The 216707-nt window shown below is 44.4% G+C and overlaps 7 protein-coding genes across 8 annotated transcripts; 3 read left to right on the top strand and 4 right to left on the bottom strand.

The window, feature by feature from the left end:
* Positions 1 to 2947: 2947 nt before the first annotated feature.
* On the top strand, positions 2948 to 9011 carry DYNLRB1 (dynein light chain roadblock-type 1). The gene is made up of 4 exons (XM_074920492.1): positions 2948 to 3012; positions 5770 to 5845; positions 7220 to 7387; positions 8513 to 9011. Exons 1-4 carry the CDS (start codon positions 3010 to 3012, stop codon positions 8554 to 8556), a joined length of 291 nt encoding a protein of 96 aa, XP_074776593.1. The 5' UTR covers positions 2948 to 3009; the 3' UTR covers positions 8557 to 9011.
* A 4916-nt stretch (positions 9012 to 13927) lies between these two features.
* MAP1LC3A (microtubule associated protein 1 light chain 3 alpha) lies at positions 13928 to 33305 on the top strand. The gene is made up of 4 exons (XM_074919908.1): positions 13928 to 14069; positions 24339 to 24394; positions 31479 to 31585; positions 32062 to 33305. Exons 1-4 carry the CDS (start codon positions 14030 to 14032, stop codon positions 32222 to 32224), a joined length of 366 nt encoding a protein of 121 aa, XP_074776009.1. The 5' UTR covers positions 13928 to 14029; the 3' UTR covers positions 32225 to 33305.
* Positions 33306 to 48055: 14750 nt separating this feature from the next.
* MMP24 (matrix metallopeptidase 24) lies at positions 48056 to 98505 on the top strand. 2 transcript variants are annotated; one of them, XM_074920377.1, is made up of 9 exons: positions 48056 to 48188; positions 50218 to 50366; positions 55325 to 55441; positions 57442 to 57746; positions 75752 to 75913; positions 87718 to 87932; positions 89120 to 89258; positions 90184 to 90450; positions 91686 to 98505. In XM_074920377.1, the coding sequence occupies exons 1-9, from the start codon at positions 48090 to 48092 to the stop codon at positions 92021 to 92023; spliced, it is 1791 nt and encodes a 596-aa protein (XP_074776478.1). In that variant the 5' UTR covers positions 48056 to 48089; the 3' UTR covers positions 92024 to 98505. The 2 variants fall into 2 exon arrangements, with proteins under 2 accessions (XP_074776478.1, XP_074776479.1); XM_074920378.1 differs by lacking the exon at positions 75752 to 75913.
* Positions 98506 to 98649: 144 nt separating this feature from the next.
* EIF6 (eukaryotic translation initiation factor 6) lies at positions 98650 to 103710 on the bottom strand. The gene is made up of 6 exons (XM_074920379.1): positions 103535 to 103710; positions 103356 to 103441; positions 102305 to 102480; positions 100908 to 101084; positions 100105 to 100286; positions 98650 to 98862 (listed from the first exon to the last, which is right to left on the bottom strand). Exons 1-6 carry the CDS (start codon positions 103639 to 103641, stop codon positions 98853 to 98855), a joined length of 738 nt encoding a protein of 245 aa, XP_074776480.1. The 5' UTR covers positions 103642 to 103710; the 3' UTR covers positions 98650 to 98852.
* A 1492-nt stretch (positions 103711 to 105202) lies between these two features.
* Positions 105203 to 131512, bottom strand: FAM83C (family with sequence similarity 83 member C). Its single transcript, XM_074920316.1, has 4 exons — positions 130958 to 131512; positions 123675 to 123842; positions 119144 to 119268; positions 105203 to 106547 (listed from the first exon to the last, which is right to left on the bottom strand). Exons 1-4 carry the CDS (start codon positions 131510 to 131512, stop codon positions 105608 to 105610), a joined length of 1788 nt encoding a protein of 595 aa, XP_074776417.1. The 3' UTR covers positions 105203 to 105607.
* Positions 131513 to 139465: 7953 nt separating this feature from the next.
* On the bottom strand, positions 139466 to 189801 carry UQCC1 (ubiquinol-cytochrome c reductase complex assembly factor 1). Its single transcript, XM_074920441.1, has 10 exons — positions 189730 to 189801; positions 186100 to 186204; positions 184399 to 184503; positions 179899 to 180006; positions 176995 to 177067; positions 170833 to 170890; positions 164339 to 164447; positions 144916 to 144993; positions 143377 to 143490; positions 139466 to 140672 (listed from the first exon to the last, which is right to left on the bottom strand). The coding sequence occupies exons 1-10, from the start codon at positions 189751 to 189753 to the stop codon at positions 140538 to 140540; spliced, it is 909 nt and encodes a 302-aa protein (XP_074776542.1). The 5' UTR covers positions 189754 to 189801; the 3' UTR covers positions 139466 to 140537.
* An 18149-nt stretch (positions 189802 to 207950) lies between these two features.
* Positions 207951 to 211061, bottom strand: GDF5 (growth differentiation factor 5). Its single transcript, XM_074920318.1, has 2 exons — positions 210428 to 211061; positions 207951 to 208819 (listed from the first exon to the last, which is right to left on the bottom strand). The coding sequence occupies exons 1-2, from the start codon at positions 211059 to 211061 to the stop codon at positions 207951 to 207953; spliced, it is 1503 nt and encodes a 500-aa protein (XP_074776419.1).
* Between the last annotated feature and the right edge of the window lie 5646 nt (positions 211062 to 216707).

Raw genomic sequence — 216707 nt, 5'->3', positions numbered from 1 at the left:
CCTAATTTTCAAGTATTAAAATAACTTTTAATTTAGAATTTTGCCTTATGAGAATGACACAAGAAAATTAAATGCTGAGCTGCTGAGCTAAGAATTAACAAAGCCTTATTGTTCTGGGTAGCTCAGGAAACGTTAATATACTAATGGAATGCATAATAAATGCGTCATGTCTTGATCTGATCCAGTATGGAAGTGGAGGTTTTTTAATCCAGTTGCTTGTGTTTTTAAAAAAGCGCTTTTTTCATTATTCTGAGAAAAGTAAAACAAACCAAAAAAAGCCTGTTTAATTTTTTTGCTTGCATTTTTATTAGATGCTGCACTGGATCTGTAATCTCAACATCTTCTGTTATATTGGTATCTCCAGCCCCCTTTTTCTGGTGTCTTTTTAATTTTCTTCAAGAGTCACTGTTTCTGTACATGTGTTCTAGTGAACTCGTATATAAACTGGGATCAGCAGCACTGGATTGTAAAATACTGTACTGAAATTCATTGTTGAAATTTCCTTGCATTGTAATTTCAAATACTCAGGTAACTGTAACAGTATCTCAGTAAGTCAAATACTTTTATAAAACTACTTAAAGAGCTGGTAGTCTCGTTGTTATTCCTTCTGTGTTACAAAGCATCCTTGTGCAAATAAATTGTGTCTGCTCTTTTGGGGGTGAGGGGATAGGCTGTCTGAAGTTCCTTCTGCCGTTGTTGATTGTATTGGAAATTCATTAGGAGATGCCAGACAGCTGCCTTTGTGACTGGTTAGAAACTGCAGATAAAAATTCCAGAAATTTTAGTGCTTGTGGTCCTGGAGATGCTGCCCCAAGGAGACAGGCTGCTGGCCTGTTAGCAGTGGTAGTCTGAGGGAGATGGTCTGGAGAAATGTTCTGCAGGAGCCACAGCTTTAACATTTTCTTGTACCACTATTGCATTTATAAAAAAAATGAGGTATGACTGTGCAAGTCTGTTTTTTCTGTTTAGGAATGGCAGGGTGACAGGAAGGAGGGAGAAAAAGCTCAAGTGAGACTGGCCAGCCTTGTAGTTACTCTAATCTTCCTCCTCGAAGGGAGAAATGGTTTCTACATGCTTCCTGTCATCAGGAACCTCACCTGATTGCTGTGACCTTTCAAAGATAATTGAGATCTGCTTCACAGTAACATTTGCCAGCTCCCTCAGTGCTCACGGGTATATCCCATGGGGTCTCATGAACTTGTTTGCTCAAAGGTCCAGTTTGTTCAAATGTTTCCTAAACGGATCTTTCTCCACTGAGGGGTAATCTTCCTTGCTGCAGACCTTCCCACTGGGTTTGCACTCTGCTTACTTTCCCAGATGCTCACACAGGCTCAGTTAACAGCATTTTGTTAGTAGCAGCAAATGTTTTTCTATGCCAAGTAAATACATGCAATAACAACCGCCTTTTTTCTGGAGCAGGGGAGGTTGGTTTTGAGTTGCTTCCTCCATGCTTTGGATGAATCACTTAAAAGCATGCTAGTAAGTTGTGTAAACCCTAAATTTGACGCTGCTTTGGGTAGCTTTATGTTAGTACAGCTATGAGCATATTTCACATAAACCTGAAGTTTAAAAAAAGGCAAAAAAACCAAAACAGAATCACAATGTAATGTGTGATAAATGTATGGTATGAGAAATGTACAACTCAGTTGCACCATTCCATTAGTTCCTTGCTATTTTCTTTTATGGTGATGTGGCTTATGTCAATACCAGTCCTGGGTGGGGTTATTGATGGTTTTTTACATGTTAAGGTGGGAGTGCTTGTTTAGTTTAAACAAAACCTTGTTTGGTTTAGCTCTGATGGCAGCTGTGCACTGCTTACCTATTGAACCAAATCTTACTGCCACTGGCGGGACTAGAAGTTGAATTAGTCTATGGTAGAATGACTTTCTGTAAGCAAGCTTTAAAACTTACTGCTGAACTGATAAGAGAGCTTAGAATTCAAATTAATTAGGTTGCAGAGCTGTAAATATCCACTAGAAGAGACAATAGCTGTGTCTGTTGGATCTTAATGAAGGATTTGTTCCTGATGACTGAAGAGGCCTGATCCCATGTCCACTCTCAACCTATCAGCTCTCCAGTAGTGCACAAATTACAGAGTTTGTTGGAGAAATCTTATGTTTTCTCTGAGCAGAAACTAGTTCCTGCAGGATTTGAAGGACTGGTGAGGTTATCTGCTATGTCAAATCCTGGTTTTCAGAGTATCTTAGAAAAAAAAAAAAACCTTCATGAGCTCATATTTCTACTTTTTATCCAACAAATACCTGCTTTCTAGAGCTGTTGGGAGGTGTTAGCTTAATGTCAGTTTTCTGCTTGCAGGGTCATAATGCTGAAAGAAGCAACATTCAATTCAAGCAGGGAATGAACGATGAAGGGGGAAAAGTACCAAATACCGTCACTGTGTAGGTATGATACCAGCTGCGGTTATGTTTGATACAGTTCTCGAGCCTGTTAGTTTTGCCTTCAGAGTATCAGATGTCCCCGAGCCTTTCCAAGGGCGAGCTGAGCGTTTACCCCTTTCCTCCTGCCAGGGGCAGGAGCCACCCTTCCCCGCAGCAGGTGGGGTCCAAGGGTTTTCGCTGTCTCCTCTCTTTCAGGGGTGCACGATGCCTGCAGGCTGCCCGTGGGGCCTGGACTGACCTTCCCGCCCCGCCCCGCACCTCCCCTTGTCTTGGGGGGCTTCAGCGGCAGCTGAGAGGGGGGGGGGGGGGGGGTGTCACCGCTCCCCGACCCGTTTCCTTTATTCGGGGATGAAGTTGTGAGGGTTTGCGCTGAAGGTGTTTCCACGAGAACAACGACACGACGGGGACCAAGGGCCCGGTCTCGGAGCTGCCGCCGGGCCCCGAGGGGATGGGAGGGCGGGGGGGTGTTACCGCGGGAACGGCGCCGCCGCCGCCGGCCGAGTGCTTCCGGGTCAGGGCGGGGCTGGCCCCGCCCCTCTCCCCGCGGATTGGCGGAGCGGGCGGCGCAGGCGCGCGGGGCCGTGACGCGGCGGGGAAGCAGCGGCTCGAGATGGTGGGTGAGGCGGCGGCGGGCGCCGCGGCCCGCCCGGGCCGGCGGCACCGGGGCCTGGGCTGAACAGGGGCGGGGGCGCTGCCCCGGGGCCGGGCGGGCTGGCGGGCGGGCCCCGCGCCGCGGGGGAGAGGCGCCGCCGCTCTTGCCCGGCCCTCGGGGGGGCTCCGGCGGGGGGAACCGCCGGGTCCGCAGCAGGCGCAGGACGAGGCGGAGGGGTCCGGCCCTGGGCGTTCCTCTGCCAGACGGGCTGCCTCGTCCGCGCCGCCTTGCTTGTGGGCGGCTGTTTCATCTCTCTCCGGTTTCTCTTAGTCCCCCCGGCTTGGCTTGGGTTCGGTTTCTGCGCTGGGAACGCGCGGGTGGGGCCCCGGTTTTGTTAAGCGGGTGTTTTGGGCGGAGGTTTCAGGTATCGCGTGGCTGGTCGGTGTTTCACACACGGGCGGCTGAGGAGGCCGCTGCGTTGTCACGGAGGGCTGTCACCGTGCGGCGGAGCCCAGCCTGCCCGCTGCCCCACATCATTGCAGTGGAAAGCTCATCGTTCCCGTAAACCTTCGGTTAATTCTGCCAAGCACTGAGATACGCCGTGCGATGGCAGGCTGAGGACAGAGTCAGAGCAATATCTTTGCATTTCTTATGGCCACCAGGTTACAATTCCTAAAACTGAAAGCAATCGGGGGAAAAGAAAAAAAGACTGTTTTAAGGCAACTGGTTGTTTAACATTCTGTGGAACCTGGAACGTATTTATTTTATTGTAATTGTATTGGAGGTTGCTTCCTGTTCAGATGTGTTGTTGGCTAACACATATTCATGAAAATCGGGCTCAAAATATGTGGAAAAGTTTCTAAAGAAACAATTACTGATCTAAGTTATAAATGGGCAGTTGAAATGTTCTGATAAGGCATTTTTAGGCAAACCTAGGAGTTAAAGCTTTGTAGATGAAAAAAAAGGAATATAAAGGTTATAGTTGTATATACAGCAAAGGTTATATAAGAACAAATTGGTGCTGGGGGAATATTTACTCTGCTTTTCCAGAGTGCAGCCTCCCTTCCCCATATATTACCTCTTGTAGTTACTCAGCCTTTTTTTTGTTTGTTTCACAAGCTGAATATATAATTTCTTTCTCAGTATTATTTTTGCTGGTCTGGCAAGTTGAACAGACTTGTGGAGGCGTTGGACGAGCACCAGAGCTAGTGTGTGTGAAGTGGTACATGTGTGTCGGGGAGTAAGAATGGCAGGAGCAAGACATGTCAACAGCAGTGAACTGTTAGAGCAGATCATCCCACCTTGTGAGTTATATTATCTGTTGGTTGTTAGAAGAAATTAAAAATCGGTATCGTTCTGCATGGATGATGCTTTGCATCCAAATTTGTTACAGTCCAATGAAGAGAAGTATTTGACAAATCAGGACTTAAATACAGGTAGTAAATAGTCAGAAAATTATTTCAGACTTAACAGTTTGCCACTGTGTTTCTCTAAGCATTTGTGCACGCTGTAGCTTATTCTTTCTTTCACTTCCCTTGACTGCCATTTGAAAATAGTCCCAGCATACAAAAATAATCAAGAGCTTTGTTGAAAAGACTGGACTTTTCTGTGCTGGTTAAGACAGAAGAACTCTGCTTCACAAAGACCAGTTCAGGTGGTACCATCTCTTACCAGTCCATGTTTCTCCAAGCTACCCATAGAAACAGTGCTCTGCAGAGAGTTTGCTGGACGTTCTGAGGTTGGGGCCGTGTTGTTTTGTTGGGGCAAGTCCTTTTCCCAGCAAACAAGGCTTATAACATGACTGTGCTCGTTTCTTGTGGGGTGGGAATGGAGAGAGGGTTAACTGTCGGCCAAACGCCCTATACAGGTCTCACCTTTCCCAAGCCCAGGTGATTCTTGTCTTCCCTCCTAGACCATTTCTGTGGGACTCTCTTGCAGGATCTGAAAGATGCTGCATGTCTCTGTTTCCTTGAATAGGAATAAAAAAATGCCAAATCCTCACCCAGCTATGGAAAACAGCTCAGGTGCTGAGGTTTTATGATCCTGTTAGACAACCTGCAGTTAAATTTTGATTGATGTCTTGTAGCAATGGAAGTTGTGCAGTAGGGTTTGAAAGATCTTCTGAAGTTGATGGTGATGTTTACAGAGAAGGAAAAGGGACTATTGCCTTAGCCTTCAGTTTCCATTTTTCCTTTTTTTTTAAGTTGATTTTGCAAAGTTGTAAATTATTGTTAGTGGCTATAATCTTGTAGCTATCTCAACATGAATAAATAACATTTATTCATTGGTTTTCCCCTCACTTTTCTTATTTATAATTGTTCTTAGCATTTATTTGATAAGAAAAGGTAGTTTCGTACACAGAATGTATCTCTTTTCTATTTTTTTTTATAAATTCCATGTATATTTTCATACATGATTTTTGCTTGCCACCTAAATTGTAGCAGTCTGACTAATCAGTCTTCCAGTTGCAAGCCTACAGTAAGGAACTGATGTGTGATGTTGCAGGAGGTCTGAGGAGGAGGAGAGAGGGAAGGATTAGAGGGGAGTTCTGAGTTTCCACAAGATTATAATCACAAATGGGAGAAGAGTGATGGAAAACTACTGAAAAGGTCATGCAGAAAAGGTCGTACAGACACTTTGGTGTATAGAACAGTGTGAGTACTGTCTGTTTGAATCACCTTTGTGCAGCTTCATTTTCAGACACATTATTACAAAGCTGTGGTGGAAGGCAAATAGCAGCTGTAATCTTCTATTGATTTGTGCTTTCTCCATTTTCAGGCTGAGGTGGAAGAAACACTGAAGCGAATTCAGAGCCAGAAAGGAGTGCAAGGAATCATTGTTGTTAATTCTGAAGGTACCGTGTCAGTCTTGGTCTTCTGAGATATAACTTACTCTAAACATGCGTTTTAAGGGCCACTGAGTGTACTCCCTGCCATTCAGTTATACTCTGTCTTGAGTAAGGGTTTCCCCGTAGCTGAAGCGGATAGACAACAGTTAGGCTACAAGAGAAAATTGGATTCTTCTTTCTGCTTTTCTGCAGTCTCACTTTATTATTTTAGGAAATAAATAAAATAAATTGCAAAAGCTTAGGAATATTTGAGTTACGCCAGTGTTTGAGACTGTTCTGTCAAAATCAAACCTTTATCAGCAGTGCTAAAAGCTCTCATGACATCTGAAATCTTGCTGCTGTGCATGTCCAGAATGCTGCTGCCTTGGCAGGCTCAGGTGGCTCAGCACCTGCCTCATGCTCATGGCCTCAGGAAACTCATAAGCTCGTTGTCTCTTTTGGGAGTCATTGAAGGGTCCGACAGAGCAGGCTTGCTCAGAGCACTCTAAATATACCGTGCGCAGCCCAACTTCTTAAAATGGTGTGATTATAATTTAAATTGAATATTTCCTGGAAATAATCCTTAGAAAAGATGATGGATAGCAGCATATATGAATATTTTGAAGATCAGATCATTGTGGACTTGTATGCAGCTTGTGTTCCTGCTTGCTGCTTTTTCATGATGCTGAATAATGGACTGTGCTCTCCAGGCTGAAGCTTCACTTACGTAAACATACACCTGCAGCAGTTTTTCTGCCATGCCAGTACTGGGTAGTTGGCTTCTGCATTGTTCTGACACATGAGCTGAATTTTGACTGGCTTTTTGTGGGAAAACATATTTAATGGTGGCAGAAGTATAAGAGAGGGAAAGCCCTGGCCAGACAGTGTCAGTGTGTCTGGTTGGTCCTCCTGGCTGGTGCACAGGAATTGAACCAGGGACCTTACAGGGCTGTATCAGGTCATACGGCCAAATGTTGGGGTCTCAGCTTTGTAACTGTGTGCTACAGCAGCTGATGTCCCCTGTAATCAATGCTGATCCCAACCTAGCTTACTTGAATACCATTTAACTGTGATGTTCAGGAGCTTTTCTGAAAGGAAAAGCTGTCCCTGGTCAGGAGAACAGAACTGAAACATTGGTATTTCCTTTCTCCCCCACCCCAATATTTATCTTTGTTATTATTTATTTCTATTTATAAATCTCATAAATAAATAAATGAAACAGCAAAAGTAAAGCACTGATGCTACTTGAGGTAAACAGTTATGTTCATGTTGTTATTTTAAACCTTTAAAAAGAACACTCCTAATCCCTGGTGTAGTGACAACATCTGCTTAAGGTTAAATAGCCACCCCAGTTGGACCTGATGATGCCACTAACCCTTTGTTTCCCCTGTTTCTTTGCAGGTATTCCTATCAAAAGTACTATGGACAACTCCACAACGATTCAGTATGCGAGCCTCATGCACAGCTTCATCATGAAGGCAAGGAGCACTGTGCGAGACATTGATCCCCAGAACGACCTCACGTTCTTGCGGATCCGCTCCAAGAAAAACGAAATCATGGTTGCACCAGGTAAAAGTGAGTGGGGTGAAAGCAGGCATCAGGGGATCCAGCAGAATTCTTTTCTTGTGAGACTGACACTATCAGCCTGAGAGAAAAGTTCTGTCTGCTGTTTTTATTCATATTGTATAATCTTTTCCAATAAGCTGTTTTGCTTTCCTCAGAGTGGAAAGCTTTTATCAGTGACCTATGTTGACTTTTCATGTTTGAATGTGGGAAATCACTTTCCTCGTTTCATGTTGATCAAAGTTGAAAGTGTTAAATAGTGTTTGAGAGTGTGTTGCAGCCTCTCATACTTTCTGTTTTTCAGTATAAAACCACAAGAGTCAGGAAGGAATATGTTTTGAGAGCATTTTCGGTTCAGTGCTGTAGACTAAATGATAAAGCAAACCAGTCTTAATAGATTTTCCCATTCAGAGGAAAGGAATAGAGCATATTGTAGCTGCAGTCATGAACTGTAGGCTATAGCAGCAGCAACCTTCTTTTCAGGAAACGTTCTCAGTATTTCATCAAATTAGGAGACGGGAAGCAATGAGATGAGTACAGTTCACTAATGTGGCAGGAACTCAGCTTTGCTCCTTCATAAGGCATCGGCTCCATGGTGGGTTTGTGCTGATGGAGAGGCAGAGGAGGAGGGGATTGCAGTTGCAGTAGACTGCTCTGCAGGGACTGGTCAAGGCAGATCTTAGGACAGGCTTTGGGGTTTATGCTGAGGCAGCCTCTGGTTTCCATATGAAGGATGAAAAGAGAGGAATAAGCGTTGTTCCAGCAAAAAATGTAGTTCAGCCACTGTAGCCCAGCAGTGTGGCTGGGAGATAAAGGAAATCTCTGTCTTGCACCACCTCTTTTGATTCCATCATGGCATGTGCCAGTTCCTCTTATCTCCTAGGCACAAACTGAGTTAAATTCAGTTGGTCTTGGGAGCATGAAATTTCTAAAGCTGAGACTTTTTCTCAGTCAGACTCATAAAAATAAGCGATCTGACATGCCAAGCCTGTTTTGCTCATTGAAAAGGAATGTCAGGACTATATAGTTCCCATGTTGTATCAGTGAGATAGGAGAAAATGTTGAAATTTACTTTGCTGTGAATAAATACTAGCAATGAAAGCATAATTATGTTTTCTTTTTTCTCTCCAGATAAAGACTACTTTCTGATTGTCATCCAGAATCCAACTGAATGAGTACACTGACTTGGTCTGTTTTTTTCCCTTTATCCAGCTGGGTTTTTTTTAATTTAATGGTGAAGAGTAGAGCATTAGTGTTAACTCTGCTGTGCCACTTCAACAATGTGTGGAAAAACTAAAGTTTTTGTTTACAAAGAGAAAAGTGGCACCTTTTTTTTTTTTTTTGTATCACAAGTCATTTTGAGGAGGAGTTAGTGAATTAGGCAGTAAAAAATGCAACAGATTCTTTTACTGGTTAAGATAATATAAAATTCTAATAATGTTCTAAAATATTATTCTTTGTGTGTTTTCATGCTTCTGTCACCACTATTTGAGATATGCTTTTACACTATTACTTCTGAATGACTGTAAATACGAAACTTGCCTATCCTCTAGTTCTGTCTTATTCTGTTGGTTTTACAAGTTACTTTGAAAAACTCTGACCATATCAAATTAAAAAGTGTCATCAGTGATTGTTTGTCTTATGTGTTTTCCTTCTGAGGATTTTAATTAATCTCATAATTGATTGAGCTTTTCTTCAAAAAATAGAACCTTCCTAGGACTATTTTTACTCATCTGTTGCTTTCTCTAAACTGGGATTTAGTCTGAGCGCATGTGCAGTGTACTCGTTAATTGCCTCATATGTTGGAGCATTCCCCCCCCCCGCCTTCCTTTTTGTTTCAGACAGAAGTGTTGTGGCTAAGTAAGGCCACCAAACGACCTGTTGGAGCTCTCATACTATCACAATTCAGTAGCCAGTTTGATCTGGTATCTTCCTTTAGTAATTTTTTTATTGATGGCTATTTAGGAAAAAAAAAAAAGTCATCTGGTTCCTCCAAAATAATAAAGGGGTGATTTTTGTAGCCTTGGGAGAGCCACAACTCTGGCTTGTGCTGAAGAGTCTTAGTGATGTGCAGAACGTCAGAGCCCGGGTTCAGAAATGATCCGTATTGTCTTGCGCTGCGTTTCGTGGGGTGCTGGGGTAGGTCAGTGCAGGCAGTGGCTGCAGCAGGGAGCAGTGCTTGGGGCGCCTGGCTCCTTCCCCCTCGTTTGTCCCACAGAGAAGGGGGGGGCTTGTGGGGGTAGTGTGGCTGCTGCTTGTGCTGTGGCCACCTCACGTCTGCCCTCAGAGTGCTGGTGTCAGGAGTGTTTGACCAGCCTGAACAGGAGTTTATCCCGAGGTGCACCTGAGCGGAGGCACAGCCTGCAGCTACGCACGTACTGTGCAGTTAAAGAAAGAACCTTGACTGAGTAACTGCAGTTCTGTTAGAGGATGCTGTTTCTTGTGCTGGGGACGGCTCACTACTGGCTCGCAGATTAACCTGTGTTTTAGACCTGCTCTTTCAAAATTGCAGGCACTAGTAGGAACATGTGATACTGTCCAGTTCTACACTGAGGAACAGTCTAAGAATTTATGGATGATCTCAGCAGGTTAGGAAGTATTCCAGGCAATTGGCTGCAGTGCATTTTTGGGAATCTTTAGTGAAAATGTGGATGTTGACCTGGACACTTTTCTGGATTTCAGAGCAGGAGCTGACGGGGTGAATAATGTGGTGACTTAAACACTTAACCTGTGTGTTCAGCATTTGTTTTCTGTGCATTTTCAGACTTGAGCATTAATTTATAGACTGTGTCTAATTTTTTAGGTAGTCTTTATGACCACAAAGGTCAGAAATGCTTTTTGAGATCTGTCAAGGCATCTGGGTGAGGGTGCTTTACAGTATTTTGGGTATCTCAGCTGTCACTGTGACTCAGTGTTGAACTCTTTCTGCCATCAGCATATGACTAAATTGGTGTAGCCTTGGGATCACATTTTGTGCAAAGAAGTGACTGACATAAACATCCATCTCCTAGTTATAGAAAACTGTGCTGTGTGAGTTACCTGTCATACTCACTGGCCCTTTTATTGTTGGCTTTTGGTTTAAGCCATGCCATCGAACCAATGACTAGGGTCTGAAATCATGCTCTGCATTTGGAGTAGTTCCTGATACACAGCAGCTTATATAATGTGATTTGTCATCATTTAATTGAATGCTGTCTCCAAAAAAATTATCTCCAGCAAGCTGAAGTCTCTTGAATAGTGAGGCAAGGCAGAAGATAAATGTGACTTCGGTTATCTCCCTTATCTTTTGTTGTTCGTAGCCAGAGAAATGTTTCCTTGAAGGTGGTGACCTGCTTATGCATTTTGGCTTTCCCTAGCAGGTGGCAGTGTTACTCTTTAGAATGGTGAAGAATTTCTTTAGTGTCCTGCATTCTTCGGGAAGATTCCTTAAGGATAGCTGTCCTGTGGTGGTTTTGTGTTGTATCTGAGTTTAGGACAGAGTGTGTTGAGGTGCTTTTTTTTAAAAAAAAAACAAGCTGTAATAAATAACCCTGTTGCAAAACAAAGTTCATTACCATTTTCTGCATTGTGTTGAGACCATAAACTTGCACTGAAATTCCTGCTTTATGCCGATTGTTTGGGTTTGCGGGTTGGTTGGGGGGGATGGGGATGAGTTTGGTTTTATGGTGTTTGGGGTTTTTTTCAAGGACTGCTAGCAGTCTGACTTAAAATAGACTCAGGAATTTTAATAAAAGTATCTTGAAGCTAGTTTTGGAACCTGGAGGAACTTTTTTTAAAAAATGGGGAAGGGGTGGGGTGGATGAAGCTGAAGAACAACAACTTCCATTTAGATACTTACTATGGAGAAGTGTCTTGGATCGGGAGCATCAGTCAGAGAGATCTGGCTGGAAGCAATTCCTCTGTATGCAAGTTAGGGAAGGATTTCACTTTTCCCATCTTATCTTAAAGAGGGTCGAGAAAGAGATCGGATGAAGCTCTGCTGAGTCGGAGCCTAGTCATTCGTATGGTAAAATTATTGTCAAATTGAGGAAGAATAGAAAAATAACCATGGTTGTCATCCTTTTTTTGTAGCCAGAAAGCATGACGAGGCAGTTCAGAGGAGGGCTTGAAGCTTAGAGCTGCTTTGTGTTGTGGTTGGAGACTGGCCTAATTTGCTGCCTTGGAGAAGTTGGTTTTGACAGATCCTTCTCTGAAAGCAGAGGAGGCATCTGCTGCCGAAATGTGGAAACAAACCCTAATGCATTAAGAAGCTAATGAAAGGAGGTTTGAGGTATGGCTCTGGGCTGTGAAGAGCAACACTTGAGGCCCAAGGACGTGCTCTCTTGTGCTGACTTTGCTCTGAGATAAGGCTCTGGCAGAGGAATGGAGGTGATGACATATTAATACTGCAAAAGCCAGGCTTGTCGAAACTCATTTCTATGGATCTTAGAGCAGCTCTTTAAAGCTGCTCCAGCTTCCGTTTGCTCCAGCGCCCTCCCAAGCAACTTCATCTGCCTGAGATGGCTGAGCTCTGATTGTGCAGTGCTGCTCTTCACATGCGGGACGTTGATCTTGTCTTAATGCTTTTGCTGTATGTTGCTACATCTATAGGGCGTGACAGTCTGGCATAGATAGTTACACCAATATAGGCTGGCCTTACGTTGGTAGAGCTAGAGCAGCTCCTTGAACCAGTAGAGTCTGTAGGAAAAGCTGTGGCAGCTGGGGTGTGCAGGGGCAGTGAGCTCTGACACACGCCTCCATGTCAGCAGAAGCCTGAGCATCGACACCATTTCTGTTGACATAAATACACTTCCTTTAGGATTCCTTTGGGGAGATTTCCTTCCACTAGCACGGTTTCACAAGCGTCCAGGGGTGCTTATTATCAGTAGTGTTTACCCTGTAGGAGTGCTGGCCTGTGTAAAGCTCAGTGTTGCTCCTAGGTGATGTTAGGGCTGGTGCTGGGTTGATATGGCTGGTTCTTTCCATCTTCTTTAAACCTTTGATTGATCCACGTTTTTTTGGAACTGAAGTGCACCTCCTGAAACAAGGAGTTTTGCCAGTGATGTCAGTAAGAACAGGCAAGAGAGGTATTCACATGTGCAAGATTTTTCAGGAAAGCTGAGGGCTGAAGGAAGAAGTGTATAAATCATACACTGTTGTACTAGAAGTAAAGCTTCCATGATCCATGCCCCATTTTTTGTAAGCACATTAACATGCTGAGAAGTGCCAGAGCTTCCATGAACCGGTGTCTTTTCTCCCAGTCTGGGTGTATGGATAATCTGTGGAATTATGGCCACAGTCCTGCAGTGAGGTCTGCATGGATAAAATCAGGGCTCTGATCACTAAATTAGAGTTCCTCATGCCTCATCCAAAAGGGGTTAACGCTTTCTAACAACAGTAATAGAAAATCCTTTGCCTGAGGATGCAGCCTGTAAACCTGACCAGCTTGCCACGTTTAATTCAACGTTACTGCTTTCCCTTATGTATTTTCTGATTAAAAGGACCTATATTGGAAATGAATGTCTCTACTTGTATCTTAATTATAAAAGTGTATCTGAAGTGTTTACATTTCCTTTACCAGTATCTCTGTGTTTAACTACTGCTACTGCTTGGTCAAGGAAAAATCCATGATGTTAGCCATGAAGGTAATTGTTTCCTTTCTTGGGTAAACTCAACAAGGAGAAAAGCATTTGTTTGACTGCAGTTAAATATATTTTTCTTTTAATTGGTGACACGTTTAATAATTGGAGCAGTTTTTTAATAGATGCATCTTTCATGTCTTTTTTTACCAAGGTTGTACTTAATCGTTTAATATTTTGTGTTTATTTGTTCCACGCCAATTCCCTGTACACCATGAAACACTGCTTCGGCAGATTTCCGCTTTTGTTGCGGCACAGGTTGAGGGGAGATGTTAAACGTGGCTCTTGGTGCAGCGTTGACACCGTTTGCGGCTGGGGGTCGATCCATTTACTGTAGGTGCAGCAGCCGCCTGTGCTGTCTGTAGTCACGCTGCGGTGTTGGAAACTCTCAGCGGAGATGTGGCTCGAGGCCGCGGGGACAACAGCAGCCTCGGCAGCGGAGCGGTGACCGAGGGGCTGCAGCTCCCCGCTGGCCCGGGGAGGCCGGGTTACGGCCGGGTTACGGCCGGGTTCGGCGGCGGCGGCAGCTCCGCCGCACCCCCGGGCCGGGCCGTCTCGCCTGGCATCCCCGCGCGGGTGCGGCCCCGCACGGCCCCGGGCTTTGCTGGCGGGAGCGAAGCGTCCGAGCCGAGACCTCCAGGAGCGGCGGCTGCGCCCTGGAGCCGTGGCCCCCTCGGTCTTCCGAGCCCCCGGGAACGGCCCCGCCGGCGGCTGCTCCCGCTCGGGCCGCCTCACGGCCTGTGCGCACCGCGTGCTCCGCCGCCGCCGCCCGTCACCGCCCGGCTCGCGGCCGCCGGCGCCGGGACCCCGCGTCGCTCCCCCCGCGCTCCCCGCTCCCGGTTCCGCCGGCGGGGCGGGGCGGGGGGCGGAGCTCGGGGTGGGCCGGGCCGCCGAGCCCCGCCCCGCGGGCGTGCCGCGGTGACGTCACCGGCCGCTCCGCCGCAGCCCCAGCGCAGGCCGCGCCGCCAGACGGAGCCGCCCGCCGGCACCCGCGCCCCGGCCCGGCCCGCCGCCCCCCGCCCCGGCCGCCATGCCCTCGGACCGGCCCTTCAAGCAGCGCCGCACCTTCGGTGAGCCGGGCGGGGGTCCCGTGGCCTCCCCGCCGTGCCGACCTTCGGGGCGACGCCCCTCCCCTTCCTCCTCCGCGGGGCGACCCCGAGGCTCGGCCGCCGTCGGGCCCCGCCGTGCGAAGCCGGGCCGCGGGAGGGGAGGCGGGGGCCGTGGGGGGCGGCGGTGCCGCAGCCGCCGCGCGGTGATGTCATCCCGGCCGGCAGCGCGGCGGGGCGCCGACCCCGCACCGGGGCCCGCAGCGGGGCCGTGCGGCGGGAGCAGCAGCCCCGGGGCTGCGCCGGGGGGGGCGGGAGCTGGAGCCGGAGGACGGGTCGCGGCCGGGAGGCGTTTGGAGCCCCCCGCGTGTGTGCGGAGGCCCTGCGCCCCCGGAGCTTGAGTAGCGTCACTCGTGGCCAGGGTATTTATGTATGTGCTTGCGTGTGTCGGCTTTACCCTGGTGTCTGTGCCTCTGTCGGCCTCGGGCGTTATCCCTCGGTGGGTTCATGCGTGCTCCCTAAGCCTCCATTTTTCATAAAGCCTGGAATAACGAACCTGCCCGAGCGAGCGCGGCTGGAAGGGCAGGAGTTGAGCGCAGGAAACCCGCGGGCAGCGTGTGCCGAGCCATCGCCCGCCTGGGTCACGTCTTGTGTGTCCACCCGCGGAACCGGGGTGCCGGGGGTGGGATGACGGCTGCCGGGGGCTCCGAAACCTACACGGCGAGGGTAGTAGTCCAGAGATAAATATTCTTGTTTCACTCTTCTAATCTTTGGACTGTCAGAGCACAACGACCTCTTCAAAAATTACCTTCCATGCTCCCCATCTCATTAGTGTTGTTGTTCCAAGAATCTGATACACCCTCTCTAATTGTCCCTGAGACCCAGAAGAGTTAATGCTCACATCGTACCCATCCTTTTGTTAAATGTACATGGTGGGAAAACTCAAACGACAAGGAGGTTACCATAGAAGGTACCAGATTTGATTGCCAGACCTGATAGTGAAATCAGATGAAACATCAACTGCTGTTTCTCTTGACCTTTGCCAGCTGGCACTGGGGAAGGTGCATGTTTCTGGCAGGTTACATCCCAAGAGTGGAATTGGTTGAGCTTTGCTGCAATCAGTATATTCATGCCAAACAAGGCCTCATTTTGTGTCAGATACTGTCCAAACGCAGGTGAGGGTGTGTTTCTTACATGAGTTTTAAAATTGGAGCTTTTTCCTACTGAACTGCTGATCCAACCCCTCGCTGCTCTCTTGGAAACTGTTTGGTAGTTTATTGGCACGACCCTTCCGGCCCTGAATGCTTACCCGCTTACCCAGCCTTCTCCTGCCGCAGCGACCGAGCCAAGTGAACATGCACGAACAAGAATAAAATGAAGTCTGGGTGCCCTGGGATACTTGCTTGGGACCCTGCTGTGTTCTCCTAAGCTACGTATTAAAAGCAGTGAAGTCTTAAATCAGACCATTAGTAACTACCTACTGTTAAAACTGGTGAGAATCAGCTTGTTATGGTCAGGAGGAGTCTGGTTTGCCTTTGCAGATTGCTCAGACTTTGTACGAGCCAGAAGGAAAACAAAATTTGAGGCTCAGAGGAGTTGGAAGAAAGCAGGATTAAAATAGCCCAGGATGGAAGGAGGGGGGTGAGGGATTTTGGTGCCGGCAACTGCAAGTGCTCCTTGTTTCTGTGTACTTTCCTCTGCCCTTTTGCTCTCTCAGCTGACTGGTCTGCAGAGCTCAGCCAGGAGGGGTGGGGGAGGAGGAGGAGGAGGCCTGGCAGCCCACACAGTTGCGTTGGGTCAGGGCTTGAATTGCTCAGTTGGAGAAAGTAAATACAGCTTGTTTTCGTCTTCGAATCATTACACAAGAGGAGCAGGAAGTGATTGTTTACAATGCAGTTGGAGAGGGCTTATGGAAAACATTGCCAGTGACACTGTACCCTCAGAATGGCTTATTTTTTAAGGCTTCAAAACTTTATAGAAGTGGAACTGTTCCAAAAAACCAGAGAAAAGGCAGAGTCAGGAATATGACTGTTTACAAAAGGCACCCAGGCTCCAGTTTCACAGCTAGTGGCTTGCTTAGGTCTTGGTCTGCTACCTTTCTTTCTTCAGTGCATGTTTTTTCCCTTCTTGTATTTTTGAGATTGTTTTTCCATTAATTTCTTTTGCTTTTTCATTTGCTTTGTCTTGGGTCTATCCTGAATAAAATCGGTGGATTTCTATTTATCATTGTTGAGGAACTGAAAGAGGGACTGGCTGGGAGATGCCAGGGGTTTGAGCCAAGGTGTGTGGAGGGCACTGAGCGCTAACTTCTCCCGTGGTCTGGTGTGTCGTTAGTGGTGAGAGGGTGATGCTCTGTGACCTGGTCCAGTCCTTGGCATGTCTGCAGTAGAGCATCTTTTGTCTGGGTGCATGGGGGTAAAATCTGACAGTAACCCTCTGCTTTCATGTGCTGAACCCAGCTGTAGACACTGAGGCAGCTCTCTTCTGTGTACTCAGATCCATCGTAGGAGTCCAAAACAATTCCCAGAACAAAGCTGTGGTCTGTGTCAAAGGAACAGGGTGTCCTGGCTGTAGCGAGAGCGTGCGGCAGCCTGACGACACCCTTGCACTTCCCATAAAGTGCGCGAGTCCTCCAGAGCATTGGGTAGTGCTCACACCTCCCACTGTTCTTGAAGTGGTTGTTTTGAATTGGCTGCTCTGCTCTTGCATAGCCGCCAACAGGCTTCAAGCTTTGTTTTCAATGCAGTGCATAACCAGTGTGGTTATGGGCATGGACCTTAAACCTAGACCAGTCAGCCAGCTGAAAGTAAGCTGGCCTTGTGCCCCAGCATCCTGCTGAAACAGAGGCACTTTGCAGTGAGGCATGTATGCATGTGTCCTGTTGGTCAGCTGGAGCCCCTGGTTAGGTGACAAACACGGAGGTTTGACCTCAGCCCCTCTGGACTGAGTATTCTTATCCCAGGTTCAGTCCTCTGGGAGATCTGCCTTTAGTGCTGGGAAGCCGTTTCTCTTTAGAGGAGAGGCAGCAGTAGATAAAGGCAGCGTGTGGAGCTGAATTCCCTCTTCTTTTGGCTCTGGGGAAAACTGAACTTTGCTTTCTCCGGGGACTCATCTAGTGTAAGCCAGCCATGCTTGTACAAGTTCAAAGACCAACAGTGGATGAATTGTCTGTCTCGTGCACCATTCTGTGCTTGTCATAATGGTTTTGCCTGGTGGTGGCTTGTAAAAGTGTCTTGATCTTGATCTGTGGTTGGTTAGTGAGTCAGCTTGTCTGTGCTTGGGGTCATGGTGCTCTAGCAGTTGTGCTTTAAGATCTGGGATTCCTTGAAATGAGGCTGCTGGTGCAAGTTGATGCTTAGCTGCCTGTGTCTAGTTGTATTAATTACTGAGGGCATTCTGTGACATGATTTGATGAGGTGTTACTTATCAGCATTGAAGAAAATATTGGTACAAGAAGAACTGAGTGAAGATGAAGAACATCCAGAGCAAATGCCAGCCAGACATGTAGACAACAAATATTGATTTTTAAAAGTATTATTATTATTATTATTATTTTATATAGCAAAAGGTCCTGACTGGCAGCCAGGAATAATAAAACCTGTATGTCCTTTGTTCGTTGCTTAATGCTTTATTCACTAGAAAAACTTCAGATATCCCCTTGAGCCAGAAGGGTGGAGACTGATGAATCTGGGAGCTGTAAGACTTGGTAGACTCTTGCTGCTTCTGTCATCAAGTAGCCACGGGCCACAGACAAGTCATCTCCCTTGGCTTCTGTGTTCTTTCTTTGGTCAGTCCCAGTGGGGTTCATGGCCAGGGAGGTCACTCAGGAGGTCTTCTGGTGTGTCACCCCGCTTTTGTGATGTTCTGCAGTCAACCTGCGGCGGGTAAGCGCCTCTGACTCTGTGGTCATGCAGTTGTTTGCTGCCTTTTGTCTTCAGAAGGCAGTTTGGAAATAAGCTGCAAGAGAAAATGAAGGAATAAATTCAGGACTTTTGTGTCTGGCACATCTCCCCAAATAGGCCCCGCAAATCCGTGCGTGTCCAGGCATGTTTGTGCACAAATGGCAATGACCCGGGCTGTGCAAAGTCTCTTTGTGCATACACGTGTGTGGTGTTCTGTATTAAAATACAGTTCTGTCAGGAGGGCCAGTTCTTTGAGCAATTTGAAGTGTCCTGAGAAGTTCTGAGAAATCTGAGTGCATTCCTGCTGTCTTGGAAGCTTATAATTTTTAAGGTTGTCAAGACAGAAGAAAAGGTCAAACAGAAGCTAGAGGGAAGCCCTGGCAGAGGACGGCCTCCTCGTGGCTCATGCGGAGGGAACTGGCTGTTCTTTTTACAAGGCTGGTGAAACTGTGATGAAACGCTGAACAAAAAACCCGGTTTGTTACCTGAAACTCTGATGTAAATACTCCAGACACCATCCAGATATGGCACAAGGTATTGCCCATTTGCCCCCCATGTTCAGGAGATGTAGTGAGTTAGAAGATCATCCTGCATGGCTGGCGGCAGGGGTGACATGGTACTGTGCAGCCAGAGAACAAGTGTTCTGACATCAATTCAGACTTCACAGTTGTTGTGTGGCTCTGCTTGGTCACAAGCTGAGCCCTTATCGTGGATTTGCCATATACAAATACTCATTTCTGGACCCAGGTTCAAAATCATACTCAGTTAAATTTTTGAAACCGCTAAAAAAAATGGAGGTGGTTCCTGTTTTTCTTTAAAATCCATTTTCAAGCTCTGCTCTGGAGCCAGGAAGGTTGGGGATTTATGCAGATGAACAAGACTGCTGAGATCCTTCTGCAATCACAGGCATTCAGAAATCCTTGCAGACATTACACATCTTGTAATGAAGCTGTAACAATGCGATGGATAGTCATGCAGACAGATCATCAGTTGCTCCACATCCTTGTTGGTAATACCTTCCTGTGACAGTGGAACATCAGCCCCTGCTGTGTTGCAGAGACGCACTTTCTATCAGGCATTAAGTTCAAAACAGTGTAGTTGTGGTCTTGAGTCGTTTGTTCTGTCTGGAGCACCCCAGCTTTGCCAACAGAGGAAGTAAAATACGACCAATGCGTAACCTGGAGCAAGCGCCCTTTCTTAGTAGTGAGGACAGCTTTCCCAGGGCAGGGCTGGCTTTGCAAGCTCTGCCCTCCTTTCCTGGATGTGGGAGTCTCACTTCTTGCTCCTCCTGCGGTGCCACTGGCCTGAGAACAAGCTCCCCAGCATTGGGCAAGGCCAGGTCAGGTCACTGTCGTGTGAGCCATGACACATACACAGGGATGAATTTCCTGGTGGTTAGAGGTGTCTGGCCTTAAGGTGGTGTGATATTACAAAAATATTTATTAATGTTCATCTGGAATGACCTGCATAACTTACCTGTATCTTCAGCAGTTGCCAGCTCATTCCGGATGTATCCTGACTTCAAACCATCCATTTCCTCCTCTCCTTGAAGAAAATCTCTTGGAGAAAGGACCGCCTTCTGGCAACCCTCTGCCCTGGGACTGACCACAGCATTTTCTTGAAGAAACATGTTCATTTTTGTGTCTGCTTCAGGTTTGGGGCAGATTGACCCCCAGACTGGCTGGCAGAGTTTCTTGTGGATGGCAGTGAGAAAGCCACAGGGCTGACAGCCTGCTGCAAGTGGCAGGGATGTCTGCACACTCCCTCTGTGCCATGGTCATCTGCACCTGGAGCCCTGGGACCACAGGGAGGGGCAGTAGCTCATGGCTGAATTTCTACTCTCTGCTTTGCTTTCCACACGTAGCTCTTGCTCAGCTCAGGAGCTGTTGACCTGGTAGCATGTTCATGATATTTCCAGGGGGTGTTTTTTCTTAATGGTGTTTTATTAACAGCATTCCTGTTGGTCACAAGCAGCAGGACTGGTTGTAGAGTCCATCTGCTGCCCTAGGGCAGCACCAGTGCCTGACCAGTGTTTGTCTAGTGTCTCCTGAAAAATGCTGTCCCTTACGCAATTGCCCTGTTGGAGAACTTGCCATATGTTTTCCTTCTGTTCCATCATCTGTATCTTTCGTCTGATTAAGGTTTTTTGCATCCAGGGCTGTCCTTGCATCCAGTGTCTGCATGGTGCTCAGCACAGCAGAGATCCATCTCCCATAGCCATGGCTCCTGGGCACTGCTGATAAAAAAGATTAATGCTCAGAAAATCTGGCTTTAAATTTTCTGCTGTTCTTCTTAACTGTCATAACGATCTCATCCTGCATTGCTATGAGATACATTGTGTGCCCAGATCTTTGGGAGAACAGCTTGGGAAGGACCTCAGTCAAGAAAACAGCTGAGATTCTAGTGTTTTGGGCAATTTGCAAGCTTTGCTGTTGGTACTTAACAGTTGAAACATCAGTTTGAGGAGAAATTTTCCTGGCATATGTAATGCTACAAAAATACTCCTGTCTTTCATAAGGCCCTAACAGTGAAATTTTGCTCGGAATAACCAGTAAAAAGTGTGGTTTTTATCTTGGTGCCATCTTGAGCTCTCACATCCTGGCATTGGGGAGTGCAGATGTGTGGTGCCCACACCGGGGAGTAGGGATGATGCCCTTCCCTCTGTGTGCAGTTCATTAAACTTAGCTCAGCTCCTTCAGAACAGCAGCTGGCTGTGAGCCCCTTCATGCCCTCTTGCATGAGTCCGTAAGCTGCTGAAATCAGGTGTGGTGTTTTGCTTCTCCCTGCAGCGAGGAGGGGCCACAGAAAAAAATGTAAATATGGACTGGGTTGTGTAAACAGTTCTGGTTTGCTTTACATATAGGCTAAGGATTAACTATAGCCAGGTGCTACAGAAAAGGGGAAAATCTTAACCTCAGTTAGCACAGCTATAATTTGGGAGAGCTGCAGGAGAAGAACAAGGCTTGTAAAATCAGACCTGTCAGGTGTGAAGTGTGAGTGTGCAACTGCTGCCAGTGAAAGGGTGGAGGGTGCGTCCCTGTCTGCAGCGCGGCCAGAGCTTGGGGCTCGACATCTCCGCTGGTGCCTCTCCAAAGCGCCCTTTAATGGTTTCCTCTTTATTCCTGTAACTTAGAGTAGACTACATAGACATTAAAGGTGATATTCGTAGCCATTCCTTGCTGCGTGACGTTGAAGATGCTTTCCTGGGACACAGGATTAACCTCTAACTCCCACTGCGGGTTAAGGAGGGGGCGGGTGACCGTCACCTGTTTCTTACAGGAGATCTCCAGTGCCTCAACTGTTGTGTGCACAGAAATCACCCTTTTGCAGGGTTTGATGCAGGATAGCTTCTGATTCCCCAGCCTACTTGATTGAATCCCCAAGGCTAGGATGGGTCTGAGTGTGCCCCTTTGCAGAGCTTCAGATGTCCTGGAAACTTCTGCCTGAATCTTCGAGCACCTGAACAGCTTAGGTGGGCTCACTTCCAGCTGCCTTCCTGGATGAATTTCCTGAAATGGGCATCTCCTGGGCAGAGGGAGAAGTGCAGTGCTTGTAGTTGCAGTCACATGTACCTGCTGAAGGGATCCAGGAGCCCCTGAAGTAAAGCAGCACCTACTGTCATTGCATTGTGGTAACCTGCAAATCAGGCACCTCCCACAGGGTTCTCTGAGATCAGAAAGGCTGCAAAAGCCCTGGGCCCATCTGACCAGGGGGACCCAGGTCCTGGGCACATGGCACGTCTTGGAGTGGGACAGGAGAGCTGCTGCTACAGTACATCAGATTTGAGGCCAGTTGAGAGCTTTATCACTGGTGGCTCGTGCCCTTAATTCCTGCTGAGTGTGGAGTCAGCAAGACATGGAAGAAACATGCTGCAGCAGCAGCCTGGCCTCCCTCTCTCTGTCAGAGGCACCTGCAAGTCTGTACCCCTTGGGGGACAAAGGACTCAGAGGTGAGATCCTGAAACACTGACGTGTAGCTGGATAGATGATGCACCATTTTATTCTCTGTGTGGCTTCTATTTCAGTGTGATGGGCAGGGGGCACCTTTAGCTCCTCTGAGGAAGCAGAGGTGGGATGACTGCCAGCCTTGTGCTGGATTTGGTGATGCTTCCAGGCAGCAAGAAGGGGTATCAGACATGTGGCTGCCCTTTGGCACATCCAGCCTAGACTAGTTGGATGCTCTGAGATTATCTACATTACAAGTTGTGATAACATGCAGAGGCTTGGCAGATTGCTTCTCAAACCCTTTTCAAAATTACTTGCACTGTTGGGTCTTCCTGTGCAAACAGTGCTGTGACCTTACAGGGAAGTGCATAACAGCTAGGAAGTTCATCCACATGGCCCTCTGATAGTATGGAGAGAGGTGCAGGGTAGGGTGGATACTGAAGCTGGAAAAACTAGCCAGCCATGAGGACACAGCTTTCTGCAGGCTCTGTTAATACCCAGCAAATCTGAGTTGACTGCGGTCAAGCTGCCTAAAGTACTTACGCTGGTAAGTGTTGTCCCTTCGTGTTCTGGATCTCCAGCTTTTCAGATGCTCTGTCCTGCTGAAGCTGGTACACGGTGAACTCATGGGAGCGGAGCTCTGCAGGAGGGGGACACACACTTCTGGCTGGCTGCTCAAGTTGGGTGCTGTGTGTTGGGTGCTTGTGTGCTGGGTCCTTCTTGTCACTGTGTCCTTCAGCATTCCTGAAGAGACGTTGCTGCACCAGTGTCACATGCAGTGCTGATTTCTGCATAACTCCTTGCTGATTTTGACCTCAGGGGAGAATTGTCTGTATCACAAGGATAACTCTGGATGCCCTGGGGCATTGGATAGGGTGAAAAGGAAGCATGAGGAACTACATCTTCAGTCATAAAACCCCAAATACATGCCCAAACTTTCCATTAAATCCAAATAATCTTGCCGTGTCTTGCTAGTCCATGGTGTCCTAGAGAAGAAAGGTCTGGCAGTTCCTAGCAGAGGGATAATTTCCTCTTGGAGGAGACAGAAATGGTGCTGAAAAGCTTCTGTGTTCTGGTGATTTTGTAGTCTTGCAGCCTCTGAAGAAACTCCAGTTTCTTCCCAAAGTAGTGTCTAGCCAAATTCAATTTATAAGCAGTAAGGTTTTATTGAGTGGTTAGATGAGAAATGCTCAGCATTTGTGGAGAGAAAACACACTCCAACACATCACTTATCCTGCCCTACGTGATCCTGGTGGGTCATGCAAAAACGCGGGTGCGTGAAGCAGATGAGGGGAGTCAGGCTTGGAGCAGGTGCTGCACTGGTGACTCTGTGTGTGGCAGGATGATCCCATGGCAGATCCAGCAGTAGGTCTTGCATTTCTAGGCAGTTGTTAGTTGTTGGCCTTTACCCACTGTCTTACCTACATGGAACTGCTTCCTCTGGGTGCTTCAGATGGGCCATTGTGGGCTGTGAAGCACTTCCCAGGGTAATGGTAACGCAGGGAGGAGCATAGACCTGTCGTGTCCCAGGAGCAGCACACACAGAGCTGTACCAGGCCCTAGTATGGCATCTTCCCCTCCTTTCTGCTGTTTTGAAGTGTGGAAAGTGGAGGACCCTCTGGTAAAGCAGTGAGAGGACATCTAAATTCTCCTGTAAACTCAAAGACCGTAGAGGCATTTATGTGCTGTCTGTTGTGTGTGTCAGTAAACATCAACTGCAGAGGGAAATGGGTTAGAAAGTGTGAGAATTGCAGAAAAAAAATCTTTTAGCACCTGGGTCATCTCCTTGCTTAAGTTTTTCATGCTGTTTCCACTATAGGTGTAGAAATACTTTCTGTCAGGCCAGTAGCTGTTGTAGCTACTGTGTAGATTTAAGACAGGTAAGGAGTTCTCCTTGGCAAGGCGTGTATCTCTCTTGGACTGAGGCACTGTGCCAGATAGGGCTTGGAAGTGCACAACAGTCAGAAGGAAATGGCTAAAACCCAGACCCAGTTGGAGAATCCTCTCCTCTGGGGAAGCAGCCAGGAGACACAAAGAGCCCGAACTTCCAGAGCTGAGACCTTTAAGCTGTGCTGCTGCCTGGCACTGATGGTCATGAGCTACATTTGCTTAAGGTAGATTTAGAAATACAGTTTTGTCATCCTTACAGTCTCGTTTAAGTAATTTGGTTTCCTTGTCTGTTGCCCAGTTTTACTGGGCAGGGTAGCATGTCCCAGCCTTGTGGGATGATTGGGGTGGTAGGAAGCCATGACATCACTGAAGCTGACATCTAGCTGACCATCTCACTGCTGCAAAATGTTCAGAAAAGGCCTGATGAACAGAATTTGCATTTCTTTTGCAATGTCCCTCTTTGTCAGTTTGTGGCTTGCAGGGTTGTTGCCTCGTTTTTGCCTGAACTAGCACAGCCAGATGTTCCTAACTTTGTTTCTTTACTTCCTTCTTTCCAGCGGATCGTTGTAAAGAAGTACAGCAGATCCGAGAGCAGCATCCAAACAAAATCCCGGTAAGTTATCATTCTTGCTGTTCTGCATTAGACTTTGTTCTTGTGACCCCCTCTATGCTCCTGGATAGCCTCCACCAGCCAGCCATAGAGGTGACAAAACTTTGCTCCCCAGAATCAACACAGGACACTCTACAGAAACTGCCAGTGCCTTGTGCATGCCAGCTGCTCAATAGTAGACAGCACTCAGCAGTGCAAAATACAGTCTTTCTCTTGAGCTTCATGCCTGCCCTAGAGGCAGGGAACTGATTTGATCTCAAATCTGCTAATCTAGTTCCAAGCAAGTGCAGCAGGAGAAAACTGAAATGGCCTCTTTTTTTTTATTATTTTATTTTTGGTTGATTGCAGTAGCTACCTGACTTTTCCTGGATAATCTGGTAGGGATTTCCCTGCAACTGCCCAGAGGAAGATGTGTGAGATGATCTTCACTGTATTGAAAGCGAAGAGACCCTGTTAAGATAATTCATACCAGAGCCAAACAGTCACACCCATTCTGCGCTCTCCCAGTGCCTGTTGTTGACATGGAGAGGTGAGACTCCATGAATTGCCTCCAGTCCTTCCTGCCCATGTCAGACCTAAAATGCTGTCTTGATCTTTGGCTGTGAGTGTGCTTTTGATATCCTAGCTGGGTATTTGCTTCTCTTCCTGAGAAGATGGAGAACTTAGAGAAATAGCATACTTGGGGCTTGCTGGAGGCAGTATTTGCAATGCCATAGCATGTGTGACCAAAAAATGGGACATGTTCCTAGTTCAGCTCACTGTCAGTGTTGGATGGATATGAGCCTTGTCTTAAAATTGCATACAGTCTTGGTATTTAGCCTTCAAGGCCTAATGTCTCAAAGTGCTCTTGGCATATATTAGTCCATTGCTGCCTCGCTTTCTTCTGGTTTTAGCACAGCATCTTCTAGCAAAAAGAATTCTTTCTCTTCCTTCTCTTCCACCATGACTGTGGTGTCCACGTGTTGTCAGCTCAGCAGAGCAGGGCTTGCCCCTTACAGCACACTGAATACCAGTATGCCATATCATCTACACATTTATTGATCACTGCTCTTAACGTAGTTTTCATGGTGGTGGGCTGGCTCTGCATTTCTCCAGAGTTGTTGCAGAGCTAATTACAATTCTTTAAGGCTTTAGCAATACGGCCAGGCTAGAAATAAGTTGTACATAAGATGTACACACGTGCATATATGAAGTGCCTGTACACAAATGCATGTTGCCTGGGAAATGAACAGAAGGAGCCAGAGCTCAGCATCCACATGCAGAAATTTACCAGCATTACAGAAACATGGTGGGAGAGCTTCCACGGCTGGAGTGTTCTTTGTGTTAGAGTCAGACACCACATGCCCAGTGCCATCAGGACCTGGCCACTGGTGTGGTTGTCCGGGGAGTTGTGTGTGTGTGTGGCGGTTTAGCCATGGCAGAGACCCGAGCCCTCCCACACCTGCTCCAGTGACCTCTTTGTTAAGTGCTTTATTGTCCTTGGTAGTGTCCTGAGTGCCAGCGTTGTGAGAGGGTGAGGGACTCAGCTAAACGCTCAACACTTTTGCTTTCCTGGGCTGACTGGCATGACAGGGGAGGATATGTTTAGCTGCAAGTTCTGCTGGAGCAGTAAAAACAATCATGGGGAGAGAAGGGTGTTGAAGGCCTTGGGGGGTGTCCAGCTGTGTTTGTGTCTAGTGATACCTCTAAAGGCCTGGTCCTGATGAAGCTCTGACACCAAGTTTGATGCTGTCTCGTCTCTTTTACATAGCAAAGTTCCTGCCAGTCACTGTACGTAGCTTTCAGTGCTAGGGCTGTGAGCAAAGCCTTGTACTGCAACATGGAGCATGGTGTGGGGGGTGGCTGTGGGTCTGAGCAGTGCAGTGCAGGCAGATTGGCTCTAGGAAGGTCTTGGATTTCTGTGAAAGGCAGAAGCTGTGTTTGCCAAGTGATTGACTTCCCTGGAGAGGGACTTGGAATTAGCAAAGGGGTTTGAGCCCCCAGCTCAGGGAATCAAGCAGAAGATGGCCCTTACTGCTGGCAGAAATCACAGCAAGCTGTGCCGCAGCTGCTGCCCTTTTCTTGCATCTCCAGTTTCCACTCAGAGCCCTTGGGCAAGTCCCCTTTTGCTTTGACAGAGGACCAGGAGGATTTTGAGTGCATGGTCTGGCTTCGTGCCCAGGGAACGACATTCCTCTCCTGTTCCCATGAGGGTACTTCCAGAGGGAGCTGAGACAGGGGCTGTGCCACATGCACATGGTTAACTGTGGGAGACTGGGGTGGTGTGTCTGTCTGAGCCCACCAGTAGATAACCTGGACTCTGCCTGAGGTGTGGAGTTCTCTGCACGTGTTTGAAGGGAAATCACATCCCAGGACACCTCACTGGCACATGTAATAAGGAGATAGGCAGGAGCTAGGGGCTCCTCATTGTTTCCCTATCCATCTTGTGCCAGGAGCTCCTTTGCTGTCTGTGTTCCCCAAAGCTGGCTGCACTTCCATGGTAAAAAGTGCTGACCACAGGAACACATAGCTCTTCCTGAGAAGGGCACGGTTGTGTTGGCAGTGGGGCACTGCTCACACTTGGCGCTGCTGGGAGGGAGCCTCCAGCTGCCCTTTGCAGGCAGGATGGTTCCTCCTAGGGCAGTCAGAGCAAGCAGAGAGCTTCCTGCCTTCTTGCTGGGACCTCCATCCACATCCTCAGCAGATGCTTCAGAAATCATCTACTGTCCTGTTAGAGGACAGACTGAGCTTACACTTGCCCGTCGCCCTCACCTGCTGTCTCCCTAGTGCTCTCTTTCTGGAGCCCATTGAACTGGGCCCTGTTGAGGAGCCACTGCGAGCTTTAAGCCAGCTCCAGTGAGCCCTGAAGAGTCTAAAATCACTGGGGAACAGCTTGTGCTGGGCAGCAACAGGAGTAAACCACTGTCGCAAGCACTGTAATGCTAAATTCAGCAAGGCCTAGTGAGTCACGGGCTGCACTGCTGCAGGGGTGGCTTAGGGGAGAGCCACCTCTCATGCTGATTGGGAAGGCTGAGGGTGTATTTGGGCCTTGCAGAGGTCTCTGTTAGGTTAGGTGATAAAAAGCTCATCTGCACACCCACAGAGGAGCATGTAAAGGCAATGGCAGATGAGCCCAAATAATTCCCTGCCTTGGCACAACAGTGGACAGAAACCCAGATTACGAACTTGGAGGAAGGGACAACCTTCTCTGGGCTCCTGCGAGGGCTCTTCTGGGGAGCTGCAGACCCAGTGTCCAGGGCTGACATGACTCAGGATGGATCAACACCAGAGCACCTTTGGACTGAGGGGAGTTAACTGTATGTATTTCCACTAAAGGACCTCCACCCTGCTCAGCTGGAGGGGGACGGGGTGAGGCTGTTGGTGTTGTCTGTGTTGATCTCTGTGGCTGGCCATCTATACAGGTATGGATGTGTTAAATATACACATCTCTGTGTCCGTGCCTACTGGGAATACATTCTCAGCCTTTCTGCTTGTTGGACTGGGGGACATAGAGCATTGGCAACCTTACCTCTTTCAGGCTGCCAGATCTGGCCCCATTCCCTACCAAAATCCCTTTCTACCTCTTCAGACTGTCCCCAGAACAAGGGTTGAGTTTATAAATGTCTGCTGGGTTTGTGTGATGGAGTTTTTAGTCGCAGGGGAGGGGGCTACAGCAGTGGCCTCTTGTGAGAAGCTTCTCAAGAGTTCCCCTGGCTGCAAGTCAGACCCACCTCTGGCCAAGGCTGAGACAATTAGTGATGGTGGCTATGCCTCTGCAATGACGTATTTAAGAAGGAGAATCTGAGAGGGGGTTGAGACTTTGAGGATGAGTTACAAGAAGGACACCTATTCAAACACTGAGGTCAGTGGAAGGAAGGCAGAGGAAGAGGGCAAGGTTGTGCCAGAGCAGAGCAGGCAGCCTGGTGAGAGGCCACCCCCCTGCCACCCATGAGGGTCACCAGAGGAGCAGAGATTTGCCTGTGGCAGGCCCCCAGGATTATGTGGGAAGAAGCAGCCTCTGCTGTTGTAGTTTGATGCTGGGAGGGCTGCAGCACGTGGACGTGACCCACACTGGAGCGTCTGGAGAAGAATGTATCGTGTGGGGAGGAGTCATGATGGGGAAGGTTTGGGGAGGATTGTCTCCCGTGGGAGGGACGCCTCGTGGAGCAGGGGGAAGAATGCAGTATAGTGCTTCCCCCTGCCCTTGCAGGAAGAAGCAGCAGACTGACCACAGCCCCCATCCCCTGCCCCTGTGACACCGAGGGGAGGACGTAGAGATATTGGGAAGGAGGGAGGGGCGGGGGGAGCTGTTTTTGAGATACAGTAATGCTTCTCACTGTCCCATTCTGTTAAGTGGTGGTGATGTTAGTGTTTTGAATTAGTGATGTTCTTTTTTTTTCCTTCCCCTAACAAGCCTGTCTTTTGCCTGTGACCATAATGGGTGAGCTCCCCCTCTCTGTCGTTATCTCCAGTCCTGAGCCTTTTGATTCATTTTCTCCTTCCCAGCACTGTGGGGAAAGCTGTGTGGCACTCAGTTGCCCTCTGGGCTCAAACCATGGTAAAATGCTGCCCAAGCCTCTTTTGCAGTGGGACTGGGACCCCAGGCTCTGCCCTGAGCCTTTCCACCTGTGCCCAGCTCGTGTTATTTCTGCAGTGAGCTCTATGGTAGGTTCCCCCTGCAAGAGCAGATGTCCCACACTAAGGAACCCCTGGCTTGAGGCAGCAGCTTGGAAGAGGGTATGGGAGGGGAGGTGGCTTTGTACACAAGCCCTGTGGCCACAGGGATGTTATATTAGCATTTGATCACGCATTTCCCTCCAGAACCAGTCAAGAATGTTTTGCCCATTGGCCACCTGTTCCCGTAGCTGGCTTACCCAAATAGCAGCTCATGTTTTGGAAACAGAAACTCTTGGAGCTATTCTACATGACAGACTCTCTGTCTGCTCAGGGCACAAGACAGCTGCTGCTTTAACAGCCAGGACATCCTTCACAGCCCATTCTTGGACTAATTGAGAGGCTTTTCTTTGTGGGATGGAAGTGGCTGGTAATTAGAGACATCTGCCTCTGTTCCTGCTTGATGTAAGTGCGAAATGAGGCACAGCCCAGGTGTGCAGGGCCCTCTGCCTGTAAAGGTATTGTATATTGACAGACAGGTGCTGCGTAGCTGCCCCATTGTGCAAACCACTTAAAAATTTGAGGTCCTGCTGTTGCATCTGTGTTTCCCAGTGGCCAGAGCAGCATCCCCGTACGTGGCTGTTGTGAGTGTTTATAACCTTAAGGCTATAAATCTGACAATAGCCAAAATACTCATCAGTCGAAATCAGACTCAAATTAAATACAGTAGGATGGCTCTGCTTGTCTTTGTCCTTCCCCTGCCCTCCTCCTGGAGGGAGGAAGGGACCTCAGCAGGTTGGTAAGGGACATCCTGATGGATGATTTAGTCCATTGCAGAGAGCTGTTCTTTCATCAGGTCCCCATCCTACAAAAGGAGCCATACCTGGCTTTCCCTAGTTTTCTCTGCCACCCTTTCTCAGTATCAAGAGGAGACCTGGTGATAATACATTGGTGGACTCATGGGGGCTTTCATATGCTGCTTGGCCCTGGGGCTCCTGGGTTCCCCTTGCACGAGCTTTGTCCAGGATAGGCTCTTCAGAGGGCATTTATGTGCAGAGCTGTCACCAAGGCGCCTTGCACCCCTCCCTTATCCGGGAACTGTCTTCAGCATAGCTTGGCACGTCCTGGTAGGCCTTGGGAGTGCCCTGCACTCTGGGGAACCCCTCAGACATTCCCAGCTCTCTGGTGGTAGCGCAGAATCCCAACCGCAGTGTCTGATTTGGGTTTGGTGTAGACAGGCAGCAGGAGTTAGGCTGCTGCTGCTGATAGAGGCTGGTGTGTCAACAAGTGATGAAGGGAAAGGCGGATCAGTGTCGAGGTTCGCCTGTTGCTTTTGGCTCAACAGAGCCATCTTCTGGGCGTCCTGATCTCTGCATGCTGCTCCGTCTCTCCTCTGTCCAAAGGCATTTGCAGTCTCACGTATGTTTTTGAAAGAGACCTGGGAAAATTATTTGTGGGACCTTGCCTTATAGTCAGAAATAACGTTCAGTCTCAACTCGGAGAAGATGATGAACTGATGAGTATACAAGTGTTTCTGTTGAGGAAACAACTAAGTACTGGAGAGATGTGAGAGTCAGAGTGTCACTGTAATGGGAACATATTGAGCTTTATAAGTAATATCATTACTTATTTTAACTGCCTACCACCTTGAATACAAATAGTACATTTCTAAGCTGGTTTAGAATAGCAACTGTAGCTGTCAGTAGACACTCCTTAACAGAAGAAACTAATTATCAGGAAAACTGAACAGAAATCATTATTTAGCTGTTTCAGAATATAGGTGTAGTAAGAGCTTTCCCAAGGAAGACCTTGGCTGGGCTGTCCCGTGGTGGCACTGTGCTGAGGTGCCCTGGAAGCTCACACAGGAGAAGTGCCCGTGGGTTTCTGATCCTTTCTGGAGTCAGTGTGTCTGTGTTAACATCAGGAGTGGGACTGGCGAAATCCAAACTCCCCCTTTCTGAAGGAATGCCTTGGTGGCCTTGCAGTGATTTCTAAAAACTGCTTGTTTGGGTGTATCCACAGCTCTTTCTGAGCAAGCAGGGTGATGCTGAATGGTAGCAGTCCAGAGTTGTGGCACAGAAGGGAAGGAAAGTGTCTCTTGCTGTGCACCATGAGTTCAGTCCTTAGCTCAAGCCAGCAAAACCTGTGGTTTTGGTCAGTCTGAAAGTGATGTTAAAATACTCTTCCACATCTCTTGCATGGTGGGGGAGGTAGCTAAATCAACCCACTAACACCTGCTGTTTCTCAGCGAGCCAGAGCAGTTGGTGCTTTAGTTCACTTGGATGATCTCTACTGTCTGGCTCAGGCAGACAAACTACTCAAGAGCTGTCTGCAGCCAACCTGATGGTCACTACTCATGTCCTTTGTTTTGTTCTCCTGTGAGGGTCTTACCTCAACTTTTCTACTTGTGCTAGTTTGATTTGTGTTTGACCTTGAGGCCAGTGCTTGGGGCACCGTAAACTGTGGTTAAGCCTACCATTGACCTTCTCCCCAGGTCATCATTGAACGCTATAAAGGGGAGAAACAGCTGCCAGTGCTGGACAAGACCAAGTTCCTTGTCCCAGACCACGTCAACATGAGTGAATTGGTCAAAATAATCCGGTGAGTGGGGTGGCCCCAACTGGCGTGCCGGGAACCTGAACACAGCGTGGTGGGGTGAGGACGAGGCAGAGGCAGCTGCTGAGGGTGGGGACGGAGACATGACAACCACAGCAGCCTTGAGCTGTTGGGGGGAGTCGAGGCGGAGGGAGGCTCTTGGCATCTGGTGAAGGACTGTGACCCTTCCCTCACAGGGACACTCCATGAGCTGATGAGGGGACTCCAATCCCCTTCTTTTATCCTTCAGCTCAGGTGGAAGAGGTCCCTCTGCTTTGCCGTTGCCAGCAACACTTGGAGAAAGGGGCTTTGCCGAGTCCCAACTCAGGAGGCCTTGGAACCATGTCCTGAGCGTGTGGGAGCAGGTCCTGGCTGTGCAGGCCTGGCCCCACGTGAACAGCATTGCTGGGGGAGGTAGAAATTGCTGTCACCGTGCCTACCCCAGGTGGGTTGACCCAGTGCTCCTGCCCTTGCCTCCACAGGCGCCGCTTGCAGCTGAATCCCACGCAGGCTTTCTTCCTGCTGGTGAACCAGCACAGCATGGTGAGTGTGTCTACCCCCATCTCGGAGATCTACGAGCAGGAGAAGGACGAGGATGGCTTCCTCTACATGGTCTATGCTTCCCAGGAGACCTTTGGCTACTGAGGCCTGCTGAGAGGTGACATGTGGAGACAGATGAACTGTGGTGCACAGACCCCCAGCCTTGGAAGACAACAGAACCAGAGGCTCACAAGAGGGGGACTATGCTGGCTCTCTTTGTCTCCCTCCCTCCCCTTCCCATCACCCTGTCACCAAAGAGGCTCGCAGCGTGTGTTGGACTCACACACCCTTCAACTCTGTGTAATTAGTCCTGCTCCCTCCCCACACACACACCCACGTGTGCCCATACGTACAGACACCCGCGCGCACACGCGGGGCCTCAGCTCCCATCCCATCCCCTTCGTGTAACCCTCAGCTGCTCTCACTGTGCTGTGTACGTGTGTGTGTGTTTGTAGCCTGCTGCCAAAACAGTTCGGGCGGTGGTGGAGAGAGGACAGGACGCTGTCACCTTCACTTTCAGCACAGGGAGAGCCGCCTCTCCTCCAAGACACTAATAAAGGGCAGGAGGTCTGCAAAAGCAGCAAACAGATGCTACTATTGCTCCCGAGTTTTAATTGATTTTAATTACACCCATATCAGATTCTTGGTGCTACTGAGTAGATGTAGGCTTCTCTATAGGACTGTGGATAATGTATATTCTTTAGATTTGTTTTATTGGGGTGGTTTTTTTTGTTGTTGTTTGGTTGGTTTTTGTTTTTTTAGGGATAGATTGGAATGGGGAGAGGGGGTAATCTTTCCTGTATTCTGTAGGTAAATCAGGCTTCACTGCACTTTAAAGCATAGTAGATGTCAGAGTGGAATTTACTTTTAATTTATACAGGTTTGCCATATATAGTGCTGCTCGTCTTTTGACAGTTGGACCTAGATTGTCTTTGTTTCTTTTTTTTATAAATAAAAATCATTTTCCCTTCTCTCTGTCTCCCCATTGCATGCAATTTTTCAGTCTCAGTGTGGCAAAGAGTTCATTCAAGGAATGTACTGGTTTATATTTGCTATGTTCCTGTTTCTCATGTATTATACCAAAAAAATGTATATGATAAAATCCCACCCAGTTTAATCTATACAAAGGTATATATATATAAATATATATATATAAAATAAACATAAATTTGAGTCGTGTCTTGTAGGAATGTTCTGTTCCTATCTCATTTGTGTGTGTTAACGTCCCTATTGTCAAGTAAGAGTGGTGTGTGTTCCCCGTGTTTGCTGGTGCACTGTTACCCAGGTTTTGGCGCTAGTTAGTCCAAGCTGTGACAAAAGCAGCTGGCTGGGGTTGAGGGGCCAAAGCAAAGGTGAAAGCTTGGTTTAGAGGACGGAGCACTGTATAGCGATGTGGGAAACATGGTTATCCTTCCCATATTGCTAAGTCTCTTGTTCTGTGACCAAGTTTCCTCATCTGGGGCAAAAAAAACCCTGAGGTGGAGGGCATTTGCAAAGTCACTGCTTTTAATGGAAAATTTGAGCAGTGCAGGAAATCACCCTGAGCATTCAGTCAGAACTCTTTTCCATCCAAAGGTAGGGGCTGATGGCCGTTTAACATTTCAATGTGTTTCCCTGCCCCTCAGCTAGCTCTACTTCCTTTGCACTGCCCAGCAGAGAGAGGTTTAGATACTGTTTGACTGAGTTGCTGTTGACTGTCTTGTTTCTGTCCTGTGCCTGCAGGGAATCTCCTTGCCAAGGAAGGAGCTGGTGTAAGGGACAGATGCAGCAGAGTGCACACAGGTGGGTAGGTGCTGAAGAGAGATGGTGGGAAGCCAACTAGAAGCACAGCACCCAGCATGAGTCCTGACAGCTGGGGCAGCAGTGGGGGTTGCCCCTTGTTAAGCACCAACCTCACAGTATTTAAACTCCAGTCCTTGAGCTAAGGCCCTCTCCCTTCCACCTCCCTGTGGGATGGCTCCTGCAGGTGATGGGGCTGTGCCTTGGGTCGGCAGCCCCTCAGCAGCATCAGCCCAGCTGAGGCCTCTCCCTGTGGGAATTGGTAAAGGAGTAGCAGATGTGCTTAAAAACAGTGAGCTGGAGCCCTGCGGGGGGGGACACGACCATGAATGCAGTCACCTGGAGATGTGCTTCGCCACGAGGGCGCTCTGCTACACGGGCCCTCTGCCAGCGGAAGGATGCTCTCCACAGGCAGAGCAATGGGAGAGGCAGAACCGCCCTGCCTGTCAGCAGATCACCATGGAATAGTTTGGGGTGGAAGGGAACTTTAAAGGTCATTTAGTCCCAACACCCTGCGGTGAGCAGGCACATCTTCAACATTTTAAAGAACAAGTCCTATGAGGAATACTGAGAGAACTGGAGTTGTTTACTCTGCACAAAAGGAGGCTGAGGGGAGGCTTTATCACTCTATAACTATCAAAAAGGAGGTTGTAGTAAGGAGGGGGTTGTTCTCTTCTAAGAAACAAATGACAGGACAAGAGGAAACGGCTGCGAGTTGCTCTGGAAAAATGCACCTGTCGAGGCCACCTTGACCACCTTGTCCCCAGGCTAAGCAAGCCACACACCACAGCCCCATTGTACAAAATGTGCACTCCACACCACACCAGCAAGGGAGTTCAGCGGGACTCAGTTCAGTTTAACACCACATTTCTCGTCAGGAGCAGGCTCCAATTGCACACACCATTGCACAAGTGGTGGGCATGGGCTGAGTAAAGGGAACCAGTGAATGACCTGCATCCACTGGCCATGTTGCCACCACTGTCACTGCCAGAGTAGCTTGCTCTTCTGACCCTGAGAAAGGCCTCTGGGATTGCTGTAGCTGTCTGTTAGACAGATTTTTCACTGTGAAGCTCCAGAAATTTGGAATATTTGCAGCTGGACTCCTGTTCAAGCTGAGAACCTGCACAGGATTCCAAGGTGCAGCAAGGTCTATCCTCAATCTCTCCGGTACCAACTCCTTACCCACCAGTCCCACTGCCTGCCGGCCATCCGGAGGAGACGCCTCCGAACACCGTCCCCTTCCACGGGCCTCCCCGTGGGCCTTGTCCTGGGGCGGCGCCGGCGCCTCCCGGCTGCTCCTCCCGCCCCTGCCCCAGCAGCTCCCCCAGCAACGGCGCCGCGCGCTCCCCTGATTGGTCGCGGCTCCGCTGCCACGGGCTCCTCCCATTGGTCACAGCTCCGGCGCGCACGGCGGGGATTGGCCCGGGCGGGCTCCTGGCCGACCCCCACAGGCGGCCCCGCCCAGGCCCGGAGCCAGGCCCGGGCCGGAGCCCGCCGGTCCCGCCGCGTCCGTCCCGCCGCTTCCTGCTGCGGAGGACAAGCTGGGAGCTGGGCCGCGGCTGCTGCTCTCGCTTCTGCCGCTTCTGCCGTTTTTAGGGGCTCTCTACCCCTTCCCCGTTCTGCTCCCTCTTGCCCGGGCTGTTTCCTGCGGAAGGCAGGTAGGAGCCTGGCTGCCGGCTCCTGCTGTGCTCACCACCTCCCGCTCCCTCTTTACATATTGTTATAAATTGACTTCACACAATTTACTGAAGTAGTATCCAATTAAAATTTATTAATTACAGCAAGCAAGGCATAAGCAAATTGCAGCGCTGGGCGGCCGGGGAGTGCCTTCCTTATATGCTACAAAGTGTTACATATTAATGAGACTCCTATACATATTCATGATCTATCCCCGCCTACCCCCGCTTCGTATTATAATGAGGTTTCTTCCCACTTGCGCCTGCGTAGTAAACTTCAATAGTTCTGGGCGGTGGTCGCAGAGCCCTGGGCGGTGGGCGCAGGGATGAAGTATCTCCTCTTCCTCGTTGTTGAACTTTTCGCCCCGAAGATTTGCGCAGCCTCCGTAGTTCTCTGGCATGTCTCTACAGGCTTCTTCAGCTGTTAAAGTTCTGATAAGGGAGTGCCCTTATGCCTCCTATACAATCTTGCTTTATCATTTCTTCTCAGCTAAGCGCTTGCGGTTAGTCTTACACCCTGTAGCAATATTAGCCTTGCATAGCTCATGTGGCAACATATGTTTCCATTATTTTTAACAAAATTTGGTGAACAAACAATTTACTATCTATCACAATATGAAAAACCTACACAAAGCTCCTCCTAACAGGCCTGGTCTGTTTACATCAACACAAAGGAATAGCCAGTGGCACTTAGAAAGCAGCCCAAGGCCTGGGAGCTGAGGCATATTCCTCAGCACAGCCGTCACCGAAACTGGCAATAAACCTCTTCACACCGACGTAGCATCAGGAAGCCCTAGGCGTTCTCTGTCATGCCGTGATGGGTGCAGGAGGGATCGCTCCACCAGAGGTGCCTACAGAAAGACAAAGTTACACTCGTTCTATACAAGAAAAAACAAAACCAAACCCAAAACCCTCCTGTAATTTCCGAGAAGCACTCGCCTATTTTCAGGGAATCCAGCACATACGTTAATAGACTGCACAAGTACTAGAAGTCGGGGCAGGGTCTCTGAGGGGCGTCCGTGGGGGTTTTCGGTGCTCTGCGGTGGTCCCTAGTGGCTGTTGAAGAGGTGTCTAACCTTAGTGGCCTTTCCAGGAGGGCTCACCTCCTGCATCGCCCTGGTTTCCTGCTCTTGGGTGGAGGTGGGCAAGATGGTTTTTGAGGCTGCAGCAGCCGCTGTGCCAGGCGAGATGTGTCGATGGCTGCCTGAACGCTGCAGACACCACTTTGGATCTTTTCCTCTGCTCTTATCTCCTCTATACAGCTCCTCAGGACATTGTCCACGAGCCTGACAGCTAACACCCTCTTTTCTGACAGGGGCTGCTGTGGCTGGCCGTGGACAAGCTGTATGCACGGCACCGGGCATCGTGCTCCTCTCTGGGCTGGGGCCTTCGGACCCACCCGAGGGATGGGCTGTCTGCAAACCTGCAGGCCCGTGGAGGGAAGGGTGCCCGCAGCGGGATAGTCCTGTGGTGTGGGTGGTTTTGGGACTCCCCTTCCAGACTTCATTTCCGGGGTCGGTGCAGACCCACACTGACACGTCCACTCTGCTATGGTGTTAACAATCTCTCTTGCCGTGGTCCTTCTACCCAATGTTTTGGCTGAGGATCTTGGCTCTGGCTTCCTTTCTTTGTCTATCTTCTTCCTCACCACTCCAAGAGCCTCGGGGACCACGGTTCTGGCATTCCCAGTCTCTTCTGCCTGGCGCTGCTGAACTTTGGAGACGGCGTTTTGGATCTTTTCCTCTGCTCTCATCTCCTCTATACAGCTCATCAGGATGTTGTCCACAAGCCTCCACACACTCCCTCAGTGCTCGGGGAAGGCAGCTTGGAGGAAACCCTTTTCAGAAGCTTGACAGCGTCCAAACTTACTTGGCCATTGCTGGTGACAAAACACACCTGCTTCAGCCTCCTGAAGTTGCCCCAGGGTTTGTGGAATGCCTGCAGAAGCGGGTCGTGCAGGCTGTTGTACTCCCTCTTCAGGAGGTGACAGTACGGATCTCCCAGGTCCAAATGGCCTGAGGGCAGGTGAAGTTGTAAGAGATTTTCCAGAGTATGAACCCTGGGGCAGGAGAGAGCAGCAGGGACAGATGCGTTTTCCCCAGCCCCTCCCGCACCCAGCGTGGCATTTCCAAACCTCTGAGGTGTAGCCTAATTCCTGGATGACTTCCCACCCAGAGGAAAGACCACTCGATTTCAGAGACTCTCCTATGGTGAAGTCCGACTGTCAGACTGAAGGGCTGCAGCTCCCGCTGGAGAGCAGGTGGCCTCAAGGGCTTTTCTGGATGGTGGGGACCCTGTCAAAGAGGAGAGCTTCTCTACCCTGTTTTGACTTCCTTTACCTTTGACTTCCTTTACCCCAGCTTTGCCCAGCTGAAAACATGCCTGGAGCCAGGCTGCACAGGGATCATGACCCCGAGTGGGAGGAGTGGGAGGTCCAGCAGCCCCGTAGCTCCTTCTCCCAGGTGCTGTCTCCTGTGCCTGGCCTAGGAAAACAAAGACACTCAGGCGCCTGCACGGCATTTGAAGGAAGGGCACGTCCCGAGGTCCCCAAAGCAGCTCGCCAGGTCCCAGGCTCCCCGGGGAGGCCCTCTCCATCGGCCCACTGCTCACCTCTCTCGTCTTTCCCTGTGCATGCTGGCGCAGAAGTTCCAGACACAACTTATACGACCAATGTGATCAAGTTAATGCCACTTTATTAAAGGACACACAGCAATTTATAGACTACCATAAAGTACACGTGCAGCTACTTGATTGCTAATACGCTAAGGCTAATTGTCCACGCACCCTTTTGCCCTCTATGATTGGTCCTGGTGTGGTGTCCACGCGCTGCTCTCCTACTAGACAAACATTCTTTTTTCAACAGTCCAGCTTCCTTATCTTTTTGCTAAGCACGCAGTTTCTCCATCCTTTGGCCTTGCAGGTGTTCTTCACAACAGCTACAGCCTGTTGTTACAGTGAGGCCACTCGGTCTGGATCTCTCATAATATGTCCGTTGTTTTCCAGCCATTCCACGGGTGCACTCAGCAGTGCGTCTGCCTTTCAGATGCCAGTGGTGAGAGGGTGGTCCACTGGAGCTGCGACCCTGCACCAACTCCTCTTGTTCCAGAGGCACCCAGTTGTGGCTGCATCAGCTGCTCTCCGTGCAAGTGGCTACGTAGAGCCATCGCACGCTGCTGAATGGCCACGTTGCCACCGCACAGCAGCTGCCTGCCGGCACGTGGCGGGGGCCTGCCTGGAGGCCCTTTTGGACAGGCCTGGGGGCTCCCCGCTCTTGCTGATCCGGCTGCGAGAGGTCATCTCCACAGGCCCCTTCCCTCCTCAACTGCTCTGCCATGCTGGGACGCAAAGCAGGCGTCCTCCTCAGCTGGGAAGAAAGGCAGGGAACTGCCACACCACAGACGCTCAGCTTTGGCTCGGCTTTACCCCCTTTTCCTTTTCAAGCTTCTTCCCTGTCACGGGTAAAGCAGCCTCCACTCGGGGAACTGCGCTGAACTTGCATTTTTGGCCCCTTGCTGTCAACATCTGTTTCCTGAGTCGTGTCTTGAGAAACTCAGGGGACAAATGGAAGCCGAGGGCAAACCCTCTCGTCCTCTTTCCTCAGGCTCCCCTTTGGCCCAGGCACCTCTCTGCCACCTCCCCAGTCTGCCCTGCCATCGTTCCTGCTGCTTGCTTCTGCTCTCACTTCCTCTTGCGTTTTGGGTGGATCTGGGGAGGTCTCCCACAGCCCGTCCCTCCAGCCCATCTGGGTCCTGCTAATGGCAGCCCATCCATCAGGCATAACGACTGCATGCCCCAGGTTGGGATCAGCGGTGCATTGCCTGTCCTCCTCAGGTCTTTGTGGCAGCTTTTAAACCAAAGACGTCCCGCCAGGATAGCCTCTTATGTTACTGGTTTGTGATTACCATGAGCTGATTTTAGTGAGTTCTGGTGATTTAGATTTAAATAAGGAATGATTTAGAGGAACCATACAACCAGTACTGCTGCTACAAAGTCTTTGTAAAGTCCCAGGCTAAGGCCACCTACGCCTTACTGAGCACTACACCCCTGAAGAGAAGCTAAAAGACTCATAAAGAGGCTCCATCCTGCCCAGAAGGCGCTGAAACTTGAGCAATTGCCAAAGAAGCAGAAAGTCAGCAAAAATCTACGGTGACGAGGGGAAAGGTAACGGCAGCAGGGGGAGATCACGACCACCGACTCAATTCAAGACCAAAAAGACTTGCCCCCCCCCACGCCTGTAAGGAGCATGCGTGCTAACGCCCACAGCGAGCAAGGCTAATTGAAATATAACCAGTGAGGGACAAAGGGGTAAGAAACGAACCCATGGTCATTGCAGGAAATGCGTATTCGCGTACTCTGAAGTGTATAAATACAGGGAGGTTCCTCTGTGGGGTGTGCTAGCTGTGTGGGAATACCCATCTTTGCACGGGCGTGAAATAAATGAAATACCTCTGCTCTGTGTGTATACTGGCTATTGCAGGCCGGGTAAACACCCCGCCTGTGGGACAAGTCTCTCGCATGTGCTCCAGCTGCAGCTCTGCTCCTGTTGGCAAGTGGAGGAGCAGCATCGGCTGCGCCCCAACGTCCCTCTCCTGCGTTGACTCCTCGGCCGCAACAGCCATGACCCTCGCACCGTGTTCACAGGCATCGGCACCCTCAGGAAGTGCTGACGGAGCTGTATCAGCTCCAGGACGCGGTCTCCGTAGCGGAAGGATGAGGCCCTGTGTGCGGCCTTTGGAGCTGGAAAGCACAGCGATGCCGGAGAGCTGGAGCAGCCCCAGGCCAGGCACTGGCCGGGCTCTGCCTGCGAGGAGCCAGGCAAGGCCCAGCAGAAGAGCCTGTGCAGGGCCAGTTGGCGAGTCAGAAAAGTAAAAGGAACTAGTTGCACTGAGACCCCCTGAGAAGTTTTGTCAGACCTCTGCAGTTTGATCGTTTCAGAAATAAAGAGCATTTAAACCTCACAGCGCGTTGGAATACTGGTAAAGCTCATGGGAGGGATGTGCCAGCTACACATCAGCTGGGACAGCCTGTGATGTTACGAGCACGGTGACGTCCCTGCAAGGAAATCTGCCAAAGTTTCATGCTGAGTACTTGGTAATTCATGGGTATCTGTTCTTTTTCAGGGTGGTGGGTGTCCTTCTCCTTGCAATGAGCTGGGTCTTTCACTATGCTTACTTAACATGTCCATTTACTATATAATGTAAACTTCATACATCTTAAGAATGTTCATACAATTTCATATGATAAAGACTCAATGGTACAATACTGAGTTTTGTATGAATAAAGGTTTTCCTAACAGTCCCTTGTTTTTTACCAACAGGGTCACACCACAGTGTTAATTAATTCAATAGTTAATTGAGTTCATAGAGTAATACATAAAGGAATACAACACTGCAAACACACATACATAATTTTGAAGCAAAATAAAATAGTGAATACAAAACCAAAAATCATTTTTGCTCACAGTCCTGTACTAAGGCCTCAGAGCCAAGAGTTTAGCCACTGAAATGGATTTAGGGGAGATCCCTGTCTTTCTGCATGTAAGGACTCATTAAATGATTAGTTTAAATGAGTCATTAAATCATTAAATGAATCTTTACATTATTTATATCAGCTTCATTTTTCTGGTCTTGAATTACCTAAACCCAGCAGCTATTATTTAATAAAATGCACAGACAGTAGCAAAAAAATGCACAGGCTCTGTCCTGTGCTGTACTAGGTAGTCTAATCGATTCTGTATTACCATTTGTGATAATAATTTGATTTCTTCCTATAGGGCTATAATAGTATTTACAGTTTCATTAATGGCTTTTTGTAAGTCTTTTGACACATTTGCAATCACTCTTTCTAGTTTTGTTACCCCTAACCATGGGATAACAATGCTCTTACAAACAGGTGGAACTCAGTGCCATGTTCTCTCAGAGCGTTGTAACACTTTTTCTCATATATACCAGTAGTTATGAGCTACAGAAGCAAAAGAGATACTGGTCCTAACCAGTGCGGATGATATTAATGCGCTTAGAATACACTTTTCAGCTCTGGTTATGGGTAAATACTTGAATGCCCTTTCTCTACATATCCAACATTGCCCTGGTAGTTGTGTAAATAGTGTATTTTAATCTTCAGGTAAATCTGAGTCATGTAAACTATGTCTTGCAAAACAGTTAGCATGTGCCAGGTTTGATTGTATAAGTAAACCAGTAAGCTTTCGTCCCAGATAAGGTGTCTCAGAGCAATCAGGACCCTATAGGCCCATAGTGGAACCAAAATTTTATAATTATCTTTGGTTTGATTATGGCTCCCTACAGAATATCAAGTCAATCTGTCTCTGAATATCCACATTGTCTCAGTCTGCAGAGCATGATAAACTCCATCCTGGAACACATCTAAAGTGTTATGTCTTATTATAATAGGTTTTATATAAGGGCTTTTAGAGAATTTCCCTTTCACAGTCACTGGATATAGTATGTAGTAAAGTTTTGGAAGAATATATGCCTTTAGGAATAGATCTATGGAACTTTCCAAGAATAAGAATCCCCTTTTCATCTATATGGACCCAAGATCTGATTTGCCCATTTCCATTAATTCTATTAATTTTAAAAATATATTGGCATTTTTAATTCCCAGCCCTTACAAAGTGAGTAAGCTTCTCAGTAGGTTTGCTCTCCAAGCATACCCAGGGGTCTCCTTTCAAACTAGTGACAAACCATTCTGGGGTTTCCCCTACCTTTCTTTAGTGAAAATCCATAGAGTATATGCTCATCCTTGTACCACTGAGAATTCAATGGGACAGAAATCCAGGAGAGTTGATTTCCAGCAGAGGACAGGCTTTCAGTGCATTTCTGACAGTTGGGCTTATTTGCCACTGCTGTTATAGTTTGGACCGTTGCCATGGCCAAATTATGGAATGAATATGTATAATCAATATTCCACCATTCCAGGCTTATAAGAAAAGTTATCATATCAAAATCTAGGCTTCCAAATAACTATTAACAGGAAAACCAGACACAAATAGCTAAAATTATTATACCTTGATTGCACTCTAATTATAAGCTCTCTAATTCTAAGTAAATTCTAAGTTCAGTCCATGTGCAAGTCAAAAGTATCCGATGACTTTCCACTTTCCTGTTGTTGAATTCTTACGCAAGATCAGTGGTTTTGCAGCCAATCTGCTGGCTCTGTGTAAGTTCCCAGCTGCAGGTGAATGAGTCTCTGCAGTCGTGCGTGTTCCTTAGTGGGAAGAGGGTTTCTTCATTCCACTTCAAGACTGGCTTCAGCTTTTAGGTGGGAGTGATGGATTCAAGTTGATTTTTCCTCCACCTTTACTGCTGAGAAAGGTTAGCTGTAGCAAAAATGGTTCCTCCCACTAAGGAGATAAGTTATCCTTTCTTTTATGTACTTTTACCCAAACTTTAATTCCCTAGATTGAAGGGGTGCAGAGCCCCTTCTAGAGATACTGGTTGTACTAACGGTGCCCAGGCCTGATTGTATTTTAATAGTTTCTAAACCTGTAAAATATACTGGCTCACATTTTCCTTTCCTACTATTAAAATTATATGAGTGCATACACCAGTTCCAGGGAGTTCTATCAGTCTTCTAAATAGTATTTCATAAGGAGACAGTTTTGTTGTTTGTTGAGGTCTTTGTTAAATATTCATTAAGGCTGAAAGTAGTACATGCAAGACACAGTTACCTATCTGGCTGCAGCATAAATTCGTGGCATGAACCAATTTTTAGCCTGGGCTAGTGCAGCAGTCCCAAAATGCCCTAGATGGTGATGCATATTTGCTAATTGGGTACTGCTTCAGTAAAATATGAAGGTTTTCCATCCCTGCTTTCCATATTCCCTGGGAATTTGTGGTCACTTCATACTTTTTCCTAGAGTCAATTTCTTCAGCAGTAACAGTCACACATATCTTTTCAGGAGCAGGTTGGACTGTTGCACTGTTTGTAAGCCCGGTGGGTTGTACAGCTGTTGCGCTGCGACTTTAGCCACAATATCTGCTAGACTACTTCTTATCTCTTTTTTTGTCCTTCTGCTGGTATGGGCTGGCTGATGAATGACAGCAAGTTTCTCTGGAATTGAACAGCTTTTAACAGTTCAGTAATTTGAGCAGCATTTGATGTTTTACTTCTACTAGGAGTATAAACCCACGTAGTTTCCGTAACTGCCCAGTATCATGGCATGCTCCAAATGCATGTTGAGAATCAGTATAAATATTTACAGTGTTTTCTTTGGCCAGATGACAGGCCTTTGTTAGTACAATTAATTCTGCTCCTTGTGCACTCAGCTTCGGACTGAGTGATGAAGTCTCCACTACTCCACTGTAATTACTGAATAACCCACAACGCAGTTGTCATTCAGGTAATACGAGGACCTGTCTGCAAATAGTTCCAGATTGTAATCTAGAAACAGCGCATCTGTTCAGTCTCCTCCAGCCTTCCCAGCTTCACAGGCTGTTAGTACGCAATCATGATAGGGAGTTCCTTCCCCAGGTAAAGGGACTAGAATAGCAGGGTCCAGTGTATTACGCTGCTTAAGTGTTATGTTTTCCATTGTTAGCAGAATCAGCTCATAGTGTTATATTTGCTGTGGTGACATTGCCTCAGTAACTTGTACCATCAGAGGATGTCCAAAGCACTAGATTTTTTAAACTGTTCAACAAGGAGTGCTGTGCCAGTGATTGCACAGATGCAGGCAATGGATCCTTGAGCAACCAGATCTGGCCAAGTTGAATAATATGCAGTCAGATGTTGTCGTTCTCCAAAGGCTTTGAGCTAACATCCATGAGGATGGGGGGGATGTTTTTATGTATTTTGGTGTGGCTTTTGATACTGTCCCTCACAGCATCCTTCTGTACCAGTTGTCCATATGTGGGATGAGCAGGTTCATGGTGCGCTGCGTGAAGAACTGACTGAAGGGCAGAGCTTGAAGGGTTGCAGTGAATGGGGCTACATGTGGCTGGTGACTGGACACCAGCGGTGTTCCGCAGGATTTAATTCTAGAGCCAGTTCTGTTCAATGTATCAGGATCTGGATGCAGGAGTTGAAAGCACCATTAGCAAGTTTGCTGAAGATACCAAACTGGGAGGCCTTGCAGAGGCCTTGCAGAGGGATCTAGGTAGACTGGAACATTGAGCAACCATTAATGGGATGAGATTTAACAAGAACAAATGCTGGATTCTGCACCTGGGATTGAGTAACAGTGGGCACAAGCATAAACTGGGAGGCAAGTGGCTTGAGACAGCCCTGCAGAAAGGGATCTGGGGGTGTTGGTTGGCAGCCGCTCAGTAGAGCCAGCGGTGTGCCCTGGCAGCCAAAAGGGCAAACCACATCCAGGGGGGGCATCAAACACAGCATAACCAGCCGGTCAAAGGAAGGCATTATCCCGTGTATTCAGTGTTGGTGAGGCCTCATCTTGAGTACTGTGTGCAGTTCTGGGCCCCACCATCTGAGAAGGATGTGAAGGTCCTTGAATGCATCCAGAGGAGAGCAACCAGGATGGCCAAGGAGCTGGAAAGAATATGCTGTGAGGAGTGGCTCAGGACTCCAGGTCTGTCTAGTTTGGAGAAAAGGAGACTGAGGGGTGACCTCATTGATCTCTGCAGCTTCCTGAGGAGGGGATGTGGAGAGGGAGCTGCTGATCTCTTCTACTTGGGATCCAGTGACAGGACACACAGAATAGCTCAAATCTGGATCAGAAAAGGTTCAGATTGGACATTAGGAAACACTTCTTTATCAGGAGGATGGTCAAAGACTGGAACAGGCTTCCTAGAGAGATGGCCAATGTCCCAGGCCCGTCAATGTTAGGGGCAATGCCCTTAATTACATGCCTTAACTTTTGGTCAGCCCTGAAGCGGTCAGGCAGTTGGACTAGATGATTTTTGTAGGTCCCTTCCAACTGAAAATATTCTATTTGGTTCTAAATTCTATTCTATTTTAGTTGTATGCTAAAATCACTACCATTGCTCTAGTTCCCAAAGAGATGCAGTGCAATAGTGAATGGGATGGTCTGACAAAGTAGCAGTGGTGGGTGAGAAGGATTGCTACAGCAAGGCAGGGGGTAGAAATAGCAGCCCGAGCTGTGTCACAGAATCATTCAGGTTGGAAAAGACCCTTGGGATCATTGAGTCCAACCATCAGCCCTACTCTATAAAGCTCTCCCCTACACCACATTCCACCACATCCAAACGACCCTTAAACACCCCCAGGGATGGGGACTCCCCCCTCCCTGGGCAGCCTGTTCCACTCTCTGACCACTCTGTCCGGGAAACATTTTCTCCTCATGTCCAGTCTGACCCTCCCCTGTTGCAGTTTAAAGCCGTTCCCTCTTGTTCTGTCACTAATCCCCTGTGAGAAGAGACCAGCACCAACCCCTCTGCAATGTCCTTTCAGGGAGCTGCAGAGGGATGAGGTCTCCCCTCAGCCTCCTCCTCCTCACACTGAACACTCCCAGCTCCTTCCCTGGCTCCTCACAGGATTTATTCTCCAGGCCCTTCCCCAGCCTCGTTGCCCTCCTCTGCCCTCACTCCAGCACCTCGAGATCTCTCTCGTATTGAGGTGCCCAAACCTGGACACAACCCTCCAGGTGTGGCCTCACCAGTGCAGAGCACAGGGGGACTGTCACCTCCCTGATTCTGCTGGTCACGCTATTTCTAATACAAGCCAGGGTCCTCAGTAGAAATGGCAGCCTGAGCTCCCCTCCAGCAAAGATCAAGAGGCTGCATCAGCAGCACTGAGGGCGGTGTGAGCTCTGCTGGCTTGTCTTGTGTCTTGACAAAGGGTTCCTCAGCAGCATGCAAGCCAGGCTGCTGTCAGCTTGAGTCAGCAGAGAAAAGGCCAGCACTGGCTTTTCACACAGCAGAGCACATTCACAAAGCTGCTTTGCCAAGAAGATGAAATCCCTGTCCCACGGTTCTAAAACCCAATGTCCTCACAGTTTCTCTGGGGGAGCAGCAGCACCTTCTGGCCTGGGATTCCCAGGCACGGTGACTCCTTCAGCTCCCAGCATGTCACGGGTGCACCGACGCCTGTTGCACTGCTCAGATTTGCCAGCCAAACCTCCCCGTGTGCCAGGCTGTGGGCACAGCACTCCAAGAGTCCCTTTTCAGCAAATACGAATTCAAACTTCTGGTGTCAATATGGTTAAGCCAATGACAGAACAAGAGATTCATGTGGTGGCACAGCATCTCCCCCCGCTCAAAATCCCTAATAAAAATAATTCAGTAAGTGTGCATGGAAGTACAGGCTACCAACTGCTCTTTCAGACCCTCTGAACAAAACGGGGCTGGGCCAGGGAGGGCTGTCACCCACAACCACCTCCTCCTCCAACCTGTCACCACGAGGCATCATTGCTGGTCCCAAGTGAGACAAAGGAGAGAAATGGAGTGTGACAAAGCCCTTGGGTCTTTCTGGTAACGTAGTGAAAACTCAATAACCGGAGTTATTAAGCAGGTATTCCTTTATTACAGCACTGGGTGTGTGTGTGATCTCTCCTCCCAATGCGCACACACACGAGTTAAAAGCCCTCAGGCTATATAGGCAGTATATACATACACACGCGTGAGTTTTCCGAGAAAAGGTCGGGGGATTCAGATGGTTTCCAGGTGGTCAGAATCAATCTCCATATAATCCCACTGTCTTCCAAGCATGTTTATCTTCGAAGAACTGCTGTTTTCATCAGTTCTCTGCAGCTAGGTGGGCAAAAGGCTCAGAGTCTTAAAGGTACAGATTAGTTATTAACTTTTTCCCTTCATCACTGGGGTAGTAGAGAAACGCACGCCTTCACCTGCGTGCATAGATAGCCCACAGAATCATCTCGGTTGGAAAGGACCCTGAAGCTCCTCCAGTCCAACCATGAACCTCACACTGACCGTTCCCCAACTCCCCCATATCCCTCAGCGCTGGGTCAGCCCGACTCTTCAACCCCTCCAGGCATCCCGGGGACTCCCCCCCTGCCCTGGGCAGCCCATTCCAACGCCCAACAGCCCCTTCTGCACAGAAATCCTTCCTCAGAGCCAGCCTGACCCTGCCCTAGGCAGCTTGAGGCCATTCCCTCTTGTCCTATCGCCCAGAAGCATCCCACCTCCTCTCAGACGGGGCCGGCTTCAGGGCAGGACCAGCCGACAAGCCGCCAGCCCCAGTTCGGGGCTTCTGCACTGCCGAAGACCGTCAGGCTGCGGGCAAAGACACCGCGAGGCAGCCCCGGCACGGAGGAAGCAACCCCGTCGTGAGAGAAGAGGCCCCGGAGAAAGGCCTCGGCCCTCCCGCCGCTGCGAGCCCCTCGGCGCCCAGAGGCGGGTGCGCGGAAGAATCCCCGAGGGACGGCGATCCGGAGCCGCCGGTGCCCGGCTCTGAGTGCCCCCCGCGGGGGAAGGGCGGCCGGGGCCGTCCCGCGGCAGCCCCGGCCCGGCGGAGGAAGAGGCGGCGCGGCCGCCGCCTTCCCCTTCCGGCCTCCCCGCGCAGCCGCAGCCCGCGCCGCCGGGCCGGAGCGCTGGCCGGAGCCCCGCCGCGCTGCCATGGCGCCGAGGCGGCGCCGGGGCCTGGTGGCGGCGGGCTCCCTGCTGCCGCTGCTCTGCGCGCTGCTCCGCGCCGCCGCCGACACCAGCACCGGCCGGGTAGGTCCGGAGCGGGGCCGCCGGCCCGGGCGGGGCGCTGAGGGGAGCGGGGCTTGGGCGGCTCAGCGGGGCCGCACCTGGGACCGGGGTACCGGGCGGCGGGAAGCCCGGGGCTGCGCGCCGTGCCGGCCCGGGGGCGGGTTGGAGACGTGTGCGGGCAGCGGCGCCCCGGCTGCTCCGCGCCCGGCTCCAGCCCCGCCGCCGCGCCCGGGCGCTGCCGCCCGCCGGCAGCCTGCCCGCCTCTCCTGTAGGCCCGCGTCGTGCCGCTCTCGGCAGCTGCTGCCCGGCTGGGCTCGGGAGTGCGGCCACCGGCGCTGGCAGCTCCTCTGCCTGTGCCCGGCAGGCGAAGGCAGCCGTCCCCTCCTGCCTGCTCTTTCCTGGGCACCGGCGCTTCTCCTAGCGCCTGTGCGGGCATCGTGCGGTGGCCCTTTCCCTCGCCCGCTGCCGCGTCCGAGCCTGGCCGGGAGGGACGGGGGTACGGTTTGCTTGGTGTGCGCTGCCCTTGCTGCTCAAGGACGGCTTCTCTTGGTCAGGCACTGGTGCGTGAGTTCCAGCACGCCGTGTTTGTCAGGGGCCAGCGCTGGATGCCAAGGCAGGGGTAGCAAATGTCCCGTTTCCAACAGCTTTGCAGTTTGGCTTTGTCTCGAGTCACTGGCGATGCCCGTGCTGGATAGCGCTGCGTGTCCATTGACTTGGTGAACTGTAATATGTCCGGATCAGATGCTGGTTTATACCTTCTTTCTCCTGCTTTGGAAGCAAGCCCTTTCCTCCCAGCAGATTGGGGTATCTTGTTGCCCTAAAGAAATGGGGATTGTTCTCCTTGTGCTGCTCCTGATTTGAGCCCCTTTCCTGCTGCTGTGTTGTGTTAAGGGACGACATGTCTCTGCTCTCCCCCCTGCTCTGAGTGATCAGGCTGCCGGTGTGAAAGCAGCACACACAGATGTTTCGTCACCGTTCGTGTGTTGAGGACTGTGTCCTGTGCGTCAGGTGAATTGGCCTCGTGGCTGGAAAAAGCTTACAGGATATCTGTCGATCTCGCAGTAATCCTGGTCTCAGTATTGAATCACAGGGCTGGGGTATTGGCCAGAAGAAGGAAGCACTAGAGTGTGTGTGCGTGTGAAAAGTCATGGTGAAAAGTTTTTGCAAGTAAGCCTTCATTTACATTTTATTGGCACTTAATGGTGAATTAATATCCCTTGTTCTCATGATATCAAAGTGAGAGGGGGTGAAAAGAAGGGAGGAAAAAAATTACCTTGAATTAATGGGTGGTTTTGAAAATGCTGTCCTTAATATTTTGACAAGTCTGACGTGTTTTTTTTATCTAAGGCTGCATTCTGGGGGGGAGGCAGGGAAGGAGACAAAGCTCCTTGAGGAGAGTTGGCTGTTTTCCTGTTCTGACAATTTGCTGGATATCTGCTATCACTAGAGGAAGAGTCCATCTAATCAGAGTCCCTGCAAACTTTCTGAGTGTGGGATTTTTTTTTTTGTTAGGTTTATTGGTTTTGATTGTTTGGGTTTTTTAAAGAAATACTCCTATGCTCAGTGCAAGCATAAAGCTGAACTTATGTTCGTGGGGACTGCCCAGGGCTTTTTGTTAAGCTGTTTGCTTGGAGTGATGGTCAAAGGCAGGAGTAGGTGTTGGGCTGTGGGTTGCTGGAGGCGTGCTGCTGTGGGGACTGAGGAATCTCATAATAGCAAGATGACAGGGTGCACAGGAGGTCTCTAGAACAAGGATAGAGCTTCTTGGGCGTTTCTGGTGCTCCAAAGACCTAAGTCTGCCCCAGTCACTCATTAGTGGTGACAGCTATTTTTAATTGGCAGGCCTGCATTGTCCTGTCAGGACAAATGATATTAAGTTGGGTCTTCAGCCCTTCCCAGGGATCAGATGATACTACCAAACCTAACCAAAAAAAGAGAGGTGGTTGATTTTTTTGCACTAGTCCATCACTTTTCCTTTGGAGGCAATGTTCTGATCTGTTAAGTTGAAAACTTACCATGGCATCTTACCATCTGTTTCTTTCTTTTTCAGGGTTGGTTAAAAACTTACGGCTACTTACTTCCATCTGACAGCCAAATGTCTGCCTTGCAGTCAGGAAAAGCTGTGCAGTCCGCAGTTGCCACTATGCAACAGTTCTATGGGATCCCAGTAACAGGAGTTTTGGACCAGACAACTATTGAGTAAGATTAACGTAGGCTAACTGTCACATTACGCACTGTAATATTGTACACGTTGTCATATTACTTGGATAATTATTTAAGTTACAAGAAGTCCTCAAAAGGGATATGTTTGACTGACTCAGCCAGAAAAGTCTTGATTATGAAAAGGTGTCCCTAACAAAAACGTGTGGACAACTGCACCTTTTCTTTTTGCCAACAGTACTGTTTGCAAGTGTGAGGAGAAGCTCTTGTTAAATGTTGTCCTTTGCACGTAGATCCCCATTGCCGGTGCACAGGCAAAGCATGAATCCTGTGAGCTTCTGAAAGCGGAGAACATCAAGGATTTCATTTATTTCCATCTCCGTCTGGATTTAGGTGAAAATCTGGTTCCAGAAATGGCTTCTAATGTATTGCTTAATTACTTGCAGTTGTGGATCTCAATAGATGCCATTTGTAGAGATCTATAATTCCAAGTTGAAGTGAATTGTTGCAGTCTTATGACGATAATTGAGACTACTTAACTGTCGATGGTTGCTGTTTGTTGCACATGAGATGTTCTCTGCTGTATGTTGACCGTGTGTTATTTGTGATCAGTGTCTTGATAGCACAGAAGCATTGGTATAAATCACCTAGGCCAGATGGACTCTGTTATTTGAAGGCTGTTGCCTTTAGTCTGCTGCTCAGCATGTACTGCGAAGCGTGGTCTGGAAGTGGTGTTTGTTGCTCCTACTTGTCTGGCTTCCTGTTGTCTGATTGCCTGGATGTCCTGTTTTGTCTGAATCTTTCTGCTCTTGGTCTGGAGTAGGGGAGCATCTGTTGACTAAAGCAGAATGCAGATAAGGTCTTACTGATATTTTCTGGGAAGAAGCAGCATCTCGTGGTGAGCAAAAATGAAAGCATAAATAATAGAACTTGCTTAGCCCCTGCCTAAGAGTCTTCCCTTGACCTTTTCTTAGTGTATTAGCAGACCCTTTTAGAGTGTGCTCTGCCCAGTTTTTCATCTCTCCTGTTAGGGCACTCTGCTGGCAAAAGGGACACAGAAGCACAAAAGAAGGGGGCACAAAGTATCCAAATAGCATGAAGAACAAAGGGGTTTGGTTGTATGCCTTCCAGAAGAGAGAGAAACAGAAGAAATTAGTGAATTAGGCAGGAGGGGATCATCCTGGACTGGGAGTGCCTCTCCACTGAATGTAATGTTCCTTCCTTTAGCTCAGAGGAAAAGCCCCTTATTCTCCATTGAGGAATAGAGAAAATCCTGTTTGTTTGCTTTTCAAATAAGTTGGAAATGAAATGCTTTTTAAAGGCGGGGATTTTCCATCTGAGATCTCTTTGCTGTTAATAATACAGTTTGTAAGTGAATGCTGAAACAGAGCCAGAGAGCAAGGCTGTGTATGTGCAGTTGCTGTGTAGAAGCTTGTAGCTGGGATGCTTTTGAGTTGGAAGGGGGTGGGAGAAGAAGCAGCTATGATATTGGGGTGCTAGTTTGGAAACCTAGAGAGCTGCTTCTGCTACCCTGTGGGTGACAGAGGAAGGGAGCAAACTGCATGTGGGAGTCCCTGCTTTGGTAAGGAAAAGTATTTTTCTGGAGGAAAGGAAGGTATTGCCTGCGTTTTACTGAGTTTATATACAGGCAGGGGTTGATGGGTGCATGAATTCCCAAAGGCTGATTGATGGGTGCAATACCTAGATGGTTCCCTCTTCCGCAATTTGAGCCTCCAAAGGCTTGCAACCTCAGCTGCAACCAAACGCGGGTGTGCTTTGCTGGCAGTTCAGCTGCTCTACTTCCATCTGTCCTGCATCAGTATGTCCATATGTTGTATGGCAGGGTGGAGCAGGAGTACCTACCTAGAGATTACACAAAAGGAAATAGGGATCCTAATTGCTGTTAGCAGTGAGCTGGTATTTTGAGTTGGAGGGCATGTCAGGCTGGGCCTTCTTGGGCTGTTGCTTCCTCAGGCCTGGTTCTGGAAGCTGAGCAAAAGGAGAACTGTCAAGGCAGGCTGGCTGTGAGAGCTCTGAATTACTTGGGTGTTTGCTAAGCTGTTATTTCAGTCTGTGTTTTGAGTTTGGAGATTGCAATTACGAGTTTTTCTGTCACTTCTGTCAGTGTCGTAAGCTCTGTCCCTTTGAAGTGACTTTAGAATCAGTCAGAGTGAGAAGTTATTATTTTCTGTGGTTTCTTTGTTAGGCAACAAATTCTGCATATTCTGTTTACACTTACTATGGAAGCCTAAAGTTTTTCATCTCTTTCCCCACACGCCCCCAAATCCTGAGCTGCTTCTTTCCTCCAAGAGTGGTACCCAAGTGTGTGAAAGTTACCGTGCAGGTGCTGCCAGTGGGAGTGGGAAATGGGAAGGAACAACACCATTGATGTTGCTTACTGATACTCGAAAGGCAGGTGGGATGGGAGTCTGTTCAGCAGAGGGGCTGCCTCGAGGTAGCAGGTTGAGGATGTTTAGTTTCCTGTAAGGAGAGCAGGGGAGAATACGTAAAATGGCCTCCTCATACCCTGCAATTGACAGTGCCGCAGCAAACTTGGTGTCTGCCTGCAGCTAGTGGGTTGAATTGTAATTTTGCTCAGCAACTAGGGGAGGGTGTAGTCCTGGGAGTGTGCTGGGAGAGAAGGCATGCTAGCACCTAACAAAAGCGGTGGCTGTTGTGTTTGTCATAATCAGTCATGTGGCCCTGTAGGGAACCAAGAAATAGTCTTGCTTGTGTTGGAAGTGTCCTGTGTGTATTGTGCTTTGTCTGGAGCCTGTTGTGCAGGTCCCTCACCTTGGGATGCATGACACAGATATTTGAAGATACCACTTCCACCAGCTCAATAGTAGGTGATTGAGAGTATCAGATTCCTCTGTTCAGGAGAGTTTTGTGGAGGCCTTGGAGCCTGAACTGGGGAAAGCAGCTGTATCTGGACAAGAGCTCTATGTCACTGCTTTTTTGAAATGACCTGTTTTCTGCATGCCGAGCAGCTGGAGGAATGTAATAGTTTATGTGTAAACAATACCAAGTATAAATTTTGATGATCCAGTGTTATTGGTGCCCCCATTTAAAAAGAAAAAAAAAAAAGTGGGGTGGAGGGGGCAAGCCACCGTAAGTTTCTGACTCCTGATTCAAGTGATTGTCTTTTGTTGTTTCTGATGTGGTGTGTTTTTATAAATCTGCTGGAACACAGAAAGGGTTAATCCAAACTGCTCAGTAGAGAGTGGCTGTCAAAAAACTCAGATAAAAAAGATCAACGGCAGCAAGCTACAGCTTTGTAATTATTTAGCCATAGATCGGTGTTGTTGAGAAAAGATGACTGGACTTGTACCCTGGCCCATGTGATTAGATTAGGGCCCATATGTCTGGGAAGTAAGTTGAAGCAGGGAACTGATCCAGATTCATTCTCAGCTTGACATTAGCACAGGCTGTTGACAAATTGAGTACTGCCTAGCTCTAACCAGGTAGTTGGGGTTTTTTTTACAAAGTCTGTTTCAGAAAGCGTGTAGCTGAGCTCTGGAACAAACTGTGGTAGAATATGGGTGTTCAGACAGGCCTAAGTGTAACGGGGTTGGAAGAGGAATTAGTCAGCTGTGTGTAACGTAAGTCTATCTGCAGCTCTGCGAATGCTGACACCTTGGAGGCTTTGGCTGCAGAAGCCCTTAAAGCCCAGGGTGCCGGTGTTAAGCTTGCCTCTGGAGCAGCCCCATGCCCTAGCCCATGTCCATACATTGTGATGGAGCTGGCACCGGGGCAGGGAATTTGACTGGTTTTGAGGGAATTAACTTTTGGTCAGGTCTCTTCTGATTGGCTTTGATAGCGTGAGGCTGATGTGTGTGTGGGCCCATTGCCTGCAGCCTGCTTGGCATAGGGCAGGTGTTGGGAAGGTGCAGCTGGTGTTCATACATGAAACAGATGTTGAGGTGTGAGGGACTTGGTGATGTATGGCTACTGTGTCAGCATAGCCAGCACTGGCCTGGAAAGTCCTGGTGACTTGTCCTACACATCCACGTTGGTTTGATAGTACTCCCCTGTTACCTTCCTGACTTTTAGGTGATACTAGTAAAGATAAAACAGAAGGTAATTTTCTGACTGTAATCAGGGCCTGATGATGGTGATGTTCAGAGTACTGGAGTTCTCATGAAGCTCAAGAGATGAAAACCTGATTCACACTACAGTTTGTGTAAGGTTATGCTAAAAACTCTGTACCATATAGTGACGGGAAACTTTAAAAAAAAAACAACAACAAACCTTGGGAAATATCTAGGAGAATACAGGCTACGGTAAGCCTAACATCTCTCCAGGAAAGTGGTAGAAGCAATGCAAAAGAACACAAATAAAGGACACTTGGAAAAACACAGCATATTGAGGTTGAATTAATATGGCTTTTCTAAAAGCAAACCTTAGATGTACCACTTTTCTTTGAAGGTGGCAGCAGTTGTGTGGGCAAGACAGATCTGATTTCCACAGTTTGCTTAGATTTCTGAAAGACATAACATACTGATAAATGTAAAGTAATGTAACTGGGGAAGATCTGTGCTAGCTTTATATACACAGCTTGGTTTCTTGTTATACATGTTGTACTGTACCTGGCAACTCTCATTTGCTCTGTTCGTGGTGGGAAGAAGTTGACAGATGACTGTACTGAAATTTGTAAGCACCCATAGATTTTGCATATAGGAAGTGATCTAAAGAAAGGTCAGCTGCTTGGCCTGAACTGTGAGCAGGTACGTGTGCTGTGAAAGAATGTTCTTGTGAGGGTGTACAAGGCAAAGTGTCTGTCTACCTGTTTTTTATTTAAAAGATGTTCCAGAAAGGAGTCTTGTAAACCATCTGCTGGTGATGGGAAGACCCTTCCTGAAGGTGTGGGACTAATATTTTTGATAGATAAGATGTACATTGTTTAGGCTTAGAAGTCTTCCAGTCACCCCCTGACTTCTTTTGAATCTGATTTCCAAGCTCTTTGTTAGCTTGCTCTTTCTTTCCTTCCCTTCCAGGTGGATGAAGAAGCCTCGATGTGGAGTTCCAGATCATCCCCACCTACGCCATAGCCGGAGGAAAAAGCGGTATGCACTAACTGGTCAAAAGTGGAGGCAGAAGCATATAACCTACAGGTACAGCCCCCTCCCTGCCCCTTTTTGTTTGGGGAAAAAAATGTTCTGTACTTGTTTGGTATGCAAATTTTGTAAAGACTTTTAAAAACTGGATTTTTCCTGTGATGCCTAGTTGAGGCTTTCATTCTCAGAACATGGTGGAGGGAAATACTTCCAGAGAACTGAATTAACTGAAAAGTCAATTCTTAATTAGAAAATAACTGATCAGTAGAGAATTCTGATTCCCATCCATCAGTCGTTTAGTTTTGGCAGGAAAATCCTAGTATGCCCCTTTCTGTTCCCTTAGAAATCTAAGGCTCTAGCCCTTAGATCATGAGTCATCTTTAACAAACCATTGAAGCAGAAGGAACATCTTCGTCCTAAAGGTGTGATGCTTTCTCCCTCTACTGATTTGCAACATGTTACTGAAAGTTTATTTTTGTAGAGGTTTTACTTTTGCTTATGTAGTAGAACTCTTGCTTTTGTCCAGATTTAGTCCTGCCGAGGCAGTATGCTGAAGTGAGCTACAGGTGTCAAATGATTGTTACATAATGATGATTGTTTCTCAGAGATGTGTTTTGTTAGTGTCATTTAGGCCCTTAGCTTTTGAAAGGCAATTTCAGAATAATGCTAATGGAAGTTTCTGACGATAAGAATGTCACTTCAGAACAAAACACACCCCTCTAGTTCAAAGTATAGGATTCTAATTTTTTTTGAAGGGTGAAAAGAGGTTGCAGAGGAGGGAAAAATAGGAATGTAGACATTAAGGAAAAGATATGGATGAGCAAAGCTGAGACAGAAAGAAAGTCTGGTGAAGAGGTATAAATATAAGTGACCATCGGGAAGGTGCAAGAATGTGTTGGAAGTATGATGGATTGAAGGGAAATAGAATTAGGGGCTGGGGCACCCTGTTGCTTCTGCTGAGAGCTCTGAGAAAGAAAGAGAATTCTTCAGGTAATAGTGAGGGACTGCAGAGACTGGGAGGATGGACTAGTTCAAAACTTCCACCAATAATCATTCCTTTAACTCAGATTGTAAAGGGACACTTCCTGTATGTGAAGATCTGAGAGTCAGATCCTGATTCTAACCTTTTCTGGACCTTAGGGAAAACTGGTATATAATTGTATAAATAAAACATACCGTAAGTTTATGCTTAACCACAGGAAGCAGGTTGGCAGATGACGTCGCTTCTGCCATTGTCAACTAGTAGTTTAACTTTTCAATTTCAGTATTTGTAGTGTGCCATTGAAGTGATAGGTATCTTGTCTTCCCTCTGTCAATCACTGTATTAAATTGAGCCAGTTTAATTAAAAACTGGAAGTTGTTTCCATGACATAGATATTTCATATTCCCCAAGACAAGTTTAAGGATCTTGAGTCTGTTATATGCACAAAATACACCCCATGAACAGCACTTTTTAAGCTAAAATTTACAATTATGGGAAATTTATGTGCACTTAATTTCCACCCCCTCTCCTCATAAACTCTGTATCACCAGCTGTCATGGACTGGGTTGCACAAAACTGGCAGGTCTATCGCTCCTGTGAGCTCTTAAGTATTTTGAGTAGTCCTGAGAATGAAGCTGCTCATATAAGTAAGGTTGTATAGTTTATTGAAAGATTTGTTTCTCAAAAAGAATTTTAGCAGTCAGGTTTTTTCATACATTGGATTCCATTATAGCGTGATAATTTCAGACAAAATCTGAAGTAATTTACATTTTTAAACGAAGTTACTTAGCTGTCTACACCAGGATTTGAAAGGTTGTCAGGTTTTTAGGAATTGATGCAAGATCAACCAAAGTATCAAGAAGATTCTTACTAATAAATGTAGACTTCAGCTCAGGGCTGTAGTTTTGTTGGTAACTTTATTTGTAACAGCAAAACTTTGCACATGCAAAATATTGTCTGCAAAAAATAAAGACCCTTTGGAAACCGTGTAGATGTGGCTGTGTATTGAAAATAGAGTAAGAAGTCTCAAATGTATTCTGCAAATTTAAACAACTCTTCTTTTTCATTCACACAGTGTACACAACTATACCCCCAAGGTTGGAGAGATTGATACAAGGAGAGCCATTCGTCAGGCATTTGATGTTTGGCAGAGAGTGACACCACTTACCTTTGAAGAGGTCCCTTACCATGAGATTAAAAATGACAGAAAGGAGGCAGATATTATGATATTTTTTGCTTCTGGTTTCCATGGAGACAGTTCTCCGTTTGATGGAGAAGGTGGATTCCTAGCTCACGCTTACTTTCCTGGACCAGGAATAGGAGGAGATACTCACTTCGATTCAGATGAGCCGTGGACCCTGGGAAATTCTAATCATGATGGTAAGGGTGCAGGTCATTTTTTTGAAACAAAGATAAATTGAATGTAGATACATTGACAGGCTTTCAGTTAGAAAGTATTTGGTTAGTGGAGCTTTTGCCTCCCATACAACGGTTCAAATGTCTAAAATGTGTATTCTATCGTAAATGAGGAAATTTATTAGTAAGTTTGTGACTCTGCATGCCTCTGTGCACATGTGTGAGTGTTGAGGAGTGAACAGAAGTGTGTATCTACTGGCTTTTTACATCTCAAGATTTGGACCATAGTTGCTACAGAAACCCCATCTCTGGGAGGGAACAGGTGAACAAGAGTGTTGAAATGTAAACTGTCTCATGGAATGCTTAACAAGGGCTATTAGAGTTAGTTGTAATGGTGAATAGAAAGTTAAGAGAGTGAAGACGTTTGAATGTTGTCAAGTTATTTTATCCATATTTGTTTTCCCGCAGTCTGAGTATGGTCATAATTCCTCCCATCAGAAGTGGCGGATGGCGGATTTGTTGAGGAAGACTGATGATTAGGACAACTCTCTTTGTGATATTAAGCAGTGAAGAGTTTCTGCATCTTTCTAGCTTTATTTTACTCTCTAATGACAATTAGCACTTTCTGATCTATCTTCAAACCTTTGTTTGAGGATAGTGATGACTTGTACAATGTTTAAGTTGGAAAACTAGAATTTTATAGTGGTCTATTAAAATATCAGTCTGATTTCCACAGTCTTAGTGATTTGGGAAGGACAACGTGTCTTTAAAACCTTCATGGGTTCAAAATCATGTTTTGAAACATTTTATAAGGATTAGAGGTTTCCTTGGAATGTAAATATGGCTCGATTTTTAAATTGTATAAAACACAGTAGCGTTGTTCTGGCCATGATGTCTAAGGACATATGCAGAGGTAATGTCTTTCATTAGACCAAACAGTGCAGGTTGAAAAGGAGAAACGCTTTCAGTCATGCAAGGCATCTTCAGGCCTGACCTAAAAGTGACAGCTTGCTTTCAGAATGGAATGCAAATTGAGAAAATACCTCAGAGTTTTGAGTCAGTGTCTATCAGATTATCTTTGAAAGGAAATGGAGCTGGCAAGTTCAATGTGGGAATGCTAATTTGTAGGAAAGCAGAAATGATATGGTACTTGTCTTCTCAGGGAAGGAGATGTAATGTTTCCTGGCATGTTTAAATGACTACATTAGATGTAGGCAGAGAAAGAGAGAGGTTATAGCCTGTGGGATGTGGATAGTGTGGGAGGTTGTGGTGTGGCAGAACAGCAGTGTCTTGCTATCCTGAATTGTTCTGAATTTTTATTCCTAGGTTTGTGGCTGGAGGGCAGTTTATAGGTTTCTCTTGAGGATCAGGATTGACAGTCAGAGACTGATTATCTTGTGAGAGCTGCTTTTGCAGAAGTGTATTTGTGCTTTATCAGTGGTCTGTGCAAGTTCAGTCTGATCTTAATAGTTATTTGATCTCAACTATGGGGTGTGAGAGTGGCTTATGTGCTGGATGTGACTTCCCAGGAAGGTAGAAGGGAAGGTTTTGACAAGTTGTACTGGGTGGGTTTTGTTGTTGTTGTGGGTTTGGGGTTTTTTTCCACACAAAAAGCTTCCTTCTGATGATAAGCTTACCGAGGTTGGGAGACAGTTTAAAGACTGGCAGAGATGCCTCTGAGGACAATTTTCCACTGGATATGATGTTCTAACATAGATTATAACTTTTTTGAGGAGGTTTTTTTGTGTAGTTTTTAGGGTGGTCTTTGAGAGCGATGTATACAATGAGTAGAGGATCTCTTTTTTTATAAAAGCTATTTCTTATGCAGGATCCACATAGCTCTTTGAAAAACATGATGTATTTCTGTGGTGTGCTGTCATGAGCAGTGTCCTCAGAGTGCATGTAATTGGTATTTGACAGGCTAGTGTTCATTCCGAGTGTAAAAATTGATAGAAGAGTTGAGATTTCCATTCTGGAGGATAAATGTCATTTGTGTATTTCTTTTCAAATAACCATTCTGCATAAACTGAGTGGCATGGTTATTTGAAAACTTTTTAACGTCACCAGCAAGGGTGTTGAGAATGGTGGGGTCATATTTGTCCCCTCTACCTGGGGGAAGTGCTGATGATAGAAAGGGAATTTCATGTGTTGAGGATGACAGGGGTAAGCCTATAGTCAGAGCATTATAAATGTGTTAAATGTGAGGAATTTGGTTTTGCTGTGTTCTTCACATTGGTATGCAAATGTGAAAATGTCCTATCTCCTCATTGGATGATCCAGGCCTTTTTAGGAGGGTTTTTCCTTCTGTTTCATGATTTCTTGTCCTTGGAGCTCTCACTTAGCTCTAGGTTCTCACCTCTGATGTGTTTTATTTGAAATGCTGTTAGCAGGTCTTAAAGAGTTTCTTCTTGGTCAGAGATTTCCTGCACTGTAATCAGTTCACTACCTTTTTTCATTGGAAATAAGGTGTTAGTGAGGACAATATTATCTTTTTAACAGGAAGTATTCAAACATAGTCTTGCTTGTCTTTTTATGTATTTTAGGGCGGTGGGGTTGTTCAGGCTGGAACTGAGTAAGTCTCTCAGTGAAAGAATAAAAATACCCAACCAGTAGATTAGTAGCAAAGCTCTCATTTGTTCACATGCAAAAAATGAACTGTTTTGGCCATTCAGCATCCATTCAGTGATTATAGAAATCTTAAAATAGCCGTGAAGTAACTAACAATAGTATCTTTACATCAACATGCAAAATAGCACCATGTAAAATGTTCCATTCCTGACAGGAATGTGTAGTAGTTGAAGGGAAAATTTGAACAATCTTCCTCAAAGCTCTCTTAGCCTTGCAGCAATTGTAAAGGTAAATCTCTGGTCTGCAAAGCAGGGTACTGAAACTGGTACTGTAGGTCCTTATAGTATTTGGCTGATCTGTTTAGTCCGTATAGTTTTGTTATAAACCAGTACGGTCTGAAGCTTGGTGTACATTTGTCTTACTGGGTTGGGGCACCTGAAGAGTTTCAGTAAGTCCATGTTTGGATGCGGTTGCCACCCCACAGAACTGTTTTGGAGTCCTCACTAACAGTACAAGTTATGTGGATAAAAGCCAAACATTTCAGATGAAGTACTACCCAGTCAGGAAAAACAAAGAATAATTTGAACAGATGTTTCTGTGAAAACAGCCATCTCTGATATGTATATGAAGGGCGTGTTATATCCTATTGATGTGTCTGTTTTGTAAAGATACCTTGTGGTAATCTGCTAGTGTTCATGAGCAATTCATCACACCAGCTAGTCGGTAGTTAGTTGGGATTTATATACTTGTTATCATTTTGCATGATCATTATTATACTGGTTTTACCCCTTGTGGACAGCATGTCCCTTAAAATTATTAGTATAATCATAAGAGCTGTTGGTTGTCTTTCTGAGACTGTGGTAATAGGGGCGTGCACCAACACTTCTATTATCTTCTGCTGTGAAGAATGATCCTGCATAAGATTTCAAAGTGAATGCAAAGTTTCCTTCCTCCTGGATATTAGTTACAGTTTCACTCATGCATACGATTCCTTTAGCTGAGTAATACTGTACTTCCAATTCATGACTGCTGATTTATCATCTTAATTGTACTGCCTTCTCTGATATTCCCGTAAGCAAGCTGTGGAAGATTAATTTAGATAATACTTTGATGAGGATGTGCAAAACCAGGTAGGAAGTTGACTCCTGGAGCAGTCCTTATTAACTGGGATGATGGGATACAGAATTCATTTGTTAAGTTTTCAGATGAGATGTCAGTGGGAGCACCTAGAAGCATGAAGCAGACTACTGGAATTTGGAAGGACCAGGGCACATCAGAAGTGGTATGGCAAACAGGATGCAACAGAATAAAAGGAGCAATGTGGTCTTACATTTAGAGATAAATCATCTACACAGCCACACAATGAGGAGCAACTGGCATGGTCACAGTTGCAGGGACTTCCCATGTATTTCCTGGAAGGTGCTCCTCAATAGAAATGAAAGCAGCTCTTGTCCTTTAGCTTATCCTGGACTTGTAGCAATAAGGGCTCCAGCTTATTAGACTTTGATGTATGGGCACTTGGAGGCAATTGAAGCTGGTTTTGGAGTCATTATCTTTTAGTGGTACATTGTGTGTAGCTGCCTGTCAGCCAAGTGACCCCTCTTGGCTGCGTGGATGCAGCGTTTGGTCACTGAGTTACATGTCAGTGCAGGCATTCTCTGTATCCCAGTTGCTTGCATTACCAGAAGGGACACCAAAGGTGACTGTTCTATTTTCTCCAAGGCTTGGGCTTTTTTTATAATACTTGAAATGTGCTGCAGAAACAGCCAAGCAAACTTTAAACTGCCCATCTCATGACTCACAGCTGCTGACATACGCTGCTCACTGTAGGCAGCCAAGCTTGTGCCTGAAAGAGGACAAACAGACTTGGCTCTGCTGGGATCTCTCTCCCTTGGCTGCCTCAGTATCTTACCTAACTTGGCTCAAGCACAGAGGTGCTGCATGAAATCTTTTATTAACTGGCCAAATCAAGGATTTCATAGCCTTTATTTAAAAATAATAATGACACTTACATATTAACTCCAACAACAGGTTGAAAAGGAATCCTGAATGGCTGAAAGTAAGTTCTGTCAGTTTAAATATCCACTTTACACATAACTGCTCTTACACCCCTCTGACAACTCAAATGTTTGTTTAATCCAGGTTAATTACAGAAACTAAATTTTAATGTCTGGTTTAACATTGAAAATAGTATCAGTAGTAATCCCAGGTAAATCTTCTTTATGGTCCTTTAAAAGTTAAAGACCATTGCTGTTATGCATGTTTTCAACACTATACCAGTAAGTATTTGGTGTCTGCCAACCCACTGCAGATACTAACTTTATAGCTATGTAGTTATAGCTGTATGTAGCTATGAGCTATATTCCTCTATTGGTAGTGACAATACTTTCTCTGTCGCCATCACTGCAAATAGCAGTACCTGTGCCTTGCTAGTGCTGGTGCTAGCAGCACGCACCTCCGCAGTAACTGCCCGTGGCTGTCGCTGCAGGGTGGGTGAGCAGAACTGCCCCTGCTGGGGCTCTCCCATCTGTAACGGTGATACCTGCTGTCAATCTTCCTGCGTCATCCAGATTTCATTCCAAAGCTTATGTATACCAGGAGCTGCACTGGTCAGGAAATGCACTGAAGCAGTAGTAGAAGGCTTAAAGTGGAGCAGGATTGATTTAAGGGAAGACATTAAGAGAACTGTTTTAATGCTAAAGGAGTGTAAGTACTGAGGTATCCATGCCCTGCCAAGGATCACCAGAATTTTCTTTTTTCCGCATGCCCAGAATTGAGCTGCAAGACCCTCTCTTTCATCTGCATTGTAAGTGAGAGTGTGCCCAAGGGCAGCCACTTCAGCTTCTTCAGGAAACAATCCCAGCTGACAAGTTATTCCCCTAGCGCCTCTAGTGTAACTCAACTTCACATCAGGTTTGATCATTTTGCAGTTCACAGGATTAATCTTTCAGTATCCTCTCTTCCAGGGACTCTCCCACACTGCGCAGCTTCACACCTGGATCAAGTTCCTTTGTAAATGTAGGGTTACTGCTGTGACTGCTCTTAAGATATTGCCGAGAAATGCTAAGCTTTGCTAACAGCAAGTAAACAAATATTGTAGTCATTACAACAGACATGCCCCCAATAGATCCCGGTGGGTTCCTCCAGAGGCTTCTTTGGAAAACTTTTTGTTCAGGGCTTCTGAAGAAAAGCCAGCGAAAAAGAGTGCCAGGTTTACAAGCCACTGCTAGAAAACCAGTACAGGAGATGAGACCTCGTGGGTCTCTTTCAGTGCCGGAACACTGCAGGATCTTCTACAGAAGTTCTGGAGGAGAAGGGCCTGAACCACCTTCTGGGATGGCTTCTGTCAGCCACAGAAGAGAGGAACTGGACAGATTTTCCTCTGTGATTCCACCACAGGGACTAGTGTTGTTTCAGTGGGCGACTGCCTGGACAAGAGAGCAAGCACTCCTGAAGCCACCATCTGTACACCCCATATGTTCAGGAACCTGAGCGGGTTTTTCAGGACAGCCAAATACAAAGCTGACTAATCTGAATGTTCGGCAAGGATCTCCAGGAGAAAGTTATGATTAGAGTAGCTGGTTTTGGAGGAGAATCTTGCTGATGGCCAGTAAGCATGACAACCTATTGTAACCTGTTGGTGGGGGTCATGTGTAGCTTTGAGCTGATGCTTAATCTGCTGGTCAGCGTGTTCAGAGCAGTGTCTTCACTGGAGATTTATTGTTTTCTATCATGGCAGTACTAATACCACAAACCTTCTTGATTCTGTTAACATTTGTAGTCCTGTTTCTAAAGCTAGAATTCTGTCTCTCATCTCTATATTTACAGTGGAATTCAGTTGTACAAACAGGCATTCAGCCAAGCTTTGAGGGAGCCACTCTCCTATCACAGCTTGGGCTGGTCTTGTTATGAAATCAGGTGCACAAAATTTGAGCTTGAACCTGAATGTCCTGGTACTCATTTTATTCCTGCTACGAGTACAATGTTCTTGAAATTGCCCAGACACCTGCAGATTTTCTGCCACAGTGGTGCCTCTACTTGGAGTCTGTCCCATTTAGATCACTGACCTTTATCCATTTGGTCCATCTTAGGTGTTTTATGGACGATGTCCCATGCTTCAGGTACTTGTCTTTACCATGTTGTCTGAGCACTTTAACCTGCTTACTTGTCTTGAATACTCTAGAAGCCATTAATATGGAAGGTTTCTTCTCTAAAAATGCAGGTACTGAGCAGTGCCATTATACTTCATGGGCTGTGTCTGGCTAGAACAGGTTCTTCTACAGACTGTCTTCATGGAATAGGTGTATTGGCTTTCCCTGTTCAGATTCCTGCATCTTGGAGGGATGAGTGTCTTTCAAAGCCCTAAATAATTTGACCTTGAATGAGAAACAGAATTCAGGTACCATGATTTTCATTCCTAGCTTCTGGAACTTAGTTTGCAGACTAGTGCTCTAGGTCTCCGGTCAGATGCTTAAGGTCTCCACTCAGTTTAAACTCCTGCACAAGGGGTTCTGCACATGCTTCCTCCCATCACTGTCATGTTTTTCCCAGCACTTCTTTCTCTCTCATCCCCTTTGAACCAGGGGAAGGTTGAAGTGGCCACAGTGTGAACCAGATAAGGGAGTGGATGTAGCCAAATGTTGTTTGTCTGTCTTTTCCTTTCTCCTGATTTGGTTTACCTAAGCACCACCCCAGCTCTTGGGCCCAAATGAAAGAGTAGGTAGAGGTGGGTGGCTAGGGCAGGAAAAGGGCTGTTGTCCTTTCAGCTGCAAGATGCACATCTTGATCATAGAACCACAGCAGAACTATTCCCTGTCCATGTTCTGGGTAGAGTCTTATTTCTTCAGACCGAACTGTTAGTCTCTGCCTGCCATTTTCCTTGTCTTTTTTCTTCCTGTTCTTTGTCATTATTTTCACGCAGAAAGCTTTTCTTGTGCCTTAGCTGGGTCCTTCTGCAAAGCCAGCTTCACTTTTGACAGTAGTGCATGGCTGAAACCAGTGGTGTTTCAAGTTTAAGAAGAATGGAGTGTGGTGTTTGGAGGCCTCCCGTATATGAAAGGTGTTGATAAACTGGGAAGAGTCCAGTGCAGGGGCACTGAGGTGATAAGGGACTGGAGCAAGAAGAAACCAGGGGAACTGGGCTTGTTTAGTCTAGTGAGGAGGAAGAGGATGGGGTGGGGATGAAGCATCTAATAGCAGTCTTCCACCTGGGGAGATACTATAGAGAGAACAGAGCCACACTCTTCTTGGAGGTGAACAGAGAAAGGAACAAAAGGCAATGGGCACAAGCAGCAACAGGGAAAACTCCATCTGGGCATAAGGAAAAAAATTCTTCACTAACAGAGTGGTGCAACTCTGAGGCTGTGCCTGGAGAGGTTGTAGAGTCTTGACTGGATGATGCCCTGAGCAACATGATGTAGTTTTGAGATTAGCCCTGCTTGAAGCAGAAAGTTAAACTCTATGACTTCCAGATATGCCTTTCAGTTTAAATCTTTCCATAATTCTCTAGCATTGCCAAACAGATAGAATTTTCGCAAATTGCAGTTATTTCTCATGGCAACTCTGAGCTGTAACAAGGTATTTAGCTCGTAAAAGTCTCTTTTCAATCCCAAATTCCCTGCTAAAGCCAGAAATCTTTTAATAGTGAGGTTCCTCATGAAGGAGGGCTGGTGATGCTCACACATGCATAAAAAGATTGCTGGCAATATTTTTTGGCCAATATTTGATATTTTTGAAGTACCACCTCTTATTGTTTGGTTGTGGGTTTATTTTAGTGCAGGAAAGTACAAGGTTTCTGTAAGCATTCACTAGATTAATCATATAAACATTGAATGTATGTTAGGATGCATTATATAACAGCTCCCCTAGTACAAAGTGGTATGTGTAAGTAGGTTTGCCTTTTTTTCACCTGGTAGTTCTTTATTTTATCAAAGACTTCCAATCACTTTGGCAACATTGCCAACTAAACATTCTGTATCCTATTTAATTTGTTTGATTACAATCCTGATATTTTAGGTGGAGGAAGTAGACTAAGGGGAGTGAAGAGTACCCAGTTGTTGCTTTTTTTTTCTTTGAGATTTGTATTGGTATCCACTGTTCTAGGATGACTCTTTACTATCTACTACAGCCCATTTACCTGACTTGTACAGGTATGGTGCAGGCTTGCTGAAAAAGAAAATACAGCTTCCCTTAACCCCTGTATGTTCACCCAGCATAGTTCCAGAACTTGGTACTCTTTTCTCCTCAATTCTTGTTTCCTCTGCGTTTCGCCTTGCTTTCTGTCTCATTTCTCTCTTTACCAAATTTTTCATGTTCATTTTCTATGGAAATGCTGAGGCCAGCAAAGACAATCTACAAAATATCAATGTAGTGAGCAATTTGACAGAGCGTGCATGTACACCCAACACAGTACACATATAATCTTTGTGCTATTTGGCTGTTAAATACTTTAAAAATTTTCTTTCTCTGATTTCTCAGGTATAGAACATCTCCACATCTTAAGAGTTTTGTTCTAACAAATGGCATTCTGAATTCATCATTATTTTTCAGGCTTCTGACACTGTTGTTGAAAACGAGCATCAGTATTTTTCGGAGAGAAAATCAGAGCTGGTTTGAAGTTACTCATGTGTCCTTTAATGCAGAAGACCTGTTATCTGAAAGACTTTCATGTAGATGTTGGAAGTCAAGTGGGACATAAAATGTATTAAAATTTCGATTTATTCTATCAGGCCTTTTTATGATATTTCACTCCACCAGATCATGTTGTTGGTCAGTACTTTAGTTGAAGACCAGTTCAATATTTAGTCTCTAGAACATACTTACTTAACATTGGTTTCATCCCGTAGCTGCTTAGAGAGACTTGTTCTTCAGTTCTCTAAAATCATATATTAATGTTGAACCAAATTCGAGCAAGCATATAGACATGTGGTCTCAAGACAGCCAGCCACAGTAAAAAGAAATCAAATCAGGAGGCTTAAATCAGCAACAGTTTGAGAGTACCCCCCTGTCATGTCAATCCAAACATAGAAGGCCATAAATAGAGAACTTGAAAATTAAAATTTTTTACAAAAGTGAAGAGAGAAAGCCCACCAGCACACACGGAAGACTTCTGTCTTCAGATTCTTCTTCTTCGCTACTGGACAGCATCTCTGTAAGTAGTGCTTTCTTTCGTTGTATATGCTGTCATTATACAAACATAGAAGTGGCATTACAGTAGCGCTGTGCTAGTGCAGTCTGCGTTTTGAAGCTTTGCGGTATTGACAGTGCTAGTTATTGATTACAGCTGAAATTAATTAATAAGAATCATCTGCAAATTCCACTTTCAAAACAGTGTACTTGTAAATACACCTGATGTTCACAGTGTTCTATGAAGAAAACTATTATCTGTTGCTTTTGTCAGTAATTGTTTAATACACAGAGTATGAAAACACTTATATAGGTGTTTGGAATCCTATTGATTTCTGTATAATCAAAGTAAAATATTTTATTTCTTTCCACAGAGAATGAGGTACTCTGAGATTCATAAGAAGGAGCAAGTAAGGATCAAAATGATGTGTTATTCCCTTAAAAAGAGAGAGAGAAAAAAAAAAAGGCAGGTCATGAGAGTCAAGGTGAGCCAAAAAGTCTCTTTTTGCTCTGTTCCTTTGTGAGGCAGAAACAGATAATGTGAAGTGAGCCAAAATGCAGCAGTATTTAATAAACTTGCTGCACTCTTCTTGCTGAAGGGGAGAGGAGTAAAATAACAAGTGTTTTAGGAAGAGAAAAAATGAAAAATAGATGAATTTTTGGAAAGAGTTTGCTAGTCATTGCAGTCAGAGGCAGATTGTGGCATGAGTATTGAATTGACACCTAATACTCCAGATTTTGACATCACAACCAAGCGGCAAACTTGGGAGTTGTTTAAACTACTTTTTTTTTTTTTCTTTCTCTACTCTTTCTGAAAAGCACAAAATTGGAAGACAGTTTAGCTAGTATTGCCTTCTCTGCCCAAATCTGCCAAGATTACCACTTTGAGCAGGGAATGTCTCTTACATCCCAGTTCTCTTGCTTCTCAGTCCTGCTCAGTCTTTACAGCCCCATCAGGAGCCTCTGTGTCAGGGAGGACAAACCCAGTAAGTCTTCTCTCCCAGGTAGAAAACACCCTCTTTGAAGCAAAAAGCTACTCTCATAGCTTCCAGAACAGCACTTTCTCTGTTGCCAGCACCAGGAGTTAAATATAATTTAAACTTGACTGGCAAAAAAGATTCCCAGATAGTGCAAACTGGGTTGTATCCACACTGCTTATGCCAGGACCTGTTTGGAACATGCTGGGCCAGCCTTCTAACTGTACCAAAATATCTTTCTTTTTTTTTTTTTTTTTTTTTTTTAAGTTAGCCTCCAGTTGTTCCATAGCTGGGTCAAGTACTACATTCTGTCTGTAGACTCTGTTGTATTTAAATACTTAAAAAAAACCCCCAAACAACCACCAGCATAACTTCTTTTCAAGACTGATGGAATGACAGTCATACCTACATTTGCCATATTTTTATGAGTATTTTTCTTTTCTTTACCATTTGTTCTACCAAATTAAGGAATGATACAGGCAAATGTGAGTTTTCATTTTGGGACTGGTAATTCTTTGGTATTGAATTACTTACTGAATTACAACCTACACTTGTGAAAGATAGGGGAATGTTTTTCAGCAGAATGCTCTTATTCCACTGAATGTCAGGCTGCTGAGCCAGCTGAAGCAGTCACGACTTACGCTCTCTGACTGCCCACTCTTGCCTCCACATCACTCAGTTTTGGTCTCTAAAAAATATTTTACATTTTTCCTGTGAATTTCTACAGGACATTGACCTCATAGTGCCATCTGTGCCATGTCAGATAAAGCACAGCTTGCAGCATTAATCAGGTCTGTAACATAGCAGAGACCTGGTTTACACGCTGCCTTTTGGGGTCAGTAAGGTGAACTACCTGTCTTTCATGACGACAGGTAACATAATGCAGCTCTCTGTCCTTCTGCAGTCACTTGATCTCATGGAGATCAGTTTGCTAACGTGGCTGTGATACAGTTTCTGTTAAGACTACGTATTGCTCATTCTTCTTTCTCCAGTGAAGGTGTTTAAAGACACTCATAAGAGTTTTCATGAAGTCCTTAAGATGCGTTATATTCATTGCTACATTTATAATGATAATAGTTTTGAACAAAATGAAACCTATATTTCTTTTTACATGTATTTTCTTCCTTTCTAGATAGAAAGCTGTTTTCCACATCTCATTTGAAGCAAACAAATGGAAGAGCAGTATCGCCACTTCTTCGGGGTCTTCAGAAGATTGAAAAGCTTTTCTTGAGCAGAGCATGTTGTGGAGGTGAATGGAGGAGTACAGACAGATCATATGTTCTTCTGTTTAACAGTTCAGATCTACCAGGTCTGAAGATGCAAGAGCCAAGGCATAGCTTAGAGCAGCCCTAAAGCTTCTTTAAGTTGTGCTTGGAAAATAGTTGTCTCTACATGGCTATTGGAGTGGAATGGGTCATTTTAGTGTACTTAAAGCATGTGTAGTTCACACTATCTTTTCTGTAATTACCCTAGGCATGCTGTTGTCACAACCAATGATCTGACTTCTTCAGTATCATTCTTTAATAAAATTTCAAAATTTAACCTTTATATGTCTGTTTAATTATGTCTGAGTAAACTGCAGTACATAGAAGTGTTAACATGATGGTACAGTTCATAAAGTTTAAAACTAATAGTTTAAAACCAATATGACAAAGATTGGAGATTCACAATCAGATATACAATATTATTTGTACTTTTGTTGTCTTACAAGCTCTCCTGGATTTACACTCCACTGTCCTAGGTGCTCTACAGAGTCTACCTACACTTGTTACAGCTATATATACAGCTACTGTGATCAGGGGTAAATGCTGATGATAATATCACAACATTGCCATAATAGTATCCCTGTGACCTATTACTGTAGAGGTATTTAAACCAGTGTTTTCGCTGACCTACAGCAATTGTATACCCTATTATGCAATGAGTTACCTAACCAAATAAGAAAGGTTTTGATATGGATTTTCATCATTAAAACGGATGAAAATGTGCAAGAAGGCATGTGCTAGCAGTTTCACAAAGAAAAACCTTTCTCAAGATGCCCGTTACCTGATTTAACAGGGGTTTTTTTTTTAGGTGAAGGTGAAAATCAAAAAAGCATGGGTGATGGAGTATGTGACTAGAAGGAAGATCATACCTAAATCAGTTTATCTGTGACTACAGTGTTCTCTGTGTTGTTGCAATAAAACCATGTGTTTCTTATCACTGCAGGGAAAGCTAGCATATTATAAACAGTTTGAGAGTGCTTAACCAAAGAGCTGGTTTTGATGTGATTATATTGCAATTTATCTTAAGTAAGTTAGGTCAACTGGGAATCCGTCAGCTAACAGGAGGTTTATTGAACAGAAATTTAGATTACTTACACTTTCTAGTTGAATTGAATTTTCTCAAGTTTCAGGTTGTGTGTATTGTGTCTGATGTGTGCATGGGGAGTATAGAGCTATTAAACAATGTAAGATAAGCAGTGTATTCACTTGGTTTGACATCATGGTAATGGACAATGCTTTTATATGGTTATAGGTGTGTCCCCAATTATAACACCTCTGGTGATAACATTGTTTTGGTGAGGACAACGCATCAGTGACTTTAAAGCTGAATTAACTCTGTTTCTTTATGTTTTAGTGTGGCAGGTCAAACTATTTCACTCCATGAATCAACTTACAAAACTACCCCGGGGTTTTACAGGTCATCCTCTCTCTGGTGCTTATTGGTGGACTTTTGGGTGTGTTCTGAGAATCGTGAAGGAAAAAGCTCAGGCAGGTCTCTGACCAGACCTGCTTATTTTTGTACAGATGGTGCAAATGAGCAAAATGGTTGGATTTCTCTTGGGACCTTTCCCTGCAAATACAAAGCAAGGGTAGTCAGTTCCTTCACGATACTGTCTTACCCATATGGCTGGTATACACTGAATATAAGTTTTACTTGGTCTTGGTCTTGGGGAGGAGGGTTGAACAGGAAATTAAGGAGCTTTATCCAATTGCCTGACCTTGTTTCTGTATGAGTGGCAAAGTATCAAGCTAGGTTATTGGTTCTTCCTGCTGAATCTTGATCCAAGAAGATGGACATTATTGAGTGCGGTTCAGACAAGAACTGTGGGGAACATGAAGGTCAGAGGCCTTATTGCATTTTCAAGAACTAACAGAAGCAATGCGAGAGTTACAGGCTCCATTCAAGACTCCTGCAGATCAGCTGAGTGGACACTTTCCAAACGGCAGCTAAACAGCAGTGGGTGACAGTACACAAAGAGCCATCACAGCTCTAAACTAAGGGCTGCGGGATGAGTTAAGTACGCTGTCAGACTATAGTTTTATGCCTTGATATTTTCTTTTCAGAGCAAATCCTAGCCCAGCCTTTGAAATGAAAATGAATAATGTGTTTTCTTCCATGCTATGAAACTCTCTGCCTTTTACAAAAATAAAAGGAATTTCTTCCTTAACAATGTTATTGATATAAACTGACCCCTCAGGAGAAGTAGGATGGTGAGTCCAGAGTTGGGTTTTCAAGCACTCTGTGCTTACAAAATGGTCTTAGACTTTTTTTTCTCCTGTTTCCTCTTCCTACGAAATACATGCTGTCCACTTGCCCTCTGAGAATGACTTAGCTGCTTTCAGACTTGGGACCCTCTTATAGAATACAGCAGGGTGGAGAAGACATGATGTGGGCATGTTGGAAGAGAACTATGAATGTGTCTGGGAGGAGGCTAGAACAAAAAGAAAGGTGAGTGGATGAAACTTGTGAGAAACCTTTAGCCAGGGCAGCGAGCAGAAGGAGAGGGAGCTGTGTCTGCTCCTTCCAGTCTACTGCCTTGCAGCAAAGCCTTTGGGATGAGAAGCAACCACAGCACTGAGAATCGGAGTATTTGTTGAGAACCAAGAGGAGCTTCTTTTCTTACTTTCTGTGGAAGTAATTTTATTTCCTAGAAATTTTCATTAGCTCCACTTCATCTGCTCCAGCCACCACCTCACAGCACACTGCTACTCCAATTTGAGTGGCCTCCTAGCAATGTATCCTCTCTTAGGAGGATACCTTTTCTAGCTTTTCTACTCCAGAGTTGACCTGTCCTCTGTGGCTGTGCTAGAACATTTCACAGTGAGTCCCTTACCTTTAGATGCAAGGAAGCAGAGCTCCCCAGCCATAATTTCCCATGCTCTGTGGCATCCTCAAACACCACTGTCAGTCAGAATGGTGTTTTAAGATTGGACTGCAGCATCTGTTTTCCACAGTTGTCTGTACTTCCAGGTATAATTATTTCATAAGGATAACTGTGAAAAAGTGCATTTCTCTTCAGTGGTGGAAGAGCTGGTTGGCCTGACCACCATGGTTGGCCTGCTTCCTCAGGTACGAACCTTCGTCTTTTTGGGCTTGCTCATCATCTCGGAATTCTTCCTAGTCTCACTGGTGATCAAGGAACCACAAAGACATGATCTGCTGAACCTGATGCTTAAGAAGGAAGAACTGGTGGGTAGTGTGAAGATGAGTAGAATCCTTGGCTACAGTAACCGTGAGATGGTGGAGTTCAGGATATGTGATACTGGGGTCAATACTGTTTCATATCTTCATAAATTACCTGAGTGATGCAGCAGACTACACCCACAGCAAGTTTGAAGATGAGACGAAATTCAGAGAAGTGGTTGATACACTAAATAGTGGTGGTGTCATTAAGAGAGACCTCGAGAGGCTGGAGAAATGGGCTGGCAGGAATCTTATGAAGTTGAGCAAAGAAAAGGGCAAAGCCTTGCACCTAGGCTTGATTGGTGACCGACAGACTGGAAAGCAGCTTTGCAGAGAAGGACCCGGGGGTCCTGGCTGACACCAAGCTGGGCGTGAGTCAGCAGTGTGCCCCTGCAGCACAGAAGGCAACAGCATCCAGGGCTGCGATAGGAAGAGCATTACCAGCAGGTCACGGGCGATGGTCATTCCCTTCTCAGCACATCTGGAGTGCTATGTACAGGGCTTCCCAATGCAAGGAACTTGAAATTCAAAGCCTGACTGGATACAGTCCTGGTCAACCTGCTTCACTTGACCTTGCTTGAGCTGAGGGATTGGACTAGACGATCTCCAGAGGTTCCTTCCAACCTCAACCGTTCTGTGAATCTCAGCGACTGTTTTCCAGCTGTAAAGTGGGCTGGCATTTGTTTTGGTCAGAAACAAGCTATTTTAAACTAATTTAAATTAGAATAGTGTCTGATCTCATGCTTCTGATCAAGGATTAGCACTTAGAGGCAAGTAACTTTACAGGTTTATACGTAGACTTACATAGAGATAAGTTCTAGACATGCTGTCAGTACAAAGGCTCTTACAGATGCTTCAGCAAGGAGGAAAAAGCCACCAAATTCATGAGGGAAAAGATCTCCAAGCACTTAGCATGGGGACAGCCCATGAGTCTGTGGTAAAAGTCACTCAGTACAGAGTGACTTACCATCGATTTCTGTGTGCGAGTAGCTGTGGTAGCAACAAAAACTAGGCTTCCATGAACATTTAAGTGACATAGAGTCCATTTAATTCTCAACAGGACTTTGTATCTATGAATCCCTTTTGAAAACTGGGTGCATCTTCTAAGCTTGAGTGTTTTTGAAAACCCATGAAGAGTGATCAGTGCTCCGGACTTTACCATGAAACTACTTAATGTATTTTATACTATGTTGTTGGACATTTTATTGGCTTGTTCTACACACACCATAATTTTCAGTAATGGATAAGAAAAAATTACTATGCAAGTCCCCATTTGGATTTCCTGAATACAGAAATTCTGGAATTTTAAATACATGTATGGCTAAATTTTATCCCACATAAGTTTCAGACAATGTATTTGAACAAATGTATTTAAATATTTATTTGAAATGCATTTGGATATTTTAACATGTCTTGCATGTTCAGGTGCTTACACCCTCCGACTCAAATGTTTAGACAATTTAATCATTTTGGTGTGGTATGTATGACCAGTTGAGCACTGTTAGTTACCGACTTTAGGTATCTTGAGATGCTGATAAAGCACCCTGCTGTGAAGACTTGCAGACCCCTGAACCTATGCTGTCCCATTTTTATGGGTAACAGCAAAGCAATAAGTATTTAAAGGTGGAGATAGTTCTACATGAATCCCTGTTGCAAGTCTTGTCCCAAGGAGATCTCAGCTGTGTACACAAAACTGAACTTTGTTACCTCTAAGATAGGTGCAGTTTGGAGATGTGGGGAACGAAGATACACTGTTTGGAGATGCTGGATCAGCCACTGAGCTTCCACTGCCAACTGCTTTCTCCCATGTCTGATTGCAAGTGCTCTTGGTTTGTGCCTTGCCAGAAAAAGCAGAGAGGCCTGATTCAGGCAGAATTGAGGGCTCATTTTATTGACATGGGGAGACTCTTATATCTGTCCTTGCTGGCTGCATCTTCATCCCTCTCACAGCATTGCCTGTGTCACCTCCCATGTCAAGGTGCCCTCACGGAGTAGGACATCCAGGGACCACACTAGATCAAGGAGATGAGGGTCCCAGATCCATGGGACTGAAGAGGAGTGTATGCGTGTAACATAGAGTTGAAGGTACCCCTACTGTGCACTCCCACCAGCTTCTGGACCAGAGAGGGCTCCTCAGCCCTTTCTCTTCCTGGCAGGAGCACATCCCTTCTTTCCTCCTCCTCCTCCCTCTTGCCATTGGGATCCAACCCAACCTTTCCCTGTGTGGCTCTGCCTCCTGCAGGATGGTGCTACCTGTGCTCACCTCCTCCCGCAGACATGGCAGTGCCAGGAGTCCAGCAAAGTAAAAGCATGTTGAGGAGCCTGTGCTAGAGGAGATGGGGTTGTCCCAGGTACTACGTTGCTACGGTGGGTGTTAGCCCTGATCTCTGCCCTTCCTCCTGCCTTGCTAGGTGCCTTACAGATCTCCCCTAGGATTTGGTGATCCGGGTCAGCACTGGAGGACCCAGAAGGGGGACAAAGCTCCCTTCCCACCATGTGCTCTTGTTGCTAAGCAGACTGGCAGTACTCTCATCTCTCCTGGCAGCACTCAGATGAGGAGGAAGTGGTACCAGAGCAGCCTATTTTGGCCATTTTCTGTAAACTCTCTACAGAAGAGTCTACAGTCAGTATCCTCTCACTCCAGGCAGCTGCCTGTTTTACTTGGCCTGAGGATGCTCATGGCCCTAGGGTGGTCATGGACTAGGAGCCTCCTGCCCATTCTGTGATAATGACTGTAAAAGCTGCACAGACTTTCAGGACTAAAACAATCTCCAGGAGCTGACCCTGGCACTGTGACCTGCTCTGCAATAGGATAGCAAAGCATTTGCTTCCTGCTTTATGAGTAAGTGGGGCTTGGGATTGCGTCAGGCTGTGGCTGTGTACTAACGGGGCTGTGCCTTCCTTCCACAGGGAATGATCTCTTTCTGGTTGCAGTCCATGAGCTGGGACATGCGCTGGGTCTGGAACACTCCAATGATCCCAGTGCTATCATGGCTCCTTTCTACCAGTACATGGAAACACACAACTTCAAACTGCCCCAGGATGACCTCCAAGGAATTCAGAAAATCTATGGTGAGCAACGCTATCTGCTCATTTATTTACACTGGGCTTGAGTCTAGTAAGTATTTTACAGCCACAGACAGGTAGCCCCCAAAATGCTTGCAGCTGGTGGACTGGATTTCCTGCCATAGCTGAATGGGGAACCATGTAAAGCGCTTTGATCCACAGCCAAATGTCTGATGACTGTCCCAGTGGCAATATCTTTGCACAAATCAGGATAACCAAACCTCTGTGATCTCACCGCTGCTCCATCCTTCGCTGTATCCCCAATATCAAGGAACACTAGAAAGGGAAGAACAGGCAATTGCTGTACCCAAGGTTTGTCCATTAGGAACAGCGAGGTCAAATAGAAGGGAAGAATGCGAAGAACATGGAACATCAAGGAAAGGTAAAAGGTATTTATGCACTGTTTTCTTCTCCATACGTAGAAGGTAGAAAAAAAAAAGTTTGGATCGGCTTAGGGAACACTTTACGACTTTTAATCTCCAGCTGAACGTTGTTGTACAACATGTGCCCCAAAGATACGGGCTCAGGGAAAAGAGAGAAAAAGAGGCACAGGGATTATGGGAGAAAACCAAGGGGCTGGAGATGCGGTACCATGTGATGGGATCACAGATACCAGGGTGTGAGGACAGGGACCTTCAGAGAATTATTGGCTGAATTATATATGTTGATATATTGATAAATATCAGCCTTGGGAGCAGAGGAAAATGCAGGTTTTAGAAGCCACAGTCAAGGGGAGGCTGAGCTAGAGGATGCCAATGGATACAGACTGTAGCAGCCCATGGAAAACAGCTTTTGTCAAACATCCCTGATTTCATTCCTTGAGGAAAGTACAAGCTGGACAGAGAGGTTACTTAATAAATGTAGCATAAACCAACTGTGCTATGTAACTATACAACATGTGCAGTTGCGGGACATCTGGAGTCAAATATTAGCTCCCAGTACAAGTAGAGCAGATACTATATGAATTAGACCTGAAAAAAAACCCTTATGAGATGGTTGTTAGTGGGAGAGCTGGTGTTTCTAAGGAATTGCTGCTGGCATCAGTGGCAGACCTGACACTAGTGAACGTTTGCATCAGTGATCTGCCAGTGGATTTTAAATTACTACTTAATAGATTTTGTGCCAAGACCTGTAAGAATCTAAAGCAGTACAGCAAGACTTTAGAGGTCTAAGATGTATGTCAATTGTTTGAGTCTGATTGATTTTTTTTTTTTTTTTTTTTTTTGTGACTGGAATGAGATTCATTTGTTCAAACATAGATGCCTAAAGAAGAGAAAGCTCTTTCCGTGCTGGCTTCCCTGATACCTGTCTGGGCAATAGGAAAAAACAGGCATTTGTAGAGTGCTGTTCATCCTCGGTGTAAGGCAGATATCCAAGTAAGGTCCAACATTTAAAATAAGATGGCTTGAAGTATACTCAGGGGGAACTGGCTCTTCCCATTAGTGCATATGATGTTTTCTCTTTATTGTTCATTACCAGGATGAAGTTGCATGGCAACTGCCCTATGGTATCATTTAATTACACATACTGTAACATAGTGTATGTTCAGATACTCAGGATAACAGAGACTCTGGGTGATTTTGAAATAAAGCACTGGGGTAGTAAGTGTTAAATTTTTATTTAATTATATACCTAAGTTTTCATTTCTGAAAACTGCTAAAATGTCATTACGCTGTTTCTATTTTGGAATGTTGATTTAGTTCCTGTGAAATTTGACTAATGAGAAAGAAAAAAGCGCATTACTGCTGACAGTGAAAGTTCAGTCAAGAAAAAATTACTGGTTTCTCTGTTTTCAGATACCTTTTTTGGAAAGGGAGCAGATAAGGAATTGACACCCATGCCTCTTCACATTTGTGATTCAAGCCAGTATCAGCAGTGGCTGAGCTGGGGACCAGCACTCCCCCAGTACAGCTTGGGCAGGGACCCAATGCCCAGGGCTGAGCTGAAATGGGGCTCCTGGGCCCATGGTGGGGGTGGAGGTGCCAGGTGGTGCTGGTCAGGACCATTAAGACCTATTAGTATCCTCAGGACCCTGGCAGTTGGTGAGAGCACTGCAGGATGTCTTGTGCACAGCTGTGACAGAGCAGAGAGCTCAGTACTCTACTGCCTATGGCTTGGTAGCAGCACCACTCCCACTTATTTTTCACTTAGGTAGTGACATTAAACTTTAGCCACATACTATGTTAAGATTCTCTGTATGCAATATAATATGCTTAAAATTTTAACTCTGCTTGAAAAAAGCAATGTGAACAAATTAGTTTGGTGACTGTTCATGGAATCGTGCAAGGCTCCTCTTTGAGGGCTTTGAACTTGAGTGGTTTGGGGATGGTGTTGGTGGTTGTAGAGATAACCAGTCCTGTGGGGAGAAGAAGGAGCAGCTTCTGCAGTAGAAGCTTTGATTCCCCAGGTGGAGATCTCAGCCCTTAGCACAGAGTTACAGACCAAAAACTAAAGTTTAGTTTAAAACTAGGTTTTACTCTTATGGTTCACAAAGAAAAGATGGAGAATGCAGATAATGTTTCTCCCTGGAACTGGGGATAAGAGAACAGATCCTTTTATCTCAGCTTCTTACAACTGAGAATGGTCTGCTGAAATATCCTTCTTGTAGCTTTAGCAGGAACGTTCAACTAATGTGTTTTATTTCCACAGTGCCAGTCTGCTGCTTTGTTGTGCCTTGAGAATGCCAAAAGCCCATCTACTGGAGCACCTGTCCAAAAATCAAAACCTCCTGCTTTCTTGCTGTTTTGACATTCTCTACAGTGCAGCAGCATGTGCTCAATGTGTATTATTTAGGAACCTACTATGCAAAATAAGTCATAGAGCCAGAGCCACTGCCTTGCCTGTAGCATCCTTTTTAAAAAATAAATTCAATTAAAACTTCCAATTTTTCATTCCACTGAATTTCTAGAACAGAGAAGCTCTACTAAAGTTTAAGTCCATTTTGCCTCCTTTTGAGAATGATGCATTTCAAATGTATTTTTATGTTGTATCTGTGTTTATCCATTAGAAAAGAAATATGTCTAAATCTGTCATACAATGATTTGTTGAATTATTGTTATTTTCTGCTGGATTTATTTCAAAACTCACCTAAAGAGAGGTGATACAAACTCTTGTTTGTGCTTCATGCTGGTTAGTATAAGGTCAATGTTTAAAATGTTGTTTCCACTCACTGCGTGGCAGAGTAGACTGTATGACAATTGAGCAGTATTTCCGTCTTCTGATAGGTGCTTCTTGACAAAATGAGGGAAATATCATCACTGTTCTTCACATGTCTTTTTCAGAAGGATCTCTCCCACTGTACTCATGTGCCTATGTCACAAGTGACATGCCCAGAAAGAGGAATATTAAACTGGAAATAATACCATTATGTAGGTCCCCTGGATACCCTCTTAAGTTGACTGTCTCTTTTAATTTTGCTAGTGTTGCAGCCAGGGCTGCATGCAGCTACAGTGCAGGTGGAAAGGGGAGACGGTCTCAGCCAGCCATGGCCTTGTCAGACAGCCTGAACTGATCATCCTTCAGCACTGGTTTCCCTGTTCTTCACATCCTGCTCTAAGGACCCTTTTGCTGTAGGCTGAAGCATCCTCTCATGTTAGGAGTGATTCTTCTGACACTGTGCCTGGGGAGCAGAAGAGTTGACATCATGTGCAGGAAAAACTTGTGTCCACACAGATGCTTGGAGCTGATAAACCAGGTGACTTTCAAGGCCCTTTCAAAGCCTCAGGTCACAAAGGAAAGGTCTCCTAATCACTCAAAGACAGACCAAATCATTAGGTCTGGAGAAAACCTTAAGGATTGGGGTCATCCCAGATCTCACTGAGGACATGTCAACCTCACACATCCTTTCTGCAGCTCAAGAGAAGAGCTCCCAGTCAGTGTACATGCTGCATCCCATGAGGGCTGAGCTCCAGGGTGGTCATGAAACCACACCAGCCCCTGGCCAAGGAACTAGACACCTGCTCTGACATCCAGGCACAGGGGATCAGCAGGACACAGTGTCCCTGAGCAAACAGCACCTTCTGCCGGCCGCATGGCTCCTGTGCAGCAAGCACAGGTTTCATAACCTCCCTCACCTTTTCCCAGTGGCAGTCCATGGAGCAATCCCAGATCCTTGTAATCTACATGTATGTGTGAGATGGCTTGAGATGGAACAGCAGAAAGACCTGATGCAAAACGCTTTGCATGGTGATGCTGCATTGTGAGTGACCATCAGAGCAAGATTTGCTGTCATGCAGCACCTGGAAATGTTATAGGCATAGGACTGTTTTCTGATAATGTCCTCTTGAATGTGGAAGAAATTAGAGTAACGTCCAAGACTTTGTCTATAGAAGCTGCAAGATCTGAGACTTTTGGATCCCTGCCCCATGGTACTGTGCTCATAGGAGAGTGGGGAAGGAAAATGTGTGGCAGTAAGAGAGCTGGAGGGACCTGCCCTGGTGCTGTATCTCTGGCATGTTGCAGAGATACCAGACTCCCTCTCTATGTTGCATCCCTTCATTTGCACCTTTCCTCCCGTCCAGAGACTATTGGACTCAGCAGGAAATACCAGACTGCACCTCTGGTGCATCCACTGAGTCTCACCTGCCCTGGGCCAGGTCTGCATTCCTGTTCCTCTGAAAAACAGGCAGGGAGGAACTACCTGATTCCTGGTGCCATCCTTGGGGTCCACCTGACACATGGAGGACTCTGTCATGACACAGGGACTCACCCGTGCCCACATCAGCCCTGGAGCTGCACACATACACTGTGAGAGGAGGGAGCTGATCGGCTGCCTCCTCACGAGGGAGGAGCTGAGGGGGAGCCCAAGTCTCTTGGGAGGTTTCTGAGCTGATGGAGAAACACTGCTTTATGCTGTGGCTGGGCATGAAATACTTATCCTACAGATCCTTCTGAGTATAAAAAATATGTTCTGTTTTGCAGTGGAGCAGATGTCAGGCTTCTTAAATTTTTTCCAGAGGGGGAACTGGGCTGCAAGCACCACAGCTGGCGCATCTTGCAGAGCCCAAACTTGCATCATTTGCTTGCCTAAGCCTGGGAATTTTGGACCCAGTTTTCTTGCACCCAAAGCAGAGAACCCAACCACAAGGTGAATTGCCTCGTTACAGAGCCCAGGAGAGCTCTGTAACTTCCCTCTGGCTTAGAGCAAGGATTTCAGCCACAGACACTTGTCTTCTATCACCTGAGTGGCAGTTGGTCATTCAGAGGAGAATGTCTGTGTATGATGGGCTCGAGGAACCCTTCCTGCCACCCAGTGATGATCACAAGGGCCTTGACTGCCCAGCTGTTGGGTAGACTGTGGGTGCTGGGCCTTGTTCTGCAGACTGTAGCGCACTGGGGCAAGAATACCCAAACTGACATAGCTAATTCACTTCACTGCTGAAGTCTGACCCCAGAAGTGCCAAGTGCTCCGTGGACAGGTTTACCAAGTGGGCAAGGAAAACGAGTCCTTTCCGAGCTCTGAGCTGTTGTGGATGGACCATCTCTCATCCCTGAGATAGCTTGTTGACAGCTAGCTTATTTATTACGAACAGGAGCCACTCTCTACTGCCCTGGAGTCTGCAGAGCAGCCAGGTGGGTTTCTCTCACTCTCCCTGGCTCATTTGGATCATACATTTTGGTTTGAAACTGAGGAGCCTTTCCAGCTGGTGCAGTCCTGCAGAAACATGCAGGCAGCTCAGCTTTTTGCAACCAAAAAACTCCTGTATGTTATTCAAAAGTGTAACTGCCTGCCTGTGGTCTGGATGATAGTTTCATACTTGGAGTGAATATGGAGAAGATAAAGGCAGGCCTTTGTTTGCAGGTGGATCGTTACCTCCCCTGATCTGAAACAAAGGGCATCCTCTGCACTGGCAGGCTTGGAGAGCTGCCTGGCTCATGCAGAGTTGGCTGCGAAGGACGCTGAGCCATGCGGGATGCTGAGCCTCCAGGCAGGTGTTGTGCAGTTAAGGGAACACTCTGTCCATAGCCAGGAGGACAGTACAATTATATTTTGTCCTCAACTATCGACACAGTGGCTCCTAAATGCCTCCTCTCTCTGTGTTATCTTCACAGGTCACCTTGGTATTCAGATGGTCTGCGACAGAGGAAGCATGAAGGGAGGAGGCTAAGTGCCAGTGGCGGAAGTCACACTCTGAAGGTGATCTGCTGTGACCCAAAAGCTTTCTGACATTCTTTGCCTTGGTTGTGATAGAGAGGAAGAAAGTCTTCTTCTCCACACAGTGTCTGTAAAATCCCCGCAAGCTGCTTCCCTCCAGAACTTAGAGTTTCCAGCTCCAGCAGGTTTCTTACCTGCTTCCCCTGTGGAAGTGGCTGCAGGTTCAGCCCTGGGGGTGGGTTCGTCTCCAGTGCTGGGATCACACCCAATAGCCTGGTGACTGGGTTCAGGCCCAATTGCAGACCCATGCAATAGCCTCTCTCACTTAATTTTTCTCTCAATGAGAGTTGCTCTGACTGATTCTCTGAAGTTGCTTGGAAACGTAGTGACAGAGGCTGTCATTTGCGTGCGATGCTGCCTGGTTAGTTGTATCAGTGGTGGGTGTAATCAGTTCCTGTAATAAATACCAAGGTACCAGCATCTCTCAAGTAGCTCTTAGTTCACACGGTCATCTCTGCTGCTCATAAACCTGTTAGATCCTGCCTTTAGCCGTCTGTTCTGGAGGCAGGTTACTGTGATGAGATTCCAGAAATAGTAACAACTGACAAACTATATCGGGTCTATCCATTCTGCTTTCATGCCAGGTTGTGCTCAGAAGTGGCTTAGGTCTTACAAGACAGCATCTTTCTTCAGCAGTGGAAAGTCTGTGCTTCTGCTTCCCATCCCCCTAACTGTAGACCAAATTCTGCCCACTTGGACCCGAGGACTTTCATGTTGTATGTGTTCTGCTCTGCTCTTTGCATGTGCATAACTGTAGGATTACCTTCCACCTTTAGCTCTAAGTCCACCCTCCCTCGGTGACAAAGTGAAGGCAGCAATTAAAAATGCAATCTGTATAACCGTAAGAGGAGACAAGACTTTAATCAGGATAAATTAGAGGGCCCAGAATACATAAAAACAAGAAGAGAAGCAGAAGATGATAAGGAAAAAAATCCATGGCTGGCAGGGAAAGACAGTAAGAGGAATATTTTAAGTGAAATGACAAAGTCTGCATCCCAGCAAGTTGCAGTGTGACCTGTAAAATGTTTGGGAAGCCTTGTCCATGCTGGATACCTCCTTCAGAGCAATACACCAGCACTAGCTTGGCCAGTGCAAGCAGTGAGTACGTACAGTGGCCCAGCTGCCGTTGTTAGTCGTGACCTGTGAGCTCTTTGCAGAGCTCTAGCAAATGTTTCAGTTAATGCAAATCTCTGGTTCACCTGAATCGTTGCTGATTTGCACCATCCTGGCCGCAGTGTGCACAACTGCTTCCGCCTTGCAAGTTTACTGCATTTTGTTTCAGTGACATCTTAGAGCTCGTTAAAATCAGTCCCCTGGGTTGCAGGTCCTATTTTAACTTTGTTCTTCTCCATGGAAGACTCTGACAGACTTTGGACACTTAAGTTAAATGTGAGAGAGTTGAACATGAATGCTGTCCTGCAGCAGGGGCAGAGCAGGCTGTAACCTGGTATATGAGTAGTCCTCACTTGTGAAGAGAGAGAATCTTTAATAACTCCAATCATGCATGAGATGGTAAATTTTTAGCACATGACCACAATCTTACAGACCCTGTTCTGCACCTTACTATCAGATTCTATGTGTCTTTGTGACCCATCAGACACATTCATCATAACTTTATTTAGATAGTACTCCTGTCCTGTCTCACACTTTTTTCCTTTAAAAGAGAGGGGGAAAAATTAACATCATGTCCTCACCTTGCTGCTCATGGTCATCTCTATAAAACTCTATTCTTGCTTTCTTCTCCTCTCAAAGCGTGGAGTTTTTGGCTTGTGATTTCTGGAAATCCAGAACTGCTGTTGATTTGAGTATCTCTATCTGCTTGCTGTGTCTGAGAAGCAGAACCGCCCTGACTTGGCAATCGCTCCCTTTCACTCTTGTGTCTTTCCAGTTTGAATATGTAACATACAGTGACTTCTTGTCTCTCCCAGAGAGTTCCCTCTGACAGAGGCGTGCTTCTGCATTGCAGGTTGCTACACATCTCACCCCGTTTAAAGGCAACGGTGCTCCTTGGAATCCTCCTTACAGTCACGTTGTGAATTTTCTTCTAGCTGCCTCTCACAATGCTGGGATCTATCCTGTGCTGGAGCTGGTGGCAGTCTTCTACAAACTACCAAATAGCTGTCTGATGAAAGTGCTCCACTGTGACAATTAAACTGACCACCGGAGAAGGCTTTTCTGATCCATACGTGGCAACAGAAATGCACCTCTCATTTGGTCAGTGCACGGCAGCGTTAGCCTCTTGTAAAGAGGAGGGAATGAACAACTACACCTCCCTTGCGCTTCTGTAGCGAGATGCTGTAGTTTCATTTTGAAAGGTGATCCTTGCCTCAGTTGTTGGCGGGGAATCCTATCATGTAGGACATGCATTAGAGGTTTTTCGAGGTTATTTACAAAACACGTGCACTAAAGCCGTGTGGATGGCAGCACAGGAGTGACAAGATCACTCTGCTGTTTAATGAGACCTGCAGCTTGCAGTAAGTCACTGTTTACTGTTTCCTTGCTTAGGCCCCAGTCAAGACTTACCTTTCCTTAATGCAAGCATTTCCTATCTTCAGCAAGCATGTGAATTGCTGGTTTTCAAACTTTTCAGTTTTTTTTATTTAGGTATTTATTCAGGTACTGTAACTGGCACCAAGTGCCATTTTTGGCAGCCAAAACAGGTTACCAGTTCCTGCTCCTTTAATTCACCAAAGCAGGATCTGAACACTGCTCCCACATCCCATCTCAACAAACCAGTGTAAGATCTGCCTGGGACTTACTTCTCTATTCCCATCCCTGCCTCTGCAGCATATCCCACTGTACCAACTTAATCCTACCTCTGTGAGCTTTCCAGCCTGAACCAGAAGTGTCAGCTAGTGTAACGCTCGGAGGAGATGCCTTTGCACAGCCCATATGCTTCACACCACCATAAGTTAACAGTCAGTGTGAGGTTAATGGTTGGACTAGATGAGCTGCGAGGTCTTTTCCAACTTAGATGATTCTGTGATTCTGTGAAGTTGCCTATGGCTGCCTTAGCAAACAACGTCTGTGGCTGCTAGCAAGAATAAAAGTAGCACATCTGTAGATAGAGCAGTATTTAGGGGTGGTGTAAAGTAAAGAGAAGGCTGAGTGCTTGACAGCCAGTCTGTGTGTGTTTCAGTGAAGGGGGTGGTTATTGTGGAATAGCTCTAGCTGTGCCCTGTGATGCCTATTGGCAGCTGCAGTATGCTCGATGTACTCCAGAAGTGCATCTTCAAGTTGAGCTTTGTCCAAAAAGAATGCATTTTGTGAACTTCAGTGTGAATCAAAGCACAGAAATTGAAAATGATGGAGCAGCTTCTCAAAAGCACACTTCTGAGCTGCACTGAAACATGAGTGTGGATGCACCCACAGTGCCGGGCTAACAAGGGGGTCCAGCCCTGTTCCTCCTGTGATGGGCAATGTCTGGAGACCTTTGCTGCACACCATTTGGGGAGAATTCACAGATCACTAGCGGCAGCAGTATCACAGTTTGGGAATTTTATTTAAAAGAACTTTATGGTCTGCTAAGATTCTGGGCACTGAACAGCTAAGAATGTAGGGGGATGAGAAGTATACAGTATCAGTCGAATATTTTTATCCGTTTCATGTAGACAGCTTTCCAAGAATAATTATCAACAGAGAGTCCTTGTCTAAAGGATTTCTGTGAGAGTATTTCATGTCTTTCTATTTAGTTTTATCCTAGAACTTTAATAAAACAGTTGCAAGTAAAAACAGTTGCTAAAAAAATTGCATATGGCACAGAATATCACATTATGAGGATGTCACCTTGAAGAAATGTAGTGATCCATTTGAAAAGCTTTAGAAAGAGCTGTAAGAGTAAGTCTCAAGATCTTAAAATGAAAAGACACTGAAGCAACAGACAGAAGGGTCTATGTAGCTCCTTAAGGAGAATTTTAAAAGCATCAAGGTCTGTAGATGATTAAATGTTGAGACACTAGAGATAAGGAGAAAATATTGGATCTAAAGCTGTACAAACTCAGACAATAGGTAAGACACAGACTTTAGCAGTGACAGGGCTTAATCATTGGAACAATCTGCTGTGCATTATAGAAGATTTTCTGTGCCTTGAAATCTGGAACATGTGCTGTATCTGCACCAGAAACACGAGGCTCATCGCAGAGCTCACAGGTGGAGGTTTCTGGCCTGGTACTGTTATCTAGGTGGCACTTTCTGAACATGGTATCCATGAAACCTACCCACCAGATTCTTACTGTTATGTTAGTGTGATGGCTTTGATGACTGTTGTCACTAGCTGCGATGATTTTGACTAACCCAGTCACTTCTCCAGGACATGGTAAACATTCATTATTGGAACCCTTTCAAAATGTAACATTTAAGAGCTAAGTTGACACAGGGACTTCAGACCTAACCATCATTTGAGGCAGCACAGTTCAAAATGTTCATCTTCAGAAGTCCTCTCCTAATCCCACAGGTGCACAGCCTCCAGGGGTAGCTACATCCTTACTCTGACGTTCCTCCTCCGGGCATGCCACGGCAGTCACCCACACGACTGGGTGACTCCTGCAGCCCGTGAGGATGAGCCTTGGCCAGTGCAAGTGTTCAGCCCTGCCGGCTGTTGTGAAGCAGCAGTTGCTCGACCAGTCTCACTGTTTTAGGGGTGCAGCTGCAGAAGTCAGGCCCTGTTCTGCCCACTGGTGGAGGCCTGTCCTGCAGGCTCTCCACATAGCCCCTTCAAAAGCATCGTTCAGAAAGAGATTGAAGCCATAATCCATGCAAATAAATGTAAATAAGCAATCAAACCCCATTTGATTACATCAGATATAAAACTTGCCAAAATTTCTTGCTTCAAGTAGCCTTCTGCTTCTTGCCTTATTAACTTGTGGTCTTCTCTGAGAAGCAACAAGAAATCTATGACTTAATTAGATTTGGTCCAGGTTTTATCACTGTTAGTGAAATCATCCTGTGGCAGAGTCTGTTTAAAAGCAGATCTCTACTCCAAGTCTAAGAAGTTACTTGTTTTTTTATAGCTCTTTACATTCCTGCAGCCTTGTCAGATCTCAAAGCTGAGCTGGGTAAGGCTCGAAGGGGAGAGCTGTGCTTGTGGGGGAGCATCATGTGAATGGGAGCTTGGTCCCTTACCACAGCTGTTGGTCAGCAAAGCAAAGATTCCTGACTAAACTGTAACAGCTTTCTAATTTCTAAATTCCCCTGCAGTTCCCCTTAAATTGTAGCACTGGTTTCCACACCCTAACTTTTTTCTGGTTTTGCTTTGGGTTTTGAGGTTGGGGGGGTTTTTGGGGGTTTTTTTTGTGATTTTTTGTTTCTTTTGGGTTTTTTTACTAAGCATTTCTATTCAAGGGTTATTAGCTTTCATTTCAGTTGGGAACATGATTGGTGTGGCTTCTCCTTCCTTTTAGCTCCAGCCTCCTCGGGAAGACCTACAAAAACATACTGGCTCTTCTTCAGTTCTTATCACTCATCTGTTTTGGGACAACTTTTACATGTGGATGCATCTCGTTCTGCTCCCCATTTCTAGGGAATCAGCTCTGCACAAGGAGTATGTAAATTCCTCATAAGGCTATTCATCCAGCCTGTTGCCTTTTAAAACCTACGAGGGAAGCACAGAAAATCCAAACCTGTCCACTTTGATAAACATTTTTCTTTTTACTTCTAGGTCCTCCTGTTGAGCCTCTGGAGCCAACCAGGCCTTTACCCACTCTTCCTGTTCGCAGAATTCACTCCACTTCGGAAAGAAAACACGAGAGACAGCCAAGACCTCCTAGTCCTCCTCTGGGTGATAGGCCATCTCCTCCTGGCATGAAACCGAATATCTGTGATGGCAACTTTAACACCGTGGCTCTCTTTAGAGGAGAAATGTTTGTTTTCAAGGTACTAAGAATGCCTGCTTACTCATGAATCTTTCTTTAGTTTTATTGCTGGAAAAGGTTAATAGAAATGTAAGGTAGTAAGAGTTGAAATGTCTGTGAAAATAGCTCTGTTCCAAGGCTGATGAATGAGCAATATTAGAAGGAGTTGTAAGCAGATTGGCTCTGTAATATTTACAAACAGTGCCTGAGGGCATTCACAAAATGTCCAGACAGCCTGTGTGCCAAAATGTGAACTGGATGCACTGGCAGAGACTTCAGACACCATCAAGCTCAGAGAGGAGCTACCTGTAAAGCCAGAAAGCAATACCAGTACTTAACCAGGGTTTAAGCATCGTTGCCTCCAGAGATGGCATGCAGTGAACACTGGGCTTCTGGGGGCACTCAGCTACCTGAAGCTCTTGGGGAGTTTGAGTCAATCTTGCTTGCAAACTGCAGCCAGGAAAGGAGAGGCTTTGCACAATAACCTACATCAGAGTGCCTTGAATGTGGAAATCCATGGTCCCATTCACAAAATACCTGTAGCTTTCACTCTGCCTAGTGGGTGTGAATGTGGAGAGGGATCTATTGAAGGCCATTAAACCACATCAGTTGCAGAAAATGCCTGAACTGAAAATAATTGAAGGCTGGGACAGTACCTGGGAGAAGGCTCACAGGCTCTGTCTTGCTCTTACTCATCCTGGAGCATCCACTATGGCTTTAACTAATGATCTCGTATCTAAAGGGATATTCGATAACTCCTCTGTGCCTTTGGACACCATATGCTTGACAAAGTCACCAGGTATTGTTGAGGCTGTACAGCTCTCCTGGGGTCTGACAGTTGAGCACCAGTTGTACCAGGACAAGTGTGACACCTCAGTACAAGACACACAGAGAAGTCGCTCATGAATGAGTTCATAATGCTTATAACTGTGGACTTGCTTCCCCCTGCTCCTTTTTCCTCTCCTTCTTTCCACCCTTTTTCACAGCACCAGCAATCAACTCCTCACCCTTTTGGCTGCCATCTTCCCCATGAAGCGCTTCCCTCACTGGAGACAGTGTTGGGCTGGGTTGGAGCTGTCATCTGAACCAGAACTGCTGTCTTTAATGGTTACGGGGCCTAGGCAGGGATTAGCAATGCTTGATGCTGGGTGCCCAGCCTGATTTGACTGCAAGATAAAAATAGTCTGAAGATGCTTCTGGTTTTCTCAGGATCGCTGGTTCTGGCGTCTGCGCAACAACCGAGTGCAGGAGGGATATCCCATGCAAATTGAGCAGTTCTGGAAAGGCCTCCCTGCAAAGATTGATGCAGCTTATGAGCGGTCTGATGGAAAATTCGTTTTCTTCAAAGGTACAGTACATTTCAGTACAAGCCTACCACACCTGTCTCACAGCACACTCTTATGTCATGAAGATGGTGAAAACAGGTATGCTGCATCCTTGTCCTTTTCCAAGGGGACACCTCAAGCACCCACTGATCCTTAAAATAGAGTTTAGTGTGGGCTGACCTTGCCAGGACAATCTCTGTATAAAGCTGATGTTCATTAGTGGAAGTTGGCTTCTGTGGGATAACAAGAAGGAGCTCCTGTTTCCCAGGGAGTGTCAGTCTCCTGCCTATCTCCTTGAACATGTTTTGGCAGGGCATTTGGGCCTCTCCAGGTATAGGGCACTCCCAAACCACATTTCTGGACAACTGTCCCCTAAAGAGACAAAATGACCAACCTTATGCAGGGGTCCACATTAGCTCCTTGCACTGTGATGGTGTCTGGACAGGAGCCTGTAACTTGAGAGCAAGTTGTGAGCAAGGAGGTGTGGCTGGAAAGCATCAGCCTGTACAAAAACACAGTACCTGGTCTTCTGATTTTCTGTCTGCAGCTTCAGCCTCTCAGCTCAATAAACTGTACTAAAACGTGAGAAGGCTCAGAGAAAGGCAACAAAAATGACTGAAAAATAAGGGCTGACTTCCTGCAAGGAACTCCTCAGCCTGAATGAGGGATGGCAAAGAGCAGGTGTGAGAGAAGTCTTTGAAATCAGGCCTAGCCTAGAGGGTAAATGGGGAGGGGTCGTTTAGCATCTCTTTCAAACCAAGACCCAAGGAGCAGCAAATGAAATCAGGAGGTTTCAGGTTCAAAAGGAAGAGGAGGAACGGCTTTTACATAATACAGTTAAGCCTGGAAGGCCTCACCATGCTGTGGTTCATTGGAGCTATTTTACATTTGTATCAGTTTAACTGCTAATTAAGCAAATCTGTTGTTTGTGTCCCCATTCATCTTCAGGAGATAAATACTGGGTTTTTAAAGAAGTGACAGCAGAGCCAGGCTACCCACACAGTCTGGTGGAGCTGGGGAATTGTCTGCCCCGGGAAGGCATCGACACGGCTCTGCGCTGGGAGCCGGTAGGCAAAACCTACTTCTTCAAAGGTGACAGGTACTGGCGGTACAACGAGGACAAGAGAGCAACGGACCCAGGATACCCAAAGCCCATCACCGTGTGGAGAGGAATCCCTCAGGCCCCACAGGGCGCATTTATCAGCAAGGAAGGCTGTAGGTATCTGCAGGCGTCACGCCTGTTAGAGCGGTAATAGCTTGTCTACCTTGGGAGTTGGGTTGTTGGATGGGGGGTGTCCTGAGTATCTCCTGAGATAGGAATCAACTCTCTGAAACGGCACCTGTGAGCACTGGCAGCCTGAGATCCTTCCTGACCCTCATCTCAACCCATGTACCCCCTCAACTGCTGAACCACGTTACTGCAATGCCAGCTCTGGGGGATGGGAAGGGACCTTCGGCTTTTGCTGTACAACAGGCCCTACCCAAGTTTCCCAGGGCCCCGATTGTGAGGATGCCAAAACTTACATTTTCCTCAGTTTCTTCCCTGTAGCTCAGTCACTCTTACAGCTCCAACCTGCCTGGTGTACTTCAGAGATACCCATGCTCTCAGCAGGGGGTTGGACCTCCACAGGCTCCTTCCAACACTTCCCTTTCTCTGATTTGAAGATTTCTTTCTCTTCTTCCAGCTGGGGAAAGAACTAACAGAAGGAGCTTGTGCTGTTGAGGCCATGTTTAAATTTGGGGCTGTGGTGTGAGACAAGGGCTTTAATGCTGGGCTAGGCTGGAGGAGCAGTGAGAACCAGCCCAGCAGTCCTGGAGCCCAAATGCTTTCACCACTGTCCCCCTTTTTTATTTTTTTTCTAACCACTTGAGAATGGTCTGGGGAGATGAGGGGTGCTTCAGACATGTAGCAGAAAACATCAGCTTTTTGCTAGCAGCAGGACAAGACTGTTCCTTAACAAAGGCCAAATCTGGATTCTGTGCCTGAAAGGACTCATTCAGCATCAGCTCCCTCAGGCTGGGTGAACAGAAACCTCAAGTGTTCTTCCAAACACTATTGCACTCGGGCACACACTGGCATTCTGCTGATTATGTTAATTGCTTGGTAATGACAAGCACATATTTACAGATGCTTTAGTGAAATATAACTCACTGCAGAACACTTTAAAGTTAGTTGGGGTTTTTTTATTCACAGCTTGTCTTGGCCAAGCGAATGGTGCTCTGTGGGCAGCACTGCAACCACAAGCTGGGGTTATGGCTTCTCCTTTGAATCCTGGCTCCAAAACCACCTTCACTGCTCAGTGGTTTTGGGATGCCCTGGATGAGTGTGTTTTATTGGCCCAGGCAGCTGCCACCTCCAGCCTTTCAGGCTCTCTGCACGTCCTCACATAAGCACAGCTTATCAGGTTGGAAGTGGTGTGGTGAGAAATATTCTCTGTTTTGTCTCCTAGTTTATACCTACTTTTACAAAGGGAAGGAGTATTGGAAGTTCGACAACCAGAGGCTGAGTGTGGAGCCAGGCTACCCCAGGTCAATCCTCAAAGACTGGATGGGCTGTAACCAGAAGGATGTTGAACGAAGCAAAGACAGACGCCTCCCCCACGACGATGTGGATATTATGGTGACAATAAACGATGTGCCTAGCACTGTAAATGCAATCGCAGTTGTGATCCCTTGCATTTTGTCTCTGTGTATCCTTGTCTTGGTATACACGATCTTCCAGTTTAAAAACAAAGAGGTGCAGCAAAATGTTGTGTATTACAAAAGACCTGTCCAGGAATGGGTATGACACAGCCCGCTGCACATCTCAACTCATTGATCTGATGAGGACTATGGACAAAAAAAAAAAAAAAAAAGCATTCAAAAGCCTACCAAACAAAACTACTTCAGTGACCTACAAGTTTTGGACAGCCTGGGACTGAAAGAAGCAGGAAAACTGGAAAAAAATACAGACAGCCTTGCAGTGTGGAGCCTCTTTTCTTCTTACTGCCTCAGTCGCGTGTCAGTCTTGGTGTGCCATCCTCCGCAGGCTCACTCTGCTAACATCAGTCTTCAAGACAGGTTTCAACTGACCTGGGAAACTTCCTTCAGTTCCCTGCACCAGTGCTCCCTGTTAAACCCAGCATTCTCCAGTGTAGCTAAACCACCTCTGAACAGAACCATTTTTTTAATAGCTGTCTCATAAATGAATTAAGATCATGAAATCTATGAACAGGAACAATTCAGTATCATAAGCAGAAGACATTCTGATGCTGAACCATTCTAAAAGATCTTCTTAGTTTATTACAAAGTCCAGGGAATTACCTGGATACAATTTTCCAATACCTGCTGGTCAGATGTTTTGTACATTCATAACTAATCAACGCTGCCACTCAGCACAGTGCATGAGGAACCACTAAGCACTCAGAGAGGTAAATGAGTGCAGAGCAGAAGCTCAAGAAGCACCAAACCAGACACCATAACGTCACCTGGCAACATCAAGCCCTAGATTGGGACAATCTGAAGACAAAGTAATTGGGTCTAAAAAAAGCAATCATGGGAATACATGTTTTTGTTTTGGGAGCCATTCATGAAAGAAATATTTAAATGTCATAGGATGTTGTTTTAAGCTCCCATCAGCACGAAACATGAACCAACGGTTACAGATATACTGAAAAATATGTATAGATGCAGACTGCACTCTGCCCCTGTTAAGATGCTGGGAAAAGATGAATTGTTGTTATGTGGCATGTATAACTAGATTGTGGAATTTGTATGTTGGGTTTCAGGAGAATGGAAATGTTTGTTGGAGTGAGATAATCATTATATTTTGCTGAAATAGTCAAGATGCAGTAAGAATTAGGCCTGTTTATAAAACTAAATCCAATCCCCGTAGATGTTACAAACATTGTATGCCTTCGAAATTTGTTCTTTGTTTTTGCTCACTTCTTCACAGGCAAATATTTGGCAAGGACCAAAGGAAGCATGCCACACAGTAGAATGAGTTCATCACTAGCCACATTTGACAGACATAAAAATCAGGTAAAGGCTAGGTCAGTATCTGAGCTTTCGGCTAGTAACTTTTCACAAGTCTCTTCCTACAAGAGTAGCTTCTGCTTATCCCTCTTACAGCTGTGAATGGTTTAGGATGTTGTGTCCTAACCACAAACTTAGTCCATTTTGTTGTTGATGCTGGTATTTCTACCACATAGAAGAGTGGAAGAAGAGTTTCTTCAGTGCAATGTAATGGGGAAGTCCAGCCCTGTACAGAAGTGCCATTCACGTAAGTGTATGAACTGCTTTGCACACTCCCTAAGGAACAGGCGATCAGCGTAAGCCTCTGCCTATAACTGAATTTTATTCAGTGCAATGGAAGTGCAATGCACAGAATGACCAGTTAGTATAGAAAAAGTACAGCTCTGTAACATCAGCTGTGAAGAAAAATCCAAGGATGAGAAACACTCTAAAAATATTCCAAATTACAGTGATGAGAAATGAAGAAGCAGAAAGCTTGTCAGCATTCTGAATTTCTAACTAGTGCTCAAATATTGCTACGGTGAAGCAGGATAGACAAATAGATACTTCTAGTGAAGCCCACTAGGACTGCATAACACATGGTCTCAAACTGTATTTTGTCCTTCATAATTGATTTCCATAGCCAAGTTGTTTATTGTGTTTAAACATTAAAAAAATATTACAAACATATAACAAAATAAGTGAGAAGCTAGTAGATGCAAAACTGAATCTTAGTGAAAAAATGTGATAACGTCTCATGATGGGTGAAGGAGTGCAAAGGACCAAATGAAATCGGAGCTACTAATTAGACACCCCCCACACATGCTACTCCGTACGTTGCTATGTGTACTCTGTATGTGGTAGAATGCACACTATGGATGCCACAGCCACATGGCACATCGAACTCATCTGTACGCTGCCATCTCCTCTGGGACTGCGACAGCCCAAACCTTTGAGCAACTTCCAACAGCCATCATTAAAAAAAAAAAAAAAATTTACAACCTACAGAAATGTCTGGTTTTGTTTGTATTGGTTTCCTCCTGCCCAAAGGTAGATTTTTTTTGTGGTCTGTTCAAAATCTCGCACTGAGTAACAAGCTGTCCTGGGTCTGTACCAGCTGAGCCACTTCCTCAGCCAACGCGGAGCCAGGCACCCCAACAGCAGTAAGCAAGCTGCCTGCCCTGTGCTGCCAAAGTTCACCTTCCTCAAAGAACTGCTGCTTCAAAGAACCAGACAAATCATTCCGTGCCTTTTCTGCTACCTAACTGGCTCCTGGTGCAGATGCTATGTATTTGAGCCTGCCAGGGGTGAGGTTTTGTGTAGGGGTTTAAGGGACTGAGAAACAGCCCTCTACAGTTACAAGTGCTGGCGGGGCTGGGGCAGGGAGGTGAGCAGCTGACCCACTCTCCCCAGTACAATCCCATTCATGCTGCTGTCATCTCTCTCTTGTCAAGATCAGCACCTCTGCAGTCCCGGGGTGACCTGGACTTGGGCACAGTATTCATGTAAGGGATAGCTCCTTTCATACTCCCACCTCAGCTCTTTGCTGGGATCCTGTATTATGCCACAGAAACACTCGGCAGCGCATCGACCCCCCCTGCCTCCCAACACACAGCTAAAGCATCCCCAGGGAGAGGTGGCCACGCTGCAGTTCCTGTGCAGAAAGGCAGCGCCAGGACGTGTTGCAGCGCAGCGAGGCAGGGAACAGCAGCGAGCAGGAGGCTCTCCCAGGCGTGCTCCCGGCACGGGACGGTTCAGCCAGAGGGGAGGCCTGGCCCATCTCTACCCCCAGTGCAGCAGCTGCAGCCCCTCCGGTGAGCAGCCCACTATGTACACCACGCTGCACCCTCCATTCTACTTTTTTTTTTTTTCAGTTTTTGACTCCTTTGGGTAATTTCACCACCAGTAAGGTAATTCTTCCAGGTAAGTTAGGAATGTGCTGGGAGACACAGTCACTACAGTCAGAACAGAGGTGGTCCTCCACTGTAAAAGGGATTAGCTGTTCCCAAAATAATCAGTTATTAAACCTCAAGGGCATCTCCCATCTCACACCATGAGGACTTTTTATAAACATCTGTGAAGGATCCTGGAAAAAATGTTTCTGGATGTTAAATCATACTATAGCAGCCAAAGCTGCAAACCCTACAACTTCTTCACTGAGCCTTGAGTTGCAAGACATTAATTCCTCCCTCAAAAACCTCTGGACAACTCTTCTCCATCCTGTGACATTCATCCCAAGGCTTGATTCAACCTTTCTCATAGTATCAGACTTGTCCAAGCTGGAATCACCTCAGATCATTCCTGCAGCCCTTCCTAATACCTGAAATCACGTGTTGCCTTCCACCACCCAATAGCAAAGGTGGGATATGGCCACGGTATGCAACCCACAGCTTCCTAGTTCAGCAATAAAATTTTTAAGAATCCTGAGATCTCATGCAGCAATACCCAGCACTGGGAACACAGAACTTGATTTACTGACTACTCCTTAACACCTTTTGGCATCACCACTGGAGAACACCACCTTTGAGATAAAATACATAAAAAGGGTCAGTGAAGTGTTGCACAGTGCTTTAAGTGCCTCAAGCTGTGCAATGGCCAAGGGCCTGCCACTTGTAATTCTGCCTTTCTGTAACCCTTCACCACTGCCGCTTCTCCCTTACTGTTTCACTGTTGTTCTCATCGCCCTGCACTTGCAGGCTCTGCTAGACAGGCTCTCATGGGAAATAATCAGCAATAGCATGAGAATCTCACTCCTCCTTTATCCTGGCTTTTTTTGGAGTTTGTAGTTTACAGGAACCAAAATTCAATGAAAAAAGAAGTAGATAAGCATTACCCAAAAAAAAATTTGCAGACAATCTTGGCAACCAGTGTGCAACACTTGTATCTAATCTACACATAGTACTCAAGATAAAGATGCATGACAGATTTACAGATAATGATGCTTTCGGCTTGCTTTTCCTAATTAACTCCAAACATTAAGTTTATTTTTTGACTGTTACTGAAGATTGAGCATGTCCTTGTTCAAATACATACCTTCAGGCCAAGCATTTGCTCTGCACTGCTCAGATCATCACTACAGGTGTGAAATTTTGATTCTTAACCACAACGTATTTGACTTCCTGTTCAGCTTACTGAACTTACCTTTCTATCAAGCCATCAGCCAGTCCTCGTCCTTACTAGTCTGAGTCAGTCAGCACAGGCAAACTTCCCCACACTAATGCACTGCCTCTCCTAAACAGGACACAGTAATGCTGAACACGGTGGCTCCCAATGGAGCTGCCTGTGAAACTCCTGGAAAATCCAAACATTTACTCTTTTTCCCCCATCCTCAAGCATGTGAAAGGGCTTCCCTCTCATTCCATGGCATCACTTACCCAGGGTGCTCAAAAGCTTTTGGCACAAAAACCTGTCAAACGCCTGTCGGAAATACAAATAACAGACCTTCTCCACAGCCCTGTGGACTCCTTTAAAACTCCACAGGTCTTGCAAGACATGACTTGCCATGAAAACACCAAGTTTCTACACTCTCATGACATCATGTATCCATGTTTCTACTAATTCCATTCTTTATTAGTTTCTGTTGTCCTTGTACTGAGGTCCATCTCACTAGGTCAGACCTCCCCAAACCCTTGTTTAGCACGGGTATCATGTTTGCCACCGTCCAGTTCCCAAACCTCGACACAACTTTTGTAACAGGTCACACACCACAGTTAGCAACACCCCATTCTGCTGTCTGTCTTCAGTCCTCTTTGGCATATCACAACCCCCAACAGCACATCAGTATCTTTTCTATTTAAGGATCTGGATTACAGACTGGATTATTTTTCTTGTTTACCTCTAAGTAATTTTTAACATGTAACACATATCGAGGTCACCAATATAAACCAGGATTGCTGTCTATCAACCAGAATGGACTGAGTTGCAGAAGTTGCAGAGGAGAACTTCAGCGTTACTCATTTCACACTTGATGAATACACACTAACACCAACAGCAATAGTCAGACCTTTTGCCATTTACACCCAAGAACAGAGCCCTGTGTGGTGGCCAAAGGAAAGCAGCTTCTCACTCTAAGCTATGAGGAGACCTGGAGTCAGTTCCAGGCCAGGTAGTCCACAATAGCAAAGGGGCCATGAACACTAAAATTTGTTAGCTGTAGTATGAAGGAGCTGTGAGCTGCTCACAGGCTTCCCCAGCAGCAGCAGCAGGAAGATGAGCTGTGTGGAAATGGCAGCCCCTGGCTCAGTCAGCATTTCAGACAGACCAGATGAGAGAGCTGCTATGATCAGAGAAGATCCTATGGCAATCTTCATCTGTAAGGTTAAGGAGCAACTTTTAATCAAACCAGACTTAGAGAACCTTCCCTAAACATCCAGACAGTGTAACAAAAATGGAAGTTTACTTGATTTTTTACAAAGCCTGAAGCACCAGGATCAAAAAAAAAGAGCCCTGCCCACCCTGCCTTCAAGACATCACTCCTCAAGAGAGCCCAGCTGACAGCAATGCAGCTGGGTGGAAGCAAAGCAGGAGCTTCCACATACCCTTAGGATAGGAAGTGGAGGCATTCCTACGCCTTCAGTACACCTTTAATGGGCAAGCAGAAGAGCAACTGAGAGATCAGTGAGCAACAGCTCTGTTTAGAAGCAAATTACTATCTTCTACCTGAAAGCAGTATCTACAGATCCTTTTTGTCATCATCACTGCCTGGCAAAGGCAGAGCTCTTAATTAGCAAGTTCCCAAATCTCTAACATCTGATTGGAGTAAACTGGTTCAAACCATGTTACTTAACTGTTGTCTCCAAGATAACTCAAGACTAGGTGGGTTAAATGTTTTTTGATTTGCTGACTTCTGAGAGTTTCCAGCATAGGTGAATAACTCCTGTAGAACAAATTTAAGCCCACTGGCAATAGCATGTTTTTCTAAGCTCTCTCTTGCAGATGCCTCAGAAGCAGCACAAATACCACTGTTCCAGAGGAAGTCACACATTGTTGCTGTTAGAAGCCCCTGGACTTGACTTTGAGAAACTCCAGTTTTACTCAGAGATGATCACTTCAGAATCATGGGCCCTGTGGGAATAGTTGCAAATCAGGGCAAGAGAGCATGTGATGACTTCTGAATTATTTTGTGGTAACTACTATATTTTTGGTATTGGACATACAAGGGGCTCTCAAGTCTACCTACAGCAAAAACAACACTCTTCAGCAAGAGTGTGGAAAGGGCAGTGCCACGTACATGCTGAAACAGACTGCTGTGCAGCAGAACACTAATCCATTATTTAAGGCAAAATAATCTCTAGTGATTAATATCCAAGAGCCACAAGAGTAAATATTATGAGCTAATTTGAGGGGCTCAGTCACCATCACAAAATGAGAAAGCACAGCAGAGGAACCAGAAAATGTCAGCAAAGGGATAGAGAGCATTCCTTATTTGTAACTTAGGTATGTTATTTGTCAGTTTTTGTAATAGTACTTAAATTTACAAAACACTACAGAAAGTTGGTTTTGTAGCCTCTTCTTTGGGGTAGGCCTGCAGAAACAACATCAGAAGGTCCAGATGTCTGTAATGCAAAGTGCAGCTTGACACTTCACTCCTTAGGAGCTTTCTGGAAAGTAGGAACCAACACTGCTCATGTCAAGCTAAAAAGACAAAACAGAAAGGAGATTTAGCAGACGAGTGCCAGAGAGTGCAGAAGGTATTTCAAAACACCAGTACTGTCAGTTCTCAACCTCCAATTACAAAGGCCCGGTAGAAATTTCCCTTCCTAGAACATACAGGTCTATGAAAAGAGGGAAGTGGACCTAACAGCTGCCAACAGCCAGCCGTGAGAACACACCTGTCAAGCTGGCAAAGGCAAAATGTACACTCAGCCTGGCCTGGGTGGTTACCAAAAGCTCAGAGCAAGTTTAATTATGGCTCGGTTATGCTCAGAGGCATCAAGCCTATATAGGAACTGTAAAAGGGCAGCAAAGAACTCTCTCAAAGAGTTCTTCATTCCAGAAACTGCTTCTCCCATGCCATAAACCATTCCCATACGAATGGGATAACTGAGAACTCAGCCACTAAGTTACAATGGCCTAGGTAGCTCAACACACCTCTAGCACTGCAGCAACAATCCTAAGAGTTGTAATGAGATGAAAGATCAAATGAAGTTCACACAGGACATTCCCTACGTGTATGCCTAAACCTTGTGAAAAAATGTGCATAGATTAATGAATGGGGAAGGTCCTATATCACTGCCACTCCAGGCAGAGAACAAGAAAAGCTGCCTCCCATTAAAAGTCAACTTGGACAAAGCTTTTGACAAAAAGTCTTAAAAAAAATAAATTAAGGCAGCAGCCTTGAATTGAAAAGATTTGAAGCAGCAGCTAACAAACTCCAAAGTCTTTTTGGCTCCAGAAATGGTTGTGGCAGGCATTTGGAATAATTATTTTATGGTTACAACAATCAAAATCCAAGATGTCAGGCAAAGTCACTGGCATTTTAACTTCTAAAAGAAGATTTGTTTAAAAAAAAAAAAAATCTATTCATGTCATAGCTAAACCCTGAACAGCTAGGGAAAAAAGTATCTGAAATTTGAAATGGATAGTATTTCTCACAAAAACTATTATAACAGCAACAAAAACCCTTACACTTTCCATACAGGACTAAGCAGGCTCATTGTCTACAAGGAAACAAACCCTTCTGCAACGAGGTAATCGCTGTCGGTAACACAACGAAAGGAAAGAGGAAGTAAAAAAAAAAAAAAAAAAAAAAAAAAATCAAAAAACCCACACCAAAAAATTTAAGAAACAGATAAATCAATTTTGAAAACAGCTACTTTTATAGTAAAATCTTGCCTGTTTTGATCATGATTGTACACAGACCTGGATCCTCCTTACCTGTCAATCAAGGAGTCCCTCATGTTGGTAGCAATGGTACTTGGCTGAGCTTCGTTCAGCCTGAAGATGCTCTCGATGACGGAGAGCTCAGTGCTGGTTGTGTCCAGCCCGCAGAAGGCACACCAGTCATTCACAACCATTCCTGCTGCAATCACCTCGCTGCCACGATTCACCGTTCCAGCCTAGCAAAAACAAAGTGGTAAGAATAAACAGGGTACGCTGACAGCAACACATTTTGTCACGCATCCTTACTACAAGTCTTTAGTGGAGGCCCTCAACTCAACACTCCTGAAAGGATTAAAGCTTCTGCCATCAACAAAGGTATAAAGACTTCAGATGAAAAGATGAAAAGGACAGACTTCAATCTCTGGAGACAAAACTGTGTGACACCCAGTGAAATAAAATCTAACAAGTAGGAAGTATAAAGGCACAGCAATTGTGAAATTCATAAAGCCAATTAGGCAGGCACAGGATTTTATTACTTCATTTTTTTAAACACTGCCTTTGGCCAAATGACAGACAATTGACATTTTGTAGGAATCAATCAGTACAACTTGTGTAGTTGCAGCAGAGCAGTGTTTTAGAATTGAACTAAAGGTGCTAAGCAGCTTATTCAGACTCAGAAAAGACAGGGAAAATGTCTCATAAGACTTGCCCCGTTCAAGGCTTCTCCTCATCTCCCACTTGGAACAGCTCTGCAGAAAAAACAGTATCTAGGAGCCCAGGAGATGCAGAAGCATTAAAACTGAGAACTGGGTTGGAAAGGAGCGGCAAGAGAAAACAGAAGCCCACAAATGCCTTACCACGAGTGGGACCTGAAGCAATGAAGACAGTTCATCCTGATCATCAATTGAAGTTTTGGGGTGCACAATTCCTCCCTGATTACTAAAAACACAGTAACTTCCTACTAGCACCTGATCTGCTACCGTTTGTCTGAAAACCTCAACCTTCAGTACATCTGCCAGGATCTCTTCCGTCTCCTGTAAACAGAATGAGAGAATAAAGTCCTCAGCAAAATGGTATTGTAGAATTTGTAGTCAAGCACACAACCATCAGCTGGGATCTTCCCATTTGAAAGCCTGCCCACACTTTCACAATCCAGTGCAATCCAATCACCATAAAACACTTAACTCAACCTCTGGATTCCAGATGTTCCCAGTACCTGTGCATACTGAGCTGGGCACTCTGACACCCCACCAGGCCTCTCCTAAGAAATGTTCTTCCTCCCTCCCCTGAGGATACCGTGTCAGTGCCTGCTCCCTGGCACTCCCTGGGAACCCATCCACCACGACAAAACTGCCTTATCCTCTGTAGAACTCCACAAACTTCCCTCCCCACTACATTTCCACTGTGAATTATTTTGATTTCGCCCTCTCTGTCCATCTTACCTTACTTTTTACACTTACGCAAAGTATAATATGCTGCAAAGACCATTACATTCCCCCATATCCCCCCCCCTTTTTTTTTTATTTGCACAAGTCCAATTTCCTCATCACCTTTAGCACAAACCAAAAGCAAACACTGTAAGGACCTTCACTACCTGTAGCCACACAACACACCTCTCTCCAGTATTAAGATATCAGTTCTCAAACACAAAGTAGCAGAAGCTCTGCCCTTACTTTCATACAAGAATCATCTTTCTTTCACCCCTCCGTAAACATGCACACCACCACCACATCCACAGCCTCTTTCAACTATTACAATTCCAGCTAGCTCAGCAGTAGCTTGTAACTATTACTGTAGTCCTGACTAAACTCTTCTTTACGATCTCTTTATTACACACATGCACACTCTCTTTAATTCATTCAATTTACACACACAAAGCAAACTGCACCCAACGATATACTTCTGTATTCCACTCCTTCCCTTCTACAAGAGCATTCACTACAGCATGCTGAACAAGAGGGCTTGCGCTGTACTTGGGGCAGGGTTCACATCCACAAATAAAGATAAACACAGGAAAAGAGGAAGATCAACCGAAACCAAGTTAGAAGTCCAAACTCCAATTCTGAGACTTCTTTTCAGAAGAAAGGAAACGTGAGGCAGCACAGGCTCCTACATGCTAGCTCAGCTGTTAGCATAGGTCTTCTGATCCCCATGCTACATACAGCAACCCTCAACAACTACAAACCCAAAATGCAGCTTGGCAATCATTTCACATGCATCACTGGGAATTCAGAAGTATTACAGAGCCACGTACCCTGTCAAGATCTGGATGAACAAGAGCTACATAGTCATTGCAGGTAGTGACATTGCCCAGCGCTGAGAGACGCTCTTCTACTCGCTGAATTCGTACAGAATCTGGAAGACTATTGCGGATATGTTGAAGCTCCTGGTCTGTTGTACTGCTTGGGACCAACAATCCATGTCTGTTTCCTAAAATGACATTAAAAAAAAAGATTTTAAAAAAATGTTTCCTACTTTCCTGATGTTCATATAATAGCTTGATTGCCCTTGCCCTATCCACTCTGCCCAAGGTCAGAATTCAGCCCAGGAAAAAGAACATTATGATTTAAAAATTACACAACACCACAGGCAAGGGAAAACCAGGATGGCACACACTTAGAGCAGAAATGGGTGAATGGCACTATATTTAATCTCTTTTTCACAAAACTAAAGGAAGCCCAAGATTCTTGGTGAAACACTTTGACTAGGAATCTTCCCTACAGATTCCAATTACGCCACAAAACACAAAGATGCTTGTTTGTATTATTATACTTGGTGAAGCTGTAAGACGGGATGGACGAAGACTTTATTTTCACAAAAACAAAGCTCAAGAAGTTCGTCAGCCTGAATAGGGTCTCACTAGCCAGGGACAGGTGAAAGACTTTTCTTTGACTTTCACATTTGTTAATGCCTCCCCCTCCCCGGGCTCTGCCCTCCACTGAACCATTAACCCTAAGAAAAACAGAATTTCTCTCAGTGTACCAGAAATCCAACTTACACGTGTCTTTAGCCCATCTTCAGACCCCGGGAGGCAAACACTCCCCACTACTCCAGCTCTTTCTTACTGAGTAAGCTTTAGTTTTTCCGTTTTCGTTCCTCCTTTTCACACACTTGAAGCGTTGAAACAAAAACTCTGAAGATGAGGGGTGATGCCCGCTGGACTCCCCGCCACGGGATGTCACAGTGTGCACCAACCCAACACGGGACGGTGTTCCTGTTTCCACCGGAGCCCCCCCGGGCTCCCCTCACCCCGAGGCCCCGGCGGGGCTCGCGCTCCGGGGGCGAAGGGCCGCCCCGACACCTACCCACACACATCCTGCCGATGATGCGGCAGCCGGCGATGGAGGCGTGCACCACCGGGATGGTCCCGAAGAGCTCCCCCTCGAAGACGCTGCAAGGAGAAAGCGCCGTCAGGGTACTGCCGCGGGGCTCGCCGAGGCGGCGGGACCGGGCCGCCCGGGCCGGGCCCTGGAGGCTCCCTCACCTGTAGAAGTTCTCGGAGCCGCCGATGGCCACGAGGCAGTAGGCGTTAGTGAGCTTGGCGAAGCAGCCCAACTCGTTGTTGTTCTCGAAGCTGGCGCGGACGGCCATGGCCAGGCCGGGGACAGGCACCGCCGCGGGCCGGGGCCGCGCTGCCAGGGGGCGCCGCGGCCTCTACCCACGCACGCGGCGCCGCCGCTTCCGCTTCCGGCGGCGGGAGGCGCGGGGCAGCGCGTCCCCGGCCGCGCCTGTCGGGGACAGACAGCGCCCCCAGCGGCGGGGAGGCCCGCTCGGCCCGGCCGCGCCTGGCGGGGACAGACAGCGCCCCCAGCGGCGGGGAGGCCCGCTCGGCCCGGCCGCGCCTGTCGGGGACAGACAGCGCCCCCAGCGGCGGGGAGGCCCGCTCGCCCCGGCCGCCGCCTTGAGGGGGCGCGCGGGACCCCGCGTGCGGGGACCCCGCACCGCAGGCGGCGGCCACCCGAGCGCCCTCACAGCCCACCGGCACCTGAAGATGCTGCCGCGGGCCCAGGCCGGGCCGGCGCTGCCCGTGTGCCCGCACACGCGGATGCCTGCGGGCACCTGGTGCCTCCAAATGGAGGCCCGTAACAATGAGTGATGTTTTCCACTGTACCGCATGTGGGCATGCGGCGCCAGTTGGGTATACCTGGAAGTCTCAGAGAGGGGAATACTGAGAAATTCTTTTACCAAACAATGTTTAACTTTGTACTTAACAAGGCCCGAGCGATTAAAGTGTACAGAGAAGATATCCCAACCATGAGAACACACATCCTGGCAGAATTGCTTAAACAGGGCAGGTAAGAAAAAACAGCCTGGCTGGACAACAGAGCTGGGAAACATCCAAGGTGAAGAAATTGTCCTCAAAAGACTTGTGACCATAAAAGAGAAAAAGGAGTATGGGGCTAACTCCCCAAACGACCATCAATGACCACCCGAGACCCCCACGCATGTGTAGTGCAGTTTTGCAATGCCAGCATTATGTAAATGTAGGAGGCAGGCAAAGGTGGAGACTTCTTGGAAAATGTATGAATATTCGTGTCTTTAAGGTACACAAAGGATGAACTTCTGTTTTAGCGTGTGCACATTAGGTGGAACGATCCCCTGTGCATCCAGTGCTGCGATAAAGAACGCCTGCTTGCTAAAACTTCAAACTAAGTCTTAGAGGGTTCTTTTGAGACCAAATTTACGGTAACAACGCCACCATGGGCCACCACCACCTGTGTGCAGACACAACCCACACCCAGATGCTGCCCGCCCACGTGCAGACACGCCACCCCTGTTCAGCCTGTCCAAGCACCAGCTTTGCGCTGACACCATCTGCGTACAACAGCACGGGCTGTACCCATGTGCAGACACACCACCCGGGATCCAGCCGCCACCCCAGCGCCTCAGCAGGCCACCCGTGTCCAGGGGCCACGTGTTCAGATATGACCTTTGCGCAGACAGCACCCGCGTGGTGATCCCACCCCTGCGCAGACACCGCTTACGGGCCAAAGTCAGATGCCAACCAGGTGCCCAGACACACCACCCATATCCCCTCCTGGCACGGCCCAGAGGGGCTCTGGCCATGCCCAGGGAGCTCACCTCCCCACGAGGGACCCAACACAGCTCTTTCCAGGAAAACAGCTCCTTTATTTTTAACATTACCCTGCCTTCGACCATTTCATTTTCAGCACATGCACACAGGGAGAGGAATTGCACAGTACAAAGAGAACCTGGGTTCACCCTGAAGACCTCAGTAGCCAGTTTCCAGCTGTAGCAGTGGTTTTGCTGTATGTTCAGGGGGAAATGATTCTTTCCCAAATGGGTAAAAAGAACATAGAAGTGTGGATTATGTAATTTTCTCTCTCCTGTCATGATCTTGTAATTGAAAATTTGAACAGTACTTGCTAATCTCATCTGAATCAGTTATCTCCATATATTAGAAACAGCACAGACACCTTTTAATAGGAACAAGATTAATTTGCCACCCGTATTTTGATTTCAAGTCTCAGATATGATGATTGGTGGGGAAAAGCAACCACTTGAAAATAAGACCAAAGGACACCTCGAGGCCTGGTCAGAGTTCGAACCGACTGTGTATATGTTTAGATTTTAACTTGTTGTACTTGGTGATCAGATCCAGCTTACTGTGCCCGAGAGTCATTCTCTTCTCAGCCCCGTATGCACTGTTCTTTTCCATCAGCATGTCCTCAGTGAGTTTGTCATAGCAAGGAACTACAGGCTTTTTATCTCGTTTTGGCTGGTTGTATGGGGATAGCAGGTCCAATTTTCCTTGTCCAGGACTCCGTCTTTTTTCCATCCCATCAAAAGTGTTGTCATTTTCTGCTGTTGGTTCTCTGGAGGTAGCAGCAGGCCCCATCTGCTTCATGCTTGTCCCATTGCTACTGGCACCCTCAGAAAGGGACTGCAATGTCTGCTCCTGTCCTAGTGGGGAGCAGTGGCTGCTGTTAGCCTTACCGTCCCCTTGATAACTAGGTTTATTGGAGCTCAAGGCAGGGGAAGGCTCTGGCTGCAAGAATGTCCTTGCTGTCATGAGATTTGATTTGTGATACAAGGCTGGGGTGGGTTTATTTGGAGGACTGTTGGCTGTGTCCGGTGGCTCTCCTGGCTGCTTAGGGCAAGTGGGCTTCAGAGAGGTGTCTTCCTTGCCCTTATTACCAGAATCAGAGCTTGAATCTTGCTTTTCCTGGTGTACATTGTAGCTGGAGTTTTTCAGAAAAGGAGACACTTTTATGCTTCTGATGCTTAGATTGGAAAGGCTGCTGGAGGGGCTCAAGGTTTCAGCATCGTTCACTTGTGGGGGTTTTAAAAGGGAGTTGGCAACTGTTGAGGTGTTCTGAGAAGAGGAGCACGTTCCAGGATCTGGCACACAGAAGCTGGTCACTGCTCTGGACTCTGCATACAGGTACCGAAATTCCTTTTCAAACTCCGCAACAATTTGACCACGGAAGTGGGTCACCAGGCCAGTGTGGACTTGGCTGCAAAGCCAGGTGAAACTGCAAAAAAAAGCCAAAAAAAGCCAAAAAAAGCACATGTAACTTTAGTTCACAGAGTGCTAAGACACCTAGCATTGTTTTTAACATTTGAGTGATGTATTCCTACCCAATTTATGTCATTAAAACTTTCTCTGAAGTATGCAAGTCTGAGATTACTAGTAGAGATGAGTGCACTCATTACATAACTACAAAAGAACAGCCCTAAAACAGTCATCTAATTTTAGCTCAGTGACGTAGCAAACTGTATGAAGATATAAACAATGAACAAGAAATATCAGCTGGTTTTCCTCAGCCTTATGAAGGATGTAGAGCAGCAAGTATGTTTTCAAGCACAGCAGTATGTTTTCAGGCCTTTTCTTCTCCAGCTTCCTCTTGCCAGCACTCTGCCCACCAGCAAGGACCCGTTGTTTCCCAGTCCCTGGTACATGCGTGTGATGGAGAGCACCAGCTGACCGTCGGTGGGCAGGCTGGGCGGTCCCTGCGGTGTGCGTGGTGCCTATCGAGCAGGCAGGGGCAAGCAGAGCTCCGGCTGTCTGGAGATGGTGTGGCTATGGGACAATGAGAGACAAAGTGTGGGGCACTGAAGGGCTCTTTCTGCCCAACTTGTATTGCAGACTTTCTAGCTCAGCATTTGGCTAGCACAGTCCACTGCAACCATACCTTCCGCAGAGGGCGAGGAGACTGTTTGGGGGCATCTCAAGGCATGCCTGGTCTCCTGCTCTCTTCCCTTGCCTTGGTGGGAGCTACATTCTCATGTCCTTAACATCTGCAACATGGGATGGACTTGAAGGAGCTGCCTCGATGGGCAGGAGGGTGAGGAATAGAGATCTTGGGCACTGCCTTGAGGAGCAGAGGTCTCCAGAGCCCCACAGGAATACCTCAGGACAGGAAGGCTGATGATGTTTTCCATAAGCATTGCTGTGAGATACCCCAGCCTCTCTCTTTTCCTTGCCATCCAGTTAAGAGATGCACAGTGTTAGGAAGTTCATGAGTATATTGCTCAGCAAGTCCAATCCCTGCTCGTGCAGTACATTGTCTTGAGATCTTTTATGAGAGGATGTTATGTTCCACCTTAAAACAAATTAGGTTTTGCCCCAGCTGGGGAAGAACTTTCACTAATTGCCACTCTGTATATTTTCCTTATCTATTCAACCCTACTTGTTGTTTGTGCCAAAACTGTAACTTAATTAGCTCTCCCCCCATATATGTACAGACAGTGGCCACATTTCTTCTCCTCTCAATATTCATTTTCCTAGATTAAACAGGGAAGCTCCTTTTACAGAGTAGGGTCCCCAGGCTCCTGGTCATCCTAGTCATCAGCTGCTTCTTTTATTCTTCCTATAGTCAATCCACGTTAGCAGACTAATTGTGTTAAATAAAAAAGAACCTTCACAGATGGAAGTACCAGCTTAGGGCTGTACCATCAGCTGCTAAAGCAAGATACTGACTTTTCAAGAGCAGGATGAAATCACAGAAACTACAGGACAGCAACTGTAATGGGAGATTCCAATTATTCTCAAGTAAATGTAATTTCAGGACAAGATACTGGCACTATGCTTTGGGACCTCACAGTATTTACTTCACAAAACAGCCATTTGGGAACTTTTATCAGGAAAAACAGCTCTTGGCTTGTTCCTGAGCAGTATGCAGTTGTTATGGTTCATAATGTTGTTTTGAAGAAAGTACACTCAGCATACACATGCCCCAAAGAGCAACATTAAATGAAAAGATCAATAGTATTCTGCTTAATATCAAACCAGGTAGATTAAGTAAGAATGAAGAAGTAGTAAAAGAGTGAAAAACCTTTGCAAGTGGCGTGAAGATATTCAAAAATACCATACCAGAGGCTCAAAGTAAATCTATACAACTTCACAGAGAGACATGAGAAAGAGAACCAAAAAATAGCTGGGATAGCTAAGGGACAGAAGAGCAGCTACTAAGACCAGAAAGCTCATCTTTCAAAAAGGTTGGGTCACACATTGCAAAAGGCATAAGAAATAATATTCAGAGCTCTGTGGGGCCAGCACATGGTCCCTGTGTAATAGAAGCACTCAGATAATTCCTCTGCATCAGTGTTTATTGTACAGGAGCTTGGGGAGATCCCTGCCCTGAGCCCACCTTTATATAAAGCGTAAGGGAGGATCAATCTCATGTTGAAATCTCTGTAGAAGAGATTAGAAAACATATTAACAAAGCAGATGGTAAGAAACTGGCAGGACCAGGTAACGTTAACTCAAGAGTGCCAAAGGAATGCAAGGATGAAATAGCTCAACGACTAACCAGGATGTGTTATCTCTCACTTGAAAGTGCCTTGGTTATCAGAAGAGTGGAAGGTAGCTAATATGCTATAATTTTTTTAATGTTCCAGATCATTAATTCTCGTAACTGCCCAACAAAAATTAGTAGAGACTCTTCTAAAGAATACAGTTAATGGCCATATAGGTAAATATGATATAATAGGAAAGATAGCTTTTGCAAAGGGAAGTTATCTCTCACAAAGCTGTGTGAGTTCTTTGAAGAAATCTAAGAGTCCAGACAGGAGATTTCAGGTAGCCTCTACCGACATTGTCAGAGGCATCTATCCCAGGGGCACTGGCCCGGCTCCCAGCAGTGCTGGTGTTCCCATCCACGTTCCTTACAGCTATTACCCTTCCACACAGGAGTGCTGTGTCTGCACTGCAGTGCTCAGATGTATCCCACCTCAGGAGCTACTCCCGAGGACACTCACACATCTGCTTGTGTTCCCTTCAACTCCTCAAAACCACAACTGTGTGCAGAGAGCTGTGCACCCTCTCCTCTGGAGGGGCAGGCTTGCATCCCTCACACTGCCAGCATTGTCCCAGGAACTGTGAGAGGCCCCTGGGCAGCCGGGTGGAGGATGGTGCCTGTCAGCCCTGCTCAGCCAGCCTGGCACTGCTGTTGCCAGCAGAGCTGGAAACAGGCTGTGTGAGCGGTCATGTTTGTCCTCCTTGTTCTGGCTAGGAGGTCTCACATCTCAGACTCTAATGGTCTAGCAGGAACATCACAACAGCTACCTGTCAAGGCCTCTAGTAGGAAGCGAACAACAGGTCTTGCTCAGGTTTTTTTCTTTCTTTCCTTCCTTCCTCCCTTCCCCAGACTTCCACCTTCTGCCTTCTCCCAGCACCCTCTGACCCCAGTGCTGCCTCCCTAGAGAAACGCAGAGAGGTTTCCACCAAGGGTGATGTGGCCTTGGCAACCATGGCGATTCCCATCACTACAAACGGACAAAGGTCCATGAACGGCAGGGAGGAAATAGCCAGGAAGTGATCATTCTCGGTCTCTTCTGGTATAAAAATCCCAGAATCATTCAGGTTGGAAAAGCCCCTCGGGATCATCGAGTCCAACCCTCAGCCCGACTCTACAAAGTTCTCCCCTACCCCACATCCCCCACAGCTCATCCAAACGGCCCTTAAACCCCCCCCGGGATGGGGACTCCCCCCTCCCTGGGCAGCCTGTTCCATGAAGCACCGAATGAAGTTAACAGGTTACAAATTCCACAGAGACAAGAAGAGGGACTTCCTTGCACCACACACCACAGCGGGCTGGGGAGCTGCTCACTGCAGGCCACTGCGGACGCTAAAAGCTCACGCGAGTTTCTAAAAGCGGTAGGACTTCCCTGCCGTTAGTTTTTCCGTAACCGACTGCTGCACGCAGAGATCCCGCACCCAGCTCTGAACCAGCCTGGGGCACAAATTCCCGGGGCACCCCTGCAGCCCTCGGCCGGGAGGTGGAGCCGCAGCACCACCCAGGAGCTGGGGGGCACCTGCCCCTCCCGCCGCAGCTCCGCCGGGGCGAGCAGCAGCGCCCGGCCGGGTTTCGGCCGAAGCCTGCGGCTCAGCAGCGTTCTGCACAACAGGGCGAGTTCTGTAAAACCGCCGCGGGCCGGGGGCTGCAGGGGCCTTTCCACAGCTGGACGTACAGGGGACTTGCAGCCCTTACACTCAGCTTCTCTGCTTCACCATTTCCGACTGATGAGATACCAATTTGCAGCAGAAGGATTTTTTGCTTCTTTCAGTAGTTTCTCTTACTCATTTTTACTGCTTTTCTGTCACTTTGCCTCAAAGACTTTCTTTTCTTTCCATACGCCAGTACAAACCTCTGTGTATCATTTTTGACCATTGCTAAATGTAGATACTCATTACTAGACCTTTAATTTCAAGTGACATTTTCTTTGATAAGATGTCAGTAATCTGACTTTATTGTAGTAAACTCTTTAAGCTTGCTTCCAATGCACTTGAAATCATTTCCACCCCTCATTTTTCATCTTTATTTTGATTAAAAACAGTGCAATGTATTCAGTTAGCTTGGGCACCCCATCTCTCTCTTATCTCTTATTCATCCTCACAGCAGTATGCCTTGGCTCTTTCTTCTAAATTAATTTTTTTATTTATACACCTGAGGACTTCTTCCTCTCTGCTTTGGTGTGCTCTGCAACGTCGTATATAACTTTTCTTCTGGCAATGCTCACTTTATTGCTATACCTATCAGCCTGGGGTTCCCTTGCTGATACACTATGCTTTCCATTCCTTATGCATTCACTTTCTGCTTAATTATAATTTCTTTCTTGAGGTGATTGTTCATCGAGTTAGATCTGGAACTTTCTCTTAGAAGCTCTTTCCTCCTCCTTGGGACATGGATACCTGAGAGTATGAGCACTTTTTTTTTAAAAAAAAGAAATTCCACACCTTTTCCAGCTTCAAACCCATGTAGCTTTACTTGTCCATTACCAAATTCTTATGTAGTTATTTTTTTCTTCTGTATTGAGGCTAGGTGCAGAGCTTTGTAATCCTCTCAACTTTCTCCTCTGATTTTTCAGTTGTGTCAGCTTCAACCCCAACTCTTTTCTTTCACTACAATACAGCAATCAATGAGCTCCTTCCTCTCTGTGCCAATGGCAGGACACATACTGATACTTTGGCCACCTTCCATTTTCAGCTGAGAAATTTAATCTCCTCTAAGGCAACTCAAACAGCCACATAACACCTATTCAGGCTGACAATACCACCTCTTCTCTCTAGTCCTAGCCTGGCAAATGTTTACTCTAGTTTTCCTGTTCAAGATCCTGTTTATCTCTAGCCTCATTTGCCCTTAGGCTCCTTTCATCTGCTGCATTAGTAAATGCCTTCATATCCTTCACTCTGTTAATGTATGTTAAATAAGTGCTCAAAGAAACATACTATTTCTTTTGGTGCCCAGAATAATACTAAATAACTAGATATGTCATGAAATCTAGGATTTTAGATTATTGCTTTTCCTAGATATCTCCATAAACCCTGTTTTCTCCTTGTCTTCATTTAAAGTAAATATAAAGATGGAAAACACAGGGAAATATTTAATCAGTAAACACGTAAGAGTTGAGGGGTCTAAAATTCCTACAGATGTTTAAGAAAAGAGCAGTGAGCCTTGTTCCTATGATTAGAAAACTCTCCAAAACCATGTCTGATTCATACCAATAGACAGGAATATATCAGAATGAGTTCAGCTTGCCAAGAGTATTTTGGAAAATAAGAAGGGCTTTTGCAAAACTATCAAGGAAAATGTCAGCATAGAGAACAACAGTATCAACCTATGGGTTCAGTAAGAAAAAGTATGTATACTGCATGCATGTAATACTGCATATAGGATTCACAGAAGAGAGAATCTGATGGCTAGAGACTAAAATTGGATTTCATGTATGATCAGAGCATGCATTTGAGGAGAAAAGAGTCTCTTCTTACAGCTGAGAATTAAAAGACACTGAATATACCTGAATAGTCAAGGATAGAGTAGGACAATACTCCTCTGCAAGACAGGATGCGGAGAGACTAGACATCTGGATTCACTGTCAACATAGAAGGATGTGTTGAAACTCTAAAGGGACCTAGCATCTTGGCTCTGGTGCTACTACCTTCATGAGCAGCCAAAATAATGGAAGAGTGTACGCTCATTAAATTCACAAATCATATCTAATGGACCAATGGAGGGGGACTGCACAGACAGGAGTTTGATAAAGGTTCTCAAAAAAAATGGATACAATGGATACAGTGGAAAATATTAAAAGAAAATACATTCCAGGCAGTCACAATCAGGTGTACAAATACAGGCTGGAGAATAAGTAGGCAGCAGCTCTTGGGATTAGAGTATGTCTTAACGAAAACACGCATCTGTAGCGTCACAGTGCTGGGAAAAAAAGCAAACATCCTGGGGGTGTATGAACTACAGTGTGGCCTACAAGATGTGCAGTCCTTTCACTCGACTTGAATCCTCTGAGGGACAGGAGATGCTGAGTCTGGAAAAAGAGACAACTGATGGTCAGCGTGGTAACTGTGCCCAGGTTGTACAGACCAAGCTATATGGAAGGGGTCTGTGGGAGACAGACAGCACGCAGATTTAGTCCTCAGGCAGGATGACAGCAAAGAAGGAAGAGCGAGGTGCTCGCTGGGATGAAAGATAGTAGAGACATTTGTATCTAAGTTAAGGAGCACTACAGAGAAGCCACTGGTCAATGTCTGTATAGGTCCCATTAACATAAAGAGACAGGATGAGTCTCAGGGGTAAAATAAAAGCACCTAAGTAGGAAGCTAAAAAAGATCAGGATTTTATTGGCAGCCTTATAAAATGCTTCCTCTTCCATGCTTAGAATGGGGCAGAGAAGAGCATTTCAGGACATGGTTATGGAAATTATGTTGCGGGAAACGATGGCAGAATCATACGAAAAAGAAAAACTGTTGGAACATAGTAGCTCTATAAAGAAAGCTGGATTCCATATTAACCTAAATGAAACCTGACTGCTGCACAATATAATGCAGTATAGGGAGAAGCTTTAAATGAGAATCTGGAGCAAAGCTGTGAAGGCCACACAGTTTGAGATTGCGCACTTTACCTTAGGAATAAGAGCAAGAAAACTGTATTCTGATATATGGACAGGATGGAAGTCAATGAATTGATTCTAAATTGTGTTTAGAAAAGTACATGGTGGTGAAAAAACCGATCAGATCAAAAGAAACGGATTGCTGTTGTGAAACACCTGAGCTGAAAATTACGACTCTGACACAGGAAGCAGCTCAAAAACTTACTGGGTAGAAGAAAATCATGGAAGAATATAACAACAAGGTCAGAAATTATACAGGAAGGACAAATAAAGGATATGTTGCTGGGACAGTGGCACAATACATTAAAAAAAAAAAAAAAAGCCACCTAAGGTAAATGATATAGCAACAAATTCCTGCTGGATTAAAATTCCACTCCTAAATAGGAAAAACATCGTATTAGGGCTATACTGTAAACTTTTTGAGCAGAGTGCTGAGGGTAAATATGGCATCCTAAGGAAGTGCCAAGAGGCTAAGAAGGCAGAAAGAAAAGGAATAAAGGGAGATTCAATTATAGCCACGTTGAATGAAGGCCATTAGTAGAAGGGTTGCAGAAACTGCATTTTAGACACTATAAATGACTGCTTTTTGGAGAAACTAACCAGAAAACCAACAAAAGGAGAAATAACATTACTAGTTCAGAAGGTTTCTTTGAAAAGGCCACTCAGCAAAAAAATAACCATGACGTACCAATATAAAATATTCTTTCAGGACCGAAATAATCCACAACAGTAATAGTTAACTTAAAAGAGAAATTAAGGAATGCTATTAAAAAGAAATCTAAAAGAGTAAGCAACAAGGTTAAATGCTTGAGGCAGCATGAAGATTGTTTAAAGATGCTATATTAGAGTCTCAGAGAAAATGTACCTAGCAAAATAGAGACATTTTAAAACATCCAAAAAGTCACCATAGTTAAAAGATGCTTTAAAGGAAAATATTAAAGTAAACAGCCTTCAAAAACTGGAAGTCAGCAATTTTCCAATTATTAACCAGTGAATAACCTATCATTTAAAATTGAACATAGTAGCAGAGGACTGGAAAGTAGTAAATGTGAAGCTTTTAAAGAGCTCCTGGAAAACTACAAACTAGCCAGTCTTATTTCCATACTGAACAAACTGGTAGCAGCAAATAGAGAGTAAAATGATTAGATGCATAAATAACTATAATCATAATGCTGAAGACTCAGCATATTTTTGTGGAAGGAAGCCATGCCTCAAAAGCCTTTTGCAGTTCTTTGAAGGAGGCAGCAAGCACACAGATGCATATGATCTGCTTGATGTTAGATACTTGAATTTTCAAAGAGATGTTGACATGGTCATTAAGCAAGGACTCTTAGAAAAATTAAGTGATCGTGGAGTATAAAGAAAGGTCTTCCTGAGGAGTAACAGTTGATTAAAGATGGGATGCAAATGCTAGCTATAGTTTTAATTTACCCACTGGAATCCCACAAGTTTTGTGCTGGGATTGCTGCTGTGCGACATACTCAGAAAATGGTAGAAACAGTCCATGAGAGCCCATGAGAAAATTATGGTGGGTGGTCAAAAGAAAACTGGATAATCAGAAGCTGGAAGAGGATCTTATGGTACGGGGTGAGTAAGTGACAAAAAGATAGACAAAATTCAACGTCAGCAAATTCAAACTGTTGCGAAAACCCTGACAGTCTCTGTATCTTGATGAGTTCTCAGATACTAACACTCAGGAAACAGTTCAGGGTTCCCACAGACAGTTCAGAAAAATGATCACTTAGCAATGGTCAGAAAGGAAAACAGCAGACTAGGAACTGCCAGATGGGGACAGAGGAAAAGACAGAAGTTGCCATTATGCTCCAATGCCAAAGTGGGGGTTATCTTGATCACTTCATGCAGTTCTGGTCAATTCTTCTCACAAAAGACATACATTATGATTAAAGGCCTGGAAGTTCCCCTGCATGAGAAATGACTGAAGAGCCGAGGATACTTCAGCTGGAGAAGAGATGATTCACATGAGGGATTATAATGGAGGAGGACAAAATCATGGATGCAGTCAAGAAAATTAAAAGGAAACTGATTTACTGTGCCCAGGTTATGGGAATTGGGGGGCAACAAATATAATTATCTAGCAGTAGGTCTAATGGATCACTTCTTCACACAAAACATAAATTAAACTGCATAACCTATTGCCAGAGGGTATTGCAGCGGCTAACCACGGTGGGAAAAAGTCTCCTATGGCAAACTGAACATAAAGAAGCACATACACCACATAACCCTGGAGGTTCTGAAACCTCTGATCCTTGCACACAAGATTGTTGAACTGCAAAACCTGCCACTGTATCATCCTGTATCCTCCCTGGATCTTCCCTGTATCATCCCAAGACACCCCTGCATCCACACTGGATCGTTGGCTTTACTCAGTAACTATCCTCACCATTTGAACCAGCTTTCCCATCTGCAGGGAGAGTAACCTAAATACCTACTATACTAGGTAGAGTACCAGCCTGCAGTATACCCAGTAGCAGACTTCCTGCTTTTCGCCTGTGGAAGTGTTTCTGACCACTGTTGAACAAATTCCACAGAAAGACTGTTTCTTTTAGTCATGTGCTTACTGGGACAGCAGAGAATTAGATATAAGACCCTATTCAACTGAATAATTATCTCCCAGAACTCAAGAAGTTTCAGCTTTACAAAAATCTATAGAAGGAGAGCACATCACAAACCCAAATCCCTGTCCCAGATCAGCAGAGGGAGGAAGTGACCCGAAGAACTGAATCCATGTTTTCATCATTACCCTGACTCTGGGCCACAGGGAAATAAGATGCTCCTCCAGCTGTGGAGTTCAACCGAGCTGACACATGCTCAATTTCAGTCATTCATAAATGAGTGGTCCCAGTTATCTAATCCCCACCCCCTGCAGTCAGTGGAGACGGATAGATGTTTCCAGTGAATCACTCCATTGTTCCTAGAGACATGTTTTAGGATTTTCAGAGTGCTGCCAGACACTGCTCTCCATATTGCTTACATAGAAACTCTACAAAACCAGTTTCAACTGGGTACTTGTATTTTTTACTGCCAGAGTTTGATAAGGTGAGATCTCCACACTTGGAGATGATGAAGTCGGAAGCAGAGGAGAAGGTGCAGCTTGGAGCTACAGCACTGATGAGGACACTGGTAGACTGAGGGTCCAACATGTGCTGGCTGGAGATGGAAAAGAGAGAGAAAGGGAGAGGGATGTTCAAGGAGACCTGGTGGAAGGAGAATAAAGTATTGCCAGGACACCAAATTCACAGCAATATCAGAACAATCTGTCCTGGGGAATTGCACTGTTTGTGAAGGGTAATATGATGTGCAACAGTGTGAAAATACTGTGGGAAAGATCTGTAGGAGAAAAACTCAGAGTCTAGAAATAAAAATCCAGTATAAGAACAGTACCCCCAACCCTCTGATCAGAACAGATGGTGATCAGACAATGTTCACGGAGATTACAGAGGCTGCAAAATTAGAACAGGTAGTAATAGTGAGAGAGTTCATCCACTCATACACATACTAGGTTAATGCTTACTGGGATGAGCTGTGAATTTATTGGAAGCAATAAATGATTACTTGCCAGAATTAACTAGTCTAAATTGTTTGACCCACAAGAAAAGATGTTATTCAGGATGTGGTCTGGAATGATGCATAAGACTCAGTTCCAGAGGCAGAAGTGTAAGAGCCCATTTGTAATAATGCTCATAACACAATTTAACTCTGTAGTGGCAGAGAGCAATCAAAGTAAATGCAGCATGTGGATATTAAATTTCAAGAAAGGTAACTACGTAAAAATGCAGGAGTTAGTCAAAAAGAGTTGAAAAGGAGCCGTCGAAAACACCCAAGATGACTACAGCTTGTAGGTTGTTCAAAAATGCTGTACTACCAGATAAGAAATTGGTGGGCCCATTTGAGACCTATGGGTCAAAAGGGGCATTCAGTGATGGCAAGACCACAGCAGAGAACCTCAATGAATTTTTTGCACCCGTTGCTAATGCTGGTGACACTGAGGCGTGTTTCACTCCTGTGTACCAGGGCCACTGCAAAGGCTGCTTTGCTGAGGACTGGGAGGTTTCCAGTATGATCCCATCTACAGAGAGGGCTCTGGACGTAATCTGGAGGCCCACATACCACTGGAGCTGACCCCCACCCTGGGACATGACAGACTGTGCTGTGAAGAACAAGATTACTGATGGCGTGGAAAAGCACGGGAAAAAGGTCAACAGGACTACTGTAAAGGCAAGCTCTGCTTACAGACCTGCTGGAGTTTGGTGAGGGAGCCAGTGAGCACAAGGATAAAGGGAACACTCAAACTACGTATTTCTGGGTTTTCAAACAGCCTTTGACAAGGTTCTACACCAAAGCTTTTTAAGAAACTAAGTTGCCATGGGCATGGAGGAAAGGTCTTGTTATGGACCAAGAGCTGGTGAAAGCACAGGATGCAAAGGGTAGGGCTTAATGGTCATTTTTCAGCGTGGGTAAGAGTCAGCAGTGAGGCCCCAGAGACTGGGGGTGGGACTGGTTTTCATCCTGTCGGGGAGCTCAGGCATGGAGGGGCACAGTGAAATCCCCAGGTTTGCAGAGGATCCTCAGTTCCTGCAGGTGGCTGGATAACTCACTGAGGGTGAGGAAATCCAGATGAACGTCACAGGACTGAGCAAACAAACACATACGTGGCAGATGAACTTCAGTGTAGGAAAATGTGGTGTACCCATAGGAAAAAAATTATCTGTATCATGTCTGTATGATGTTGAGCCTGGAACAGCTCAGAAAGGAACTCAGAATCGTCAGCAGTTCTCTGAAATCATCAGCTCAGTGTGCAATGGCAGCTAAAAAATTCAATGAATGCTGACCACTGTCAGCAAGGGTGATAATCACAGAGCATGGTGCATCATTTTGACCCTCTAGAACACCTTGGTGCAGCCGTGTCTTGGGGGCTGTGTGCAGTTCTGGTCTCTGCATCTCAAGAAGGACATAGTGAAGTTACAGAGGGTGCAGAGAAAGATAATTAAAATGACTGAGGGATGCAGCAGCTGCCATATGAGGAGAGACTGAAAGGGCCAAGATCTTCACTTTAGATAAGATGCAAAGGGGAGGGTGGATAAGATGAAGTCTTGGAAAATTGTGAAAGCAATGACTTAGCTGAATTTAGGACAGCTATTTTACCAATCTGCAGCATTAGAAATAGGAGCTATACTAATATGAAATTAGTAGGAGATTGGTTGAGAACAGACAATGAGTTAGGGCAAAGTCACGGACAATAGGTACAGAACAGGTACTGAAGGGAATAAATAGGGTTGTATGCAATGATTGTGGATGCTGTGGGATGGACCACGGACAGCAGTTTGTGCTGCTCTCCCCAAAATCAGCTGGAGACAGAATCTAGGCTAGGTGGAGCATCAGCTGACCTGGTAGAACATTTTTTACATTTTTAAGAAACGAAGTGATACTCATAGACAGACGTGTCCCAGAAGTGTCATTGTTGGCAGGGAAGCAGTTAATGCTATCGGAAAGCTAAACAGCAAGGTAAGAGCAAGAGAATGGAGTAAAACATGGTAAATCATCAAAATGAAACCTGATGTTTATAAGAGAAAATGAAGAGAAAAAACAGTGTATCATTATCACGGAGAAAAAAAAAAAAAAAGAGCTACATTATTCAGTATTTTGTCAATGAATATTTTCTGTATCACCACCAGTCTTTGTCACAGTAGTTGCTATTTTTTCTTACCTGTATGTACCAGCAAGAACTTGGTCACAATCAATCAGGATAAACTTCTCCAGAACCTGTCCTGCAAATTTCTTGCCTGCTTTGCTGTAGTATGTGTCTCCACTCAAACACCTTATGCGCATGTTCTGAAAACAAAGAAAGCAGAGTTGGTAAGGGGACATGTATTGAACTAAACTGAAATGTTCCCTTATGCATCCCTGATGGACTCCCTCAAGCAGGATCTCTGCTCCCAGAGGCAGAACCCAGCAAGGCATTAAGTATTTCTTGGCTTCTACATATCAAATATTTTGTCACACTGTATGCTTCTATAAGGTAAAAATACCTATTAACAAGTTGCACTTAGGTACAAATACTGGTTTGAAAAAAAAATTGAAGAATCCTATGAGCCTACAGATCATTTCTGAAGTATATAAGACTATACAATTTTTTCCAGATTACTGATAATATTCAACTAACCACACTAGCTGATTAAACTAAATTTTGACCCATGAGAAACAGCCAGTTTCTAATCAATTGAATATGTTGTTCTATATTTATACAGTGACAGGCTTCTTAAAACCAAAATATTGCTCAGTAGAAAAGATGTACAGAAAGGTATGTCTACATTTTAAGAACTGCCTTTTATCAGTATGTTTAAAAATTATGTTAAAATTCTCAGCTGCTGTACTCTAGTGAAACAGACCTGGTCCTCACCTGTGTTAAATACTGCAAAGAACTTCTCTGACACAACTTCAGCTTGTAAAACCGACTGCCCAGTTCAAAATGGGAAATAAGGTTCTCAGTATCCATCAGGAGCCTTTTTCATAACATGAGAGTTTTGCCCATAATAAAGGTTATTTGTACCTCAGTTGAGGAAGCAGAAGAGGACAACAGTCACTGGAAACAGCTACTAGCATGGTCTGTATGACAGATACGGTGCCAAACAAAACATCTCATTTGTAAACAGACATCCCTAAGGCTGCACCTGGGCTGGCCTGCCAGATCATCCCTTAGTGCCCCTCCAGGCCAGCTCCCCGGCCACCAGCAGTGGCTTTAGCACCCCAGGAGCTGTCACAAACTGTCATCACCTGCGTTTGGCCTGTCAGATCCCATTGTGGGCAGCTCATACCTGCCTAGCACCAGCCCCACAAAAGGTGGAGACCCATGGCACTTGGCATGGGCTGCACACGCTGCCGGGGCCGCTCTGCCCCTTGGCGGAGATGGGTGCTGCCCACAGCTGGTGGGTGCTCCTGGGGTGGGGGGCAGCCACGCCTCCGCCACGCAGCACGGCTCGGTCAGTCAGACACAGCAGTTTGTAACAGCCAGTGCTGCAGACAAAAGACAAGTGCGAAAGTTGTGACTTGCCTATAGATGCTCTCCGCAGGGTGCAGACCCCTGCCCCTGCCACCCCTCCAGGAGCTGCTCCTGGGCATCGCTGTACCCCCTTCTCCCCCTCTCCTCCCGGCAGGTTGAGCACTCGTGGGCTCCCCAGGCCGCCCGTACGCAGCCCAGGACCGGCTCGCCCAGTCTCTGGCCTCACGTGGGGCTGACGGCAGGGAAGTTGTGCCTCGGGGGTGAGGAGCAGGAGGCCGTCACCCTGTGGCGGGTGACTCTACGCCTGACAGCTTTGCTCTTCCGCCAGAGCCCCTGCGGACAGGAGCTGGACTTCCCGGAAACATCTGCTGGGAGCTCACCGCAGCAGGGCGAGAAAGGCTTTGACTCTCACGTCCCACTTGAGGAAGTCTCCCACTGCCTTCAGGGCTTCATAGCAACAGCAGATCTCCTCCAGACCAGGGAGCATCTGACCCAAAAGTCTGTCTCTCACAGTGGGCAATGGCAGCTGGGGAAGAGCAGGAAGAAAGCAATCATTTGTGATGCTGCCCCCCAATAGTGCAGCTGACTCTGTTTTCAGGGGATTTCCTTGTGGTTTGTCTTAGTGGGAAGCCCCCTGAGACCTCTTCTCCAAGTACTTGTCCAGTCTTCTCGAGTTCATGGAAACTTTTAGCAGGGACAGAGTTGAAGCTTCACAGTCTTTGCACTGCAGCTCTCACTTGTTGCCTTCTTGTGTCCCAGAACATGTCCTCATCTCCCACCTATGAGAAGGGAGAAACTTTTTCCCCATAAGGACAGTTATGCATTGGAGCAAGTTACCCAAAGATGTTGTGCAGTCTCCATGCTTGGAGATTTTCATGACTAGACTAGGTAGGGCCCTCAGCAACTACGTCTGACCTCACAGGTGACGTTGCTTTGAGCAGGAGGTTGGACTTGATGACTTCTTGAGGTCCTTGCTAACTTGCATTAACCTGTGATACTCTGAAATGCCACCACAAGTTGATGATATAGTGCAAGATACGTTGGATGCTTGGGGAGGTGTTCACCTAATCCTCTTGCCAATCAACACAGGGTATTTTTTTCTTGCAGTGCTGAAGTTTTAGTAATACTAGTTCTCACTGGGAGGAGCTTCCTCTCCCTGCCCCCAGGGAAGTTAAAACCACCTCAAGCAAGGGATATCCCATAGATTTGTCACCACAGTATTTCTTCATACCCTCTATCCTTTCCAAGACTGAGTGAGTTTCTGATATCTGGCTCATTTTTTCCATCCTCTTCTTGGCAATCCAGGCCCTGAATTGTCCAAACAAGATGAGAATCCTGCAGTCTTGCACAAAAGCAAGACTGCCAGGTACCACTCTCATTCAGTTTAGACAGTAATTTTAGGTTCAGCAGACAGCCATGTGAAAAAAAACAACAGTTAAATCCTCTGCTGTGACCGCTGCCGATGCTCGATGCACCACTGCAGGATTTGCTGATGTTCGGCACCGGGATTTGACACCAGCGGGCTCACACAGTGTTCTTAGAAGTAAGAAGCTGGAGGGCCAATTGCCCCAAATTCCCCATTAAACCCCAAATTGTCACCAATTTTTCCAAACGGAGATTGAGCATCACATCCTGTTGCAACTCAGAGCCAGGAATAAAATATGTACACGCATTCCATGTAGATGTGAATATCAAGCCTGCATGTTAATGTCCTGCTTGCGATGCATCAGCTTTAAGAGGTGCTTCACATTAGACCTGCCGATGAGTCATGGAATGGGGGAGGCAAGTGTTAATTAACCATTCAAGTACAAGACATGACATCAGGTCTTACAAAGAAATGCAGACATCACCATGGATGTAAACTCATTCTAATTTTAATTAAAAACGATAGCCAGGCTCTTGGATAAGAAGCAAATAAAATATATTTTAGAGAGATGTAATTTATCTGGATCTACCAGGTGACTTCAGTGATGCAGTTGTTTATGAAAGCAAACATGCTTCAGCATGAAGCAGTTTTCCCTAAGGGGTGCCATCTCAAGAGGAGGCAGGATGAAATGGGTCTGGCTTGTGAGAAGCAAGAAAGGACAGACCATTACCAACATGGGGGAAGAAGGAAGCCTCTCTAAATTACCCTTTGTGTAGAGAGGTGAAAAACTAGGGGAAATTAAGACATATGTAACTGCATCTATTACAAATGCTGTAAAACATTATTTTTGCATTTTCCCTAGCCCAATTTTTAGTTAAGAATGGTTTTGAGCTACCTGGGTAATTTCCAAGCATTCCCCACAGAGATAAAGGGAAAACCCATGAAACTAGTGGCTGGAAGAAAATCAGTCCTCCAGGGAATCCAGTGAAGGAGCACAGCCAGGACTGCTGGCCTTGCAGGACTAACAAATGACGACAAAAAACCCAACTTCCATTGATAGATGGTAGCCAGAAAGGCTATATGGGGAGCAGCAAGATTCTGCGATGCGTTTCTGAGTTTGCAAGTTCCCAAGAGATCTTGTCGCACTGACACATTAATTTTTATTCTTTGCCTGCTCTGGGCATCACACACCATTGCAGATGGGCACCCCACTGAGTGGGGAATCAGGCTCTTCACAAATCCCTCATGAACCCACAACTGAATTGCAAAGCCTAAAAGCAGATCTTAACATGAGATGTTTAACATGTAGTTTTACACTGAGGCAGCACAGCAGAGCTAGAAGGAAATGGTGGGCTTTGCATCAGGACATCTGAGGGGACCCACTGCTTCCCTTCCCCGCTCAGCTACTGCACTACAGCAGCTCTGGCCAGAATCTAAACTGAGCTCAGGGATCTGAATTATGAGCAATTTCAGTATCACAATTCTATGTTCTAGAGGAAGGGCTGAGAGGGGACAAGGAAAGGAGATGATACAGGTCTATATGAACATAAGTTTTCGGGTCTAACTCTGCCTATCTGCACCAGCCCAGCAAAGTGTTCAGTAATGCACTGCATCTTACTGGTCTTGACTTTACACTTCTTGTGTATAAAACTGAAAATATCAAGATATGGGCCTAGGAGGCTCCTCCACTTCTTCCCCTGTGCTTCCAGGCAGATCTTGATCTCCAGATCAAACAGCCATGGTCTCTTAGCCTGGGACAGTGGGAGAAGTGGTAAGTCCTAGGGACCAGGCACAGGGAACAGCACAAAAGGTACATGTTTTTTATCAATTCCAGGACTGTTTATCATGTCCAGAGTGTGACTGAAAACTTACTGGGAAGTTGTCCTGAGTAAGAGCCATTTTATTGCACATTTCCACAAAATGCTTCAAGTACTTTTCATCCAGGATCAGGTAAACGGGGACGTGCCGTCTGCTTGAGGCCTCCAGCAGGTCACACAGTATTTCCATGTCTGTAAACAGATCCATCACAATTGCTATCACCTAGCCAGGAGAAAAGAAGGGAGTGGGGGGGGAAAAACCAAGAGACTGTTGAAATCTCATGCCCGAGTGAACTGTGCTTTAAACTATGAATTAAGTATTCAAACCTCCTGAGTTACTGTCTGTGGCCACATGAGTGGAGACTGCTTCTGGACTTAGCCCTCCATGCAGATAAAAATCACTTTTAATAACTATGAAGACATTCCTCATCCAGCTGCTGTCTCATCTGTCATTTACAGAAAGAAACAGCTGAAAGGGTAATGCATGTGCACAAACTCTGAATATCACTGATGTGACAAGTATGTATTGCCTTAAGCAAACTGCTAGAAATATAGTATATAAATGGATGAGCTGAGACTGACCAAAATCATTATTCAATCAGCATGAGTGATTCCACAGATGACTAGCATTTTAATATAAAGAAATACCGTTTTTCACAGCAAGGACACACTGCCAGGTAAGGGATAAGGCATCTTGATCGAGTATGTACATGTCCTTGCTCCAAGATTACATCCTAGGGGTAACTAGACAAAATCACAGAATAACATATGTAGGAAGGATCCCTTCCCTTTCCCTCCTGGCAGTACTCCTGCTAACACAGCCCAGGATGCAAGCAATAGTCATGAAACCTAACAGTAGGAAGAAGGAGTAACATTATTTAAAAAAAAAAAAAAAAAAAAAAATAATCAAGAAAATCTATCTCAATAAACTGAAGACTTGCCAGATAAGGTCTCCAAGGGAGGGGTTTTAAAAAGGAAAAGAATTTTAAGGACAATTGCCAGTGCTTTAAAGAATGAAACTGAAGAAGGCCATGGCAACCCATCGCACTCTGGAAATGGAATTGGAGGCAGCAGACCATCTTGGCTAAATGAATTCTCCAAAAACTGGGAGGAAAACACAGAAAATGGAAGGTGGGTCATGACAAGTACCTATTACAACTGAGGTGACCCAGAATTAGAAAATTCAAAATACAGTATGACCTGCAACCATAACAATGGATCAAGGGAAATCAACCATAAATAAAGATGTGACAGGAGAAGCTGTTCTACTGTTCCTCACAGAGCGAGGCTGCCAGCAGACAACATCAAGGCAGCCATTATTTGGATCAGGAAGGGACTGCTGGGATCCATCTGCTGGCCATCACCATTAGTGACAGGAATCAGGGGGACACCTTGGAGCAGGAAGGAACAGGCAAGAGAGCACTTGCCGAGCTTGATGATTTGTTAGGCCTGATGCACTTCATTTGAAGATGATTGCAGTGACTTAGACCTTGAACCCTTAACAGTTAACACTGAGAACTCATGGAGGATGGCAAAACACTGGGGGGCTGAAAAAGGTAAAGTAGTGAAGGATTTACCGACAGCCCAGCTTTATTTCAAAAGCTGAAAAAATAATGGAACTACTGACCAGGTACTTCAGTCTCAGTCTTTACCATATCTTAGCAGTAAATAAAGTAACTGTTTGGGACTTTTAAGTTCTGTGCATAATTCTGATTTTGAGTTTCTACACTTAGTAGGGGATGCCCAAATAAAGATGACACAAAAAGCACTGAGTTTTGGAGTGAAGCTTCAATGGCCTAACTTCACCCTGCTACTCAATTTTCATGCTCTGCACTACACCTTGCATATGAGATGCATGACAGAGTTTGCTCTGCTGCTCATCCTGCACCCTGTGAGGAGGCAGGAATCATGTTTTCAAACACCTCCTCTGCCTATATTAGAGCAAGGCCATGAATGTAACTCTCCATAGTCCACATTGCCCTGTGGAGCAGACCATGTGGGGTGAGCTTTCCTCTGCTGCTTCTGTTCAGCTGCTCCTCTTTAAACAGTTAAATGCAGAGGACAGCAGTGAGGTTGACTTTTACGTGTGCAGTAGTTCAAGCTTTAAACAGGAACAAGCTGAATCACATTCACAGATCTGACTTGGAATAGCTTCAGAAAAGAGTAGAGGAGCTCCATGGATCACTGTCCTTGGATGTGGGGACAGGCTCATGTCTGCTCCAGACTGGCAAGCTGGCCCCAGATGGCTCACTACCCAGTAACTCTTCTGCTCTGTTCTCATTAACAAACTGCCTCTTTCCAGGCTCATATTCATGGCCTAGGTGCTGCATGGAGGCCGCTGCCATGGACGGAGTGGGGCCCCCTTGGCCTCCCCATGCTCCCCTGCCCAGTCTTTTGCTTGGCAAGCTGGCTCCTCTCAGTCCCGCTCTGCCCACATGGAGAGACCCTCTGCACCAGAGCCATGGCAGAGGAGGGCAGCGATGCCACAAGTTTGCTTCTTGCTATCTGGGGATTTATCCCTTTTGCAGATGGACAGAATTTCTTGGCTCTGATTTGTCCCCAAAGGCCATCTCCGTGACGATGCCTTACACACCGTCATTGGTCCTCAACATCTTGCAGAAGACCCCAGGCCTGGCCCACCACAGCAGGGGTTGGAGAAGAACCTTCCTGGAGGCTGGTGTGATCCCAGGCATCCACATGGGACACAACGCAGCTGTCATCAAGAGTTAAAAATCATTCTACTGTCCAGGCCAAAACCGCATCTCCACCCTCTCACCCTGGCCCTGGGAGATACGGGCTTCAGAGCCTGACGCCAAAGGGCACCTCTTTTGTAGCCCTCGTCAGGCTCTGGCAAACTCTCCTCCCCTCCTGAAATGTGCCCATCTGGCACGGACAGCAGAGCCAGCTCTGGAAGAGCTCTGAAAACAGTGAGAAGCATCTTTAACTTCCCAAATTAATGCTGCTGTTGGGTTATCATCATTAAGTATTGCGGAGACCCACACAAAAAAGCAGGACTTCACCATGTCATTCCACATCGGCCTTCAGCCAAAGACCTAAGGCAATTTAGCCAAATGACTTGGATGGGCCACCCATCCTCTAATGATGAAGCAGCAAGAAAAAACTATAGCCCAAACCTTGTGTAAGGCTTCAGGCAAGTCCCTCTCAGCCACACTTGCCTCATGATATTCCAGCTCATCTCAAGTTTAGGTCTGATGCAGGCTTGGCCCTGGACACAATCTAAACTTGGCTTGGGAAGTCAATATGATGGAGTTAAGAGAGACCAATGCTCCTTCATCCTCAGACCCCCCATGCTCAGGGGCACTGCTTGCGCCTAGTGTGCACAGAAGGCCCACACCATCTCATTTTTCTCCACCAGTGCTCACAGGCTGTAGCAGAGTCCAGGGCTGCTGCTTGCCCAAAAAGGGCACTGCCAGTCTGCAGCACCCGCTGTGAGAGGGATGGGGCCGAGCAGGCAGGAGCAGAGCTGCGCATGGCAGCGCGTGGCACAGAGTCACCCGTGGCACCCCGTGCCCTGGGCTGGATGCAGCCCTGTATCACCTGGCAGCCTCGTGGCAGGGCTCTGGCGTCGGCGCAGGAGCGAGCACCCCAGGCAGTGGGACACCAGCTTGTGCAACCTGGGTGGAGCCTGGTGTGATAGTCAGACTCATGTTTTCCAAAGTGGGTCTTCGCTTGGCATCAGGAGGTGGAACAGGCTATAGACCTATTCATGGCCTCCTCACAGGCGATGCCTTCACAGGAGGGATTTGGGTAGATCTGCTCCTGGAGGTGCTGGCAAGCACCCACAGCTGATGTCGGGCAAGAAGCCTGGTAGCCCCATGTGTACTGCAGTCTGCAGTAAGGAGCACTGCCATGGGGAAAGAGGGAAGGTTGAGCCCTGCCACAGCCTCACATGGTGGAGATGCAGACACCCATGCTGGGGCAGTTCATTCTAAGCACGGGTGCCACAGGGCAACCGTAAGGGCCACTCAGGTCGCCATATCCTCTTGGTAAACAAAGCAGACAGCTCTCATAATAACATCAGCTCAACCCCAAAGCCAAGAGGTTTTGGGGGAAGACCCTGGAAGTCTTCCCCTTGAAGCCTCCTAAGGATGTACTGTCACAAAAGTGAAGTCTAAAGCCTCAAAGTTAATTTCCAGCAGCTCTATAAAGCAGTGGAAGTTAGAGACATAAGTACCATCTGCAGTTCAGGCTCCCGACAACTCGTGTCTCACAGTTAAGAGCCTTGGGCGTTTAAGTCAATCTGTCCTTACAAACCTAAGCAATGTATGTCCAGCGCCTCCAGCCCCTCGGTTTCAGTGGTAGGAGCTGCAAGGCTGGGGCTGGCTTAGAGCATTCCCGTTCCTCACCGTGCTGATCACAGCCTCCAAGCCCATGGCACAGCCTTGTCAGATCAGGACATCGTAAAGACACAGCTGCCCCAAAGGCTCCAGAAAATTCACATCTTGCCACTGTAGGGTTAAATCATGACATTTCTAAATCCACTTCTGGAAACTTGCAATTCAGCAATTACTGCAATCATCACCTTGGGAATTACAGCACTTACCAGCACCCCACCGGGGTTGCCATCTGTCTGGTTTCTAACCAGCACAGCTGGTTTTACTGGTATTTGCCAATAGCAGTGTGGTTTTGGTCATTACCGTGGTGTTGCCATTTGAAGCAATACACTGCTGCTCTGCGGGACCATCAGGGACCCTTCTACCATCGCACCTGCACGCAGATGCACAGCCAGTGTCAGAGCTGTACAAGAGAGGTGAAAGGAGAAGCACAGACAGTTCAAAACAGAATGGAGTTCATCCAACAAAAATAAAATTGTAATAGTATTATCAAATGAAGGCTAAGGTGTGGCTGCGCTGCATCTTCTTACGTCTGCAAAGAGAAAAGCTCAAATCTGAACATACATCTTCAAAGACAGCTGGTTAAATACGGCCAAGTAGAAAGACAAAACACACCAGCAAAAGGTACCAATAAAACAAATGCCTTTTTTGCTGATTTCTCAGTACAAATATGCTGTTGCAAAATATGTCAGCTGATGTTGTTCTGTATGACTGTACAGGAGAAAACAGCCAACAACATTTCAAGACACATGCCTTCCTGTCTACAGGACCCAGGAAAAGCATTCAGGGATCTCAACATCTTTCCCGCATCCCACTAGCACTGTATCCCCCTTCTATGTAAGCCCACAGGAGGAAAAACACTCTAAACGAGGGATATATGACAAGAGCTTAAAGTCTAGTGGAGACAGTATCTGAAATGCAGAAACAGCAGCTGGAAAGCAAAAAAGCAAGTGGTTCTCCATGCAGTTGCTACTGGAACTTCAAGCAAAGATGTTTGTACCTCTGGTTGCTCTTTTGTCATTAAAAGACATACAGGTAGCATCCTTTTGGATGGTCTGATGAGCAAAATGACTCAGTAACTACTTAAAGATGCGTAACTGGGGTTGTGAATGAGAACTGCCGTCAATCATAGAGTTAATCATGGGAAGCACTGGTCAGAGCTGCTAACCTAGAAACCAGTAGAACACCACTAATAAACTGGTAAGATGGTTGAAAACTCATTCTCACATTTCACACAACAGTTAAAAACACTGTGTGAAAATCCCTAGCTTGAACATAGAGGGCTGAAGATTGTCATTGCTTTTTCAAGCCAAGCAAAAAAACAGTAAAAAGCTCAAAAAGTACAAGAAAGCACCTACTGCCTGGGCAGCCTCCCTGCAGCAATAAAGAAGTTCCTGTGAACTGAGAAAGCAGCAAGATGTTTTTCATGTGGCTTAAAGGATCATAGTATTATCAGAGATCCGGGACACGTGCTAAGTGACAAGGGGACATTTCTTGGTAGTCATTTACTTTGTGCATTCCGCCGTGACTGTGTCTGAATCCACGCTGATGAAAAGGACGCAGTAACTGTCACAGGACTTTTCAGATCATTTAAGATACCATAAATCAGCTGCCTGCAAGGACAAACAAAGCTTTTTGTCACTTACTTCCTGGACAAAACTTCCTGTATTTGCCTACAAAGGTGCACCAGAAGTTCAGGCATAGCAATAGCTGCTTACAACTGAGCAGTAGCTTATGTGGCAAAATGGTCTTCTTTTGGACAAAGGAAAAAAAGATCCTCATTTACCTCATATCGTGCCTAAGTTTCAATGATACATGGTTCTTTGATGATGTTATGACGCTGCATATCAATGTGAGCTGCTGCATGGCCCCAGTTTCATCTGCTGGGCATGTGTTTGCTCAACTCTGCGGACAGTGATAGAAAATAACACTTCAGCTCAGACTGCCTTGTCTCTTGTGCTCTTGACACAGCTGAAGTCTAGGCTTAACAATGCTTTATTTCCCTTTCTGCAGTAGGCAGTAATGAATTTAAGGAGTGACTGTAAAGTTAAATAAGAAACTACTGGAGTGATAAGAGAAATTGTCTAGAAGCTGACTGGTTAAAAGTGAACTTTGCACTAGAAGTTTACTTAATATCACCACACTATTGAAACAGAATACTATAAAAGAAAATTATCATAGAAGAGATGAAAAGAATCATAGAGGACAAAGACAATAAAAGCTGAAAATGTGTCTGAGAGACAACTGTCCAAGCTGCTGCTTTAGTACACAGTATAATGGCAAAGTAAAAAGAAACAAGGAGCATAATCTAGTGAGTAAATTCAGGGCAGGATTGTGCTTGGTAGGCAAGTATTGTAGTCATCCAGTTTTTATTACATGCAAGGGTTGGAAATCTCTACCAAGCAAAAACTATGTGACCAGGGCAAAATGGGCTGATCTTACTCATCCTCAAAGAGGCACAGACACCAAGTCTAGAAGATATGATGATGTATTCTAACCTACTTCAATACCACAGGCAGGGATTTTCAGGCTCACAAGGTTACTCAGGTCCCATGTTCTCCCACAGCAACTCACCGGTGGTACCCTCTTGTCCTGCTTAACATGATGTCCAGGGGTTGAGAAAAGCCCTGGCTGTGCAGACTCCCTGGCAGAGGGCAGAAGGGCTGGCCGGTGCACAATTGAGGAGAGCTGGGCGTTAACGCTGCACACCCTGCCACTCACTCGCTCCAGGCTTTGGTACTGCGCTCTGCACACCCATAGACAGAGACACAGAGTGCCTTAAAGGGCACTGCCTGTGTGACATGAAGTCCCAGGCAGAAAGAAATTACAAGAAAGGAAAGAAGCAGGAACAGTTACAGATCTGCTAGTGAAAAATCAATCATGCCAGATGTCTAGAGAACAGCTGTACAGTTGTGGGACCAGCCACCAGGACTAAGGTGCTGTGGCACAAGACCCCACTCCAGGGACACAGCTCTATACATACCGTCCGTGCCCGGCTGATCAGAGACCGTAGCAAATCCTTAATGCTGTTAGCTTTGTTTCTTTGGAAAATGACAGTGGCTTGAGTCAGGCCAGACACCGTGAGGAGCGGCATCCCGGGCCACCCCAGCTCCAGCTCCGGAGGGTGCACATCAGACATGAGAGGAAAGTAGGTGCCAGACGTCAGTTCAGAGTTGACAGAGGACCTGTCTCCAGCATCCACATCGCCAGCGTCAGCCTCTCTGTCTTTCATTGCACTGGGATCTGGAAAGCTTTGGTTTCTCTGATGGCTCATATATTCCATGTCCAGGGTGGACAGAAAAGGCAGCTCCCGCTCCTCAGTGATGGCGCTCAGGTAGCCGCGTTCCCCCTGCTCAAGAAAGGCATCTATGGCAAGCCTGGCTGTTTCACTGTGCTGAAGCACCAGTGGCGTGGGCTCCCTCCACCACGGCTTCTTCAGCTGCTCTAGGCGGCTCTTCAGTGGCCCAGACACACCTTGCTGGCCCCCATAGCTGCGGTGGAACTGGGGTCTCACCTCTACTGCCAAGTAGTTAAACATGACCAGAACTGTTGATGCTCAGAAGTGCCTCTCCAGCCTGATTAGTCCTCTGCCCGACTCCAGGTCTTCTCTGGCCCTCTTGCACTCCTGAGCTCCTCCCAACAGGTTCCTTCAGGACTCGGCATGAGCTCCACTCCTCTGCTTGGGAGTTAATCACCGGGTACAGCCTCCCACTCTGGGGGAGGAGCTGGCATTCCCCAGCTCCCTCACTCAGCCTCCTCAGTCACACACCTGATGCTTAGAGTATCCTTTTTGCAAGGGGAGGAAGATCAGCTCTTCAAGCTGCTCCTTCCCCTTCCTTTAACTGATTCATGTACTGCCCTCCCCTTCCCTACTGAGAGGTCCCCACCCTTGGCCAAGCAGGCTCTAACCTGTTTTGTCCCTCATTGTGCTCACAGTGGAAATGCAGATGCTGAAACTTGTTCCTGCTTGAAATTTGTTCCAAATCAAACATGCTTCTCAGTGTCAGTTATAATGAAATACAAATATCCCAAGTGGGTAATCAGACTCGGCCAAGAAACTTTTTCATCCCCAAATGATAGCTAATGCTCCTCCTTAGCATTTCTTGGGAGCCCTGGCTCTGCTAGACTGGCAGCCAGCAGAGAAGCCAAAACACCACATTTTTGATATCACAGGATCCCAGTGTTTGTACGAGGTACAGCAGGAATCTCAGCACAGCTGACGTCATTAGATACCACAGGCTACAAGAGCAATAGCTCACGTGGTCTTTCAGCATCTCACTGGAAATACTTCAAGAAACGGACATAAATTCAAATTTATGAGTCTGGTGCTGTGTGAATAACAATACTGTCCACATGCTGTGTATTCTGGGATTAGTTAACTCCAGTATCCCAAAAGCATGGCACTATTTTTTGAGAAACAATACAGGCAGACATTAATACGTGATCTAAAACACTGTGTTGGGAACACACCACCCAGAACACAATGCAAGTACATGAAAAATTGTGCACAGGAGGCACACAGGAGACGCCAGACTGCAACACAGACCTCCCCCACCCCATTCAGCTCCCTTACCCTGGAGCTACTAAACTCCGCAGAGGCTAACCAGAGAATGAAGAACTGGCTGGATAGTTGATCTAATCAGCTAGCCTTTTATCTACAAGTTACAAAAACCCTGCACATTAAATTCCAGACTAAATTAAATCGTCTAAAAGCTAAATGTCTCGTCTCTAATAATCACCGAGCTACAGTCAATAGGGAGAGAAAGCCATGTCCAAGTGTGAACCAGCACATTCAGACACTAAATTCTGTATCAGCTGGGTTGAATCATGTCCCCAAGGGACTGTCACTCTCCATGGACTACAGCTGGAGTGGGATGATTAGTTTAGATTATCTGTCTACTCTAGATCCCTGAAGTCAGAATGAACTCTTACTGGGACTGCACAAACTGCAAGAACAGAAGCAAAGGTAGACTTAATCTGAAAATTTAAGTTGCCTGCCAAAGCTGTGCTGCAATGCAGCAAGCAGGTGTAGAGTTAGCAGCTATGGACAACAGATATGGGACAAAATTATAAGAAAGCTGCTGGTGTATATATAAGTGTTACAGGTGTAAATAAGTGTTAAAGCATCTTAAATAACATTAACTTAAAATGTGAGGTGAACAGTCAAACACAATGTAAGGAAGTTTGGGGAAAAAACAAAGGGGAGGAACAATAACAAGATGGGCCTTTTTCTGGAGCTGCTTTGCCAGGGTGGTAAGGTCACCTTGGTGATAACATAAAAAAAAGGGTAACATCGCCCTACTTTTTGCCTCCCTAGAGGTGAAAAGAGCATGAATTTTTAAAAAAGTCATTAAATGCATGTTTTCTGCTAGATAAATAACTGCTGCCGGTCCTGTAAAGTAAAGGGATTTCCGCTGTCTCCAGCTAGTGTTTGGTAATGGCCAACTCTCCTCCAGTGATTTCTCACGGACCTCAGCACATGAAAGCACATACAATGTAAAACACCTGCAGCGGTGCTTGTCAGGTTGGCTTTCTTCACTGCTGGTGGGGAGAGGCAGATTTCTAAAGAACCAGTTACCTCAGCCGGCACCACAGCTGAAACAGGTCAGAAGAAATGTGCCATGAAAGTGCTTATCTCTCCACTGAGCAGAAGGAGAACTCAGGCTGCCAAAGTCAGTGACAGAGTTTTACCATGCAGACATCTAAAATTAGATGAGAGGTATCCAGTCCCTGCTGTCTGGCAAAGAGATAAACATCTATAATTGGCACACCACAGACTGATTGGCCAACATAGGATGTGGGAATCACATCAGCCAATTTTTGCCAGCTAAAAGCAAGGACTTTATCTGGAAGTGTTGTCTACATAGCTTCTGCAATCAGCAGAGAAAACCAAGAGGAAAACTCCCTTTGGCTAAACATACACACACATCAAGTCCTACTCCCAAGTCAGTGTCCCGAGGCAGTTATACAATGGCTGATACCCGAGCTCAGTCAGAATCCAATCTTCATTCTTGTGTCCCACTACAGATATTTTTGGAGCTCACCAAACACAAACACATCGCCTGGGCTTTCCACAAAATGTACCTGCTGCTTCCTCTTCAAGCACAAATGGAAGGAGCCTGCCAACTTGTTTCATGATAGTACAGTTCTTGGAGAGCATTCACCTTGGAACAAAAGAAGTCAGATTTCCTTTTTCCCCCCCTCTATTTCAGGCTGAAATCCGTATCTTCCACAAAACATCATGGTGTTCAAACACACTTATCTACAGGCATTTCCAGAAGGTACCTGCGTGGCAATGTTCCACCGTGCAGAAATCCCTAGCCAGATGTAAACAACAAGCACAGCTAGATGAGAAAAGTCCAAATTTTAGTTACTGCACTGAAATCTGTGTCAGCACTGAACTCACAGACAGAGCCGTGCAAAGTCAAGTCTCCCAGTTGCTTATCCGAGGTTCCTGATCGTGACATTACAGGATCATTTTTCTAAATGCAGTGGCAGCACACGAATTCCTTATTTCATTTTTTCCATTTGTATGTTAAGACTCTTCCAAATCAGGGGAGAGGCAGCTTTGCACCCTCTCAGCTGAAGGAGGGCACTGCACACCAGTTGCCAGCTACAGGCCAAGCGATCTAACCATCTGACGCTAGGGCAGGCAGACAACCCTACCTCCTCCGCTGGCTCCCTGCTCAGAGGTGTGCCCAGCACACAGTTTTTCCCAGTTGCTGCTCCGAGGTCCTTACAACCCATGTGCCATGTAGGGAAGCCAACATGTGGCCATGGAGTCATTCTGGTTGCCCTTCAAAGTCCAGCCCTGAGCTGCCTGGGGTGCCAATTCACAGCTGTCATGAGAAGGACCACAGTGTCCCTTCCCTAAGCTGCTGCCCTGTACCAAACAGGCGATAAAGCACTTTCAGACACCTCTTCCTTCTCTCCTTCTGAAGGAAATACACAGAAATAGAACTGGGCACTGTAACATCAGTGGGTTTAGTTACCAGCAGGAAGAGGGTATGAAGGGAAGGATGTGGGACAATGAGCAAATCCTCATACGATGCCTGGCTTTGACAGGATGTGGAGCAGCCCATGAGGCTGGCAGGTGGGATGAGGAATGAACGAGCCCAGCTCATTCTTTTAGTCAGTGACATAATTGTTAATGAAGGCTTTGAATGAGCAAGACTCCTTGCTTCCTAAATAAGCATGAAGGAGCTCTTACCTCCTGGGAGAGCTGCAGTAGCACAGCAACACCAACAGGATCCAGTCTCAGCAACATGTTGCAGGGTCCTCCTACATGAACATACCTGCACAAGACAGTAAGAACAGGACAGCAGATATTTCTAGTTCCTGCACCTGTGCGCAAGAAATTGTTTACATCACTGTGTCCCAGGTCCCTCCAAGCAGATCTACTGCCACTAGACCTCAACTCCCTGGCTGCTCCCAGCACATCACATCTGGAGCAGACACTGAAATATAACAGCAGAAGGTGAAATCCTGCTCATGTGAGCTCCTGCTCTGCATTCCCAGTGGAAGGACAAGGCCCAAACATCTGTCCCACAAATGAGCAGAGCAAGCTGTTAAGCAGGTTGAATGACTGTAAGCAAAACAAGTACTCCCTCAACATGTTCAGCAACTTCAGGAAGAACACACGTAGAATGCACAGGACAGCCCAAAACACCTGAAGAAGGGGCAGTGGTAAAGAAATCCTCCCCAGAGGGGTCTGGGAAGGGTTGTGAGTCTATTGATATGTAATTGCCCCATGACAGTACAGGCCAGGCTTCCCACAGCACCACGGGGTGATACTCCCTCTGCAGCCAGAGAAGAGAGGTGTGCCCGCAGCACAAATGCCTCAGCAGCAGAGCCTACCACTCATGTTGAGCCTCAGGGTCTTTCCTATGTCCTTGCCAACTTTCCCAGGCTCCTGTGTAAGTTTTTGCCCTTTCCTTGACTTCTCAGACCTTCAAGAAAAGACAGACAGCACTGAGGGCCAGGCTGTGCAGACAGAGTATGTCCAAAAGATGGAGATATTGCTCCCTAAGGCATGCTGCAGAGTGGGAGAAGTACCATCCCCCAGACTGCTGGAAGAGGTGTTAATCTAGCTTTAGGACACCAAAGGCCCAGTCAAGCCCGATACAGCACTGTTCAGCAGAAAGAACAGGGCACAGGTTTATCACAGTGTCTTGTAGAGAAAAGAGCAAAAAAGTCTTGATCAGCATTTATTATGCAGGAAGAAAAGAGAGATCAGAAAAGCACAGTAAATGTGAAGACACAGATGGGGCGGAGGGGCATCTATCAAGAAATTAGCTGCCACCAGCATCATTCAAAAAAAGCCCACGTACTAGGCTAAGACCACAACCAAACATCTGCACTAGGGCCTGAGAAAGTGTAGAGCTTCACACCAGACAACTGCTGTATTTGTGGCACAACTCTATTAGCAGAAGAGTTAGAAGACACTTAGTAATTCCTAGGTATTAATGTAAACATTTATGACTCCCAACATTGGTATTTTCATCTTCCTGGAAGAAGGCACACACAAGTACAGTTTTGGAGCTCCAGATGGGCAATGAATTGTTCAGCACACCTGTAGAGGGGATCAACAAACTTCTCCAAAACACTTCTCAAGCAGCACTTCAGCACATCTCTGGGAGGTAGACAACATTTGCTGCACACTCAGGATTAAACTGGTCCCGCAGAAATGCTACAAGTAGACTGCACCAAGTCTATGTTGATTTGAATTTCTGAAGGAAGACCTCCTTTGGCAGGGTTCTGGAAGTAGGAAAGTGTGGAAAAATATGAAAGTGGGTCATAGGGTATGGTACAGCTCTCACTGCTCCTCAAAATGGTGTCATGCAGCAGCATACATCACAGGGACCATGCCCACAGAACATGTCACCATCACCTCCCAGCTGGTGCTTACCCTTCCATGGCCTTGCTATTGTTTATCTACTCTACATTCATCTAATTTAAAGCTCTGGTGGAAAAATTTGCTCTTACTCAGTCTCCAGCTTCTGCTTACCTGCCAAGCCAAAGGCAGGGTAAGTGAGACAGGTCAGTAGTTAAGTCCAACTGCTATATCAGGAACAGCAGTTCTGACCCAAAGGCTTGGTGTGGCAGAAGCATGACTAAAAACTTCACTTTGTGGAAGGCGAGGATAGGAGTCAGAAATCTGGGAAGTGGTAACTGCACTTTAACAGGGCTTAGGTGCCTGGACAGTACAGGAAATGTGGAGATCACCAAGGATGCCTGTGCTCTTAGTGCTTTAGCTGTTTTAAAGAAGCAGGAGAAAACTGTAAGATATAAATACCAAAAGGCAGTGTGAATACAGAAGCTGACATGACACAGAGAAACATTTAATCACTTAAAATACAGAGTAAGCATCGAAGGGTATCAGATGACTCCTCCCCCACTCCAACATGTCTCAGAGTACCAGTCTGAAGCAAGAGACTTCCCAAGTTTGAGCCTGTGGGCTAAACATGCACCTACTTTCCCACTGGTGCAAAACAGCAGAGAAGCAAGACATTGAGCGTTGGTCCTTCTTTTCTGCTTACATAAAGAAGAAAGGCAAAATCTAGCTGAAATGATGAGTGCTTCCTACAGGCCCATGTCTCTTGATCTGAAGACATCTGGGAAAGTTGGGGGAACAAGTCCTTTGGAATAATAAGCAATGTCCAAATTCCATAGATGAGATAGGAGATCAGGTTGGATGATAAAGTGCTCAACACAGCTTCTTCCAGAAGAAATGTGCATACATATATTCACTTAAGATATAGTAAGTATCCCCAAGCCCAAGCTCTGAGACCACTGTCAAAAAACCCAGCAGCATAAACGAAGAACTGTCCATAAGCAAAATACCTTCAATCATTCCCTCTGCAAAACTTCAAAGACAGGAAAAGACGGGCTTTACAATGTTTGGTTAAAAACCCTGCACTCTGCTGCACTTGAAGCAGTGCTGTACATAGGAATCACTTTTAACTGCTAATCATTGCTGCTGCAATGCCTGCAAGGTGCAGATTTTGCTACTGGAAATGCACTCTTAGGGACTCCAAATACTGGATGTAAAGACGTCTTTATGTAAGATACTGGCTATGGCATATTTCTGGCCTATTGGCTTGCACCTCTCAAGAGTAAGAGGGGCCATATTCTACATCCATATCCTGTCTCCAAGTAACTAATGGCTGGGAAGCAATGTCTTCTCTTGTCCTGTGTAGCCTCCAGTGTATTTTTCCTCTCTAACAGATTACCCTTTCAATTCATAGACAGTTTCTGCCTTATTCTCTTAACAGGCCTCACAAACTTCTGTCCAAAACACACCCTGACTGCTGGCTCAGCTCGGTAACAGCGGGGTGGTTGAAGGCATTTTATGGAACAAGCAGAGAGCCATGATTATAGGTCTTTATTCTCATATTAATAAAAAGTGCTAAAGCAGATGCCAATGACCACAATCTGGCACCAGCATGATTTCTGGAGCCTCCTGCCCATAAACATAGGAAAGGGTTCAATTTTGAACACATGGCTGTCCCATATTCAGAGTACAAAAGGCATTGTCATCTCTGGACTAGTGGTCCCATGGATTCTACTAGCTTGCTGGCTTCACAGCATCAGCACCACAGACACTACACGATCTCTGACCTGTAAACAGCACCAGGTCGGATGGTGGTGTACTCTGAATCCTGTGTTCCCATGGCATGGATAACATGAGTCCAGGTTTAAATTACATAGCAGGAAAGGGGTTAAAGTTTAAATGACTGTTTTGTATATGAATTAATGTATGTAGCTTTGAGCCAAAATATCTACCATTAATTTTTCCACCTATTTCAGGAGCAGTAAGATACACAAAGTAAAGTTTATTTTGGTACTTGGTATACTTCACTCTCATTAAAAATAAATTAATCAGCAAATTCCTACACAGCTCAGCCTTCTTTTATGTAAATACAACCCAGCTGTAATGAATTACAAGGTGTTATTATCTCACACACACTGTATAATACTTCACACATAAGAGGTTTCTCTGCTTAGCTCAGCTTTCAACAAAAGCATCTTAAATAAACTGCAAGCAAGTTGTTTGGTCTGTAATGTTTTCACAGAGAAGGGATACACCTCACACATAGAGGGTTTCTTTACATGACTCATTTTATAACAAGTTAAACTGAGGAAGTTCGCCTTGGAAAAAAAATAACAAAATGCCTTTTTTATACACAGAAGGCTCCCTAAGAGAAGATTAAACAAAAAAAAAAAAAGCAAGCCAGTGTTTGGGAGCCTATATTCTGCACCCCACTGCTCTTTACACAGAGAAGGGATGTCAAATATTCCTCAAAACACACAACGTGAAAAAAGCAACTTCAGAAGGAAGAATAGTCACAGCCAGGCAGTCACACTTTCACCAGATTAAGGATCAATTTAACAAATTAAGGGTTATCACCTTTGACTCTTAATAGTTTTATTAGGAATAAATCCTGATATTATAGGGCTTGTTCTTATCAAAAGCGCACATGGCACAGAAAACACATACACATCAGTTTTACCCAGACTGACATTTATTATTGACTAGGATTTTAGACAGGAGAAAAATGAAAACTGTTTTTGTCACTGACCTGGAAATAGCCTGATGAACCATCCACCTACACAGTACACCTCAGCCTCTGCTTATTTAATCAGTGGAGCTCTTGCTCCTGTAATTACTATGTTGGCGTAATTTGCCTTCACAGCCATATAAAGTTTTCACTGGGGTTGATAGGTCTTGTTAAAAAGCCCTGGACCACTGCTTTGGGGGGTGCATAGTCCTGTCCCACTAAGAGCCATGGATAGAAACAGAGATGTTCTTTTCATAAATAAATTCTTAGACCACAACTCTAAAAAGAATATGGAAATATCAGCAAGGCAGACTGAAATACCAAGTACTCTGAGGCAGCTTTTAGTGACAGTCAGACACATTTTTGAGTTTATTCTCATTAGAGTCATAGAGGATTACTGGGGACTGCACATTATTTTTTTCATCCTCCTATCCTTGTGCAACAGAGCAGAGAGCTCCTAAAATGGATTTTCACAGAAAACCCTTCAGAATCTGTTAAAGCAATTCTTAAGTCCACTAAAGCAAAAATGGACCATTCCATCTTGGTATCAGGCTTTTAAAATACATTAACATCTAATATGCAAAGCTCAGATTTGCATTCACAACCATTCAGTGAGCGAGGAACACCATTGTGTCTCTATGTAGCAGCTCTCCAAACAAGGCAAAGGACAGAAATGTCTTCTTGAGATAACTCTAAGTCATGGTAAAATATCTGCTTTTCTAAAGACAGAAGGCAGGTCTTTCAATTTGTCAGCAGGGATCACTCAGTGCCATAAAAAGAACAGAGGTTCTCAAACCAACTAACATTTATTTGTGGGTAAACATTCAGAAGAGTATGGCTGTCCAGTTTGCTACTGAGGCACCACAGATAGCATACCTAATTAAATATTTTCTTTTCAACAGCAGTTTCCTTCCTGACCTCACAGCCTCACCCCAGTTCAATTTCAGGCTTGCTTCCCAAGCTGATCTGACAAATTGATAGAAATGTCAGGCGCTGGCACTCTCAGAGTCCTTCGTCATTGTAAACAGGGGAAAGGGGCTTGAGGATGCTGCGGGCGTTGCTCTCCACGAGCGGCCGCCAGCTCACCTCACCCGTCAGCAGTAGGTCCTCCCCGCTCAGCGCATCCAGATGCTGCACCTGCAAGGACAAAGGTGTTAGTGCAAGGTGCCCCATCACCCCTTCAAGTTCCTCAGGAGCTACGCAACCATGTTGCTGTCCAGAAAGCAAGCAGAACGGGGAGATTTTAGCATACTTTGCCATTTGTGTGAGGTAGACCTAAAAAGATAATTTAGGACTGCTTAAGTGGCATGGAAAGGCCAGGAGATAAGTATCTGCAGATCCACTGGAGGTAACTGCGTAAGGTCTTCTACTGACACCTTAGCTAATGCCTCCTCGGAACATGTGGCAACAGGACAAAGAGCCACACAAAGCTAACATGAGTCAATTTATCTTCCCAGCAGTTAATTCAGATGACACACTGCTAGTATCATCATCTACGTGGAGTGCTCTCAAAAAAGTGGTTTCATGTAGACCAAGGCTTTTCACTACAGAAAAAAAGCCTGACCAACAGGAAACACCTAAGATTTATAATATAAAAGCACATGAGCTGGAGGGGGTGAGTATGGAATGAATGCTCATTTTTACAATGTAAGAAACACTTGGGATCAAATGAAATTTAAGGTGCAATGTAAGCAAAATAAAAAAACCCTCTCGTCACACAACAGAGGGTTAAGTTGCTGCTACAGGACACTGTAATGGCGGGGGGAGGTTGGGGTGGGGGAAGAAAAAAAAAGTCCATCAAGGGTCAGTAAAAGACAAAACCACCATTTTTGACTCAGGGCGTCTGTGAATGCACACTGCTAGGAGTCTTGACCAGGGAAATAGTACACATGCTTGCCCTATTTCTATATTCTTCTCTGGCATTCATTGTTAAAAGACAGGATCAGCAAGAAATTGTGGGAAAGACCTGTACACAATGCTTACTGGAAACAAATGATAATTGGACAAGGAATTTCTCAACAGGAGAAGGAATACACCAATGACCACAGAGGGTTAGACCAAAGAGCCACCTAAGCACAATATCCTGTTTCTGACAGACACCATCAGCAGATTCCCTGGGAGGAGTTGCGTACAATGTGTGCATACAATGTTGTCTTCCTTGTTTATTTTCCCTCCTTCTCAAAATCTGTTAGTTCAGGGATTTTGAACCCGAAGTGGTTGTTGTGGATTTCACAGCTCTGGACAGACTTCTCTTCCATAAACCTTGCCAGTGGCTTTGAAACCCACGTGCAGTTGTAGTATCCCAAACAACCTGCAGCAACATTATGTCCCCACAGCCTTTTCTTGCTCACCTTTCATATGCCTTCAAGAATTCCCAGAGTTGTCTCATATTCTTTTCTCAGCTGTTTTTCAGGCAGGGGATCCTACGCATTGCTAATAAAGAAGCTGTTTCATGTCACCCTTACCACTCTTCTCTGAGGCTTCTTCAGTTCAGTTTTTATCTTGCTTGAGGGTCGGAACCCAAACCATACACATTATTCAAGATCACAAGGGTACCATGAATTTAAAAAGTGGCATGACAATGATGTTTTATTCTCTGTTCCTTCCTTTGTAGTTCTCAGCATTTGTTTTACTTTTTTTAAACACCACAAAGTGCTGAGGTGACATTTTGATAATCCAGTTATAATCTCAAGGACTCATTCTTGTATGGTAACAGACAGTTTAGAACTCATCAATGTCTATATAAAGCTGGGACTGTTTTTTTGCAAATGCACCACTGCAGAGTTGTCTACAGGAATGACCTGTCTTCACAGAAGCTGTGATGATTCTTCCCCAATGTGCCACATTTATCTGTGTGATCACTGTTTCCTATTCAGCTGCTGATAGATTCTGTCCCATCCTTTGCCTGAATATACAGAAGTGCAACAAATTCCCCCCTTGGCAGGGAATTTGTCCCAAATTACATACTTTTTATACGTGTTCGCTCCCTGTCAATCTTCAGTTTTAAACTTTCCTACAGCCTCACTCATGGTAAGAATCAGCAACCTTACACATTAAATTAAGTCTGTCCCTCCTGATAAGCCCTCTAGCATTCCAAAAGTGTCCTCAGTCCCTTACAAAGTTCAGCCCTTTACTTCCCATACCATCTTCTCAGACACACACTGAAATATCATATCTCCCAATCTCTATCTGCTCCTGAATACAGTATTGGAAACATTACATAAAATGCTCTTGAGGAGGTTCCGGTCTTCAACTCCCTGTCCAACAGCCTATACTCTTCCTCCAGAACCTCTCTCACCCTTCTTCTGTCTTTGGTACCTTCCTGGACTATATCCTACCGACACTTCCTAGAAATCTGGTTCACAAACCTCCTAAGGGTTGACAGGACAAACACTACTTAGTATTGTTTCCTCCAGGTAACAACTGACAGGAATAATTCTGGAAAACAAAACCTTTTACTTCTTTCCCACAAAAATCATCAGGAGACTTTCAAGCTCTGCGTACTATTTCATTATAAAGAGGATCCCAACTCCCCGACATCAATTGTAATTCTACAACAAGTTGCAGCCCATTTCTGACACATTTTGTGAAGCCCCTCCATAGCATAGGTCCAGAAAAAGATGAACAGGATTGCTTTCAATATTCTGTGAATTTCTCTGCAGCCATTTTTCAAACTGCATTAAATATCAGATAGTTTTTATATTTTTGCCTTTTACCCCCCTAAAAAATAATCACTGAATATGAGGAAAACTGAGCTACATAGTATACAAGCAATAAAAATAAATATTTAATATTCTAAACAAGGGAACAAAGAGAATTCACACACTGAGCTGTAGTGTACCTGTTTGCGTACATACTCTACAAGTAACTCCAAATGCCGAGGGTCCTCACAGTTCTTGTTAAAAAGGTTTCTCCAAAGAGCTGCTGCCAGAACATGATCATCAGACAAGATTCCCTAGAAGAAGTACAGAAGGGATTAAAAACTGCACATGAAGAGGGTCTGAACACAAGACAACATGTTACTCTACTTGGCAACTGACAGTATTAGCTGTCTCAAAGCCGACAGCTGGTATGGACTGTACATCTGAAAAGGCATCAACGCCACTCTTTCCCAAAATGGAAAAACGACTCTGGTCTTAAATTAATTTACAGAGCAGCCTGTAACAAATACTGTGGTAAGTTAATTTGAAAAAAAAAAAACCAAAACGGGTCAGGATATTCCTAATATAGGGGTCGATAATTACACTTCTACGTTATGAAATATTTACCATAAAAATTTTGGCCTTACAGAGAAGACAGCACCACCTCACAGTACTGTGTGAAGCCCATGACACTTGGAAAAGAAAAAATTAAAGGATGTTGAATACAACGTTGCAGAAACATAGTCAGGACTTTGCTATTTTGCTTTGCTTTTCTATTTTTCATTCTAAATGAGAGAGAACTCCTCCTCATCAAGAACTATCTAGATATTTCCAGTTAAATCTAATATTAAATTTGGCTTATACAGGAATCATATCCACGAGTGCTTTTTGTCTAAATTCTCTTCCACTTTTATTGTCTTTTCAGATTATGTTGTGTTATGACCATAGTCTCATAACTCTTGTCTTCTGCTGATACATTTGCCAAAGGCAAGAGAGATTTTTAAATATTCAGTTAAAAATAAAAAGGTCAACATTTGTCTTTAATTTAACTAGACATTTTGTTTCCAAAATGAGCATCAACAAAAAGAGAAAAGAAAAAAGACGGACACAGGCAGACATATCCTGGCTGTACTTCAAACTAGATTACAAACTTGCATGTGTAACATTGTCCACAACTCTATGAAGTCTACATGTACAAGATATTAATAATGAAAATCACTGTGCAAAACATACTATCAACCATGTGAAAGAGCAACAACCACTAGAGAAAAAAAAAACCTACTAAAAGAGATGATGCAACTGTATTTTCTTCTTGAAAGTCCTGCAGGCACATGTGCACAGTGGTGCCTTTGCCTCCCCATATTATTAGACACTTCCTATAAATACCCTCTCAGTAGACTCCCTGTAAATACTCTCTTTGCTTTCAAAGTATAGCTGAGCACAATGGGATTCAGAGGGACAAAATGATTTATTGATGGTGAAGTAGTGATGGTGAAGTAGTACAAAGAACATCCCTCTTCCCATGTCTCATGGTTTAAATCAATATTCTGTGTGCTTGCTTTCTTCTTAAAAGCACTTTAATTCATAACATGATTGCAATAACTAATAAGTCTGCTTCCATAATGTAACATTTCTCCAAAGATATGTACAGCAAATGTTTTACCCATCTGGAGTATTCTGTGTTCATGAATTAGATTGTCTACTTGTTCTTGCACATCCTCTGAAAACATCCTTCTTACCTCATCATATCCAAATAGAGCTGCATAGAAATTTTCTACCATAGTTCTTAAATCTTCCTTTAGAACAACAGAATTAATCTGCAAAATAAACCAGAAAACCATCTGTACAGGCTCTGAAGAGGAGGTGATGAGAAAATATTATCAGTTTCACTGAGTAGGCAAAGAAGAAACAGTGCCTTGGCCCACACAGCTTAGGAGTTGGCTGTAAGAGATGATGTTAATGCAATCAAAGATTTTAGAACAACATGCAATACAGCTCTGTTAATTCTGTACACAAATGAAAGCCAGCATTACTCAGAATATATGAATGGCAGAAAAATCCTCAGCCAACAGCGCAGACATAAGGCATATAAGCAGAGAAAAAATGCAGCTGGGGAAAGCGTGAAGGCAAGGCTGTCCTTTCAGTGGCAGCATAGGCTAAAATAACGAAGACTCCTCTGTATTTTAATTATTAAGCAGGTTTTCCAGACCATGATTCATTCACACAGGTCTTTTAGACACTCGGAAGTTTTCAACTTTTTTTTTTTCTAAAGCATGGACTGTGGAGCTGGGTGTGCTATTACAGTAAAAGCACTGCAATGCTGAAGATAGAGGCATCCTCCCTACCACTACTCCTTACTTATTTGTCAACATTGACTTTCTCCTTCAGGAATCACATGAATTCTGTTTCTACAGCATCTCACTAGAAGCTCAGACTTACTAGTTTTTGACTACGACTAAATTTCTTTCAGAGTTTGTGATGATCCAGCTACCTCCCTCCTATGCTGTTAAGTGTGACTCAGTCCAAGTTCCACACTGACTGTTAACTAAATGTAACAGTTACTTAAGTATTTGCTGGTCTGGCCCAAGCTATCCACTGGCTTGCAGAACTGACCCCATGTCAGCTTAAGACAGAACCAAAAGAGATCAACTGCTAGGTCCAGAGCGATGGCTGAAATACCCTGCATGCATCTCCCTCATACAAACGGTCTATTCCTTTCGCCTGTACTTTTTACTTCTATCAAACAAAATAATTCAATAACCAGTTCCTCTCCTGAGGGCTAAGCTATACTTCAATTGATAAAGCATTTTCTTTGGATTGACTCTCATGAGAGATCTAAGAGATACCAAGCATTTCTTTTCTACAGATCTCACGTATGACAAGGATAATTGTCTTCGTACCCACATACTCACAGAACACTTAGCTAGGAGACTGTATCCTGGAGACAGGTTTTACAAAAAAAGAAACTGCAAACAGGAATACAGGGTAGGACATCAGTTCTGCTACAGAATAACTACTGCTCTTTGATGTACAGCTTATCACACTTATAACAGTGTGAACCCCATGTCCTAAATACTTTCTTAGTATCCTTAAGAGTATTCACCTTGGTAATTATGCCAACAGCTTTTCTAACAAAATATGAATTAGTTTTTGCTACACTAGCAAATCTTGAGTTCAAATATCCTTCCATTAAACCACTATCTTTTTTCATCTGTTGATTTTTATAGAAATGCATATAGTGCAAACACAAGGAAAATTCCTTTTATGTCAGTTACTCATATTTTTCCATTAATATAAACTATTAAAATTCATGCAGATATTTTATAGGCTATCAAGATTTGGAGACTGGTTATTACTGAATGTTTAAAAAAAGAACTAAACATAAGAAATCAGAGGGTTAAATGATGACTGCAACTTCTGTAATGACTTAATTAAATTTTTATTGAGTACATAAACTATGATGTCATTTCTACCCAACCATGCTCAAACTTTCTATGCATGTCAGAGATCGTGGTTTTTCTCAATAGAACATACTTCTAAATAAGCTGCACTTCTACAGCTCTAATAAGGGGGAGCAGGTCTCATGTAACACACTCAATAAATTATCCTTCCATTTTAAACAAACAAATTCCATGAGTTATTATATATTTGCCACGCACTTTTTATGACATAATAAAAATGTTACCTTAAGGATTACTTAACACATACTACAAATGTTACAGCAGGCAACTGCAAGGGGCAAAGAAAACAAATAGTCCCATTACAGAGACAAGTCCTGGACTATACATCCCTAGGGACGCAGCTTTCTATACTAAAAACAAAGAGCAGCAGCTTTAAGTTAGCAAGAAATAGATTGATGAGGGAGATAACCAAGTTAAACAAACATGGCAATAAATACATCTTAAAAGACAAACAGTTTAAAATGTAAAATATGACTTCGGGGATGGAGCAGTATCTCAGGCAGTAAAATTACATTTAAAGCAATATTGCAGTTTCTGAAGAATACAACTGGCATTAGTTAAGTACAAATGTTGCAGGAAGAAAATCCTTCTTTATAAGACAAGAAAAATGAGTAAATCCAAAACAGCGTTTGCTGGAAACGCTTCCTCTTTTTATGCTTGTACATGTTCTTACCACTGGCAGGTTTCATGATCAGTTGGTCATGATTCTGCTGACTCTTCCACAGTTTGTTATTAAGAAGAAAAACTGTTAGACAATTCCAAGTGAGTAATTGCTAATAACAAGAATAAAATTAGTAACATCTGGAGCTCTTCTAGGGACTTAGCCCCTTTGCCTTCTTTGGAACAACCCATTGCAGAGCTGTCACCAGAATAAATTTATATACCACCGCCTAAAATGACACACAGAACTATCTTAGTTCAAAACAAGGAATAATCTTTGGTACATCTCCCACGTCTACAAGACCTTAAAAAACCAAGAAACTTACAGCTAACATACCTTCCTGCTACGTGTCACAGCTTCTCATTGAAACACCCCATGATCCCACATTCTGCCTGCAAGACAACTACAGCCTGTGACTACTGCATTTTCATTATTATATTGCCATAAGAAACCTCATCCTCAGCCTCAACGAGTTCAATATGCATCATTCAACAGCCAACTGTGAGGCTTACTGCTACATCCAACAATTTACAATATCAAGTGTCAGTTAAGGTTTTGTATTCTAACATTTCTAGGAAAGTAAGAGCACACTATTTCATTGTATGTGCTAGACATGTATGAAAATCTTATGTATGGGCAGTTTTTAAAGTGAAAGCTGCTATAGGATTAATCCACATTAATGTCTTTTGTTGGATTGAGAGCATTCTTTTCTAATGGATCTCCTCCTGATCCCCACTTACCAAACTTTGGTTTACACTGCGGAGAAGTCTCAACATGCACAACCTCAAAAATGTGCTCTAATGCACTCTACCTGCTAAGATCCCACAGGATCGGCCTAGAACCAGCACAAGGCAAAGATCATCCCCGTGGAACAGGGATGCTGGCTGGATCGTCAATTGTTCCACTCCACAGACGTGTTCCTGTCAGATCACGCTAAATGCTAGTGTAGACATAGCTGTGATGTCCATGAGCTCCACTATTTTAAAGCACTTCAACAGAAGTTTCTTTCCATTATGGCTTTTGCCAGCATGTGCTGTACCCTTAAGCTACTTTAACACATTAATCCATCCATAGACTATAAAGCCAGAAGGGACACTTCTAACTGCACCTTGTACAAGTGCTAGTCATTGAATTTCATGCAGCAATTCCTCTCTTTAGGCCATAAGTTATGGTTGAACTGGCTTTTTTTATGAAGAGATTTCAGCCAGAAGAAATGATTAGATCATAGAACTTGACCCTCTGCATTATCACAGACTGTTACATTTCACTGGGTTCCCTCTATACTAAGCTCTGTAAGTTGTGTTTGGCTAATGCATATCACCCTCACAGTTGAACATGTGTATCCCATTTCATATTTGAATTTTCTGTCTTAAGTTTCCACCCCCTCATTCTCATTATACCATTCCTGCTAGAATAAAAAGCTTCTTCTGTACAATGTATTTGCTCCTGTACCTGTACACAGTAGATGTGTCAGCACATCCATTGTTTCAAACCAAGAGTAGGCTCTTTAAGGTAATGTTTACACTGATACACTACATCAGCGCACTCCTGAAGTAGTCAAAGTCGTAATAGCAAAGTAGTGTTTTATGTTGATACAGTACAAATTAATCTATCTCTCGTGGAAAAGCAAGTTACACAGGTATGAGTTCACTTCGTTGTTATGACTGAGCCTGTTCTGGAGACTTCTGTTAGCCACACTGCCATAAACATCAACTCACTCTTATTGACACTTTAATTACTGGAGCATTCAATATCAGAAGTTCCTGAAGGAGGTACAGGACAAATCTCTCATGATAAAAAAAATGTCACTCCTCAAACATTTAGGCTTTTTTATGCACCTTTTCACAAGTTGAATTAATATACAGTTTACATTAGTTATAAATAATATATAACCAGATAGTTACATACGGGCTTTTTAAGTGTTTGCTGCACTTTTAATAAACGCACATGACATTAAATGGGAAAACCTGCATTCAGCCCTTTTATTTTGTCCAATAACATGACTAGTACTTGTAGGACAGTAATTGTGAAAATGACTGAGACAGCAGCTAGGATCAAGAAGATTAAATTAATAGAACAGATTAAAAAGATCTCTGTAGCAAGGGGCCAAAAAGGCCAGTTCCTTCAGGCAATCTCACATAACTGTCAAATGACAAAGATATTGCAAAAATTATTTTTCCAATCTACAATTTTTGAGTCTTTTATTAACCACTCTGTTACTCTGTCTGCAAACAAGCTTACTGGTTTGTAGTTAGCTATAGCTGTGAGTCCCCATGGACTTCAGATTATTAACTTTTCTGATAAATTATCTAACTTTCTAATTAAATGTAACTAATTTTGTAATTAGGTAATTAACTGCAGAGAATAGTCTTTAGAGCCTTCTTCAATGTTCAGTGACAACCTACTTGATTATTCTATTAACCAAGACAAAAGCTGAATGTTAGATCGTAGCAGAACCAGTTCCTGCCAAAATCTTCAATCCATAAAAACATTAATGGAAAAAGACTTCTGCCTGCTCTGCTACCCTTATAACAATTGCATAATCATCAATAACACTCCTTAGAGCATTTTTATTTCAAGCAGACACGGAAAAGCAAGTTATACAACATTATCTACATATTTCAGCAAAAACAGATGGTCACCCCTAGCTGTTCAGTATGAAGAAAATGAGGTATGTTTCTATCTTGTAGTCTATTAATTTGGAAACTCTGCCATGGTAACAGTTGAAGATTCTGAGTAGATCACAGTACAATCCTAACTGTATTAAATATACGGAGGCTTATTCCAAGTTCCTTTTTCTCTGTAGTACATGGCTGGCAGAGCTCACTGATCACCTCTCAAGAGAAAGGATCAGGGAAAACAGGTCAAATCCCTCTGCTCTGTCTAGTTATGCTGAGTCTCTGTAAGGGCAAGCAGTTGTAGAAGGTTTTTCCTGTAATGCGTCTTAAAAAACTACTTGCTACAAAACTAAAACTGATCATGAACATGTTTCTGAACACACCAGAATGAAGAATTTAGTCTGATAAACTGAAAGGAAGTTACATAAGCAAGTTTAAAAGAGGCACTTGGAGAAGACAGTAGTAAAGGTAAAAAAATTGCTGAGGTAGATACTTACCACGAGCACTTATGGAGATCCTGCAAAACTCAATCTCATTACTGAAACAAACCTCAGTAACTGTCAGAAAGAGTCACACAGAGAAAATACTGCACTGGATCAGACCAAGGGTCCACCTAACATGGTACCTTGCCTTCAACAGCAGCTGATACATTGAGAAAAATAAAAAGACTATTTGCTTCCTCCAAGTATTCTCCCAGCCAGTTTCAGCTCTGGACAATTCTCAACCCTTGATATTTGTTTATGTAATATGTTGGGTTTGCATGTGGTGGGTTTTTTGCCAGCACAGGATGCTCAGAGGTGTCTCCTGAGAGAAGCTTCTGGAAGGTCCGCAGGCTCCAAGTCGAACCCTCCTCTGGCCCAGGCCAGGCCAATAGTGACGGTGACTGCGCCTCTGCGATAACCTGATTAAGAAGGGGAACCTGGGAGGAGGAGTTGGAGCTGTGAGGGAAATACCTCTGCAAACACCGAGGTCCGAGGCAGAAAGGAGGAGGGGGGGAGGCTTGCCAGCGCAGAGACCCCCCTGCAGCCCGTGGGGCGAGGGCAGGGCCGCCCCCCTGCCCCCACGGGGGTCACCGCGGGAGCGGCTGCCGCCCTGCAGCCCCTGGAGGAGCCCCCGCCGGAGCAGGGGCTGCGCCCGAAGGCCGGACTCCGAGGGCAGCCCGTGCTGGAGCGTCCCTGGCTGGGAGCCCTGCAGCCCGTGGCAGGACCCACGCTGGAGCAGTTCGGGAAGAGCTGCGGCCCGTGGGAAGGACTCACACGGGAGAAGTTCCCGAGGACTGTCTGCTGTGAGAGGGACCTCACGCTGGGGCAGGGGAGGAGCGTGAGGAGTCCTGCCCCTGCGGAGGAAGGAGCGGCACAAACAAGGGGTGATGAACTGACAACCCCCATCCCTGCCCCTGCACTGCTGGAGGGGAGGAGGGAGAGAAATGGGGAGTAAAACTGAGCCCGGGAAGAATGAAGGGGTGGGGGGGAAGGTGTTTTTAAGATGTATTTTCACTGGTCTGCTCAGTTTGATTGGTAAGTTAAAGTGGTGGAGGTGGTGTTCAAATTAAAATTGATGTTATTTTTTTTCTTCCCCAGTGAAGTCTGTCTTTTGTCTGTGACCATAATTGGTCAGTCATCCCTTCCTGTCCTTGTCTCCATCCCAGAATCTTTTATTTTCCCCTCCCCATCCCTGAGGGGGAAGGAGTAAGCAAGCGGCTTCTGGTGCTCAGCTGCCCTCTGGGCTTAAACCACAACAGCAGTAAAAGGTCTCTATGTCAAGCAACTTGTCCAATAAACTTTCTGCTTCAGCAAGAAGTACCCTGGTCTACTACCCATGCTGAGAACCAGCACCTCCTGTTTGTTTCTTCTGAAACTGGCTCCTGTTAGTTTCATCTGGGGGCCCAGTTTTTTTCACTGGATGAGACAGTAAACATACACTGCGCCATCACCTTCTCCTGGCACTCGGGATTCTGAGTCTCCATCATATTCCATGTGATATGATCTGCCCATAGAAAAACACTTAAGATAACTTAATAAAAGTCAAGAGCAACAAAATCCCTGGGATCATAAAGTTCTAAACTAAATGAAACATATTAGGTGACATTTAATAGGACTGCAGAGCCATGAAAGGTGGCATCCATTTTGAAAAGTACTTCAGCAGAACTAGGTAAGTACAAATTAGTAGAGAATAAAATAGTAAATGAAAATAACAATCACAGATAATTATGACCAGTAATATTCAGTGCTGATAAAGACACCAGTAGCGTTAAAGCCCCCCCCGTAAAATCTATATAACAACACACACACATTTAACAGCTACAGTTCCAGAAATGGATCTTACAAGAGAATTTGTGGAGAAATTGAAAAAAAAAAAATCAGTTCCACAAAACAATAGTGAAGAAAAAGACCAACAAATTTTAGGAATTATCATGAAAGGAGTATAGAACAAAAGAGGAACCCTATTCTGCAATAAATCTATAGTGTACCCACATATAAAGTGCTGCACACGTTTATTAACTTTTCATCTCAGAACAGGTAGAAAAGAAATAGAAAACACACAGAAAAGACCAAGGTGATTAGCCATATGAGGAAACACTAGTTATATTCAGGGAGAAATGCAAATGAAGATGATGAAGAGGTAAAATCATGAGTGGTATCAAGCAGGGATACAAGCTTGATAAACAAGGAATTACTCCTTACTTTCTCATAATAAAGATGTAGAGAAAAAGCTGAATAAATGACCAAATAATACTTTTAAAATAAAATACAAGTACTTTCTCATGCAACACAATTAGGTGGCAGTAGTCTTTTCCTCAGGACATAAAAGAGCAAAAAATAGGAAAGGGGTAAAGAGGACTGCACATTCATAAAGGATTTCTGTTAGTAGCTGTTAAGTATGATGGTCCCCACACAACTCTCATATTACTTGTTAGCGAATGCCGAGAGAATGTACCAGAAGAAATACTGATACACAATTCTGTTTCTTACACTTTTTCCCAAATAACCTCTGGTCATTCCTAGAAACAGTACCCTGGATCTTCATCTGATATTAAAAGAATGAGTTCTGAGTATGTTCACTTTTGTTCATTTTTTGCTGATCTTTGCAGATATTGACTGATATCTCTTCTGTCTGTAATATCTCTTCCTGCCCTGACTTGCAGCAAGACAGCTATAGCTCAGCCACAGCTCATTAGATGATCCTGGATACCAGTCATCGGGCCACTTTGCTGACTTGATAGGAATTTCACTTGAAATATGCTAGTACAATTTTAAAAAAAATATTACCTTTACCATAGCTTTTACTAACCTCATGGGAAGAAAAATTTGGGACCAGAACAAGTTTCTATTGCATAGGAACAGCCAGTCACCCATCTCCTCACCGAAAAACTCTCCACAAAAAAAAATTGCTCAAGTACATACAATTGATAAGCAATTAACAAGCTTAATCCTTGATGCTAACACCTAGTACTGCTACAACCTTTATCCAGTGTTTTAAGTTCAGGACAAATGCAAATACTCACTCTTACTATCTCACTTTTAAATTCATTTTTGTAGTGCCTAACAGACTGGTGTATTTGTATTTGCTCCATCAGACTTCCCACTATTTCCTAGCACAGCCCTGTTCATACATGACCTGTTTGACATTCTCCCATCAGTTCCACATGTGGATAAAATTCTAATTTGAAGTCACATTGCTTTCACCTTCTACCAATATTCTGCACCTTCTGGTTTCAATCATAAGCTGAGAAAAACCCGATTTCCCCAAGCACTCCTCCTCCCCAGGGCTTCAAACACACGCATGCCACAGAATAGTTAACAGTTAAATATTTTCTTGCCAATATTTTAAGAGTGCAGAAGGTTCCAAATTGCTGGTAAAATAAACAATGCCAGACTGTGAAAACTCCTGCCTGCCATATACTCTGATGTTAACAAGAGTTTCTTTATTACTGTAACCTTTCAGAAGCGAACAAAAATTATTTCTCTACCCTAGTTCTGCCCTCAAGTAAAAGGCAAAGGAGGAAAGCGAACCATGAAAAAGCTGCATGGTAAGATACTGTGAGTTTTCCATCTTACTTCTGTATTTCATTCAGACTTGATGCTGCTGTGAATAAACAAACTTCCAGAAGATCCTAAAAGCGTGGGCAAGGATTTTAAGAAGCCAAAAATTTCCTTACACACTGCTTCTTGAATAATACAGATTAAACCTACATATGGGACATCTTCCCTCTTGCATAATAAAACAGGAAACTGAAAAGGACAAATTTAGGATGCTCTCAATGAGACACATTATTTTCATGCTTCTCAGCACATAGCTCTGTCCTCTGGGCATTAGTCATGGACTTCCATCAATTACAGGGTCTCTGCCATTTCCCCACTTTTAAAAAATGAAGTCTTCAAATAGCATCTACAAATAGAAGGAATTTGTAGCACTTTTAGAACGAATGAGACAAATGACTATACGGTTCAAGTGACACCCCCTAAAACCACTGGTCATTCAGAGGCCTGGCAGCCTTCTGCTACCTCCCAAATATATTTGGAGTTACGGAATCCACACCCAAGCCATCTGAAGACCAATTCAGATCAGTGTTGCTCATTTCACATAAACCAAGACTGTACTGACCCAGTCTTCCATCCATGATACCAAATACCACTAGCTGAATCTCCCCTTTTATGTGCATTCTTGTAGCCACAAGGCCATCCGACTAACTTGAAAATCAACATGATGTACATTTTGCTAGCCACAAACACAAATCTCTAAGATCAGATACGCAGGCACTTTGGTCAAATCTTTTAACCTTTTGCATAATTTCCTGTCCTTTGAATATGGAAACAACGACATTCAAATTCTTACAGAAGCGTGATGATAATTAACTTCTAGAGACACAGCAAGTGCTGTGTATGACCAGAAACAGAAGACAACTGAGGACAAAGGAATAGAAAGAATCTATTGAAATTCCTAAACCAGAATGGAAAACATAACAAGACATCAGTTTGCCTAAATGTGTACAAAAGTATCATATGCCATTGCTTATACTAAGGTAGTAAAAGCAAAGAAACTAGCAAGCATGAAAGCAAGCATTAGAATTATTGAATATATTGCATTTACACTTCCGGATCACTATCATTTATTCTACTGTGGCAGCTGTTAGCAAAAGCAGTCAAAAATAAGGGCATTATAAATGGAAAAAATGGGCCAGAGGAATCAGAAAATGAAGTAACTGAGTTCTAACAGGAAAATACAAATGTTTTCAAGCCACTTACCTAGCCAGGCTACAAGGCACTGCAGTATGTGCATTATAAACATGAAGACATTTTGTCTGCAGCAGAATTTAAGACCGGCCTTTGAAGGAGTTTTACAATTAAACTGGCATGGAGCTGCATGCAGGGGAAGCTTATCCAGACTGTCAGCACTGGCAGGCTGCCCACCAACTCCCCAGTACATACTACAAGGAAAAAAAAACACTACTGGAGACAGTCAGGACATGTAATGTCACAGTGAGCCACAAGCCAGAGATGACCCTTGCAGCAGTTTTCAGAAGACATATGAGTGATGTCTAGGTCAGAGAGAGAGAAAAAGATGAGGCACGAGGATACTAGCAGAGGAAAGCACTGATGAGGGCAAATACACAAATGAGATTTAGGATGGGAAAGGAAGTGTTCAAATAAAGAAATAAAGGAATTGAAGAAGAAAAGACAGATCTGGAGCTGAAAGAAGCAAAGTCACGAAAACACTTCAACATGCAAGGATGGGTTTGAAGCAAACAGACAAGAGGACAGATACTGAGCTTCCATTGTGGACCTTAGCAACAGGAGGTTGCTGGATGAGCATGTTGAATAAAGGCAGCACGTGGCCACTGACCCAGTGCAGCAGCATGCCAGGGATGGAGAGCAGGCACAGCTGGCACTGATGGTTGTGAATTCACTGAACATGAAGAAACACAAGGGAAGGGAGAGACATGGTAGTGCCAGCCTGACATACAGAAAGGGGTCCTGCAAGGAAACAGAGAGAATTAACAAGAGGTAAGAAAAAGTAGAGAGAAACTAGTATCTCTGCAAGATAAAAAGTAGGAAGGGAGAAGTATGTGATGTACGGACAGAAAGGAACTGTAAAAACAGGTACACACCCTGAAAAGAGAATCAGATACAAGCTCCAGTGAATTCAGGCATTAGGGTAACACAAAAATGACCAAGGACAAGGAGGTGGAAAAACCCATTGAGAATGGGTGTGATTAAGACCTTAAGTAACTACTTACGTACTGCAAATAAATGCCAAAATTAGGTATACCTGGAAACAGTAATAGCCAGTGCACCATAGAGTAAAGCAATCAGTGGGGAAGTAAACTTTCACTGTAGCCGACAAAATGAGAGTGTCAAGCAAGGAAGGCAACTCAGAGGAACAGGATCATGCTCTTCTAACAGGATAGCAGGACCAACAGAGAACAAGACTGATTACCACAGTTGTACAGGTATAAGGCTGATGAAGATTGCATTAGCCTGAATGCATTGGCCATCACAAAGAAAACAAAGAAAAGAAATTCTCTTGCACGCTGTGCCTCTTTCTCTCCTGGAAACAATCACTGTAGCTGTAAAGCTGCACTCATGTTTTGCTCTCAGACACAAAGCAGTAAAACCTCACTAATCCTTCCCCAAAATAAAGGTTAGAGAAGAGATCCCAAGTACCAAACAGACCTCACTTGTGCCATCTGTGCCCTATGAAGACAAGTCCAGAATTTGTGTAAAACATAGCACTTCAACCTCTCCTTAGTTTAGCCAGAATTAGCATTTGGAAGCATTCAGTGAAAGCTGGATGTGTACAGAAAACAAACGAACCTCTCCCTGTCAGCAGTAGTTACCAAACACCACCTGGTACCATTTGGCAACTAGAACCTCCTGATACAGGAACAAGGGAATAGCCAGAGACACTACAGAAGGTAGCAGTGGCAATTGGTGAGCTGGGAGAGCCAAGAGCAGCTGCATACTGTTTTAATCAAAGCCACAACACATGGGTGCTGTTGAGTCTGCCAGAGACATGAAAAGAAGTTGTGTGAGGGCAAGGGAATAAGCAGACTCTCAAACCCCTGCAGCACCCCTGGACCATATCAGAACCTTAATTCATGCTTATGTTATTGTCTTTCAAGGCAGGCAGGCACCAAAAACATAAGGAAAAGTTACTCATTCCTAAAGAGGAAGCAGAAGATACCAGTGACATTCTACCAGCAGCAAATAGTGTAAGCAACAGTATTATTAAAATGTGTTGTGAACAACACAGAACCTATTCATGGTTTGATTACTCTGATTTAGAAGAGACATTGGTCTTGGTATTTTTCTGTATTTACAAAGGAGCTTAAAAGCACATTCATGTTTTCACTGCAGCAGCTTAGAGTTGTTAAAAAAGAATTACAACCACAACATGAGATACCTCACTTCCAAGAGTCTCAACAGGCTTAGCCAAGCAGACCAGCTGATCTCAGTTGAGGAATTCTGGGGCAAACTCCAGAAGGATGGAAGCTGATAATGGATATGTTCAAAATAAACAGTATAAGAGCATGTTATTTAACCCTGCACTGACCACAGGCACAACCCAAACTGGATGGCAAGTGATACACAAAGCACTGGCAGGAGCCAAACAGTGACAGCACAGGTGCTATCCATTCCCCTGAGCCTGGAGACTGCAGCAGGCCCTGTAAGGATCATTTTCCTATTTCCACCATCATCTCTACACTGTCAAAATAAAAATTATGCAGTTGTGGTGAGAAGTAATTTTATTGGTCAGTGTTTGAATTTTGCAACTACGCTATGTTCTGGAGAGTCTGAGAAACACAGGGCAGCACTTAACACCTACAAGCACGCCATGGTAAAAATGATTTTGGCATGAGCCCCACTGGTGCAGAACATGGGGAATAAAGGTGCTACAAGGCAGTTTTCAGTGTACTTCTTGCAGGCACCAGAAGGAGGCACAAAATAGACCAAGGACACTACCTTACAGTATCAGGATCCAACATATCTGGGAAATTTAGATTGATTTTTTTTTAATGCCAGACTCTATAGAAAACTGAGGCAAGCCAGTTGAAAAGAATCCAAGCATATATTATACCTGGATTTCAACACCAGGTATCCTTGGCATGCCCCAAATGTGCCTATATTTAAGACAGCCAGGTGCGCTAGTTCCATGGGCACTGATTCTAGAACAACTACATTAAAAACAGCATAAGAAAGAGACCACTATTTCAAAACTCCATGACCTGGGAAAATTAAATTTGCATCACCATGCATATTGTTTGTTTCAGATCTCATCACAGTCGAGATATTTGCAAGGTAACATGCCAGATGCATGCATTTTCCTACATATTTAAGTTATTAAGATTTCCAGAATCAAATTTACTGAATTTACAGTACCTGATACTATTATTCATTTATGAAATGCCAAAATACTAGAAATTTGCTGTGAAGTTTCAAGCTCTTTGAGAAAGGATCAAGGGTTGATGACCTATTACTTTTGTGATATTTTAAGAACACTAAGTTCAGTTAAAACATATCATACAATGCCTAGTATCCCATTAAACAAAACTAGCACAAAACACACACAGAGCAATTTTGTATCTCACTACTTTGGCAAGTTTGTTTGTTTTGTTTTTAAGAGGGAACACTAGAAACTGGTAAGGTGTTATATATTATGTTTTCTAAATAGTCATTAAAAAACTTATAACAACTTTCTCCTTAAAAAGTACTAGTAAAGTCCACTTCAAAACATACACAGACCATTTGAAATGAAAACTTTTCCTCTTTAGTTTTATAGGTTTTAAAAAACCATTCTCAACTGTACTGAACACTATAGTCTATCTCATATCCCAGTCTACTTCCTCAGACAAAATCACCACCTTCTGTGTAATATTTTGCTTCAGTACACTTCCTCCATCTCAACTCCCCGCTCCACTGCACTGCCACAACACTGCACATGCTTCCCTTCTGCCCCAGCTCTGCCCCTGTTCTCCCAGGATAATGCAGTTTCTGTTCTGTGCATCCCAAACTGACTCCATGACTTCCCATCAGATTTTAGAGATGGGCCTGAAAAGGAGCCCCTGAGTACAGCAGCTTCCCACTGTGTATCAACTGCAATAGTTCAATTCATACAAAGATCAAGTTCTAGTTTAATAAATTCTATCCATTTCATGCCCTGTCCTCTCATCTTCTAAAGCCATTCTAGAATCTTACTAGTCTTGCTTTGACCACGATGTCTGAGTTTTTAGTTAGAAGTGTCAGACTTTTTTTCTTTTCCACAGTAAGAATAACAAACTGAACTATATCAAGTTTAGGAAGTTTTCTAGCTACTGTAAGGTAAAATGACATTTTTAATCATCTGAAGTCTTCTAACTGTAAAAAGAGTATTAAGACAGAAAATGGTGTTTAAGTTCACGAAGCTAAATTCTGCTCTCAGTTACACTGATGTAAACTACATTATTGATTCTGATGGCATTACTTCAGATGTACAGCAATGTAACTGAGAGCAAATTATGGGTCACTGTATATAAACAGCTCTAGCCGAAAGTATAACAAAGACTGTATTGTGCTATGCACAGCAGAGCCAATAAACGAATTCAAAAGACACCTAGATGTGTTCCTGGAAAAAAAAGGGGGCAGGGGTCTAAGTGGTCTGGTGGGAAAACAGGAAAGTGAGATTAAGATAAATTAAAACAGTCTTGGCACACTGGGCTTGATAGCCCTCTTATGCTTATCTATTTTGCAGGCTATAAAATGAAGTTATTTTGCACTGAAAAAAACCTTATGTGCTTCAGAAGCAGAATGCCACCACAACACACAAGACTAACACTGTTAAAACGAGCCTACAACAATTTACAGGTATTCGAATAAGTCTGAAGTATTTTTCTTAGACAGCATGTGATTTGCACCCAGAAGTGTTAGTATGGGGTTCTTGAAGGAGATGAACATGGGCGGGGAAGGGGTGTTGGGGTTGTTTTGTTTGTTTGTTTGGGTTTTTTGGGGGGTGAGGGTGGGGTGGGGGGGTTGGGGCAGGGGAAGGGGAGTTGTCTCTTTTTTTTTACCTCATATCTATTGTTCGATTATCAGCTGAAATCCCATTCCAGGGAACTCCATCACCTACAAGGCCTTCTGACCAACTCTGCAGCTTCAGCTAAGGGTATTAAAAGACACTTAAACTTATAACAACTGCTTTTATATACACACAGTTACTAAAACACGATACTCAGGTCAGTAAGGTTAATATTCAGGGTGCTAAAGAGCTCTGTTAGGAAGACAAATCACACCAACTTCTAGCACTGACTGAATTCCCCATACAAACTGATTAGGCAGCTGCCAGCTTGCATAGTATAAATCTATTCACTGCAAGCCACAAGGTGGAGATCTCTGGCAAAGTAGGATCAAAAGGAAGTCTTTTACCCAGCCTAATGTTACTATTAACACTTTGAGCCATTGCATCAAGCCAATTTTTCTGTTTGTTTTTAAAGTTTGATAGAAATGTCACTAGTGGAAAAATTAAGTCAAGAGCACTGGTTAGCCACAGAACTGGACACACCTGGCTGCAAACCCACCAAAAGAAACTGACTTCATTAGTACTAGGGACAGCAGAGTAAAATTTATATCTGAAATATGCCTGCACCAGTAGAATTTGCTGAGGCCACAGGCTCTCTGTGTGTTTTTACAGCTGTGTCAAGTTTTGGTTTCTGACTCTTGCCGACATTCAGGAGTGCTGAAGGAGCTCAGGCTAACAGGTCCCAAAACTTTGTAGCTGAGATTTAGATCTCAGCAGTTTTAACAACCAGGTTTTGAAATAATACAAACTCCATTTGGAGTCGGAGCTGATGTAAATTAGTAGTTAAAATGCCTTACATTCTATCACTTTCAGCTCCAATGAACTTGTATATTTAAGAGCAGATGGCATATTTTAATAAAGCATCAATATCAATTCAGGAATATAGTATCCATTTTCTGCATCAAGTGTTGGAATTGTTGCTAGATGTGGAAACAAGCTGAGGAACTACAGCTTTGTCTGTCAACAAGTTAAACTAATTGCATCCAACTAGCAATTTTACAGAGGTGCTCTGTCACTTATACCACAATAGAGGAATGTACCAATCAGAGTTAAATACTGACCGTTGATACCCTACATGAGACAAAAAGCAAGGAATGGAATATCCTAGGCACTAACTTAGTGCTGTAGAAGTGTTCAGTAAAGTTTCATTTAACTTACTTCTGAGAAAGGCTCAGATTCTGAAATTTGAAAGCGTCAACAGAGGAACATTAATGTTGTCTTCTTTTGGAGGTAGTATATATACTGACTGCAGGACTAAATTACTTGAAAATAAATAGCTGTTACACATATTCCTCAATCAGCTCACAAACCCTTTGTCATTATGTCAACTTCATTTTAGAACCATTAGGGACAAATACACCAAGATTAGTAAGTAGATCTTAACTCTCACGCTAACTGCCCTTTACTTATTTCTCACTTAAAACTCCTTGCTACTGCTAAAGATGAGATGCGAAAAAGAGTTCAATCGGGGCACATCTGGGACATGAGGAGGAAAGTAAGTGAAGAAGAGTGAACAAGCATGGAAGAAACAGGAACTGCCCATTCTGGGGCATGGGTGAAGTGGTATATTAAACTAGGATCACTAGCACCAAGGAAGGAAAATAAAGCAATGATAAGGAGCAAGGGAACAGCTAACCTCTTCAGACATCAATGAATAAATTAGTTTCATCTAACATACAATAAATACTACTAGAACAGACAAAAAAGTTCATTCATCTTGACAAAATAATGAATGATAGATTAGGAATAATTAAAAGATGAAAGGAAAAAAAAAACCCACTAGAAGATTATGAAAGCCCTATGCCTTCACAAACACTATGGGGAAGAGAACAGTTCTAACTTCCAAGTTTACAGTCTATGCTTTCTTACACACCCTTAATGCCTGGTCTAGTAAGCTGTTACCTCAAGAGTTCACGTTCTCTCACAAGGAGTCTCATTAAAATCAATGGGCCTCTGTGCAGCTAAACTATATTAAATATACACACAGATGTAACTGTTTTTGAGATCAAGCCTTTAAATGTGTACATACTTCATTTAAGCATCAGCTATTGCCACATAAAAGCTATGTTAACACTAGGTTACAGTCAAAAGTATATTATAGGAATCATATTATTGCAAACTAAGCCTGTTCATTATTACATGGCATGCTCATTACTACAAACAATGATTACGAAATTTAAATTCAAGGATAAACTGAAAAGATGCCTAACCTGCCAAGGCAGAGAATGAATGGCATTCAAACAACCTGAGCTCTCCTTACAGTTGCATCATACAGCAACCATACCAATTATAATATGCATGTAATAACATTTGAGGCTCCAGATTGGATGAAAACATAAGGATACTGGTGGGGTTTTTTTACCCTTTGAGGAATTTTGGGGAGCAATGGAAGAGTTTAGTTTGCAGAAATGGAAACCCTTTGCTTCCCTTTACAAAGAGCTGACTGTAAGCACTGTCTTTTTTTTTTTTTTTTCTTGGAGTTTACTGAAAAAAAATCTTGATACAGGTCTAACTTAGACCATGCTTTATTTCTGAGTTCTGTATCCTTGTAAGGGTAGCAAATGACTAGCTCTGCTTCTCTTTGCTGCTGCTTCAAATCCTGCAAGGAAAACTACAAGATGGCATTTGAGGTTAGTTCATATAAGGCAAAATGAGGATGAAAAAGAACAGAGAAATAATTTCCTGTTTCGAAGCAGCATCCTCTCTATGCATAGATGGAATCAAAAGATCTCTGAAGAGATTCTGGGGGGCTTTGAGAGGTGGAGTGTTTGGCTAGGTGGTGTTGGTGGTTTGGTTTTTTTCTTTTCAAGAAGAGCAGCCTTCAATTTATACCCAGAATAAAGATCTGAGCTGCCTCCAGTTCCTACAGAGAGCAGAATCAACCACTGATAGGACACTGAAGGCATCGGATAAGGACAAAAATGTGTAAGCTGTTTGATTCAAACTTCTCCTCTAGTACTATCATCTAATTTGTCTAGGCTCACTCACACTGCCTTATGGTATTTGACCAGGACAGTGAAGATTCCTATACTGGAATTTATGTAAACCATTAATGTAGAAAGAAATTCTAAAATGCCTGAATTTAGACTGAATCCAAAAGAAGATTAAGAGGATGATTTATCTTTAAAAGCAAGCTGTAACATACTAAATCTATGAAATTTCCAACAATTATGAAAAGAGAGCCACTGCTGATGGAATAACTCAAGCTGCACCAAAATCAACACTTTCTAAAACCACATACAAAATGAAAGATCAGACAAGCTTCTTGAATTACTAGCAGGATCACATACCAAATCCTAACTCACTGGTTAATAAGGGAATCCCTTGTTTGTCACCAATAGGGATACTGTAGCAGCCTCTCCAAATATGGCTGACAACTTAGACTTGACAATATGCCATTATTGCTCTATGAAAACTGTCACTTCTCTAACAGTACAATTTATTTCAATCACAGACAAACCTCTATTTAATCATTGAACAATTCTTTTTCCACAACACAGGATATCTTTCCCAGGCCTATTCTCCCACTAGAAGTTCCCTGAATGTAGGCACCCTCAAATGTATTGGGTCCCCTGTCACCACTGTGATACTGGGGTTGTGAAAACTATCTCCTCCTTCGATCCCTTGGGCACTGCCTTCTCTGAAGACCATCACCAACACAAGGCTGGAGAAACACACTTACAGACTTTAAGCCAGAAATGACCATTACAACTAACTAGCATCACCCTCCTCAGAACAGGCCAAAAGATCCAATCTTGTTCTTCCTTCAAACTTGCAAATGAACTATCCTTGGAGCTATTCGCTCCTTACAATGTTTTGTTTGTGATAAAGACTAGGTATACAGGAGAACCCAAATGAAAAATAAACTAATGACTAGTTATAGTCATGTACAGGAACTTAACGTAAAAACCTTGTCTCTTTAAGTTTCCTTTTACTCAACACCCTAGACGCAGAGAAAACTCAAAGCTCTGCTGGAACTAGTTAAGTTGTAGTTATACATTTGGCACCGGTCACGTTTCTCCCTAACTCATCTGCTTATTTCTATCCGCAAATGCCCATTCTGCTATAGCAGCATCCATTTCTACAATCACATGGCAAAGCACATGGAAAATTAATTACTTTCAGACAAAGCAGTATCTTCACCCAGGCCGTGGTGCAGTTTCAGAAACAAGGTCAGTGGCTCAGTACAACAGGCAGTACAGCTGCAGGAGTGAATGTTTAGGAGTAAGGGCTACATATAGCAGCTTACACTAATAAATAAGCAAGCAGCTACAGGTTGATTCATAGGCATTCTTCTAAGATGTGCAAAGTTACAAAAGCACTGAAAGATGTGAAATCATCAAGATTATCACCACCAAAGATGACTTACCCCCATCACCTTACCACGCTGTTCAACGTCCTCCCACATGCAGTGAACTATATACCGACACATGTATTTCCCTGTGCGACCCTCCTGCTTCATTCGTAGCAGACACATCCTGCAAGAATATAAACACCAAATTCATCCCTTCTAGTTTTTCTTCAGATGTAAAGAGTAAATTAAATATATTTAAGTTCAGTTAAGATTCTCCTTACAATTTTGATTTTGTTATCAGGAAAAAACCACCACAGATTTCTATTTAAAAAAAAAAACCACCAAACTTTTCTGTTTGTACTCAAGAGCTCTATCTGCTGGTTTTGGCCAATTTAGCTATGGAAGAGTGACAGTGGACTCTATTCTGGCTGATAGTACTATAATCTAGTTAAACAGTACTGCAACCTAAATTCCTCAGCCTTAAGAATATCACCCTCTGGAGCAGGAAAAAATGTCTTGTCTAATCCTATGTTACAAGCCAGATGTAATTCAGCTTGGCATACTAAAGTGCTCTAAGAGTCCAAACTAGCCAAGCTGTGAACATTTAAGCAAGTTACAGACTTCACATTAGCATTGTCCTAAGTTATCCAACTAAAGAGGGCTTTGGATACATCTCCAACCACTTGGCAAAACCCCTACATGCAGTACATGCTAGAAGAACTCACAAGTTTGTAAATGCATTGTGGGATCTTAATGAAAATACCAGGTTGAGTTGGTTTACTTTTTTTGTAAGCATCAAAGCTACTTGAACTTCACTGATGCTGTTTTGTCTAAAAAACAAATCATTAGAACAAAAAATTTTATTTTGCCTCTTTTACAACATCTGTAAACAGCATGAACTGAAATACAGGCTAATCCCTCACTAAACTAAGAGACAGTCTCATCACCAGTCCCACCTTCTCCACCTCACTAATCAGCTCTACACCTGTGTTACGAGTCAGACATGCCCGTCCAGGATAGACTGAGTTACTGGAGATGAGGTGATGCTCAAACACTGGAGCTGAAAGAGGTCACTGCTTTGCACAGAAACAAGCTATAGGTGGAAGGCTGCTTGCAGGAAATTCTTCTCGCAGCTTATGAAAAAACAACAGAGCAGAGCTGCTGGAGGCCACTTGGAAGCAGCTGCATACTAACAATAGTGAATGTGCCACAAGAGATAATTAAAAAGGTTGTGGGGTTTTTTTAATCTGTTCTTCAGTGGACATAAGATCTGTGCCTCCCTACAGGCATTAAAAGTATCTGGTGATCTGTGAATGCCAGCTCAACAGGGAGAGTCATAAACACTTGAAGCTAGTCTGTTGAGCTGACCTGTAAAAGGACAGATGCCAATCTTTATGATGGATTCTATCTCGTCTACTGATTTGTAAAGGAAAGATATTCTTCAGTCTGTAAAGGAAGCAAAACTTATTGCCAGTAATGAGTCAAAACAAACTGAAGGTAACAAAAACTGCATTATTCCTATATTCTTTTTTCTGATTATAATAATATATCTAAGTCATTTACAAGGGCCATTCAACTGAGACATCAGAATTGGAAGAAGAAAAGCCCATGGACCAGAATCTGATTTCTAGATGGAGAGCTGCTGAAAATGACACTGGCCATGCAAGAGGCCAGCTCGGGCTCCCACACAAGCCAGGCAGAATGAGGTCAGAGATGGAGAGAGAGACTGAGGCATGAGAAGCAGACTGATGATCAAAGGGTGTGGTGACTGAGAAAAGCTGGGTAGAGGGTGGAGAGAGAAGGGGAAGGGCAGCAGGCAGCAAAGGGAACATTAGGAACACTTGCAATTTCTGTCTCAGGAAACAGAGCTGTGTAAGAATTCCCAAGATTTATAATGTGGCAGTGACAACTTGGTATCTGTCCAACAGCACCACTGTCCCAGCAAACAAATGCAATTAAGACAGTATCAAGAAATGAAGCCTCATCTTGCTCACAGAAAGATGACAAAGCTTTCTACTAAAACAGTGGCCCAGAACTCGGAGAACAGCTGTCCAGTTACCAGTCCTTCCACAAAACAAATGCACAAAGAGCTCAGAACTTTTGTGTTTTACTTCCACCAGTTTCAAAACCTTTGTTCCTCTTGTGCATTCACATAACTGAGCTGTATGAAAATGTTAATTAGTAAGTGCTACTGTATCCCAAATTTTTACCCACTCTTAACTAGTCAAAGTGAAAAAGACTCAGTTTAAAAGGCTAATTTTGGGATAATAAAAGCATTTTTAAACTTCTTTTGCTGAATACACAAGCTCAGGGGGGAAAAAGTAAGACTGGCTTGGCAACAGAACCTCCTCCCGAGCATGAATACTGGTTCCTATCCAGTCTGCCTTCAGTGGTGGTGAAGCAGGAGAGAGCAGTGTACAGACCAACAGCCAACAACTGGTCACAGATGAGCAGGACTGGAGTGGTGTTCAGAGTAAAACCTGCTACCCACAAAGCCTAAAAAGGCAGCTCTGTGTTTGGATGCATAGTGCTGTCACAGAGCTGTTCTGCAGCACCATGAGTGAGATCATGGAATTTTGCCGTTTATTTGAAAATTTGGTAGTTTGTTACTACACCTGCTGTCTGAGGTTTAAAAGACGCAGACTCTTTAAAAACTATAAACCCTCTAACTAGATCAACACAGTGTGAAACTTTTTATCGTTTCACTACAGAATCCATTCTGTAGTTTAGTAAAATTCTGACTCATCTTCATCAAACCATGAAAGAAAAATTATTCCAAACCATCTTTAGAGAGATGTCTACCTGACGTTTGTTGGGTTGGATAATTTTTGCTGTATTTAAGTTATGCATAGATTATGTTAGAAGAAAATTATATGAAAGGCTGCCTGAAAAGGAACAGGAGCCTCTATAACTCCACCCATCTTAGATTAGATGTAGCAGTTTCCCACAACAGCCTCAGCTATAACTGCTTTTGTCAGTATTCCCACAGTGCCAACAGACCGGCTTAAACACCAGAAGTGGTAGTTGACACCACCCTGTCAACTGTTGTGAGGTGGCTCAGTGCCATGCAGTCAAGGTGTGATCACACATTACACTTCTAAGGCCAAAGCCCACTCAGAGCTTCCTGCCATCCCCTGCAGCTGCCCACTCATTCCTGCTTCCTTGGTTGCTCCAGAGCAATTATTTCTGGGGCTATGTTATACTTGTTCAGAGAAATTACTCTGGCTTAACACCACAAGTATCAACAGCAATTCTGGAAGGTTTTGTTCTGTTTAACCCATTCATGAATGGCCAACAGCTCGGGGGATGGGAGAAGGAAGCTCCTGAATCTACTCTGTCACCAGCTATATGTTGTGACATACACTTCTATGAATAATGATGACAAGCAGAATTCTGAACATTTCATGATTAGGTCTACGTGTTATCCTGTGCCCAGCCTAGCAAGTTCACCAACTACTGCATTTACAGCCACGTACAGGTCTTTGTTGGGATACAAACTAACAGAACCAAGCATGGCTGTGCAGTCTTCCTCTCCCCTGGTGCCTTTGCTTAAGCCATGCAGCCCATTCCCTCATGTTAAGGCAGGATCAACTAAATGCCTAAGACATCCCAGATAAACTTGTTCTTAAAACAAATCTCAAGCAAGATTCCTCTGACGTAATTTAAACACCTTTCTGCCTGCCCTCTCTACCACAAAACAGTTTATTACCTTTCTTCTGAAGCAGCACATTGAAAATAGTATGGTATCCTCAGTCTTCTCCATGCAAATCTGAGAAATCTTTTCCTGAAGGAACTGTTTTCTACATACTTGGTGGTTCTTGTTCTCCTCTGGACTCTCTCAGACTATCAACACTTTCTCAAGTGCAGATTTCCTTATGAGAAACAATGCTCAGATGAATTCTTGCAACGTATCTTTGAGTCTTTCATAACAGGAATAGTACCACCACTCCATTTCGATCCTAAATACTTTAGAGATGTCACTGTACTTGGTGTGCTAATAATACAAATGGAGCTCTAGGTATCTACAAGATAAACATGTACTAAAACATTTCTTAGTACAGTCACAAAAGTCATCTCTTTGGGCAGTTTCATAACAGCTCTGGACACGGCCAATATTCTATTTAGACTGCCACCGCATGGGAAGAGGCAAACCCAGCAGTGGGTTTCTAAAAGGTCTGGACTTCTAAATGTAAAAGAAAGAGTCGTCCTGACATCAAAGGTATGAAGTAGCAGAGACAGCCTATAAGACCATGACATTCAGGAAAGAATACTGGTATGTAGCTTTTCTAAAGTATCATTTTAGCACTGCACTGGAAGGCACTGGAGTGTATCTAAAGGAACATTACCTTGAAAGAAGTTAGCAAAAGCAGAGGCTAAACGCGAGAGCCTGAATTTCTCCCCTTTCTGACTGGAGGGAAGTAGGAAAACTCTCTTCACAGGCAAGAAAAAATAAGAGCCAGATTCAAACAGAGGACTCGCCAAAATCTGTAACACAAGAACGTATGCTCTGACAAGTATCTTAAGTCTACAAACGTGGGATGCAAAAAGCACAGAAACACAGCTGACTAGAACATGATGGGCAATGACAACAGTAGGAAAGGAGGCAGAGTTTACCAAACTAGGAAAAATTCTCATCTTCCCCAGCTCCAGAAGACACTCTGAATCAGCTGAAGCTAAAACTCTGAAGGAGAGGGAAGAAGTACACCAGAAAGTGATCCAGACTGCACTGCAAGGTGGAACAAGAACACTTTAACAGATGGTGATCAGAATCTACATGGTCAGGTCACTGGCCACCAGATCAGGAAGGTCTCCAGCCTCTAAGACAAAAGGTCCAGCAGGAAAGACAGAGGTACTGCAGCCTTCAGACAGGGGTGGGGTGTCCTTGGTCTTCCCAGAGTTAGCAGAATCAGTTAACGTTCCGCTCCCACTTTACTGAGGTCAAATGGATTAAAGAGAATCCCAGAGAACGTCGGTTTACAATAAATCTGACCGTGAAAACAAAATTATGTCATGGCAAAATCCTGGTCTAAGCTGACCACAAGCAAAGCCTACATCATTCCCCAACGACCCAGGCAGTGAGCGGGCCTAGCACAGGCTTCTCTGTAGCCTGGAATATCAAAATGGATCTCTCCATTTTCATTTTCAGACCCTGGAAAAATTAACCTTTAGTGCTATAGTGCTAACCTCCACACTCAAAGTTTCATTGCTGTTGTACAAAGTAGAGAGATTTGGTTCCTTTCTGCTTGTATAGTATATTGCTGTCAACCTGTCCACCGTATCTTAAACATCAGTACTTCCATTTCCCTCATTGTCTCCTTAATATCACCAGCTCAAAGGGTGGCAACTCTCGGCCTTCCCCAATGATTTTAGACTTTTTGTGTCTATCCCATACCAGTTTCATCTTTATCATAGTCCCCTTGTTTATTTTTATGCCCGTCATGCAAGACGACTATGTATGTTGAATATGATGCTGTGTTATCACAGGGTACATCTTCCTGTCAATGTAAAAATCAAGATGATGAGAAAAAACATGTGTTCTTTGCAGATTCATGTCACCCCTCTTTGTTTTTCCCCAGATACTTACTAACAGTTTGCTTTTGAATATTTATTGCCGTACTTTTCCAAATATTGATATGAATGATTAGCTTATCAACTAATTTTTTAAGCCTTTTTTTTCCCAGGGAACAGTAAGAAATAAATAAACTGCAAATCTCAAGAGTTTCCCTTACTTGATTCTACTGATTTCATTAACTGATTATAATTTCAGTGGTTCTGCTAATTTATTCATTCTTTAGTGAGTGAGTTGCCCCATCTTTCAATGTATTGAGGAGACAGGAAATTAAAAGGAGGGAAGGGGGGAAAAAAAAGGAGGCAAGGAAATAAGGGGCCTATGCTTAAGTGCAGCTATTTCAGTACAAACTTCCTTTCAGCCTTTGGATAACTCAACTTAAGTCTATGGACTTCAGTTTCCTGAAAGATCTGGCACTTAACAAAAATTACTGTACTCCCTTGTGCATCCCTCTGACCTTTACAAGTATGTAATGCTAGTTGAAAACCTGATTTTTTTGGCTACCATTTTCACAAATGAAAAAAGGAAAAATCTTAATGTTTAAAGTGTTAAATATTTTTAGATGTAGCCAAGCTGGCATTCACCAACCTGTATGCACATTTCAGAGGTGCAAGACTAAATGCCAATGCTATAATTTGTTAAATGCTTCTGACGAGTAGTAACTTCAGTCACCACAAATTCTCCCAATTTAAATGACTTTTACATAAATTTAAACTTTTCCTAAAACACCCCAGTAAGATTTTTCCACATAGGCTGAGCAAGGCTTTTAGAAAACTCATGGCAAAGATCATTTCACTACTGAGGAGTTTAGAGATGTAAAATATGTTAGCTTTCCTATGGGACTTTTTTGTTCTTTAGTGGAAAACTGCTAAAATTCAGTAATTAGTATATTGAACATAACCATTGTTATCAGTAACCATGGAGCCTAATTTTTCTCACATTAAGGTACATATCACTATTTCCTGAAAACAGTTATATTACTATTTTACTTTGCACTTACCAGACATGAAGCTGGGCTACTAGAAACCATGAATTCAAAGTATCAGGCATTTGGCACCCTTGATGGGAGAGGGAAAAAAAAAACAAAAACAAACACCAACTAAATATTAATTTCATCACATTTTGCACCTAACAGAAATTCACTGAAAAATCTGGATACATTTTAAGAATTTAATTTCTGGCCCTAAACAGTAGATACATAACAGAAACAAACACCATCTACTGTCACACTTGTGCTTAAACTCCAGAACATACAGCCACAGGATGTTCTAAATTCTGAAAGATTTCATGTGTTCAGAATTCACTTTTTACATTTACAGGGGGAGAAAAATTCTGAAATGGAGAATTAGACAAACATGTGGCTTCTAGCCTGGGAAGTCCCAAGGCAGTAGAGTGTAACAGGGAAGTATCAACAGATTCTCTGCTCCATTCTTACACTCTTCCTTTAACGTGTGCTGTTGGCTCCTGCCAGGGACAGAACAGTGTGACAGCTGAGAGTGCCTTGCCTGTAGCCATTCTACATTAGGATCAAAACCACCAACCAATCACAGAAACAACTTCTGTCTCCAGATTTAGCTCTACTCTGATAGCCACTGGGTTTCCCAGAGGTGGCTTGCCCATATGCATGTTCACGCTATGGATCTGCATGTGCCATTAGGATGTGAATTAGGCTATGTGGCACAGAAACCATACTCCTCTTTCTCATGCTTGGAATGTGCACATTAAGCCCTTCAGTTCCTGTCATTCTTAAACCTTCATCCTAGGAAGTCAACTCTACATCTGTTTCGTGGAGAAGTTTTCAAGGGGGGTACTTTTAATGAGAAGGATCTGACAGTCACCTTGGCCTACCCAGGACTTGGGTCTTATCTTCTGGAGTGTTCAAACCTAGCTGTAAGAAGGCCAGAGAGCATTCCGAAATGGACTCTCCAGTCAGATATGCCCCAAGGAAGTCAACCCTATTTTTTCTGTATGGAATATATTCCTTCCTGACTCCTACACTTCTTGGCTCTCAAGTACTATCAAGGAGATTCACCTGGACCATGAAGCAATACTTTTCACAGATTCTTTTTATATGCCAACTATGGTCAGGCAACCACCAGAAGAACCAAGCAAATCATCACTATTCCTCCCTCCTTAGAGAGATGACTTCATCAGAGCCTAGGAGATGCCAAGCTTCAGCATCAGTGCCCATATATCACCTATGCCACCTCTAAGACAGTATAAAGACACTAACAGTCTATGTTTGGAGATTAAACACAAGTTTCCCTCACCTTGTCCCCTTTTGGCTCTCTCATTCCTATTAGAAATAGTTCATGTGCCTAGAAATAACTACTTAGACCTGAAGGCATGCCAAGGCATCTCTAACTAGGACAAGAGTACACAATGCTTGCATTAATCAAACCTTTTAATTAAATGAAGGTTCCACAGACAAGATTCAACAGACAGAGGTTTCTGAAGTAGAAGTTACCATGTATCAGTCTCCCACCACAGAAATCACTCTTCAGTGGAAAGTAAAGCTCACACCTCTACTACCGGAAAGTTTTTAAAGACCTATTCAGTACCCAGGAGGGAAGAATTTTTTCTCTAACTTTCCAAGTGTTTCACTTCTATTTTTATAATTAATTTTTAAACTTCTATATTAGGACTGTCTACATTGTAAATTTAAAGGAGGGATGGCTCCTTTAAAGCAACAAGCTTGCCCCAGATACCAGCTTTTTTAAAAGAATGCAATTTTAAAATTTGGGATTTTAGAACACCTTATTCTGGGAAACTAATTGGGGAGAAAGATCCATCCTATAATAAACGGAAAATTATTCCCTTCAGATATTTTATCTGTATCTAAGTGTATTCTGATGGTAAAGCTACCTATGAAATTACTATGATTATCATCAGCTGGGGAATAAATCTATTCTGCCCACAGAATACATCCTGCTTACACGTCTGCGTATGATAACAGACATGAATGCTCAGCATTACGAGGACATACCTCCTCCTCCAGTCATATCCTGTACCTAAAATTCATCAGGTAAGGGCTGAAAAACTTGAATATAGACTTTCTTTCATGATAGATGACCTTTGCCACTACCTCAATTTTAGGAAGGACACAATAGGATAATATCCCCACATCCTGAAAAAAAAACAGGCATACTATGTCAGTGTTCCCCTGAGCATGACAGATAGCTGCCAACAAGCCACTTGATGGGCTAAGGGAGACAGAAGAATCCAGAATCCTGCAGGTAAATGCCAGCCCTTTCAAGCTGCTTGGAAGCCCAATGAGGAGCCATCTGAAAGGCTGTTTTGACAGGGCCAGCTCTTTACTACTGCAGTTGCGCGACACTGGAACAATTAAAAGTATTAACAGTTCAAGATGAATTCAAGGTAACCCTACACCCCATGTTCATCAGACAAATTTCAGCTCAGCTCTCAGTATCACCCACCTGACCCTAAAAGCTCTTCTGACCTTTCAAGTATAAGGTTAGGCATGAAACATGTTCCTCACAGGTAGCTACCTCCTTCATTTTGTTAGAACTACCCAAGCTCTGGAAGCTTTGTGCACAGAAAGCCTAGCACCAGTAATCTTTGCTGTTCCCTCTACTACTTCTCTGTTCTCCTTTAAACAAGAAACAACTGGAGTCCTAAAACATCTCCACCTTCCATGTAAGCAGCACAGCAGACATCTGGGATGTAGGCTCTAAAGCAGAGTTCCCATAGTTTTGTCTACGAATGATCAGAAAACAAAGAGACAACAGAATGGCAGGTATAATAAAATGAACTGCAGTATAATACTAGAGAGTGTCAACTAAAACACCTATCCTACAGTGGCCTCATGACTTGCATTTCTATGCTCCATATTTTGGGAACTGCTGTTCTAAGGCATTAATACAGAGAAAGATAGTAGTTCACAGGGCTCATACTGCATAAACAGAAAGTCTCAGAAATTTTGCTAGATATCAGCAGAAATGTACTGCGGTAGAAAAATAGCCTTAGGGCATGAAACACTATCATTGTCCTAGTCCTCAACACCTTACTACCCAGTCTTTACTATGCTAGTTTCCAAAGTGCAAGTTTCAACAGTTTCTGTAGGATTTTTAACAAAGGGCACCTTTAAGAATATTTTCCCATATTTTTAGGATGTCAAATTAATGTCCTCTGTCAGAGAACTACCTGACAAAACCCACATCCCAATCCAAGTTCCATCAGGTCACAGTGCAGTTGTTATTCATGCCACAACATAACCACATCACAAAAGCATGTCCAGAAACACTGAGGAAGGCTCCATGAAGAACTAGTTCTGATCACACAGGGTTAACGAGCCCACAAGTGGCTTTACACATGCATGGATGTACAGTTCCCAAGGCCAGCTCAGTAGGATAACAACTCTCACAAATGGCAGAGAAAAAGCTAATAAGCTCTCCAGAGACCAGAGCTGACTCTATGCAGTTCACTTGGATATCGCAACACCATGCAACTAGAGCCAGAAGTGCTGGGGGCAGCAAAGCATAAATACAGCACTAGGTCTACAGTCACTATGGACACATACAATGCATACAAGTCAGCTCTGGCTCAGGCAGACCTGGGCCAGGTCCTGTGCAGCACCATTACTACTCTTAGGGTTCCTAAGCAGTGCAGTTCATCATGTGGTGGCGGCACTCACATCAGCACAGTCTCAGGCACACCTCTGCTTGCTGCATCAGCAAGGGAAAGAGTTAAGAGTTAGTTGATTCCTGTTCCTACTAGACCCGAAGGCTGCTCTTCTGGGAGCGTGCTGCAGTCCTGAATTAAACAATGCCCATCTTTATTTGAAAAAGGAATAATTCAAAACAGAAGAAAACAGCTGACCGATGTAGTTTGATGAAGACATGGTGAACTGAACTGAAAGTTGGATACCTCGCTTCATGCCACGTTCCCCTCTCTCCGTACTCCTTACCACCTACTTTATGCCACAGCTGTTGTCCATCAGACTGTTCATGTGCCACTTTAATTCCCTAACACAGCAAAACAGTAAGTCAATAAAAAAACCCAAGCATTTTCTTTCAGTGACCTAAACAGTTCAGCAGAGGACATGATAATTGTTGTGTCCACAACACAGGCGGAGGAAGATGAAGAAGTGAGCCTTTTCCCTTTGGCCATTATTTCAACTCAGCTGCCCATGGAACCACAGCCTAAATCTTCTCCATTGGCAAAATCAATTTAAACAGTTCCTGCCCATCCCACACACAGTCTGTCTCCCCCAGTCTCCCCCCTAAAAGTAGTTTTAGGGGAACTACTTTTTAAGCATGGATCACATGTCTGTCAAATTTTAGAGCTAATCCCACAAACAACTGAAACTGTAAGTAGACAGAAGTAACAGAAACTTCTTATATCTGTTTTTATATGAAAACAATTACTTCTTTGGAACCCCAGCCATAGACCCCAACCCCACAGGTGTTCTTACAACAGCAACAGGTGCATCACACACTCTGTTAATCTCAGCAAAACTATCTTGATCCTTACCTAACAACAGTCTCAGGTCAATGCAAACATAAGTTTCCCTGCGTGTAAATTCAGAGTTGGTCTGGCTACAACTTGTACTACAGAGTAAAAAGACAAAAGGAGCAATGAGCACATTCTGGAGCAAATGGTGAAACTTCAAGGAGAGGCTGCCTGCTGTCTGCAATATGTTTGAAGTGAGGAGGAGCTCTGGGAATTTTTTCTTTAAAACAGTAAGACAATATAAGAATACAACTGCAGCAATTTTACTCAGTATTGAACCTGAAAATCTGTGCCAGTATCTTCCTCACAGACGTGTTTTGAAATTCCTTTACAATTTAATCTAGGGCAACATTTATATATCAACATTTATACACAACCTGTTAAGCAGAGACAGTGAAACACCAGTTAAAAACAGAAGAACCTCTATTTGAGAGGCCTCTATTCTGACAAACAGAAGAGAACTTATATGAGAAAGCCTGAGAGGGCACACAGCTGGGGAGAGGTGTGTGCACAGGAAAAATGAGGTTCTAATTTTTTGATCACTAATGATGAATCCTACTGCTCACAGAGTTCTCTCACTCCTGAAACTGCTGAAACCACATCACAGTTTTGGAAAACCTCCTGAAAACCACTGGAAAATCTTGCAGCAGCAACATGATGTACCAAACCACCCTCAATAAGCTCTGCACTAGATGAACACATGAAGATGTCCCTTCAGCTCATCTCTCCAGAGGCAGCGGCCCCAGCCTGTGCTGGTGCACTGTAAAGCCCTAAGAAAGCATTTGGTAGCTCAGGAATTCAGGTGACAGGCCAGATCCAGGCAATGAGTTTACTACCAGCTAAATCACACTGACATAAGAAATAATCCACATAAGAATAAAATATTACTGAAGCTTATGTAAGTCTCAAGAACACATCTTCCCCATTCACCAGCCAGATTAGATATTTTAAAAAGCAGCAACAGATTTTTTAGCTAATAGCTAAAAAACTGTGTGCAACATGGAAAAGCCATCCCAATTCAAGCCAATATCATTCCTATATACTTAAAGGAGGATTTGTGTGTCTGTTCTAGTCGTGCTTTCTACTCAGTCAAGAGATGTGTCCTGGTTTAATGCACTCATGGTCAGTAAAATGTAGAAAGTCTCTAAATTCTAACCAAAACTTCCCCAGACATGAGGAAGAGAGATAAGCAGGACTCTGTGATCAAGCTGACCCTGTATTGAAAAAAAAGTTGTGCATCAGTGGATGGGGACAGTTCTCACATCTGCATCCCAGTTATACTGGACTTTCTCACAACTGGTCATGGGACAGAGTAGGACAGACATCATCTGACCACAGTAAAAAGGGAAGAGATATCTGGATCCTTACATTACACCACCCCTGGTAATAGGAAAAGGCAATACCCTTCAAAGTCCAGGATGTTCTGGGTTTTACCTATCCTACCCTTGCTCTTGTTCTCCATTGCAGTGGGCAAAACGTAACAATCCCAGACTCCAGAGTCTGCACTTGAACCCTTGCCACTTCAGAGCATAAGGGAACACTGTAGTACAGTCAGCTTCTAGTTAACCACATGCTTTTAGGGTCTGAAAAGTCTTTTTGCTGTCATATTTCTTGGTATAAATATATCTAACAAACTTTCATCAGAAGTTCTCTTACCAAGGCAGTAGTCCAAACACCATCAAGTACTTACTGTTAAAAAATTCCTCATAGTCAGTTTTCTCCACACAGCACGTGTACATGCGCAAAGCTGCTACCTTAATTTTCTAAAGAAAAAGAAAAGACAATACTTAAAATATTCATCATAAGAGCTAGTGAACACTACTGGTTTTGTAAAATACATACACTATCCTTTTCTGAAAAGACTACTACTGAGAATCACAGTCACTTGGAATTTTCAGGAGCACATTAAACTATTGTATATCCCAGGAATGACACGAGTATAATCAATCTTGCCCTGAGGGTAAAAAAATTATTAAATGGCTTCTTGAACACCCTTCCAAATCTTAGTTTAATATAATACCATCACTACAGAAAAACAAATGAAATGGCTTTCCTTCCAGAGACTCCAAAGATGCCAATTCACAATTCCTGATTTCCTCCAATAACTTTAATTGATGTATACCACTCACAGTGTTTAGTATTATCTAAGTTTTAAATATTAAAGAATTGACATACCAGACATGTCCTAAAAATATCTTTTTTCCTACAAAAATGAAAATTGACCAACTAAGTTTCACAAGTGAGAAAGGAACCCCAAATGATGAATGACATGAGGCATATTTAGGTGCTTTGGCACTTCTAATTTTGTTCTTGGCTTGCCACTGTACTAGAAACACCTCCAGTGCATCATTGTAACAAAAAATACATGTGCTGAAGCTTCAAAAAGCAGGATAACTGACAGCAAAGACCTTAATGAGAAGAGCTGCCAGCCATTCCCGATTACTAACATCAAGGGGAGACAACACATTTTATAACTCCAGAGCCCACCTAAACCAGGAAGCAGGACTGGGTTTGGATTGTGGGTTTTTTCTTTTTCTTTTTAGTGACATATACAAAGGATCATCTCAGTGCTCCCTATACTACAGAGATACGCACTATGCCTGTCAAATGGCACTTGAAATTATCAAAGTAATTATTTGTGTCTCCTCCAACCAAAAGAAAAATAATGAAGTTGTAACTGATCTCCTGTGGAAACACAGGCACCATTATTTTTCTTATTCAATAACCTCAGGCTTCTGTCAAAAATCAAGTATACATCTAAACTTCTTGCAGTAAAATAATTCATACTACTTACTGGAGTTCTGAAGGTTTCTTTTTTAAAGGAAACGCTGCCTGGCCTGGGAGTAGAGATCTCCCCAGTGAAAGCCACTGCCCCATACCAGGCATTACTAGACATTAAAAACATATTGTAAAGAACAGTCCCTGCAATCCAGCCCTTAAATAAGGCAGGTAACACAGGAGAAATTGGTGAAATTTAATCATGGAAGTTTTAGGGTGTAGAAGAGGTGTGGGGGAAGGGAGAGGAATATGGAAAAAAGAAGAAATATTAAGAAACTTCCCTAAGATCTCACAGAGAGCACTGGCAAGGCCAAAAATGAACTCAGGTCTCTTGGGCCCTAACCACAAAATAGCTCTCTCCAAACCCAGGTTCCCTAGCCAAAAGCAGGCAGTAAAGAGCACCAATTAAGGAGAACTCTGAATCAACACTTAGAGCTAACAAGAATCTTTTATTACAACAATATGTACACAAGCACATGGGAGAGAAACTACTCTTGCATGAGGTTTAGCATCACCTGATTAAAAGCAACTGATTCTAACCAAAATACCTAACCCCCTTCAGTGTCAAGTTCTTTTCTTTGTATTTTATTTCTGAGGAGTGAGATGCAATCAGTAGCAGTTTCAAATCTGTCTTGGAAGAGGTCCACTCTGCCTTGCAGATATTCAAAGCACCTTCTAGGTTTTTAATTCCTGCACACTTGGGCTCAGCCCTTCCTTTAAGATGCCTTTTCCTCTCACTCCTTTATACTGTGTCCTAGTTCAGAGAAAAAAAAATTATGAATTTCACCCCTTTTTCCTTCTGCATAAGGAACTGAAAGTGTCTCTTACAGAACCGCTCTCATTTAGTCAATCAACCACTTCATGAAAGGAATATTTAAAAAACACAAAAAAGAAGGACCTATTTGTGACTCTGACCCAGTTACCTACTAACGAAGAGCAACTCCAACAGCAATTGTAACGTACCTCACTACCTCTGTTTGGGAGACCCCCCTGTCACAGAAATACAGAACACTGAAAGAGGTTCAGAGAAGGGCAACAAAAATCAAAACATGAAAGAGCCTCAATAACAGAAACAAGTCAGACTAAGTCTCCTCAATCCAGAAAAAGACTAAGATATTATAGAATATGAGTCTATAAAATCATCAGTGGAAGGGAAAGTGTTCAACATACACTTCAAGGAAAGAATAATCACCATTATTTTAAGCACAAAATTAAAAGGCACCAACTGAAAACAACTGCACTTCTTCCCCCAGTGGGTATTCAAGCTATGGAACTCCCTGATACTGAATAGTATGGATGCTATGAACTTACAAGAGTTCAAAGTGCAACTGGACAAATTCATAATAGAAAAATCCAACAACAGATATTACAGATATTACAGAAAAATGCAGGAAGTCCTGAAACAGCTGGAGGAGCACACGAGACAAATACCATATGCTTTTCCTGTAATTCTTTCTAGATAACTGCAATTATTAGAGACAAGAAGATGGTCTATGTGGGTGTTTGACTTAGATAATAAGGCTGTTATTGTGGTCTTTGATGCACAAATGAAGTGTAAAATAAAATATCTGAAGAAATTAAGAAAGGCTTAAGACTCTACAGACTTATGGCAATGATGGCAATACATAGATCAAGGAAAGTTCAAGCTATGGGTTATTAATCCTCATATAACAAAACAGGAATTTACATTTAATAATTAGAACTTTTCCATTAAGTACTGCTCCTATCATAAGAAAAAAGTGGGGGTTTTTTTGTTTGCTTTTTATAACTCAGAAAGTATCAAACGACTGAAAGAATTATTAAATAAATGCTTTACCCATCTGCTATACTTCAGCGGTCCTGTGAAACCCATTGCTTCTATAATCCTTGTGAAAGCACCCACTTTCTCTTCAGATGACTGCACGGAATCTTTTCCAGAAAGATGCTGCAAAATTTAAATATCACATATTTAAGTCTTAGCAATTGAATAAGACAAATCATCTCAGAAAAGCTATAAGTTTAACAGAAAATTTTACATTTCCTGTTTATTTTCTTTGCTCAACAAATCAAATACATATTTAGGTCTTCTCTGCAAAATATTACACTGTTTTTCCTATGTGATATTCTTCTGTTTATGAATGCAAACACTGCATAACCATTTAGATAAAAGCATCCCACTGGAAGCTCCAACCCAAATATTATAGTTTGTACAGAAACCTGCTTTCCAAAATATGGCTCCCATTCTGGATTCCCATATTTTTTCTAGATATATGTCTTTAGTTGGTCTTAAATCTTTTGCAGATAAAACAAGCAAACAAATCACAGTAAAAGAGTAAATAAAGCTAACTTTTCACATTCTCACTCTCAGAGGCATATCATATTCTAATTGTATATTATATAAACCAATCAACTCCATCTTCAAACTAATGAAGCTACATGAACTCACCATTCCTACTAAAAAGCTCACCCAGACTGTTACTTCCCTTACAGTTAATCTAAATGGTACTTGCACAAAATCTAGATCAGGGAAGTATTTAGTCCCCAATGATTTGCAGTGCCTGCAAACATGAAGATAAACGTTCCCTTCCGGATTAACTACACACCTTAAATCTTTATGGTATTCTGCCTCTAAGCATTCTTGGCAGCAGCAATCAGCCATCAGCAATTACCATTTATACTCCAGCAAATAGGAAATATGTGTTTCGCAGTTTTTTCTCTGTTTTGCTTTTCCCACACTTCCAACAATTTCTAACGAATTAAGTATGCAATATAAACATTTTGTTATCAACAAATTACTCTACTTTTAACCCATCTAACCAAAATCTAATGCACATGAATCTCCTACACATACTTGAGGAATACAGCTGAGAACCATTATAATTCGAGACCAAGTTCCCTGACGAAAGAAATACTAAATTGCTTTAAGTTGCTGGAATTTTACCTTAAAGACTTCCTCCTAAGACATGAACACACTAAGAAAAGAATTTTCTTAGTAGGGAATCAATTTAGCAACATAAGGACTGCCATACAAGGCCAGAACAAACACTTCAACCAGCACACCATCTCCAGGAAGGACCAGTAGCAGATACTTGGATGAGACACAAAAGCAAAGAAATACAGTACACCCCCCATAGTTTCCTGGGGGGTACCTGCCCAGCTTTTGACAGTGATTCCTGCACTAGAAAATGCATCCACACATTCATTTTTGGCAGCTACAACTGCATGCACCTTCAGCACCCCAGCGTTTAAACCTCCAGAACCCACAGTTGTGGTACATGGGTTTCACAGTTTAATTATGTAAAAAAAATTCCCTTGTGCCTGTTTTAACTCCAACCTTGCCATTTCACTGGATGCTCCCAAATCTCCTATAAAAAGCCACAAATAACCATTTCCTATTTCCTTTTTCGGCATCTTGTATGACTTTTAGAGGGCAATATCATACATATACCCATTAGTTATCTCTCCTTAGTTTAGAAGCGTCTTAAAATATCCTCTTCTCATACTGAGAGCTTTTCACATTTCTGATCATTCTGGCTATATTCTCTACAGCTTTCCTAGCACTAGTATAGTAAATTTTGAAATGGCATGAACGATAAATATATATTAAAATACAGATATATATTCTGCATAAGTTGCTATACTTAATTAAAAACTAACTGTAAAGGTGCCAAAAACTGTAGCTTTGAGACATAATCAATCCCTATATATATACACACACAAGCTTTAGCATTTGAGATAAAATCCTTTGCACTTGTGTACTACCCATAGATGGCTACTGATGTCTTGAAAAACCCATCACGTCTAGTGTTCAGGTAAATAGGAAGAAACATGCTCAGTACCATTCTAATATCTAACTGTCACTAGTAAGACAGCGTAACACTGTCCAGGACCTCCTTTAATACTCAGATCCTTGTTTTATATGTTGGCCATTAAACCTGTTCACCAAGTCCCCTATTATCATCCAGGACAAAAGTGTCTGCAAAGGCATCTTCTCACCCTCTGCCACATGTGATGGACCCAGTAAGTCTAGCAACATGTACATGAATATTTAAATCAATTTTAAGTACTTTCTCTTCAGGATTATCCCATGCAACACTCTTCTCCTCAACACGAAAAATGACAGCTAACCTCACCTCATAAGATAACTCCGTAAGTCCCCTCCAGCCAGGAAATGACAGGGCATGCTCAATGCAGAACTTGCATCCCAGTAACCACTGCTGTACCAAATTCATAAAAATCAACTTTCATCTCCTCCACAGGAATTAAAATCATAGTAAACCCCTAGAGAATCTAGGCAGATCAATTTTACTACATGCCTCTTATCCACAAACGCATTATGAAGTCTACCTCAGTACGGATTTTTCATTATGCAGAGGAAGTTAAGTTAAAAACCAAAATTATCTCGATTCAGCTGTTGTTAGCTCATCATCAAAAAAATGACTGACTGAAAAATAGTCTTTTTCTAAGAAATGCTATGATTCCTGCTTCATTCTTATGCAAGTCTGCCTGGACTAGCTCAAGAGATGGAGTGAGTGTTTGGTTCAGCCTATGGATAGAGTTCATCTGGCCAATGCTAGGAGCACAGCCAAAGGCAATTAAACAGTCCTATAAGCATATATAAAATCAGATCTAAAGGATCCGATACATATGGAGGAAACTTCAAAAATACATTTTTTAACTCACTCAAAACAAGCTCATCAATACACTGAAAGGGACATAAGCCCACTTCAGGCTGACTTTCTGTCTCAATACCTGAAATCCAGTGCTCAAAGCAAACAATCCTCTTAATTTTGACATCAAATATAAAAATTAAACAATTGGAGTTCACTATTAACACTAAACCACTTCCCCATCAGGACTGCATAGTCAAGTTCACATTTCAATGATTAATAAGTACTCCTCTATTCAAAATAATGAGGTTGCAGTCCAAAAACTTACCTCAAACCTCACCTACTGTTGTAAACTGTTTCCTCTCTGGTCATAAATCCTGCCAGGCTTCTTATACTACGGCTTTTTAACTAGGAAGTTTCCCAATCCATCTTTCAACCTTTGAAGCCCTCTCCTAGCCCTTTCCAATACATCAAAATCAAGTCTCTGACCCCTGCCTTGAACATCTTCATGGCACTGCTGGCTTGTTACATCTACCATCTTGTCATCTGTCGCTCTCCCAGATCTGCTCTGCAAATGATGCTTGTTCAGGTACAAGAGGGGTGGCTCAGGCAGGCACAGGGACTAGGGGCATGCACCATGTTTGAGAGGCTGGATTAGCTCTCTGGATTCTACTCTCAGCTCTGGCCATGGTAAATTGTGCAAGCAATTTCATATGCTTCAATCTCTTTGTCTGCAAAAGGTTTGGTTTCCCTCACCAGCTGAAAAACACTGGAAAATTGACTAAAAAAGGAAAAACCTCTAGTTAAGAACTAGATGCAAATAGAGGCCAGGGGTTCTCTCCTTCCACACATCCCCTTGTTCTCCTTCATTTTGTCTATCCATGCCAAAGAAACCAATTTAAAATACTTCTTAGTATTTACCTCTAACTCTACACCAGCAAAATACACAGTTAGGCAGATAGCAAACTGGGATTGTTGCTTTTATACAAGATTTACCCATCAATCCCTAACTGTCTTTTTCCTTCTGTCCTCTTATTTCTCATGCATACATTCCATTTTGGATTGTCTTCACTCTATGTTAACAAGAGGAAGATCAGGATATTTATTAGCTAAGAGATGCTGACTCCCTTGGATGAAGTGCTAAGCTAATGGACATGATTCATGGACCAGAAAACTATTCCAAGACAAAAGACAATAAATACAGGAGATGTAGAGACCACAAATCAACAAAATACTACAGATGAACAGTAAATAAATTATTAGTCATTATTAGTAGTTTGCATGACAATTTTCTGTGTTTAGCAAATAGCAAAACTGTCGTTACACATTACTCACAAGCTAAAGAATCAGGAAACATCTTGTCACTTCTAATATGTATGGGCAACTTCTGTGTTTCCCTTTTTAAAAGGTAAGGACCACCTGTCCTTCACCCCAATAACGACTCTCCTTAACCTAGTTTCTTTCCTCATTGGAAAGAGGCCCTCAGGCTTATCATTGGAATCTTCACCCCAGATAACCCAACTGTAACTGCACCTTCCTATACTAGCACTTCATTTCCTGGAAAGGAACAGAGAGCACTTCTCAAATTATTGTTCCTACTATACTAAAACTTGTTATATAAAAGTTGAATCATCTCCTACATGTTTTGAAAGTGTTTTGTTACCTGTATCTGTATAACCCCTAGCACAATGTACCCTCTGACAATAGAAACATCGAACTCTTCTAACCTGATTTGTATTGTAAAATGATCTGTTTTGCTGTGTAATGGCTCCATTGGCTTGAATCAATCCACCACAGGATTTAGATAGTCGGAACTGGCCAGTCTTGCGTCTCTGGTAAAAATGGTAAAAGAAAAGAAAAAAATTTAAGAGACCACTGACTAGTAAACACTTAACTTTACACCAATTACCCTTAGTTTGCTTCCTAGTTACAGTTCAGTCTAATGCTGAAAAACTTTATATCACAAAAAAGCACAAATTTATTATCATAACTATTACAAACAAAATGGTTGTCCATGCTTAATGCTCCTCACCACACATTTTCTAGCATACTGTAAACGCTGATGGAATGGACTGGCAGAACACTCCACTCAAAAACCACAGGCTATGTGCTTTCATTTTCTCACATACTACTTCTAATTATGGGTTTTGTCTCTTAATAAAGAACAATTCCTTTTCCTGGACTTGCAGAGAAACAGAGTTTATGCTTTTTTTTTAATCTATAACTGTCCATTCAATTGTCTTTGTGGCCAGGACTTGAGAAAAACAAATTACAGGGTAAAAGCTAGCACTACAACCACTATAACCTCACACCACATGTTTTGTACTAGAGACCTACTGCACAATAAAGAAAACTATCAAGTAGGAGTGAGTGGGATCTCCAGGTAAGAAGATGCACACTGAACAGCATAGCCTCCCAGCACAACAAGATTAGCAGTAACTTGTTTATGAATAATTCAGACAAAGTAACTATGCTGGTTTGTTCAGAGTAGTCAGCCCCAGAAGTCTACTGAATCTACTGGTGGCTCAGAGTAAGTCCCAGCTTTATCAATCAACTTCACAACTGCTCATTTCCTTCTCTACTTCCAACATTGTATGTTACTTGATATGGACTAGTGCTTTAATAGTATGGTTGTGTCACAAAACCATGGGCAGTTTTCCAAGGGCTGGAAGGTATTATCTGAGAAAAGATCTCCAAGCCAAAGAGCTTACAGGTAAGTTTCCAATTCTGTAAGTCATGGCTCTATCACACAATTTGTAATATATATAGGAGGACAAAGAAGAGGCTTATTCTCCTCCCATTTCATTGTACGTGAGAAGGAAACACCAAGAGATATACTCTAATTCTGTGCAGATAGCCTGCATCTATTCCCATTTTCTACATGTTTTTCACTTCTATTATTAACTGCTGTGACATGATGTTCTAGTTAATTTACAATGTATAGACACAATCTGACACTATGTATGCTATTACAGAACTGGAAGCAAAACTGCAAAGCAGTGCTTTCCACTGAAATGACGCTACTTAATGTTATGCTGTGCTAGATAAACATACCATCAGTACAACAAAGTCCAAGGTTACTGTACAGTGGAGACATTTTATAAAATAAAGTGTTGGAAATTACATGCAATTGGGACTAGTTGCTTTGAAAACATGACATCTACTTTTGGACTGCCGCATTTAATCTATTCATGACAGATCATCTGGATCCCTGAAAAGACTGCATACCTGGAATGAAGACAACTGTGTAATAAAGAGTGGGAGCTCACCCTTCTAGCAGCAGAAAGCTTTTAAGTTGCCTTGATAGTTAAGCCATACACAGAGAAGACATCACTTTTGGAAGCCTCTTTATTTAAAAACATTACTTTTTCTTACTAATTTAAGTTTATCCCATTTTTTACACACTTTCACATACTCTGATATCCTACCTGGAAAATACCATAGAGCATCCATCTACACTGGCCTTGGACTGGAGTTGTCTGTAATAATCGACTGCATGCTGTTATCCATTGAGTTACTCCAGTCTGGCAGCTCTGGAACAGAGAGACTAGCAATGAAGAAAAGCACCCTAATACTCAGAAACAGTTTAACTTTCCTCCTGCTTCCACAGGTTTTATTAATTTATACAGCAATCCTCAGATTAAAGCCCCGACTTGCACTTGACAGAAGTATAAATTTTGCTTTAAAAACGATCTTGCCTTCCAGTAGAAGCATGCAACCCAAGTTTGATGGCAGAAACAGATCAGTCAAAGGAAATGGTGGGCTGTCTACATCATAAACCCACACATTTTTTAGATCTATACAATAAATTCAAATCTTTAAGAAGCACTCTTCATTTTACTGAGTGATCCCTAAAAAGCCCTCACCCAACTCCCTCAGCTTTTATGCATCTTTGTCTCACTTAGGCACAGCTAAGAATTTTAGTATTTCAAGAGCTTATATTGTCCCCATAAATTTCAGTGAAGATATTTTCTGTAATGAAAATGTCAGGTAATATGGAAAAGAGATAGGGTTTTCTTTGCACTTTTCATTTTCTGCAATATTCAAGGTAGTCCAGTATTTGCCTCCTTCATACACATTCCAAATTGATACTGGAAATAATGTGCATATTATTTAAATGGATATGCTTTTTTTCTAATAAAAATAGCTTAGTTTTCAGTTGGCCACAACGATCATTAAGAGATCAAAGCATCCAACAGGAGGAGAGGTTTAGCTTTGAGAAAACAGACTCCAGGGGAAATTTTATCAATTTGTATAAATACCTGATGGGTTGGGCAGTCAAACTCTTCTTAGTGGTGCCTGGGGGAAGGACAACTATGAGACTAGCAGATCTGCCCCAAGATTAGGAAGAACAGACACAAAACCAACTTGAGCTCCGATTCCTGATTCCCTGTAGCTGCATAGTCGCTGCTGTCCCTCAGGTGCAATGTGCAGCCTCCTCAGGCTGTCCCTCCTCAACTCCTCACAGAGCTGAAGGGAACTGGTTTGGGTTTTTAAAAACTGCAAGGGGAAAGGTGCACTATCATGACAAATGCGATTAGTGTTCACTACTACTATACCTTCCCCCACTTCTACTCTAGTGATACTACTTAGTTTCTGCTCTTTCTCTATAACATCGCTACCCAGCAAGTAATATCATGAAAATGATACATTTCTATCCAAAAAGACATTTCAGCTGAGTAACACAAAGTACTTCTTGAGGTAATCCAATGCTCTGCAATAAACAGTTTAACAAACACTTAAGTGAGAAAGAAAATTCACCATTTTTTACAAATAATTACAAGATGCCAAGGCATCTGACATAATTTTTCTGAGTTTTTTTCTTTGTAATAAGAAGGAAAACATGCCTAAGTTGTGATATGTCTTAGACCTTGAATATACTAGAGTTTATAGCTGTTGAAAAGCACTACTGCAACAAAACTGGACAGACATATGAAAACATAAGCATAAAACATAAAATAAGCATAAACACACTTAAAAGGCGAGATGTGATAAACAATCAAGTAATAAAGAAAAAGTCAACAGCAGGAAGTGGCAGAGCAACAGAAGGGGAACACCATGAGCTAAGGAATCTTCCCTAAGTCAGCACCAATGTTTGCATATCTTAACCTTCCCTTCAAATTACCAGTGCTTCTTTCACTTCTCCATTTGCCTGAAAGAAAATGTACAAAGCATAAACTGAACAGTATTACTCAGGAATAGTCTGCAGACAGGGCAAGCACCTCCTGGAGCTAGCTGCCTTGTCGAGATACAGGTGAAAGACTATCACTATGTTCTTCTAAATCCTCCTGGCAACCATTAGGTAAGCCTTAGGTAGCAGACAAACTATTCATCAAGATGTCTTAGGTGAAGAACAGCTTTATCGTAATGGCAGTATTAACTAGTTGAGCTGAAATGTTTGGACAATAATCAGGACAGTATCATAAGCTGTGAGCTCCTGAGAAGGCTTGAAGTCAGAAGAGAAAAAAAAAAATTTTCCTTATTTCCACTACAAAGAAGACACACTGAAAGTTTGAAGGCAACTATTAAATTCTAAGGCAAAAGCAGATGCTGGAAAATGCCAAGATCAGCAAAGCTTGATCTGAAGCATATTGACTGTCAGAAGTCCCCTGCCTCCTATCTGTGTACTCTCACCACTGCAGCTCATGTGCTTCTCTGATTACAAGGTAAGGCACTTCAGATCACAAAAAAGACAAACAGCTACACCTCCTCCACTCCAAAAATAAATTTTCCTGGCCAGACTGAAAAGTCAAATCAGCTTACTTTGCCAGCTGGCAGAGAAGATGCCCAGAAACAGGTAAGCCTAGGAGACACGTCCTTCCCCTTCTGCAGCAGGTTTTCATTGCAAACTACACTCTGGGGTACAGTTCCACAGACAGCAGAACCCACCTGGTGACTTACTGCTTCTCTATCACTCGCCCTGCTCCCCTCCTCCCTTTTTGCTAGTGATTACCTCTTTAACACATTAACTTTTTATGTTGCCACAGTTCTGCTGTTCCAGCATAGGAGCCAAGAAAAGTGCTGGAGGAGGCAATGGTAGGCAACAGTGCGAAGACATGAGCGAGGTGTGGGAATGGGAGAAGCAGGAACTCCAGCTCACTGCACTTCAGCTTCTCTCGGGCAGGTTTGCTCAGTTACTTTCAGCTTGAGAGCTGAAAGGACAGGGTTCACCATGCTTGTAAAAACCACACCCTGAGACATCAGTTCCAAGAACTTAGTGGACTGATTTCATAAGTGGTTATTGCCCTCTGACTAAAGGCCTTTCATGTCCTTGACAAATATGGTTCCACCAAGCAGCACTGGCCATTCATGTATTTGTGGTGTGACTGAATATCTGACCCAGGCACAAACTTCCTTTTTTTAGGTTATCTGGTAAAAAGTGCTCTGCTCCAAAGAAAAGCTAATAGAAAGAAGAAAAAAAAGCACACAAATGCATGAGACAGAAGAAAGGAGTTGCATGTTTAGTAATCCACTCGCATTCACAGGAACCCAATCTCTTCCACTTAACACAGAAACTAGAATTTTTATATTAATCTTGCTATCAAACACCTCTAAAGTGATAAGGGAACCTCTAAAAACGGCAATCCCCACCCCACAGGACACATAACCTGTGCCCAAAGCAACAAGGAAAGTACCAGCCTGAAAAAATGATTTCTCAAGCCCCAACCAGGAGCACTAAGCCCTTACAGAATTCTTATGTAAATACAAACTCTGAAGGAAAAGTTCAACCGGCTCCTTCACCGGAGAGGGGCCGGGGGAGGGGACCACAGGGAGGCGGGAACAGTCACCGGGTGCCGCAACCCCCCCGCAGACACCCCCCCGCAGACACCCCCACGGCTTCACAAGCGCCGCCGAACAGCCTCTTCCTCGCACACGCTGTCTGGGGGGAGGCCGCGCCGCAGACAAGCCGCGCACAGGGCAGGCAGGCAGCCCGCCGGGACCGCGCGGAACAGCCCTGGCCCCGCAGCGGCGGCGCACCCGGCCACACACGCCACTCGTCGCCACGTCGCGCCGCCCCGGAGGCGGAGAAGGCGGCCCCGGCCGCCGCCGCCACTCACCGCGGCCCGCGCCAGCGCCGCCATGGATCCCCGGCGCCACTTCCGGCGGCGCGGCCCGCCCGGCCCCGCCCCTTCCGGCCCGGCGCATGCGCATGCGGGGGGGGGGGGCGCGCGGCCGGAGAGCCGAGCCGAGCCGTGCCGAGCCGAGCCGTGCCGTGCCGAGCCGAGCCGAGCCGAGCCGTGCCGAGCCGTGCCGTGCCGTGCCGAGCCGAGCCGTGCCGAGCCGAGCCGAGCCGTGCCGAGCCGAGCCGTGCCGTGCCGAGCCGTGCCGTGCCGTGCCGAGCCGAGCCGTGCCGTGCCGTGCCGTGCCGAGCCGTGCCGAGCCGAGCCGTGCCGGCGGAAAGGCTGCAAGTCGGTGCTGCCCGTCATCACCCGGCCGCTGCTCTGGAAGGCCCGCCCGTAAGGCGCGCCGTGGCTGCGCTTTCGCTCCGAGCAGCCTGGATGCAGCGATGGTTTTCTCTGGCTGGGGTTGAGCTGGCCGCGCCTGCGGCCCCGGGCAGCAGCAGGCAGCGTCTGTGTGAGCCTGCACAGGTGCCAACACAGTGGTGGGCCCAGGAGAACATGGCAGAGCCCCTCATGCCAGTGTCCCCACGGGCCCTGGAGCCGGCACCTTGCTGCCAGGAGCAATCCCACCTGTCCCGGGTGCGTATTCCCTGCTCCTTGCTTCTGCTGGCACCGGCTTTCACAAGGCCGCGGAGTGAACCCAAGCAGCAACCCAATGGGTTGAAAAGAGCTGGCTTGTTTTGTCAGGTTAGTCTTAAGCTGGATCACATCTGCATCACCTCACAAATGTTAGTCCTGGTACATGGGAGGCTGGTGCAGATGTGAGCAAGAGCAGCTGGGGAAGAGAGTGAGGCTGCTTGTTTCAGCAGCAGTGCTGGCTTAAAGGGCTTTGGGAACTATAATATTCTACTACTCTCTTTCCCAGCATATTTACTGGGATGTCAGCTTCTCAAGAGGGCAGTAGCAGCTGCTTTAATGGCCCTGAAACTCCACAGTAGTCCTTAGAAATCTTTCATATGTTCTTAAATGTCGGGCCTCTGGGGGCCAATGGAATCACCTGCTTGGCCTTCCTTTCCACAGGCATCCCAGATCCCTGTGCCTGCAGTCGGTTTTTCCAAGATGTTCTAACTCACCACAGCTATCAGCTGAAATAGGTTTAACTGTATCTGACAACATGGTTCGTGAACAAGTTGTTCTGATGCAGGGCTAGGTGTTGAACAACACAGGGAACTGTAGATCTCTGTCAGGACAATGCTTCATTTCATTTCATTCTTGTGTCTGTGGCTAATTATAGGGAGGAAGGTTAAAGCTAGCTCTGCTTCTTTCTATTTGCTTAGCTGTCCTCTGTGTATTAGACTCAAAGCAATATTAAATACTATTGTTAACAGCAAATTTTTTGTGTGAAGGCAATGGAGGAGTATGTGCTTTCATGAATGTGCTAAAACATGCTGGGGAACATTAACAATGGCCTTAGGTGTGTTGGCAACCAGGTCACTCAACAGGAAAGAATGAGAAAGGATATGAGATGATATTTAATTTATATAATGAATTATAAAATAAGTTTCATATTATAATAATTAATTTATTAAGAACATTATAATTAGGGGCCTGTCTTCTCTCTTACTTGCAGGCCTGGAAGCTGGCTTCGAGTTTGCCATTCCAAGTGGCTGGAGGGAGCAGCTGTTAGAGGGAGGAGATAAGGGGCCACAAATCTGAGAGAAAGTAGTCTAGAGGAGTTTAAGTGAAGGAGAAGTGGAAAACAAAGAGGGACAGGGGAACTTCCTTTCCTGAATGTGCTGAAATGTGCTGGAGAACAGCAGTGATTGGGCTGGATGTATGTGTTCATGGAGAATGAGAGAGGATACTAGTCGGGCACCAGTGCACAGAGACAGCAATGAGCACAGACTCAGAGTCTGGGGGAGGGCAAAGGCACAGAAGGGAGAAAGTGAGGAATTGCAGAATCCTCCATGATGTTTGCTATTTTTTAAGTGCGACCGAGAAGGGATATGGGACTGCTGCATGCTTAAGGCAGGGAAGCAGGGTGCAAAAAGCAAGTGAATGCCAGGTGGAGAGATGACTCTCTGATATCTACCCACAAAGTCCTCTCTTTAGGACACTGGTGGAGGAGGAAAAGCCTGATGACAGGAGGAATGGTTGCTTTGGGTAGCTGGGGCCGTGCTGTGCAGTCCTACGTGCTGTGTCCCCGCAAATGTGTACGGTGATGATCACACATGCTTAGATGGAGCTGGTGGGTCAATTAAGGATATAGTTTGACAATACAACTAAGCAGATAAAATTATTAATTGCTGAAAGGAGAGGTCCTGCACTTTGCTGCGGTAGGACTAGTATTCATGTAATGAATGCTGAGCCAGTGAGCTAGTTGAAGGAGCTAGACCAGCAGAAAATTGTCTTCTCATGTTTAGTTGGATTTATTTTCTGTGAGCTTAGCTACGTGAACCAGCTCTCCTCAGGATCAGAGGAATGCCAGGAATGTGTATCTAGGGACAAAATGGGGAGAGTAGATCAGCTGTTTTGGCAGCAGCCAGCTCTTTGGTCAGCTTGGCTGTATTGTCAAACTGCCATCCTGACTGCAGCTGCTGACAGCAGTTTTCCTCGTGATGGTGGTGATTCCTTTCCTGCAGGTGATGGCAGGGTTATGGAGAGAAGTAGTAACAATCAACCTGAAGCCCTGGCCCCAAACAGGCAAGCACAGATAAAAACCTTTTTCCCCAGGTGGCCATTTTGACACCAGAATGCTTGAACTGCTCTTGATGAGGTCCTGTGCTGGCATTTCCCAGCAGAATCTAGGCAGGCCCCAAATACCTTCCCAGGCCCTTTTGGGATAGTTCTAGCCTAGACGTGGAGAATGACTAACACTTTCCTGAAGCTGTGCAAGAGCAGACACTCTGTTGGGGCCTGCCTTGGGTTCAGTTTGAGTTTCACTTTGGCTCTGCTGAGCATAAGCTTTTCTAGAGCACGCTGCTTCTAGGGTAAGGCTGTTGGGGTGGTTGGCAAGGCTTCATTTTGTCAAGTCAATTACTGTGTGGAACAGGAAGGGAGACAGGCTTTAACTAGTAGGCTAGAATTTATATCAGTCAGTCCAGCGAGCATCCAAACACAAAGGGTGAGTGTGAAGCTTATCCAAACTTAAAAAAACTCATGGAGGAAAAATTCCACATCCACCTGTTATCCAGATATGTGAAGACAAGGTTAAGAGTCCAAATCCCCTCATTACCAAGAATGGACATTACAAGGGGCTGTGATTTTTTTAGCCCAAAAGCAGGAGGGAACTGGCAGTGAAGGGCTGGAGTTAAAATCATATAGGCATTTCTTCAGTGTTAAAATACTACACAAAAACGAAGTGGATTGACAGAACTGATCCCTTTGAAACAGCTGACAGATCCAAATTGTCTCTAACATTTATTTTTAACAATTTTGATTTGGTTTAGCACATGCAAACCAGCATAGGAATTTTTATCTTATAGCTGTGTTGATCCAGTCTCAGGTGGCTTTCTACTGACTTAATTGTTTTTCAGGACCACAGCCCCATTCAGTTGCAGGCAGCCTATTTGCAGAGCATGTAAGGAAAGAAGAGTTTCAACAGAAGAGTTAAGTATTATCAACTGGGAGACTGAGACACCTGATAATGAAACATTCATCAGACCAGAAACTGACTTTCTGATTCAGTGAATTGCTAATTAGTGATATAAAGTGCCACAAGAATGGAAGAGAGGCAGAGGCCTCTCTAACATAATTGCAGTGACCACCCTCAGCATGAAAAATTCTTATTAATATCCCTTAATCTTAATCAGGGCAAAGCTTGAAGATTGATAGTATTGTGCAGACGTACCCCAGCTTATGTCACCAGCTGCTCTCCATCGGGAGAGTGGCACAGGGGCTCTGTATTTTGTCCTATTCTATGCTGGTTTCAGAATGCCACCTTGTCAAAACTGGGTATTTCTCCACCCCCAAAACTTCAGTTTTGAGAAACTCTAATTTTTACATGAAGAAGTATTGTCAAAATGTTCCAGGCTGGCTGTGATGCTTAGATGATTTGCTAGTTTTGAAATGTTTGCCCTCACTTGGGTGTTCTAGGCTATGGTAGGGACTGAGACTTTGATTCTGGGTTGTTGTATTATTCTTTGATTGGCATGATTAATTACAGATATTTGCAAATCCTGTAGGTATGTAGCTAAAAAGATCATCTAGACCATCCTCACTTCCAGAACTAAATGTACTTAAACCTCTCTGGTGCATGTTTCTCTGACCACCTAAAAATTTCAGCAAGGGGATTGCCAATTTCCATATGAAGCTCCTTCCAGTCTTTCTCTGTGAAAGTTTTCTCATACTTAACATAAAGATGCTGAGTATGAGCCCCATTCTTCCCCCTTTGATGTCAAGTTCCTAAAGGTATTAGCCAAGAGTAGAGTTGACTGATACTTTAAGAAATCACCCTCAGGCTATTTGCTGTGAGAAACATTGTAGAGATGTGTAGGAACTCTTGGCTGCCTGTTCTGGAGATGAGGCTTCATATCCCACCTCTGCAAGCTTTTTCTTACATAACCATTATCATATTATTTGGTTTTTCACCCTGTCAACAGATATACATATATTTCCTCATAATAGAATGAAACAGGTTTGATTTTTATTTTTTTTTTTAAGTATCTTGTTGTAGTGCCATCAGAAATAAGAAGCACAAATAGGCATGTGGAGACTATTGTCAAAAATATGAGACCTAGTGTGTGAGCCAGGCATCCAGGTCCAGTGTGGCCTCTGCTTATCTCTGCCTTGAGGAATGCTTCTGTCTTTCAGAGTGAGCAATACAGTACTGAAAAGACAACGGGGCTGCACCCAAGAATTTTGAACAGTGAGAACTGCCTGATCTGCCAAGCTGGAATCTCCAGGTTTAATCTTTCCTGAATTTTCCACTTTTTGGACTTCAGAGACAGGCACTTCTATGACCTCTGCTATTTTTTACTTGCCACATTTCCTCCTCTCCAGCAGCATGATGTTTCATGCAGACCACTCTGCAGTCAGACTTTTTGTGTGTAACTTGCCAGGAAACAGATTTTCTCTGTTTTTTTAATCTGTGTATTTCTGTCCACTTTCAAAAGACTCTCCATACTCTGCAAAGAGGTTCTTGAGCTATTGTGTTCCTGAGATTACATATGTGTTTAATCTCTCCCAAACTGGTTCAGTGGTCATTACTACAATTCTATTTCTTTTTTGACTTAACTAACAAGGAATGATAAATAACTTCAAAACAAATACATTTAAAAATATATGATGTTCCTGTCCTCCTAATTTCCTATCAGCACATAATTTTATTTCAAGTGTTATCACAGAACATGCTTTTTCTGTTTCACACAGAGAAGCAGATTGACCATTTTTATGTAGGCTTATGTTCTTGTATTTTAAAGCGTAACTATGCAAGTTAACCATTTTGAAATATTCTAAATATATTAAGTCCCATGACAACTTCTTGTATTTTTCTCTTCTCAGTCACATGAAGAATCAAAATCAACTTGATAAGGCAATTTTTAGCCCAACATTTGCTAGAGAGAGCTCCCTCCTTCTGAAAAACAAACATACTTTAGACTAGGGCAAAAGTACAGGTCTTTCAACTGCAATCTTTCCTCTGCTCAGTCCAGAATTCCTGTCTAAGTGCAGATTTAAAATGATATTAATTTTCCTTCTTAACCACCTGCTTCTGCAGAAGAAAAGTCAAAGGAAATCTCATGATCATATGGGGGAACAGGATCTCTTCACATCACCTGGGGCAAGCAGGGCCAGGGCACTCCAGATAACAAGGAAAATATTCAAATGGGTATTCCAGGATGCTCTGGAGATCATGATAAAGAGAAACCCAATTGCAAAAACTCAGTTCAGGTCCAGCAGGTCTTATTAACTCTGGTTCAGTGCCAATACTGCAAGACTGCCAGCTGGCCCCTGCACTATTTGAGTGTCTTTGCAGCATACTTTCCCAGTGCTCCAGGTTCTGAAAGGGCCCTGTATGTACCACCAGAGCCAGTGCAGGTCTGGCACTACGTTCTGTCTAATGCACTCTTTTAGTACTTGAAGTGTAGATCAGTGATAGCAGGCCCTTGGAGCCCTGGTGTATGTGGATTGACTTCTTCCAGAGCTTACTTGGATGTCTCTGCACTGCTCTTACCAGAACTCCAACTTCCAGAAATGCAGTGAGGGGCCATCTGACCGCATAGGGAAACCCGAGTTCTGCTGGATTTCTAGCTCTGGCTGTGTGCTGAAGGGAAATGGCATTTCTAAGGTTGAACCAGTAGTTTATATCAAATTTGTCATACTTCGTTTTCGCAAAATTTTTCTCCCTTGCATACAGAGTAAATCTGGACATTTTGAGACCAGGTCTGCCCTTAGTATGACATCGCAAGCTGAAAAAGGACTCTTAATGGGAGCTAATTATATTTTTATCAACTTAAAGGTACTTAGTCATCCCTGTAAGACTGAGTACTGTTAGGGGTGTCAGTGTGCATACATTCTGTACTGCCATTTCCCAGGATAAATGTTGTTTAAAAATATGAAAATAAGATATTTTTTTGATAAAAGTACAATCCTTACAATGCATTATGGACCTTAAAAGGTTTGGCAAGTATGGAGATCGATTCCCTAATCTGAAATTCCTTGGCTAGGGGTGCAGAGTGGTCCTTGCTCTGGTCTCCAGGAGGGAGAGTGCTGTGGGAGGAAAAGCAGATGTGAAACAGAACAGGCTCCTCAGTGCTGCACCTCACTGAGTTTGGTGAAACCTAGCAAGCAAAACCTGAACTCCATGGCTGAACTGTTCAGGGGAAGTAGAAATAGAACCTGATTACTTTTTCCAAGCTTCTATATCCTAGTGGCTGCTGCTACTGTTAAATATGATAAACTTCTATTTGTTCACTTTAGCTTGCCATCAGTACTCACTGTTTGCTGGGGCAAGCCCAGGACGTTTCCCTCCCCACCTGTCAAACCTGGAGTGTGCTTTGGCACCCTGCCACTGCAGAGTCTCAACGACTTGAGCAGACTGCTTCAGAAACAAGACATCCCAGTACTTACACCGCCTCTACTTCATGAGCTTTTCTTCCCATCTGTATGCCTTCTGAAGAAGAAAGTGTTTGCTGGTCAGAGAGGTTTTCCACTTGCGCCTTCTTCAGCTTTCCATTACCGCTCAGAGGTTATATGGGGTGCAGTGCTATACACTGTACTGTACTATATGCAGAGGTGTTCAGACTTAATTTATTCCCTTCTCCTGGATAAAGATTATTGCAGCTGTGTGTTTTGGAAAACTATCAATGAAGGGAGTTCAGCTCATACAACACACTTTCAATAGGGTACTGTACTCTATATTTCCAGGTTCTGTTTTAATTACACTTGCATATTACCTCGGAGGAAGCTGAAATCTGGAAAATGTTTTCTCATATACCATGTCTTAAACCTTCCTGACCTTCTGTTTTATACCAAGTACATTTATGTTTGTGATGAAAACCATATAATATGGGGCAAGGCTTGGTTATCCAGGATAATCTATCAGAAGCATGCTGTCAGTCCCTCCTAGCAAAGACTGAGCAATTTTCACTGAGAAATGTCCCCATCATCCCTCACCCCACCACCTTCCAGCAGTCAGTCCCTCTTCCCTTCACGTGGCTCCCAACAAGAGCCAGAGGAGTTGGCCATGTGTTGTGAATGGGGCAGAATAGTTGGCCCTTTCCTGGGGCAGTGAGAGGCTCCTGCTGCTCTGAAGAATCCCTGAGGGTCTGAGCAGCAGGATGGCTCATGCAGTGTCAGTGTATTTCCCATATCCTGAAAAAACAAGCAAAAGCCTCATTTAGAGGGGCTGTGTCCAGCAGTGCATGCCCAGAGCTTCGCAGAGGCTGGTGAGCAGGAGCAGCACGGGAGTCCTTGGGGTGCCGCACACCACTCCTGCCCGGCCAGGGACGCGAGCGCTGCTAGTGAGCTTCTGTATTGTCTGTGCTGGAGACCACTGGAAAAAAACAGCCCGGTGTCCATAATTAAAACCTCCTCAAGACAGCTGTCACTGTGCAGGGAGAGCAGGGCACCAGGGAGAGCTTCTTCATGCCACATACCCTCCAGCCAGGAATAAGCGGTTAGAAGCAGGTTACAGAGGTGCCCCATGAACTCTCAGCAAGAGGTGCAAACCTTCAGCGATCGGAAGGTGTGTGCTTCTCAGGGCTGACAGCAGAACAAACTCTGTATGAATCGGGCATCTGCTCCAGAGCATCTTTCAAGTAATCTTTAAATCCATGCCAAAGAGAACACATCCTTAGGATGTCTGGAGAATGTCCTGAGAGAAAGGGTTTTAGTGAATATGTGCGAGCACCAGAGAGTCTGCCAGTCCTCTGCCCAGCTCTTGAAGCTCAGCACTTCAACATTCAAGAAGTACAGATTGCTGTCAGCATCTTTCTTCACTTCTGGAAGAGTTCACTCCTCCTGGAGGCAGAGGTACATGGTGAGCCCTCCAGCCTGGGACACAGGTCTCTGCTCCCGAGTCTGACAGAGCTTGTGAGGTTGTGCCTTTACTTGTCTCAATGCCTCACCCTAAAAAGCAAAGTAACCTTTACTTCATAATGAGTAAAGGGAATTATATAAATCTTGTCAAGCAGGAACCTTTTAGTGGGACTAAGCTGCTTTTTAACTTGGCTGTAAACAAGGATTTTCAACTATGGGGCAAGAACTTATTAAATGGAAAGTTTTTCATTAGAAAGCAGTGATTATGGAAAAACAGTGTTGGTCATAATAGAAGGCTGAGTTTGAACTCCTGATGTGATGGTGTAGGTGAGAGGGAAAGCTGAACCCTGAACTATAATGAAGGTCAAAATCCAGTAAAAGAACAGAGTTACTAGTGTGTCTGTGGTAATGATGAGACTGTTACTGCAACATTAAAGGAGTTCTGGTGTTCACACTACAGAAAGTATTTGGAGTGGGAGTCTAAAGAAAAACGCACAAGAAGAAGAAAAAAATGTGGTAAGGAAGGTGCACAGCAAAAGCATAACCAAGTTGTTCTACCTCTTCCATAGAAAAGAAAAGAAAAAAATTCATCACAGTCCACCTAGGTAGAACAATGCCTGTGGGAGTAAGTTTTTTTATGTAGCAGACAAAGAAGCCAATTCATTGATTCAAAGTGGAAACTGGACAGTAGGTAGAAATAGCTGCTTATTAAAAAATGAAGTGCTAATATTCACAAAATTAGCTTAGAGCTGAATGTGGTGAGCTTTTTAAAACTTTCGGTCTTTAAATCAATCCTGGATCTCTCTTTCCAAATACTTCCAAATACCTAACTATTACGTAGCGTCATTTAATTCCAAGGAACTTTAAAAATAGGCTTCCTTTAAAAAAAAAAAAGGTGGGTAAAGAGACACCACATCAGAAAGCCATGCTTAGAGAAGAGGAACAGTGGCCAAAGCCCTGTTAAGTTCTACTCAACTGATTAAGCCAGGAGGTCCCACTGTACTAGTTCACTGCAAGTTTTGGGCTGCATACAGAACATAAGAATGGTTTAGCCAAGTCAGACCATGGATCTGTCTAGTCCATCTCCTATAGACAACAGCAGATCCCTGAGAAGAAAATAAGGACAGGACAAATTTGCAGCTAGATTTTCCTGGCACAGGTTCTCCACTTCCAGCTACCAGTGGCTCAGAAAGTCCCATGGACTTATGTTCAGCAGCTTTTCATGGATTTTTCTTCCATGGACTTATTCAGGTTTTTTAAGCATATGTAGACATTTAGCATCCAAAACAGGGTATGCTCAGGAGTTCTGCAGCTGGGCTACGTTGTAGGAATCAGTATCTTTCTGCTTGTTTCAAACCTGTCCTGAATTGGTTTCATTTGGTACATTGTGGTTCTTGTTTGGGAGGAAACTTGCTCCCAGTTCACATTCTTAGCCCTCATCACTTTTCCTTTTTGCTCCAGCCACCTCTCACTGAAGGGCTTCAGTCAATCTAATTACTCCTCTTGCAGAAGCTGTTTCATACTACTAGTCATTCTTATTGCCCTTCTCCAGCTCTGCTGTATCACAGAGTGTTCAAGAGTCATGTAAACCCCTGGAGTGCCTGCATACTGTTTTCTCATTTGCTCTCCATTTCCCTCCCAGTCATTCCTGAAGTTGCGTTCACTGCCTTGGTTGCTATAAAAACTGAGCTGACATTTCAAGGACTCAGAGGTAAAATTTTTTACCTTGGGTAAGCAGGGCTCATCAGGCTAAATCTTAATTGTTCTTCCTGCCCTTATCGCCTATGAATTAAACTACCATTCTTCAACCACACTATAAGATGCAGTCAGTATCAACAGTCCCATAATTTGCTCATAATTGCCAGGTCAGCACAGTGACCCTTTATAGAACTGAATTAAATTCCTTTTCTCCCGAGTCTCCCAAACCTCTGGAATTTCCCCAGAATTCCAAGATTTATTAAAAATCAGTAGGCTTATTGGTGCAGGTTAAATGTTTTAAAACTGACAATGCCAGCACATGCTCCTCATCACTTTCTTATCTTACAGGCATGGGGGATATTTCATTACTGTTGCAAGAAGTGAATTATTTCTTATGGCTTCTTCTCTTACCAAAAACATTATAATGTTTTGGGAGGCAGATAGCTCCACTGTGTTTACCTTTTGAGATAAATAGTAAGTTATTTTGCTTAGAACTCCAAAGAATCAATCTGTTTCTAAAGTTTCTGTGCCCCAGAAAGATTCCAGCTTACGTTTTCTGAAACTCATCGAACAAATATTCACACAACGTTATTCTATAGGAAAAAAAATGAAGTAATCAATAAGCTTGTCCCATCTCTGTAATATTTCTGCATACATCTGAGATTCATCTTCCATCACTGGCCCACACCAAGTGGGTTTAAATTCCAGTATAGACGCTATGAGGTGAAGATGTGTGGACTGCAGGCACTAGATGTTCAAACATGTCAGCCTTGACTGAGCCTGGGCACCAGGCTATAGCTCAGGGATTTGTAAAAATACTGTGATATGTATCATCACTGGTGTCAGTGACACCTTCTTGCAAACACCTTCACGTGCTAGAGTAGCTGCTTGGATGCATGCCCAGAGCCTGAATATCAGCTATGCTGCTGCCAATCGCTCAAGTCCTTTCTTTCGCTTCTCTCTCCCGCCTCACACTCTGTATTTCTTGCCTGTAGGACTCATACAGCAGCTGTTCTCACAATGTACCTAAAATATCAGGCTGTCTGTAATACAGCTGTTTACCTAAGGGCCCAGCAGTAAAAAGAATCAGTTGAATGTGGAAGCATTTAGTACAAGGCCTTCCTCTGTGTGATTCATATCAGAAATCTAGGTCAGATCACCTATTCCCCAAAGGGCACACTCTCTACAAGGTGTACCAGGGTCGATGTCTATCTCAGCCCTCCTTTGAAGCTCTCCAGCTTTATATTGCAGGGTGCCGGCAGGAATGTGACTTTCCCAAGTAGTGGTCCGAATGCAGCTGCGCAGTGGGAGACAGGAAGAGTTCCCACCTCCTGGTGCCTCCAGTCAGGTACAAGTGCAGCAGGGAGAAGGAGCTGAGCCCAAGCCCTCTGCACTCTGGGCAGGTAAAAAGAAAAACCAAAACAAGAGACTGTTATGTTTAATGGGACCCTCTCCACTGTTTGTTTGGTTTTTTTTTCTTAGACAGTAAGACCCTCTCATGCCTGCAGCTGAATCCCAAAGGGACAGAGGGACCCAATCTGCAGGTACCTGTCCACAGAGAGGAGACTCATTCGGGGCACTGTGTCTGGTGTTGCCCATCAGCTCCCTGCTCAGCACACAGATGCTTCAGTTTGCTCTCCCAGGGCCTGGCTCTTCCCTCTGACTGTCTGGGAAGCTGCTTACTTAGTGCTCTGAATCAGCCTGCTGCAGCCAAGGGCTGTTGCAAAAAGCACCAAAGGTAACTGTCCAGGGCTGCATGATCAGTCTTTTTAACCTCAGGCTGCACATGGCTTGGAGAAGACAGACTGTTTGCCTGTGGCCCAGCAGTGAAGTTCATGATCCATCTGAAAATCTCATAACCGAAAGTGCCTCATCATCCAGGCTCAGGGTTCTCAGTTCTGTTGCTTTGGACCTCCCACAGCAGCACACATGGCCACAGACACTATTGTGCTAAAACTACTGCTGTTCCTGGCTGTTCAATGCCACTGTCAGAAGTTATTTGCCTTTGCTGGGCTTTAGCAGCCTGCTCTTGCTCTAAACCCTCAGCAGCTTCTGGGCCAGAGGTCTGAGTAAATCCCTGAAAGCCACTACCATGAGAAGGACAGGCAAGTGTAAAGGAGAAGAGTTGCTCACACCAGCCTCTTAAGAAAAGGGTTTTTTTCCTGGTAGGAAAGTAGACATGTCTATTCCCACCAGCAGCACTGCCAACCAACCCATCTCTTGTTCTGTTTGGGTGTTCATTCACTCTACAGTCCATCTTGTTATTCAATCTTTCACCCCGTCCCCAGCCCCTGCTGTCCTGTGCTGCTGTGGGATTGCCTATCTGCCTCCCCCCGAAAGCAGCTTCTCCCTGAAGCCTTTCTCCCAAGCCACATTCCCTTGAGTATTTCTTCAGAGCACCTCTTCCTGCGACACGTGCTGCTCCATGCACTGCCATTAGCCTTTTACCCTCTCTAGCTGGGTTCCTGTAATCTGATCACTAACCATATGAGTTAATGACTTCTTTGACATCTAAATGTTATGAGTCCTATTGCATCTTTGCAGAAAAGAGAGCTCCCATGAAGATATACAGCCCCTTCTCTAAGCCCATGGAGGACCCAAGTTGTGTTTCTCTTTCAACATTTCTGGAGGAAGATTAATGCTTTGAAGCCATTTCCATGAGCAAAATGAAACGTGTCTGATTTTATCAATAAAAGGCTTATTTCTCACTTTTTGCCATGATAAATGGCACCTTGTGAAGAACAGACAGACAGTAACTGGACGTGCAGGATTACCCTCATTTAATGGCATTTCTCTGGCAGTACAATGGGCAGAGTCTGCTCAGCGTGGATTCCTGGATGGCAAAGCCTGGCACAAGATATTATAGCAAAGAGACTCTCAGAGAAAAACCAGTGAAAAGAACATTTTCTGTCCCCTAGCAGAGGGTCAGCCAATTAATCACTATTATTATTAACAAAGTCATTTTTTCTTGACAGCTGTGCCCTTCAAAATGACATCAGGGAAAACTGAACCCATTTGCATTACTTCAGCTAGCCAAATCATTGCAGAAAGTTGAAACTAGTTCTGAAAAAAAAAAAAAAACAACAGTAAAATAGGGACATCAGTGAACTTGGGCTGACAGAATAAATGGACTATTCTGAGCAGTCAGCAAAGTATATTTACTGCACTGTGTTTACTATTTTTCAAAAAATGTTAAGATTTCCTTGTTTATTAAATTTGTTGAGAAGCAATGAAATCTCATGCAATTTTAGTTTTAAATATCATTTTACTACCCAACAGCAACAGTAAATTCATAAAATAACACGCGACTGACCAGGACTATGGAGCAAAAAAAAAATTGTTTGCTTTGTACATTCTTATTAGTCTTGGCTAAGATGTTATAAAAGCAGTATCTTTTAACACCTTTTATTATACAAGGGTCAAGGGGTTTTTATGTTTCTTAAAGAAAGCTTCAAATAGCCCACATAGTGGGTTACTGCATCTTTCATATGGCTGCTGTATAAACAAGCACATTTTACACAGGAAATGACATAACCATGTAAAAGTGTACATGGAGTTTAGGCACATATTCAAACACTAATGGGAATGCATTGTTTTAAATGGCATACTTTTATGTTTACCTATTGAGCTTAGTACCCATATTTTAGCCAAATACAACAAAAATTATCCACACATACCTGTCTTATAGTGTACTGTTTATTTGAAATTTGGACCTTCACAAAGACTCTCATGGGACAGATAATGACCCTAAAAAGTAAATACAAATGAGGCATTCTCAGTGAGAGAGTGAAACCTGCCATCATAAAGGTGGAAAGCTGAACTTTTAACCTGTATTGCTTTACAGCTCAGGTTTCTGTACATTTCTACCATCCAGTTGCTAACACCAATTCACCCATGGGAAGAAAGCTGTAACAATAATTTAGGGTGTCTATCTTTGCACTTTATATAATGACCAGGGTAAAGAAAGTAGTGCCAAACTTTTGCAATTTCAAGGTCCTCTGTTCCTTTCCAGTTTCTTTGCTGTGTGTCAGCCCCAGACTGTGCCCTATCCCTAAACCTCTGTTTTCAGAGAGCAATGAGGGTTGAGTGAAGTCCACCTGGGTTGTGCTTCTGTGCCTATTGGTGATCATGAATGTTTGTAATGGCCACCATTTACATATCTTAGGAACTTTTCATACCTGTTTCTGTTCTCACACCAGATAACTGAAATTGCAGATTTCCATGTAAAGCTTTGACAAGATTTGCAATGGTTTGTGAGTGGAAATTGAATGGATATGTGGAATTCAGAAAAAAACAAAACAAAACAAAACAACAACAACAACAAAAAAGTACACTGTGGCAGTATCTTTTTTGTTGCTACTGAAATTTTGGGTGAACTAAGAAACTGCTTTGAGAAGAGCAGTGGAAGAGGTCACTTTCTTCAGTACTCTAGATTTAAGTGATCATAACCATTCAGTAAGTATTTTATAATTAATTACAGAGACAGAAGGCTGTGCCAGATGATCCCAACGGCTCAAACAATACACCACTAAAGCACCTATAGGCTGGTATATATTTACACCATGGTGAAAGTCAGTAGGCCACTCCAGCATAAAATAGCGTTGAACTGGAATTCCTTGAGTTATCAAACAATCGCAGTAACTGAAATGCAAAAGCATACTTTGGACATCACCAAAAAAATTCAATTTGAGAGTTAAAAGTGAAAAAACTACCTTAATCCTGCCATCTGCTCAGGCCACCATTATAAACTCCTCACTTTGAGCTGGACCAAACTTGGGTAGTGCCAGGGCCATCTCTTCTGGATGTTACCACATCTGAGCTACCACCTAAGCCAAGTGAATGTCATGTTACCTCCTAACCTGAGCACTTGGGCTGAAATTGCTTCTGTTTAGGTCAAACACAATATCTGGCAATTTTGATGCAGTAATAATCCATTATAATTCTAGCATTTTAGTATCTGTAGTTTCAAATGTGTGTAAATTGATATTAAAGACCTACTAGTGTTTGGGGGGTTTTTTTCCCTTTCAAGGTATAACTCCTACCTAGCAGAATTTTGGTTTTTGAACCATTACCAAAGGGTGCTTCAAAAAACTTCAGTATGTCAGTATTTCTTTTAATTTTTCCTCAGTTCATACTGTTTGCTTTGGGATAATTGCAAAATCTTAGCATTTTTTTTCCATTTTGATGCTGATACATATTCGATTTCATTTTACTATTTACCTGAATCTTTATCATGCTTTATTCATGTATTGTGAAATTCATACAAGGTCAGGAAACAAGAACTGCAGAGAGATACCTACTAGGTTCTAAGAACTTTTTATCATGACCAGCATCCCCAGGACCCTCAGGCTGATCAACAGCTCTGCAGTGTGAAGTGTATAGCAGTTTTCCTCCTCAGATTTCCAAACTGTCAGGCATTGCATGTAGTACCAATGCTACCTTCCTCCAAAGCTGTTGCAGCATCTCATGAATCCAGCTGGCACTAAAGAAAACTGCTCTTTTCAGGCAGTTATAATCCCAGAAGTTAACTTGTCTGTTAAGACAACTTAGATTTGCTTCAAGTGAATTTAAACAGGTGATTTTAAACTGATCACGCTTAGCCATTGAGGAATGTGCCTGTCGTTAATAAATGGCATGTCACAGCTGTATATGTCATACTTGAGAACAGGGATTTCACTGGGAATGTGCAGACAGGCATGTGCATGGGGAGCAGCACTCTCACGCAAGGAAGAAAGGAGATGGCCCTTTCTCATGGTCATCTAGCCAACCTCTCCAGAAGGTGCTTCCTTAAAAGCTGCAGGACAGTCACCTAGAAAACAGCCAGGAGTGAGAAAAGAACTGCTTGAACAGAATGGGCAAAAAATGTCTGAGATGCCCTCTTGGCTGTGGACTTGGCAGAAGAATGTTTGTAGCAATGGTAAGTCATATCTAAATAAGCTTGTAGTACTCCTTGTTGTTTTGGAAGTCATATGAGACTGGCTGGTGATAAGCAGTTAGTCAGGGGACAGTGACTGTTGGTCCTGGCCCGAGACTTCACTGGGACGAGGAGGAGCAGAACCTGGGAAGCACACACGTCCAGAGTCCAGGAGGGAGACAGATGAGCCCTGGGAACAGCCCTGGCCCACAGAATAGATCCCTAAGATGCCAGAATTTCTCATGCACATCTTACAAAGCAGCTTCAAGTGCTCCTCATTCTACATGCCTGTTTACCTGTTTGTGATTCGCCTTCCTGTCAAGTAACAGCATTCTGACCCACCTTCTTTTGTGTCATCACATGGCCTGCCCCAAGCAGTATCAGTTCCTGCAGGCAGAGATCGTGGCGCTGAGCTATCACCAAGAGATTGTACATATGAAAGCTCCCTGCAGTGCTTTTTCTGTATCACCATGCTACAGGTTATGGTACCTGACAGATCTGCCCACACAGGGGAACTCCATGTGTCTGGCAGCAAGGCCACTTAACCAGGTATTTTAAGCTGATTAAAGGCTCGGCTGCCTAGAGAGAGCAGGAGGAAGGGCAGAGCTCTTTGTCACTGTTTCGCTATGGCTGTTGACAAGGAATTGAGATGGTTTGTCACTAGTGTGAGCTAGAGCGTCCAGTCTGGGGTACTGACCAGTAGGACTCAAGGGCCATATTCAGCTCCCTACCACTACCCACACCAGCGATGCTGTGCAGAGGAGAGTTCCAGTCCAGGAAATCATGTGACATGATGGTTTAAACTGTGATGAAACAATATAAAACCTTAGCATTTATAATTTATACTATTCATAAGCTACTTCAACAATTTCTGATGGTTCTTATGGCCTTTCTGATCTGTCTACAGTTGAACATCTGGTAACCAGTTTTGTAGGTAGAAACATACACAGAGTAATCGCACAATAAATTTATAATCCATGTCTAGAATAGATAAAGCAGATATGCAAACACACAGCCCTTGGAGGTTGGAATAAAAGGATACCAGAGCTCTTTTGCAATCATCTGCATAACTCATTTTTGCCCCAGATACATCGAGTGATAGTGTCATTCCCCAGCAGATCAAACCATGACATATTTTCAGATCTTTCTTCCAGTGTTTCCACAGTTTCTCCCTGTGGCCGCAGAATTAGAGGCAAGCAAAATACATGGACATGTTTTGCATACCACTGGTATTCTGCTGCACTGAAAAATCCCTTTCACTTGTATTTATTGTACAAAACCATTAAAAAACAATTTCTTAATAGCATTGCAATTATGCAGAGTTGGACAGCTAGACACAATGTAGCACTGTGTCAATAATTTATTACATCTTATGCCATAATTGAACACTTTTACTATGAGCATTTGAGAACAACTTGGACCTTATACAGAGTAATATATCTTGCTACATAATAATGGAAGGGTGGATACTTAAGAAAGATATGTAGCTTGGAGGAAAACATACATGGAAGCAAATACCTCCTGCATCATCTATCTCCATGTAAAACTTAAAACTAAATCAACATATTATATTTAATGACTCCTTTTTTATATATGCATAGTTTCAAGAGCTAATCAAAAAGAAATCATATTACAGTGTAACTATTTACACCAAGATGGGAGCACACCAGAACACAACCTTCTCTTCTAGACATCAGGACTCTTTTCTTACATTTCTTAATGGACAAAGCACATGGGACTCAGACATAAATTCAGTGCCAAGAACATTGTTCAAAGGATCGAAGAGGTCATATCCACAGCTCACTGATACCATCTTTACCCACTGCCTCGAGACTAAAAGCAGGTGATCTAGAGGTGTGGAGATATAATCTTCTCTGTCACGGACTTCAGATAGAGCTAGTCTCACGTCACTGACACAAGGCCTTATATCAGGCTGCATGACAGCATCCCAATGCTAGTGAAATATGCCCATGGTGGAGAGACATATAGAAGCACTGGGTTTATTGCTACATCCTTGTAAACATACTTACCCTAGAGGTAAGAAATCTAGTTAACCTTGTTTGAGGAGAGGTTATGTTCAGTGTGTCATATTACCTTTCATAACATATTCATGTGAACAACTGTTCTGCTACCTACAACCACACGACTCCACCACCATGTCCTCATATTGCTTGTACACCACATTGTTTGCAGAGTCAATGAAAAGAATGCTAATAGGACTCAGCCTAGTTGGGACACAGCAAGTTGGGGGTGTTGACTCTGGGTCCATTGAGTTCATTAAGGTTTGGATAACTGCATGATTGGTGGGCTCCAGATGGGATCGAAGGGGGAATTCACAGAGCCCTTCGCAGTGATAGGCTTCATACTCTAGAGGGGCTATTATCCAGTCATCCCAGCCCATATCCTTAAAGTTCACGTGGAGGGCTTTTCTGCTACACCTTGCCTTCAGATTCTTAGTGGGCCTCTTCCCTTGCCGTGTTGCTAGAGGAGCTCTTCTCTTCCGCCTCTGATTGAATAAGTACTCATAAACAGTCTTGTCATCTTGGCCAGATCTAGCTTTGATTTCATTGAAGAATAAGTCTCTTTTTTTCGTCCTCCCAAATACCAAGAAGAGAGCCTTTTCATTGACCTGTCTTCCTGTTCTATTAAATCCCACACTCCTGAGATCAACGGCTCTCCCCCTGTCAAAAGTTTCCAGTTCAAAACACAAGTTAACCAAGTTCTTAAAGTTCCTGAAAAGTTTCCAGATGTCAAACACTTCCCATTTTGGTGTATCTGTGATACTGACAGGACGAGAGTCCAGAAGTGTTGCTGCTTGCCTGTTTGTAGAGCAACTAAATAATTTCACTTGGGAAGTTTTTCCAGAAGAATGAGACTTCCACGTATCAGAAGGCTTCTTCCTCAATATTCGAAGCTCTGCTCCCAGCAAACCATCTTTTTCTAATGCACTGATGTCAAAAATATATTTTTGTTTTCTTATAGTTGGCGCTCGCTCATCTAAAAAAAGCACACACATTTTAAAATGTATATCAAGCACAGATCAAGATCAGTTATTCAATTCTTAATGGTTTTCCTGAAGTTTGCTCATAAGTCTGGAAGTTTCCTTAATTAGCCCACCAAACAGAAAGAATAATTTTTGTCTAAGGGATCAGCTCTGTGCAGGGACCCAGAAGAACCCAGTGACTCAACAGGGAAATGAGTTTCTGAGTTTGCCCTGTAGAAATCTCATTTCTTTCACTGGCAGGCATTTTCTAGCTTCAAAGTAGCAATTAGCCAATTGAAAAATAGTCCTTTTTCAGGGCTGAGCACTCACAGGGCCTATTCACCACTTATATCCTACTTAAATTACTGAAACAGAGCTTCAGTGCTGCCCAGGCTTCATGCTGGCTCCAAACATGAGCAAATTTACCCTTAGACGATACAATAGTGAATTAGTCCTTTAAAACCAACAACCCCCAGGAACTGCCAGACACAAGGATAATTGCCTTATTAACTTAACTCCACATGATTCACAACTTTTTCAAATTGGGCAGAAAAACATACCTCCCTTTAACCTGAAGTTACATTTGCTTGGTTAAGCTCATAAGCAATGCTAACAAGGAATATGGCTGAGCCAAAGTTTTAGCGACATTACATTAACAATGCCTTCCACTGGCTAGCTGAGAACCTGAATGCAGCACTTGTGAGCAGTGTATCATCCCTTCCCAGAAGCCAAGCTATTCATAATTAATTGGCAAACAAATCCAGTCCTGGCTGAGTCTTCCATCGCTATTACTTTATCAGCTGTAGCCTTTGTTGCTTCTCCAAGTACATGACAAATCACTGGAAGCAACATGGGGCTCTCCAACCAGAGCGGTAAGGTGAACATCATTCTTTGGGAGCCTGGTTATTTCTTGTGTGAAAGCAGACACTAGTCCAAATTTCAAAAATTTGGAACCAGAATGTTGAACAGCAAGTTCTGGAGTCCCAGAAGTTATTACTCTTGTTAGTCTGTGCTTAGCTGTGGGCTTCTATGGACAGAAGTTTGGTGGTACCTGAAAGCATGAGCTCCGAGCTGGCACAGATAACCCCACCCTACGCTATAATGACTCTGGGTCTACAGTGTAGTTCCTCATGATTCTACCTTGAACAATTCAAGCTCACCCTTTGATTACTGAAACTTGTGTTTTTGTCACGGAATAGCCCCGTTCTTAGCATATCATGTGTTTTTAGACATACTTTACAATACGATTCTAATGTCAACAGTTTCCAGGAGCTAGTTATGGAAAGAAAATAAGGCAAAAATTTAAAAGATTTTTAAATGCCTAAGCATGCAAAGATTGATTGACTTTCAACAATATGCATCTAAAATATTTTCTAAATGTTTTGTTTGGCTGCCCCACAACCATCAAGTGCTGCCTCTAAATGAATTTTCTAAGATTTTTTCCTAAGGACAAAATCTGCAGCAAAGATGTACAATTTAATTTACATTAAAAAGAGCTATTTGACTTTAACAAAGTATGATTATTTTCTAATACTCTCTACATGTATAAACACTCAGACATCTCTCTGTGTACACACACACACACACACACACACACACACACACACGAGCTCCTTTCTTACCTTGTCCTTTGTCTATAAAGCTGGTTATTGTATTGGCAAGTCCAGCCTCCAGTTTTACACTTCCATTAACACCTTTTCTTTCTGCATCTGAGAGAGTCCTGTACAAAGAGAGCATGTATTCATGTGGCGTTATAGGGGGATGTCTGAAAGTTTCCTTAGTTTCCCTCTGGGTTACAGGCTCTTTAGTCTTTTTGGTTTTGAAAGAATCAGTGTCAGTATTGCTTGTGCCAGTTTTTTTCAAAGCCACCTTGCTGCTAAGATTTTGAACCTTTGGAGTCACTGTCCTTACTCCAGAAGGTCTGCTGGGGACTTGTCCTACCTTGCCCTCCGTGACTGCTGTTCTTGAGAGAACCTTCTTTGATTCATCGTTCTTGGCCAGCAGAGCTCCAGCCTGAACAGCACTGCTTTTAGTCCTAGCCTTTGAGGTCCCAGTACTATATCCATGGCTTGCAGTCCTCAGTGTACCTGCCCGTGCTGAAGGATTCCTCTCTTTTCCTTCTGCTTTTAAAAAACCTAGTTTAGATCCTGGATTACTTTGACCTGCTTCAGAATTACTCAGCGCTCCAGGAACGAGATCCAGAGACAGCCAAGTCAAATGCCAAAGCAGTAAAGTGAGAAAATGCAGGATTTTCATCCTCTGGTCTTCCTCTGAATGCCACTAAAGAAAAAATCAGAAAAGGTTCCTCCAGTTTGGCAGAAGAAAACATGAAAGAAATTAAAAACCAAAGTCAGCAAAAAGGGTTTTCGTTTGAGATTAAAACATTTCAAATCTCGTTGTTCAATACTTGTATCCAGTCCCATAGTGGAAATGCTCATGTACCCAGATACGATCTCCCCTGACTTCAGTCAGCAGCTATAAAGAACTTGTTCTTGAAAAGAGAAAGTTTACCACCTCGTTTTCTTCTGTAAAACTGACTGAAAACTTGAAGGAGTCCTGTTTAAATCCAAGGGGTTTTTTTTCCAAGAAGGAAGAATGGCGTAATGCTGCCTCTGTGTTAAAAGGTTTTTTTAAAGTTTTGAATCCTTTCCAGTGAAAATATTTCACACACAGAGACCTGCAGGTGCTCAGAAATCTTTTACAAACCTGAACTCAGGAATTGGAAACGGAATTCCAACAAACCTATTTAATTACTCTCTGATGTCATGCTGTCTAAACTAATTTAACTGCGATATATTTCTTTAAAAAAATCTTCTTTACCCTTTTCATTAGCATGAGTCATACTCTGCCTCATGTGAAACAGCTCCACAGGCTCAAAACTCCAGAGGATGCCTTTTCAAGTGGCAATACGACCTCTACCTTAGCCTTCACTGAACTTCACATTTAAACAGGACAAACTGCAAGATCAACAACTGAGACCTGTCATACAATCCACTGGACACATACATTAAAATATCTAAGTATAATTAATTTAGCTCTTTTCCAGAGGACTGTAACAGTGGCTTCACTTTGTACTCCAGTGACTGAAGGGCTGAGCTAGTAACACAGGCGCTTAATAAGTTTAAAGTTTAATTTTTCACAAACACAACACGGCCATGCCCACAGTCAGTGTATTTTGGCATATTTATTGCTATGCTTTAAAAAAATGCATATAAGCCCAGTTGGAGAAGAAGCTTCTGCGGGTGGGGATGCCCGCAGGGTGGGCGGCGGAGCAGTGCGGGGCAGCAGTGCACCCTGCAGGCAGGCAGCCTCCTCCGGCCAGAGCCACTCTGGAGACACCCCGAACCCCCAGTCCTTCCTCCAGAGGCTGCTCAACACCAGACTTTGTTTTAAAATTAGATGCACAACTTCCAAGAGCTGCCACCCTCATGGCCACAAGGCTGGTAGTTAGAAATCAGCGTTACTTACGTGTCAAGTCTGTCCTGCTGCTTTCAGTGGTACAAAAGAGCATGTGGAGCGAGTGTGTCTTTCATAAGCTGCAAAAAATGAGCTGTTGTTGTTCTAAATGAGCCTTCGGGAAATGAGGCACTGGGCTGGATTGAACAGGGATTAACAGGACCCTTCTCTCATCTTGCACCGACGCTAAACCCAGTCCTCCTCCTTCAGCTGTTTTTATTTCTGAGGCAAGCAGAAAGGGAAGAGATACACCACTTTTCAGCTTGATTTGTGCATGCTGTAGCATTTCCCACCCTGACTGGTATCAGAAACGCCAAACTACTTTCATGAATAACATGAGGAGCTCTGAATGCTTTACCTTGTTTTGATGGAGGATAGAGATCACAGATGTCACAAATAAGGTAGATCCAAAAACTCACCCTCCTTAATGGGCCTTCCTCTGATGTCAGTTGTAGTTTTGATATTCCCCATCAAAATAAAGCAGCTTTTTCCTGAGTAACTTCTGACAAAACCATTCTCCAGCAGTTGCTCCACGCCATCACCATGGCCCCCCCAACCATGCCATCCTATTACCCGTCCCATAATCCTGGGTCAGGTTCTGTGCTATTGGAGCATTGATTAGCTCACGAGTAGGCCACAAAAACAGCTAAATGTTGAGTTCCCACTTTTAATCAAGCAGGAGATCTGAGCTTTTCATGAGAAGGACTCTGTTGCTGCCTCCTGCAACACTGGCTAGGACTTTGGTTGGCCAGAGTTCAGCGGCAGTGCTGCATCCACATGACAAACATCTGTGGGTGCCAATGTGATCACAGGGTGTGTGCTTCAGGTGTTAGTGTGTGTCTGTAGCCAAGCATTAAAGAAGAATATAATCAGAAGCGCACGTTGCTGGCTCACAGTCAGTTTTCCATCCACTAATACCCCCAAGTCCTTCTCCTCAGAGCTGCTCTCAATCCACTCCTCACCCAGCCTGTGTTTGTGCTGGGGATTGCCCTGACCCATGTGCAGGACCTTGCCCTTGGCCTTGTTGATCTCCATGAGGTTTGCATGTCCCACCTCTCCAGCCTGTCCAGGTCCCTCTGGATGGCACATCCCTTCCCTCCAGCGTGGCTGCTGCAATGATGCATATCTGGTAGGTCGGGAAAGCCAGGCACAACATGAAAAAGGAAACAGCATTTTTGGATGTTGCTTGGAATCAATGGAAAGCCAGTTGTCTTGGGATCTGAGTAGTCTCTAAACAGTGAAGATCTGGAACAAGAATCTCAGGAGACCTTATGCAAGAAGGTCACCAAGAATGAAGCCGGGACACTGGGAATCAAGCCTGATGATGACAGCCCAGCTGAGGCTGCAGCATTTTGCTAGCAAGGCTGGAGAACTCTTGTTTCTGCTGTAGATCTAAGGACACAGGAGCCTTAGAGTGCTCCAAGCTGCTCCCACCATGTCCCACACCCCAGGCACAGGAGGCCTGGAGGGGTGTGAGAGAACTTGGTTGGAGCCATCCAGCTGTTTGCTGTGACTCTGAGAGCCAGTCCCTTTGGAGACTGAGTCCAACATGGTGCTTACACACAAGTAGAAACTCTCAGCTCTTACAGAGCAGCAGTTTAGTTCAGGAAGATATGAAAACTCGAGACAGGAGCAGTGCTGTATATGGAAGGGTGAAACTTGTCTAGCTGCAGTTTCAGAAATTTCTTTTCTATCTTTGTCTCATTTGAAAGGAATTTACAGCTTTAAATTAACTTCTCTCTTCATCTTTTGATCAATAAACTAGAGCTCCTACAGCCACTTCATATAAAGCAGGTTTTCAAAGCTCATTCCCAAAACATGCTACCCCCAGTTCTGAGTATTTTCGGGTTTGCATAGATTTGTAATGATGCTTTAGCTATGTTAGAATACATAGAGCTGAATCCATCTCAATTATATTTAGGCTTCCACTGTATTGGAGATCATTATCTAGACAGCCTTAACAGTCAAGAGAGAAAAATAAGAAATGAACTAGGACTGTAAGAAGTCCCCCATCTGGCAACTGGTTCACCACATTGTGCCATCCACATGGTGCCAGTGAAATGGCTTCCACACACTCCCTGGGAGGGCAGCAACAGCTGTGCCTACCTGTGCTGCTCATTACTGGACTGGCTTTGCTGGGAAAGCCCTGAGAGCTCTTGGCTTAGCAAAGCCTTCGGCAGCTCAAGTACATTTGTCCTTCTCCCAGGAATTGCTACTGGTGCTCATCCTACCACTGGGTGAGCGGAGGGTGTGCAGGTATCTGTGTATTCAGCGCTTCGCAGGACCACAGCCGATCTGAACTTGCCCTCCTGCCCAGCCAAAGCCCCGCTGCAATGGGCGACCTCCCCCACCTGCTGTGCTGGCCCAGCTCAGGGCAGGTGGGCTGGTGTGGACCCTGGGAACCCCACTGCTGGGGTGGCCTCTCCCCGCTGAGGGGGGTGCCTGTCCGGGGGAGAAGAGCTCTCTGCCAGGCAGGACTCCATCACTGTCCTGCTGCACCAGCACAGGCAGCAGGAAGAGAAGTGCAGGAAGCTGCAGCAAAGCCTTGAGCAACTGGAGCAGGAATGCCAGATGGCCAGCAGCCACCAGCAGCACCTGCAGTCGCTGGTAGAAGCACTCAGAAGGTGAGTGTCCCCTCCTCCTCCTGCGTTCTGGAGGCAACCTGCTTCCAGTCCTGGGAGTTCAGAGTGTTATGGGCAAAGAACTCGCCTGCCCTCCCCGTGTATGCCCCCGTTTGGCCCTTCAGCATCCTCCTGTCACTGCTTTTCCTGCTCTCCTGTGAATCCGAAGGCTGTCTTGGAGACTCGGAGCGAAGCTGAAACAAGACGCTTCCCTCTAGACATGCTGGTTCTCTGAATTCTGTTCTTTGGGGGCTCTTTCCTAGCCACAGCTTCCCAGTGAATGAGGGCAAAAGCCTGCCTGCCTTCCTGTGTCCCTCTCCAGTGGCCTTGTGAGGGGAAGGGCAAGTTCTTCCTTAGCGTGCTGCCCACAGCGTCAGCCTGGAGTGACTGAAATGGGATCCGTGACGCTTCAGGCCCGTTCGTCCTTCTGACTGAGCCTTGTCTCTGCAGTGACTGTGCAAACGTTGAGAAAACCAGGGCAGAGCTACAGCAACAGCTTGAAGAGACGGAGCAAGAAGCCTCGCGTCTGCGTCAGAGTAACACTGAACTGCAGCTGAGGGAAGATGCAGCCCAGGGGGAGAGGGTGGAGCAGCAGCAGAGGATGGAGAGAGCGCATCGTGACCAGGAGCTCCTGTGAGCATTAAAGCTTCCTCTGGGCAGGGGTGGGCGCTGCCAGACGGTGGGAGGCCCCCCTCAAAGAATGGATTTTGTCTGCTCAGCATGTGTAGCACAGACTGGTGAAGGGAGCACGTGGGCAGATCTGGCTCCCTGCTGACGCACAGCAGAGGTGCCTCCTTGTACTTTCTTTATGGCTCTTGAAAAGAATCATTCCAAAGCTGACCAGAGTAGACCCGATGACAGGCCTAAGGTGAAAGAAGGAGGTTCAGGCTGGCTTTAAGGAGAACAAAAAATGGAACCATGAAGGCAATCTTGCTCAGAAAGGTTGTGCAGATTGCATCCCTGGGAATTTGGAAGGCCCAGGTGGGTCGAGCCTTGAGCAACCCAGACTGATCCCATAGCTGAGCCCAGGTGCTTTGAGCTGAAGATTGGGCTAGAGGCCTCCTGGGGTCCCTGCCAGCCTGAATCATCCTGTCATCTTATGGTTATTGGACTGGAAATTCATACAGATCTTTGTGTTTGTTCTGGACATGCTTCCCACTAGTTTTGTCATTATCCTCCATTCTGATCTTGAGACAGACTGGAAACATTCAGCCACTTAATGGTTTTACAAATATCTTTAGTATTTCCAGCTCCCTCTCTCTTAACCATTTCTTGTCCATCATGATGACCTACACATCTACATGTTCCTCTCAGGGAAGCTATTTAACGTCTTTGGTCATCCTCTTTGACCTTCACCTTCCCTATCTCTAGTTCTACTTTCCACGGACAACCAGACAATATATAAGATGTGGGTGAAGCATGTATTTCTGTAGTGATAACATACTACAGTTTTGTTCTCTATTCTTTTGACTTGTCACATCATGATTTCAGACCTGCTCTTTGAAAGAAATCACATTATCAACCAAGCCCTGTGCATTGCTCTGAACCTAGTCACAAGCCACCTTCCCTGTCATGGGTTTCTTGATGAACTGATCGTTGAAGAAACCTCTGACTATTTATAAATATAGTCTTGATATCAGCACTGTACCAATCTATACAGATGCAACTGCATTACCTGATATAATGCTGTGGCATACCTGATCTATATGGATGCAACTGGAATCTCCCATTGTTTTAATTTTTTTTTTGCTCTTGTCACATCTCTGCTTCCCATCAACAGATCACAATACCTCTCATCATCCTGATCAAGCTGGTAGTAATATTT

This window comes from Athene noctua, chromosome 16, assembly GCF_965140245.1.
Source record: "Athene noctua chromosome 16, bAthNoc1.hap1.1, whole genome shotgun sequence".
Classification (NCBI taxonomy): domain Eukaryota; kingdom Metazoa; phylum Chordata; class Aves; order Strigiformes; family Strigidae; genus Athene; species Athene noctua.
The sequence above is the reverse complement of the archived record's forward strand: the minus strand, read 5'-3'. Positions and strand labels throughout refer to the sequence as shown.

What these genes read in the sequence shown, in the direction of transcription:
- FAM83C (XM_074920316.1), bottom strand. Translation starts at nt 131,512, where the DNA reads ATGTTTAACTACTTGGCAGTAGAGGTGAGACCCCAGTTCCACCGCAGC. An exon ending in TGATCAGCCGGGCACGGACG is followed by an intron (nt 123,843 to 130,957) that starts GTATGTATAGAG and finishes TCTCCTGGCTAG; the next exon opens with GTGATAGCAATTGTGATGGA. An exon ending in TTACTCAGGACAACTTCCCA is followed by an intron (nt 119,269 to 123,674) that starts GTAAGTTTTCAG and finishes CTTTGTTTTCAG; the next exon opens with AACATGCGCATAAGGTGTTT.
- GDF5 (XM_074920318.1), bottom strand. Translation starts at nt 211,061, where the DNA reads ATGAAAATCCTGCATTTTCTCACTTTACTGCTTTGGCATTTGACTTGG. An exon ending in CTTTATAGACAAAGGACAAG is followed by an intron (nt 208,820 to 210,427) that starts GTAAGAAAGGAG and finishes TGCTTTTTTTAG; the next exon opens with ATGAGCGAGCGCCAACTATA.
- EIF6 (XM_074920379.1), bottom strand. Translation starts at nt 103,641, where the DNA reads ATGGCCGTCCGCGCCAGCTTCGAGAACAACAACGAGTTGGGCTGCTTC. An exon ending in GGCTCCGAGAACTTCTACAG is followed by an intron (nt 103,442 to 103,534) that starts GTGAGGGAGCCT and finishes TTCTCCTTGCAG; the next exon opens with CGTCTTCGAGGGGGAGCTCT. An exon ending in CATCGGCAGGATGTGTGTGG is followed by an intron (nt 102,481 to 103,355) that starts GTAGGTGTCGGG and finishes ATGTCATTTTAG; the next exon opens with GAAACAGACATGGATTGTTG.
- UQCC1 (XM_074920441.1), bottom strand. Translation starts at nt 189,753, where the DNA reads ATGGCGGCGCTGGCGCGGGCCGCG. An exon ending in AGCGTGGTAAGGTGATGGGG is followed by an intron (nt 144,994 to 164,338) that starts GTAAGTCATCTT and finishes TTTATTTTGCAG; the next exon opens with ATTAATTCTGTTGTTCTAAA. An exon ending in CTCTATTTGGATATGATGAG is followed by an intron (nt 143,491 to 144,915) that starts GTAAGAAGGATG and finishes TACTTCTTCTAG; the next exon opens with GGAATCTTGTCTGATGATCA.
- DYNLRB1 (XM_074920492.1), top strand. An exon ending in CATTGTTGTTAATTCTGAAG is followed by an intron (nt 5,846 to 7,219) that starts GTACCGTGTCAG and finishes GTTTCTTTGCAG; the next exon opens with GTATTCCTATCAAAAGTACT. An exon ending in CGAAATCATGGTTGCACCAG is followed by an intron (nt 7,388 to 8,512) that starts GTAAAAGTGAGT and finishes TTTTCTCTCCAG; the next exon opens with ATAAAGACTACTTTCTGATT.
- MAP1LC3A (XM_074919908.1), top strand. Translation starts at nt 14,030, where the DNA reads ATGCCCTCGGACCGGCCCTTCAAGCAGCGCCGCACCTTCG. An exon ending in CAAGCAGCGCCGCACCTTCG is followed by an intron (nt 14,070 to 24,338) that starts GTGAGCCGGGCG and finishes CCTTCTTTCCAG; the next exon opens with CGGATCGTTGTAAAGAAGTA. An exon ending in GAATTGGTCAAAATAATCCG is followed by an intron (nt 31,586 to 32,061) that starts GTGAGTGGGGTG and finishes TTGCCTCCACAG; the next exon opens with GCGCCGCTTGCAGCTGAATC.
- MMP24 (XM_074920377.1), top strand. Translation starts at nt 48,090, where the DNA reads ATGGCGCCGAGGCGGCGCCGGGGCCTGGTGGCGGCGGGCTCCCTGCTG. An exon ending in CCGACACCAGCACCGGCCGG is followed by an intron (nt 48,189 to 50,217) that starts GTAGGTCCGGAG and finishes TTTCTTTTTCAG; the next exon opens with GGTTGGTTAAAAACTTACGG. An exon ending in GGGAAATTCTAATCATGATG is followed by an intron (nt 57,747 to 75,751) that starts GTAAGGGTGCAG and finishes TTCCTTCCACAG; the next exon opens with GGAATGATCTCTTTCTGGTT.